Consider the following 253,981-nt stretch of genomic DNA (forward strand, 5'->3'; position numbering starts at 1 on the left):
GTAGAACCATCGTTTTGAAAAGGTGTTTGACCAACTCAACCATAAAAACATCGCTGAGGGTCAAAACGCAATAGCAAGAGATTTCGTAGGGCAGTATCAGGCGGGATTTATGGGAGTCTACCGGATTTGATGCGAAAACCATTTTTGCAGGATAGTTGTCCGGCATTCTAGCAACATGTCCTGTCCAACGTATCCGTCCAGCTTTAACCACTTTCTGAATACTTGGTTCGCCATAGAGAAGCGCGAGCTCGTGGTTCATTCTTCGCCTCCATACACCGTTCTCTTGCACTCCGCCAAAGATGGTTCTTTGCACCCGCCGTTCGAAAACTCCGAGTGCTCGTAGGTCCTCTTCTAGCAGCGTCCACGTTTCGTGCCCGTAGAGGACAACCGGTCTAATTAGCGTTTTGTACAGTGTGCACTTTGTACGGGGGCTCAAATTGTTCGACCATAAGTGTTTGTGGAGTCCGTAGTAGACTCGACTTGCACTGATAATACGTCTTTTAATCTCACGGCTGGTATTGTTGTCCTCTGTTGCCAGCGAGCCAAGGTATACGAACTCGTCGACTACCTCGAACTCATCCCCGTCGATTACCACGGTACTGCCCAAGCGAGCCCTGTCGCGCTCGGTCTTGCCCGCCAGCATATACTTCGTTTTAGACGTATTTATCTTCAATCCAATCTTCTCTGCTTCGCGTTTCAATCTGGTGTACTGATCTTCCACCGCCTCAAATGTTCTGCCGACAGCATCCACGTCGTCAGCAAAGCAGATAAATTGACTGGATTTATTGAAAATCGCCTTATAACACCTTCAAGCGCAATGTTGAATAGCAGGCAGGAAAGACTATATCCTTGTCGAAGTCCCCTGCAGTGTTTGCACATATTCATCTGTACTGGAAGGGGCAAAAATCTTTTTCATCTGTACTTTTTCTTCCAAAAATCTGTACCAAAATCTGTACCATTAAAAATATTTATTACATAGAAAAATTTGGTTTGCTAGCATTAAAAAATGCACGAGTCAAATCATTTATTTGTTTCATGATGCTTAAACATGTCTCTGCTAAACTTAGACATAAATACGATTTGTTTTGTTTTAATTCATACTAAGAATTGCTTCTCTATTGATTTCAAGAAACAGCACTGAGAAAAAAGCATGAGTTTTTAACACTCATAAAAATCTGTACCTTTCTGTACTTTTTGGCAAAAATCTGTAATCTGTACCGTACAGAATCTGTACCAAAAAATTCGAAAAAATCTGTACTTTTCCAGATAAATCTGTACATGTGGCAACACTGGTCCCCTGCGAGATTCGAATGGGTCCGACAATCCACCCGACATTCTCACACAGCACTGGATCCCATCCATCGTAGCCATGACAAGTCTAGTAAGCTTACCCGGAAAGCCGTTTATCGTCCAAAATTTTCCATAGCTCTTGTAGGCTTACGCTATCATATGCGACTTTGAAATCGATGAACAGGTGGTGCGTAGGGACTCGGAATTCGCGGCACTTCTGGAGGATCTGCCGCAGGGTGAAGATTTGGTCTGTTGTAGACCGACCCTCCATGAAACCGGCCTGGTAACTTCCCACAAATCTATTGGCTATTGGCGATAGTCGTTGAAAGAGGACTTGGGACAGCACTTTGTAGGCGGCATTCAGGATAGTGATCGCTCGGTAGTTCTCACAATCCAGCTTATCACCTTTCTTGTAGATAGGGCAGATAACCCCCTCTTTCCACTCCTCCGGTAGTCGTTCCGTATCCCAATTCTTGACAATCAGTTGATGCAGACAGCCAGGCGGCCAACTTATCCGGGCCCGTTTTAATAAGTTCCGCTCCAATGCCATCCTTTCCCGCTGCTTTGTTGTTCTTCAGCCGCTGGATGGCTTCTTTAACTTCCCTTATCGATGGGGGTGGCACATCTTCGTCGCTTGCTGCACTAATGTGGTCACTTCCTCCGGTATCATGGTCTTCCACCTGCACACCTGCATTCAGGTGTTCATCGTAGTGCTGCTTCCACCTTTCGATCACCGCACGGTCGTCAGTCAAGATACATCCATCTTTATCTCTGCACATTTCGGCCCGCGGCACGAAGCCTTTGCGAGATCCGTTGAGTCTCTGATAGAACTTCCGTGTGTAGTGAAAGCGGTACAGCTGTTCGAGTTCTTCGCACTCCTTCTCCTCATGGTGGCGCTTCTTCTCCTTGAAGAGTCGGGTTTGCTGCCTCCGCTTCTCTTTGTATCGCTCCACATTCTGACGGGTGGCTCTACACAGCATTTGTACCCGCGCTGCGTTCTTCTCAGCCAATATCTGCTGGCATTCCGCGTCAAACCATTCGTTACGTCGATTCGGTGCCACACTGCCTAGGACGTTCTCCGCTACGCTGTTAATGGCTGTTTTCACGGCATTCCAACAGTCCGGCAGCGCTGTTTCGAGAGATAACGCGTAGTTTTCGGCGACCTCCGGTTGCTTCAATCGTGCTAGATTATACCGTGGCGGGCGGCGGTATCGTATGTTGTTCACAACAGATAGTTTTTGACGTATCCTTACCATCACTAGGTAGTGATCCGAATCAATGTTAGCGCCCAGATAGGTTCTGACGTCGATAATGTCTGAAAAGTGCCGACCATCTATCAGAACGTGGTCGATTTGTGATTCTGTCTGGTTGGGTGATATCCAGGTGTACCGATGATAGAGGTAATGCTGGAAGAAGGTACTACGTATGGCCATGTTCTTGGAGGCGGCGAAGTCGACAAGTCTTAGGCCGTTTTCGTTCGTTTGCGGGTGGGCGCTGAACCGTCCAATCACCGGTTTGAATTCCTCCTCCTGACCAACCTGAGCATTACAGTCCCCGATGATGATTTTGACATCATGTCTTGGGCAGCGGTCGTATTCACGCTCCATCTGCGCCTAGAGATCGTCTTTGTCATCATCGGTACTTCCGAGGTGAGGGCTGTGCACATTAATTATGCTTATATTGAAGAATCGGCCCTTGGTTATTAATCTGCACATTCGGGGGTTGATCGGCCACTACCCGATCACCCGCTTCTGCATCTCGCCCATCACTATAAAAGCTGTGTCCAGCTCATGTGTATTGCCGTAGCTCTGGTAGATGGTATGACCATCTCTATACGTACGTACCATCGTTCCTTTCCAGCATACCTCCTGCAGCGCTAAGATGTCGAGCTTGCGGCTCTTCACTTCTTTAGAAAGCACGTAGGTACTTCCGAGGAAATTTAGAGACCGACGGTTCTATGTTTCTAATTTCCAATCGTTAGTCCGTTTTCGTCGCCTGGGTCTTTGCCGATTGTTCCGATTAGAGTTATTATTATTACTTATGGAGTCCATTGCTTTGGTTTTTTAAGTGGTTCAGGCTTGCAAAGCCCGCAACCAACCCCACAGTATCGCCGGAGGGCCAACGTAGCTCGAAGGAGCCCTCCTCCCCTGTCAGAATACGACCTTGGTTTCCACCGGGGTTGGTTACCCGATCTCCACCGAGGTTGCTCGGTATCCCGACTGGTACCACGAGGAGGTAGGGGTAGGAGTTGCTAGGTAAGAGGCTGTGAACCACTGTGGGGTCTATTTTATGCCCAGTGCACAAGGCACCGATGGTACGCATTGCCAAGCCGTTTACCAGCCTCCCATCGCACACCTGGCGAAAGTTGGGAGAATACGGTGGGCCGGCCACGTCGCAAGGATGCCGGACGACTGTGTAGTGAAATCCGTTCTCTTCAAGAACCCCACCGGCACCAGGGATAGAAGGGCTCAACGTGCACGATGGCTCGACCAGGTTGAAGCCGACTTGCGTGTGTCGAGGGCGACACGAATTGGCGACGAGTAGCCCAGGACCGAGTAGCGAGTACAATGGAATGAATAAGTAAGGAATGAATTCTTGATACGGCAAGAGCCACCCCGGCTCTCGACTGAATAAGTTAGTAAGTAAGAGGGTCAAAACGAGATGTTCTCGTGCAAGGTGTTGCACAATGGCGTCTTGTCCGACCCTATACAGCTATCGTTATGGATGAGACAGTAGTTGGAGCAAATGATAGCAGACCAAACGGAGGATTGCATTGAAATCCTCTAACGATGAAACAGCTAAATGACCTCGACCTAGCCGACGACATTGTTTTGCTCACACAATGCCGAAACGATATGCAGAGTAAGTTAGGTGGCCTCGCCAAGAGCTCTCAGGTAGCAGGTCTCACAGTCAATGTGGCAAAAACTAAGTCTATGCTAGTGAACACTGACAATCCCACCAACTTCAGGGTAGCAGGACAACAAGTTGAGTAGGTAAACGCCTTTCAATATCTTGGTAGCCAGACAATGCCCGATGGTGGACCAAGACTGATAAAGCCATCAGGAAAGTCAAGGGTGCCTTTGCAGGTCTGCGAAACATTTGGCGCTCAAACCAGATCACTCTTCATACGAAACCCAGAATTTTCAATTCAAACGTTAAATCTGTACTGCTTCGCCTGCGAAAGGTGGTTGTATCAATTACATTGATTGATGCAACAAGTAAATTAACCTAAAATAGGGAAAGAACCTCATTTGAAGGGGTTCCTGGAATAGAACAGATTTATCCGTACAGTCTCATAGCGTTCACTTAGTTACTAATGAAGTACTAGCATTGTATCATCGTAACTACAAAAGATACAGCAAAACTTTATTCTGCAAAACTGTAGATAATAATTAGTTCTACAAATGCCGCATATTTTAAATTTTGATCGGTTGAGACGGTACTGTCAAATGAATCAAAATTGACTTCAGACCTGAACAATTGACCGTCCTTAAGAAAAACCCATGTCGACCCGAACAAAATGCTGAAAAGTTATTTACTGTCATCAGAATAAATAACTAGGTACCTCATGGCTGAACTGCAATGTAATATTCGATAAATGTACCAGCTCCACTAAACTTATTTACTAATCTATTTACGACCTTTCCTCAACCAAGCAATCCTCCTCGATGGACCTCTTCGTAGCCTCTAAACATTTACTCTGCTCTTGCTTTGCCTCCGGTTTGAAGTGAGTACTCTCATGTTTCGATAGGCCCCCTCGGTATTTAACCCATATCCCGCAGAAACGACATCTGCAAATGTAAAATTAATTCATAGCATTAGCTTAGTTCCAACAGATCGTTTCTACTTACTGATAGTTCTTCCCATCGCTGTGCTTCACAAGATGTTTCCTCAAGAGTCGCTCGTTAACGAAACCCATACCACATACTTCGCACTTGCACCGTCGAACGATACTGTGCAGGGCCACGTGATCAGTTAGACTAGTCTGCAACAATAACTTCACATCAATAAAACATAACATTTTAGGGAAAATAATTTATCACGACCTTGTACAGAAAACCTTTGCCGCACAACTCACAGCAGAAAGGTTTGGTTCCGGTATGCTTGAATACATGCAACAACAGACTTTCCTTAAGTGCAAACCGTTCCGAGCAGTGTTCACAGTGATGTTTCATCTTACTTTTCCGAGTCCGATGTCTTCCTTTGGGCATATCTGCATGCATGGTACGTTGGTGCTGTTTTCGGTCGGTATCGGTACGGAAGCAGCTGGTGCAGTATTCACACAGGTATTCCTTCTCACCGCTATGCGATGGAATGTGTACCTTTAGGCTTTCCTGGTCACTGAAAACCTCTGGGCATATGTACCATTTATTAGGATCAGGTTTCGTTTCTATTTGGTCTTCGGGTGATTCCAATTTTCGTTCTGTTGCCAAATTGTTCTGTTCTGGAGCAGTCTTTCCAACTATTGGCTTACTTTCCTCCGATTCCAATTCAAATGTTTCTTCATCTACAATATCCGGAGAAAATTTTTGTTCCGTTAGCTCGTCCACCGATAATGGCTCAGCTGCATCAGTTTCCATAAAATGCTGATCGCAGTCGTCATTCTGATATTCTTGTAAACTGATAGCTAGGGGAACGTTTTTGTTCTGAGCCATTTCCCTAAGGATTGAGTCCGCTTCAACAAACTGTTTCCTAATACCATAAGCAGTCTGTAAATTTATTAAGCATCCGTCGCATAGCTTTTCAGGTAAATCATTCTGGTCGTACAAATTTATTCCTGCAACCGCTATTAACATGTCTGGGACCGAAGTACCGTTAATAGTGGATCTTATATGCTGCAGGTTCGGTAGATCACGCAAGCACAATCGACAAAAATGGTTCAACCGGTCGTCGAATTTCAAAGGATCTATACTGCTTGTTTCGATTTTGAAAGATGAAGACTCTCCATCCTTGATGTACACTGTATCTGTAGCAGCTGATAATCACAAAAAAAAACATTTTATGCACAATCTGCAGATTCTGATACAATCTTACACCGTGTTTAAAGTGGTTAGAAAAAAAGTGAAAATTCTATACAATAAAGTTCAAAAATTTTAGCTTGAAAATAATTAACTTTAGTTTGCTTGGGTCTGCAAACAGATACGCATAGTAAAATCAAAGGTTTTGGTTACTATCTGTATTACGTTCGACAATAAGGCGATCGCAAAATGGCAATTTTGCGTGATTCTGTTCATAAATTATGTACCTGAGTTAACAATTTTAGAATAATCAACTGGCCCGAATGAAGCAGCATTTTTCTGTGCCTCCGTTGTAACACTGTTCGGCAAACAGAGACTTGGAATCCAATCCACACTTTTGGTATCGGTCAACCTGGCAGGTGCACCTGTAAAATATATCTAATAATATTGACAAGCAAAAGTTACGTTCCGACTTACCTGAAACGAAATGTTTACTACATATTTTCCAAAACTTTGCAGGCACAACATTAGTTTTCAGAAAATATTTATCCCAGGCAGCTAACCGAATACCAGTCAAACGACACCGATGTGGCGAAAACATCCGCTCAGGATCGGGAATACGGAAAAAGCTGACATTTTTTGCTCGATCCAGCGAATAATTCGAATCGCAATCCTTCACACAGCAACGGAATTTAACTTTCTCTTTCTTCGCGGACATAACAAACAGCAATTTATTTTAAAGAAGTCCAGAAGTTTTTCAGATTTGTCTCGAATCGCGTCAACGATAGCGAACTAGCAAAGCAATAACAAACCGAACGAAATAAACAAATTTTGTTTTGTGTCACTGAACACTGAACTGGGTGAGCTGTCAAATTCATATGGCAACGTGCGGAATCTGCACTGCGGATGTCAACCCTGCTAACCACGCCAATGAGGTGCAAGATGGGTGGCAGAAAAAGAAATTTACCGGATTACGCGAGATGAAACCAACGATGTAGGTAGGAAGTAAATTGCATAACATGCGGTATTGCTTTGGGTAATTGCTACACACTTAACAAAAAGCACCGAATTCGGTAAAATTTTACCGAAATCTAAACAGCTGAACGTTCGGTAAAAATTTCGATAGTGCCAATCGACGTTTACAGATCATTAGTAATGTTTGGTGCAATAAAAAATTTTACCGAACGTTCAGCTGTTTAGATTTCGGTAAATTTTACCGAATCGTTTAAGTGTGTATGCCAAAGCTGTATAGGGTAAAAGCAGACGTACACACTTAAAACACTGGGCAAAATTTGCCGAGATTTGGACAGCCGAGCGTTCGTTAAAAATTTCGGTGTTGCATTTCGACGTTTCCGAATCTTTACTAACGTTTGATATCATTAAAAAAATTTACCGAACGATCGGCTGTCCAAATCTCGGCAAAATTATGCCGACTTCGGTGCTTTTTTTTAAGTGTGATGAAACCGGAGGAAAAAAAAGCGACTAAAACATCTTTTTGCGCTTCCTATACACGTCCGACACAAAAAGAAAAAAAGCATAACACCAACTTTGTTCAAGCGTTTACCGAAGCCACATTCATCCCAGGCTGAAGTTAGAGCGGGCTACTTACAAACACCATTCTTTCCAAGGTGAGGTTTGTTGTGGGCTAGATGAGGGAATGTATGGGAAAGACATTTCGACAGTGGGTTGGTAAGAGGAAGAGGAAACCAATGAAAGGAAGAAACATATGACTTTTTCGCTATTGATCATTTTTAATGTGAACGCATTCATCTTGGTATTCATATTACAGAGGTTCTATTTTTTACTTATTTGGCCGTAAGTCTTATAACAAAGACAAAGCCTGCGTAACATACCTCCTCCATCACCGGCCATGGACCGCAGCTAGTCTCCAGTTCTGCAGGCACCAAATGCTCGCCAGATCTCACTCCACCTGGTCGTGCCACCTCGCTCGCTGTGCCCTTCTTCGTCTTGTCCCTACCGGATTCGATGCGAAACCATTTTGGCAGGATAGTTGTCCGGCATTCTAGTGACGTGTCCTGCCCAACGCATCTGTCCAGCTTTAACCACTTTCTGAATACTGGATTCGCCGTTCTTAGCAGCCACCGTTTGAAAACTGCGAGTAGATCGAAATTCGCGGCACTTCTGAAGGATCTGCCGCAGGGTGAAGATTTGTTCCGTTGTAGACCGACCCTCCATGAAGCCGGTCTGATAACTTCCCACAAATGTATTGGCTATTGGCGATAGGCGATGGAAGATGACTTGGAACAGCAGTTAACAGGCCAACTTGTCCGGGCGCATTTTAATAAGTTCCGCTCCAATGCCATCCATGTGTCATGTGTCGTGAAAGCGGTATAGCTGCTCGAGTTCTCACACTCCTTCTTCTCCTGGTGTCGCTTCTTCTCCTGGAAAAGTCGGTTTTGGTGTCTCCGCTTCTGTTTGTAGCGTTCCACATTCTGACAGCACATGCTCTATGCAGCATTTGTACCCGCGCTGCATTTTTCTCATCCAATATCTGCTGGCACTCCTCGTCAAACCATGCGTTACGTCGATTCGGTGCCACACGGCCTAGGAGGTTCTCCGCTACGCTGTTAATGGCTGTTTTCATGACATCCCAACAGTCCTCACCCTCTTCCGGCAGCGCGGTTTCGACGACATCCGGTTGCTTCAGTCGCGTTAGATTATACCGTGACGGACGCCGGTATCGTATATTGTTCACAACAGATAGTTTTTGACGTATCCATACCTAATCCCTACATACTAGGTAGTGATCCAAATCAATGTTAGCGCCCGGAGAGGTTCTGATGTCGATAATATCTGAGAAGTGCCAACCCATCTATCAGAACGTGGTCAATCGGTAATTCTGTCTGGTTGGGTGATCTCCAGGTGGACCAATAGCGGGGGTTATGCTGGAAAAGGTACTACGTATGGTCATGTTCTTGGAGGCGGCGAAGTCGACAAGTCAGGCCGTTTTCGTTCGTTTGCGGGTGTGCGCCGAACCGTATAATTACCCGTTTAAGTTCCTTTTCCTGACTGCTAATATTAAAGAATCAGCTCCTAATTCTTAATCTGCACATTCGGGAGTTGATCGGCCACCACCGAGGAAATTAAGACACTGACAGTTCCATGTTCCTAATTTTCAATCGTTAGTCCGTTTTGGTCGCCAGGGTCTTTGCGATTGTTCCGATAAGAATTATTATTATTTACACAGTGCATTGCTTTGGTTTTTTTGTGGTTTAGGCTTGCAAAGCCCGCAACCAACCCCACAGTATCACCGTAGGGCCATCGTAGCTCGAAGGAGCCATCTTTCCCTGTCAGCATACGATCTTGGTTTCGACCGGGTTGGTCACTCGATCTCCACCGAGGTTGCTTGTATCCCGGCTGGTACCGTAAGAAGGTAGGGTAAGGATAGGAGTTGCTGGGTAAGAGGCTATCGACTACTGTATGGTCTATTTTATGCCCAGTGCGCAATTACTCAGCCGTTTACCACCATGATACTATGAGATACTAGTTGGAACAATTGACAGTAGACCGAATCGAGGATTGCCTTGGAATCCTCTAACGATAGAATAGTTAAATGAACTCGACCTAGCCGGCAACATTGTCTTGCCCGCACAACACCGAATCGATATACAGGACAAGTTATATGACCTCTCCAAGAGCTATAGCAGGCAGCAGGTCCGACAGACAATGTAGCAAAGACTAAGCCTATGGTAGAGGTAGTGAACACTGACAATGCTTCCAACTTCACAGTAGTGGGACAACAGGGGTGACATTGCGCATCTCGTTTCGAGTGATTTTCGTTCGAGACGCCCATTTGTTTAACGTGGTCGAAACGAACGAAAATCACTCGAAACGAGATGCGTAATGTCACCCCAGGTTGAGCACGTGGAAGCCTCTCAATGTCTTGCTGGCCAGACAACACCCGATGGCACTACCTGTCTTGGTAGTATATAGCCACACGGATCAGGAAGGCCCAGGGTCCCTATGTAGGTCTGCGAAATATTTGGCGCTCAACCCAATTCTATCGACATACGAAAATCCAGGTTTTCAACTTTTACGTTAAACTCTTGCTGCTGTACGCCTGCGAAACGTGGCGCGTCTTAGCGGAGACAATACAAAAACTGCTGGTATTTACACTAATCGTTAGCTATACGATTCGTGCCTAAGTAGTGGTCTGACAACTGGATATCCAACGAGGAACTCCAACATTTATGTCATCAACGGCCGACGGACCAAATACACTGAAGTCGCTTTTTGGTTTTGCGTAGTTTTTTTGCGCGAAGCAAGGAAATTACGCGGTTTTGTTACGTAAACTTTGCAATTCATTCGGTTTTGTACCCAAATTTCATAATTGACGCAATTTTTCACTTGAATTTCAAAATTTACACTATTTTTAGAGTTTACACAATTTTTGAAAATAGTTTTGGAATTCGGCGATTTTTGGAATTCAGAATTCTGTTTTTACGAGTTAGTCCAATTCACGAGGCTTTTTATTCAAATTTCGGAATTTACGCGGTTTCTACTCTTCTCTTCTATTATTTTAGAACTTAGGCGTTTTTTACACAAATTCCGTAATTTACGAATTTACGAGATCAGGAAACTTTGTCACTTATCAAAGTGATATAGGTTTAGATCATCGTAAAGAATCTTCCAACCTATGACGAAGCTAGCATTTCTAGATGGACAAGGCTTCATTTTTTCTAGTTTTTCAATAGTGCGCACTTAAAAATCAATAACTTTGTTTATTCGTCGTAGATTTTCCGATCGATTGGTGCAAAAATATCTAAAATCGATCGGGAAGCCGCTAAGCTATTACCGCTCCAAATCTTTCAATTTTGGTGACGCTCGCATTTTTCGATTTTTTGGAATGACACCCTATCCCAAACCTTGCCGTAAGACGTAGTCCTACGTCAAAAATCAGTTATATTTTTAGTGGGAGATTCAGCGCATCATGCTGAAGTTCAGGACATCGAAAAACCAACTCGAAACATTAGAAGTTATTTAAGCATTCTTTTTCCGCTTTAGGTGATCGTATTATCGACCCTTCAGATCAGAAGAAGAATTGATCGACTTCAAGAATAACGCCAAGTTCAATCAAACAGAAAGAACAACAAAGGTGTTTATTTGCTCACGACAAAAAAGGAAACTACCAACTCAACTAAACTTATGCCAATTTATTGGCTATCTTCCTCAACCCAGCAGTTGATACCGTCCACGATTAAAGTTTTTGTAGCCTCCAAACATTCCTCCTGGTCTGATTTCGGCACCGTTCCGGCGTGAGAACGTTCATGTTTCGTTAGGGTCCCTTCGTATTTAAACTGCATCACGCAGAAGCGACATCTGCAGATGTAAAATAAACTGATCAATATAATTTAGTGTAAAACAAAAATCGGTTCCCCATACTGATAGTTTTTCTTAACGGTGTGCCTCAACCGATGTTTTCTCAAGGTTCGTTCGCGAACGAAACCCATCTCGCATATTTCGCATTTGTACGGTCGAACATCGCTGTGCAGGTCCAGGTGCTCATTTAAACTGTTCTGCAATATAGATTTCAAATCAATGAAACATTCAATTTTATAAAAATTAACTTATCAAAAACCTTGAACAGAAAACCTTTACCGCACAACCCGCAGCTGAAAGGTTTGACCCCGGTGTGCTTGTACATATGCTGCAGCAGACTTTCTTTAATAGCAAACCGTTCCGAGCAGTGTTCACAGTGATGCTTCATTGCATGTCTATTCCTGTGGCTATAATAGGTCGCTCGATTGTTAGTAACGAAGTTGCACCCTTCCACGTTGCATTTCACTGGCCCCTGCGAATACAACCTTTTTTGCGGGCTTCGAGGTTTTACCGAAGCCATGTTTGCATGCATGGTAAGTTGGTGCTGTCTCAGGGCATTACTGGTACGGTAACAGTTGCTGCAATGTTCGCAACGATATCCCTTCTCTCCGGTATGCATTCTTTCGTGAGTGTACCGATGGGACTCACTGTTGAAGCACTGAAACGATATTTAGATTTATTTACCACTGTATATTGCTACAAATCTCAGTTCCTACTTTTTCGCAGTATTTACACTTGAACGGCTTTTCATTGGTGTGACCACGCTCATGTTGAACTAAGCTGCTTTTTGTCGTCAATTTTTTGTCGCAAAAACGACATGTAAATCGTCCATCTTCCAGTGCTCTGTGAGATCTTAAATGGAACTTGAGATCTTGTCGGTTGGACATTTTACTACCGCAAATTTCACAAACATATCCCGCATCGGAACCTTTGCTGTGATACCGCTGCATGTGGTTGTACAGCCCGGTGACGGTACACAGCTGGAACGGACACTTCGGACAGCTGATTGTACCGGCATGCATTCGGAAGTGTCTATGGAGCGTAGCAAGCGATTTCATGATTTTTCGGGGCCCGTTATTTTCAGCACACAATTCACAGCTGTAAGGAATCATATCCACGTGCGATGGAATGTGTATATTTAGGGCTTCCTGGTTATCGAAAATCTCTGAGCAAATGTAGCATTTATTAGGATCAAGTTTAGTTTCTTTCTCGATGTCGGATTGGCGTGATTCGTATCCTCGTTCTCCATTTGAAAAATCGTTCGGCTCTGGAATAGTCCTTCCAACGAACGGTTTACTTTGCTGCGATTCTTTATCATCAGCATCATGAAAAGAAAGTTGTTCCGTTAGCTCCTCTGATAAGGGCTGAGCCGCATCAGTATTCGTTAAATGCTTATCGTTTCGCTGATACCTACGCAAACTGACAACCAATGGAACGTCCCCGTTCTGAACCATTTCGCTAAGGATCGAATCCGCCTCAACAAACTGTTGCCTAATACCGTAAGCAGTTTGTAAATTTACTAAGCATCCGTCGCATAGTTTTTCAGGTAAATCCTTCTGGTCGTGCAAGCTTATTCCTGCGACCGCTTGCAGCATATCTGGGATGAAAATATCATCAATAGTGGACCTTATTTGCAGCAGGTCTGGCAGATCTCGCAAGCATAGTCGGCAAAAACGGCTTAGCTGGTCATCGAATTTTAAAGGATCTACTATGGTATCCGTTGTTTCGATTGTGAACGCTGAATCCTCTAAGTATTCTGTGTGCGATGCAGCTGATAATCATAAAAAAAATACATTACGATCTGCAGATTTGAAGATTTTAAGTGCTATTTAGACGTATACAATTCATATATAAGCAGAATATTTATAACTTAAAAAATAAATTTTACTTTGGTTGGGACTGTAAACAGATACTAATGAATCTAATGAAAAACGGCAATTTGGCGCCAATCTGCTTATAAGTATAGGGTACCTGAGTTAGCAATTTTTGAATAATCTTCAGCTGGCTCTGATGGCGAAATCGGCTTCAGCGCTTCGGCAGTTGTAACACCGTTCGGCAAACAGAGAGTTGGAATCCAGTCCTCGCTTTGAGTGTCCGTTAGCTTGGCGGGTTCATCTTCAAAATATCGCAGTGTCGACATTGATAAAGTAAAATGTTATATTTTGACTTACTTGCAACGAAATGCTTTCTACAAATTCTCCAATGCTTCGGGGGCGGAACATGGGTTTTAGTAAGAAATTTCTCCCAGGCAGCTAAACGAATACGGGCTAAGCGCTGGAGATGTGGCGTAGTGATTCGCTCAGGATCGGGAAGACGAAAAAAACTATCGTTATCCGACCGACCCCTGTAATAATACGAATCGCAATTTTCCACACAGCATCGGAATTTAGCTTTCAATTTTTTCACGGACATAATAAACAGCAAGCGGATTCCGACAAACTTTTAGAATTGTTTTAATTCGCGTCAAGTCAACGATAACAATAAAATAACATAACAATAGTGAGATGACGGAGATGAACCGTACGCTCGCGAGACAAAAAATAAACATTAGCCATTGGGCTGAGTGCGGTCAAAGCAAATGTCAAAATAAATCAACGATATACATGCCATTGAGCTATATGATAGGTGCTGAAGTAGAAATTTGTCGATTTAGCGAGAAGGAGCGGGATACGCACATAATATGCATAATATTTAATAACTGTATTATAGTTGAATAGAAATGGGTTTGGGATAAGCCAAGAAATGTTCAAGTCATGATTTTTTTCTTTTAACAAAATAGCACGACTGCTAAACTATTCCATACCATGTACTATATTTTATGGCCGCCGTTCAACAGTCTTACAGGGGTATGAAATGTGTAAGGCAAATGGGGAAGCGTCCAACATAGCTCCGGCCATCCCAAGCCCCTACCTAGCGCCTCCACGTGGCCTTACCCGGTAATGCTCTATTGAGTAGCCAAGCTAAGAGGTGCGATGCTGGGTGGTTGCCGGCTGCCTGATCTCAAAACTGCGGGTTTGCGTGACGGCTGAACCACACGACCTTGTTGTTAGTAAGCTTAATATAAGTTATTTTAATTATTTGTTTCGTTTTAGCTCATGAGAGGTGCTTCAAACAAACAGTGTACAGTGAAAACTCTGGCCGAAAAAAGTTGAAATAATGCTCATGGATACCAGAAGAAAAAATTAAATTAATGCTGGTGAGATTGTTTTATTTTTGTCCATATATCTTCATATAATATTCATTCATATAACACACATTTTATTACATTGCCATATACCATCGTTATAGTAAATGGGAGGGAGCATCCGGGTATCGAATGAATCGAAGACTGGATGAGGGATGTGGTAACCACCCCAAGTCTTATAAGGTCGGAGAGGATTTTGACGCGCCCTTCTAGCACACAAATCATCACGCAAGATAAGTTTGCACGTCAACGCTCCTGCCTTCCATCGATGACGCAGAACTGCCGACTCGTTGACGGCGGTGATCTCCCGCGAGCTATCAGACCGGAAACAGCATGTGATCGTCTATTAAAATATAGACAGCGTGAATTCTCGCGTCACAGACTATCGTACAGCCGTTTCCGATCAGAACTACGATATCATCGTCCTAACCGAGACCTAGCTCGATTCACGTACACTTTCTAGTCAAGTGGCGGATCCGACTATGAAGTTTTACGCTATGACAGAAATCCGCAAAACAGCCGAAAATCAACTGGAGGGAGCGTTCTGATAGAAGTTCGTCAGAGATTAAGAGCGAGTGCAGTAGACAACAAGGATTGGGACTATTTGGATCACATCTGGATTTCAGTTGCGCTACATGATCGGAACTTGTTTATATCGCGCATGACCGGACTCGTGACATCGCTCTTATCAAAGCGCGCAGCGAATCTGTCTTCACTGTGACCGGAGAATTGAGGAGGCGGGTTTCGGGAAATTGGTATACAATCACAAAAGTAGTTTATTGTTATCGGAATAAGAAACTGTCCGCATGTTTGAATTGCACTATAATATTCGATAACTGCTCAATTGACATAATTTACCAACCTTATTCGCAGTCATCCTCGAACAAACATCCGATATCCTTCTCGATTGAATCCATCGTATCGTCCACACAGTCATCCAGCCCTAACTTCGGCACCGCTCGCGTGTGATAGGAACGTTCATGTTTGCCTAGGCTTTGTTGGTATTTGTAACTTTTATCGCAAAGAGAACATCTGCAAATGCAAAAGAACCTCGTCAAATTAACCGAATTTGAACGAATCGTTTCCACGTACTCATAGTTTTTCTCTTCGCTGTGCGTTACATTATGGCTCTTCAAGTGTCGCTCGCGAACGAACCCCATCCCGCATACTTCGCACTTATACGGTCGAATACCGGTGTGGTGGTCCATGTGCTCACTTAAACCGAGCTGCAACATCGATATCAAATTAATGAAATATTAAAGTTTAGAAAATTCAACTCATCGGTACCCTGCACTTAAAACCTCTGCCACACAAATCACAGCAGTAAGGTTTGGTTCCGGTGTGCTTGGTCGTATGCTGCCGCAGCTTTTCTTTAGTAGGGAACCGTTCCGAGCAGTGTTCACAGTGATGTTTCATTTCATGGCTGTTCTTGTGCCTATAATGTCTGGCGCGAATGTTAGTAACGTAGCTGCACCCTTCCACACTGCATTTTACTGGTTGCCGAAGAAAAAATCTGCTTTTCAGAGCTCGGGGTGGTACTCCAGGCATATTTGCGTGCATGGTCTGTTGATGTTGTCTTCGGCCGGAAACGGTCCGATAGGAACTGCCGCAGAATTCGCAACGGTATCCCTTCTCACCGGTATGCGTTCTTTCGTGTGAGTATCGTGAGCTCTGCACGGTAAAACACTGAAAAGAAATTGAAATTAATTGAACTTTGTATTTTGCTGGAATTCTCAGATATTACTTTCTCGCAGTATTTACACTTGAACGGTTTTTCATCGGTATGACCGAGCTCGTGTCGGACTAAACGTACTTTTAGTGTAAATTTTTTATCACAAAATCGGCATGTAAAGCGTCCTTCCTGCAGTGCCTTGTGAGATCTTAAATGAAACATGTAATCTTTCCGGCCCAATACTTTATTGCCGCATATTGCACAGATGTATTCTTCACCGGCATGTTTGCTGTGATACCGCTGGATATGGTTATGCAATCTGGTAACGGTATAAAACTTGACCGGACACTTCGGACATTCGATTGGACCGGCATGCATTCGGAAGTGCCTATGAAGCAAAACAAGCGATTTCATGACCTTGTTGGGCCCGTTATATTTAACACACAAGTCACAGTTGTACGGAATCATCTGCACATGCGATGGCATGTGTACACTTAGACTTTCCGGGTCACTGAAAACCGTCGAACAAATGTAGCATTTATTGGGATCAACTTTCGATTCTTGCATTTTCATATCGTAGCGGCGTTTTTTCCTTTTTAAATTGTTTTGAAATAGAATACTCTTTCTAACAATACGTTTAAACTTTTTAACTGCTTCTTTAGTACTAATTGATATACTTTGCTGCGATTCGAATTCAAATGTTTCTTCGTCACCAGTGTCACGAGAACCATCCTTCTGTTGCGTTTGTTCCTCCGATGATGGTTCAGCCACAACAGCTTTCGTCTTATCATAGTCGTTTTCCTGATATTCTCGCAAACTAACAACCAGTGGAACATTTTCGTTCTGAGCCATTTCTCTGAGGATCGAGTCCGCTTCAACAAACTGTTTCCGAATACCGTAAGCAGTTTGTAAATTTACTAAGCACCCGTCGCATAGCTTTTCTGGAAATTCATTCTGATCATGCAAACTTATTCCGGCAACCGCCAGTAACATATCTGAGATGAAAACATCCTCGAAAGGAGACGTTATAGGCAGCAGGTTTGGCAGATCTCGCAAGCACAGTCGACAAAAACGGCTCAACTGGTCGTCGTTTTTTATCGGATCTATACTGCTTATTTCAGTGTTGAACGACGAAAACTGTCCATCATCTACGTATACTGTATCCAGCGGAGCTGATAATTATAAAAAAAAACATTTTAAAATTTGAAGATTTTGAAAACCATTCTGTTCCTAATCAGGTACCTATGCTGGTAACTGTTGAATCGTCAACTGGCTCGGTTGAAGAGACATCCTTCAGCGCTTCAGTTGTAACCGTTGTTGCATTGTTCGACAGATAGAGACTTGGGATCCAATCCACACCTTTGGTATCCGTCAGTTTCGCAGGCTGACCTTCAAAGTTTCGCAATACAAGTTTGTATGTAATGATAAGCGCAGCTTACAAATCTAAAACCAACTAACCTGAAACGAAATGCCTGCCACAAATTCTCCGATTCTTCGGCAGCGTAAAAAGCTTTTTTGAAAAATATTTATTCCAGGCGACTAAACGCATGCGAGCCAAACGGCAAAGATGTGGCGTGGTAATTCGTTCAGGATCAGGAAGACGAAAAAAGCTTTCATTATTCTGTCGGTCTTTTGCGTAAAACGCGTCGCAATCTTTCACACAACATCGGAATAAAACTTTCACACTTTTCGCGGTCATGTTCAATAAACAGTCAGTAGTGTATTAAACGAATTTTAATTCATTTAATTAAAAACATTAAGGATTAAACCGGTCAAAAACAAAGCGGGTAAAAGCACCCCACTGTCACAAATGTCATTCCCATACATTTTTCGTGTAGCCAACATCTCATCTAGCCCACAACAAACTTCGCCTCGGATGAAATGTATTTGTGAGTAGCCCGCTCTAACTTCAGCCTCGGATAAATGTGTATTGGTAAGCGCTCGAACAAAGTTATTATTTTGCTTTTTTTCTTTTTGTGTCGGACGTGTAGGATGCATAAAAAGATGTTAGCTGCTTCTTTACCATGCAGTTTCATACGCCTGGGTAAAAGGTTCATTAACGCACTCCTCTTCGATTTGTTTGTTTTGATTAGCGCACAGGCACAGAGATGCCAGATTTCTAAAAAAGCAATTGCCAGTTTGACATTCGACTGCTCGAATTGTCAGTTAATACATACACTCACGCAGAAAAATGGTGATAGTTTGAAACAACAATCCCCTGTTATTGAGTTCAACTGGTATCATATTTTTAAATTCAAAAAAATATTGTTTAAACTAAATTCGTACTTCTTTTACTTCTACTAGATCGTTTATAAACCCAAAAGTACTTATTTTTGATTCTACAATTTTTTCTTTGATAGAAACTAGCAATTATTTGAAATAACAAACCTTATTGTTGAACTAAAAAGTCAAACAGTTAGAATCAAAAAAATATCTAGGTTAGCCTTCAGTCAACAATATTTTTTGTTGAATTTATACAGAATTTTTTTGCATTTACAATTTTTTTTCTGCGTGCTGAAGTCGCTTTTTACGTGGTTTTTTTACGCGACTATTTTTACGCGATTTTCGGAATTTATGCAGTTTTTACGCGATTTTTGGAATTTACGCGGATGTGCTCAAAACGTCTATTTTTTTGCGTAGTGTTGAAATCCACAAAGTTTTTTTGCGCGAATTTTGGAATTTACGCGGTTTTTTTACGCGAATTTCGGAATTTACATGTATTTTTTTACACGAATTTTGGAATTTACGCGGTTTTTACGCGATTTTCGGAATTTACGCGGTTTTTTACGCGATTTTTGGAATTTACGCGGATGTGCTCAAAACGTCTATTTTTTGCGTAGTGTTGAAATCCACAAAGCTTTTTTTATGCGAATTTTGGAATTTACGCGGTTTTTTACGCGAATTTCGGAATTTACGCGGGGTTTTTACGCGAATTTCGGAATTTACACGTTTTTTTCACGCGGTTTTGATTTACGCAAGACGTATCCTTCGCGTAAAAAGCGGAACCGCGGAGTGGAACCGAAAAAAATTTATATTAAATTTTGTAGTAGAAACAATGCTTCTACACTAGCTTCTACAGCAGTTTTTATTGTGAACATTGAAACTTATGGTAAATTCATTGTAAAATTAGCTCAAATTCAAATTTTATTCATATTTTTGTTTCCTATTTTATGCTATAGAATTGGCCATATTTCATCATAAATTTGCTGCCTTTTTTAATTATATTTTGGTTTTTCGCCTAAAAAAATTACCATAAAAGGACGATAAATGAAAATTTTTGTTCGCGAAAAACTACATTTTTTTTATTGTTGAGATACTTCCTAAGTAACAATTTCAGGCTGATCAAACGTTTTTATAGCTGATTTTATTCAACCTGTGGCTGATATATGGTTTAGATTTGGAAATAAAAACCTTTTTTCAGCTCTTAAGCATCTAAATCTGGTGATTTTATCAAGCTTCCGGCTAATTGTAGACCAACATTTGAAAGGGGCGGATAAGCCAACTGTCAAACAGAACGAGTGAGCGTTATTTTGTACTGGAGCAGCAGGAAAATGAACTCTCACTCGTTCTGTTTGACAGTTGGCTTATCCGCCCCTTTCAAATGTTAGTCGACAATTAATAGCTGCTTTCGAAGCTGCAATGAAGCATAATCGAATTTTTTTGCGCTTTTAAACAGCCAATTTGCGCAATGCTGTCAATTCTACCCAGGTAACCAATAAGCATTAAAATAAGCAGTAAATCAGTCGTTTATTAGCATCCCTGGCGTTTTATACTGCAGGTTGTTGTTTATCAGCTTTTTGACAGCATAACTGTTGTAAATTGGTATCCACAATTCTATTTAAATTCTTCTTGTTGGTAACTAGCTGCAAATAAGCATTGTCAGCACTATAAGAGGGCTAGCAGTAAAGTAGCCGCATATTTTGCCAAAATAGCATTTAAGTAGCATTTAAGGCAACTTAAATGCTTATTGGCTTGCTTTTAAATTGCATTGGAAATGCTTATTGGTTACCTGGGTAGTTTTAAAATGAGAAATAGTTTTGCAATCTGCTTTTCCAGTCGTTTAATCAACGTTTCATCAACCTTTATGCAGCCAAAAAAATCTATTTTTAGATTTAAAAAAATGGAACGCAGCGAAATTCATTTTACGAAATTCTTAGGAGCTGACAGCAGAGCTGCAAAAATTCAAAATCATACTGTTAAAATGCGCCAAAATGAGTTAGCTACGAAATCAGCAACCTATGATTCGTGCTACCTGATAAATGAACTAAGGGCGCTATCGTGAACGCCGCCGTCCAGTATGTGAACTTTGTTTTTCCTTTAGCGATTGTGGCAGTCAACTCACACATGATATCACTGAGTCTGAACTTTAAAGAAAATCATTTTCATTTCAACTAAATGATTTTTTTCCGGGAGCGCCTATGCGTATCAAGAGTGTTAATAAAAGTGCTTATAATATAATTTACATTGTGTGTTCAATCATGAATGGTTAGTTCAGACGCTATTAGAATTTCATTTTTTTAGGTATATGCAGCAAGATTTTTTGTTTAGTTGTTCAATTATTGTGATTAAAATTAAAGTGTTAAGTAAAAAATCTTAAAACTAAATTCTTACGAACATAGGCGCAATGTATATTAACTGCCTGTTTGTCTAGAGACGTTACTGAAAAAATCATTTCATTTGTTGAATGCTGATTTTTTTGATAACTGAAAGTAGCTCACTAGACTGCGTAGGGAAAGTAAAACGCGCGCAAATTCAAAATCAGCCTTTGGATATGTAGGTATCAAATATCTCCGAGTGCTATGATTTGATGTTGGTGTTACAATAGAGGGAATATAATGAACTGATATTTTCCTTTTTTCAAACTCATTATTTTCTGTCAACTGTTTTCAGCCCTGGCTGACAGTATGTGTTCTGTGAGCCGGAAGAAAACTTGGTAGAAGTTTGTAAAGCCACTAAGCAGCTTTAAAGTAGTTTGAAAGCTGTGAGCCTAATGAAAGCTTCCACTCTACACTTTAACACTTTTAGGCAGCGGTAAAACGGTTTGATGTTTATGGCTGTTTAGAAGCAGATTTTTTAGTAGAAAAATCCGCTATTAAGCCTGTTTAGTAGCTTTTGGGAGAGAACTGGTTTGAAAAACTTGAAGTAGCTTAAACATCGCTTATTAAAAGTTTGTGATAAATCTTTGCACGGTGCCTAACGTCAACTCTGGTTTGACGTTTTTGTGTGTTTATTTTGATTCGCTTTGTAACCTAATTTTATTGCTAGTGTGTTTATTACTTGTAATTCGTACCACTTGTTTGCGGAAACCGGAAATGCCTGACTTTTCCGAAGCAGAAAAATGATAGCAGTTCTGCACAACATATATATTTTTGTCATTTTTGCAGTATTTTGCTTCTGGGTCTTGCGAATAAGTAATCAAAACAACCCCACAACATTGTCAAACCTTGGACAAAAAAAACGCACTGACATCTGCGTGCAATGCTTTATTCGTGAGTGGGCGTTTTTCGTGTTACGTAATATTTAATGGGCACCTTTGCTGATCTTTTGCGGATTTCGAGTAATTTTTGGTTCGATTTTCGAGCAGTTACAGTTTTAGTAGGAAAAATCTGGCATCGCTGCCATGATTGTAAACAAAAGCATGCTTTCATGGTTTCAGCTTTTGCCTTTCTCATTAGCTAGTTAACTTTTAGTTCCGTTCGATACATATCGTTTAAAATTAGTCTTGTAGCTTGTAGATTTATCGAAACCAGCAGCATGCACAAAACCAAACGCAAAGCCCAACCTCCGCCGGAGCCGGATGATAGTGGTTCCGATTACGATGTGGAACGCTCCTTTGTACCAGCGGTATCGAAGAAGACAGTGGAGGAGGAGTTTCCGCTGCCAAAACAGGTACGCAAAAGTACTGCCAAACGTGGCCGCGATATCTCTGACGAGGAGAGCAGCGGCAGCAGTGACGAAAGTGGGGACGATGGTGACCCAAATTTGCCGACATTGACCAAATCGCAACTGGCGGAGATACTGCAAACCATTAAAAGCAACAAGCGGCTGGTGTTGAATGTTTCCAATGTGAACTTCTCAACCTCGAAGGAAGAAATTGAAGAACACTTTCGGAAGGCTGGCAGAGTCAAGAGCGTACGCGTTCCAAAACGCCGAGCATCCGGGTTTGCTTTCGTCGAAATGTTGGATCCTGAGGGATTTCAGGTAGACTGTCCTTTTTTAGATGCTTATAGAGACTAATATTCTAACAATTGATAACTTCCATTTTAGAAAGCCTTCTTGCTGGATGGTAGCTTTCTGGATGGACGACAGATACGAGTTCGTCTCTCGGAGAGCGGTAAAAAGAAATCACATCAAAAAATTTTATTGCTGGAGAAGAAAAACGCAGAAATTCGGAAACTGAGGAAAAAGAATCGAGCGAAACCGGAAGCTACTGAGATAACACTAGTACCTAAGGTTGAACCCAAAGTGGTGGAGCGAGATCCGATTCTGGACAAGAAGAAAACTAAACCACCTACGAAGAAGCAAATGAAGGCCCACAACAAGCGGGTTTCTATGAAGGCTAAGTTTAGGAATTTAGCCCAAAAAGGAATAAAGGTATGAGAAAATTTCTTCTAATATTTACAACTTACCGCCAGTTTTGGAGACGATTTGAAAAAAATTTTTGGTTGTCCTTGTTCTTTGTCTAACCGTTTTATTTATTGTAAATCAAAATGTATGAGTTCTTCTACTTTTTGACTTGAAAGTTCGTAGCCGGCGCCAACCAGCCGTTCCATTTCTTCTCGTGAAACCGGTTCAATTGCTTCCAGAATAATTTCCTGAGTGGAATGTGTGCTATGCTCGTGCTCAACCTTCGAGGCATAATTCGGAAATTGATCTGTGCAAAATCGACAAATGAAAGATTCCGCAGAATTTGTCCCTACCGTGATATGGTTATCGGGAACCGTTTCGCAATGGGTTTGTTCACTAGTGGATGCGACCTCTCCCGGAAAGTGTTCGCGAAGATGCTGTTTTAGTGAAAAAGATCTGACAAATGTTTTCGGGCAGTGTTCACAACGGAAGGATTTACCCGAATCTAGGTGAAGCAGTTTATGCTGTCGGAAGTTATACTGATGGTTGAACCTTTTGCTGCAGTATGGACATTTAAACGGTCGCTCGCCGGTATGCGTTCGAAGATGCCGTTCAAGCGAAATTTTAGTCGTGAAAACTTTGTCACAGCGGCTGCATTTGAAGCGTTGTTCCTTTTGCGTTCGATGTTTTAAAACGTGTGCCAGGAAGGTTTGTTTTCGATCATATTTCTTCCCGCATGTATCGCATGTGAAGCCATCCTTCTGGTAAGTCCGATGGTTCCATCTAATATGCGAATATCTGCCTGTTTTTGATGGAAATCTCAATGGACATTGCGGACATAGAAAGGGGTAAAGATGAGACTGCAAATGCCGATTCAGCGAAATTGTTCCTTTAAGAATGATGGGATTATTGTCCGTACTGCATTGATCACATCTGTACGGAACCACCGTTGAGTGGGATGTCAGATGCTCCTCTAGCACTTGTTCCGATACGAATGCAAGATTACAAATGTAACAATTGTTAGGAATCATCTCTGGCATCGTTTCGGTTTCAGTCTGCTCTTTCTTTTTATTTTTCTTTGGCTTTATCAGTTCAGTCCAAGAGAATACATAAGTTTTGCTGTTCTTACTTTGTTGTTCAGTATGTTCTTTGGCAACCTTATCAGAAATAGAAGCAATTATATTGTTCTGTTTTTGAAACTCTACGTTATGTACTAAATTTTCATCATCTAAAGGCTGTTCATCCCATAGTTCTTCATACTCTAGCACTTCTGGATTATCTGTGATATCTGGTTCAGATAAATTTTGATCACCATTGGATTCTGAGCTATTCATTTCAGGAATAATAATATCAATTTTTTCAACATCCTTCTTGTTGATCTCAATTAACTGTCGATCAATTAGTGAGCTTTTTGAGTTGCGCATAATATTATCGGCATAGCTTTCGGTTGGTTCTTCTGCCTGATCCGTGTAATCCTCGTAATATTTGAGTAGTTTATTGGCCTTAACAAGAGAATGCAATTTTTCTGCATTTATCTGAAATTCCCGTCGAACATTGAAAGCATAGTCGACCTTTGTCATACAGTCGGTACAGATTCTACTGGGCAGATTCACGTTCGGTTTAATTCGGATACCGCTGACTAATCGAATAATTTCCGACAAATCCATACTATGAATCTGGGAAGCTAGCGGGAATAAAGTTGAGTGCTTACGGAAACAGAGCCGACAAAATCGTTCTTTTAAATGGGTAATATCTGATGTTTCCCCCATCAGTGGTGTCTCTGCCTCATCTGCTTCGGTGATGGACGGAATAGCTACGAAAAAATACTTATTTTATTTAAATATTTGAAGTATCGACTATCAAAGCATACCTCCAGCAACCAGTCTGCCATCCAGGGAGTTCACATCAGATGGCGAAAAATGTTCGGTACATACCGATCGGCCTTTCCATCGGAATCGGCGATAATCAGTAATTCCTAATGCTGAGCACCACTGCTCACGTACGGTTTCATCTTCAGGAAATGGATAAAAACGAATCTCCTCCGGTGGTTTATGTTTGTCCTTGCTGTACGGACAAATCGGAACACAGCACACGCCCAAGTTCATCGGGAACAACCTATTTGTTATATTCGCATATGCCTATTTATCAGGAAGGAACAGAGTATTATTGTACATGCAAACTGCACGCCGAGAAAATAAAATAAAACTAAAACGCTCACAGGCACAGCACAGGATTAAACTGACCGTTTGTTTGTTTATTTTTGTGGTTTAGAGAAAGAGTTATCGATATTAACGTATTGCATCGATAAAGGACTCGTATCGATAATATTGTTAATAGGGCAAGTTTCAAAATTATCGTCAGGTTTGAGCCAAAGTTCCAGAATTTCATTAAATTTTCTATTCGTGACTATACGCCAATTTCTCTCACGTGGATACGCTTAGATAGATTTTCTAAGCTCTTTTTTTTTCCTCGCTATCGCTTGTTGGCATTTCCCGGTCAAACCAATCATTTCGTGATTATCTTACCTAGCACCGCGGTTGTGACCTCGTAGACGTCCGAGAGTATTATACTCCATCCGTTTTCGAGGGTCGAAGCATCTACCTCCACAGAGGAAGGCAAAGCTTCAACCACTCCGCGCGCGTAGTTTTCGGCAACTCGCGGGTTGTCTAATTGCCGAATGTGTCCGAATACCGCCTCTAGTTTCTGATAATAAATAACAGAAGGTGGCGTAAGTTTTACATCATGCGCCATGCGTGAGAGTATGCTTGAAACTATCAATGTTTCCCTGTTGATTACAACAGATGTCGTTACTTCGTAATCGTATAGTACATTTCGGAAACAGCTGAATTTTGCGCGACAATAAATTTACTGAAGACAACAACCTTATGTCGAATTTGTTTATTCAATCCGGGTTGAAACTGGATGAATTTTATCTGTCAGATAGGAGCAAATGAACACAAAAAGTTCATCCAGTTCCAATCCGGATTGAATAAACAAGTTCGACATAACTCTCTCATGCATCTCAGTTTCTTTAGCGATAAACACTAATCGCAATATAACCACAGAGAACAGACATCCAAGCGAAAGGTCCCCACTTGGATAAAACTTATGTCAAATTAGTTGGGAAACTATATAGTGATGATGTCGCTGAAGGCGCAGAAAATTCTACAGTAAACTCACAACAGCTAGCTTCTGGCGCTAGCATAACGCTTATTGTCCATATATACTAGCGCCAGAAGAGCCAAAGGTTGTCAGTGTGCAAATCAAAAGAATCATTTAGTTGGGAAACTATAGTGGTGGTGACGCTAGCATATTAGGTGATTTTAATTTAAAATTTTTATTCGATTAAAGTAGGCTAAAGAAAAAGACGCCGTTTAAACTTAAACTGCAAACTTTATTAAGAACGACTTATCAATAATACACGATACACGTGTTCACCGTACAGTATATAAAAGAATAATGACGCATTTGCACTGCGCCTCTGCTCTCTTCTACACGCTAACCGCTAACTCTAGACATATACACCGACACCGCTCAAAGTAACGAATATAAAGGTGGCTGCATCGTTGCTACACTAACAATTTTATCCAAGAATTACCGAAAAATTTGTTCCTGAATGGATGTCTGTTCTCTGTGATATAACGGTAGACACCTGAACCAATAAATAGTTGGTAAACATTTGCTCTTATTCTGCGAGTCACGTGACTCAATACGACAATTCTGGCTTTAGTTTTCAAAAGGTCGCATAATGCATGTAAAAGGGTTGAAAACTAAACTAAAGGGTTGAACTTTTGAAAACTAAAGCCAGAATTGTCACTCGCCACTCGCCACGGCGAATCGAGTCACCTAAGTGACAATCGTGTCACCTAGGTAAGAAACCCTTGTCACCTAAGTGACAAGGCGAGTCACCTACTGTGTTACCTGACTCACTGCGAATATGCGTTGTGTTCGCGGGATCGTGTTGGTTCGAAAGGTTTCGAAAAATATCGCCCTTGTATCGAAAATATCGTTAATTTTGATCACTAAAAATAACGTACTTAAACGTTATATTTCATGTGCCAGTAGTACGCAGTAATTGTATTGTGAAACTGAATTGTTATTTATGCAACTTTTTACAAATTAAATGCAATAACAAAAGCACAACTTACAAAAAATCGTTTGTTAAGCGGGGTACGCTGCTGAAAAGTAATGGGTAAAAAGATAGGACAAGAAATGCTCAAGAAATCGATTTCTTTTACGATTTCTTAAGCAGTACGCACCTTATAAGAAATATTATTTCACGTCCAGATGACGTTGGTTTACACACAAGTGAATTAAAACGTCACTTTTCCGTACGGAATAATATCCGGCGCAATTATTACCACGAGAAAAAATGACAGGTGGTTGCTTGCATTGGAGTTGTCAAAATTTCTTCGGTAAATAACAAGATTTTTTCTTGAGCTGTTTTCTTTTCAGCAGCGTACCCCGCTTTATCGATATTTACTCCATATGCGTTATAAACGAATAAAGCGTATGGTTACGTTTTATTTCAATAATACGCATATTCGCAGTGAGTCAGGTAAAACAGTAGGTGACAATTGTCACCTGATTCGCGGAGACTGCAACATAGTCACGTCACTCGCCTCGCAGAATAAGGGTAATTGTTTTACACATTTATTGCGTTCATGTTGCGAAATTTAATTTCTCCAAATTGAAATGTCGCAAACATATTCAGCTCCTGGCTCTCGTACGGTATCAAATCACTTTTCAGGGCTCCCGGATTAGTGGTAGTAAGATGCTATGAAGAGGTATAGGAAAAGTTTGCTTTTTATCAAAATCAGGCAGAAGTCATGAAAATTAAGTATAGAGTAATTGTACCACAAATAAAATATGATTAGTGATTGTTTTTCAGGTAGGTAGACATAAATAAGTGAGAAATTTTGATTTTACTAAGTACCACTAGAAAGGCGCCATCTCTTGAAAAGCAACTGTTCGTATGGTATCCTATTTGTACAGAAATATTTACGCAAGTATTTACGATGCACGTCGTGCAAACCAGCGGGGTTCAAATTAAAAAGTGTTCAGATTAAAAACGGCCAAACGAGCGGGGATCCACGGTACAGCCGTTCGCAGCCGATTTTCAAAAGTTCGGCCCAAAAGCTGCTTTTTCAACCTCGTCCAAAGTTGATGGATCCTCAGCTTGTCCATAATAATCAATTTTTTTTCTATTTTCAATCCTCCATCGTTATCCTGTTTCTGTTGACTAAAGTTTTTGGAGCGTCTTAGTAAAATACGAAACCTAAAATTAAAAGTTATCCAATTTAATTCTATTATGTATATTTTATTCACGACAGATACGTATTTCGCCTACGACTTGCACGCTTCCTCAGTGTCTGTTTTCGAACTGCAAGTCGTAGGCGAAATACAGATACGTATCAAATAACTAGCACACTTAAATAATAAAACTATAAAAATTTGTACGAATTTGTTACTTTTATTTAAATATGTACAAAAATATCCAGAACAGCAAAATTTATTATACTGATTCTATGTTGAAAATGCATTTTTTTCATTAAAATACATTATTTAGCCTTGAAAATGTCCGGAAGTTTCAGGTAGACGTGTTTAAACATACTTTTGCTAACAATTCAGTTAAAATTACGCATGCCCCAGATATTCAAAACGCCATATCTCCCAAACTACCAATATTGTTTTTTCTAGTTAAGTGATTCTTATGTAGAATTTTCTGGCGAACATTTTGAGCATATTTATTTGAAAATAAAATTGGAGGTGTTTTGAGATATTCGCATTTTTCGTTTTAAATTGCAAAAAATGTATGATGCTGACAATTGGCTGTGGGGTCGGAATGAACAATTATGCCAACTTTTGTTGAAATCGCTGATGGTCGAATCCAAACCTTGTGTACGTTTGAGATGGTATGACCCGTAAGCTGTTTCTGTTGACAATTTGATATTGTTCTGTTGGAAAATTTTATAAAACTTTTTTTTCAACTGATATTTGCATTCCGTAATAGGACATAAATTTGCGTTACGGTGGAAAGTCTAAAAAAATTTAGAAAACCATGTCAGCTCAGTCTCCCAACATTGCTCCCAACTTGTTCCCAACGTTACTCAGGTCCTTTTGAAAAGGCACTCGAAAAATACTTTTGTGAAAGAAAATATGGCAACATTGTCATTCTTTGTCTGTCATCATTCATTTCATAAGTGTCATTCGCGTTGACGAACGTAAGCTGCTGCCACCTCCAAAAGTTTACTGTAGGGGTGAAGCAGAATAGAAATTTCTGAAAGAGCGCAAGAGATCGAAACATTTTGGCAGATTTTCACCCACACGTACATACGGGAATTTCAATGAGTGTGCAAGAGATGGTTTAATGCCGTCAACGCGAATTGTTCTTCGGCTCGGTTAAAAAGTTTTAGTATTTAATTTATTGTTCAAATTTCAAGTCATGTTTGCTGTGCCAAATATCAACATTGTAATCAATTTAATTACGAATTTTGGCTAAAATTAAAATTGACCAAGTATGTGTTAGTATTGTGCTATAACACCAACAACCAACAATGGAACCGCGATCTGTCGGGCAGCTGGCTGGTGAGTTTGAAGCTTAGCTTACAGCAACCGCGTCTTGTTTGGATTGTTCAAACTACGTCATTTTCAGAAAAAGCTACTCTGGAAGATTTTTGCCGTCTATGTTTGCTGCGGAAGAAACATCTCGTTCCGTTGACTAGCGACTTGAATGGTGTCATGATACCGGAAATGCTCTGGAAGGTATCCGGTACGCTGATCAACGCACACGAGAACCTGCCGCCGGTTATCTGTGAACGGTGCCTGACGAAGTTAGATCTTGCCTACAACGTAGGTCTGGAGTTTCGCAAGCAAGAGGAACGATTGCGAAGTTTTTGCTGGAAAGGTGCACTGATAGATGAGCTCGAAAAGTTTCAAGGCACCGAGGAAGCTGCGAAAGAGAATTATTCGGAAACAGTTATACGAAAGTTAGTTCCGGAGCCGATTGTTCTTGAAACTAGGGAAGAGCCGGTTAAGTCGCTGGAAGTAAATGAATTAGCTGAGCTGGAGCAGTTTGACGATATTATCGAGCAGGATGGTTTCATATCTGGCAATCGTCCGAACTCATCTCTGGATATAATTGTGGAAGAAATTACCGAAGGAGGGGACTCGTTGGCGGAAGGTTCGAGTGAATCGTTGATTGTTCAGGAGGATGTGACGCCGGTGAAAACGGAAATAGTTTTGCCTGATGACGATTTGCTGGACACCGAAGATGGGCCTGACTATGAATTATTGCCCTTTGCGGTGGACCAGCTGAAACAGGAAGAGTGGATCGAATCCAGCAACGAGGCTACATCTATTCAGAGCAGTTTGCACATCACCGATCCTGATGATCTGATTTGTTTCTCCGGCGAAAGTTCGAGCGATTTTTTCGATTTCGAACAAGTGATTGTTGATGAAAGCAAGCAGGTGGACAAGAAGGAAGCGAAACGGGTTGTCAAGAGTGTGACCAATGAAAATGGCGAATATGTCTGCGGTGTATGCTCGAAAACTTTTGCCGTACAAAAAACGTTCCTTAACCATGTGAAGCGGCATGAACATGTGAATAAAGGGTCTTTTAAGTGTGAAATATGTCATAAAGTGAGTATGGATGTGCTTTGGAGTGGCAATTTAGTGCGAATTATTGTTTATTTTATTTTAGGCATTCGGCACAAAGGAACGATTAGCTCGGCACAATATAGTTCACCAGCAAAATTTGCGCTGTGAGTTGTGCGGCCATGAATGTCGGAATGGTTTTGAAATGCGAGCTCATCGAATAGTTCACCGCAAAGGTAAACATAGATGTGGATTATGCGGTCTCGCTTGTGAAAGTGCGCAGCAGCTTCAAAGTCACGTAGATTCCGGTACCTGCCCGAGAAATTTGCTGTCAAAAAAATCTACTGGCAGGCCTTCAGCGGCGAAAGCGGCACTATTGAAGAGTAATGTTTGCCCCTTTGAAGGTTGTGACTATACAGCCGACACCTACGGAGCAATGTACGTTCACAAGCGTGCGAAGCATCTTCAGCAGTTTCAATGTACGACATGCGCGAAAAAATTTGCTTTTGCTAATCAGCTTCGTGTGCACGAAAAAATACACACCGGCGAGATGCCGTTCGAGTGCAAAAAGTGCCCGAAACGTTTCCGCCGGATGTTCAGCTATAAGGAACATATGGCCACCCATGAGGGTGCCGATACGTACAGTTGCGGCAAATGCGGGAAAACCTTCTCAAGGCCGCGATACCTTGCGGCACATATGTCAACACATTCCAATACGCGACAGTTCACATGTTCCCTGTGTGGAAATCTGTACAAAACCAAAGGTGAACTGAATAAGCACGTCCGGGGTAAGCACCTGATGCTAGAGTATGGCAATGAAAACGATATAATAGAGGAGAATTATGACTACTTCGAAGATGAACTTTATATGTGAGCAGATGGGAAGTTTATTCACGCGTCCGGTCAATAAAGAGGATAAGTATCGTTGGCAACTTCTTCTGTGATTAGTAAATTACTTCGAATCATAATCCGTATCACATGCTGTTCATTTAGTTTTGTTTGATTACTACCATATTCGTTTTGTGTCGGGATCGTAACAGAAGCTTGCATAAGTATACTTTATTGCTTAATAAAACCATGTCAGTAAAAACTAACTCTATTACAAATGACCATAAACCAGCTCCACGGTGTTATCAGCCTCATCGACAATCTCCACCTCGTAATCCGGCTCCAATTTCAGCAGGGCTTCGGCAATTTCGTCGTCATCTACCAACGCTGTCGTCGATAGTTGCCGTTCTTCGTTCTTTGCCGTCGCCGTATTGCGTTCCGCTGCTTCATTCCTTCGGGTTTTGCTATCGCGGTGGATCGATGTTTGATGCCGTCGCACCAGGTTTGGCTCGGCAAAGCGCTTCCCGCAAACTCCGCAGGCGTAGCGCTTAGAGTGGCGTGCTTTATGACGCGAAATCGAGGCACTGCTGAAGGCAGTGTAGCTGCAGTCATCCTGCTGACAGGTGAACTGTTTCCTACCATCATCCAGGATAACGAAAGGATTGCGGTCGGCTTTCTGCGGGAGGGTTTTGCCCAGATGGAACCGATCGCGATGTTTTCGTAAGGTTACGTTGTTTCTAAAGGTGGCCCCACATTCCGAACACCGGTGACAGCGTTCGTCCGTGTGAATACGTTTATGCGTAAGCATATTGCACGCTCTGCTGAATGTTTTGGAACAGTAAGGGCAAGCGAAATTTTTCTCGCCGGTATGTTTCCGTTTGTGCCTGGCTAGCAGCAAGCTAGAACCGCAAGTTTCACCGCAAACGTTGCAACTATATCTCCCATTCGCTTTGTAGCGATGTCGACGAACGTGTGCTTGAAACGATCGCTTCTGGTTGAACCCCTTGCCGCAAAAGTCGCAAGTCAGACCTTCGTTGTTGCCCATGTGCATGCTCCACACATGCGTATACTTACTACCACTGGAGATGAACCGTCGGAAGCAGAAATCACATTTGTGTGGCAATCGGTGCATCAGCCGGTGTCTGTTTAACGTCAGAACACTTTTCGAAACGACGCACTCCGATTCCGAGCTACAAGTTTCACACCGGTGCGGAACCATATCGATGTGACTGTTGAGATGCTCATCTCGTTGGTCTAATGTTTCGTGTGGCGTGTCACAAATGTAGCACGTCGTCTGCGGAAATTGGGCCAATAATTCAGCATCAGCTTTCTCTTTACGGTTTATGCCCGAAAGTGCATTTTTTGGTCTTTCCTTCCTAACTCGTTTGGGTTTGATCAATTCTTTCCATGAATAAACAAACTTCTCCTTCTTAGGTTCTGGACTCTTTTCACCCGTTAGCTCCGGCTCAGGCTTTGTTTCTGCCTGCAAAACATCAGCCTGTACATCATCAGTGTTATTAGGCACCACATTATGCTGGATTTCGGAAATAATTTCCAGATTACTATCACTTTGTGCTCTTACTTCTTCCATCTGATCCACGATCGTTGGCATAACAACTTCCGCTTTGAAATCACGCTTATCTTCACCTTTCAAATCACCGTCATCGTCAAACTGGGAATAATAGGCCGGCAGTCGGTTTTCAACGGCCATTTTCAGCAGCAGCTCCGTGCTGTTTAGAAATTCCTGACGCACCGCGTACGCGTAGTCCAACTTGTTCATGCAGTCCGTGCACGCCTTGGTCGGGTAAAGTGGATTACCTTCGATTTCCAGTCCGGTTACGTCGAGCAACATTTCCATAACGCTGACCAATTCTAGCTTCGTAGCGAGTGGTAACAGGAAACCGGAACATTTACGCAGACAGAGTCGGCAGAAACGATTCCGAGCCTCTAGCGTTGAGGCATTTATCGTGACTGTAGCAAAAGATGGCTCAAAATTCACTCCAAAAGCACAAGACAATAATGCAATCACTTACCATCTATAAAAGGTTCTTCCAATAATTCTTGCTGTTCGACTGTTTGTGATTGAGCTGTTTCTGTAATTTCACCAATTTTAAGCATTATATTTGTATAATTTTAGAATATTCTTTGCTTGAATACAAAAAAAAGTTTGTTTGTTGTGAAGATATTTCACTGGTCACTGCAGATTGCAATATCTTTTAAATCCTTATTGGAATTTGCTAATAAACAAATTAGCTGTCAGTAGCAAGAATGGGCGATGTCATATCGATACGTCGGAATTTTGAAATCGATTTTCTAATGTCGCGATTCGTGATGGATTTGATGCTTGATTTGATGTGATCCAGTCTAGAACAGAACGGTCAGCAAGTTTTTATAGAAATAATTTTTAACATTTTTAGAGAATCTTAAAGCCGTAAGAATTTAAGGTAATTCGACGCAGAGCTACAACCTACAATGTTTAATACACTAATTTGTGAACTAGGTTGAATCGTCGTGGCTACTGTTTTACCTGACTCACTGCGAATATGCGTATTATTGAAATGAAACGTAACCATACGTTTTATTCGTTTATAACGCATATGCAGTTATTATCGATAACAAACGATTTTTTATAAGTTGTGCTTTTGTTATTGCATTTAATTTGTAAAAAGTTGCATAAATAACAATTCAGTTTCACAATACAATTATTGCGTACTACTGGCACATGAAATATAACGTTTAAGTACGTTATTTTTAGTGATCAAAATTAACGATATTTTCGATACAAGGGCGATATTTTTCGAAACCTTTCGAACCAACACGATCCCGCGAATACAACGCATTTCGCAGTGAGTCAGGTATTGCAGATTGCAAGAAACATCCTCACATCGCGGTTATCTTGACTGTTGAACCAAACCATCAAAAGATCACCGCAAAGCAGATTTCTGCAATTTAATACATGAAAATTTACTAAATCAATTGTTTTTCATCAAAACCATGCTACAAAACTGTTATTTTGTAGAACTGCAAACCATAAAACCTAAATTTTAATATTGCGTTTATCTCGCGGTTATCTCCTGAGCGCGTTATCACCGCCGCTGCATGCGGATTTTTCATAACCGCCGCAATAACACAGTAGCCATTACAGCGTGAATTCGTTAATTGGGCCACGACTGCACTCTAGCTGATTCGCTAATTGGGCCGACTGACAGTTGTTAGAAATTTCTAAACTCGAAAATTCCATACAATTTTGACATTCAAGTTGTCACATCGCCCAATTAGCGAACACCCAATTAACGAACCGCCCAATTAACGAACCACCAATTAACGAAACTTTGCTGTATACCAAAAAATTTCAAAATGTAGTTTACACGTAATCAAATCAATCAGTGAAACAACTTAAAAATTTGCATTTTTTATGTATTATCAAAATCAAAAGCAGAGTGAGAGATACCGATACGCTGGAGCTGCCGAAAAGAGGCTTCACCGTCATAAGAAACGTCAGTACTGGGACCGCGTTCCTGCGGAGGCGGAGAACTGCTTCGAGAGGCACGATATACGAGAAGCTTCTTTAATACGATCAACGGAATCAGGAACCGAACCGTGCCAACTCCTGTTATGTGCAACGACAAGGAGGGGAACCTGATTACCGGAAGATCGGAGGTGGCTAGGCGTTGGAAATAATATTTCCATGCATTGTTGAATGGTGAACAAGATGAAACGGTCAACAGAAACAGGATAACGATTGAGGATGATGGACAAGCTGTGGATCCACCAACTTTGGACGAGGTTAGGAAAGCAGCGAGAGAGCCGAAAAACGGCAAAGCAGCTGGAAAGGACGGCATCCCCGCCGAACTTTTGAAAGTCGGGAGCGAACGGCTGTATTGTGCAATCCATCAGGTTATACTAAAGGTATGGACTGAAGTGAGGAGGAATTACCTATGGACTGGCTGGAAGGTCTCATATGCCCAATTTACAAAAGGGGCCATCGACTCGAATGCAGCAATTATCGAGGTATTACTCTCCTCAATTCTGCATACAAAATTCTCTCCCGCATCCTGTTTTTAGACTGAGGCCGTTGCAGGAAACCTTTGTTGGCGAATACCAATGCGGTTTTCGAGAGGGACGCTCCACGACGGATCAAATGTTCATCTTGTGACAGATCCTCGATAAATTCCGAGAATTCAACTTGCAGACTTATCATTTGTCTATAGATTTCAAGGCAGCGTACGATTCAGTTAAACGAAACGAGCTGTGGCAGATTATGCTTGAACATGATTTTCCAACAAAACTGATTAGGCTGATATGTGCTACCATTGACGGTTCAAAATCAAGTGTCAGGATAGCGGGTGAGACATCGGACTCGTTTGTGACGTTAGATGGTTTGAAGCAAGGTGACGGACTATCGTACTTGCTGTTCAACATTGCATTGGAAGGTGCAGGGCTGGAAGTTGGTCACTTTTTAGTGACTTGGTCACTTTTTTCAAGCTAGTCTCTTAAAAGTCACTTTTTTGATCAAAATGTCACTAAAGTCACTTTTTTCCATCAAAAAGTTACTAAAGTCACTATTTTCATAGAGGCCTATTCTGTAAGTCACGTCATGTGTCATTTTGCTCGAATAGTCCACTTTTAGTATTTTGTAAGTCACACGCGATACCATTTTTGTCGATTCCACTCGACCGAGTCGATCGCTACAAAGCTAGTGACACCTAAGCTTGCTTTGTTTAAGTTATTTATCGCACCGTCATGCTGTTCGTTCTCCCTGTACTCGACACTCGACAGTGACTGAGACGAGTCTAGTTGCTGGACGTGACTTACAGAACAGGGCGCTTAGTCCCATTTTTTACTACTGCTAAATGAAACTGCTAGAAATTTTTGGATTTGAAAATTTGAATAATGGTTTGTGTTTTCCGCGGGATGTTATCTGTATACTCTAAGCATTTTAAGTTTGGAGTGCTGCTTTGAACCGAAGTAGGATGGATATGTAAGCCACTTGTATGGCCAGCCAAGAAGAAATGGAATGAAATCATTGGAGACCACGTTGTAACCCAGCTTTACAAGCTAAAAGATATCGATAAAATCAACTTTTTTTCTTTAAACACGCCAACGTTATATTTCTGAATGTACCACTTAAGTACCGCCAATGCAAAATCCAACGCCAATGCCAATGCAGAAAACCTATCCTTAATTCCAACCCCCCCGCAGAAGAAAATTTGGTCTACATGTACATGCTCGAAATTTCGCACTCAGATGTTTCTAGCATGGGTAAATTTACAGGGCTAGTTGTACGATCCTCGTCGTCGTCGTCGTCGTCAGCAGCATTGATCCGGGGTGGTCCGTGTTGTTTCAAACAGTCGTCATCGTTCAACTCGATCCTGAATTACTCGTCACCAGGTGTCTCAGAGATGTCGCAAGTCGATTTGGACCTGGTCCAGCTATATCACACGTAGCACCCCTCTGTTTTGAGTCCCGGTGGGGTTGTTGAATAGAAGTGATTTCCTGTCCTGTTAGAAGTGTGTGCGGTCCACTGTGACTTATCAATTTTTGCTAGATAACGATAGTAATCTTCCTTAGCAGTGTCTGTTGTTCGTTATTCATACGCTTCTCCACTTTCAACTTGTGCTCCGGCAAGTATCGTCCGCAGTAGCTTCCTCTCGAACATAGCAAAGGCGCGTATGTTCTCCGTGAGCGTCGCCAAATCCTTAAAAACTACCGGTCTAATGAGCGGTTTGTACATTGTTGGCTTCGTACGGCGGTTTGTGATCATAGTGTTTTGCGAAGGCTCGATTTCCTGCTTGAATGCGCTGGATCTGCTTACTAGTGCTGTTATCCGCGGCCACCAGCGATCCCAAATACACGAACTCATCTACCACTTCAGGTCCGCCTTCGTCAACGATTACCGTCCGTGAAAAGCGCACGTTCATCTGCTTTGAGTCTCTACCATTAGGTCTTTGACGCATTTATTTCCAGCCCAATTCTCATTGCCTTCACTTTTAGCTTTGCGTAGAAGTACTCCGCCGTTGCCGTTTACGGCTATAATATTGAAGTCATCTGCGTAGTTAAGGAATTGACTACTTCTACTGAAAATCGAGCTTCTCGTTTCGATACTCGCTTCACGGATCCCACCTCAAGAGTGATGTAAAAGCATACAGGATAAGCAATCAACTCGTCTCGACCCTCACCGCATGTCGAAAAGATCGAGATTCGAACATACAACATACCTCGAAGGGTACGACTGGGGTTTTAAGTTTTAACATCTATTTTCTTTGGAGGAACGCTCAATTGAAACCAAAATGGCTTTTGATTGAAAATAATTCCAAATCCTCACGGTTAGGCTATATCAGATTTTTTTTTGCATGACCTTCCTAGGAAAATTTTCTAACTATGCCCCTTGATACGTCTTGATGGCATGTTTCATGACTCGTAACTGATAAAAGGGTGACCACACTCGGGAAATGGGGAAAAATGTTGCGAGTTTGAACTTGTCGGAAATTTGGCGAAAATTGGTCTTAACGGAAATTTATTAATTCTGAATTCCATTCTGAGACAAATGAATCTGTACACCCAGAATGAAATCTGCGTACCAGGAATTACTAGACAGCTTTGATCTGTAGATCTAGGTTCTTTTAGAAAGATTTGAAATTAAAAGTGGGTAATAAAAAACAAAGTCCTTGAGGCACAAAAAAACAAAGCCTTGCGTTAAATTCTGCTTTCGGACCGACGAACCGACATGACATCTCTTACATTTTCCTATGAAAACTTGTATCCGAAATGGTAAATCAAAATACGTTGAGCTTTACTGCAATATGCACAACGAATCGCTGTTTAGCTTGAAAAAGTAGAGAATAGGTTTGGCAGAATGTTATTTTAGATACCTGACCGACACGAAAAAATAAAATAAAAAACGCACAAGTGAATGAACAAAGAGTTAATTATCTGTTTGTAGAATATTCAAACAATTACCGGATTTTTTTGATATTTATACATGCATACATGGTTTAAAAAAAGCCTTGGGTTTAAACGTCTTTCTAAGACTTGACCCTTCTTTATCGACAGACTTCGCAGCCGGCTGTTAGACTACAGGACAATTACGGAACTAGTGCAAAAAAACTACTGACTCCATCTAGCAGCATCGCCTAGCCGAGATTCGAACCTGCGACGACTGACTTGTTAGACCAGCATCGTACCTCGAAGCTAACTGGGCGATTACATGGTTTAAACACGTGTCATTGATTTCAAGGTTTTCAAAAGTACATAGTTTTCCTCCTCAAAATAATAAATATGTTCATGAAACTCTTCTTCACTTCATTTTTTGCATTTTTCAGAATATACTTACAATTTTTTGTGAACAAATCTTTTATTTATAACTATTTTTGAAATGAATGAACATTAAAACATAAGAATTTTGTATAAATGATGAATCTGTCTCTCGTACGCGTAGCGCACGTTAGAAATTTCCCAAAAAGGATATGGACTAGGGCGGTCTAACCGGTAGTACCGAAACAGGCCAAATTTTGAATACCAATATACTGGTTATAAAAGGGCAAAAAATGTGTATTTTTCTTCTTTCGGGCATTTAATTAAAACTCCGCTTCAAAATTATGTCTGATTGAAAGCACAGCTTGCAATTAGTGCTGAAGAGATTTTTAAAATTGAATGGATTATTTAAAGAAATCTAATTAAATTGGAGTGTAATGCGAAATTACAACGAGCGATGAAAAGTTTGCAGCAGTCCATCAAATAATTGTAGCACTTGAATTTGTTTTGGCTGCCTTGAAGCATCTTCGCTGGGAATTTGGCTCAATGTATGAGGTGGACATAATGCTGCCATTCATGTTGGAACAACTTGCTATTCAATTATCTTTTTCGAATTTTTCAAAGCTGTCAGAATTGAGGGAAAACAATTGAAATACGACGACTAAAGAAACTGACTAAAGAAATGACAAGTAACTCATTTTCGGTACGTCGAAACCAAGTGCGCATGTATCTCGATGAAAACTTCTGAATCTTTTGCTCGAAAACTTGCGGAGTATCAGTCGATGAACGCGGGAGAAAATATTTACTGCAAGCAAACTGCAACAAATATCATCGTATCATTACGAAATCGATCCGTGCTGTCTAAAGGAAAACGCCAGGCAATCAAGTTTGTGGCGTACAGTTAATAAAATCACCTAAATGTTGAGCTCGAAAAAAATATTGTTAGAACTTTTTCGAGCAACATTGAACAGAGTCACGCACAACAATCATCGTTGAGCAAATTAGATTTAATGATGACAGGAGGCCGCGAGTGACTGAGCTTCGATGTCATTTCTTTAGTCAATTTCTTTAACGACGACCTTTTCGTTTTCTGGGTCAATTGTAATCTTTAAGTAAAGACTTTAAATATTTTTAAGTCTTCTAAAGGTACTTTAAGAACAAACAAGTTGACGAAAACTTAATGTAAATAAATGCGCCTTACATTTATGGGATTGATTATGGGAAGTGCTTGGGTGAACGCAAAGTACTCATTCTACTAGCATTGAATGTAATAAAAACACCAGGATCTTTGAAAACAATCAAAAGTGAATTTTCCCTTTTAAGAAGAGATAGAAGAAAAATGCTTGACCATAATATTTAACGCGCTTGGAACCATTCGTCAAATTTCGATGGAAGTGGAAAGAGTTTTATCGATTGCTGGAAATTTTTCCATTAAAACCTGAATCGCTAAGTATAATGTGATTCTTGAAATTCAGCTTTGCTTAGGTGCAATCTGAAAGTAATAATTTGAAAAATAAAGTCTTGCAAGAGAACACCAACATTTTTTTAACACGAAAAATTAAAAAATACCACTATTTGCTCTCTGCAAGTTCAATTCCTTCTATGCCATCATTATCAGGAATCCAGTACCGATTTACTGAGTTCACGTGGCTTAGTGGGCGTTGCGAACGAGCTGTTGCGAGCATATGAGTAAATCTTGAGTGTATAAAAATTATGTAGAACTTAGTAAGGTTAATTTATCGAAATTCAAAAAGCTTTCCGATCGAAAAACATGACAGCGAATGTTCCACTAGTAGGTACAAGCTTTGTTTGAGCGTGTTGCAGTTCTGAAGCAGTACATTAGATCACATGATGTTATAATGCACAGCAGATTTAGGAGAAGAAGTAGCGTAGTAATTTGCAAAAAAAAACCTGGGCTTAAACGTCTTTCTAAGACTTAACTCTTCTTCATCGACAGCTTTCGCAGCCGGCTATTAGAGTACAGGACAGTGACGGGGCTGGTGTAAAAATCCTACTGATTCTATCTAGCAGCACCGCCTAGCCGAGATTCGAACATACGACGATTGGCTTGTTAAACCAGCGTCATATCTCGAAGCTAACTACTGTTTTACCTGACTCACTGCGAATATGCGTATTATTGAAATAAAACGTAACCATACGCTTTATTCGTTTATAGCGCATATGCAGTTAATATCGATAACAAACGATTTTTTGCAAGTTGTGCTTTTGTTATTGCATTTAATTTGTAAAAAGTTGCATAAATAACAATTCAGTTTCACAATACAATTATTGCGTACTACTGGCACATGAAATATAACGTTTAAGTACGTTATTTTTAGTGATCAAAATCAACGATATTTTCGATACAAGGGCGATATTTTTCGAAACCTTTCGAACCAACACGATACCGCGAATACAACGCATTTCGCAGTGAGTCAGGTAACACAGTAGGAGCAAATTTGTTAAAAGAAGAGGTAATGAAATTTAAAAAGGGCAAACTGATTATTTTCAGTTGTTTTCAACATTATATACTTCGTGAATAAGGTAATCTAAGTTATTTTTTCTAAAACTTTAGGTCACTTTTTGGTCACTATTTTTTAAATTTTGGTCACTAAAGTCACTATTTTTAGTTGGTTAGGTCGCTTCCAGTCCTGAAGGTGCTATTCGAATTTGAAGGGCCGGCATGCAGAGAAGCGATACCATCATCACGAAATCTCATATGCTCCTACTGTTTTACCTGACTCACTGCGAATATGCGTATTATTGAAATAAAACGTAACCATACGCTTTATTCGTTTATAGCGCATATGCAGTTAATATCGATAACAAACGATTTTTTGCAAGTTGTGCTTTTGTTATTGCATTTAATTTGTAAAAAGTTGCATAAATAACAATTCAGTTTCACAATACAATTATTGCGTACTACTGGCACATGAAATATAACGTTTAAGTACGTTATTTTTAGTGATCAAAATCAACGATATTTTCGATACAAGGGCGATATTTTTCGAAACCTTTCGAACCAACACGATACCGCGAATACAACGCATTTCGCAGTGAGTCAGGTAACACAGTAGGGTTCGCGGACGACATCGATATCATCGATGTTTACCGTAGAGCTGTGGAAGAAGCGTACACGCATCTTAAGGAGGAAGCTGCGAGGATAGACCTTATAAATTCTACCAAAACAAAGTATATGGTGGCTGGTAGAGAGCGTGGTAGCCCTTCGGGTGTTGGAACTGCGCTGGTGATAGATGGAGATACTTTTGAAGTGGTCGACGAATTTGTTTACCTTGGTACGTTAGTGACATGTGACAACGATGTGAGCCGTGAAGTAAAAAGGCGGGTAGCGGCAGCCAACAGGGCCTTCTACGGATTACGTAGCGAGCTGAGGTCCCGTAGCTTACACCTCCGTACAAAACTCGCGCTCTATAAGACGCTAATTCTCCCGCTGGTACTCTACGGCCACGAAGCGTGGACGTTGAAAGAGAGCGACCGACGAGCTCTTGGCGTTTTCGAGCGTAAGATCCTGCGATCAATTCTTGGCGGCATATTAGACGAAGGAGTGTGGCGCAGGCGGATGCGGATATTGTGAAGTGACTAAAACACGGCAGGCTACAATGGGCTGGCCATGTAGCAAGGATGCCGGTTGAGACACCAGCGAAAACAATATTTAGCAGAGAACCCGACAGAGGCCGACGACTTCGAGGTAGACCCCGTACCCGTTGGCTGAGCGCTGTTGACGAAGATGCTAGAACAGCTGGTGTTAGGGGCGATTGGAGAGTGGCAGTCGAAGACCGAGTAATGTAGAGACGGCTCCTGAATTCGGCATGGATTCTATAGGCGGATTGTCGCCGAAAAAGTAAAGTGAAGTGTGTATTATCAAAATACGTTGGCCAAGTTAGCTCCGGGGTACGATGCTGGTCCAACAAGTCAGTCGTCGTGTGTTCGAATCTCGACTGGGCGATGCCGCTCTATATTGTCAATACGATTCGGTTCCCCCAAAGACCTCTGCTATTTCTATTCCGAAAATCGAGCCATTCCCACTTGGGCGAGATCGAACGTTGCGTGACTGACTCCATTTATTTGCCGTTTATATTTCTTTTAGCATTTAACTGCAAGACAAATTTGTTAAGAGCAGTTAGCTCATTCCCAGTTTCTTTTCTGCTCTTTAATCAGAAAGATTTTAAGATTAGTAAATACTAAAGCCCCAAACACAATGCATACGGATTTTACTACGTTGCGGCAATTTGACAGTTTTTCCATGGGTTTTCTGTCAAATTTCCGCCACGTAGTAAAATCCGTATGCATTGTGTCTGGGCCTTAAGATACTTTAATTAACGTCTAGTTTCATTATACATCTATTACTTTTTCTGATAAAGAGTACTCCTAGGTAGCCAATAAGCATTACCAATTATTCATTGAAAATTCCAAAAAATTCATTAAATATTCATTAAAAATTTTTGTTTTTGGTAGATTCTGATTTTACCGCAGCGCTACCTATATGTCGTAAAATTATTAACGAGCCCCTACTTTCACACAACGTCCTTGCGTAAGCCCATGTTCTGTCAAAATTATCAAAACAAAACACTTCAGTTCAGTTCCTTCAGCGATTTTAGCAGATTACTTAACCTGGTCAGCAGTTTGGTAGTTTAGTTCCGTCGTTGTTTTTATCAGAAATAGTGGTGATAAAAATCTTTGTTGCCTCACAAAAGGTAATATTCAATGTGGTTCATTATATCCACCCAGTGGCTTTACCTTTGCACGTGTAGTTTTAGCTCCGGCTCACTGCTTTGTCCGGCAGTATGCGCGCCACTGTGACATTGTTGAAGAAATCGCGCCTGCCGCAGATCGAAAAACGGGTTCCGTTCCAGGAAATCTTGCCCCTAAAGTTGAAAAATCAGGTCAGCGGCAAAACGGACAAAGGCAGTGATGTGGCATGTCTGCAGGAGATGACCGTGATGTTTTCCTGCCTGAAGGCAAACGAGTTCGACGAGAGCCTCTGCTCGAAAGAGGTGACCAATTTCAAGAGATGCTACAAGGTATTCATCGACACGAAGGCCACTAAGAAGGAAACCTCCGCTAAAGGGACCCTAGTGCCCGGTAAGGATCTTAACTATAAGCAACTTAATAAGGTCTTGAGGCAGTATCCCAGTTAGTGCGAAGGTTGTTCGGATTTAGTGAAAATGGTAATGTAAAATACACTATATTGCTTAGTTTATTGCAATAGAGTTTTAAGTAATTGTATTTATTTGGAAAGAAATTTTTCGCTTTGAACTGGATGTGAACGAAATTCGTTCAACGAATATATAAATTGCTTTTTATTTTTAGTTTCGGCAGTAATGGTAAGGCAGTTACTAAATTACAACAAATCAATAATTTACAGCAGAAAAAACGGGTGAATTAAATAATTAACATAACAATCTAGTAAAACAGTAGTGTAACGAACTGCCGTCACTCGACGGAACGCCGTCCGATCTAGAACACTTCCTTGCGGAACTGGAACCCAAACTGGTCGCACTTATAGCGCAAAGTTTTGGCCAGTTGCGGGGGTCCACAGTAAAACACGGTCACTTTGCCCTTTTTCTGGTCCTGAATTTGCTTGAACACCTTGTCCCAATTCGGTCGACCAGCGTTGGTACGTGTTTTGAGCCCGGTGATCAAATCACGTTTTTCCTAAAATAAGAATTAAAATATTACAACTGTTTTAACTACTGGGCTGACGTACCTTCTGATGCAGCAGGTCCAGCGCCAACTGTAGCCCCACTGCCTTCATATCCGTTTTCTGCAGTGCACTGGTGATGTACATGTGCATCTCCAGAAACCGCTCCATGGCCCCACCCAGTTCTGCTTGCTCGATTTCCAGCTGCGAAAGCAGATTAACGAACCACTCGAACGAGCGTTGGTCTCGATTGATCCAGAAAAAGTCCACCTTTCGGAGGTTCATGATGGTCGGTGGAATCTCGCTGGACCATTCGTAGTTACATCGTGGACAGCAATGCCGTGCCTTCCAGTACCGGTGCATGATAGACTGCAGAATGGATGCAAATGGTGTGACGCCGATGCCGGTAGCGATCAGAATGGCATGCTGTGCTTGGAAAATATGACTCGAAGGAGCCCCGTACGGACCGTCGATATAGATTTCCAGCGGTTTTCCGACTGGATAGTTTATCGGTCGTTGCAGTTTGTCTTCGTCTGTCGCGCCTGGTTTTACTTTTGGCGATGTTCCATTCCTGTGAACGATCTTTCCTTCTTCTGCTTCCTTCTGGGTGAAGACACCCGGCGAAACCACCATCGAATTGGTGGAGTCACGTGGTTCGCAGTTTTCTAGACTGGGCGTCTTGAATGCGATGATTGTTGGCTTGTTGCGCATATATCGGAAACTTTGAGCCAGTGATTTGTTCTGTGGACTTAGATAGGCCAAACCAAGTGATTGTAGACGAGCTTTTCTGATCTGGACTTCGTCGAAGGATCTTTCAGATTCAGAACGCATGTACTCACGAAGGCTGGAATGAAAAAAAAAAACATTTAGCTAAGTTTTAAATTATTGTAAATCGCATTACTTACACCATCATGCGTTCTCGTTTCTTAATTTTGTTTTGAATATCAGGCATCGAGAGTGACTTTTCCAGGGGAACCTTTGCCTGAAACAGTAGCTTGTGAAGGTTATGCTCCGGAGTAACTTTTCGCTTCGGTTCGTCCAACCCATCGTCACTGGTGAAGCCTTCGTTGGAAACGCCGTTGCCTCGGAATTGATCCTTTCTGGAGAAGGTACGCTGCAGTGTTGCTTGAATTTTTTTAATTGCTCTATTCTCTGACAGTTGGCGGTCAAATTTGGGCGGAGCATTCGGGGGAGGAGCCGTGTAACTTTCCATTGCTAACTTCGATGTCCCCGGGGGAGCGCGCTTGTTTATCAGTGGCTTTTCGAAAGTATTCTCCGTACTTTTTGCCAGTGGCGATTCCACGCTGGCGCTTTTAGGGAGGCCTGGGGAAAATTTTACGGGCACCTCTTTAGGTTTTTCCTGAACTACCGAAGTTGTCGAGGAAGATGGACTTGTCGAGCAACCCGCAATAACGGCCGGAATCTCTCCGTTGTGTAATCGTTCCTGTTCCTTTTCGAAGAAACTGTGCAACCGATTGGTCCATTCGCCGACGCCTCGTATGTGCAGCCAGATGTAATCCTCCTGTTCGGGAGCGCTACTCAGCGTGAATGGATGCCACTCGTACTTAGCAATTGCAGGGATATTCACGAACACGTAATCACCCGGACGAAACCAGAAGTGCAGTGGTCGCTTGATGACCAGATGAGTAACCTTGGAAGGCAGCAACAGTCCGGATGAGATGTACGTCTTTCCGTGCTGTGTTCGCATCCAAACTAATCTTTGGTGAATGATTTATTACGTGTTGTTCTCCGAAAGATTTTAGATCATGCCTACCTTAGGGTTCGCTCTACCAAATAGATAGTCCCAGGAACAATGAACCACTTCCAGAAGTTAGGCCCATGAAAAAAAACTAGAATCCAAAACGGAATATACAGCAGATGTGTCCAGTAGAAAACCTAGTAGAGAGTCAGAAAAGAAACAAATTCAAGGAGAAACAAATCGATGATCGATGGAAATGGAGCAAAACGTAAAAAGAGGAAAGAAAGAATGAAAGTAAGTTGGGAAGTTAGATAGAGCTGTATAGATAACTCAGATCTCAGTTCTAGATGCTGAGATTGCTTGCACAGTGGTATACTTCGAAGCTTCCTCCTCGTCGAACGAACGGCTGCGAGCAGATGAACATCACCAGCAGGATGAAGACCAAGGCGATCCCCGTTGGGTTGGCGCAACCACTGACCAAGCCAAACAGACCGGGCCGGGAAGTAAACAACCATTCGGCGGTGGTGAAATTCTTCGCATTGATGACCGGATCGTTGACGACAATAGTTGCTGTTAGTTTTATGTACACAGAGTTGGTTCATATTTACACGGGATCGGTGGTGAAAGTCCAGCAGATCGGGTTCAGGTACAGTAGAAGTAGAAGGAGCGGAAGATTGAGAATAGTGGAGAAGGTGCGTGTTTTGTAGCAGGTGAGCAGGCAGGCAAACATGTGATTAAAAAGAAATACAATAAAGAACGATTACTATGGGTTAAGTGAAATTTATCGGATTTGGTTGCTGGGTTAGGTTCTGTGAGCTACGTCTAGTAGAGCATGTGCGCAGAGGAAGTATTCAAATTGCAACTGAGCTAGGTAAAACGTGATTTAAAACGGTGAAAAATTGGATAAAATGCCTTTTGAATAATCAAAACATCTAGAAATAACTTATCGCCTAGCAGTTGGTAGAGAAAACATTCACTATACACCTAAGCAGACATCCAAATACAGTTTTCAGATGATACAAAAGAGCTGTCTTCGCAGACTGTTCTCCCCTCCTCTCAAAAGAACTTGTCTATGTACGTCGCCAATTCGGGAGCGTCTGGACCTCCGCAAGTCAGCTTCAACCTGGGCGAGTCATTTTATCTCGTTGGGTTCCTCTACTCGCATTGCCGTTGCCGTTGAAGAGAACAGATTTCGCTACACACTCATCCGGCATCCTTGCGACGTGGCTGGCCCATCGCAACCTCTCGACTTTCGCCAAGTGTACGTTGGGAATATCTCTAAGTAGGGCCTGCAGGTCAACGTATTTAATTCAAGGACATCATCGGATATTCCACCAAATCGGAGAGGATCTGTACGGCCTATGGACGCTTATCCATGGTAGGGTCAGTATCACTGTGCGAGCAGTGCAGTGCATGACTGCGGCAGTCACGTCCAACAGGTAGTTTATGGGGCCAGCGAGTGACAGATGAAGAGGACCGCACTAGAGCTTACGTGCTTACGACTGCGCCGCGTCATCGCAGAGGGAGATATCGAGATGCTAGAGCTGCTGAGAAGACTCTCCTTCGCCGAAAGAAATGTCAACATTGCGACTGCGTTTTTCTGAAGGCGGAGGATTGCTTGCCCAGGTAGAATGTGAGGAGTTTTTAAAAAGTGCTGGACGTCATGACGCTATACCTCCAAGCACCATAACCAGTTATATCTTTTTTACTTTTTTTCAAGGTCGTTCCTCTTGTTTTGACGCCAGCTTACACCTTCAATAGCGATGGTAAGTAAAATACGGGACCGTCCATCGACCGTTTCGATAGAACTCGAGAGTGCTACCGAAACAAGCGCGTAGAACATCCCTCGCTTCAGGGTAGCTGTGATCAGCCGTGTTATTAAGTTTGTACGGATAACCGTTCCTATGCACTAACTGTCATAATTCTTCACGCTCAACTGTATTGTATGCTGCCTTGAAATCCACCCAAATATGATACGCGGTCATATTGTACTCCCGAGATTTCGGAAGGAATTGTCTGAGTGTAGAATAGTTTATCTAGTTATTCACGGTGCCTGTCCTGCTCCTGACGCTCCTAAGAATTGACGCTCGTCGATACTTTGCCAAATTTTCCCTAGTTTTTCTAAGCTCTTTCCTCTTCATCGTCTGTACGATCACATCACTTATCAAGGTGAATCCTGATCCTAGCCAAGCTAAGCTTAAGATCTTTTTTCCTCTCCAACGAATGCTGGCGTTCCTCGTCTAACCAACCGTTCCGTGCACTTGAGGTTCCTTCTCTTAACACCATGGTTGAGGCTTCATCGACGGTTAATCGTATCCCGCCCCATCCATCTTCGAGTGTTGATTCACCTAGCTCCAGAGAGGAAGGTAGAGTCTCGTTTATCAAGTACGCATCTTGCGGGTTGTTTAATTGTTTATTCGAGAAGCACGCGTCGATAGTTTTGAGCGCACCTATACTGGAGCTAGGTAATGATACATGCCAATATCCACACCCCATAAGAAACGTATGTTGATATTTCAGAAACACCGTCGATGAGTATTCGATAGATTTGGTTCAATGTTCGTTGGTCAGGGGATCCGCAGGTGACCTTGTGGATAACTTTGTGGAAAAAAGTAATTCTGATCAGCAGGCCTCGGGAAGCTTTAAAGTTATCGGTCGTCTGGTGTGCAGGCCATGGACCCGATAACCGGTCTCGATAAATCGATTCCCTTCAATTGGCGTAGCTAGGAAAGGGAGGGGCCTATGGGGTGCCTTCCAAAAAAATTTCACTTTGTATGAAAACTTATATAAGCGCCATCGTCGTCAGCAGCATAAAGCTGGAGTGGCTAGTGCTGTTTAAGGCAGTCGTCTCTATTCTACTCGATCTTGCCACTCGTCGTCGATTTCCCAGTCGTCTCCCTTGTTCTTGGTGCCGGTGGGGTTGTTGAAGACAACTATCGCATTTTCGTCCAGCATCCTTACGACGCGTTTGGACCACAGTAGCCTACCGACTTTCACTAGATGTGCAAGTAGCGCCTGTAGCCACTCGTGATTCATACGCCTCAACCATTCTCCGCTTTCAGTTCGTACAAATATCGTCTTAGCATTTTCCGCTCGACCACGGCAAGGGCCCGTACGTCCTCCGTGAGCAACATCCCGTCTTCAACTCCGTAAAGAACTACCGATCTCATAATGGTTTTGTACATTGTCAGCTTCGTACGGCAACGATCGTAGCCTCTTGATCGTAGTGTTTTGCGACGCAAAGTTTCTTACTAGGAGTTGGCTCTTGGTAAAAATTGTGTCCCGTTTCGATACCCGCTTATCGGATCACCCCTTAAACAGCGATGTTGAACAGCATGCAGGATCAGCCGTCACCTTGTCTCAACCCTCGCTGCGTTTCGAAGGGATTCAATTGTGTTTCCGAGATGCGCACGAAACATACACTCGATCCAATGTAACGCTGATCAGTTCAGTCAGTTTATGCGGAAAATCGTGTTCGTGCATCATCTGCCATATAGGTAAATCAGGACACCAGGACAACGCATGCGGAAACAGGACATGTTCTGGTAAATCAGGACGTGTGGTCACCCTATGGTTAAGATACGTCAAAAACTATCTGTTGTGAGCAATACACTATAGCGGATATCGTAACGGTATGATCAAACGCAACTAACAACCGAATTTCGCCGAAAGCTACGTCTTATCACTCGAAGTCGCGCTTCGTGGAAGAAGTTCGCTAGAAAGAAGCTTCTCTTGAGGACAACTGGAGTGCCGGTAAAATTGCCATTAACAGCGTAGCGGAGAACGTCATAGGCCGTGTGGCACCGAAACGACGTAACGAATGGTTTGACGAGGAGGGTCAGTAGATATTGGATGAGAAAAATACTCGAGCAGCTGGGCCAAGTAAGTTCTTTCAAAGACTCAACGAATCTCGCAAGGGGTTTGTGCCGCGGATCGAAATGTGCAGAGATAAGGACGGAGGTATTTACAGACGATAGTGCGGTCTGGAAGCAGTACTTTGATTAACTCCTGAATGGCGTGCAGGCGGAAGACCGTGATAGTGAAGAAAGGATGATATTAAAGCGGAATTTGTCAAAATGAGCCCGGCCAAGTTGGCCAGCTGTTTGCATCAAATGATTGTTGACTTTTGGGATACGGAACAACCAGCGGAGTAGTGGAAAGGTTATTTACCATGTCTACAAAGTGCTACAAAGTGCTATCCCATATCATCTTCCATCGACTATCGTCAACAGCCAATAGATTTGTGGGAAGCTATCAGGCCGGCTTCATGGATTAGTCGGACCTACAATAGACCAAATCTTCACCCTGCAGCAGATCCTCTAGAAGTATCGCTAATTCCGAGTCCCAACGCATCACCTGTTTATCGATTTCAAAGCCGCATATGTTAGTGTAAACCGACAACAGCTGTGGAAAATCCTGGATGAAAACCGCCTTCCGGGTGAGCTTCTATAGCCTTATTATGGCTACGGTAGATAAGTCCAATGCTGTGTGAGGATTTCGGGTGGATTGTCGGACCCATTCAAACCTTGCAGGGGACTTCGCCAAGGAGATGGTCTTTCCTGCTTTCCTGCTAAGATGACGATCGATTGACAGGCGGCGCACGATCTTTAATAAATCCACTTAACTTACCTTCCGACGTGGAGGCTGTCGGCAGAACATTTGAGTACACCAGACTAAAAGGTGAAGCAGTGCAGATTGCAAGAATGCCGGATAACTGCCCTTTGCCTCAAATCCGGTAGGAACAAGACAACCAGGAGCGCAGCGAGCAAGATGGTTAGACCAGGTGGAGCGAGTTCTGGCGGAGAGTACTCGGTTTCTGAGGAATTGGAGAGCGGTAGCCCACAAAAGAGTGAACTGGAGAAACCTTGTACAACAGGATTTGTCTTAGGACGGCATGCCACTTAAATTAGGAAGTAAGTATGCGGTCCGTGGGCCGCAGTTTGACCATCACTGGTCTAATCGAAGTGCTGGTGGGCGATAAGGATGAGTTTGAGGTAGTCGACTAGTTCGTTTCCCATGGCTCACTGGCAACAGAGGACAGCAATACCAGTTGTGAAATTAACCGGCGTATTATCATCGGAAGTTGTGCCTAATATGGACTCTACAAACACTTTCGGTCAAACAATCTGAGCCCCTGTACAAAATGCACATTGTACGAAACGCTAATTAGACCGGTTGCCCTCTATGGGCATGAAACGTGGACACTCCTGGAAGAGGACCGGCGAGTACTTCGAATTTTCGAACGATGGGTGCTAAGAAACATCTTTGGCGTCTTGCAAGAGAACGGTGTATGAAGACGAAGAATGAACCACAAACTCGCGCGTTTCCACGGCGAACTCAGTGTTCAGAAAGTGGCTAAAGCTGGACGGATTCGTTGGGCAGGGCATTTTGCTAGAATGCCGGACAACTTTGCTGCAAAAATGGTTGCCGCATCGAACCCGAAAGGAACAAAACGGAGCGAGTGAGGTGACAAGACCAGGTGGAGCGAAATCTAGCGAGCACTGGGGACCAGCTGCCGTGGACCGAGTTAGATGGAAGAATTTCGTTATACATGCTTTGTCGTAAGACGTAAGGTCAATTAAGTGACTGACATATTCTAGACAACGCAAACGTTTCTTGAACAGTTTCGAAATGAAAAAGCTTTGTCGACAAAACAGGTTAGGGACGAGCTGAATTAGTTTGTTTGAGAGGGAACCGTGGAGTTGGACTCCTGCTTAGTGCCCAAACACAGGCTGCGCGTATCAAATGGGAACCTTTTAATAACCGGATATTCGTTGTCAGATTAAGACCGCGGATTCGCAACCTTATCATAATCTAGTGCTGTGCGCTAACATGTCGAGCTAACCAGGACAAGAAGAGATTTTACAGTCAACTGGATGTTATCGTAGATAAGGTTCCAAAGGGTCTCGGAATCTACATCAATGACTGAGGGTGAGGAGATCGGTTTTGAGAACATGGATTCTAAATAATCCCTCATGGGACTCATTCGTTGAGAGATTATTCATTGAAGAGCTTCGGAATCCGAGCAGAGGTTATTCCGAAAAACGACAATGCAGAAGAACCATTAAGAACATTTTAAGAACATTTTCGTCGAAACTATGGCGCAAATTCATATTAGAGTCAGTTTCCTCCGTCGATTGGTAACAACTCCCGTTAAAAAAACGCAGAATTAGTCTCGTGGCGACATAACCTCAATACGAAAATGAAAGAATACTTGCCGCTCGCCTTAGCCTGCGAATGATAATGAATTCTAGATTGAGTATAATTATTAGAAATCTAAGAATAGAATATTTCTTTCAATCACCCAAGTAAGCAGAACTTTGGCACATCCTCATTTCATCACAATGAAAATTAATTCTTCCCTATTCTTCACAGACGAAACCACGTAAGTTTTCATTTATTTTTGCGAGTACAAACATAGCGCATAGTTCTAAATTAAATTTCTCTCAAAGCATTCCTTCCAGCAGCGGCGGAAACACCGGGCCACAGCATCCTTTCCATCCAGGCAAATTAATAGATTCCATTATGCTGCATCATTCCTGTTTGCACGTACTTTATTTTCCACGGATGACATGGCATGCCACAGGGTATACATAAAACGTACCGCATGGCCCCACGAGGGCTCACTGGAAGCAACCCGGTCCTACAACCCAGTCCCGACGACATCAGCAAATCTAATCCGCATATCTAGCAAATCCAGTTACACAGTTTAAATTGCTCCGAAGCGAGCGGCCCTCCACGGGGGGACCGTATTATTCAAATGTCATGTTTGCTACATATTTACAATCATAAAAGCGGTCCCGCTTGCCGGCAGAAATGTATGAATTTATCTAGCAGAACGAACGCGACCGACCGGCCGACTTCGGCTGCTGCGGAAAATGGACTCTAGTGCGACTCCAGTCGGAGCCCCCAAGGGTTTGTCAGTTTGCCTCAAAGTATGTTCAATTTATAAACGCATTGCTATGTCATGTGTGCAATGCGGAGCGCGCGGCAGGATATAGAGCAAGCTGGAATTGACTTTCCTGCCCGTTGAGAACTTTGCAGCTTTTTGTTTTTTCCACTCACAGTGCTGTGCTTTGCGCTGCGATGTGGGTGGGACCGTGGGTAAGATGATCAAATGCAATTCAGCCGGCGAATAAGATAGAGATAAGTTTGATTATGTTATATGAAAAGGCTCAAGGGGCAATGTAGAACGAACTTGCTGCTCGTTGCTCTCATGTGTGCTTGTAGAAACTAATGAATAAGCATGTTTATGCACTTAAATCGGATTATATCGCATGGCGTCCTTTTGGGATTACTCAATGGAAGCGTACGCTTCCTTTATAAGAGTCTGGGGACTGCAATGGTGTCTATTGAATTTTTTTTTTGATTAGGATGAGATAGTCTGCAGGAATGATTTGATGAGAATTGTGTAATTATTGACTCTTCAACAAAATTTTTTGTTTCAATTTCATTTAAATGCAAGTTTGTGAAGGTTTGTGAATGTCCAATTGTTATAGTAACTTTGATTCAATATGAACTATTCTACATGTACATGGGAAAATATGTTGTGTCATTCTAGGAAGGTTAGTACACATTGAGCAAATATTTAAATTGAAATCTTCCCAAAAGGTATAACTTACTGAAATTAAACAGGTGCATGATGGTGTGCAGCAAACTGTACGCGGCCACCAGCGCCCCGGTCAGCTTGTGCAGATAGATGTGCTGGTCCAGGGGCAGAATGGCGGTAAACCCACGCGTCCGGAGAAAGGTGATACTGTGGCGCAGCATCAGCACCAGAATGAAGGCACAGTTAAAGTTGAGACATTGTCCTGCAAAACGGTCAGACCAGATGAAATAACGTAATTGAACCACATCAGGCATAGTGTGTGGCTGACGAAGGCGAGAGGGGTGAACATGATGTTGTGATACGATTGCAGATGAGCGGCATGGAACGATAAGATAAACTTTATACATGTTGAAAACATTCATCAACGCCTCGGGAATTCCTTAGGGTGGCTGAAAAGTCGCTTTACTTAACGAACTCGTTTGGTGTTACTTTAACAGAGTAAAACCACTCACCGCAGCTTAATAAATTGTTGCATATCATCTGAACGGTAGATTGTAAAAAAATAATTTACAGAAAGTAAACCATCACTAGAAACTAAACCATTCCGTATCGAGACACTTTGGCTGTCCTTGCTGAAGTGTGGTGCACCGACCGGTGTACAGTGGTGACAGCCACCTGAGAGCAGGACCGTGTCCCAACTTACCGCAGGCTCGCGCCAATATGACAAATCCGTTGCTCTTACGATACTGGATCGCACGCGAGATGAACAGACCCACGTTGATCAGAGTAAAGATAGCCAGAAACGCCAGGTACACATAATTATTTTTAATGTACGGAGCCGTCAGCTGATGTGGCAGTGGTTTCTTGCTCTGCTTCTTCCTGGTTGTATCCTCCTGGGGCAGCGGAACGAGCCACCGATCGATACTGTAGGAGAAATAAAGTGGAATAAAGCAGCTGATTAGTACATGACATCGCCGTGATCGTCGTCGTCGTTTTACCTGATACTCAAATTCTCCAGCAGGCCGCCGTGCTTCTCGAGCTGACTCTTGAGTGCTTCGTAGGTGATAGCGCCCCGGTTGAACTTGTCGGCGTCTTCAAACATTGCCATCGTAAGATCTTCGATCTGGCCGGCCACACCGGAAGCAAAACCGCCGTCGACGGTAGCGTGATAACGAGTTCAGTTCGCGGTGCACCGGTCATCGATCAATTCCACACGCAGTCCGTGTATTTGGAGTCCGGAGTCACGTTAACCGATTTTAAATTGGACACGACGATAAGATCGATCAGCACGCGTTGATGAGTTTGAGCGGAAAACAGAAGTCGAAAGAAGAAAACAATAATTAGCAATTAACGCTCATTTGCTGCAGTGCACAAGTTGTGATATTTTAAAATCTCGCTGAACTATCTCAAAAATTGCATACATCATCGTAGCGACTGGTTCAGACTGCCGAGACATGTTGTGGGCTTGGCATTAATTAATTTCAAAACTTTTCCTCATTTGAAGCAAAACATCCGTCTCGACATTCCATCAAAGCCGTACATAATGGCATTATTTGTAGCAATCTGGTTAATTACGTCGAAAGCCACTGCTTGCAGCATTGGATCTAGATGGATAATATATGCCGGTCTTAATTTATGATACAAATTATACTCCGGATGGCCGGAGAGGAGTCTTGATATGTTTATGTTTCCGGTGGGCATTCTACATTCCACGCGCCTTTCGCGGGACAAATGATTTATGGCCGGAAATTTTAGCGACACTGCCCTGTTGTTAGTTGACAGGCATGGGATGGAGTGTCACTCGAGAGTACGTGTCGGTAGATAAATCAAGAAGTTGTATTTCAGGCTAAGTTTTTCTGTTATCAGTAGCACATGAATGGGAGGGAACTTACAACATGTTGTCAGGAAAGAAACGAGAATATTAATTAATAGATTCATTTTTATTATTGCAAGGTGGCAAAGAGAATTGTAGTTTTAATTCCTACTAGTTTGATGTTTCTCAGGAAAGAAAAACCAGAATTGCATTTCGAAAGTGAGCTTTTTAGCGTTGATAGCTATGATTGGCGGAAAGATTTTATTTTCTGCTTTAATTTTAAGAAAAGTACAGCTAAAGCGCGACGCAGCCTTTGTAAGACGGCTTGCTTAAAAAATTGAATTAAAATTAAAATGGACCACAACGGAGTAATCGGTATGTACCCAGGCCAACAAAAAAGGACAACGATTATTAGAAACTCATTACAAACATATAGGGAGGGATCTAGAATAGAAATGCATAGGCCGGATTCCAAGAGTTCTTAGACCCTGGTAAAGAAAGGCTCCATTTTACCAGAAACCACAATGGCCTAAGGCTAATCAACTTCACTACAGCCGAAAGAATGGCTATCTGTATTAATACTTATTTTCATTACGGAACATTCAGAAACATATCTGGAAACACCTTAATGGAGAGGCCTGGCATCTCAGAACGACCACGTTCTGGTTGATAGTCAACATTACTCGGATGTCGCAGATGTGAGGTCCAAACCCGACTCGGAGCACTATCTCGTAGTAAGCAGAATTCGCGCCCGGTTGCTCAACGTATTTAAATAGAAGTCAACGAGGAAGATACGACTGAAAATTTGGTGATTATTAGCAGAAGGAGTTGCTGCAGAGTACTCTCGGAAAGCTGATGAGTGGACTGGAGAACGAGTTGGAGATAACCTGAACGAGCAGTGGAAGCACATCCTCGTTGCGATCAGTACTACAGCGCGAGAAGTGTTGTTTACTACTCTGGCTCAGGTCCTACGAATTGTTGAGATGACCCGAGTCTTGCGAGCGCATCAGCTCTTTCATTTCCATCGATTCCACAGTGACCTGGGACCCAGTACAAGTTGACTTGGTTACGACATGACAATTTTTGGAGTGATTGAACACATTCCCAGACATGTTTTGATGTGCATGTTGCCGACTTTAGAGCGTTTAGAGCTGCTTGGCTGTCGGACATGATGCATATATTTGAATGTCTATAGTTCCTGCGCAAGCACACAGTTATCTAGAATTGCTTGTATTTCTGCTTGGAACACTGTTGGCCATCTGCCCATTGGAATTGACATGGCAATTGCTGGACCAGTTCCTCCTGCTCCCACTTTATTGTCTATTTTAGAACCATCTGTATAGAAAACAATAGAGCCTGAGCGAAGATCGGGACCACAATTGTCTCAAGTATCACGCCTAGGTTCAAATACACGGAATATTCGATTGAAATTGTATTTTTTTGCCTTCCAGTCCTCATTCTTGATAACAAGAGCATTAATACTAATTGTTCTTCTGAGATGACCTGTTAGATCCCCTTCAAAGAGGTCCACAGACCTCTTGATCCTCAGAGCACTTTTTTATGCTTCTAATTGTTTAAACTGATGCAATGGAAGCATATAAAGTAAAGCATCCAATGCCTTCGATAGTGCACTTCTCATTGCACCCGTTACTGAGAGGGTGGCTAGCCTGTGAAGTCTTTCTAGATTTTTTTTTGGGTAGTCGTCTCTTTCATTTTTGGCCACCAGATTAACGAAGCGTAGGTAATCCTGGGTCTTACAATGGCCGAGTAGATCCAATAGATCATTTTCGGTTTCAGTCCCCATTGCTTACCAAAAGTTTTTTTTTTGTTTGATTATAGTCACTTTAACAGCTTAGGTCATTCGTGACTTCTGCGGGGTTGGGATTTGAACCCAGGTCCTCGGCGTGAGAGGCGTGAATGCTAACCATTACGCCGAAATTGACCCCTTTTACCAAAAGTTCTTTTACTTATCCATAGAGCATTTGTAGCTTTGTTTTCTACTTGCTCTTAGTGTGAGTTCTTGACAGAAACACTCCAAGGTACTTGACGGTTTTTGAAAGGAGAGGCACGATACGTGAAGTTTCCTTAAAACGATCAACAAAACCAAGAACTGGACCGTGTCAACTTCTATTACGTGCAACGACAAGGAGGGGAACCTGACTACTTAAAGATCGGAGTTGGCCCGGCGTTGGCATTGTTGACGTACTGTTGACTGGTGCACAAGATGGAGCTGTCAACATAAGTAAGATAATGATTGCGGATGATGAACAAGCTGCAGGTCCATCAACTTTGGAAGAGGGTAAAATAGAAGCTTGAGAGCTAAAAAATGGTGAACCAGCTGGAAAGGATTATATCCTCCCCGAGATTTGAATGTCGGCCCATTACTCTCCTCAATTCTGCATTCAAAATTCTCTCCCGCATTTTTTTCATAGACTGAGGCCGTTGCAGGAAACCTTTGTTGGCGAATACCAGTGCGGTTTTCAAGAGGAACACTCCACGATACGTGAAATATTCATCATGCTACAAATCTTCACTAAATTCCGCTAAATTATAGACTTCAAGGCGGTGTACAATTCAGTTAAACGAAATGAACTGGAGTGGATTATGCTTGAATGTGGTTTACCAACAAAACACGTTACTTGATCTAGTGTAGCTCTAATAGCTTATACATAGTGCATAGCATAGTAATGAGCATAGCTGATCTCGATTGACTATATCATATGCTGCTTTGAAAGCAATAAACATGTGATGCGTGGCTTCGTTGTACTCCCGATATTTCTGGCAAGATCTGTCGGATGGTAAAAATCTGGTCCACAGTTGTGCGAGCTCCCATGAAGCTCACCTGGTAATTCCCTGCTGTGCTATCGGTGACAGCAGGTGTAACAGGATCTGAGAGAGTACCTTGGAGGCAACGTTTACCAGTGTTATGCCGCGCTAGTTGCAGCAGTCGAGTTAGTTAAGCTGTTAAGTTAAATTTAATCAAGTTTGAAATAAATGAGTTTTAGGCTTTAGAAAAACAGATCGAAATTATGGGTGTGGTCGCCGAAAATCCGGTCGGTCCCACAGGTGGATCGCGAAACAGTTGCGATGAATCATTCAACCGTATCCCGTGTGGTAAAATCGTTCAAGGAGACCCGACGAGCCAGCGGCGAGCTGGCAGCTTAAGAAAAACGAAGACGACCGATTTCGTGAAGTCAAGAAAGGTGAAGAATTACTGTAAGTACAATCGGAACCTTTTGATTCGGGACGAGGCCAAGAAGGTCAATTTTTCTGTCTGGTTCGTCCAGCTGCCAATGAAACGGGCCGGATTCCAAGTCTTCAAGGTAAGAAAGGCTCCTAACCGAACCGCTAAGCAGAATACGGTGACCAAATCCCGCACCAGGAAGTTGTACCGCGAGTGGTTGGTGCAGTCAAGATGTATCGTAATAGACAACGAGACGTACATTAAAGCGGACGCCAAGCAGATCCCCGGCCTGGAGCTTTCCGGCCGCAAGTCCCGCCTGGATGTTCCGGAGAAATTCCGGTCGGTCGACAAATTTGTCAAAAAGTACTGGGTGCGGAAAATTCAGCGAACCGCACATAACGACCGGCATCATCAACGACCAAGTATATCAAAAAGAATGCCTCCTGAAAGACCTGCTGCCCTACCGCCAGGCCCGCGAACGGGACACTCTATTTGGGCAGTACCTGGCATCGTACCATTACGCGAAACCGGTGGTGGAGTTGTACGAAGTCAACGATGTTGTTTTTGTACCGAGGGTGGAAAAAAATCCACCAAACTCGCCAGAACTCCACCTAATAGAAAAATTCTGGGTGATTATAAAGGGCAAGCTTCGGAAAACAGGGAAGGTCTTCAGAAACGACCAGGATTTGAAAAAAGAGTGGATGAAAGTGTGTAAGAAAGTTGAGTGTTGCACAGGATTTGCGTTAAGTTCAAGGTGTGGGCCTAGAAGAGATGGTTGAATAAACCAAATTCGCAAAAATATAGCTAATTTGTGTTTATTTATTCCCTGCGAGTTTCAAAAATATCCGACTTAAAATATATTTTTGGTGATCATTTTTGTCTGCTGCGTTTTTTCGAGTACAGTGTTTATTTGAACTACGAAAAAGTTGAGGTTAAAAACTGTCAGAACTGGTAAATATGGGGCTGTGGAAGCAATACTAATCGTAAACCGTCCAATTTCACCAGCATTTTCGTCGATTTATGGATCGGTTTATTATGTTTGTAAAACGACGGTGTTTTTTTCTTTGCCTTGAAATTGATTTTCTTTATGATTGCGATACTCGTTCGACCCAATTACGCAACGAAGTAACCGTGGACTTGAATCGTCTAGCTATTCGGTCGAAAGTCGATTAGCAAAATTCCTCTCCTCGCCACTCTGCTGATGGTATTATGAATCTGGAATTTAGTACAAATCCAGGTTTTATCATCGCTCATGAATACGTTTTTGCTCCATTGTTTTACCCGGTTCGTGTGCATTGCCGCAGTTCCGGTAGATGGTGAAGCTTTCAGCGCTTTAATGTCGTATTGCCGGCCCTCAATAAGCCGAGAAGAATGCAGATGTCTTCCAAATTGAGAAACTTACAGTTTCATGTTCCAGGTTTCTATAGCCTAAGTCTATCCCGATTGTTTTCTAACGTATTACATTGTTTGCTTCCTGTACTAGGCAGTATTTACTATTTATACGGTTGAATCATAAGATCTGCACTAACCTCCTGTACTGAATGAACGATTTCTTTACTAAGAAGGTTGATGATGAATATTCAGTACGAATATTCTTTACGAATTACTAAATTAGGTTGTAAAATCTTTTGAAACGAAATGAAATGAAAATCGACAGTGAGTACTCTCGAACTTCGCCGAGAAACAGCGCGCGCCATGGTTGTTTCGGATATCTAGACATCCAACATCGACTGCCCTACCATCCTTCGTCAAGTCAACTTGAATGCACCAACCAGATCACTGCGGAGGTTATCTCTACTAAATCTACCTTTCCGACGGACGAATTACAGTGCCAACAGCGCTATCTCTGGTCTACAGCGTTCTTTCAACCGAGTTTCGGCAGTATTTGATTTTAATTTATCACAACGAGTGTTACGTTCGAGTTTTGTCTCTATGTTTCGACGTTTTATGTATTAGTTATTAAGGTCCATTAGGGCAAGTCTTGCCTGTTGGTAATAAATTTGAAATTTGAAATTTGAAATTTGAAATTTGAGGAAGCCTGTAAGTCGTAGGCGAAATACGTATCTGTCGCGAATAAAATATTTCTAATTCCCGTCATAGTAAGTAAAGCCATTCTAATTTTCATCATTTGTTGGATAGATTTAATGAATACTCCAAAACTTCTTGTGCAAATTTGACTAAAACACACTTACCTTCCGATCCGTGAACTTTGAAATCACTGAAAAGCGATTATTAAAGCATATTATTGAAATTACGCAACTGACTTTATTTCTTAAATTCGTCGTACCGTTTTAAAATCCGTCCATCACAATTTTCCATCGTCCGAACTAAAAATCACAACAATGTTTACGAACATGTATTTGTGTAGGACGGCGTGACAAATGTTATTCTGCAAAATTTCTGCAGGTCAGGCAAGTTTAGCTGGCTGTAGAATAACGACAATGCCTTGCGTGAGTTATTTTCATTTATGAATGACGGAAATTAAAATGATTAGTCGACATTTTCTTCTTCGTCGCACGAAAAAACGTAAGAAATTTGGCTGGTAGGACTTCTTTAATGATAAAAAGCATTTAAATAGAACTCAGCTCACTTTGATTGATCGCGTATGATAGACAACAAACTAAAATATTGGGGAATAATTAGTTTTGCATTGTGTGTCATAAAAATGCCGATATTTTTAATAATTTGTGTTGGATAGGACGGGAATAGGCAATTACGACAAAGCAGCAACATACCCTAGTAGAATTAAATTGGATAAGTTTTCTTCTTTTCATTTAATTTTAGGTTTCGTATTCTAGCTCCAAAAACTTCAGCTAAAAATTTAGGCATGTGCTTCAAACATTCAAACATTTAAACTGAGAATACTTGTGTTCATGACTAGTTAATATGAACTCTATGGTGCAGCTTATCTTTGGGCAGAATCATCACGATTCACGAACCCCTTTAATTGCAAAACCATCATGATTAGTCTATTCTTCAATGGAGGAGCGTAAGCTGACAATTGGTACTCGCTGGTTATGGGATTCATACCGCACCCTTCACTAGGGGGGTACGGGGTAGTAGCACAAGTACCCAACTAATGCTGCACCCTCCTCGGCGGCTGCCGAGATTGATGCACTGCTAATGGTTCGCTTGTCGTTCGTTCGTAACGAGTTCGCCGGGAGATTTTTCCGAGTTTTTGCCCCCTCTTCACAGTCGACCACAGATAGCGATGCGAATGAAAATTGCTCGTGCAATTTACTTTTATAATTTAATTAAACCTGCAACCTGATGCTGGGAGGCAGCTAAAGTAGGTGAAAAGTGCCTTTTTGCAGCAACAGCATCAGCAGCAGCAGCGTCAGGCTCTGGAGAGCATCAGACTGTCTGCAAAGCATCATCGGCCAGCGCGGTACATCTTTAGTTTTTTTTACGCGAAGTGGCGTTACGTGTGGGGCACTGGAAAAAAGTGGTCTCTGGAATTTCCACAGCTAAAATTGGATTAAATACGTAATGAGCAAAATGCATTATTTATTTCCTTCTCCGGTATGTCTCGGTGTCTTCGGCGGAGCATATCTTTTTGTGGCTTCGGTAGCAAGAGGACAGGACTGACCGTTGGATTCAGATTCAGAATAACCACACAAGCATTGAATATTGGTTGCAATGAGAGCCGTACCGGACTTTACAATATGGTAGAGAATAAAAAAACTATATCGATACGATGGGATTAATTCAGTGCATCCACTACTGCATGCAGGTGTAAAGAGGTTTACTCTGGAGCGGAATTGAAAATATCGATTCCATTAGTGTTCACCTACCTTATACGGGATTGTGGTGCTAGAGAAGCAAAAATCAATGGTTGGTTAACCACAATTTTATTGCCCTTTTAAAAACGAATTGCATTTCAATTAATCTGTAATTAATAATGTTTTACTATCATAGCTTTCCTGATGCGAACCGGTGAGAGAATCGTTTACCGTGTATGATTGTAACGGTATCAATAATTTTTTATGATAGCAGCAAAATAGTGATAAACCACACTGCGGCGTATCACTGCACTGCAGCATCAAATGCTATGCATTTGACGAAATTGAATTTTGTTTACCAAAAAAACAAATAACCTCTTTGTGCGGTTATCGTTCAACAGCGCACGTTATCTCAACGGTTTCCGTAGTGTAGCGGTTATCACGTCTGCTTCACACGCAGAAGGTCCCCGGTTCGAACCCGGGCGGAAACAAGTGTTCTTTTTTACTCAGCTGCCTCGTGATATTAAAAAATAAATATTTTTTATAAAATAGCAATAAGCCATGTTGCTGCACCGTGAGTTCATTTTTACTGGTAACATCGTTAGTTAGCGTTTATATGTAGAGTATAATATTTAATCGCTTCCAGCAGCTGGACCTAAAACCAAAGCTACAGCCTACAGTAGTAGCTTTGACTTTAGGTTCACTGGTCATGTATTCCGAAAAGAGTGCGGCCCGTCTGATATAATTTATAGGCTAACAAATCAGACCCGGTATGAGCATGAAAAATACCTACAGACACTGAGTGTGATTTATTTTACAGCTTCCGTTGGTTCTAAAGGTAGTAGTAACCCGCAAACAGGGATTTTTTTTGCATTATGTTGTGGTTTTACATTTTTACACATTTACTTACCAACAGAGTGGTGGAATAACTATACCTCTATGGTTCAGTGCTGGCTTACTTCGTTGACTGCGGTTAAAGATAACTGCAAAGTAGACTATAAGCCGGAGCGTAATCATCGTACTGATTTATGCCAGTATCTCATATTTACTGTTCTGATTTTTGTCACAGGCAGACTTCGAAACAATAATCAATTCGATGAAGTATTGCAATTAAATTTGATATTACATTTGATGTGTATTACGTCTTGAAAAAGACATAAACAATGTAACAAAATATCTTCCAATGCTCATTAGCTTCGGCATAGATTTCTTGCTTTGTTACTTTTTTCTAGCCTGTTTCAAGCTTAGAACATGACCTTTCTTCGTAAATATATTTTAATTTGGATTGGCATTGAGCAATTTTAAGCATTAACCTTCTCTGATTTATTAACCAAAACGGAGTCCAATTGTTTTTATTCCAACCCATCTCGTATTCTGACCAATGGAGAGAAGCCAAATTTATCCTCAACAGTCGTCGATTCGGGAGGGATGCCTCGTTTGTACGCCATACTGTCACAAAACATAATGGACATTAGGTCGAATGGACGTAAGGCCGGATGGACGCGGGGCCGAATGGACACGTGGCCGATAAGACTCGAAGTTCAATGTGAGACTATTTGTACTACACTTTATTCGCTTTTTCCGCAAAGGATTCAAAAGGAAAGCCTTGGACTTAAACGTCCTTTAAGACCTAACCCTTCTTGATCGATAGACTTTATTGCCAGCTGTAAGAGTACATGGTAATTGCAGGGCAAGTGTCATGATCCTATTGACTTGGCTCTTACAACCAAGATTCGAACATACGACAACTGGCTTGTTGGATCAGTGTCCTACTTCAAATTTACCTATAGTTACCATACGACAACTGGCTTTTCGGACCAGTGTCCTACTTCGAGGCTAAACTGAGAGGCTTTGGAAGGATACGTTAAGTGTAAATCAAAACCGCGTAATTTCCAAAATTGGAGGTTGAAAACTCACACAAATTTCGAAATTCGCGTAAAAATGCGAAAATGTCTTAAAAATCACGTGAATTTGAAAAATCGCGGAAACAGTTGCGTAAATTCCAAAATTCGCGCAAAAAATCGCGTTAATTCCGAAATACGCGTAAAATAACTGCGCAGGCTTTAAAATTTTTGTCAATAATCGTGAAAAAACCGCGAAAAAGACAACTTCAATGTACTAGTTACTGCTTGCTTCTCACTTTTCACTACGCACTTCCCGGCCGATGCAACTAGTTTTTTTTTTTTTTTTTTGGGCTTATGAGTACTAATTTCTCACTATTTACTTCTTTTTTCCACTAGTCATTTCTCATTCTTTACTTCTAACTTCTCATTTTCCACTTCTTACTTCTCACAACTGACTTCTCACGTACCACTTTTCGCTTCTCTCTTCTCACTTCTCGTCTATCACATCTCACTACTTGTTTTTAACTAATCATTTCTCACTTCTCCCTTCTTTCTACTTACTACTCACTTCTCATTGCTTTATCTTCACATTTTATTCATATCTCGATATTTATTTCTCATTTCTCGCTTCTCATTTCTCACTACTTATTTCTAACTAATCACTTCTGTAGCCCTCCAAACTGCTCAGCGGGAAGGGAAGGGTAATGGTGCTAAAACGGATAGAAACGGGTGTGCGTCACGGCTATTCCTCAATTCAATCAGTGTTTCCGTCGCAAACAGAAACCGCTGGAAATGAACCACTTATTATTATTATTACTTTTATGATTTCAATCAGTTAAAAATTGAATCTTTTAAAGTTTTTCAATTTTTAACAATCTTATGTCCTGGCAACCATTATTTACGGTATAATAAGCACGGTATAATAACAAGCAGATTGAAACAAGCATGTTAAATTGGCAGAGCTAATTTTATATACAATCTTATATACGTCTTACATCTCTCTACTCACTTCTCACTACTTAATAATCAGTTTTCACTTCTCACGGGCCGTATTCTCACAGTCACCTCACTCACATCACTTCTCTCACGCGCACTATTCTTACAGTCACCTTCAACTCACCTTCCAGGCCTCATTAGATTTATACAGCCACACAGGTGAGCGGAGTCACCTAGGTGACTCTCAGAATCGCAAATTGTGCGCTCACCTAAGAAATACAGGTGAGGTGCCTGTGAGAATAGGGCCACACATTTCACTTTTTACTTCCTTATTTTCGTTTCTCAATTCTCACTACCTTCTCTCATTGCTTCTCACTTTTCACTTCTCACTAATCACTTTTCGATACCTGTTGTTCATAATACATTTCTGACTAGTCACTTCTCTCTACTCACTTCTTATTTTCTATGTTTCACTATTCACTTCTGACTTTGTATTTCTCACTACTCACGTCATACATTTCACACTTCGCGCTACTCACTACTTACTTCAAAAACAAATGAAGAAAGGAGCATTCTTTGGATTCTTTTTATAAGGTAGGGTATGTTGCTGCTTCGTCGTAATTGCCTATTCCCGTCCTATCCAACAAAAATTATTAAAAATATCAGCGATTTTTATGACACACAATGCAAAATTAGTTATTCCCTAATATTTTAGTTTGTTGCCGCGATGAATCGAAGTGTGCTGAGAAAGTAGAATCAATATATATATATATAGAATGCCAGTGTCGCTGCAGTGCTCGTGGTAAACATCACACATTTGAAAATTATGTATTTACATTGTATGCGCATATGTGTGAGTGGTCGATTCGAAACGGGAATCTGATTGTCAAACTAAAAAGGCAACCCAATAAAAAATCCTTCTGCTTTTCCGTAAATCACGTAGGATAAATCACCCGATTTGATCGTTTTGGGGTATTTCGTCGGCAGGAAACTATTGGGCAATTTGACAATGTTGTTCCCGTATCCAAGACACGAACCAGCAACATGTTTGCCACCAAAATATCCATGAAACAGCAGCGACACTGGCATTTTATATATATTGATTATACTGCTGAGATCTATTTAAATACTTTTTTCGAGAATTCCTAGCAGCCAAATTTCCAACGTGTTTTCGTGCGACGAAGAAGAAATTGTCGACTAATCGTTTCAATTTCCGTCATTCATAAAATGAAAATAACTCATGCAACGCATTGTTGTTATTCTGCAGCCGGGAAAACTTGCATAACTTGCAATCGCTTTTTAGTGAATTCAAAGGGCTCGGATCGAAAGGTAAGTGTGTTTGAGTCAAATCAGCAGCAGAGCTTTTGAATTATTCATTAAATTCACCTAAGAAATGATGAAAATTAGTGTGACTTTCTTTACTATGACGGGAATTAGAAAATAAACCCTATTATAATTTTATCTAGATTTGGATTCAGTTTCTGCGTAATTCTAATTAGTATTGTCGGTATGGTTCCATATGTATTTCAATTAGGCTTATTTGTGTTTACTATTTTGTCTGATTTAAAATTAAATTTGTTTTATTGAACTTTGTTTTGCTTTAAACCCGTTTCTAAATCGTGATTTTTTCCTTGATATATTGTTTATCAAGTCTATTATTGATTTTCATTAGACTTAGTCTGAAGAATTTTTATTTTTTTTCTGCGTATTAATTTTTATCGTGCATAATAGTTGAAAATCAAATCGCCATTGAAATACAAGTTGTTAAAACAAAATAAATGTATTCAATTAGTCAATCTAAATTTCTAGCAAAATCATTTTAGTTGCTTCCTACGACTTTAAAACTACAATTAAAACTTTGCTTTGATGAATGCTTGTTTGCGGAGCCGAAAAATACCAGAATGTGACAATATGACTCTGCGTAAAAAAGGATTTTCGGTATTTAACACTAATATTCTTCATAATAGCAGCAATAAATCTGTTTGGTCAGGGTGTCACCTAATGTTTAACATTAAAACTGTCAAATCAATAGCACTAAAAATTAACAGATTTATTGCGGCTTGACAGCAACCACAGTAAGATAAATTTTCTAGTGGCACGCCATTTTGTATTGCTACGCCCCACTTATAGTAAGTGTACACGCAGAAAAATAAATTGAGAATGCAAAAGAATTCTGTATAAATTCAACAAAAAATGTTGTAGACTGAGGGCTAACGCAGATATTTTTTTGACTCTAACTGTTTGACTTTTTAGTTCAACAATAAGGTTTGTTGTTTCGAATAGTAGCTAGTTTCTTGCAAAGAAAAAAAATTGTAGAATCAAAAATAAGTATTTTTGACTGAAGTTTTTGGAGCGTCTTAGTAGAATACGAAACCTGGTAATTAAATAAAAAGAAAACTAATCCAATTTAATTCTACTATGTATATTTATTCATGACAGATACGTATTTCGCCTACGACTTTGCTGGTTTCTTCAGTGTCTGTTTTCGAACATGTCTGTTAGTAGATTCACTGTTAGGGAGGCTAAAAACAAATCTGATAGTGTTCAAATAGAAACCTTATAGTAAATTGAGTTTGGTGGTGTGAAACTTAATAAGAATTGACCAGTGCAGGATAACAGATGAGCTAAGCCGAGCCGGAAAAATAGTGATATACAGTCAGTTCACAATCATGGGTCACACACAATTATGGGTCATTTTAGGTTTTTCTGCTGATTAATGCGTAAATATGATACGAAATGATTGATAAAATTGTTACTCATAAGTAGCACTAATAATTTGATCAATCATTAGCTGATATTCAAGCGCTAATCAGCAGCTAGAGCTAAAATGACCTACAATTGTGTGTGACCCATGATTGTGCACTGACTGTATATTATATTTTGTATTTGAGTATGCGATACAACAAAAGTATTGAGTGAAAAATCATTCTAAAGTTCAAATCATTTGAAAATTACCTGTTGAGAAAAAAATTCAAAAAGTAATCAGAGATGATTGAAATGACATTTGACAATACTCATACAAGATGAGAACCGAGTTTACGTTGGTACGAAATTGACCTATATAAACGGGTCTACTGTATGTTGCCAAAGTTCTATGCCTCTCAAGTCTTAAAAATTTACTTTTATGACGGTTTCATAATGTAAAAAGCTGAGCAACAATAAAGCTAAGGGTGTGATTGCAAAATCCGCCTCGAATGTTTTCAGTAAGCGTTTGAATTTGCTTTCAACTTCTAATAACATTGGCTAACCTGTGGTAGCGAACCCGTAATAATTACCGTCACTTTCGGCGAGGAAATTCCGTGTCAGGTTGCTATTTTATGTTCTATAAAATATTAGAACATGTAATAGAAGGTAGCAAAAGTTAATATCTTTAGACAACCAGACGTCTCCACTTAGATAAATAAATGGAAGCACCTTGCATCATTCGTCTCCATTTTCTAACGGATGAAATATGATTTCAATGAGAAAACGACGAACTTCCCATTGGAGAACAACATAAAAGAAGAAAATACGATCGATTTTTTCAACTAACATTATTTATCTTACTAACCTGATCTTCGGAAAATCGCATCCCATTTTCCTCCATGCATGCTCGCATGACATGTTGCAATTCCAGATGCTGGATCAGACCGTCACCTATTTGGGGAAGAATAAACATAAGATCAAAAAAATTTTCTTAACCAATTCGAACCGGAAAAGCATGATTCGCAATGCAAGTGGCTGCTGATGGTACGTTTTTTTGTGATCGTGGTTGTAGTTTCGGTGACGTAGCGTGTTTTAGAGTTAGAGTCGTCCGTCTCTCGGCCGGTGTTTGCGTTCTTGACATTTTGATTTGCAGCCATTAAGCTCCGGTAAGTGTCAATAAGAACACTTGAAGCTAATAATGGTTGTGCTCCATCAAATTCCTTTCACTCGTAATTACCTTGTTTGGTCTGAAAACATCCAAAGTAGCTGCGTACGGACCAGTCCACTTTTATGTAGATGTACAGAGACGTGTGCATTAATGCCCGAGGACAATTTGCCCGACGAAACCCGAAAATGCTTTTGCCCTTTCGTAGCATTCCTTCCGATCTGCTTATCGTGCGTCGAGCCTATGTTGTTTTAAGGTTTTAAGTGAGCAAGCATGTAACGTTTAATGTTGGCGCGAGGCAATGGACAGGGCTTGAATGACGAGCAATAAATCTACACTCTTCTGAATCGATGCGACGCGGGGCGCATCTTCGACGACGCGTTTTCGAAGGAGTGTTTCTGGCTAATGGTAACCGGTTAGTCGGAGAAAAACGGGGCGGCATAAGAATCGATCAAATAAGTTCGTTCCCAGGTTCGACGTTCGATTGCCACTTAAACACATGGTCATAGAGTAAAAGACAGCTGAAGTTGAGTGTGAACCCGCACGCAAATGTTGCCAAAGGCTAAGGTCTGTTAGTCTGTGCAACGTTGGTCTGAGGAGCTAATTTTGTTTACCAATTAATGGCTTCTGCGGTCAAAGATAAAATGTTAAGATAAGACTTGTCGTTCGAGCCTCGTCGGAACCGAAGTGCTGGCATGAGCGGCATCTCAACCATCGGAGGTGTGTTAAATGCTACAAACAAAATTATTATACTGGACCTATAATTTATTTCAATTAGAATGTGACTAGGACTTGGAATTGCAGCAAAAGTTGAGACACGAAACCCGCCGTTTCCACCCTGATTACACCAGTGTCTGGGAGGCTGCGAAAACTAATTAAATATTGTCTTTTGTTGTTGACTTTCCCTACGTTGAGTGTGTCGCCATGAAGAAAGCATGAGAAGCGGGATGAAAATTAAAGGTTAATTGTCGTAAATTAAGCTAAATAAATCAAATTATTCGTATATACCATCCAAATCATATACTTTGAATAAAAATTTAATTTTATCTTCCGCAGACTGCCCGGCGAACTGATGGATGGCGTCGATAAATTCCTGTTGAAAGAAAAGCGCAAGAGAGCAAACAAATGAGCGAGGGTAGAACGTTGATAAAAGGCCGGCAGTTATTAACGGCTCCGGGGCACTGAAGGATCCGCGCTATACTTACCTGCAGCGAAATGGACCCGGAGTTGTCCTTATCGAAGATCTGGAAGACACGCTCCGTGAAGAATGGCTGTAACGAGATAGTGTATGAAAAAAAAAACGAAAAAAATCGCAGATCGCAGTTCGGCGTTGATATATTCTGTCCAGGGTCGTGTTACAAGATGATCTTACATTTTTCGACGTTACAATCTTTTTGAATTCTTCCCGCCGGATTTCCTTCTCATTGCCGACGGTTTTAACGAAGAGCTGCTCCAGCCGTTCCAGGGAAGATTTGTCGAAGCCGGTTCGCGGTCTGCAAATATAATATGGGATTCGATCAGTTTCAGGTAAAAGGTTTAAGGTTCACCCTGGAAAGTGAAGTAACATTATCGATAATCTAAACAACAGTTCGAAAGACACATATCGCTTCCGATATCTTTGACTATTAATTTTGTCCAGCAAAAGATTGCGTGTGAGATTATGCTTATGAGAAAGTCTTCGAATTCGCTTTGAACGTGCAAACTTTTGCGTGATGTTGCTATATTAACCGCTAATCAGCTAAACTTCTACTCTAAGGCCCTGCAATGAATGGTGGATCGTGATCGTAGGTTTTTACCATTTGCAGCTGGGCAGTGCAATGAGAAGATGATATCTGACCTGTCTGTATAAAGCTGGAGTCGGCCCGTCGCTTCGTCGTGATCCGCTTTGACAGATATGAGACTTTAGAGCTCATTCAGCGCAGCGAATATTTTGACGCAATAAATTTGTTATTACACTGTTTGTTAAGTCGGTGGGTAAATAAAAGTAGAAAGATTGCCGGTCACGAAATTGCGTGATCTGCGACGAGCAATTTGCGATTTGTTGTTGGGTCCCAAAGTAGCTGAATGGTCAACATTGTACGTTCAGACGTTTCCTGGCGTTGGAATTAGTTTTATTTGGGCTTTAAAATGATTTGGTTTTTGTAGGACAAGTGCTAGGAGAAACTTTGTGAAAAAAAATGCTTCGATAGCTGGAAGGCCGTGGGAATAAAATCCGGGTAATAAAGATGTCGAGCACAGTTATATCGATAAAATCGAGGTGTTGGAAGTTTGAACAAGTAGAAAAAATCCGGGCGTTTGCTACCGAGACGGCAATAAATAACAATTTTATTAATGCAAATCTTACGAATCAGATGGAGAACAAGCTCTAATCCATCCGAAAGCGTAGATCAAATGCCTTGCATCAGTGATCGCCGAGTGTTGTAGACAGATCGGGAAGGGTGTAGCTGAGGTTGAAGATATTACGGTGGGAAGCAATCACAGAGTTTGTACTATTTACGCATTTGATAAATGGTCTAGACGGAGGTACAATTTATCTTTACTCTAGCATATGATAAATGATGTTCACTTCAGACTTGAGCGCATTTTCAATTATTCAAATACATATTTGAATTACAATTTTACTATGCATTTGGATTAGCTGCTGTTTTCTATATAGATTTGAATAGAACCAACTCTCTTCGTTACGTGGTTGGAGTCCTATTCTTCAATTTTTATAACATTTAAAACTTTCAAAGAATTTTCCTAAATTTTTTCTTGACTCAAATTGTTAGACATATTCCGCAGGTTTGTAAGTTTACCGTAAGTAATAATGTATGGAGTAAATTAATATTTTGGTAATTGACTGATCCTGAAACATATAAATGATGACTAGCAACTCAATGATGGAGCATAACGGGACACGTGTCCCCCTTTCTGTTTAAATTTTTGAAGTCGTACATAATGATTTGTTTTATTGAAAAGGACAATGGCATATGAAAACCTCTAAAACAAAAAATCTAGACTAATGTATGTTTTATAAACTCACAGTTATCTGGTCTTTTGTTTTAATAGTCAAAAATAAACTAAAAAATGACGCCCATTTTGGTAACATAACAATAGTAAAAAAATGGTAGGAAAATATCCTAAAAATTGACAAAAACGGAACAAAAATGTTCCAAAAATGATAAAATAGGTATACAAAAATGGTACATAAATTGTACATAGATAACATAGCAATAGTACTAAAAAGGTACAAAATTGGAATAAAGACTGGACAAAAATAATACAAAATTGTCACAAAGACGGTACAAAAAAGATACAAAACATGTACAAAAATGGTTCAAAAATGGTTCAAAAATGGTATAAAAATAATACGAAAATAGTACAAAATTGATATCAAAATGCTACAAACATGATATAAGAATGTGACAAAACTGATAGTACTAATTGCAAAATGTTACCGACATCAAAATAATAAAAAATGGTACAAAAACTAACTGCAATATAGGGGAGACCAGGTAGACTTGATCCCTTGGGACACTTGATCCATTCATTGTTTCTCAGTAAATACAATGTTTTTTTTATGCAGAAAAAAATAAAGTTGTACATTTCATTCAAGTAACAAAATTGCAAAACAAAAATGTAATAAATCTTTACATTGCAAGGAAAATATAATATAATAAGATTTGCAACGGAATAATTCTCTATACTTCTTTTTTTAGTGAAGTCCAACTTTTTGGCTACGGAGAACTGTCTTGAAATTTTTTAATTGCTTTTCAAACAAAAAATTAGCTAAACATGTGTATTCATTGATACTATATACATTTTGCAATAAAACTTGTATATATTTTACAAAATTAATTTTCAGTAAAACTTACTACGACAGGTACACTTGATCCACATAATTTCAGTGACCCTTGATCCTTTTATTAGGAACTGAAGAGCTTGGAATCCGTTATGTCATAAATAATAAAGTGGACAATTCTTCATATCGTAAACATTCGTCATGTAAAAATCACGAATAGTCCGGAGATCCGGTCAGAACGACTGCAAAAATGTTCAACTTGAATGTAATGACACTTAAGCGATATGTGAGAAAACGAAAAAATGCTTCTGAAAAGATCATTTAGCAACCGGACTATGGAGGAGCAACCCGTGCATTTTACAAGGAAGAAGAAAGACCGCTCGGACGGAAGTATTTATCTAAACAAAACAACTCATCTTCTTTGAAGAATTCTATTAATCATTGGTACCCGATGATTCCGAACAATACAATTATCTAAACACCTGTAGATATAAAACCATTTCCAAAGGCATCGCCACGTAAAAATATGCGAAGAGTAGGAAAACGAGGAGATACACATCCTTACAGATGCACTAACGAAATTGAAGCTGGAGGCTGCTCTGATTATTAAACAGGAAAAATATAATGCTTCAAAAATTCAAACCCAACGAAAAAGTTCTCGTCGCAGATTATAAAAGATGTCCAAAGCTATATTTTTACAGATCGATGGACTTAACGATTTCTAAATACTTTTTAAATTTTTGAATTAAGCTGTTGTACACTAAATAATGATACTACATGAACTAGGACTATTTTAATAAAACTTCCAAATGAAAGTTGAGCTTTAAAAATATATATTTGCAAATGGATCAATTGTGCCTAAACTGGGGATCAAGTCTCCCGCATATTTTGAATATGTACAATTTTCTGTACTTTCCAAAATATCCCATATCTTTTGATTAGCGCTACGTATCACTAACTGATAAATTGTAGGCAGTAAGCTGTATTGTAAACTGTCGAAAAATTGAAAACCCAGGGTTTTGTTCTAGTGGACTTTTGAGAAATATACATAAAACAAAATGGGGATCAAGTCTCCCTTGTTTCCCCTACTCAAAACAGACGTTGAAATGATGTGAATATGATTGACTGAAGTTTTTGGAGCGTCTTAGTAGAATACGAAACCTAAAAATGAAAAATAAGAAAACTTATCCAATTTAATTCTACTATGTGTATTTTATTCAATGACAGATACGTATTTCGCCTACGACTTGCAGGCTTCCTCAGTGTCTGTTTTCGAACTCGAAATTGGATAAGTTTTCTTATTTTTTATTTTTAGGTGAATATGATACGAAAACGGTAGAAAAATGATACAAAAATGATACAGAAATTTTAATAAAATATAACAGAATAATAAATTTAACGGAATTGTACGCATCGAAATCGGAATTTACCGTAGGTCTTAAGACAGAAGACCATTCAACTACAGTTAACGCTAAAGTAAATTTCGCCCGGTTTCGTACGATTTTGATGAAGACGAAATTTCGCCAGATCATAGCCTCAATCAAAATAATACAAAAATGCAAATACAATAATGCAAATACAAGAAAAAACTGAAAATTAACTCAAAAAGAACATTTAAACGATGCGATGTAAGATTATAAAAATGGTACAAAAAAGCAAAGCCTATGGTAATAAACGTCTTTATGACTTCATATCGTTCTTTATCGACAGAGTTCGTGGCAGATTATTAAAGTACAAGACAATTACGGGATTAATTCTACTGACTCTAAAATTGGAACAAAAACGGTACAAAAATAATACAAAATTGGTACAAAGACGGTACAAAAATTGTACAAAAATGATACAAAACTTGTGGAAAATGGTACAAAATTAGTAAAAAATGGTACAAAAATAATTTAAATATGGCTCAAAAATTTTACCAAAATGATAAAAATGGTACAAAAATAACATAACAATAGTACAAACGAAATACAAAAAACGGTCAAAAAATGTTACAGAAATGGAAAGAAACGGTACGAAAATAATCCAAAAATGGTACAAAAATGTTTCAAAAACGATACAAAAATGGGACAAAAGTGGTACGAAAATAGTACAAAATTTGTATCAAAATGGTACAAACAGGATACAAAAACTGCGACAAAACTGATGGTAAGGGAGTGTCGTCGTGGTTGGGCCACGTATTGGAATTCGCCCATTCGCTTTCGTTTCAAAAGAAATTTTGGAAAACTAAATTCATTGTTGCAAAGGTCTAAGAATAAGATATATTTTCGGAAAGTTTTGAACTGATTTCTTGAAAAATAAAAAAGTTATAGGCATTTACGTGAAGACAAAAAATGTTGTTATAGTCGGGCCATGTTGTACAGGTTGGGCCACCGCAGAAAATCTTAGACATACGTATTGAAATTCTATTTAGAGACATGAAAAGAATGAATTCCGTAAACAACGGCTCATATAGGTATAAATACCCTATTTTTAGTTGTATTTTTGCGAAATTTTGACGATCTTGTAAAATCAATATTGCTACAATCGCCTTTTCCTAAGTATAAAATTACAATGAAAAAATAACAAAATTCTAGGTTTTATGGTATTAATTTTGCTTTATTTAATCACATTTTACGTGACTGTCATTCTTTAGCGATTATTGCGCTTCTGCGCTTAAAATTATGGTGGCCCAACCATGACTACTCAAGTGGCCCGACCTTTACAAATAGCGCTTTTCTAGTATTTCACCTTAGCCTTCCCAAGCACCTTACTGGAGGGGAATTTTCTATAGTCTTCGTGTGCAGCACAACACACTTCATACATTTTCAAAATTTATCTCGATAATTGTATTTCATGAATCATTTCTTGAACAAAATTTCATTGCGCCTGGAAAACTTTTTTTTGTAAGATTTAGTCACTGAATTCAGTACAGGTGTTTTGAATACACGATTGAAACTCACAATATTGTGAAAAGTTAGCTATCACGGTAAGAAGTTTTACAATGGTTGTATCATAGATATCATGAGTTATTAAAATTATAAAATCATCATGGCCCGACCATGACAGTGGCCCGACGATAGCGACAATACCCTACTAATTGCAAAACGCTACTGATATCAAAATAATACAAAAATTATAAAAAATTAACTGAAAAATAGCTCAAAAATGACTTTTAAATAATGCGAATATGATACAAAAATTTTACAAAAATAATTTAGCAAGGTAAAGCCTTAGGTATAACCGTCTTTAGGCATCACCCTTCCTTATCGACAGACTTCGTAACCGGTTATTAGAGTATAGGACAATTAGTGTAGGGGAATTATGTATAACGTGCCCCCCGTGGCCAATGTGCCCCCCCTTCGTTTTTCGCTAAACAAGCGAAATTAAAATGCAAAACTACCCAGAAACCATAGTATTTGATGGAACTAGCCTACTATGCAAGTATGACAGTTGTCACATGCTGTAAAAACAAAACAAAAATAAATTTGTTTTTGAGCAGCTTCCGATGTAACTTTTGGCGTCATTTCCATAAGCTATTTTCTTGTCAAAATCTGTAAATAACCGGTTGTTGCGATTCGATTGCGTAAAGTGAACTTCAAAATGACATCCCTGCTAAAAATAACGGTATGAAACGCTTGACTTGCTTTAACATTTAATATTTTTTCAAATAAGTAAAAGCAGGCCAAAATGCCCCACTTGCGGTGGTGCAATTTGCCCCCCTTGCAAATGTGGCTTTAAAACTATGTAAACAGATCTAAGTTGAAGTCGATTGCCATTATTTAATTCAATTAGTATTGTAGAGTAACCGTGGTGGGAATAATTTATTACCAACGTCCAAATTCTAGGTAATTCAACTACCCGGTACAAAACGCCACAGCTGCGTATAATGTGCCCCATGCAGAAAAGAAAAAGTGCACCAGAAGGCCGAAACTAGGTTTATTTTACATAAAATAACGATATTTTGCAAAACAAAGGAAATAGTTTTACTTTCTACAAAATAGAGTTGGTCTGTCACTGGTAGAAATACTCAAATTACCGCATTGGGCATATTATACCGCAGGTGGGGCATTTTACCCCGCGCAGACGAGAAACACAACATTTAGGTGCTTTTATTAAATAATTCCTAGCATGTTTATTCCACAATACTAAATGAAATAAACAATTGCAATTGGTTGTCAGCTTAAGTACCAACATATACACGTAGTTGTAACGTTAATTTGGGGAAGTATAACGGAGATATATCCATTTATTCTTAGGGGGGGCACATTATACACTTTTCCCCTAACGATTCTACTGACTCTAGCTGCATCGCCCAGCCGGGATTCAAAGGTACGAAGACTGGCTTGTTAAAGGGTGTCCCACATCAAATTGCATCACAGAAGAAACGCGTTAGAAAATTACCTAATTAACCGTTCGTTTTCAAACTGTCAGACAACAAAATAGAAATTAGTAAGGTTTTAGCATATTTATTTCATTCAACTTTAATACAACGACCGTATGCTCGCACCTTATGCTTAACTCCATTCAAAAAGTTTTGTGCAACAGCTTCTTCTGTACGCAGCTTCTCTATAGAGCTTCTCTATAGCTCTATAGCTCTATAGCTCTATAGCTCTATAGCTTCTCTATAGCTTATAAGCAGCTTCTTCTGTACGGAAACCCACTTTTTCTTCATGTCTATCTTAGATTTGACCTCCTTAGGATGCCTCATAATAGGCCAGTATTTTTCATTGGGCTTTAGCTCCGGTGCGTTGGGGGGGTTCATGTCCTTGGGTACGAAAGTAACCCCGTTGGCTTCGTAGCACTCCATGACATCCTTTGAATAGTGGCACGAAGCTAGAACCGGCCAGAAGATCGTAGGGCCTTCGTGTTGCTTCAACAGAGGAAGCAGACGCTTCTGTAGACACTCTTGAAGTAGATCTGCCCGTGTACAATCCCGGTAGTCACGAACGGCGCACTCCGTTTGCCACATGAGCAGATCGCTTGCCAAATCATGATATTTCTTGGCAAACTTTGAAAGTTTCTGCATCCTTACTTCCTTCGGAACCTCAAACTTGTGCGGGACGGTAAAGTACAGTAGCCTCGGAAGCTTATAAATATAATATATTATAATACATTTAATGTATTGTAGTTCTAAACGCAAAAATATGCATATAAAACAGTTAAAATCAAAATTGGGCCCCCGGGCCCCCCCTTCTGGCTACGTGGCTGGCCGGAAGTCTGCCTTGACGTTAGTCTTATCATCCATGATGAGAGAGTTAAGAATTTTCCAGGTGCTTGCGCAAAATAAATTCACGACGTCGCTTGTCGGGTGACGCCATTTTTTCCAATTTTCGAAAAACTGACCGCGATAAAAATACAGTGTAAACAATACACTCTAAACTACTTCTATCCAAATTTTCAAGAAAATACCCAAGGTGTAATATTCTACAGCGTTTCTTCCGTGATGCAATTTGACGTGGGGCACCCTTTAGATCAGTGCCAAACCTCGATGAACCAGTGATGCTAATAATGTTGCGTTGTTACAAAAAATGTGTAAAATTACTACAAAAATGATAATTGTGATTGTACAAAACTGATTCAAAAGTTGTACAAAAATAATACAAAAATAGTACAAAACTGGTATACTAAATTATTCAAAAAATAACTCAAAATGATCCAAAAATGGTATCATAAAATAAAAAAATTTAAAAACTGGTAAAAAATAATAGAAAAATGGTGCAAAACTAACACAAAAATGTCTGAATTATATCAAAATGACTCGAAACTAATCCAAAAAGGATGCAAATAATAGAAAACTAAAACAAAAGAGGTTCAAATATGTCTTAAAAATGACATAAAAGATAGACACACAAGTCACGGGGGATAAGTGGTGCGTAATAAAACCCATGTAAAACAATCCGAGGTAACTCAAAAATCATCGTAGAAAACCGCATATATTTCAATATTAGCGAAAAACTATTTAAAATTTAAAAATCATCAGAAAACAAAATAATGCAAAACAATAATGCAAAAATCATGAAAATAAACCGTGTAAAACGACTTAAGCGTACAAAAATAATACCAAAAGAACAACGAAATAGCACCAATCTTATACAAAAAAATGAATTTCGGTCTGTCTGTCTGTATGTGCCTTATAGACTCGGAAACTACTGAACCGGCGTGAAAATTTGTATGCAGGGGTTTTTGGGGCCGGGGAAGTTTCTTATGACGATTAAAGACCCCTCTCCCTTCTGAGAGGGGGGAAATGAGATACAAATTTCGGCATAACTCGAGAACTAATACAGCATATGAAACCAAATTTGGCATGTGGGGGTTTTTGGAGGCAGAAACCTTTTCTATGGTGAATTGATACCCCTCCTCCCTCTAGAAAGAGGGGCTCCTATACAAATGAAACATAAATTTTTGTAATTCTCGAGTTACTAATTAAGCAATTGGAATCAAATTTGGCATGTGGATCTTTTTTCTGTAATAACCCGCGGGCAAATTGAAAACAAAATTTAATATCTTGAGGTAAGTTTTTCCAACAATTTGATTAATTGTATGAATTCTGATTACAATTAAGTTTCATGGGCAACATTTTTCCAATTCTTAAAGAATTCATTGTTAGCCTTATCAGCAGCCGATTGTAAATTAAGGCGAAGAAACTGAGAGCATAAATTGAAGCATAAATTGGAAGGTATAAATTAAAATAGAAAATTTGAAATAAACTGGACTGAAATAAATCTAATTTCATAATTTTATTTTTGAACAAAAACAAAACTGGCAGCAGGTACTCGAAGAAATTTAAGTAAAACTCAAGCCAAATGAACATAAAATTGAAGTAACTAACGAAACAGACATAACTTAGATGAGATGCCGATCAGATGAGAGCAAAACGGGTCTTACTGGGTGTTCGAAAAGTTTGGTGCCTCACCCTATACCAAGGTCTGGGCGCACGCCAGTAGTGTAAATGAACTCATTACTATTATGATGACAGACAGACAGGAGGAGGAGGAGGTAAACTTGCACCGATATAATTGTCCTAATCGGCTCCATTTTCCGCCTGCTGCCACGCCACAAGTCACGATTCATTAGCGATCCCAATCACGTCCTCTCGTCGGACAAAATTCCTGTCCATAACGATCTGTCTTTTGCGGACCCAACTGTCACCCACCCAAACGGTGCGCGGTGGTCTGGATGGTTGGTGGCTGGTGCAGGTAATAGCGCCCGGACGCGTGGTATTTACACACCGCGAGCTCATTTTGCATTCATCGTCCATATGGCTATCAATCTCTCTATCAGCTCACAGCCTGCCTACCTGCCTGCCTGCACGAACCAACGGTGGAGTGCTGGTTGCAATTTTTCCTGCCACCTTTGCAAAGCGGATCTGGATAGTTGATTTGTGAATACCCATTGCTGGCCGAGTTGGGTCTCTCTCGAAAGTTGCGTATGGTCATGATCTTCGTGGGACGCTACTGCTTGTTTGTTGCGAGGCGCTGAAGAAGACGGCTACGATGATGATGTTGATGATGATCAGAAGAAGTTTTGCCCATATCAGCTCAAGCATTCATTCAAAAAAGTAATCCATCTAGATCACGATCTTGTTGACTTTGTCTGTTGGTGTGCCGAGTCGTGGTTTGCAAAAGCGAGCGTCTCTTAGACCGGCTCAGTATTTCTTTCGTCTGTGTTGTGCGCCACACCATCGATCGGTCCGATATGGCAGTTTCTTCCCCAGCTGGTCTCGGCAGGCAGGTCCGAGACCGTAACCGGGAAGTTTTTTTTTATTTCTATAATTTATGCAACGTAATACCTCCGGCACAAGTGCTACCGTTTCAGATCGAACGCTACCGGTACACGTTTCTGCTGTAATGGCCGTTTGGACGTCCGTCCGGGAAAGGCTAGATTCCGGACGATCGCTAATCGCCTCGGAGCAGGGCGGTGTACATTTACGCATATCTGGGTTTGTCGATCGGTGATGAATTTGTGTCTCGCTGGACGGGAATATTTTGCCCTGTTTGATACTACGTGAAGTAAAACGGTAAAATCAATGCTGAATAAGCCGCCACATTCTACCGAGTAATTCCGCCATTCATTCGGAAGCCCACTGGAAGGAAACCAAAGCCGACAGAAAGTGCTCTTCAACCGAGCAGCCACACACATGCAGGCTACAACACTCGATCGAGCGTTACGGGCGCTTAATACGACAACATTTGAATTAAGTACTTGGCCGCCGAGCTTTGAAAGGTGCCCGACGACCGACGTGACGTTTCCAATAATTGATGATATCAAAAGAACTCATTCATTTTTCATTCGGCGACTGGACTGAGACCACCGGATGGCACACTGCTGGGGCGGTGTTGAAGCGAGTAAACTGAACGGGGAAAAATAAACGGTACATTCAAATGAATAAAATGTCTCTATCGTAGAGCGTCGCTCGTCCGTTTGCAGAACTGATCCTATGAAGCTGTCAACGGCTCCGATTTAGAGTATTTGTTATGGACTTGAATACAGGCTGAATGTCGAATTCAGATTATATGACTGAGACATCAAAAGGCGCTTTGCGCTTTTCTTTGAGGTTATGCCGCTTTATTGCCAAACTCATTGAACAAATTGGTACGAATTCAACAATTTGTCTAACTATCCAACAGTTTGATTTTTGGTTGCTTTCGAACGACGTTTTACTCCACTAGGCTAAATTGAATTTTCTTTTAATTATAGTTTAGAGAAAGGAATAGAAGAACGATCGGGTTTGGTATTTTATGTGTTTAAACAACTGTGACTAATATAATCAGGACCATTGCTTTTCTAGAGCGTTCGTTGAAATTTCTGATTTGAACACAATTTGCTGCAAAAACTAGAATCGGTCGTGTAATGATCTGATCTGAAACAAGTACTTTAATTTAGATTGTCAAAGAACCAGAACAACAACAACAACAACAACAACAACAACAACAACAACAACAACAACAACAACAACAACAGCAACAACAACAACAACAACAACAACAACAACAACAACAACAACAACAACAACAATAACAACAACAACAACAACAACAACAACAACAACGACAACGACAACGACAACGACAACGACAACGACAACGACAACGACAACGACAACGACAACGACAACGACAACGACAACGACAACGACAACGACAACGACAACGACAACGACAACGACAACGACAACGACAACGACAACGACAACGACAACGACAACGACAACGACAACGACAACGACAACGACAACGACAACGACAACGACAACGACAACGACAACGACAACGACAACGACAACGACAACGACAACGACAACGACAACGACAACGACAACGACAACGACAACGACAACGACAACGACAACGACAACGACAACGACAACGACAACGACAACGACAACGACAACGACAACGACAACAACAACAACAACGACAACGACAACGACAACGACAACAACAACAACAACGACAACGACAACGATAATGACAACGACAATGACAATGACAACGACAACGACAACCACAACCACAACGACAACGATAATGACAACGACAATGACAATGACAATGACAGCGACAGCGACAACGACAACGACAACGACAACGACAACGACAACGACTACGACAACGACAACGACAACGACAACGACAACGACAACGACAACGACAACGACAACGACAACGACAACGACAACGACAACGACAACGACAACGACAACGACAACGACAACGACAACGACAACGACAACGACAACGACTACGACAACGACAACGACAACGACAACGACAACGACAACGACAACGACAACGACAACGACAACGACAACGACAACGACAACGACAACGACAACGACTGCAACAATGAATATAAATATAAAGCTAAAGTAAATCTGATTTCACGCTACCTTTTAGGTTGATTTCAGTCAAGTCGCTTTCCTACTTGCAAAGTAGTTATGGTAACCGAATTATGACTAATTACAGTCGTAATCTGGTTGCTTCAACGCGAATTTTTGTTTTTTTACGCGAAATTAGGAATTTACCCGAATTCCGGAATTTATTCGGATTTTTTACACGAATTTCGGAATTTACGCGATTTTGATTTACGCAGAACGTATCCTTCGCGTAAATCAACATCGCGTAAATTCCGAAATTCGCGTAAAAAAATCCGCGTAAATTCCGGAATTCGCGTAAAAAACAAAAAATCACTTAAAATAAAACTTCGTGGATTTCAACACTACGGGAAAAAATAGACTAATGTGAAAAAATTGAACACATCCGCGTAAATTCTAAAAATCGCGGAAAAAGACCGCGTAAATTCCGAAATTCACGTAAAAATAGTCGCGTAAAAAACAAACCGCGTAAAAAAACCCGCGTAAAAAGCGGCTTCAGTATATAGAAGTGAGCATGAGTATGTCTGTATGTTTGTTTCAATGTTCCGCCATAACTCCGAACCGCCTGGACGGTTCTTCAACAAACATGGCACACATGTTCTTTGACATAAGGGAATCAGCACTGGGGGGTTGACAACAGTAAGGGAGGTCCAAATAAGTAAAAGGAGTTATGTTTCTTTTGCATTTAGACCGATTGCAGTTGTGCAAGTGACTTTGAGAAAAGAGGGATGTTCCACCGAGGAGGTATGTATGGGAAAAAACCTTTGTTTCGTTTCTGTTATAGGGTTTTTTACAGAGCAAACTGATGTATAATTAACTAGGTGATAGAAGGGGGAGCAGACTGCGAGGGAGCCAACAGCGGGGACGACGATCGTGAGTATGAATGTATGTTCCGCCAGAACTCCGGAACACCTTGGCACACATGTTCTTTGACGTAAAAGAACCAGCACAGGAAGATTGACAAAAGAGGGGGTGGTTTCTTACAAGGGAGGAGGAAGGTTTAGATGGGTTAAGGGGTGCGTTTCTATTGCATTCGGGCCGATAGCAGTTGTGAATGACAAGAAGGGGTTTCTAAAAGACAGGGGTGGACAGTGACAAGGGGAAAGTTAAAAAAGCAAGGCAAAGGTTTTGTCTCATTTGGCTCATGTGGCTGGTGGATAAAAGGGGGTTGGGAAGGGGGTGAGTAAAGAAAGGGAATAGACACATTCAAATGAAGAAAAAGGGTTTTGGTTGTTACATCTGAGAGTTTTCGTTATAATAACAGATGTACGAGTGGCTAAGAGACAAAAGGAAGAGCAAGAGCAGGTAATCAGCTAGTTTCTTATAAAATTGACAAAACTAATTCTATTGAAAACCTTTTCAAGCTAATTTTTTTTGACGTAGGATTACGACTTGGTTTATTATACTGGGACTGAGTAAATGGTTTCAAATGGTAATAACTACTAAACTACTGAACGAAACTGAACAATTTATATGTCGTTGGGTAGATAAAATGACCAGCAATTTTATGGAGGTCGTAAGAGGGAGAGGGCTCCTATACAAATGAAACGCAAATTTCCTCAAAACTTGAGAACTAATCAAGCAAATGGAACTAAATTTGGCATATGGAAGTTCTAGAAGGTAGGATTTTTTCTACGCTGTACTTAGACCCCTTCCGCTTCTAAGAGAGGGGAAGGGCTCCCATACAAGTGAAATACAAATTTCCTCATAACTCGAGAACCAATCAAGTAAATGGAACCAAATTTGTCATGTGGGGGATTTCGGAGGCATGAATTTATTTTATGATGGTTTGAGACCCCTCACCGCTGCGGTAGGAGGATAAGGACTCTCATACAAATAAAACAGAAATTTTTGAATCGACGCCACTAACTTACGTGCCTATTGTCATTCATGTCAAAAGAGAAGGACATTCGAATGGCACGTTATATTTGCGATGAACGTGCTTTAGCTTTAATGTTATTTGTAACCAATGGCCCTTTTAAAGACCACAAGCGAGTTAAAGCAAGATTATTGAAACATGACAAGCTACCAATCATATTTAATATAATAATCTGTAGGCTTCATTCATTACTATATCATTCTTTATGACGCATACAAGTAATTTTTAAAAGAAATCTCTATGTCTCAATGGTTGCAGGCGTTGTACTTATGAACCCGCGTCCACGTATTTTCAAAGCCACCATTGCATCCAATGAAGAATTGAAGTTGAATATTTCACTCTTTTAAATATTCACTTGAACAATGGCACTCAGAGATTCTTATAAACATACATATGTCAGACATGCAGTTCACATTAGTCTTTGATCTAATGATCTGATATAGTGCTACGTCACCCTTTCGTACAACCCTTAGGGTTGTATACCTTCTAGTTTTTGAACTGATGAACTATTTAGCAATATTAAATTTAGTTTAATTTTTTTCCAATGATAAATCAATCTTTCTAATACGTCTCATGCATGACAGAAATAATTTTTCATTACCACAAACATGCAGCCTATATGAAGCAATCAAACGGTTTTGGTTTCAATAAACGGCTCGCTTCTATTTGTTACTGGTAAACGTTCAGTTTAGCCGTTGATAATGACCGCTAGGAATAATTTCTTCGGCAATTTTCCGCTATCCTCCGGAGGGTTATTTAATTGACCATCAGCTACCAGTCGTCAACGGTTAGGCCGACGGACGTGCTTACCGAACTCGTATTCGCCAACCTGATGGTTGGTTGGTAGTGTAGTGAAGACCGGCCAGCTCCAGATAGATAATGATCTCCACAACGACGTGCGTCAATTCGCGCCAAGGATAAATTGGATGACGCTTGTGTCCCGATATGGAGGGATGGAGATATCTTTAGCCGCGCGCATATATGTGGCTTTCGTTTTAGCATTTTGGTTATGTTCCACGACGACGGTCCAGTTGATAACCATATTAGGTAAAAAGCAATTTTCAAAGCCAACTTCTTCATCTGTCGGGCTGGCTAATCGCGAGCTTAGACTAGCCAATCATTGGACTTGGATTATGTATAGGCAGATTGCAGTGCTGGGGTTGTTTGTTGATTGTAAAATGAGTTTAATTATACTGAGCGTGGACGGAGGGACTAATTTTCATCGAGGTGGATATCTTTATGCTAGAGGTGCTTTGACTTACCGTGAGTTCGTAAGGTTTGAGATAAATTCCATGATCTGATTGGTCGAGAGGAGGTTCGTGGAATCGGTGTCGATTAGTCGGTACAGTTTGTCTAAGATCTGCGGTAATCAGAAAACAGAGAAATAATCGAAGCTACGTTAGTCATTAATTCATGCATGTACCGCCTTGATTAACTATTAATTTGGAGATAATTACTTACCCCTTTAGCATGCCATATTTGGCAGAACTTTTCGTAGCTCACTGTTCCTTCACCGCAGAGCACGTATGCTACCGATTCCAGCTGTTCGGCGAAATCGATTTGTTTTTCATCTCTGTAACGATCACAAATAAAATCATATTGTTAGTTGAAGTTGCCTTTATCATTTCTAAATGATTAAATTTCATTAAAAAGAACTAGTTAGAGAGTTTTTACTGGTCATACCAACTGAAATGGGTCAAGAGGCAGTAAAAATGTTTTGTTTGCAACATCTGCTGTTTAGCAACGGACATTAATTTGATTTGATTTCTCAACTTTCTAAACAAATAAACTCACTATATAAGCACATGTTGCTTTCGCAAGCTACGCTTGCCAATTTGAACTTAATACTGAACAGCACGATGAATTTAGTCTACCTGTTGGTACTGTGTGTAATCTCAAGTGTTTCTTCCAACCTGTACCGGGGGTAAGTTTTTCGTTCAATAGTGTCACAGTCAGGCAACAACCGCCCCAATTCACTTGCAGTTACAAGCTGTACGAGGTTCCCATCAAGAGCGGCCACGAAGTCCAACTTTTAATCCAGCTCCAGCGCCATCAACCGGGCGTCGACATCTGGGGACTGGATCGTTTGGGACCGAAACGGTTACTGGTGCCGCCGAATGTCCAAAATTTAACGAAAAATTATTTCAATCACTATCGGCTGAACTACACCGTCCGTTCGCAAGATTTCGGAAAGTATGGCCTCGTGGCCTCGTGTTGCCTGAGCCCGTCAACTAATTCAATCTATCGTAATCCACAGAAAATATGCAACACGTCAAGACTTCGATACACATCTGGCAGATGGATCGTTCCTGAATAGTTACTTCACGTACGAAGAGATCAATGACTACCTAATGCAGGTGGCTACGGAAAATTTCGAATGGGTTCGGATTCGCATAATCGGATGGTCCGTCGAAGGTCGTCCAATTCGGGCGATAACTATCAACCCGAAGAAAAAGGACACAATTGTGGTGGATGCCGGAATGCATGCAAGAGAGTGGATCACCGTTTCCACCGCACTATTTTTGATTAAAAAATTAATTGAAGACAGCGATCAGTACCGGGAGCTGCACAATTTTAAGTGGGTGATTGTCCCGCTGGTAAATCCTGATGGGTACATTTACTCTCTGAATACAGATCGTTACTGGAGAAAGAACCGCAGACGGTTGAATAACAAATGCTTCGGAGTGGATTTGAATCGAAATTTCGGTTATTCTTGGGAAGCCGGCGCCGAATTGTTTTCCAACGAATGCAGTCCGGCTTTTCGAGGTGCGGCACCATTTTCCGAGCCGGAATCCAGGGCTCTTCGCAGTGTCCTGGACAGCAATGATGAAGCGAAGTTGTACCTAAGCTTACATAGTTTTGGAGGATTTTTTATTTTTCCCTGGAGTCACAGTACTGCTGCTGTTCAGAATGCCGCTCGTTTGCGGCAGATTGGTGTCGGTGCAGCTCGTGCGGTGTGGCATTATAGTCGCCGCGAGTACAAGGTGGGATCGAGTGCGGAGGTTCTCCGCTATCAAGCCACTGGGACGAGCATCGATTATGCGTATTCTATCGGGATTGAGCTGCCGTTTGTCATGGAAATTGCCGAACACGGTTACAGCGATTTTCATCCACCTACAGCAGCTATCGATTCGATTGTTAAAGAATCGTTTGTTGGCATAAAAGAGTTGGTTTATGCTATGAAAAACTCCCTTAGACCCAAGACTAGGAAGGATCAGCGAAAAAATAAGTATTATTAAAACATTATTTGTATATGATTGATTTAAATGACATTTGAGAGTTGCAATAATAAATTTATTTCTTGTTGAATATGTTTAAGGCCCAAAGTCTGCATTTGTTTTCTCCCAATGTGCGCGGAGAAATCAGAGTTCAGAGCCCAGAAATCAGCTATCAGAAATCAGAAATTAGAAATCAGTAATCACAGTTTAGAAATCAGAGATCAGGAAACAGAAAATAGAAGTCTGAAATCAGAATTCAAATTCAAAATCTGCGGTCTGAAATTCAAAATCCGGGCTCATAAATTCAAATTCTGAAATTTGAATATAGAAATCCGGATACCGTTTTTGTTTTCATCAAAGGAAACACGAAGTTTAAATTCTGAAATTTAAACACGTAATCCCAAATTTGAAATTTAAACACGAAATGCTAAATTTAAAATTTAAATTTCTGGTGCCCAATTTTTTTCAGCCTGAAAAAATTTTGATAGCTTTTTTTTGTGATCCGGTATCCGAATTAGAAGCTGATAAAAAAGCCCAATTTTGAAAAATATGACTTATTTACTCAAATAAAGAGAAACCGCCAAAAAGCGGTCTGGCCGTGTCAAGAATTCCTCTTCACTGTACTCAGTGCTGGGCTACTCGTCAAGAATTCGTTGAGTGTCTCTACACACGCAAGTCGGCTTCAACCTGCTTAGAGCTATCTAGCACGTTGCTACCCTCTATACCTGGTGCCGGTGGGATTCTTAAAGGGAACAAATTTTACTGCACAATCGTCTGTTCTTGCGACGCACAGTGCGTTGAACGTATGGGACTGCGGGACAAAAATCAAAACTGCTAGTTTTAGTCATTTTATCAAGCTAGTTCAGCTAGTGTGATAATAGAAGCTAATATTTGCTTAAATGTCTCAAAATATTTACATAATGGCAAAAATGTCCCAAATGCCAAATTTTTATGCAAGCATTGCAAAAGTTTTTCATCATTATATGGGTTGCCGTCGGCTATATAACTACCAAAGTTGTTTGTGAAAGCGGCATATATAGTAGAAATACTTTGGTAAATTCAGCAATGCCATCTAGTGTTAGATTAAGCAGCACTCGAAGATCAACCTTGGCTGCAATTTCGGTATTCGAATAGTTTTTCTTCAGTGCATGAAAGCTTGGAAAGCTATGTTTATGGAAGACGTTTGCATTTCTAAGCAAAATATAGTTTCGCACTAACAAATCTATATCTGTGAACAGAGCTAGTGTTTAAGTAATACTTAAGCCTTTTTTACCATTCTCAGCCGTAACGGAAAAGTAAATAATAATTTTCCGTGGCATGATTTGAGACAAAGTCTGCAGCTCGACGTTTTGTTTTTGTTGGGAAATTTTTGAAAACCTTTTAATTAGATCCATGAAACGAATTTCCAGCAGGAAAACCGTTATCATTGATTATTCGTCATTATTATCAACCAGAGAAACGGGAAAAACGGCAATACTTAATACCGATCAGGTTTATTAATTTTTTTAAAGAAATATTTACTCGCTATATGAAATAAAATCGCTTTGAGTTTGATTTTGAACAGTAATAGCACAAAGCTTCATAAACAGTGGTTTCTTCTAACAGGAATAACATAACATAGTAGAATCAACGGAAATCTGACGGTTTATCAGTGTTTGACGTTGATCTACAAATATTGAAATATCTTGCAGAGTTGCAGGTAGTTGCAGCTAAAACCTGTTCGATCTTGTAGAGGATACTTTGAACAATTATTCTGTGTATATTTTAGCTTGGAAGTCGGTGGAACATTTTTTAAATCAGTAATCAAAGTTGGAATTCTGTTTTTTTGACGGATAATATCTATGTCGTTTCTATGGGACGATTTCTTAGGAGTGAGGTCAAAATGAATTCCTTCTATAATCAAAATTTATTCTACTAACCTTGATTGTTATTCTTCATTTTAAAGATTCTGATTACACAAACTATGAAACTTTTACGAGCGTGAAGAATAACCTTCAAAAATGAAAGCAAAATTTGTAAGTAAAATCCATTCTGCAACTTGACAGTTTGAACGCTTGTAATAGTAGTTGTGACACTTTCCCAAGCAAACTAATACTTGTTTAGATAGCAGAAGGCATCTATAAACAATTTTAAATACTTGGTATACCCGATTTAAAAAAAAGTGAAAAATGATTTTTGTCTATGGCTCAACGCACTGTGCGACGTGACGACTGTAGTCTCCCAACTTTCACCGGGTGTACGACGGAAAGTAGTGCCTGCAACTCGTAGTTCATACGCTGCACTAGAGTTCTGGATTGAGAGACTGGCCATGGCAACTCAGTGGCTCGCGAGAACTTCCCGAGCAGGAGCGAAGAGCAAAATAATATCAAATTAAAATGTGTTATTGGAAATCGAATAACTCATATCAAAATTTGGTCTTGTTTTGGCTGACATAGTTGGTAAAATAACAAAAAATAATATCAAAATTTTACTCCTCAAAGGCCAAATGAATAACTACTTGTGTGATTTGAATAACAAAGCAATAACATGACTGTATTCAGAGTCTAGAATAGCATATTTTAGTATTATTAAGGTATTGAATAACAAATGCAGTAGTACATGAGATATTAAAAAATCGTTTTATAAAATATTTATAATCTAAAATCTCTTTAATCAATAAAAAAAATTGTATGAAATATATCGAATGTCATTTTAAGGCCAAAATAAGGTATGATAACAAAATCAGTTATTAAACTCATCTTACAACCACTGTTTTAAATATCTACTTAATCAATTATCAATGTATCTCCATATCTATTCAATAACAAAATATAGCATTATAACACAGTTTGATATTGTTTTCATATTATTTTGCTCTTTGCTCCTGCTCGGGTTGTCATCATTAAACCAGCGACACACGTTTCACGTAATCAGTGAGTGTCGTTGGTTTAATGATGCGAGTTTTTGAGTGACATGGCCAGTCTCTCAATTCAGAACTCTAGCCTGCACCACTCTCCGCTATCCGTTTGTACTCCGCCAAAAATAGACTGCAACACCTTTCGTTCAAATACGGCGAGTTACGGAAGGCATGCGTCTTTGTCGTGTCTTAAGTCCGTAGAGGACTACCGTCGAAGCAACAATGTGAGTTTTATTGTACTCTTATGGTGGTTTTCATAACCAATTTTGGTCTTAAATGCCATCATAAGAGTGTAATAGAACCCAAATTGTTACTTGGGCGATCTGATCGACTGTATAGTACGCTGCCCTGAAATCCACGAAAATATGATGCGTGGGAACGTTGTACTCCCGACATTTTTGGAGGATTTGTTGAAGAGTAAAAGAATTGATCCGTAGTAGCACGAGTCCTTATGTAGCCCGCCTGATAGTACCCTTACGAATTGTTCAGCGAAATGCCACGGTCACTAGAACAATTGAGCCGATCGACCTTTTTACAGGTGGGCCAAACCATACTTTCCATCCACTCCTCCGGTAGCTACTCCTTCTCCTAAATCCTTGAAATTATCCAGTGAAGTGAAGTGAAGTAAATACTTTTTAATAACAGTAGTTTTTTACCATCGACGGAGGGGACGGTAGAAGAAAGTAATGAAACCAAGATGTTGCATAGAGCATGGAGCTGGAGTGGCTCGTGCTGTTTCAAGCAGTCGTCTCCAATCAACTAGATCTGGGGCCGCTCGTCGCTAATTTCCCAATCGTCTGAGAAGTCGCAAATCACTTTCGACCTGGTCGAGTCATGTGGCACGTTGACCCCTCTGGCACGTTGATAGCTCGTGATTCATACGCCTCCGCCACTCTTCGCTTTCAGTTTGTACTCCGCCAAATATCCGTCGTCGCTCAGTTCCTAGCTATGATATCAAAATCATCCGCAAAGTCTAGGAGTTGGCTACCCTTGACCGTGGTGAAAGTCGTGCCTCTCGTTTCAATGCCCGCTCGTCGGATCACCCGCTCAAGAGCGATGTGGAACAGCATGCGGGATAAGCCGGCACCTTTTCTCAACCCTCACCACGTCTCCAAGGGACTCGATCCAATGTAGCTCTGATGAGTCGCGTCAGTTTATTCGGAAAACCGTGCTCGCGCATTATCTAACGCAGCTGATCTTGATCGACTGTATCGTATGCTGCTTTAAAATCAATAAAGATGTGATGCGTGGGTACATTGTACTTCCGAAACTTCTGCAACTTTTGTCGGATGGTAAGAATTTGGTCTGGAGTGGCGCGAGCCCTCATGAAGCCCGGCTGATCATTCCCTACGAAAACTTGTGCTATCGATGACGGCCGGCGTTACAGGATCTGGGAGAGTACCTTGCAGGTGGCGTTTACCAGTGTTATGCCGCGATAGTTGCAGCAGTCGAGCCGATCACCCTTTTTGTACATGGGACAAATCACTCCTTGCATCCGTTCCTCCAGTAGCTTTTCCTCCTCCCAAATCTTGGAAATAACTCATTGTTGTTGCCAGCATTTCTCAGCCATGTTTATGAAATTTATGGTTTCCTATCATCGGTCTATATATCTCTTCCCTACCGACCTGGGCGTTCATATTCCCGATGACGATCTTGTCGTACGTTACCTTCAGCCTCACGTAGAAGGCTGTAATTGAAGAAACGGCTCTTAGACACATGCTCTCGTAGATTGTCTTCCAATCTATCACGCGATACTGCATTCTGCCCAACACTACAAAACCCATTCCCTGTGCATCGGTAGTGCCACCGCTATAATAAAATTGGGCCTTGTTGCCGCGGATCTTTCAAAGCTTCTCTCCTTTACGACAGATCTCCTTTAGAGCTACAATGCCGAGCTTACTGGGTTCAAGCTATTCGAGTAGCACCTGCGTAATCTAGTGATTTGCAGTTCCAAGTACCGAGTAAATATCCATTCCTCGTCCTTGCTTTTTCGCCTAGGTCGATGCCGAATAGTCCGATCCGTATTAGCTTAAATGTTTGTAGTATGGTGGATTTTGATAGGCTGCTTAACTAAGGCCACGCTACTGAGTCTCGTGATGGGGCTGTCATCTCATAGTGCCGAAACAACACAGTGCCTCCTTCCTTGTTGCTATACGACCTTAGTTTCTACCGGGGTTGGTTACCCGATCTCCGTTAAGATTGCTCGTATAAAATCAATCCAGAATGCTTTGTACATATAAATTGTATTTGAATTATTGTATTTTAAAAAATGCTTCGTGCATTATACGAATGTACGAAAAAGCAGTATATTACCGACACCTATCGGAAAATGGCAACATCCATTTTTTCTCTGGAAAAACTCACATAATCGAAAATCGAAATTGAGCTGGTTTTTTTATATTTCCGTAAGAACAACCGACGACGTCGCAATCCACAGAACCACGACAACTGCACATTAGGCAGGTTATAATAAGACACCGCCTCTAGTTTCTGATAATAAATAACAGAAGTTGGCGCTAGTGTTTCACCATGCGCCATGCGTGAGAGTACGCTTGAAACTATCAATGTATCCCTGTTGAATACAAGAAATGTCGTTACTTTGTAACGCATATTGTACATTTCGGAAACAGCCAAATTTTGCGCGACAATAAGTTTACTCAACGCAGCGACATTACTCAGCTTTTGTGTTTATCGCAAAAAACGTTTAACACCTGAACCAATAAATAGTTGGTAAACATTGTTTTTATTCATTGTGTTCATGTTGCGAAATTTAATTTTTTCGAATTGAAATGTCGCAAACATATTCAGCTCCTGGCTCTCGTACGGTATCATATCATCTTACGGGCTTTCGGATGAATGGTAGTAAGATGCTATGGAGAGGTATAGGAAAAGTTTGTTTTTTTTTTATCAAAATTAGGCAGAAATCATGAAAATTAAGTATAACAGAGTAACTGTACCACAAATAAAATATGATTAGTGATTGTTTTTCAGGTAGGTAAACATAGATAAGTGAGAAATTTGGATTTTACTACCACTAGAAAAGCGCCATCTCTTGAAAAGCAACGGTTCGTATGGTGTCCTATTGCACAAGTATATTGTCTCTTACCTACAAACTTCGCTACCCGATCTCGTCAATAACGTAGTCAGATAATAACCGCGCATTTCGTTCTGATGCAAAAAGTGATACAAATGTGTTTTTGTGCCAAATACGAATCATTCGTAATAACAACATGTGCAGTAGATAATAAACCTGCGAATGTTTTTAAATTTTTTTATAAGTCACAGGGAATCAAAATATCATTGTTCATACGCAAAAATAACCGACAAAAACGAGCGATGAACCAGTTAATCTCTGCCAATAAAACAAACATACTTAGCAACCAGAATGTATCACGATAACAGCATATTAGGACAAATGAATGTCCCTTCACACCAGCAAGTAGTACAACCTTTGATGAGAATATATTTTGATACACACTCGATCTCACAAGCGCTTGTTGTTGTCGCCAGGTGGCTGGTTAAAGACAATACTTTATCAGCAACTTGAACAAAAGGGACAATCAGCGAAAACCTTAAGAAAAAGACCAACTTGCTTTGACCAAAAGTCTGGCGTACAAAAGTTACCAAAGTTACCTTGGTAACTACCAAACACTGCTGCTGCCGACAGAGTGTGACATGATTAGGATTGCTTTTGTTGCGCACAATTGCATACAGCAGTGTGTCTTTTTCGCATGCAACAACATGGTTGTTATGAAACATCTGTATCCACGATAAACAGCTACGATAACTTACCTTTGCCCTAACTTCCATACAATAGTGACAAACTTTCATCATACATTATCGCAACATTTTGAAGTAGGGACAATATATCTTTGTCTCTTGTGCGTTCGTGATTTTTGATACCCTGTAAGTTACGTATATAGTTGTTTTTAAATACGAAATTATGCTCTCAGTGAAAAAGTAGTGTACCGTTCTTCTTTACCCAAACTGGGAGATCCGCGGATCGACCTAAGTTATAATCGATAACCGGATTCGAACCCAATCGATTAAAAAAGGGAAATCAATCGTTTAATAATTAATCAATAGGAGAAAGTTACAGAAGATATAGGAAAACAAAAAGAATTACCAAAACGAGATAAATTTATGATACAGGGAACATTGTTGCAATTGAAACCAAAAATATTGATCTCCTTCAAGTTCCACACATTTCGCAGCTGCACGGCAGCGGTTGCCAGTGTGAAACCCTCCGAAGGATATGCTGTTGTCGTGCAAATGATTATGACAATTCACTCCACCATGTGTCTACCTTCGCAACCAGTAAAACCCAAATATTAAGATAGCCACAGTGATCATATAATGTCAGTCATTTTCACCGATTCAAGCAGACAAAGTGCTTCAACTCCTAGTGGCAAGTGGTAATTACAAATGCCTTGCAGTGCTCTTGCATTCCCACACTGCTGCAGAACCGAGTGCGAGTCGTAAAAAACGCACTTGACCAAATCCATGACGATGGCCATAAGGCAGAGAGCATAACGTCATACAGCTGCGACACTCGAATTTGACTTGGTCGAAGGGTTCTTCAAATGACAACCCAACGTCAGTCAGTCTTTGATGGGGAAACCAAAAAAAAGATCAAAAAGAATAAAAAACCGTGTCAGCTTCACTGTAGGTAAATTGTGCACAATCATAAAAAAAGAACCCGAAACCTTGCCGAATCGTAATGTGTTCGAAACCCAATCACCGATGAACAGCCAAGTGAACCGTAATTATGCTTACCGCTAATAGCTACTGATAAAGGGCTCGCGGCTGTCAATATTGGCGTTGCAATGGTGGACCAGTTATTAACTTGACCTTATAAAGAAACATCATACAAATGCTCGCTTAGCGTGACATAATCCTCTTTGACTCTTCCATTGCAATACAAAAAGGGTTTATTTTTTTCTGGAAGCCTCCCCCTTGGCCCTAAATCTCAATCATCGAATCCCAAATAAAGCAAAAACGACTCTCGCAGTTCGTAATAATTATTGGCAATTCACTGCGCACTGGTCGGGGCTGTAAACAGAGACGAAACAATTAATTCGAAAATGCCAATTAAGCGCCACACCACACAGTGTTGTCCCACCGAAAGAGTCAAGTTGAGCCCCCGCTGGCTACTTAAGAGTTAAGGCTTAATAATCGACGAACTTTTTGGACTTTTTGTTTACACCGGGAGTGAGTAGGTCTTAAGTACCTACCAGCCAGCGCAGCGCAGCGCGAACTTCAATACTCACAGCCTACGGGTTAGTCGTCAGATGAAGTTGAACCGGATGGATGTATTCAGTAGGTTTCAGCACCACCGGACCGGTGCGTATCGCGTCGGTATCTTTTCGTCAAAAGTGGCCAGCCGGCCCACGCAGTCGTCGTCGAGTTGGGCTTTCAACAGAATACCGCCTCCGTGCCCGGCCCGTGGAGGAAACCGCGTTAAGGACGAGAGGCGTTGAAACGTTGTTGTTGTTGTGTTTCTCTTAAGTGGGCTCAAGCGGTGTGAAATTCGAAACAAATCGTTCGATTATGTGTAAACTTTATCTCAATTTGGGTTGGTTGCGATTAACGAATGGCAACGGAGCAACCTCCGAGCTCTTGTGTGCGGCACAAATTCAGAACAGATTTGGGATTTTTATGACTTGAAATATTAAATTTTAAAAATGTGTGTGATGCCCTTTTCTGTGGCACATTTCAGCGGCGATCAAAGATAGTACGATAACAGCAGCAAAGTGTTGACAAGCACTCGAGAAAACATTCCACTTTTCAACGGCACCTGATTAGCGTCCACAAATGGTGAAAATGAAGAAATGAAATTCCCGCTGGCTTTGACAAACGATACCCTGATGGTGCAAGAAGGGTAGCAAAAATCTTGTTTGCTTGCCATATTGAGGTGGCAAGTCGGATTGTTTTGCTGGACTGGACTCAAATGGTAGGCCTGATTCTCCGGGGAGGTTTTTGCGCACTTCTGGAACTCGTTCCTGCCCGCCGCTAGTTGCCCCAAGAGAGTGCAGCACTTTTCCACCACCGGTTGCGTGTGGTCGATAGCGAAGCGAAGAGGAGAAAGAGGGACCTGCTAGGCTGTCCAGTCAATCCAATCCAGCCCGTTCGGTTGATTTCCATCACTAAGCGACCGAGCAAATTCTTTTCGATCGAAGATCTGTATCTCTGGGTGCGATAAAAGCGTGAGCAACACTTGTTTGACTGCATTGGCGTGTTTCCAGGTGGTCGTCTTCCTTGCACCGATTGACGCACTGGAGCCTGTGTCGATCCGATTGGATAGGTTATTGCGATCGGTTGTAGTTATTGCCCTTAGGAGAGTGAAAACACCCGTCAAACTCGTTGGCTGACAGACTCTGGAAGGGTATCCACGCTAGGCACGCAATCGACAGTGTCTCTCATTCGAAATTGTAACGGCATTGAAAGCGGTTCGAAATTTACCCTAGCCGCAGGCACAGCGGGTCCTGACACCCGCGAGCATGAACTAAAGTTGTCAGTTTATGCTAGTTTCTACGCTCGTAAACCTGACTAGATAATGTCCATCTAACGTTCAGAAAATGTTGAGCCTTCTAGCAATGTTTCACGAATGTTGCGTTGATGCTTTTCAGGAAGCCTTGTTGTGACCCAAGTGTCGTATCACCCAACAAGTCGACAGCTATTACGAGCCATAAATCTATTTTACAGTCCGACCTGTAGCTAGGTATCGTTCAGCTTACTAATCAGTTGAGAATGATTACCCAGCGGAGCACGATTGACTAAGTGGCGAACATGAGAACCTTTAGCCGGCAGTGGATGGTGTGCGTCTGGCTATCTCAGACACGGAGCGGTCAATTGAATCTGTCACTAGAAACGTTTTGCTTTTTTAATTGCTTCAATAGCCCAGCAGGAGTCTCTTGCGTGCCCAGCGTGACATTTTATCCGTCAGTATGCACGTCATTAATCAGTATCATCGAAGATATCACGTAATGTGACATGCCTCCAATGTTTACCAGCTCCAAAGGGGAAAGTCGAATATTTTTACTTCAAAAATTAAGCTTTTCTAAGTGAGACTTTATTACATTTAGCAGTAGAACTTTACTGATGCGAACAAATTTCACTCACTCTTCTGAAAAGTTTTCATAACGTGGCCCAAAAAATTTGTTTTTTTTTTTTATTTTGAAACCAGTCAACCTCTTTACTTACCTGAAGCTCAAAATTTGAAACTAATCATACCACCTCATTTGGTATCTCTATATAGAGATACAGTGATTGATAGCGGGGGCATGTCTTAGGTTCGAAGTTTAACGAGTGAAACGTAAAATGAGTGAAACGTAGCGGTGAAATGTTAGAGGATGGGAGGGTATTTTCGGCCTAAATACTTCTAAATTCAGCCTACTTTTTCGTTTATTTCGCTGCGTTTTCCAAAATAAATACTTTGGTGCTGTATAATCATGCTGAAAAGAATGTAGCATTTATACGATTTAATATGTTATAACTATTTTCTCATATATGTAAGTAATTTGCTGTTCTTATTAAATAAACGTCAAACCTCCTGTTTCTCCAATGGCATTTAATTAGCCCAAAGAAATAGGAGCAATCGTGTAACCGCTCTCGTCAGCATAACTTTGTTCGCGTATGCTAATTCTAAAAATCAAACAAATATTAATTTAGTATCACAATTTAACTTCTTTTTATCAGGGAGCCTACTACCAATTCGAAAGCCAGAGGCGCTAAGAACGCTTCTAACGTATTGATTAAAATTTCATACTAAATTAATTTTATTGCCGGTATATTCGCTTGATAAACATCGTCATATAAACCAACTGACTCCTTTTTGGTCTGCTGTTGAAATACAGTAATCCGCCAAATAGGGCCTTCTGTGCTGCTGTTTTCTTATCGCAATTTCTTAGGTTTCTTCAAATAGATATAGCTAGTAATAAGTCTTTGATAAGTCCGAACAATATGCCATAAATCAGCTCTATTGTTTATTGATGAACTAAGAATTTAGCCGAAGTTTTTGGAGCGTCTTAGTAGAATAGTCGCATGTAGAATAATAGATCTGTCGCATGAGACAGCAGCTTTCTGAAAAAATTGATACTTTCGTTTACCGATATAATTTTGAAAACATCTGGTGTGCAGTCGGCATACATTTCATCTCATGGTTAGGAATAAAAAATAATAGATTTGCAGATATAACGACTCGTATGAGTAAAAGCTGCTGAAACGAAAATATTAAGCACTAAACAGATGCGTGCCGCGAGCAAGGACCGCACAAGTCCTATAATAAATCTTTCTTTTGACATCAAAATATTGAATGTAGCCCAACAACCTTGATATAAAGGACTTTTTTCTCAAAAAAATTCAATGTGCAGAGGTACAATGACAACGGCGTTACTGTTCTCAGTCAGCAAGTCGAATTCGCCCAATACGGAGCTATTAAGCACTGGTCTAGACAGAAGAAAAACAGTGGAACTACAAGTAACGAGCGTATTAGAGTTGTTGATATTATATCGATTTGATATTTTTGATATTATTGATTTTATTTTACGCCTTCAAAATATCGATATTTGTGGGTGATATTGAGATGACCGATACTATCGATATTTTGATACTCTCGGCCGAAATCGGCCACGATATCTTCATTTTTTTATACGGACTTTCAGTAACTTCACAGTTGTGCTTTTGGAGAGATTTTCAATCTTATTCTACACTCCAAAGGATTTGTTTTGCTATCCTAATTCCGCCAGCTTTGTTATTGAGCAAATAACTCGATCGATAATCACGTCACGAGATCTAGTAAGGCTTGCCTCTGACTCTGTCGCAGTCTAACGTAAACTTTTTTGCACAGCGAAGGAGCGTTTGGTGAGAAGAATGATAAACAGGATGAAACTAAGAAATTTCGATATGAGACTAAAAATATATTGGGTCGTTCAATAGCAGCTGGGATTCTAATCCACACCCTCTCTCGGTTGGTATCCAAGTGTTTTTCCAATTAAACCACCGCCGCATCCTTTAGATAGTTTCATATTTAATTTGGTCCCTTCAGTCTGTTCAGTGGTTCTCGGGTTTCGAATTTCAAATTCTAGGTTTTTGATCCAGGATTTTGGATTCCTGGATTTGTATTTCAAATTTTAAACTGTGTCGAATTTCGTGTAACTCTTACCACACTTCGATTTACTAATTTTGCATTTCTGAATCCGACTTTCTGATTTGACATTAAGGAAAGATATCTGATTTTGAATTCGTATTTAAAATTGATGTTTTAATTTTGAATGATGAATTTTATGTTCTGAATCTTGAATTATGATTTTGTTTTGGAAAGTGAGGAAGTGTCTGATGCGAAGAATAATTAATTGCGTGACCTGAAAAACTTCGATATATAGGGTATTGTCGTTATCGTTGGGCCACTGTTATGGTCGGGCCATCACGATTTTACAGTTTTAGTAACTCCTGATATCTATGATACAACCATTGTAAAACTTGTTACTGTCCTATACGTACGCCATCCAAATTGATCATCATTTAAACAGTAAACAAACAGTAAGAAATGAGTCATAAGAACATAGCCAAACTCTTCCGTCCGCCGCGATGCACAAGCGCCAGCACCGTCGATCGGCTGCACATTTTATGCTGACCACGCTGCTGGTGGTCCGGCATCGAACTGTGTTCGGCAAGGGTCACATTACAAGCATTACGTACAAAGCGCAATTGAACAATTAAATATATAGAACCTTTTTTTCGATACCTGCTGTCTCGGTAGTCTATCTCGTTTTAACATTAAGAAACATTGTAAACCACCAAGTATCGATTCCAAAATATCGATTTAAGACGATGTCACAATTCGAGTATAAATAGAACAGTCTTTGAATAAATGAAGAGTATTTATTCCTATCCACCTTTAAGCTAGGAAGTTTTTATTGCGCCCCTTGGCCTTCCGGACCTAAGGGCTGCGCTAATAGATGACATTCCGCTTCCAACGACCCCCTAGGCCTTTCGGACTCATAGGCTGTTATTAGAGTGCTTAGGCCCTGCTGGCAGGAATCTGTCGCGAATAGTCCGCCTTGTTACGCACAAAGAAATCCGCGAGTGAAGTGAACGTCGGCATCGAACGGGAGACCGTGATATAATTATGCAATATGGCGACCTACGACAAAGGCACGAACCGTGCCTAGTGAAAAGTGATAATGTGGTATGAAAAAACTTTGATCCGGTCATTAGACTTTGGTGTGTTTAAATGGTGCGGACCACTGGAGAAGACAAAATTAATCCAGTCAAGTGTCTGTATACTACTACTATCGAGAAAAACTCTATGAACTAACTGTGATAGCTAACTTTTCACAATATTGTTAGTTTCAATCGCGTATTCAAAACACCCGTACTGAATTCAATGACTAAATCTTACAAAAAAAGTTTTCCAGGTGCAAAGAACTTTTCTTCAAGAAATGATTCATGAAATGCAATTATTGAGGCAAATTTTGAAAATGTATGAAGTGTGTTGTGCTGCACACGAAGACTATAGAAAAATCCCCTCCAGTAAGGTGTTTGGGAAGGCTAAGGTGAAATACTAGAAAAGTGCTATTTGTAAAGGTCGGGCCACTTGAGTAGTCATGGTTGGGCCACCATAATTTCAAGCGCAGAAGCGCAATAATCGCTAGAGAATGTCAGTCACGTAAAATGTGATGAAATAAAGCACAATTAATACGATAAAAACCTAGATTTTTGTTGTTTTTTTCATTGTAGTTGTACACTTCGGAAAAGGCGATTATAGCAATATTGATTTTACAAGATCGCCAAAATTTCGCAAAAATGCAATTAAAAATAGGGTATTTGTATCTATGTGAACCGTTGTTCGCGGAATTCATTCTTTTCAGGTCTCTATATGAAATTTCAATACGTATGTCTTAGATTTTCTGCGGTGGCTCAACCTGTACAACATGGCCCGACCATGACAACATTTTTTGTCTTCACGACCTATGCCTAAATGCCTATAACTTTTTTGGTTTTCAAGCAATCAGTTCAAAACTTTCCAAAAATATATCTTATTCTTAGACCTCTGCAAAGATTTATTTAGATTTCCAAAATTCCTTTTGAAACGAAAGTTATGGGCGACTTCCAAAACGTGGCCCAACCACGACGACACTCCCCTAGACCAAAATATGCAATGGGTTGTGCAATGGCAGTCCGAATGTCTGCCGCACCCTTATATTAGGTTGTCTTATGTCTAATTTCAACCGCCTAGTTAGTTTCGACGTATGATTCCGATCCAACAAGCCAGTCGTCGTATGTTCGAAACTTGGCTGGGCGGTGCTGCTAGAGTCAGTAGGAACGTTCACTAGCCTCGTAATTGTCCTGTACTCTACAAACCGTCTGCGAAGTCGGTCGATAAAGAAGGGTCAAGTTTTAAAGACATATATAAACCAAGGCTTTATTTTTTAGTAGCTGATCTCACCTTGGCGACGATATTATTTTTTGTATGATTGGTCTTTGTTTCTGCTACTGAGAAGATAGACTGTTATCTATTCGGTCAGTGCGGTAGAAACAGGCAATCTTGTTGCCGACGTCGCACCGGAAAGTTTATGTATTACCACCATCGGGTGTATATTGCGTTTTTCTACTTGTATATGACTCTATACGCGATAATGACATTAAACTCTTTTTTGGAAAGTGAGGAAGTGTCTGATGCGTAGAATGATTAATATGCTGATCGAACTAAGCTATAACCCCACCTTGGGTAAAGAGCAACGTTACACATACTTGATAATCGTTGCTTCAATGACCCTCCCTTACCTAATTTGCCGCTCTTTCCTTTTCACCACTTGTTCCACTCTGTTTGGATACTGTAAACAACTTTGTCTCAATACTTTCTTCTACCGTCCCCTCAGTCGATTGTAAAAAATTAAATAAATGCCTGTCCTCACTATAAAGGTCATTATCATTTCTGATTTGGACAATAAGAATGTAATTGAGTAAGCAATTGAGGACCCACGCAATATACTACTCAGCAGAACATCGACACATGCAGTGTTCAAAACGAGAGCGACGAAATCAATAAATTTGATAATTTTTGACAGTCACATGAACGTGCGGACTCCCGCATGATAAGTGGTGCGGTGAAGTGCAGTCAATAAGTAAGTCAGGTTGCCGTGAGCTGACTATAACGTATCAATTTCCCTCTTGTCGCTTCTGACGGACGGGCAGCGGTTGGATCAAACAGGCAGGCAGGCAGTCAGTAACACTAAAAGTGAACCAGTTTTGTTTTTTTTTTCGAGGCGCGCTGACGATTTTTTCGTCAATCCCAAAAAAGGAAATGCTTGGTAACGTCCATGTTGTTAATTTGTTTATAATAATTCAATTTATTTTTTTGAATTCGAATCCAATCTTCTACAACCTACTGTAGAACGGTGGAAGAAATAAATAAATAAATAAAGTGGTAAACCAAAACTGGATTACTTTCAAATTGAATGGCTTAATCCGGAGAAAAAAGTGAACTTTGCCGTCAGTAATAAAATAAAGTGGATATTATCATCTGGCAAAGAAACGATCGAAACAAATGGATTAAAGACATTTGCATACTGAAACACATACATTTCAACACAGTGCTCATGCCATACTTCATTGGAGCTCTTTTTTGCAGAAATATAATGCAATACTTCATTCAACTTCAGTATTTTTTTTCGAATCCCAAATCTACTGTCCACATTTCGCAACGATAAAGATTAATTTTTTATCCCGCTATCGAACTCCTTTCCGAGCAATTTGGTTATCGCACCAACAGCTCCATTGAGGAATTCAGACTTGATTAAGTTATCTCCGCCAGTCGATCTGCTTTCTGAAAAATGACCCCGATCTGGACGGTTTGGAAACATCGCATTTCACCGAACAAACCGGTGCGCTGCAGTGCAGTCCGTGTAGTCACCATGTACGGCAAGATGCTTCCGAGCTACACACACGGCTCGTTCAACGACAGGATTACCGCCAAACCGGGTGACAACAGCGGAATATGAATTATCTCGCCTGTGCCATCTGGCGAACACCAAACCGTGCCCCGACCGACGGCGGTCATCCTGTTTACGAGCTGAAATACACGCACATGGTTCGTGGCCTTCCTTCAAAATCCGGCCGCGATCGAGATTTAAGTTTATGATAATTCGAACACACCACCGTCTGTAAAACGAGTAGTTTCTCGGCGTACCCGCCGCGTGTCCTCGGAAGGAACAAGCAAATTCTCGTGTACTTTTGCGCCTAACGAACGCATTTCCCGCAAAAGCTTGCCCAGCACGCCTTTTTCTGCCCGCGTCGAGCAGCACGCAATTCAATTTGTCAGTTTCGATTGGCCACATTTAAAACTCGCAGCCGAGCCGTGCTCTCCTCGAAACACGAAAGTCCAGGATGCAACGGTTAAATCAGTCCCTCGAACAACGAGGGAAACTCGCACAAGGCCAGTTTTTTTTGCGATAACTGAAAGCAAAAAAAAATATAAATAAATGAATGCACGACAATTTACATTCGAAAAACATTAACTTGTTCCATGTTCTGAGGAGGGAACAAAGTCCGGAAAAATTGTACTTGGAGGAATATGATTTATGATGATGGCTTTGGATATTCGTTTAATACGATCCTGCGGGTCTGTTTCATTGTTGCTGATGAACTCATATTAAATGGAAAAAAGCTACCACACTCCAAAAAAGTTGCATTTACAGGTCAACTGTACAACAAGGGATACCGAGTCCCTTGCCATTTCCACCTCCACCCCAGTGGGACAATCCTGGTTGACCCTGGATTAAGGGGGGGAACAGCATCGAATGATGGAATTACCACTCTTGGCATGAAACCATAAATTATGACCGCTAGCCCGCCCTCGCTCTTTTCTCATTTAACCAGCAGAGGGAAGCACATGAACTTTATGGCGCATTCGTGAAAACAATTTAAGCGAGATTAATACACAGGCTTGTGACTGTCGCGCAGTTTACCACCGCACCACCGCCGCGGCCGCGGTCGTTCGGTCCCAGTAATGCCATCAATGTATTACAACCACCGACCGCACCGGCTGGTGGAGGGAGCGAAAGATTTATCGCTGTCGCTGTCGATTAGTAGCTGCCAGACAGACTGCCCGGATAAAATCCGAATTGAATCTGGAACGATGCGACGCGGTGATTTTCAATTTAATTCCATCTGAAAACTGGAATACTCTATGGATTATGGAAGGTCACTAGCGCGGCCACTACAGCACGTGCCCTGCCTCTAAAAAATTAAATTTAAAACAAAATATCTCCAAAAGGTGTAATCGAGAAGTCTGTAGTTGTCAATTCAATTGCCAGGTATTTTTGAGATACTGGAGTTATGTACTAAAAAATAAATCTAATCTTAAGGCTAATTCTAATTTTAATTTCAAATCCAAGTTCCAAATCCAAATCCATTTCAAGTTCAATTTTAAGTCCAATCTGATGTGAAACTTCAAGTTCAAATTAATCTGAAACTTAACTTAAAAATAGTGTAAAAAGCCGCGTAAAAGTTTTAGAATTCGCGAAAAAAATGGAGAAATTTTTGAAATTTTCATAAAAAAACATAAATTCTTAAATTGTCAAAACATCGTAAATTCTAAAACTAAACGTGTGAAAATGCGTAGAGCACAATTACGTGAAAAAATAAATTTTGAAATTCGCATTAAACCTGTAAAAAATTACTTAGTTCAGCTCATACTTCATCTAACCGCAAGTACAATTTCAAGTCCAATTTCTAATTCAATTGGAAATAAAGCCAAACAGAGCATAACGATCTAAGTTTAAGTCCTATCCTATAATATCATATCTAATTTCAAGTACCTTTCAAATAAAATTACAAATTGAACTTAGTGGCCCATTGTAAGTTCCATGTTTCTAATTTAATTCCAATTTTACCTCCCATCTCCAGATCCAGGCCCAATAGGACACCATACGAACCGTTGCTTTTCAAGAGATGGCGCTTTTCTAGTGGTAGTAAAATCAAAATTTCTCACTTATTTATGTTTACACCTGAAAAACAATCACTAATCATATTTTATTTGAGGTACAGTTACTCTGTTATACTTAATTTTCATGATTTCTGCCTAATTTTGATAAAAAACAAACATTTTCTATACCTCTCCATAGCATCTTACATCTGAGAGCCCTAAAAAGCTAAAGCTAAAACATCTGTTGTATTCAACAGGGAAACATTGATAGTTTCACGCATGGCGCATGATGAAACACTTCCGCCAACTTCTGTTATTTATTATCAGAAGTTAGAGGCAGTGTCCTATTACAAATCCAATTTAATGGCTCATTTTTAGGACAAATTCTAGTCACACTCAATTTCTATTTTAACTCCGATGTGAAGTCCAGTTTCAAGTCCAATTTAATATCCTATCTCAACTCAACAACTTTATATCTGTTGTAATTCCGATTTCAACTGCGATTTCAAGCCCAATTTCAATTTAAATTTCAATTGAAATTGCGTGTACAATTTTATGTCCCATTCTAAATTAAGTTTCGATTTAAGTTTAAGTTAATTCCAATTTCTCCCCCGAACTGAAACCCACTTGAGCACTTGAGCATTTCAAGTTCAAATTAATGTCCCATTTAAAGCACAAGTTCTAGTCACATCCTTTGTTATTTACAATACGGTAAGCGTACCCTTAGTGGAGGTAGTACCAATAGTGGGGGTACTTGAATAAAATACGCCCATCATGAGATAAAACGCAATTATGCTTCTAGATAACGTTTATATAATCTGCACCTGGGTTATACACGTTTACTTGAAATAATCGTCTCTTCTCTTAGTGTCCCATTTTAGGGAAAAATTAAGGTCACATTTAATTGTTATTTTAACTTCGATGTGAAGTTTAATTTCAAGTCTAATTTAATGTCCCAATTTCAAGTCTAATTTAATTCAACAACGATTTTAAGCCCAATTTCAAGCCCAAATTCCGTGTACAATTTAATGTTCCATTTTAAGTTCAGTTTTGAGTCTAATTTAATTCTGATTACATCCTTGATCTCAAGACCAATTCAAGTTCAATTGAGGACCAATGTCAAGTTCAATTTGAAATCTCATTTTAAGGATAAATTCCTGTCTAACTTAATTCATATTTTGACTTCCATGTGAAAGTCCAATTGATTGACCCATTTTAGGTCCACTTTAATGTCTAACTTAATTCCGATTTTGAGCGCAATTTCAAGTTCAATTGCAATTGCGTGTACAATTTAATCTCTCATTTTAAGTTCAGTTTTGAGTATATTTTAATATCAATTTCACCTCTGACTACAAGTCCAATTTCAAGTTCAATTGAGATCCAATTAAATTAAAGCACAATTAAATGTTTAATTTTGAGAACAAATTCTAGGTACATTTAATTCCTATTTCAACTCCGATTTCAAGTTTAATTTCAAGTCCAATTTATTGTCCCTTTTAGGACCAATTTTAGATCTAATTTAATTTCGATCTCAACCTCAAGCCAAGTTTCAAGTGCAATTGCGTGTACAATGTAATGTTCAATTTTAAGTTTGAGTCTTATTTAATTCCAATTTCACATCCGACCTCAAGTTTAATTTCAAGTTCAGTTAAGATCCAATATTTAATGTCATTTCAATTTCCGTTGAGGTTCAATTTAATGTCCCATTTCAAGATTTTAAGGACAGATTAAAGTCACACGTATTTCCTATTTTAACTTCGATGTAAACTTCAATTTCAAGTCCAATTTAATGTCCCATTTTAGATCCAGTTTCATGTCTAATTTAATTCCGATTTGAACTACTATTCCAAGTGCAATCTCAAAACAATTTAATATTTTGAGTTAAATTAAATCCAATTTTACCACCTCAAATCCCGTTTTGAGATAGATAATTAATAAAAAGAAAAATTATTCAGTCAAGCTTTCGATTGACCGGGCTTTTCGTCTAACTGCTGTCATCAGATTCTCTTGGCTACCGTGTCTACTTTGTTCTCTGCAGAATGCCGATTTGCTCTTCTTGATTGGATGGGGCATATTGTGAGATTTCTCGTCCTTGGGCGCGTTGTTGGAGATATACCACTCCATAGCCTTTATTTCGTAAAGCTAGAATGCATGTTTTTCCAGACTCGTCTCGTTCACATGAATTTCCTGGTTGATGAGCTCGGTTGCAACGAAAATGACGCTTTTCAAACCACTGGTACTGATAACCAACCAGATCTTTCGACTGTTTCATATGCTTGAAAATATCTGTCACGTTTCTCCTTATTTAGTAAAAATTATATCATAATTGGGTTGGGTATTTTGATCAATATTTATCAAGTTCATTTATTTATTCATTTGTTTGTTTATATCAACAGACATATTGTTATCCTAATGATAATATTTATCTAACTAGTACGAAACATGTTTAAAAAGTTCCCACGGTGAAAAACGAACCCAACTGAAACTTGACTGAAGACTCGTTAAAGCCCGACGATGGCCCCGTTTGCTGCACAGTTTGTCCTTCGAAACGGCACTTGAAGGAACATTCTGATACGAAGAGGTCGTGATTAAACTCGTAGACTGATACGGTTGAGAAGCCATGAACGCCTTCGCCATCAGGATGTCAGCTACAAGGATTCCTGAGAACAAAAATTGCTAGAGTAGTTCGATTAGAATCAGGCGCGCTTCATATCTTGGTAGCTGGAGCTGGTTGTTCATGGTAGGCGACGAAGGACGAATTGAATGAATTTGCGTTCTATTTTCCCTAACCTATCAACGCCGTTAATATAATGGGGATTCCAGACTAATGTTGAGCACCACTCTATTTTCGTTACACCATCTTAAAAAGCTTACTGTCAAAGAAGTATATAGATCTTAAGATCATCAGCAAAGGAAAGCCTGGGTCCTCGTACCGAAAAGTTTACATAGTTGAAATACATCACGAAGATGAGCGGGCCAAGATGGATGCCTTGTGGAATATTGGACGTTAAAAACTAACTAAGAGGAGATTAAATTTGATTAAAAGGGGCTTGAAATTAGACGTAAATGGGACATTAAATTAGACTTGAAGTTGGACTTGAAATTGCTTATTAAATTAGATTTGAAATTGCATTTGAACTCAGAGTTAAAATTTGACTTCAGATCGAAGTTTAAACTGGAATCAAATTACTAAATTAGATTTGAATTCGGACCTAAAATGGGACACTAGGGGTCAGTCCCGGCGTAGTGTTTGCATTCACGCCTCTCACGCCGAGGACCCGGGTTCAAATCCCAACCCCACAGAAGTCACGAATGACCCAAGCAGGTTAAAGTGACTATAATCTAACAAAAAAAAAAAATTGGGATACTAAACTGAACTTGAAATAAAAATTAAGTAAGATTATAATTTAATCTTGACGTTCAATTGGATCTCAAATAAACTTAAAATTGAACCGCGATAGAACTTGAAATTGGGCTTGAAATGGGAAGGGAGGTGAAATTAGAATTAAATATGACTCAAAAGGGGACATTAAATTACACACGGTATTTGGGACACACGGAACTTGAAATTGGGTTTGAAATCGAAAATAAATTAGACATGAAATTAGACCTAAAATAGAACATTAAATTGGACTGGACTGGGAGTTAAAATAGGAATAGGAGTTAGACTTTAGTTTGTCCTTAAAATGGGACATTAAATTGAACTTAAAATTTGACCTCAATTGAACTTGAAATTGGAGTTGAGATCGGAGGGGAAATTAAATTAGACGCAAAACTGAATTTAAAATGGGACATCATATTATACATGGAGTTGAAACTTGGTTTGAAATCGGAATTAAATTAGACACGAAATTGGATCTAAAATTGTACATTAAATTGGAACTTGAACGTGGACTTGAGCTCGAAGGTGAAACTGGAATTAAATTAGACTCTGAACTTAAAATGGGACATTGAATTGTACACAGAATTGCACTCAAAATCGGAATTAAATTAGATTTGAAATTGAACTTCCCGACGGAGTTAAAATAGGAATTACTGACTTGAATTTGTCCTTAAAACGGGATTTAGGGTACGGGAGGGTATTTTCAGGCCATTAAGCGGCAGCATTCGAGACAAGATTTTTATACGACGTATATTTTCGACGTCGAATATCGACGTGTATTTTGGTCTTAATGAAACGCTACTGAATTTGAGTTATGGTCGCGAGAAATGATGAAGTTGCTGCGGCTTAATTGGGCCCATTTTCTATAGTGGTGTCTGTGTTTTTTAAATCCGACCGGCCGAATCCATCTTAACAACTTAACTCATTCCATAGGAAATTCAAAGAATTAGTAAGTCATAATACTTTACTCTGACATGACGGTAAGTAGGAGACGTCGATTTTTCAAATATTACATGAAATTCAGGAATCTTTCTACCGTTAACTTGTACGATAATTTTCAAAAAGGCACACAAAATACAAGAAGTGTACCGAAAAATTACAGATTATCCAGATTTGTGCAAAATAATAGCGGTTATTAAATTTTTTACAGAGAATGATTTTATTTCTCTTTGTCGGCCGGTTTGCACAAAGTCTTCACAGTCCGCGGTGGTCGTCCACATATGAGTTAAAAATGACGGAAATTCGAAACCTGCGCTTTAAGGTTGTTTCACGCTTTTATCGTTTAATTCGCAACCGTTGCAAACTGTCTGTGGAACAATTTTGCGAATAATTTATGCACCGATCTCAAGGATATGCATGGTTTTCAGCAGCAATAACGCTACCCACGGATGGATGCACGGATCATTCACAGCATCTGTGATGCCTGTCGCTGTGCTGTTCTTCTGTTCTCCATCAGATCAGAACGTTTCAAACTTGACACCGTGCAAAACTTCTGCGATGCCACCCACCCTGACAGACGATTTCGTTCGGTCGTCTTTCTGTGGCAGTTCATCGTCAGCTTGTACTTGAAATTGAATGTTCGCATCGAGCTCAACGTTAGTTCACACCTTAAAAAACGACCATATCCGTACAAAGAGCGATGCAATTTGAAATAAATTGTTTCAGTCTATAAAATTTTACGCCAAGTTACACGGCCAGTTGGTACAGTTAATTTAGCCTGACCAGAGCTACCACCAAAGAAGCGATCCAGTTTAGTTGCGGTCTCCCGCCGCGACCAACCACTTATTAATTCAAATATAAAAGGTGTTAAATAGTAATAATTGATTTTAAAAATGAAAACAAGTCAAAGCTGCACAGCTACACAAGAAACGTTATAACTTATGATCGGTCATTATTTTTCTGCAGCTTATATGTACAAAGTTGGCAATGTAGGCTTCTTAGAGCCAGAGGAAAGCGACTTTGCTCCTCCGGTGTTGGCTGTTGTAGTAGTAGTAGTTGTTGTTGTCGTTGCTGCATGTGGGCACGCCATCCGAAGCCGATTAAAGTACCGTAAAGATGACTAGCCCAGTGATGGCTAGTGTCCGGCCTGGACGACGACGCAACGGTGCGCCACTTTTGAATTATCATAAACGCCAGTCGCACTACTCTGACTGCCCCGGACAGTCGCGCGCTCTTCATAGACTGGAGCAAACAATCTGCATAGATATTTGTACAAGCACCTTAGTTCTCTCTAAAATTTACAAGAGGTGTGAGATCGACCTCACAGGAGTCTGGTAGCTAAAAGCCCCTAGGCGGAGATTTCATTGCGATTTGCTACCAATAAGGCATCCAGAATTGCACTCCCAAAATGGATTCGGACACAGTGGCGGTCTCAGGTGAATCGATTATTGATTCATAAATTCCGACTTATTTTCATCGAGTTTTGGTCACTCTGGCTCTTGGGTTGATTTGACATTTCAGGTTGTCCCTTTGGATTTCGATCGGTGCCAGTTGAAAAAGGGTGCGCCTTCTGTTTGTTGAGTCTGCATGTTTCAACGGATTGTTGCTGTCAGTTTTATTACATACAATGTATTTAAGTTTTGTTACTAATAAGCCCTCGCTAGGGACAATTTAAATTTAAAAAACAATCGTAAATGGTAGAACAATTTTGAGCGGTGCCTCATTTAGACAAAAAAGCAGAAATGAACTTACGTTAGCCTTCCCTTGAGATGTTCGATCCACTTATCCTGCACCAAACAGTTCTCGTTGTCCATGTCGAATAGTCGAAACAAATTCTGCAGGAACGCCTGAAAAAAATAAAAATCATCAGTAAGCTGTCAATCATCCCGTGAAATTCGCCGTAACATCAATGTTGCTTGATACACTGCCGCTAAATCAAACACAGATTAAAACAAGGTCATCGGAAGGAAAAGCGCAGCCCCATTGAATCATCCACGACCATGGAAGTGCCGCCGGTCGCGACATATGCCGTCGCGCAACCGCCCAGTCAGCAGATGTCGTCTGATTTAAAATTCAAATTAAATGTTTACCTATATAAATTACATCCAGTTTCATGTTCAGGTTCTGTCAGCGGAAAAGGTGCTGTGTTCCCTTCCGTTCCGTGGACTCCGTACAGCCCGCCTATCTGGCCTTACTGCAGCACAGGAAATGTCGAACGTTCGGTGCCCGATTTACATATACGCTACATGTCGGTAATCCGTGCTGATTGGACCGGTATAGAGCCCCAGCTTCGGTAGAAGGAAATTTTAGTTTTTGATCTACTTTTCACCCGCCCTAGTGGGGACACTGAATCTTTTATAATTGTAAATTGGGGAAAGACCACAAAACCCATCCTGTCTAACTGTTATGCTGTGTAGCTTTGGGTTATTTGGCAAAATTATACTAATGGTTTTAGACTAAAGGTCCCAGAGTTTTATCAAAATGTACACAGTTAAAAATTTTGTCACCTATTTTCATAAAAAAAATTTCGGTTTTCATGGCACTTATTAAAAAATTTATAACTTTACAATCAGGCATCATAAAGCAAACCCATCGGCTTATTCGTCTATGTTACGTAGCTTTTATGCCCCCCCCCCCGCAGAAACCACTACTGTTTAGGTGCATGCATTTTCCTAGGTTTACTGACTAGTACAGATTGTCCCTTAGTTAAGTCCGAACGAGCGGCAGCCAGGGATGGTTCCTCCTCAGAAGAAAAAAAGAGAAGAGAAAAATTCAAACTGTGCTCAGTCTTCAACGCGATTTATTCTGCTCCGTTTCATTTTAACTTTTCTCTTTCTTGCACTTTCTCTTTTCTAGAACAGAAAAAAATATAAAAAGACTAGAGCTATGGGAAAAATTGTTATTGACGTTTGAAAACCCTATATTTTTTTTTAGAAAAAATGCCTTTAGCTTCGGAACCGAAGGAGATAGCAACTTGATTCCTTCAAACGCAGTTGTATGAGCAACCGCACACTGCGCTACTCATTGAGGAGAATGTTAATACACTTTGAATACGTTGATGCGATGCGCTGACGTATGACAACTACGGGTAGTTTTAACATGTGTAGTGCGTTGAGAAAAAACGACGATTGTCAGTACCAGTCATTCAGGAAAATATTAATCCATTAAGGGGGCATAGTACTTTTTCAATTTAAAAAAATCGAAATTTTTTTTAATGATTATTTCGAAAGATTAACATTTTGACCATACGTGTTTCAAGTCATTTCGATGAATTCCAAAAATTAACAAAGTTACAGCTATTTGTATCGCGCATGTCTGGAGCGATTACACAGCGAATAAAAACTTCAACGTCGTTTTTCTCGAAACCAGGTTTTGAAAGTCGGTACCATAAATATCTCAACAACGGCTCAAGCAATTCTCATGATTCTTTTTTTTGTTTTAAAGCCAACAAAATTATCTAGTGTTTGACCCATCCTTTTTTTGATATTACAATTTTTGTATTTTTTATAAATGTTTAAAGTCAATTTTTTCTACTAAAAACGTTACTTTTATGTTTGAATGTCCGCCATTTTGTTATGCGTTCGAATTTAAAAAAAAGGATGGGTCAAACACGAGATAATTTAATATACTTTCATGTCGTTTTGGAATTTTTCAATTCGGATAAGCCTCCCAGCGCCAATCCATGGTACCGCAAATCATGTTTTTTTCGAATGATCATGTTCAAGGAGTCGTAGGGGAGAGGGGAAGAGGTTCACATATGCAAACAAAATTGTAAATATTAGTATAAAGTGCAATGTTTAGAATGCAAAAAACCCGAATCGCTCGAAAAGCTTTACGCGTTATCGAGAAAAAAATATTTGAAATAAGGCAAAAAATATGGTGTAAAAAGTACTATGCCCCCTTAATGCAGTTGAATCATGATTCTTACATTTAGTATATTCAGTTGAGTTTAGCTGTCCGTGAACGCAACTGCATCATATGGTTAGGCATGTCACAACGGCAACAGTGCGAAAAATGTTATTTAGATATGACAACATTTGAATTCCCATGCATTTACTTCTTGACGCGCACCAACAGGAAAGTCCCATTATAAACAAAGGTAATTCTTCGCTAAGATTCAAAATTTAACGACTTTTGATTGTCTTGATGCCTCTGAGTCTATAGTTGCTGTACGTGCACCGGCTGTTTTGTTTTCACGTTTACTGCTGTAGCTACCGAGAAGACCGGGAGCAAAACCGAAAGTTGCTCATTTAAAGAGCGCATTAAGAAGTTTTTCTGCGCGTCAGCTTTTGTCATTATGTTTAGTCTGTTTCTCATTGTGTGGATTTATTTCTCATTTCTGAAAGCAGTTCTGCTCATTGTGTTGAACAAAAAAAGTTGCACTTTTTGCACAATGAGTGAGGAAATAACAAGCCTGGCGGCAGCGATTATTTTCGGCCGAATATGACCATTCGTGTTTCAGCCTTTTGTGATTCGGCCTATTGATAGGTATATTATGCCATTTGTTATTTCGGCCATCTGAGTTTCGGCCATTCGTGGTTCGGCCATCTGTGACTGATTCTGAAATTCGGCCCGTCGGATTTTGGCCTTTCGTGATTCGACCATTTGTGTTTCGGCCATTCGGTACCAGCCCATTATGAGTGTGATCTTTTAAAAAGACACCAATCGAAGGTATTGACCGAAATAGCCATAAGTTAGTTATTTGGAAGCTTTTCTCTTGTTAGTTGCGTCAAATAATTTTAAGTCTACATTAAGTTTTGACCCGAAAATAGCCGCAAAAATGGCTGGTAACTTAATTTGTTAGAAAAATTTGCCATCTTGGGAAATATTTAAGCTCAACGAAGTACTATTTTTCAACAAAAAAGCTCAAAATCTCCGAAACTTCAGGAAATAACGTGCACTAATGTTCTACAGAAACGTTGATTTTAGCCGGATAAACAACTTTCTAGAACGCTATGCCCAAGTAACAATTTGGGTTTTATTATACTCTTATGATGGCATTTAAGACCAAAATTAGGCTTGAACAACACCATAAGAGTACAATAAAACTCACATTGTTGCTTGGGTGAACACGTAAGGTTGACTAGGATAAGTTGGACGCTGTGACTGTGTTTCAATATCCGGCGGTTGACGGCAGTTGACGTTGCTGCGGAATACACCAGAAAGCTTGATCATCGAATTACAGAATAGCAAGAAGAAAGAGAAGAAGATGTAAGTGGGCTGTGAAGGATCCTCCATGGCGTCAACAACTGCGAGGGAAGTGGTAGGCACGACTTTTGGAAGGCAACGTAACAGCTTGTTTGATGCCGAATGACAGATTAGAAGAACTAGGCCAAAAGTCGCGTGCTCACTCCGGGTACACGTTAGAACAGAAAAAAATATAAAAAGACTAGAGCTATGGGAAAAATTGTTATTGACGTTTGAAAACCCTATATTTTTTTTTAGAAAAAATGCCTTTAGCTTCGGAACCGAAGGAGATAGCAACTTGATTCCTTCAAACAAAATGTGCATTTTTCATGAATGTGAAAGTGCTCAGAAGGCATGATTTGTGAGAAATAAACACGAGAGAAGATATAAAGAAAAAACAGATTTTTTATGTCCACCCCGACCAAAACACTTTAAATAACTCCAGCCCATCGACCAAAAGAGATAGAACTTTAATTTTTTTTAGCAAAGTTACTTAGAATTTAATGTTCTTTAACTTTGCTGAACATTTTATACCTAGGACTAACGGTGTTAGCGTAATTACTTTTGTCCACCTAGATTTGGATTTCATCCCACGGTGCGGCGCACAGTGGGACGACTTTAAAAATAGTGAGACATAATAATAGCATCGAAACCTTAAGACATAGCATAATAGTTGCTTCAGAAAAGTTTCTTCATTTAAAAAGCACTTTCTAGTGGTGAAAAAATATTCGGACATTAGGGTGTCCCTAATCAGATACAAAAAATATTTCCTCTAGTTTAAGTCAGAAATGATTGCTACCTACGGAAAAGTTGTAGCTAAACTATTTGCGAGAAACTTTGTTGAATACTGAAGATTGCTATCTCTTACATGAAAGAAGTTATAGTTCTTTCAAAACAGTTTTTTCGATCTAGTTCTTTAATAACGCTTCGAATGCTTTTTAAATGTTCTAAGAAATTATTAATCACATTAAATTTCACATTTTCGTCGAAGACAGTAGAGCTCTATCTGTTTCTCTTTAGCAGCTATCACTGATTTTTTAATTGTTACATGTAATCTTTAAGAGGGTGAACTCAAGGGAGAGCAGCTATGAGCAGCTAATCTCACTTATTTTTTGTAAATCAATTTATGCTGTATCCCACCATGTACAACTAAGGGCGGAACACCGTGGAACATTTGAGAAAAGTTGCCATGAAGGCAACCGTTTTTGTACCGCTTTCCCCATAGTTTTGTACCGCTTTCGCATGTTCTCTGAATTAAATCAGCAAATTTTGTAATGGTAATCTGGTTTAAAAAGCTTTAAAGCTTTACGGCCTGCAGGCTTATAAAATGTAGGTGATCTTATGTAAAATTTTCCGAAAAATCACGTGGTGCCCGCCCCGTTCCTGTTTGTCATCGGAAAGTACCCCATTTTGCACATTTTCCCCTATTTTTAACATTTTTCACCCTTATTGGATTATTCCAAGCAAGGTTTTGACAAATCAAACCGCAGAAATCTACTAATTTTGTGTAAAAAAGTCGGTAGAATCAAATGCGGTTTATCTCATTTATTTTAGAGCATATTGATTTTTTTGGTTGAATTCCCGTTTGGTATGGTCGGTTTGATAACGGGAACTCAACCAAAAGAAAATAATGTGCTTTAAACTAAATGAGATAAGCTCTATTCGATTCTGCGGACTGTTTTACACAAAATTATTAGGTTTTTAAGTTTTGTTTTTAAAGCCTTGCTTGGAACAGTCCAATGAGGGTGAAAAATATTCAAAATAGGGGAAAATGAGCAAAATGCGAAAATGAGCAAATCTTCTCATACAGGACAGGAAGGGGGTGGGCACCACGCGATTCTCCGAAAAATTTTACATAAGATCACTTACACTTTATAAGCCTGCAGGCCGTATCTTAATTGCGTCCGTTTTTTCTCTCGTATTTGCCCATAGTGCAGCGTCTTACCTCGAGGCCAACTGGGAGGACCTTATAAGGAAACGCAAATCGCTTAGCGGAAAAAAGAACATTCAGTCATCTATACTCTATAGTAAATAGTTGTGTTACTTATTGTGTTTTTTGCTTGATTAATGCTATTTGTTAACTGCTTGCCAATTCATGTTTTTATTAAATAGTTATTTAGGCATTCCGAAAAAATTCGGCCTTTCGTGATTCGGCCTTCTGTGACTGTTGTTGGAATTCGGCCATTTGGATTTCGGCCATTAGTGATTCTGCCATTTGTGTTCCGGTCATTCGGTACCAGCCCGATAAGTCAGGGTTTAAAAACTGTTTTAAAAGGTTTGTCCACGAATAACGCTTCATTGTTAATTTCCATGAAGGGATACAAGTATAGTGTTTTTGACAAAGTTGTTTGTATTGATATTTACTATAACTTTGCCGAAAGTACCAAACCTGTATCTCGAATATACGAGAAAATAAATTTCGTATATCACTTTGAAGGAATTAATCACCCAAAGATTTCTCTCACAAGAAGGGGCGTGTTATACCAAGAAATGTTCATAAAGACACTATATGCGACTTCACGTTTCGGCACAATATCACACGATCACGTATTTCGCTGTTTGGACCACTGTGCACCGGTAGCGCACGAACACTCTCTTATCCGAAGCAGAATTTCCTGTGGGCCCCCAAAAGAAATGGTGTTCCGCAATAAAAAACAATATTCGTGATAAGTCAGTGCCCCGGTGAAAGCCCCAGCGCCACAGTTGACAATGGCAAATTGGTAGGGGAACCTGTAGCAGGTTGAGACTAGCTGCAGGATATGAAAATTCGATAATTTTTAAATGAATGTACCTAAATAGCACCTCAAATTTTACTCTAAACAGCAAACTTAAATCTTGGTCTATATTTACACGGATTTAGAAGAAACTACATGCATATTTTCTTTGAGAGTCGAGCAGGTCATAACAAAATGGTTAAAAAATTGGAAAATTGGATTTATTGGAAACATTTTCGAGGCATTTTTTTTTGTATTCCTTCAACATTTTATTTTGTTTTCATAAGATACCTTCGATATGACACCAATACTGTTAAAATCGGTTCAGTGGTTCAAAAGTTATGAATTTTCAAAATAATCTGAAGGCGAAAATGGCGATGTTTAGAACTACCATAATTCAGAAGAGAGCACCAAATAAGAAAAAATACAGAAAAATTAGAAAATAAGAACAAATTTCGATAGTACTTTTTTCATAGATGTGCTTATACGATGAATTGTATTTAACGGACACATCGTGAAAGCATTAATGAAATAGCACACATTAATGATTTTTGTTATGAATTATAGTGTCTTGTAATCTTGAAGTGCAACTAAAGTCACCTAATGTAACAGTCCCCAAAAATCGTACATCTGTTGCTTTGCATGCATTTTCTTTCGTGCGGCATTCAAGAGCGGTAGGGATTTCAAGGAAGCGCAGATCGATTGGGCGATAAAAGCATGTTCGCTGTCGTTGCCGTCGGTCGTGCTCGTGGCCGTCATCTGATGAGACATGCTACGCTGCTAGTGTGTACAACGAGGTGTCTTCGACGAGGACGACGACGACGACGAGTCCGAATGCGCGGTGAAAATCGGTTGAAGATTTGTTCGACTGACACTTCGATTACTGCTGTCCGCGTCGCCGTCACCTCGGTTCATGTCGATACCGTCCGACCCCGAACGTGAACGGAACGCCAATATACGTGAACATGTAGCCGCAAAAATCGATACAAAATTATGCAAATGAAATACAGGCTTTGCGGGATTTAAAACCGCAAGAAGGCTTTCTGGATTTCAATGACATAATTTGGTTGCACTGATTGCTTGATAGGATCGAATAACGTCGAAGCTAGTAAGGATTATTTTTTAAATACACAGGCAGCAAAATAAATTTCAGTTCGTCGCGCCGGTGACAGTTAGATAAAGATGAAAAATGTTGTCTGAAAAAAAATATTGAAAATAAAACACGTGCATTTGATGACGGGCTATTATATGCACATTGGTTTTGCTTCCCGCCACCCAGTGCAGTGCACTGCTGGTGGATGGACGTTTTGCGATAAATATCGAGAACTTGCACTCGTTCGGTCCTTCGCAGGCTATGTAGCTCCACAGGATGTCAACCTGAAAGGCTGGTCCATTTGCGACCAGCTGCAGTCGTTTTCCCGTGTAGCTCTATAGCTAGCGTTCGCGGTGTCTAATCACCTTAATTGAACATTCACTGATAAACCGACCACCGCCTGCGAGACTAAATAGCATAATTGATCATCCGGCTGTATAGATTGAAAACTTACACTGGGGCTTTGTTAGAGAGGTTCTCAGAACAGGCATTTCCAAAAAACGTACTATAACTGATATGTTGTTTGTGATTTTGAAAAAAAAAAGTTATGAATTGGAAGGATTTCCAATTTCTTGAAACCTTAAAAATGTGTCATTTTGCCAAGCGATGAACCATCCTATGTGAATTTGATATCCGAACACTATCCGATGCCTTCGGTGGGCTCCCTGTAAGTGCGCTTGCTGATGGAGGTACTTTATTTTAAATTGCGCTTGTTGCTAAGTTTGTTTGTTTGGTTTTCCTAGTGGGCCCCAGTACGTCATCTACGTTCGGCGAGGAGCACTAAGACAACGATGACGATGTCTCTGTCCGAGAAGTCTCGACAACCAGTTCTTTGGCCAAGTGTGATTGGTTTTTATTATGCCTCTCTGCAATGCAAATCTACTGAGGCCTGAAGTGGCTCGATTAAAGTACTTTTATGCACCTCGCGGTACGCGGTAGGCCGTCCGCCGAAGTGTTATGTTCTTCACAGCCTGCCGGAGAGGATGCCCATTTTTCATCATATGCCTATTTTCTGATGAGTGCAATGACCTCTGCCCGGGGCTGTGAATGTAAAAAAAGAGAACCCCGGCACCTGTTTGCGAAGATGCGAAGACAAAAAAACGGTCTCTTATCTATTCGACCCAGCGGCCATCATCGTCGGTTGGACGATCAACGAGAGATGCCTAGAAAGGAGTTTTTATGGCACTGATAGTGCAGGTCTTGAGGCGAAGCTTGCCGTCCAGTTTGGGGGCTAAGCGGTGAAGGACCGTAATAGACGAGATTAAAATCGGAGACTTTTTAATTGCAAAAACTAGTCGCACCAGTTTGAACGCTCTATATAGTGCACCTGCTAGGGCTGATGGAGAAAAAATCTTGCAAAGTCGCAGTCCGGTTGAGTCGAAGTTTTTGCTGCTGCCTACTGGCAGCGTCTTTTAAGAAAATGTTAAAATTTAAGCGATAATTGAAATTGCGAAAACGTGAGGGCAAAAATTGTTGGTTAAAATTGTTTTCATATAAAAGAGAAAAGCAAATAAAAATAATCGTAATATTAAATTTGCTGGTATTCAATTAAAATTTAATGACTGCCCCAGGACGAGTGTCTCACGTCACACAATACACCAAGCGTTCAAGCCATACATCGAAGATCAGTCCATATTTTCAGAATACGGTTATATCTAGACTCTCCCCAGCTCTCGGTGCCAATCGTCGTCGGAAAAATATCGCCTGTTCAATTCGAACAATGCTCATTTACACCGTGAAACCTGCAGCACGCGAACGCGACCAAACGGGCAAACCGACGACCGGTCGTCGTTTTCTGGGTGGAGCCACATGTTCGCTCTGACATTAAAAAAAAGGTCTACCCTCACTAATTGACCCACCAACCGACCGTCCGGGGGGAAAATGCTCGCAGTATTTATACCTGGCACAGATCTGGCAAAGCAAATAAGAGCAAACCACATCGTTGCCGTTGAGCGCGGGAGGTGCGGCAAGAATTTATACCGCGCGTCAGGTGAGACGAAAAAAATGGTGAATGTCAAGTCGACCGACACGGTTACGTAACCTCGGTCTCGTGAACAGAACACGGGTACGGTACGGTCGTCGACAATTGGTTCGCATGTCTACGGTGGGTGGTTGAGGCAAGCCTTTTCAAGTCTACTCCACTTTCTCGAAAAAAAGGGAGCCAAATTGATCAACTTATTCCGTTGATTGTGTATTTTCAATATTTTTAAGGTAATTCCAAAATCCGAATTTTTCGGAGTTACCGCGTTTTTCGCCCGTACGATTAAACCATCAACGCACATTATCGCCAATGTAGATCAGCACCGTTCAGGAGGTTCGCAAGTGAGTAGGCACATACCTACCGTACAGGTCCGTAGCGTTTATTTGCGACCACGATATCTCGAGCTGGCTGGCTGGCTGGCTGACTGACTGTATGAAGTTGACCAGTGATTTTTATTGGTGGGTCATTAGAGCGAATAAAAATCAAGTCAAGCCCCGGGTTTCGAGATACCAATCGAACGAACGAGAGGTCGTTCCGAGCCTCTCCGGGGGTAGAAACGGGACAGCACGAAACGCTAATTTATGTCCAGCGTAAGTCCGTTTGGCAATTTATGAAGTTTAAATTTTTATTATAAATTTAACCTCTGGCCCTGCCCGTACCGGCAGCCTCTCACTTCGAGGGTGTCGGGCGGATCGTATTGGGGACAATAACAATAAAATGCGGACTATCGATTTTTCCGTGCGTTTTTGTTCGCATTTCCACTTCATCGGTCGTCGGGCGGCTGCGTATTTGTCGTTCCCAAAGGCGCCTATTAGCAAGATGTTGTGATTTTTATTGGCCCTTCGCGAGAATAAAAGGAGTGAATGTTTTCGGTGCAATGGCAATTTAAGTTTAATAGTTATTGATGACTGAATACAGTGTGAAACTTACGGACTTGAACAGGGTCGCATACTGCGTTAGCAATTCTGCGACACACGACTAATTGCTCAAGGTTTCGTATAATTTATACGAATTATGGCACGCTATGAATAAAGATTGATTGGTTAAAACGGGAAGATTTTTTATGACCTCCAATTGTTGTATTTATTTCTTGAAAACACACTTGAGATTGCTTCAGAGCAGCCCCGTTATTGCTTTTCTATTAAAAATTGGATGCGCCGACATAGTCAACTGCATCTCTTGCTCGTCGTATCGAGCAGCATGATCCAGAATCCGATTATGGAGGGATCCTCACTATGGGAGTCCTATTTCAGTTTTAGTATCTGCCATAATTTGTCATTCATATTGTAAACTTGCTATCCACTCAACGTTTTCAACCAATTATTTTAGACATTTACCGATTCTACCTTTACACGCGTTGATTTGGCTTGACTTGACTCTATGGTTGGCGAACACAGTTTTCCGTCTCAAACTTTTAAAGCGTTGACTTTGGGCTTTTCCTGGCTCAACCTCTTCAATTCTTGATCCTGTTTTTATTATTTCTATCCCAGAGTACTTAATTATCGCTGAAATCGGGCCACTAATGACACGAGGTCTTCAAATATTGGAACTTTTGCGCTTAATTGGTTGAAAATGGTTAGAAAATAAGAATTACACTTCAAATGCCTCGAAATAGTGAACGCCTCGTGCGCCAAGGGGCCTAACAGGTTCAATAAAAGTTGAATTTTGAGCAAACCTTGAGATCTATATCATGTGATATTTCATAAATTTGCCATGAAACAACCAACAAATGGCCTGGTTGTGTAAAGAAGAACAGGGCTTCTAAATGAAGTAAAATTTTTTGGCGGCCATCTTGGATTTGGTCGCCATATTGGATTTTATCAAACAATTGCCGTTTTCACCATGAGCCCTCTAACCGATTTTCATTTTAAGACCACCATTGGTAAGCTGAGAAAAAATGCTACAAGAAACATTCCAGAAATTAGGTGTGCAATGGCATTAACTGAATAAAACAACCAGTTATTTGTAGCAAGGCTCACAACTATCATATAATTATTGTGATATTTCCAAAATTTGCTATGAAACAAACTACAAACGACACGGTTATGTAAATAGGAGAGATAGGACTTATAAACAAAGTGAAAAAAAATTGGCGGCCATCTTAGATTTAGCCGCCATGTTAGATTTTATCAAAAGATCGCCGTTTTCGCTATGATGCTCCAGACCGATTTTAATTTCAAGAACCTTCATCAAGTTAGGAGTGCAATGGCATTAACTAAATAAAACAATTAATTTTCTGTAGCAAGATATTCCATTATATGAGAGCTGTAAACCTTGATACAGATAATAAATTGTTTCGTTTATTTAATGCCACTACACAAGTAATTTGATAAATATTCCTTATGGCATTTTTTCTCAGCTTTCCGATAGTGGTCTTAAAATTAAAATCGGTGCGGGGGATCATGGTGAAAACGGCAATTTTTTGATAAAATCCAATATGGCGGCCAAATCCAAGATGGCCGTCGATTTTTTTCACTTCGTTTATAAACCCCATCTCGCCTCTTTACAAAACCGTGTCGTTTGTAGTTTGTTTCCTTGAAAATTTTGGAAATATAACAATAATTATAAGGAAATTTTGAACCTTGTTTCAAATAACTTGTTGTTTTATTCAGTTAATGCCATTGCACACCTTATTTTATGAATTTTCCTCAGCTTTCCAATGGTGGGCTTAAAATGAAAATCGGTTGGGAGGCTCATGGCGAAAACGGCGATTTTTTGATAAAATCCAATATGGCGACCAAATCCAAGATGGCTGCCAAAAATTTTTTTACTTCATTTGAAAGCCTTGTTCTTCTTCTTCACAGAACCGGGCTATTTGTTAGTTGTTTCATGGCAAATTTATGAAATATCACATGATATAGATCTTAAGGTTTGCTCAAAATTCAACTTTTTTTGAACCTGTTAGGCCCCTTGGCGCACGAGGGGTCCACTATTTCGAGGTATCAAAAGTGTAATTCTTATTTTTTAACCATTTTCAACCAATTAAGCGCAAAAGTTCCAATATTTGAAGACCTCGTGTCAGTTGTGGCTCCGTTTCAGCGAGAATTACTCCCCAGTATTCTTAAAAACCCACGACAGCTAAAACAGCTCCTACAGCATCAGTGCCTAACTCATAATGGAACCTCCATTTTCACAGCCAAAGACCAGTCGTAGGATTCGAAAGGTAAACATCATCTCTCTCCTTCTCGCAAAACATATTCTTTCACTAAACAATACGATTCGAGCAAGCTTTTAACGAACAGTTTCAGAATAGGCCCACAATTAAACTATGCTCGCGCTACAAAACATATTTCATTTATATATTTATATATCACCTTCTTTTCTTTACAATTTCCTTTATTCCCGCATTAAAAAATTCTCAATGGTTCATTTTCGCAGGATCGCCAATGCGATAGTTGGTATTTCTCTAATCTTAAGAATATCCCGATCAGGATGCTCCTCAACCCAAGTAACAATAAGAGTTTTATTGCGCACCTATGGTGGTTTTTACGACTTAATTTTTATTTTTTGGTGATAAAAACAACGATAAGTGTGCAATAAAAAATACATTGTTACTTGGGAATACATTAAAAAATAAAACTTCCAAATTTTAGGCCCACATGGTTGGCAAAACTTATTGAGAGAAATATCAAAAACATTCCAACACACAACATAAAGTCGCATTCGAGTTTTCTCCGATTGCCGTCAAATTTTCAAAGTATTAAGTACAACTAAACTTCTCTATTCAATTTCGTTTCATTTCTTTAACTGTTTTGACTACTTTAGGAAGGGAAACAGTAAGCAGAAACGTCACTCCAAATCAGCAGTTTTTGATTTTCACCGAAAAGAATCAACAAGTTCTAATACTACTGCTTTGGGACGTTTTAGAAGATTCTGCTTCATAATGGCGCAGAGGTTTTATTGATTGGCTGCAGCTCCGGTGTGTTTGGGGGATCTTTTGGCACGAAATTGACATTATTTGCCTTATACCCAGGGATCCCAAGTAATAATTTGGGTTTTATTACACTTTTATGATGGCATTTAATACCAAAATTGGACTTGGAAGCTGGAATAAGAGTACAATAAAACTCACATTGTTGCTTGGGATACCACATATAATTCTGCGGTTTTTGTTGGAAAAATCTGGCCATCTGTACAGCGAGGAAAAATATCGGTGCAAAAATCTGTCCAATGCAAAACAATGAGGGTGAAAGAGACGGAGAGTCATTTTGATGACTATTTCCGTCTCTTTCACTCACATTGTAAAAGCTCAAAAATCTGTTAAATCTGTGTAATTAGCGAAAATCTGTATTCTATGCATACAAATTCTGTACAGGCGATTTCTTTCAAATATCTGTTAAACATAGAATAATCCACGCATGTGGCAAGCCTGCTTATACCACCCTGGCACGTCCTTTGCGTGATGCCATGAAGCCATATCCGGCCAAAAGTCGTAGGACAGTTGTGCGGCTTCAGCAGACTTCAGCAGTTGCTTTTGGAGACACTCTTTCAAATAAACCTGTCCATTAGAGTGTCCCGAAATAGCACTATGTTAGAAAGCCCGGGGGCTCACCCCTCAAATGATAGCTTAGGGGATCACAACAAAACTTTTATTGACGTCAACATTGGTTGCCGCGATTTAGGGGTCGCACATTTGAGTTTTATGAAAAAATGGCATTTTTCAGGAGTAAATTCAGAAAAACATTTTTAGAAATGTTAAAGTAGATGATAAAAGGTACTTAACTATTTTTTTCACAATCATTGGGATCTGATACATTCATAAAAAAGTTACGGTGGCATGTCTGGAGTCATATTTGGTTACAAAAATTTATTGAATTTGGCAAAAATTAAAAATTTTCGAAATTTCATTTAAATGAACGTCAAAACAGGGTATCGAACAGTATCTCAGAGTAACGTACGTATACTGTAAAGATGGGAAATTTCATGACGAACAACTTTGCCGAAGAAAGTATGGACGTATGTTTAAATCTCGCTGAGGTATTCACGTTTTTCTGAAGGCGGGAATAAACATATTTTTGCAATTTTCAAATTTTAGTAGTTGCACGAGAAAAAGGTAAATGATAAAACTTGAAGTATTTATTCTAAACGTTACCTACGTGTTTGATAGCAAGAAATAGGCACCTTTCAAGGAATTTGGCACCATTTAGGCTCAAAGATTACTTTTAAAAAGGGCGTATTTATTTTAATAGGTACTATGTTTGAAAAATCGTATCTCCCGAAACTAGGGTTGCTCCAAAATGATGCCTAAGCGTGAGTTGTAGAAAATTGATTTTTAAACATGAAAAAATAAACACTGAAATTTTTTTAACCCTTTTTGTACTATCAGTAAATGGTAGAATCAGCAAGGTGTATTCAGACAAATTGAAAGGTAATATTTATTCTAATTGCTAACATGGTAATATAACACGGATAACATATAAAAAGGGCACGTTTAAAATAAAAAAATAAAATATATTAAACTTTTTTTTTTTAAATTTTAAATACGGCTGCATTTAGAAGCTAATAATAATTTTGAACACGTGTTGTCAAGCACATACGAAGTTGTTCTTCGAATTCAAATTACATATATGTATAACGAGAAATATAAGAATAATAATAAGAAATATAATAATAATCTTAGGTTACAAAATATTCATAAAAGTCGTTGTTCTACAAAATCCTTTGATAAATGTTGCACCATTTCAGAAAAAGTCTCAAAATGCATCAAATAACTACTATTTTTCCGAAAAAAATCGAAGTTACTATACCCGTATTTTTTAATTTTACATTTTTTCCTAACTTTAGAACATAGTGATTTTTTTTTCAGTGTTTACTTTTTCATGTTTAAAACTCAATTTTCAAAAACTCACGCTTAGGCTTCATTATGGAGCAAACCTAGTTTCGGGAGATACAATTTCTCAAACATAGTACCTATTAGAATAAATACACCCTATTCAAAAGTGATTCTTGAGCCTAAATGGTGCCAAATTCTTTGGAAGGTGCATGTTTCCTCTTATCAAAAACGTAAGTGACGTTTAGAGTAAATAGTTCAAGTTTTTCATTTACCTCTTTCACATGAAACTACTAAAATTTGAAAATTACAGAAATGTGTTTTGTTTCGCCTCGAGGAAACGGTAAATATCTCAGCGAGATTTAAAGATACGTCCTTACTTTCTTCGGCAAAGTTGTTCGTCATAAAATTTCCCATCCATACAGTATAGCTACGTTGCTCTGAGATACTGTTCGATACCCTGTCTTGACGTTTATTTAAATTAAATTTCGAAAATTTTAAATTTTTCCCGAATTCAATAAATTTTTGTAACCAAATATGACTCCAGACATGCCACCCTAACTTTTTTATGAATGTATCAGATCCCAATGATTGTGGAAAAAATATTTAAGTACCTTGTTTCACCTACTTTAACATTTCTAAAAATATTTTTTTGAATTTACTCCTGAAAAATGCCATTTTTTCATAAAACTCAAATGTGCGACCCCTAAATCGCGGCGACCAATGTTGACGTCATATGAAAGTTTTGTTGTGATCCCCTAAGCTATCATTTGAGGGGTGAGCCCCCGGGTTTTCTGACATAGTGCTATTTTGGGACACTCTACTGTCCATTCATGGTATCTGTGGTCATGAAATGTGTACTCCGCTTTCTGCCAGAACAAATTGCTTGTCAAATCAAGAATTTCTTGATAAACTTTGACATCTCTCTGAAACATCAAACGTATCCTTGGCAGTGAAATACTGGTTCCCTGGAATCTGTTTGCAGTTCGCTTTCACGTGTCGTAAAACTTTTCGGATATTTAACTTGCTAAAGTTGAGGTGTGGAAGCTATGATGACAATTTTAGTAAATGTTTTAAATTAGGAAATAGAGAGAGAGAGAGAAAGAGCGAAAACGAGACAGGAAAAGAGAGTGAGAGAGAAACAGAGTGAAGGAGAGAGGAAAATAGGGAGAAAGAGAGATGGATATAGAGATAATGGATATAGGTAATAGAGAGGAAATAAAGAGGGAAATAGAGAGAAATAGAAACGAAAACATAGATAGCGATAGAGAGCGAGAGAGAGAGACAGAGAACTACGCTCGATGTTTTGCTCGTACTGCCAACTGTCTGGAGTAACGCAGTTGATTGGATATCGTGTCCTGTCACGGTCGCCATGTACAATATCTTGGGAGTCATCCAAAATAACTCATATTAGCGGACCTTTTACGAGGTAGAGTCGCAAGCCTTGGCTTGCTCTTACTTGAGCCTAAGCTAGATAATAGCCCGTACCAATCAAAGGATTGTGGGGTTGTCTAGAGAACTTGTCATCAGTAGGCGATAGCCCGAATGGTCGCGTTGACAACATGAAGCTCAGTGGTAAAATTTTATTTAGTGAAACGTTTCCTTTTATACTAATATTGATTCTCGAAACAATCGTTACTATAAATCGATATTTTACTGTTCGTAATATGTTCTTAGGGCTAAAAAGAGATAGACTACTGGGACTGTATGTAAAATCATTTTATGTTTAGTGTATTCGATGGTTAAGCCATCCTCAAAGAATGTAATTGGAATCCTCGCTGGTCGCGACACGAACGCTGGTCGACACTGAACATCAAAAGTACAAGTCAGCACTTTATGTGTACTTGTGAATGAATGCATCGTACGGCCAGTCTGGTATGTCAATTAATGAATCATACGGTTTGCTTGCTTTAATGTGTCATGAAATGTTTAGTTTTCATGATGAGTAATGTAAAGTGAGTAATGTAATGAGGCTGATTAGTACATTTAACTAGAAGAGTGACTTCTTGCACTGCCAAGAGCCTTCATCGGGTTAGATAGAATTTATCATGAATGAAGGGCAATGAGATGCCTGAGAATAAATCCACTCTAAAGTCACTTTGACATCGAATGGCAAGATTCTATTAAAACTCGAACCCACGATCATTTGCTTGTAAAACTAGACTGCCGCTACAGTCCCCCTTGTTATATACAGAGAAGCAGTTGCTGCCAATTTTCTTCAGCACAATGGTCAAAATGATAAAAATATTAGGTTTACGAGTAATGTTGCTTTGAAATGACTGATATCGAGAAAAATAAAAACAGGCTGCAAAATCTAGGAAAGAGAATGAAAAATTTAATATCAAAAATATTTGATATTATGTTTACCAAATGAATTTTTATTCTAACAAATTTTAGGGTATTGGCGTGTTGCATACAATGTTTCCAGCGCGCAGCATTTCATCTGGTTCAGAGGAGAATTAGCGTCAGTTAATTCAACGTAAACCTATTAAACCAACAGCGAAACGTACAATAGCAAATTATTCAAAAAAAAAATCCTCTTTCATTGCCTTCACTCGATCGTATCTATTGATACCACCGAACGACTCAGTGACAGCGTATTCAATGGGATTTAATTTAAACTGAGGTCTGTCACGCTGTGTCCACAGCACAGCGGAGATTTCCTTCTTCTTAGGAAAGATAATCATCTCAGGCAACGTATGCAAGTAACCAGACATCCACGCTGACCTAACATTTTGAGATCAATCTCTAACGCACGTTCTCAGCGTAGCGTAGCGGTCCTAATTTGACATGAACGATTCGATTCGGCCCCTGTACTGCGAGCGCCGTCAGGCAGACGTCAACAATCGCCTCTGACTGGAAAACCGCACGTCGCCGCAAAGCAAACAATTTCGATTGAAGCTTACAATGCGTCGGCTACCTATTGCTTTTATTGCTTTATTTAGGGGGTGGAGAATCGATTTCTTCGAGTTCAACCGAAGGGTCGAAGAGTTGCGCGATAGCCCCACGGGAGGTTCCGCCGTTGCGCTGTGCCCGCGGAAATCAACAGCCGCGGGTGGTAACTGAAATTAACCACAATTCGCTACATTTGCTCGATTGTTAACGATTGGATTCGAACCATTGTCAACCCGGGAATGGCTTAATCTACCAGAGTGGTTTCAATTTCGAACCGCTGAGCCGGTGATTGCCCCATCACTACTGATAGGATCGTGTGACGAATGTCGGATTAAGATCTTGCCCGAGGTATGTACCGTTGAGGGTATTCGATGGACTTCGGTGACTATGTGTTTACCTTGACTTCAAAACAAACAACGATATAGATTTTACGATTATCTCTATAAACGACCTATAATATTATCTACATAAAACGCGATTAAATTTCGATCAATATCTGATTTCCTCACATCTGACGGATCGATCTGGGTATCCGAGTCGGAAACAAGCCGCCCTAACCTTTCAGTCACAATATTTCGAACAACCCTTTTGATTGGGCAGAAATAAAGCGGCTGCACAGAACCATACTTTAAAGCCTGATTTGCTATTGTGTCTGCTCAACGGAATTGTACAACGAACCACCACCATTCAGCTTTCCACAGCATTCATGATGATAGATTGACATCAGAGCCAATTAACACAGGCTTGGATCAAGGTTTTTTTCTGGTAGTCCCGCTTACATCCGTCTGCTGAATGTCATCACGAGTTCGACACTGTCGTTTACCAGCTATAGGCCTATGAAGACCAGAGCTTTCCACTTGCTATTGCTATTAAATCCAAATGCGATATCACGCTACCTAGATCTCACTTGAGGTTAGGATTCACAAAGGCTTACAATTTTTTTCCAGCTTCTTTGCTTGATGAAATACCTACTGACGAAATTAATAGCCACCTTTCAACCCAACAAAGCTTCGTTTACCTTCGTTACGTGCGAACAAGTGCGGATTTCACACGGTCCGACCGAAATGACATAAAAGGCTTCCGACACCCGGGGCACGCCACAGGATGGGCATTTCTGATGCTCATCATCATCAGCATCATCATCATCATTGTCTGGGTGCGATTTGTCCGACGAAATCACCTCCAAAGGTAGCCATAAATCTAATTATCAAATTAGTTAGATTTGAAGATTATCCCGTAGGCGGGGATTTTACAATGGATTTGACGCCGGTTGATTGTTGTCTTCATAATTGGATTTCAAGTGACAACTGGTACTTCAAAAAATGCGAGTGAAATTTTGTCAACCAGCCAATTTTCCAAGTGGGCAATATCTAGAAATTATAGGACTGCAAATCATGTGTCTTTTACTGAATAAAATTCCACGATTTTATCGTTTGTCTCCGTTCGAAAATTCTGAAAGTCACACATTAATTAAACGATTAAGCAATAATTTATGCATGCCATTTGGTAATTAATCGACTTTTTTGCCTCTCTTTTCAGGTGAGACGCCGTTTATGGATCTTCGGCTCGGTTCGAGCCGGGCTGTATTTATCATTTCATTATCCCCGGCAGGGTATGCGATTTCTCCCCCAAGGTAAAGGTAAATTTCAGATCGCTCGCCATCAATCATTCATGGATGCCTGAGTCGGTGCGTTAGTAGCGCCAAATGTGCACGGTCTTTAATTTCCAGTTGCCCTCGTTTCGTTATTTTGGCAAAGGCTTCTGACAAATCGCTAGACAAGTATCACATTTGCGATGTGTCATTACGCTACACACTCTGAAACCCTGACAAGTAAGTCGGATTACCCGTAATTAATAGCTTTGTAGTAGGCGACCAGCATTAGCGATTATCACGCTAATGACTCTTTAATTGATGGTAAGTCATTCGAAAAGTTGCCCGAAATATATCATCAGCTTAGAAATTTGAGTACGACGTAGGCTCGAAGCTCGAATTAAATTGTAACCTCTGTGCCATTTTGCCTTAAATAGATGCGTATGTAAGTAGGCTTCAATAATTAAGTTTCATCCAGGGCGAATGCCAAGTTACATCATCCATCCGTGGGTGTTTATCTAACGCAAACGAGGATCCTGAAGCCGTAAATTGCGACAACTGTTGTCGAGTACTAATTAAGCCACAAACCGGCCGCCGAATGCAAAATCATAAAACATCGAATGGCGCGTAAAATCGTACCCGCACATACGACCGGACAGACGGACGGACGAACGGACGACCAGCGAAAGGGACATTCTTTTCCATTAATTAGCGTACGCGCACTTGCTTGCACAGCACTCCATTGCATTGCTGGTACCATTCACACCTGTGCAATGCGGGCACTGCACTGTTGCAATGAAATGGTTCGGAAAATCGATAAATCACATTAATTACCATCCACCGGGTGCACAGTGCACTGGTTCAGCAGGACCGAATTGAGTTCTGGCGTACGCCTCCGCAAAACGGATTGCGTGGCTAGCTGACGGCAGAGCTTGGTCAGGAGTTTCAACTAGCAAGCTCGCTATGCAAAATGCACTGAGAATTTATCTGGCATTTTTTAACCATATGATTTAGAATGGTTATTGAAAATATTTTGCTATACATATATTATACCCATATTATATATTATACCTACAGGTATAATACGTTAAACAGAGAGTGAATATTTAGTTGCAACACATGCGTGGTTTGAACAAAGAAAACGTATTTTTATGTTTTATGGCGTTATTCTGCTTTCTCGAGAAACTATAACTTTTACGCATATGTTACTTTTTAGCTAATGTGATAGAGGATATTTATCAGAATTCCATAGCTCTGTAACTCAGTGGACAAAGATGGAACAAGACCCGTATGAAGAAACTATTATCATAATCGTATTATCAAAACGTAAGTGGTCATAAACCTAAAATAGCCCATTCCACTGGATTGCAATCCAGTATAACATTATCATCATATACTAACATGGTTTAATGAAAAACTACATTCACAATTATGGTCTGAAAGTGCCATTATTGGTTTTAGTAACGAACGTAATCAGTAAAACAGCGGTAAATTTCGTGTTAGTGGAATGTTATATTTATTGATGTAACCAGGCTGGGACACACTGGGTCATGTGCTCCACTTTCTCAATAAGATTTATTTAAAAAAAAATATTTTCAAGATGTAATCCGGCAGAATTTAAAATAACCGCTCAAGCCTTGCTTGCCAAATGCAGACGACCGATTGTAATCAACAGTCCGGTCGTTGAACGCGTTCCGGAACGTTGTCACGACGGTAGCACACGTAACTTTGCTGAGATAGTGTACTGCGCGAGACGTGTTATGATGCTGGGATAAGTGATTATCTTTATCAGGGGTATTCATCTTATTAACCCATATAGTTATCAGTCGTACCAAACCATATAGTTCATTTAACTAAAATTGTAGGTACCGAAGTATTTTACTAATAAATGGCCCAACCTAACCACCTAATCAAAGCAAAGCCGAGGTGCTACATTCCGTTAACGAAACCTGACCTTCTGTTTTTATACGACAGACTTCGCAATCAGGTGTTAGAATACAGGACAATTGCGAGCCTAGTGCTACCGAACCATATATTTCGTTTAATAATGATCGCACCGAATCATTTTACTTATAAATGATCGTACCAAATCGTTTAAACAATCTATGGTCGGCCCGAACTACATACTTCATTCAACAATGATCGTACTACTTACTTTAGTAGCAACGGTCCGTTACCGATCCTGCGCCGAAGGAATTATGGTCCTCCTGTACCGTCGGTCCTGGGCTGCCGTTCTCCAATCCCCACGAACACCAGCTGAACGTGCATCGTCTTCGACAGCACACACCCACCGGGTACGGGGTCTGCTTCGGAGTCTACAGCCTCTTCCTGGTTCTCCGCTGAAAATAGTTTTGGTTACTCCTTCGTCGGGCATTCTGGCCGCGTGCCCAGCCCACCGCAGCCCGCTACATTACACTGCCTTCACTATATCAGCATATTTGTATGCTTGGTACAGCTCGTGATTCATGCGTCTGCGCCACACTCCATTTTCCATTTTGCCACCAAGTATAGATCGCAGAAAAATCGCTCAAAAACCCCAAGCACTCGTCGATCAGCTTCCTTTAGCTCTAACAATGATTATTCTACCGAATCATTTAATTCATCTATGATCGTACCAAATCGTATAGTTGATTCAGCAACGGCAAACCGAATCATTTTACTTATAAATGGTCGTACCAAACCAGATACTTCATTGAATAGTGATCGCACCGAATCATTTTACTTACATACGGAATTCATTCATTCTTCAATCCATGGTCGTACCGAACATCATACTCTATTAAATAATGATCGTACTTAATCAATTATTTCATCTATGGTCATACCGAACCATATACTTCATTCATAAATGATCGTGCCAAATCTTTTTTACTTATCAATGGCCATACCAAATCATTTAGTTCATCTATGGTTATACCGAACCATATATTTTAGTACACAATGAACGTACCGAAATATTTCACTCATATTCGGTCGAACGGTTTTATCATACGACCAACTTAACGTATGGATACTTACTTTTACTTATGCGTTCACGTCTGCCGGTCCGGCAGAATAAACGGATGAAATTAGAATTCTACACTGGCGACGGTTACCAGCCATGGCTTTTACCTGTCGCCAGGACAGGTTCTCGTCTACACCCCGGATGTCCTTGGCGTTGGCTGCATCGCCAATTCAAAACAAAACAAAATTCGGGTTTTCGTATGTAGAGTGATTTGGTTTGAGAGCCGCATAACATGGGAGGAGGAGTGGGTACGAATCCGGTTGCAATGCTCCGATTACAGCTCGGTTTGATCCTTGGAATTCCCCAGCATGGATTAAAAATTGCGGTATACAACTTCTTAAGCATTGCTTCATATGACCCTCCTTTACCTCTAATCTTCCGCTCTTGCCCCTTCACGCCTGATCTCAGTTTGTTTAATCCTATCGACTTTATGTTTCATTACTTTCTTCTACCGTTGCTTCCGTAAATTGTAAAAAGCACGGTTATAAACAGTTAACACTAACTATTTAAAACTAAAAAAAAACAAATTAAAATGCTCTACGATTACGTAAACGACAGAACGTTTCACAGCTAATATTAAAATTAAACAAGTAGAACACAAAGTTAAAAACTGTACACATAACCTATAAAGAAGGATTTCTGTCTGTCTGTCTGTCTGTCCTGTGTTCCTTATAGAATCAAAAACTACTGAACCAATCGGCGTGAAAATTTGCATGTAGAGGTTTTTGGGGCCAGGAAAGGTTTTAGTGATGGTTAGAGACCCCTCCCCCCACTAAGAGGGGGGGGGGGGGGCTCCCATACAAATGAAACACAAATTTCTGCATAACTCGAGAAATAATCAAGCAAATAGAACCAAATTTGGCATGTGGGTGTTTTCGGTGACAAGAATTTATTCTATGGTAAATTGAGACCCCTCCCTCTTTATAAGGGGAATTGTAACTCCTCTCCCCTTTAAGAGGGGGGGCTTCCATACAAATTTCCTCATAACTCGAGAACTAATCAAGCAAATGGAACCAACTTTGGCATGTGAAGGTTTTCGAGGGCAAGAAAATTTTCTACGGTGAATTAGGACCCCTCCCCACTCTAAGAGGGGGGGCTCCTGTACAAATGAAATACAAATTTCCTCCTAACTCGAGAACTAATCAAGCAAATAGAACAACATTTGGCATGTGGGTGTTTTTTTTGGTGACAAGAATTTATTCTATGGTGAATTGAGACCCCTCCCCTCTTTATAAGAGGAATTATAACTCCTCTCCCCTTTAAGAGGGGGGACTTCCATACAAATTTCCTCATAACTCGAGAACTAATCAAGCAAATGCAACCAAATTTGGCATGTGAAGGTTTTCGAGAGCAAGAAAATTTTCTATGGTGAATTAGGACCCCTCCCCACTTTAAGAGGAGGGGCTCCTGTACAAATGAAATACAAATTTCCTCATAACTCGAGAACTAATCAAGCGAATTGAACCAAATTTTGCATGTGTGTGTTTTTGGAGACAATTTTTTTTTCAATGATGAATTGGGACCCCTCCCCACTTTAGGAGGGGTGGTCCTATACAAACGAAATACAAATTTCCTCATAACTCGAGAACTAATCCAGCAAATGGAACCAAATTTGGCGTGTAGGTGTTTTTGGAGGCAAGAATTTTTTCTGCGATGAATTAGGACCTCTTCCCGCATTAGGAGGGGGGCTCCAATACAAATGAAATACAAATTTCCCCATAACTCGAGAACTAATCAAGCAAATAGAACCAAATTCGGCATGTGGAGGTTTTTGGAGGCAAAAATATTTTCTACGGTGAATTAGGATCCTTCCACACTTCAAGAGGGGGGGCTTCTACACAAATGAAATACAAATTTCCTCATAATTCGAGAACTAATCAAGCAAATGGAACCATATTTGGCATGTGGGTGGTTTTGGAGGCAACCATTTTTCCCATGATGAATTAGGACTTCTTACCTTTTTAGGGGGGGGGGGCTCCCATTCAAACGAAATACAAATTTGCTCATAACTTTAGAACTAATCAAGCAAATGGAACCAAATTTGGCATGTGAGAGTTTTAGATGGCAGAATTTTTTTTCTGTGGTGTATTACGACCCCTTTCCCTTTTAAGAGGGTGGGCTCCCATACAAATGAAATACAAATTTCCTTATAATTTGAGTACTAATCAAGCAAATGGAACCAAATTTAGCATGTAGGAGATTTTTGAGTCTTGAATTTATTTTATGATAGTTAGAGACCTCTCACCCCTGTGGTAGGGGGATATGGACTCTCATACAAATAAAACAGAAATTTTTGCGAAACTCAAAAACTAATCCAACTCGAGAAATTCGAGACTCTTCCATAAAACATTAATCAATAACAAGACCACAAAAACTATCTATAGTAACACTAGATCATTCAGGACGAGCCGGTCGCGAGTGTTGCCGGTGACCCGCCGTCGGAAGCGCCGCCCACTGGGGGGCTTGCAAAACTGGAGAAGTGACAAAGATCATCCGAGATTCATGATTTATGTACAACACAGGTTAATTTGTGGCAATACGAAGTTTGTCGGGTCAGCTAGTGTTCGATAAAACGAAATTCTGAGCAAGTCACTTGAGCGAAGAACTCTCGAGGGCGCGTTTATACTGATCTTTGCAAGAATTCAAAGGGCATTGATTGATCCACATATTAACTTTCCAACTTTCCAACAAATACGGCACGCATATCGTCCCTTTTTCCACTGTGTTCATGTCCAGCAGCTTACACTTGTGTTCGTATGGAGGAAGTTCGACTGGATCCCTCTATGGCAGATGAACCTTTTTTGTATAGATTCGATCCGTGCAGTCCGAAGGCCAGTTTAAGGGGTCCTAACAGCTGCCGTCACCAGTGACGAGCGTACAAGTGCGTAATACAAAGCTCTCAGGCAGTCCGGATCAAGAAACTCGTTTGCCATTCTCATTATGAATCCCAGGTTTTGGTGGTTTGCTTTGGAAATGATGCTGCTGTAGTGGTCGTGGAATGTAAGTTCGGTATCTAATAGTACACCAAGATCCTAGATGACCTTTACGGGTTCAATATTCTGACTGTTTTTAGAATAACTATATTGGATTGAAGCCTTCTTTCGGTGGTAATTGATTACGGAGCACTTGGCAACGTTACTCCCAAACATAAAACATGTTGGTCAGCTTTTGTAATTCGATACGATCAGCAACTGAGCGAACTGCAAGATAGATTTTGAGGTCATCAGCGTACACGATTCTGCATCCTGGAGCAAATATGCAGACATCGTTGTAATACAGCGAAAATAGCAACGGGCCGACGCTGCTGCCCTGAGGAACGCCTTAGGCACTCCGAAAGTCGCAAGAGTCAGTGTTCCCCAGTTGGCAGAAAGATGGCGGTTTTCAAGGAAGGATTTCAATCACCGGATAAAAGCAGCCGAACCACCAAGATACTTTATTCGGGCAAGCAGTGTACTGTGGTCAACGCGATCGAATGCAACTTTGACGGTTGTATACGCCGTGTTGACTTGTGCTCCACCTTCCATACAGCTGAACTCCAACAAATTTGTACTAATCAAGCGACCAGCAAAAAAGCCATGCTGATTAGTTGAGATGAATTGCAAATAATTAAGAAAATGGTCGGTTATCTACGATAAAAATTTGTAAAATAGGAACTAATTCACAGAGTTTAAAAACATTGCTCATAATGTCTCGTACCACAGAATGTTTTATCTAACAATTTAGCGTTGCAGTCTTACCTTTTCTGGACACTCCCAGTACTGGCTCTCAAAAATCATAAATTTTTTGAGACGATTTTGGATGGTATCATTTTAGAGATATCGATGGTTTTAAGATATGACTTTTCTAACATAATTCCCATGAAAATAAATACACCTTTTTAAAACTACTCAATGGTTGTCGACAAGCTCAGTTTGCATTAGCTGTATCACACTATCTTTCTGACCTTTCGAGTTTAGAATTCCTGCCGCAATCACTAAATTATTGCATCCTACCAATTGCTGGCTAAGCGTGAGGATCGGGCTTGAATATTCCAACTCTTTTTGGAATATTTCGGGAGTACCCCACGGAAGTAACCTAAGACCACTGATATTTTCGGTGTTTTTCCCTTTTGGGTGTTGCATTCGTTCAGTTGACGACCTCAAACTCATAGTGTTTAGAACATGCTCTGACTGTATTGAAGACGAACATGTTATTAACATATTTTATGACGGACATACGAGAAATTCGAATCCACTGTTTGGAAACCAACGCCATAAATTAGTCAGTCAAGCGACAAACTTTTTACATTGATAATAATTTTATTCCAAGGACCTCTTCGAAACAATCGAAACCATTTAATATCCGTTCCCATACAGAAAACCCGTACTACACCTATCCAAAAGTTAATTACCTCTCTTAACTCCGTCAATGCGCCGTATTTTGCTCCAAACATTATTTCAGTGTGTAATTACTCGCATTCGACACGTCGAACATACCGGACCAAAACCCACCGTTGGGTTGCGTTGCGTTTCGTTGCTGATGCGATCCGATTGAAAGTGGCTAGTACAACATGCTTTTTAAGTGTCGTCTATTCCCCAGCTGCCGATAGGATAGGAATAGCGAAGAATTGCAGCGATTCAAAGCAGCATTCATCCGGTCATGTTAACAACTTCATTTAATTGCCTTATGGTGCATTCGTGAAGTCCCGATGTCCACCGGCGATGCATCTCGCTAGCACTGCAATGGTGAAGCTACTGCAGCATGCTTGCACACAGCCCGCAGGCTCGATCGCCAGCACTTGTGGCCGTAGAAATGTGCGTCCACCGGCGGTGTTAATTATTTTTGGCTTAATTATCACCATATCTGTGCTGGAATTGAGTCACTCTCTGGGGACAGCTCTGGATAAGGCGTTTTCCTTATTTTTCATTGCTTTCATAGACAATATCGCGCAATATCAATGCCGCTGTTTTAAGATTGCAACACGCTTCTTGTTGTTATTACAAAGATAGACTAAAGAGCTGTGTTGCGATGTTCTCAGATATCTCCTCACAGTGCAGAAACAAATGGCTGATCCTTACACTTGTCGGGAATTTATTGTGTTGTGTCTGTTATCGCAACAAGACATTTCTCAATGTAGCAGCGACATATTTACACTTCTCTTTCTCCTTCTTGAGAGAATATTACCAGAAAAGGAGCTATAAACCGACCTGACATGTTCCAATGGATAACCCGGTCGTAGGGAAGGTCCCGGCACGAGGGAAGGTCCCGGTCATTCCATCCTAAAATATTTCCATGCATTCCATTCTGCAGTAAGATTATTCACAAATTACTTCCTTAAATCCCTCAATTTTGGTCAAATACTTCAAGTAATGCGAAATCAGTACTGAATTAGACCGCAGCTTGTAATTTTTCTCGGTTTAGACTTTTCATGTTGAAACCCGATGCATTTTTTCGACTTTCTTACCGTTCTCTCAACTCTACTCGCAGGCTGTTTTTCTTTTCCACCAGCATTATAATGAACATTTGTCATTCCACGAACTGTTTACAGGTTAAAAGGCACGCTTTTTGTAGCTTTGCGCTCGAAGTGGAGAATACAAGGCTAAAAAAGGGACACTCTGTTGCAGCTCGGATGGCAAAGAGTAATGAATATCTCGCAGAAGAGTGTACTCTGATAAATTATACGGCCACTTGACCGGACTTGTCGCAATTGACTCTATAAATTACTGCTGGACACCTGCTGCACTCAACGTGCAGGCATGACTGGGAAATGGGGCAACAAATGGTTAGAGAAAAGCTGATAATTGAAACACATCCATTGATTTTACCTAAGATTAAAATGTTGTCGAACGTGGTTAGATTTTTTTGCAGTATTTAAAAAAAAGCATGTAATTAAAGCAGCATTCAGTCCACGGTCTGCGGTCTATTTGATCTATATGGCGGTTTCTCAACTTAGCAAAATCTACAGATTAACTAAATTGAGTGGTCGTGAGCGGTGCGAGGAAAGCCAGACGCAACGAGCAAAACTTATTAACTCAATTATTACTTACCGCACTGTGGGCCTGACTTTTCAACGACCCGCAACAATAATCAATGGGAGAGCTGAGAAATAATCACTCGATTGGTTCATTGATCCAGTGCAAACCGTTGACTCGTCGTCAGTCAGCCTGCTATCAAAACTTGACTAACTTTATCCACCCAGCCGGCTGGGCGGCGGGCGGACGGCGTTGGCTATCTCCCCATGCGGTACGGGGTGAGAAGATAATCACTATAATAACATTAATCTCACCGTCGAACCAGAATCTATCAACCGTAAGCCGGTTGCCCGGTAGTTCCAGCGGCTATGATTATGGGCCTATGGGCCTCTTGAAATCCTCTAGATCGAAGCGTGCAAACCATGATCGCGCGCAGAAACGTATCTAATAGGGATTGTCAAATTAAAAGTACATTATCTCCACCTGCCTGTGGTGGAGGGACGACGCCATGAGCATGGGAGATTGAATTTCGTTTTGCTTCACAATCTCGTTGGCCAACGTCTTTTACGTAGCAAAACAGAAAATACTGCTAACGTTTGCTAATTAAAATAAAGCTGTATTAAATCATCCGGATTACTGGAACGATTTGATGTGGAGCGTTTCGTGCGATGAACGAAGCGTTTTGTATATATTAAAGTGTTGTAATAAATGATCTAATTTAAGTTGCCCTGATTTAACCTAATTTAAGCAACTTGGCTAGAAATTTTCAACCGGTTTTATTTTTGATTAGAGGCGGATTGATTTGTTATAGTTTTGATAATTACTTTCAGCAAATAGAGTGTTTTTAAGTAATTATTTTCAGTAAATAAATGAAATAGAAACAATACTTTTCTTTACTTTACTTTAGTGACGAGTGGCAATGTTAAATAGCAGGTTAGCAGGCTCGTCCGCTTCTCACGTTTGGTTTTCGCCCAACCTAGTAACTTAGCTAGTTTCGTCGGAAAACCATGTTCTAGCATTATCTGCCACAGCTCATTTCGGTTGACTGAATTGTACGCCGCCTTAAATTTCACAAACAAATGATGAGTCTGCAAGTTGTACTCCCAGAACTTGTCTGACGCTGGGTAAACAACTCATTCTCACGAAAACCAGCTTGGCACTCGCCAACGAAGGACTCCGCTAACGGTTCCTGTTTACAAAACAGGATACGGGAGAGCATCTTATAAACAGACTTGAACAATGTAATGCCTCGATAGTTTTGACACTCGAGTCGATGCTCTTTTTCAAAAATAGGACAAATGAGGCCATCCAACCACCTGCCTTCTTGACCTTCTCCTGTATTGGTGGTTCAACAGCTTGGCCATCGCTCACAATTCTTATCCTGTTTCTGCTGATCTTCGAGTTTGCCTCTTCACTGAACACCGTCTGAAAGTGCTCATTCGACCTGGATGATACCGACGTTTTGTCAGTAAGTAGGTCGCCAGCACTATCATTGCACATCACAAGCATGACAAAATTCCTGCCTTACCGTTTTGTACAAACTCCGTCTGTCGTTACTGGCGAATCTTTTCTCTGCGCCAGTGAGTACGTGCTCCTCCTATTCACGTTTTTTCTCATTCTCTGTCAAAAAAAGCAAAGCCTAGGTGTTACATTCCATTATCGAAACTTGACCTTCTGTTTTTATACGACAGACTTCGCAGCCAGATGTTAGAGTACAGGACAATTGCAGGTCCAGCTGCTACGATCCTATTGAGTCTAACAGCCTCTACCAGCCGAGATTCGATCATCCGACGACTGGCTTATTAAGCCAGCATCATACCTCGAGGCAAACTGGGAGGCTTATCACTCTCTGGCATTCAGCATTAAACCGGCTGTTACGCTGTCGTGCCTACCACCTCTCTCATAGTTGTTTCAATGGTACCACTTATATCTTCTTCCTTTTCTTCCAGCAGTTATTGGGTGATGAAGCTTTCTAGCGTATTCCGCTGCCACGCCATTTTGAATCAAATTTGAGTTTAAATGAAGATTTAACTGACTTTAAATGAAAATTCAGCTGCTTTTGGTGGCGATTCGGTGGGTCGGTCTTTTTTACATTTGACTTTTTGGCATCTTTACGTGGTCTTTTTGTCTATTTCCAGCAATTTTTTATCGTCTTCTATTACATTCTTCATTACGTCTTTTTGTCCTCATTTATTCTGTTTTGCTGTCGTTTAGTCGTATTTTAATCGCTTTACATCTATTTTAAGTCTTTTCGTCGTTTTTGGCATTTATTGTCATTTCCTTGGCGTTTTGTCGTCTTTCATCTTATATTTGTAATAATTTCCGTCGTTTGTTCGTCATTTTATGACTCCATTTTTGCATTTTCGTCGCTTTTTTGATCGGCATTTAGCTGTCGTCGGCTTTTTTGTTGATATTTTGACTTCGTCATTTTGTTCATTTTTTTTCGTTGTTTTGGTCATGCTTCCATAGTAGCTTCCATGCTTTTCAAGACAACTAAAACTGCTACAAAAGACGATCAATAAGACTTTTAACCCAAGGCCCTTCTGGCTTATAAAAAGACAACCAACATGTTTTTCTTTACTGTTGTTACGTCGTTCTTTGGCGTTTATATTAGTAGTCTTTTTTGTTTATTTTATCGTCCTATCGACGCTTTATTAAACGAATTTTTGCCGTCTTTTTTATTTTTGTTGGTTTTTGCCATGTTTTTCGCTGTTTTGGCGTCTTTTTCCGTCTTTATTTATGTTGACAATATCGTTTCGCCCTTTTTTGTTGTTGTTTCATCTATTTTTTTGCAATTTTATACTGGCTCTGATTGTTATCAAGACAACAAAAAGCTGCCATTCTACTGTCGTTTCGCCATTCTTTGGTCGTCTCTTTGTCGTATATTCAACATCTCTTTCGCGTCTTTTTTCGCGTGTATTGTCGCTTTTTTGAAACTTTTAATTATTTTTTGTTATGTCATTTTTCGTTCCTTTTTACTGTCTTCTTATCGTCTTTTTTATATCTATTTATAGTCACTTCGACGTTTTGTATGGTATTTCTGTTGTCGTTGAAGACGTGCTCAGCCATTTTTGATCTAAAATGATGTGTCAGACCTTCTTCGGCATCTCTTGATGCTTTTGTTACCTCTGCCAAGTGTTCTTTAGTTCGTGTTTCCAGATTCCTTTTAGTCTGACCAATATAAACCTTCTCGCCATGTGGGCAACTGATTTCATAAATCCCGGATTTTCTTTGTTATTCAATCGGATCTTCAGTTGATCCCAACTTATTTTTGAGCTGGTTGTTTCGGCTCGTGTAGACTAGATCAATTCCAATTTTCCTCATTTTCCGACGGAGAGGGCGTGTAATGTTTCCGTCGTATTCTACTGCCGCTCTCTTGAGTTCTGGTGTGATTGGTGTAAGTGTTGTGAGTGATTTTTTGCATGCGTCTCTTCTTTTTTTGGAAATCATACTAAACAAAGACCCTGGAAACGGTTTTTCTTGGCTTTTTAAGAATGTGCCAATACACAGACATACAGGGACACACTCAGACTAGACAATTGCTGGCTAAAAACTTCACTCTCTCTCTTCTCAGATCCCGGTTTCACATTATTTGTATAATCCCATTAGCTTTTTCAGGTTTCCCTTAATTTAATTAATGTTTTAGATTTCAGACTCTTTCAATAGAATTAGTTCACCAAAAGAATTTAGTTTACAATAGAATTAGAATTAGTAGTAGTTAGAATTAGATACGAAATACGTATCTGCCGTGAATAAAAATAAACATAGTAGAATTAAATTGGGTAAGTTTTCTTCTTTTTTAATTTTAGGTTTCGTATTCTACTAAGACGCTCCAAAAACTTCAGTCAATTTCTTTTGCTGCTTTTTATCGTATTTTTGCCGTCTTTTGTCTTATTTTCATCGTCCATTTGCCACATTTTCCTCGTTTTTTCGTCATCCTATTGTATCCTTTTGTCATTTCTTTGTTGTTTTCTCTACGTTTCATGGTCTTTTAATTATCATTTCAACGTATTTTCGTCATTTGTTTGTCATTTTTTAAAGTCTACTCTAGGCATTTTCTGTCGAATTTTGCTTATTTTATCGACTTTTTTGTTTTGACGACGTTTTGGCACCTTTAAACGTCTCTTAGTCATGTTTTTTGTTTTCTTTGTCGTATAAAGTAATGTTTTCTGACTTGTTTTCGTAATCTTATTGATTTTTCGACGCGTTTTCGCCGTTTTTTGTCATCTTTTTGCTGTACTTTTTCGTGTTCGTCGTGTTTTAGTCATCTCTCTGTCGTATTTTTGTTCTTTTCGTTTTTGTTGCTGTTTTGGGGTCTTTTCGTCATCATTTAGTCGTATTTTCTTCGTTTTTTGAAATCTTTTCATTGTGTTTTGCCGTCGTTTCGTCGTTTTTTTGTTGTCTCTTCATCACTCTTTGGTCAATGTTTGGTCATGCTGTTTGTTGTCAAGACAACAAAAATGTTACCTTTTTACTATTCTTTTCATCGTTCTTTTGTCATAGTCATTTTCATAGTATGTTTGTCATAGTATGTTTTATTGCTCTTTTGACGCTTTTCAACCCTCTTTTTATTCTTTTTAGCGCTGTTTTTTGCGCCTTTGCATCGCATTTTTATGTTGTTTCCGTAGTATTTACGTCGTTTTTCGTTGGCAACTATTTATCGTATTTCCGACGTTTTTTGGCAAATATTCAGCGTATTTTCGACATCTTCTCCTTACTTTTTCATTTTTATTATTTCGTCGTCTTTACGGCGTCTCTTCGTTGTCTTTTCTTCTTATTTTATATTTCCTTTTGTCGCCTTATTGTTCGATTATCGCGTAAAAAGACTAAAATCAATTATGCAAATAGAACAACAATACCAGTTACTTGCTTATATAGAACTACTATATTCGCTTGACAGTGGTAAAGGATTTTAAATTCCTATCCCAAACAACAATGTGAGTTTTATTGTACTCTTATGGTGGTCTTCAAGACTAATTTTGGTCTTAAATGCCATTGGGATCGCACTTCAACAGGGAAAATATAACTACCTGAAGATACTCTGAAAGTAAAAAGTATTATGCTATCAACGCTTAAAATGGTGAGGAGTTCAATCTGCTGTGAAAGTGAACAAGGCCGCTCCGTTCAGGCGATTCTCCCTATTTCATACCCAATCAATATAATAATGGCCGTTTTCACCAAACCCGCTCTGCGAAGTATTAGTATAATACCTAGTCTTTTACGTGTTTGTCAAAAGAGAAAATTAGAGATTGAATCTAGCTTGAATGATCCATTCAATCCTTCACTCTTTGTTGGAAGATCACTTCCTTCATCTTAGATCGATTACGATAGATTTATATTTATCTTTTGTTGACCATCTCTATTATATACAGATGCATACAGGCACACGGAAAGAAATCCGATTCCGATACCAAGAATAAAATCATGAAATCATAAAGTTTGAATTGCTGCGAAATTATTACTAAACTGCCGTATCAGGCAGCTGAAAATTATGAATAATAATTCATGGTATTGCGTTGTATTGCACCGCAAGAAGTTCGTGATGTTCATGGTGTATTTTCATAAAACATAAGCTAGAGTCCGGAAATCATGAGTCATTTTGCACATTTTGGAGATTGAATTTCTATCCGTGCAATCACTATTAATATTAATATTACATAGTTACATGAGACAGGTTTCTTCAGCCCTGTTAACTGACGGGGCAATCACCTTCTTCGCGCGGAATATCCGCGGCAGTCGGTCTGTGTTGCTTTGATTGATTCTATCATCGGTCGAGCTTCATTGTGCGCCCAATTCGCCCAATATCTCCACATCTAAGTAGTATACAAGTGGGTTGGAACTCTGACAGCTATCAGGGCGATGGCCAGGCGGGACGGGTGGAGGGCACATTTGAAATGCTACCAAAATCCACCGAATGGTGCACCAGTGGGCCACAAGCTTCAACAGCTCTTTTTTTGTTAATGATGGAGAAACGAAAACATGACAATCGTGAGATTCGTACACTTTGTTAGGCGAACAACAGCTGCCACAATGACAATGTACGAATAATGGAGATCGGGATCTGGACCACATTCGAGTGACAAGTTAAGGATACGGGGGAGGAAACTTGTTATGGTTTTCTTTAGATGCCGCCTTCGGGGGACGACAATCTTATCGCTGGAAAGACGCGTGGAACGACTTGTTTTTTGCTCTGTTGCTGCTAGATATGGGCCATAACCACTTCATTGGTGCACTTGATCTGGATGTCACGACTATGCAGATAATGGGGCTAAGAAATTAAAACGCCAAAGGAAGCTAATTGGTTTGTTGAAAAGATGATAAATAGTGCCGAAAGAATTACTGCGAGTTTTCCAATAGCCGAAGTATTCGTTGTTTTGAATTTTTGAATAGCCAATAAATATGGAAATGTTGCAGGATTTAACCGTGTCTTCTTTTATTGTACGATTGATTTTTTTCCTTTTTATGAACTGACTGAAATGTTTGATTTATATCAATTTACCATAAATATAATAAACTTTTACAACCAATTGTCTGCATGTGATCGTATTACGTATTATATTGTCGTCATGTCTACATGCAATCTAGATAGGGACACAAAATCCATTTCACTCGCATGCGGTCACTTGTGCACACAAAATACCCGAAAACGACCTCTTGAAAGTCTCGAGCGACCCGAGGTGAAATCGAAAATTTAATTTTCAATTCAGCGGACATAAAAGATCAGTTGGCACGCGACGGCTACCGTTGGTGGCCCCCAGCAGTAACGTGTTTTATGCAATCTCATCTCCTGTCCGGTCCGTCCGGCGAGCGTACCGTTAAAAGTCTACGACTCCGCAGGTTATTCACGGACCCCTCCCGGTGCGTTGAAATATCTTACCGATTCAGTTCTATCATTCCGGAATGATGATGGTAATAAAACTGAGGCCGTTGATTTTCGGTTCTATTTACTCCTTTTCTCCGCCCATCGCTCCGTCTCTTTTCGTTTCTCTTCCAGCGTTGTGTGTTTGATTGACAACGATGCCCCTTAATGAAGGTTCGCCATATAGCGATCAAGTGTCCATGGAAGGACCATTGTGTACATCAGATCGATCGGGTTGAAGCCCCCCTGTTTTTTGCCTCGCTTCGTTATTTCTGTTTTTTGCGAATAGCGCACTGTGGAACGAACAGTTGGCGTTTAGGAAAGGAGAAAAAAAACAATCGCTCTGACCTCGCTTCAGTTTAGGTCCAATAGAAGCATGCATACTCGAGTACGAAGAAACTGCGGCTGGAAGTTCGGCTGACGGTGATCAGCTCGACTTGAATAACTACGATGCCCAAATATGGTTCCTCCGGGCAGCAGTTGCCGCTGCTGTTTCGGCTAGTGGCTATTTGGAATTTTTGCACCGGGTGCGACACGAATGAACTACATACTCCGACAGGCGGAAAGCTGGATAAGGTGATAAGTACGTCGATATGAGGTCCACTTTCGGACAGCCGATTGTTACTAGGTTAAATTTGTAACGATACTGACAGGTTGGCGGGTAGATTTATTGTTGGCAAAAATCGGCATTAGGTGCACAGAATGTTGCCATAAATAAAATAGAGCTATCGAGTCTGACTTTAATAAAAAAAAGTTCAAACCGATGATTTAGAGTCAGAGTTAGTCGGATTTGTTAGCTCAAATTATCAAGGGTTTGACATCGAGACAAAAACACAGACTTTCTCGTGCGCCCGGGTAAATCACGTTATCACGTTTTTGATCTTCGTTTTTGGTTTCATCCAAGCCAGCGCGCATCCCAATTAAACCGGATGGCGATCGATGTTGGATGTTTTCCCCCTACATCAGCTAAACTGCCCAATTTACGATCCCAGCTGGTGAACATGAACAAGGAGCGTTAATTTGCGTTAATTAAACCGAACACGGTCGACTCGTCTCGGACTCGGCGTTGGAGTCCGAATTCCTTCGGATTGTTTCGCCTGTTTTTGCACCTTTCCGAATCGAGGTGGCCCAATTAAAGCAGTGCTAAGTGAATTTACTGCACGCCAGCATAATGCAATTAGGTAAATGAATTTGTTGCCCTCGCGACACCCGCCGTTGTTACCCACCGTGAAGATGTCAGATGAGCGCGTGTGCAAACGTGAAATTCGTAATTTTATTGAACGTGCGCTGCTGGTGCGCTGACCAGAATGCGCCGTGATCGATATCGCGCAAAATTATGCAGAAATTGTCGAGTCACCCGATCGGTTGGTGGTTGGCCATTAGGAGAGTTACGTTCGACGAAGTCACGACGTACGCCAAGCCTGGAATGGCGATAAAATCTACCCGATAGACTGCACGATGAAGTCTTTTGTCGAGCAATAGCGCGTCCATTTTTCATACCGATGATCAGCTCGGCTGTCGTAATGAAGGATAGGTTCTGCCACCGATATTAAATTCCTAACCATGCTTGCCCACCTGGTGCGAATTGTTAGCAAACTTGCAGTCCCACTTTTTCCAATTTGAAAAAACTTTCGTTCTACAGTCGGCAATCGACAAGCAAATTGAAAAACGAAATACTGATGGAATAAAAAATTGAGGGACTGATAGATTTGTAATAATAAAAGATGCGTATTTCGTCTACGACTTGCAAGCTTCGAAAACAGACATTGATGAAGCCTGCAAATCGTAGGCGAAATACGTATCTGTCAAGAATAAATATATGCATAGTAGAATTTAATTGGAAAGTTTTCTTTTTAATTTAATTTAACACAAAACATAAAACATAAAACATAAAACATAAAACATAAAACATAAAACATAAAACATAAAACATAAAACATAAAACATAAAACATAAAACATAAAACATAAAACATAAAACATAAAACATAAAACATAAAACATAAAACATAAAACATAAAACATAAAACATAAAACATAAAACATAAAACATAAAACATAAAACATAAAACATAAAACATAAAACATAAAACATAAAACATAAAACATAAAACATAAAACATAAAACATAAAACATAAAACATAAAACATAAAACATAAAACATAAAACATAAAACATAAAACATAAAACATAAAACATAAAACATAAAACATAAAACATAAAACATAAAACATAAAACATAAAACATAAAACATAAAACATAAAACATAAAACATAAAACATAAAACATAAAACATAAAACATAAAACATAAAACATAAAACATAAAACATAAAACATAAAACATAAAACATAAAACATAAAACATAAAACATAAAACATAAAACATAAAACATAAAACATAAAACATAAAACATAAAACATAAAACATAAAACATAAAACATAAAACATAAAACATAAAACATAAAACATAAAACATAAAACATAAAACATAAAACATAAAACATAAAACATAAAACATAAAACATAAAACATAAAACATAAAACATAAAACATAAAACATAAAACATAAAGCATAATCTAATCTAATCTAATCTCACCCTAACGCAGCCAATTCTGGAAGGCATCCTGGAAAATGACGATTACTTGAATCAATCATTTTTCTTGTCAACGGCCAGGCCAACTGCGCAGTATGTACCGCAGAGAGAATTCCAAGGAATCCAGTGGAACCAGAAAAAATACCTAATTCCATCAAACTCCTTGAAATCAAGGGAAGGAAGAAAGCGTGAACCTCCCGTACCAAACGCTTCCCATATACATAGATAATGATTTATTTACAGTCGTTGGGAGTATCTTTGCTAATAAGGGTTAAGTGATACTCCGGACCCTCAGGGATGAACTAATGGCATCTAGACCAGAAGCCAGGCTGCAATTGGCCAAGGATATAGCGCCTTATTTCGCTCTCTGAAAATAGATTAGTTTACCAAAAAATTAGTATAAATCATATAATACTTGAAATTAAAGTCGTGTGGTTTAATGGTTGCCTAAAACTACATTTGTAAGGTTAGGTACTGAAAACCGCACGACCCCGCACCTCCTAGCTTGGCTACTCAATTATACAAATTGAAATATTTCCAGGTATGGCCACGTGGAGGCGCTAGGTAGGGGCTTGGGATGGCTAGAGCTATGTTGGGCGCTTCTTCCTAGTTGCCTTCCCCATTTCATACCCATAAAACATAAAACATAAAGCATAAAACATAAAACCTCATAGGAATCAGCATAACTGAAGAACTGAAAAACTGAAGAAGTACGGAATTGTAAAATTCAGGAACTGAAGAACTGATGTACTGACGAACTGAAGAACTGAAGAACTAACGAACTGAAGAATTGAAAAACTGAAGTACTGAAAAACTGACGTACTGTAGTACCTGAAATACTGAAAGGTAAAAAATTAAAAAACTGAAAAATAATAAAATGATAAAAAGGGAAATTGAAAAATAAAAAACAACAAAACTGAAAAATTGTGAGACTAAAAACTGAAAAACTGATAAACTGGAAACCTCAAAAATGTAAAAACTAAAAACTAAGAAACTAAAAAACTGAAAAATGAAAACTAAACTGAAATACTAAGGCACTTAAATTCTAGGAAATTGAAAAACTGAACATTGAAATAGAAAATAGGTAAAAAGCGAGAAGGATCTTAAATCAAGCTTGAAATATGACTTAAAAACTACGACTGAATACAAAAAATAGAAAACAGAAGAACTGAAGAACTGGAAAACTGGAGAACTGAGGAATTTAAGAATTGAAGAACTGAAGCACTGAAGAACTGAAGCACTGAAGAACTGAAGAACATAAAAATTGAAGAACTGAAGAACTGAAAAACTGAAGAACTGAAGAACTTAAGAACTGAAGAATTGAAAAACTGAAGAACTTAAAAACTGAAAAACTGATGAACTGTAATACTGAGGACCTGAAGTACCGAAAGGTAAAAAACTGAAAAATTAGAAAATGATAGAATTAAAATTGAAAATTGAAAAACAACAAAACTGAAAAATTGTGAGACTAAAGAACTAAAAAACTGAAAAATAGAAAACGTCAAAAATTGAAAAATTTAAAACTAAAAAACTGAAAAACTAAGACACTGAAATCCTAGAAAATTGAAAAACTGAACATTGAAATAGAAAATAGGTGAAAAGTGAGAAGGATCTTAAATCAAGCTTAAAATATGACTAAAAAACTGCGACTGAATACAAAAAAATAGAAAACAGAAGCTCTGAAGAACTGGGAAACAGAGGAAATTAGGAACTGAAAAATGAGAAAATGATAAATCAAAAAATTGAAAATTGAAAGACACCAATACTGAAAAATTGTGAGTCTGAAGAACTGAAAATCTGAAAAAATGATAAATTGAAAACTAAGAAACTGCAAAAACTTAAAAAATTGGAAAACTGAACATTCTAATAGAAAACACGAATAGCGAGAGTGATCCCAAATTAAGCTTGAAATATTGACTGAAAAACTACAAACTGAAAATTTGCAAAACTGAAATGTGTAAAACTGAAAACCCGACAAACGATCCGAAAAAAATTAAAAGAAAAAAAAATTAAAAATTAAAAGAAGCCACGAAAGATTCTCGCCTTTTGTAAGTAATAAAGAAAAGTAATTGATCCTACTCATGATCAAAAGTCGAAAAGGGAAAAAAAGAAAATTATTTTAAATTGGAAAAAAGGCGAAAATAGCATCTAATGGCCCGAAAAAAAGGTGAAAACAGTGATTCCATTCCAAGTTAAGCTTGAAAGTCGCCGAAAACGGTTTATAGAGGTAAAAAAATGCGAACACGGCTTTTAAAGGTTAGAGTAGCGAAAATATGGCATTCAAAATCAGGCTTCCATCGTGCTGTGAAAAAAATCGACGTTTTACTGGTAAAGCGCAGAAGATGAATCGATTTGCTCTCTCTCTCTCTCTCTCTCTCTCTCTCTCTCTCTCTCTCTCTCTCTCTCTCTCTCTCTCTCTCCTCTCTCTCTCTCTCTCTCTCTCTCTCTGTCGCACGTAACCTTCTCTGACAAGCGACGAGTTTGTTTTGCTTTTGCAGTCCTTTGCTGCTTTGCTCTATCCTCTAGTGAGCGTCAGTTTTGTTTCATCTTTTTTTTCTGCCGGAGCACTACCGTATGCATGCTCACAAGGCCACGGAGCAAATCGTTTCAATCCATATAATTGCCTGCCCGATATTCTCTTTGGCATACGGAGCAAATATTCTTTTGTTTCCAGTGTGCGAAGAGAAGATTATTTCTACTTGTAGTTGTGCTACTTCTGCGGAAGATGAGTGGTTATAAGAGAAAACAGTATTCAGGCGTCATTCGGAGGAAGAGCCAACGGTTGAACAGAAAACGAAAGCTGTTGGTCGTTGCGAGAAACAGATTGCTCTGTCTCTGTATGCCTAAGATGAGCAAAATCAAGCCTGCTCAAAACTAGTCTAAAATTCACTAAATCTAGAAACGGCCCTAAAATACAAGGCAAAATGGTAAGCCTTAAGCCAAAGAGAAAAAGAGAATGAATCCAAAAGGTTGGAAATGGCTTCTAAACGCCAGAAAAGGCGAAAACAGTAAATATGTAAAAGGATCTGAAATTAAGCTTAAAAACGCCGGAAACGGCCGGAATGAAAAATGGCTTTTATCAAAGGCAAGAGAAGATGAAAAAAGACAACTACTTTAAATCCAGTTTAAGCTGGCCGGAAAGACAGTCACAAAGAGGCGAAGATTGTTTCCAAAGGCAAGAACCGGCGAAAACAAAAAATGATTCCAAATTCAGCGGAAAATTGTCTTTAACTGCTAGAAAAGTCGAAAATGGTTTCTGGAGGCCAGAAATGGTCAAAAATAACTTTCCAATTAAGCTTAAATTCGCCACAAACGGGGTTTCTACCAGAAGAGATGAAACGACTTTTAAAGACAAGAAAAGGAGAAAAATGCAAACAAACCTTAAATTCACTGAAAGTGGCTGTTGAAGGTTTTTCTAGACCAATAGAAAGGAAACAATCTGAAACTAAACATAAAATAAAAATGAAAAATGAAAAATGAAAAATGAAAAATGAAAAATGAAAAATGAAAAATGAAAAATGAAAAATGAAAAATGAAAAATGAAAAATGAAAAATGAAAAATGAAAAATGAAAAATGAAAAATGAAAAATGAAAAATGAAAAATGAAAAATGAAAAATGAAAAATGAAAAATGAAAAATGAAAAATGAAAAATGAAAAATGAAAAATGAAAAATGAAAAATGAAAAATGAAAAATGAAAAATGAAAAATGAAAAATGAAAAATGAAAAATGAAAAATGAAAAATGAAAAATGAAAAATGAAAAATGAAAAATGAAAAATGAAAAATGAAAAATGAAAAATGAAAAATGAAAAATGAAAAATGAAAAATGAAAAATGAAAAATGAAAAATGAAAAACGAGAAACGAGAAACAAAAACAATGCAAGTGACAAATTGTAAATGATGAACAATAGAACAGTTTCGGGTCAAAGAAGTAACGTTTAGAAAGTTATTTAAATATATACTGTATTTTGTTGACTGTAATTGCTGACAAAGCACACAAACCAGAAACGTCACAGTTCCTCTTACACGTGATCGTTTTCGCCATTGAGCTTTTCATTGTCATTACCCGCTAGCGTAGGGCATTATACTAACTGTATACACATATTTCACTTTTCATACTCTTGACACCGATAAGTCATAAAAATGTGTGTGCCTCACTCATGTGATTCGCACACGGCGCAACGACAAACACGGAGAGCGCTAAAAAAACTTAATAAATTATGCAAGTAGAACATTTTCTGCGCTCACTTATTATGACATTATTATTATGGATCGGGCAAGTAGCGGCGAAAACAGTGCTGAACACACTGTGCGCACACAAACACACAGCCACCGTGCCGATAGAAACCGACTGACGTGACGGTTGCGTTGGCTCCTTTAACCTGCCTGTTGGGTCGGTTCGGTACATCCACCAGATCCGCGCAAACTGGTGTCCCAATTATTGACCTGCAATGTCATCGCTGGCGGCTTGCTCTCTGCTATACAGTCGAGCCGTTCTGTGTAAATGTCAAATTTGCCGCAACATCGATGCATCGCCTCGAGGGAGTTTCAGTTTCGTGTTCAAGTCACCAGGTCACATAGGAGTTGTCTAACCGCCTCGGAGGTGCCGACTACCTCCGTGTTATTGGCAACGTTCCACTTCGACCACTTGTGGCGGGAAGTCGGGTGCAGTGTCTTTTATTCTGAAAATAAAATTCGCGTGGTTTACGCCTCCTTTTACCGTTCGTTGGTAGAAGGCTTAGACGCGTGACTCTCGCCGCGGCGTGCGGCGTGCTGATGGCGGGAGACAGAAGGCTTCGTGATCATTTGAAGTGAGAACCGCCTCTTTTCGATTCACGCATTCGTCAGCAGCAGGCTACTGGGGTCGGAAGCAGGGTCCTCGAAACTAAACCTTTCAAATGGTGACGATTCAATCGTGAATGGAACATATGTTACGTTAGACCCCGATTCGAACAGCAAGGGTCGGTGGTGTCCTTCGATTGCGAACTCTATTATGCCGTTTTCGTCGTTTCTCAAAACCTTGTTCCTTTCCAATAACTTCATCAATCGCAATTGATGTTCTTTTTTACGTCGTCACAATATTGCTTTTACAGCTTGGAAGAACAAAAAAAGCATATTTTGCCTCCATTAGAAGGGCTTCAACTACTGTTTCGAAAACACAGTCTGCACCCCCCTCAGAGCGTAGTGTCACGCTGGTTAACGGTGATGGTGTCTTGTAGGCCCCGTTAGCGTCCCCGTCGTGCCGCTTCTGAAAGTCTGCAGCGATGTTTGATCAAATTTATCTAATTACCCATTAGTGTACCGTCCGTGGTTGTTTGGGGTACGGGTTGACCTCTGTCGAAACACGTCGATCGTGTTGTAGGTACACAGTCTACTGACTAAATCTGAAATCCTAAATCGTTAGTTGGAGGTGCTGATGGCACTTACAAACGCTGTTGATTGTTTAATTTGATGCGTGAGAACCGTCAACGGATTAATGGTATTTTTTGCTGTGTTAATCCAATAATAGGACCATGTAAACATTAACGGAAGCGCTGTCGAAGGGTCGGTTAGAGGTCAAAAGAGAAGGTTGACCGCCATGGCATTTCGTGTTACTCATTCGATGACCGTCATTCACGCTGGTGCGAGTGCTTCGTACGAATAATTAAATAGCTTTTAACTGTTTTACCAATAATTTACCAATCTAATAAAAACTTATTATTTAAGACTAAGTGTGAAATAATTATTGTTTGGATAAAAACCGATCGAACATAAATTCGCATTACATGTTGTTAATTCAAGACCATTAAGCCTCTGCTGTTGTGGTGCCTCACCTCAACGCAGCAGTGAAGCACGTGAGCCTCAAGCATATGGTTCGTACAGTCCTTCCAGAGAGTGTGCGGTTCTCTTTATCTGTTCGCGAGGTGCTTCGATCCGATCCACAAGCAGAGGACCGCCCGAACTAAGTCGTCGAATCTTGGGCCCGGTTCGAGTGGCTTGTTAGCGGTGGTTTTTCGGACTCACGCGGCCGTCCGAAGCCGTCGTGCCCGGTTGGCTAATTCCAGTAATGATGATGGGGATCAGAGCTAATAGAGAATTATGATGAGCAAATTGTAAAACAGTTAATGACTACCACTTTTCAGGGGGCTATCGGTGTGGGGCAACTTTACCATGGTAAATGTTTGCATTGAGTAACCGGTTGGTAGCAGTTCATTTTTTAGAATTTTCTTCGGTATTTTAGCTTTTAATATGTTGAAAATACGATAGGTATGTTGAAATATCGTCTATCATAAAGTTTGGTTTAAGCTGACAAAATATTCGAAACATTCACAATCGAAAATCTGGTTTGATTTGTTTAAAAACGATAAAGATCTTGCTTTGACACCCACCGACTGCTGAACGTAATTCATTCACAACTCAAAGCGTCGTTTGACCGTAGTTTCTTTATGAATCAAGGTTCAAAACGAAAGCAAAACTACTAATTCAAATATTTGATTGAACTTCTGGTCAGCAACACCCACGCCAGCGTTTCCGAACTTGACGGATTGGTTTGAACAGTGAGAGTGAATATTAATGAGCAAGCAATTTAAAGTCACAATTAACTGAAAACCATGGACTGCTGGCCGCAGCTGCAGCATTGGGCAGCATTTCAACGATCAATATTTGTTTTTCTAGAGGATCATTGATCGTAACAACAATAAATAAATATTCATTGGTCATGTGACTTTGAGTAGTTGCGAGGGAATTCGGCTCATAACGAATGACCCAGTGAACCGAACGTTCAACAATCCGCCTCCATTAGACAGCGATGTTGATATAACCGGTAGGCCTATGAGTACCAATTTTGCAAATATACGCATCCCGCAGCAGCAGCTGCTGCTACTCGAACGTCGCATATATAAATTCTGGCATCGAGAAGTCCGGCATCAAAGTGCCATCTCACGAGTAGATGTCCTTATACGGTATTTGCTCCAATCACCCCTCAACCCACGGGTTGGATGGTTGTGACGGATTTTTTTTTTGCATGCTCCATCACGAACCTAATTGAATCGTACCTGAATCCAGCGAAAAACCAAGCCTCCAACCGCAGCCGACCGTCCGTCCAAGTGATTGAAAGAAATGCGCCGATCTTAAAATGTCGGCGGCGACAAAATTCATCCATCAATGTGCGTACCCTTTAAACGCTAAAGCTCACGAGCATCCGAACCGGTGCGGTGCGGCATGCCGTTAAGATTGAGTTATGTTATCGAATCGCTAAACTGACATTCGGGAAACCGAAGGAAGCAAACCCCTTGATAAGTGGCAATGGTCATTTAACCATCTTCGTCAGGCTGTGTTGATTGCACCGCAGTTGAACTGTAATAATACGATTCGTTTTGTTTATTTAAATTCCTGGAGCGCTTCGGATGCGGGTCGTTTAATGGTTTAATGGCTGATTTACACTTCGAACCGAGTGCCACGAGAAGCTGAAAATTTCGGGAGGTCTCTTTTGCATAACATGATTTGGCTGTGGTTTACTGTCACTGATAATAAATTGAATGCAGTGTGGTTTGTTTTAATTCTAGAACTGTGAAATTTGTTTAAAGACTTAGATTATAGAAATATTTCTATAGCTCAATTACACTATACTCTTCCCAAACTATACGGTTCATAGTCATAGTTGGATTAAAGTTGGTATAAGAGTTAAAATGTAGCTGGTGAAATATCGAAGGATGCCTGTGCTTTTCAGATTCGGTCGTATTCTTGGTTGGGAAATAAATCGTTTTAATGGTTTTCCTTAAGTATGGTTTATCCAAAGCTGCCCAAGGGCTGCTGCCCTTTTATGCGCTTAATATTTAAGCCATTTGCCCTTATCACAGTGACAGTCGAGTAGACATGTTTGGATTTGGAGGACCCCACAGGAGGCATTGAAATTAAAAAAAAGGAAAAACGTTATTGCTACCTGGAGTATTAGGATAAAGCGAACAAAATCTTCACTAGTAATTTCTTTCAGAAGCAAATCAAAATAGTAGGCAGAGTTGGGTACGCGACGGACATTAGACATACGGACGATGGGCATTCGCGCGTTAGGCATACAGACTTTAGGCATACGAACATTAGGCATAATAGATGTAAGGCATAATTTACAAAACTTCGCTTTATCTGTTTTACTTGTCTTCGACTCTGTCGCGGTCCAACGTAAATAATTTTTTATTAAAGGTGGAGGAGCGTTTTGGTGAGGAAGAATGGTAAACTGGATGATACTGCGAAACTTTGATATGGTGCCTAAAATATATTGCGTACTTCAATTGCTGAGTGGGACTGTAACCCACATTTTCTCGGATTGCGTCCAAGTGTTTTGACAATTAAACTATAATTAAACTATAATGCTTGATTCGAATCTCGGCTAGGCGGTGCTGCTAGAGTCAGTAGAATCATTGTACTAGCCCCGTAACTATCCTGTACTTTAATAACCGGCTGCGAAGTCTATCGATAAAGAAACGCCAAGTCTTAGAGACGATATAATAAAAGAAGGCGTAACGAAAGTCAACTTAGGGATGCCTAAAAATGATAATAGCATCCCAGCTCCCGTTGCCGAAGAGATCAGGCAAGAAATTGGACAACTTAAGATTAATAGGAGGAGGAGGAGTGTGTGGAAAATGTGGTTTGTTCCGTCTAGAACAAGGACGACCCGTCCCTATTGCTGTAATAACCGTGGCCTACAAGGTGCTCTTGCACATCTCGTCATGTCGTGTATCCTCAATAACAAGGGGCCATTCAGATACCACGTGGACACAAAAATGCCAATTTTCAACACCCCCTCCCCCTCCGTGGACAAGCGTGGACATCGACTCAACCCCCACCCCCCCTCCGTTGTTTGTCCACGTTGACATTTTTTTTTCTTATGTGAAATTCTGTGCTCAATTCTGTTTTCATTTGCGTTATTCTGTAATATAAAAAAATTAAGAAAAAAGCTTACGTAAAAGCAAGCTAAACTAGGCATGTTATCAAAATCTAGTTCTTCTACCCATGCTGATCTTGTCCACTGCAAATAAATGCTGGACTACAAGAAAGCCTGTTCCAGCTTGATCTTCGCTTGTAGATTCATCTGCTTCAACCCCTGTTCAACCAGAGTACCCTAGCTTGGTCGCTGAGTTTAAAACATCACAAGACCTCTCCGTTGTGGTTCGTGAAATTTTAGGAAGACGAATTATTTTTCAAATACGTTGTCAACGGATTTTCTTTTTCGTGGCGAGCTGCATTTGATTGTAAGGCAAAATACAATACACGTCGTGACCTAATTTTAATTAATTCAAAAGGCACAAAGTTCTATTTATTGCAAAAATGTCGCTTGTCCACGTGGACATTTTCTATACCCCCTCCCCCCTTCCGTGGACAAGCGTGGACATTCACGTACCCCCCACCCCCCTCTAAGCTGTCCACGTGGTATATGGATGGCCCCCAATAGATTTCGTAGGGCAGTATCAGGCGAGTTTTATGGGGACCCTTGCTGTTATGGATCAAATTTTCGCTATCCGACAAATTCACCAGAAATTTCAGGAGTACAACGTGCCTATGCATCACATTTTCGTGGATTTCAGCGCAGCATACGATACAGTCGGGCGCAAACAGATATGGCAGATTATGCGAGAAAGGTTTTCCGGACAAACTGAAGTGGCTAATGAATGCTACGCTTGAGTGAGTGTTGTGCTACGTATAAAAGCCAATAGGCAAATCCTAGCCTTCGCAAACGACCTTTTTTTTCCTGTATAGACTCATCACTGCGACCAGTATGGTTAGATCTATTGTGATATCGCCCGGGTGTTTGTTGTATAACCCGCACTGCATTTATTTTGGCTATAGTCGCTATTGAGTGAGCGATATGCTTATTGAATTTTTTATGCGTGCTTGTGTGTAATTGGGTACCCTTCTTTCAATACTTAACTCTACTTTACCCACCTCGTTCCACATGACAGCGCACAGTCCCCAATTATAGTCATCCCTGGTGTAGCAAACCAGTGCATTTTTACTATAAGGGTCTCATTTTTGCACTGTCAATAGGCCATATCGGGATAATATAGAACTCAGCATGAAGGAAGGGCGATGAGGGGCCTGAGAATAAACCCATGCTAAAGTCACTTTGACATCGAATGGCCTGATTCGAATGGAAGATTCGAACCCATGACCATTCGCTTGTCAACGCAAACGACCTTAACATCATCATTAAAAACTATGGGAGGGCGGAGGCAATCTACGCCAGCCCAAAAACGGTGGCTAGACAGATTGGGTTACAAATCAATGCGTCAAAACCCAAAAATATGGTAGGAAAAGGCTCCAAAGAAAACAATGCGCGTTTCCCACGGACAGTGACCATCGACGACAAAGAACTGAAAATGACTGATGAGTTCATATATTTGGGATCACTATGCACCGCGCATTCAAGGAGCTTTCACGACGCATTCAAGCTGGAAGTCTGGCCGTCGGTTAGTCGTCGGTTGACCAGACTGGTAATCCTCTACGGACTTGAGACTGTAACTTTGCTTACGGAAGACATACATGTACTTGCCGTATTTAAATGAAAGGTGTTGCGGATTATTCTTGGCAGGGTACAAAGTGAAAACGGAGAGTTGTGGAGACTTTTGAACCATGATATAGAGTGAAGACCCGTGACCTTCGCACCGTATTTTGCCGTTCGTCGCGATTTGGAATCTTTTGCACTTTTCACGTATGCAGTCCCTCCCGTCCCTTGGTTCTCTGACCGAAATACTTGGACAGATTCAACTTTTTGACCACATCCCTGACCGAAGCATTCTCCTTAAACGCTTCCACGACACGCTTGTGATCCTGATCGTTAATAGAACTTCCTTTATGACCGCATTTCTTCTTCCGTTCGATGCTCAGAGTTCCGTAGTAACGTTTAACCACGCGACTCACAGTTGAGTGCATGATTCCGAGTTGTATTCCAATATCCCGATCAGATAGTTGAGGATTTTCCAGGTGATTGCGCAAAATCAATTCGCAACGTACCTTTTAGGGTGACGCCATTTTGTACAATTTTCGAAAAACTGACAGCGATAAAAATACAGTGTAAACTATACACTCTAAATTACTTCTACCCAAATTTTCAGGAGAAAACACCCAATGGGTAATTTTCTACAGCGTTTCTTCCGTGGTGCAATTTTATGTGCGACACCCTTTAGAGGAATTCTTGATACAGCAAGAGCCACAGCGGCTCTAGGTTGTTAGAAGTTAATAAGTAAAGTGGAAAACATTCATCCTCAGTTTTATCTGCATTACTCCACTGGGAAAGCAAAACTATATTCAATAAAATAGTCCAAGCACGGCACTGAGTCTTCGCTCTTCCCTCATCCATGCCACTAATAAAAAAAATGTGAAAACACCCATTCCTTCAACTACTCAAGTGTTTGTTTAGAGCCAAACTGATGTTAAGAGCTGAAACATGTTAATTTCCACGTCTCTGGTTCATGATTGCAAGGAAACGACTAGACCGGCCCACCTACCTCTTAACCACAGTACTGACTTGATAGCTACTATAGAAATACAGCTCATACATATAAATTAACAATTTCCGCTCAGTAAAGTAAGAAATACCTAACAACTCCAATTAGATAGAAACCCACAATGTGATGGCATAGCAACACTGTCGGTACCCGAAAACCCTGGAATGTAAATTTCGATTAGGATTCGCACAGTACATTTTCAGTCTATAAAGGATAGACAGACGTATATTTAGATTTTGATTCTAAGTTTAAACATCCTGTATCTTGAAACGATGATTTTTTATAATCACGTTGGCTTTCCTTCTGCATATCGTCCTATTCTTTGATAGAGAATGAATGGTTTACCCCTACAAGTTTGCAGAGTATTAACACCTATATGTAACTCAAGAAATTCTACGCTAAAATACAAAAAAGTATTTAATGGAATCTGGACTGGACGGCTATTTTCTGATTCGTGAATATGATGCGTAGAAAATGTGCTTCGAAGTACGTCGCTGGCTTATTTAGAGTGTATGGAAGAATAATGATCAAATAGGTACCTACGTGGGACATAAACATTCGCTAATCCAAAGAAAAATAGTATATCTCGCTCGAGGATTCTCTCAATCTCTCCATTGTTTTTAAATTTATTTTTATTTTAGTTTTATGCAGGCTAACATGTCAGTTTTAAAATAAAATGCAATTAAAAATTAAAATTAAAATATATACACAAATTGTTCCTATTTATTTTATTGACTTTTTTAAAACGACTTTTTTTTCGAATTTTAGAAATGGGTAACCTCAAGGCTTGTATTAAAGTGATACTTTTTGTCTACAGAAATTTCATTCAAAAACTATGAAATAAACGGCAAAAATAATCCAAGCACGTGGGTCATTCCACACGAAGTGTCCGACTAATCGAGCCCGTGTAATCGATCTTCTCGGATTTGAGCCAAATTTTGTCAGATTTGTCGCTTCAGGTCAGCATGAATTCAAATTCAAATTCAATTCAAAGTTTGGTGTCAATAAGACATCTCCTCGATTATTGCGAGCACCTCCTGTTCGCTAGCTGTCAACACTACATTTCCTCACAGTTCAGTTTCCACGTCGATTTCGTTTCGTTCTGCCTGCGCTTCATGTTGCGCTGAAGGGGTGCAAATTGATGCAGTGTACACGGAGCTGAAAGCAGCGTTTGATCCGGTGGATCAAGAACGTGAAGATACGGTATCCTCCTTGCTAGGCGGGAGAAGCTGAGAGTTTCCTCTGCGTTCTGCAAGTGGCTACACTCATACCTAACACACCGTAGGCTGAGTATGAAGATCGGATCCGAATTTTTCGACTCGTTTAGCAATATCCCTGGCGTACCACAGGGGAGCAATCTTGGACCACTGCGCTTTTCTTTTTTTATAAATAAACTATCAACTTTTTTGTCACTAGGCTGCCGATCTTATAATGCTAACAATTTAAAAATCTTTAAGGTAATTAAAATGGACTTCGACTACATTTATCTGCAACGCCTTGGGGACAAATTTGAAGATTGGTGCTCGAATAACATGCTTACCGTCAGCATCTGTTTTGGAATTCGGATCAGTGATCTGTTGTCCATATGAACAAATTTGGAACGCTAGAATCGTAGCAGTATAGAAAAAAAAGTCTTAGGATTGCGTTGGGTAGCCTTCCACGGCGCGATCCCAGAAACCTTCCGTCATATGAGGAACGCTGCCGTTTACTTAATTTGCAGACTCTAGAAAGAAGACGTGCCAACGCTCAAGACATGTTCCTGGCTAGATTTCTATTAGGAGATACACGGGTAGAAGTTTGATCTCCAAAACGAGCAAAATGACTCATGATTCCCGGTTTCTAGCTCATGATTTATGAAAATACACCATGAATAAAAAACATGATATCATGGTCTTCTTGCAGTACAACACAACGCAAAATCATGAACTACTATTCATGATTTTGTGCTGTCTGATATGGCAGTTCAGTCATGATTTGACATGAAATCACATTTCATGATTTTATGATTTCATTCATGGCATTGGAATCATATTTCTTTCCGTGTATTGACTTTCCCGCCCTTCTGAGTCAACTGAATTGTTGACACCTCAGAACTAGGTATTTCCTGCACCTGCAAGGACGGAATGCAAATTATGGACTGTATAACCCTATCCGATTAACGGCAATGCGATTTAAATGCGGTTCGACTTCAACTTGACGACTAATAACTATCAACGACGACTCGTAGATGATAAATTTGTAATTGTACATTTGTATGTATTTACTGTTGTACGTGTTTATATGATGAAGACCACCAAGAGTCCGGTGATTTTTTTTTACAAATAAACAAACAATAAAACTTAAAGAAATGACCCCTTTTTGTCAAATCCTCTTAGGTATATTCTTTTGCTTATGTGTCTGGAAATATTTTAGTTTAGAGTTTAGAGAGAAAATATATTTTTATTTTCAAAGAAAATTGCCCAAAGAATGTGAAAAAAATCAGTTATTAGCGGCAGTGTTGCCAATATTTTTTAATTCGAATTTAATTTGAAAACTAAATTTGCATTGCATACATTTTTTCCGGAAAATTTTACTTTTGATTCGCTGTTATACGTTTTGAATAGATTTTTTACTGTTTGTAAAATATTTTCCTTTCCGAACCACCACTAACTGCATACTGCTTACCATCCTGAACCTGCGCGCCCGTACTCGAGCGAACAACAGATTTGAATGCCTCATATAAGTCAGTAGAACAAACGACGAACCTTTTCGTTTCCCTTATTCCCAGTTGATCAGCTTCACCTGGTGTGGTGGGTTCGACGATCGTTAGCGATGAAGCGAGGTACCTACATAGTAGCATCGTTCGTTTGACACAAGACGAAGCTGAACTGAGCCTCGCGCTGCTACTGGCTGTGCTCCCGTGGCGGCAGGGATGCGCGGGATAAACTTTCACTTTCGATCGCCGCGCGTTCGTTGGCACAAAAGTCGTTCGTCGTTCGGTGCTGCTACGCTTTGGGCGAAACGTTGCATGAACTCACCCCTCGGGCGATGTTGCGCACCGTGTTGAGCTCGAGAAGTGCGTCATGCAACATGATCATGTGGAACCACGAAGTCGAAGCGGCAGGTACGAAGAAGGGTGTATGTTGAATGAAGTGATCTTTAACAAAACGGTTGTTAGCTCGCAGCTTGGGGATAATTATGTTTTAAATTGTATGTATTATAGTTTATAATAATGTAATTTATAATCATTTGTTCGCGCAATTTTGTTCGACAAAAACTATAATTGTGGATGCTAATTGGGTTTGCTCGGCTGTTGAAGTCTTTATTGCGTGATATAATTTTGTTTGAGATTTTTTTCCTGTCCAGTAAACTTGATTTGATTAATTTTTAAAAGTATTTATTACCACTGAGCTGAGTGTCAGGCGGCATGCACTTGTCAACAGTTGCTTCAAGCCATTCTCACATCATAATATGCTATATTTTTAGTGTCGTAAAATCTTCACTACATGACATCTTGCAATCAAAACGAACCCCGTGCCTGTAGGTATTAAAATTTGGAATGAAGAAAAAAACCTGTCGCTTTCGTTGTTGGACGAAAATTCGCGATGATTCAGGCAATTGGATATTTTTAACGATCGCTCGAAGATAAACGGTAATGGAATATTCACAGTTCTTTTTTTATTATCTGCCCGCAGATCGATCATCCGGGTCAAATCGATTTGGCCTTTTTCAATGAATTGAGTGGTTTCGGATGCATCTTCTGGTCGAGAATCATAATGGATGGATTGGATGAAATAAATATTCGTTTATATAAGATTGCGTTTAAGGTAATGCGATTTTTTTACATAATATCAATGACAGCTCAATGGAGCTGATAAACGATCGGTTATGAATTAGAATTCAGAGGCTGTGTCACCGAGACGACGGTGTGATCAATAGATAATAATCAAACCAGACACCTGCAATAATACTTATCAGACTACTTAAGCTATCGAAAGCTTCACTAATCTGTTACCCGACTAAATTAAGGGTACTTCATCTTGCCCGGCGCGGTTCGCATGGCTGACCTCGCGCGCTTGACGTCGACGCGGAGGGGCGCAGATCATCATCGCGCTTGATAAATTATGATAAGTTTATGCTGTTTGTTTCGCCGGCGCCGCTGCATTAAAGCAAAACACCGCGCACAACAAGTGCTGGTGTTCGAAGTTTGATTTCTTTTCCATTATTTTCTCTTTGGTTCGTATGGGTTGGGGCGCGGAAGAGATTCCGGGAAACGTTCGGCGGCGTTCGCTTAACGCGGCGGGAATCGTGGCGAGATTGAAAATCGGTAGAACCGTAGCGGAGTGAGCGGAGCGCTCGGCAGCAATTAATTGCACTTAATCTCTAGTGTTTGCATCTTATACCCGGTGAGTGTTGCTTACATTTCTCACTCGGTTTGGGATTGAAAACCGAACGATTATCTCACGCGGATGCTTGAGTCGAGTAGTTTTTGAAATGATGTTTTAATTATGGAAAGATCAAAAGCAGTGCGATGTGCGAGTTCGCTATGTCGAGTATTTGGAATTTTTGAACCATTGCCAAATTTTTGCAATGCAAGTTTGGAACAGACATCAATAAAGCGGAAGGCTAATCAGAATAAATACTGGATTCAAAAGAGAAAGTTTCATTAATAATCGGATATTTTATCAATCATACGATAATCTATCAAAAATAATGACTTTTACAGTAACATTGCAATTTATTTCGCATTACCAAAAATCAGCGGAATGCTCATGTCTCAATACCAGTTAACATTTATTCGTTATCGATCCGCGTCTCTTTTCGGCTTCCTTTCAGTGTAAGGTTACATATCGCAAAAATTTTCAACGCTTATCCAGTCAAAACACATAAAACCGTTTCGAAAAGCAAGCCTCACAGTACTTTCAAACAACAGAAAAAAACATCAAAAGCCTTAATGAAATTTTACAGCTTCATTTTTCTGTCCGGAGAACATAAAAATAAAAATCCAATCCAAGGCTAAAACACTTATCATGTCGAACGCAATAATTGCTTCCATTTCGCGTGTAATCGCGATCCGTCGGATTCTGCGAGCACCGGATTGCGGGCACCGGTTAAAAATTACCCATAAAAGCGAGCGAGCATTCCTTTCCGGCAGATGTCGCCGTGCTCGTATTAAATTTTGCTTTCGAAACCTGCCACCGAAATGATTGGACGAGAAATAATGTTTCAGAAACACGCTGTATGTTTCAGCAAAACAACATCACCAGTAAGGGAAAAATATGTATGATAAACTGTAAAAAAAAACAAAAAAAAAACGATACAAAACGTAGCCGCATTTTTCCATTCCGTGACAAATTGAAGACAATAATATTTTATCGATTCGAAGTTTTCTTTCGCTTATCGATGTGCCCTTTAATTTATCGCTGTCGTGGTTTTTGTTCAGGATAAGGTGAAACACAGCCGTGATTGCGCTTCGTAAAACGGATTTACGTAAAACATTTGCCAAAATGTACCACCAAAAATGACTCAAACAATGTAGATGAAATCTTTCCAATTTCGTTGTAATTGGTTCGGGGATTAAGGATATTTAGCCGGCGCGAGCACCTCCCTCTGTGTCGACAAAAGGTCACACCACCCTTAATTGGTGGGCTTTCATCTCGCGAGTGGACCGGTGCGTGGCGGCATGGCGCGGCGGCGTCACAACAAAATTCAACACAACAAGTGCCGCTGCTGTACTTTGGCACCTTCCTGATGTGAAAGACCCTTTTTGGGCAAAAAAAGCTCTGTCGGCTGTCCTGACCAGTTGTGTTGTGTATATCATTTTCGCTTCATCTCTCAATATGTTATTGTCAATTCGCATCCTACCGATGATGGCAGCGCAAAATGCGAGATGATCGGACAGAAAATATGTGGAGGATATAGCATTTCTTGGGTTTGCTATTTGCCCGGATACTGACTGTCATCGAACTGTGGTGGTGACCACAAATGGGACCTGTTTTCGTGCGGTGAATCGGTAACGTCGACGACATCGACATCGAACGGCTTTCGGCATACAAAGCAAGTGCGCAGAGTTCAAAAGAGTCGCGCAGCGCGACGTGCAATAAATCCAGGTACAATCGAGGAAGATAGGCGCGCGCGATTTCGATTCCGAATGGTTTGCCGTGGACTGCCACAGATTCCGCACCGCTCGGTGACAGTGACCAATGGTCGTCCAAACCTATAAAGGGGGAATAACCGATACTGGTTCGGTATGACTTCGGCTGCGGAGGAATTTTTCTCAGGGATTTTTTTGTTGAGATTTGCTACGTTACTTGCATGGTCTTGTACAAATGCAATTGAGGGCAAATACATTCTGATTTATATCAGTTATATTTCAACAATTTTAAATTTTTATTGTAATAAGCAAAATGGAAAGTGAGAATATTACAGCAAGTTTAGGGAAATTTTATACCAATGCAATTCACTTCTGATTTTCTTTCGGATTTCATTAAAAAAGAAATTGATCATCATCATACTCTCTCAATTGGTCTCGAGGTACGACATAGGTCTCACATGCCAGTCATCGTATGTTCGAATCTCGGCTGGAAGAGGTTGTTAAAATTAGGATCGTAGCAATAGCCCCGGAATTGAAAGTCTTTTGTATAAAAATATAGGCTGTGTAGGCTTCGTATAGGCTATTGTTGTATAGGCTTCGCTTTCCTTTGCATACTCAAATCCATTATTCTTATTCGGAACGGAACCGAATAAAGTTTTTTGGCGAAACTAGAAACAACTAGTTTTCGAAACACACACTCTCCTGACAGGTAGTCATAATGGTTTAGAAGACCATTCTTCTCGAAAACTACGACCTGAAAAGTAATCGAAATGTTTAATTGCGCTATTGCCGTTAATGCCTTCCGGTATAGTTTCGCCGGTTTTGTGGCACTTAAGGTGTACTATCAAAACGTTAGAGCATTTTAAACCAGAATTACAAATTTTTCTCAGATAGTTGCATTGATCAAAGCAAAGTGTGTTGCAGAAAGAAAGTTATTATCAATAGGTTTTCATGTCACAGGAAGCAACTAAAATGGTTTTGCTAGAAATTGAGATTTACTAACTGAATATATTAATATTAGTAAAACAATCAGTTTGCGAAAATTGCAAAATTTCGATGGCACGTTGATTTTATACACCGATCATATTAATATGCACGATAAAATTGAATGCTCATTTGCTACACAATTACGGAAACTGCTGGAAATTTATTAACTACACTGAAGTCGCCTTTTACGCGAAGGATACGTTCCGCGTAAATCACTGTAAAAACTGTGAATTTCAACCCTACGCGAAAACCCGATTAAATCCACCTATTGGCGAAAGGAACCTTTGTTATACCATTTTATTTGTCATTTGAGTTAGAAATCGGCAAGTCTTCTGCACATAATTCAACTCTTGTTAACGTTGTGTCATATATTATCAACGCGTATTTAATATACTATGCATATGCATTTAATATACTGAATAGCTTAGTGGAAAAAGTGTCTTTTTAACGAAAGCAACAAAAAATTGTATGCGAAGTTATTAATCAGTTATTGAGATTTGAGGAAGAACGATACTCTGGAAAGTTGAAAAAAAAAAATCGATTTTAAAAAAAGCCCGCCGTTTTGATAATTTTTGCATCCAAAAATTCCAAAATACATTTTCAAATACAAAACGCAACATTTAACTTTTATTCCAAAATCTGAAAAAAATTACGAAATTGCATTATTTGACGAGTTTACATAGTGCTTTTTTAAACAAATCAATATATTTCGCAAGTACTAAGAGACAGACAGTTTTTATATTCAGCAAAGTTGCTTATTTTACTCTGTTCTACAACTTTTGTTAAGACACTTTATGTTTTGGATGCACTAAAAAACAAAAATTTGTGTCACCCTAATAGGTGGATTCTCAATCACCCCAATCATGTAAAAAGATGCACTTAATAAAGTTTAACTTAATAATTATAGTAAATTTTACTGTGTTACATACGATTACTCTTATTTTCCAAATTAAACGCCTAATCTAAAAACAAATCAATAGTGACCTATGAGGCTATAATAACATTCAAGCAAGATTAGTAGTGCATAAATCGGTGCGGCCATCTCGGAGAACCGTTCAACTAACTGACACTTGGTAAAAACACATTTTTAAGCATAACTATTGAACTGCTTGTTGATTTTCAACAAAACTTTCTCAAAAACTTTGCAGTAGCAATACCTTTCATGTGATACTAAAATTGTTGAAATCGGCTGGGTGGTTCCGGAGAAATCGTGCCACGTGATTTTTACACACACACACACACACACACACACACACACACACACACACACACACACACACACACACACACACACACACACACACACACACACACACACACACACACACACACACACACACACACACACACACACACACACACACACACACACACACACACACACACACACACACACACACACACACACACACACACACACACACACACACACACACACACACACACACACACACACACACACACACACACACACACACACACACACACACACACACACATACAGACGTGGCTAAATTCAGCCTATTTGCCTTTTCTTTTGCCAATAAAAATACTTTGCCGACATACAATTTAATATGCTATAACTATTTTCTCAAGACTGTAAGAAATCTTCTATGTTTTATTAAAATAACGTCAAAACCGCCTGTTCTTCCACTAGATCTAGGCCATAGGCCGAAAAAATGGAAGCAATCGCTTAATGGGCTGAAAATACCTTCCCGTGCCCTAACATTGCCGTCGCGCTAGACGATTCATTAGCGAATTTAATTCACGGGGGACTTTTTCGAGGTAGACTGTAACAAGAGACTTGAACAGCTCTTACTTCAGCCTAAGCCAGACAGTAGCCCGTACTGTGGGATTGTCTGAAGAACTTGTCATCAATACGCGATAGCTTAGTGATAAAATGGCTTATTTTATTTGTCAAAACTTTGCTTTCTATAGTCAGTCCAGAAATAATCGTTAACATGAATCGATATTTTACTGATTATAATATGTTCTCAATGTTAAAGATAGATAGACTACTGGTTCAATATATATTTAAACGGTTCCATGTTCTACGTATTCGATGGTTAAACCATCCTCAATGAATGTAATCGGAATCCTCACTGGTCGCGACGCTAACGCTGGTCGACACTGAAGTCAGCACTTTTATCAGGCAGGCAGTTTTATAGCTCAGCAAAATGCGCAGTGCCACACGTACACATCCGAACGTGGAAAACACAGACAGAAGAATGTGAAGCGGACTCAGATCTTCCGGCATCAAAAGCGGCATCGGAAGGGTTCAGAGTGGAGCTTATTAAAATGGGACAAGAAAAGATGGCCACTTGTCTGCACTGGCTAATTGGTATGTGGGGTACAGAAAAGCTACTGGAGGAGTGGATAGACGGGGTTATCTACCCGATCTACAAGACCGACGACAAGTTGGACCTTGACTCGACGGACCTTGAACTATCGGGCCATTACCGTCCCAATACCGCCTACAGAGCGCTGTCACAAATCATTTTCGGCCAACTATCACCAATTGCAAACAGATACGTGGGAATTTATCAAACCGACTTCGTCGCAAGACAGTCGACAACGGATATTTACACTATTTTGTTGGCTTCAAAGCTGCATATGATGCCATCGACCGAAAAGACCTTTGGAAAATCATTGACGCGTACGGCTTCGCCAGGAAACTTTCGAGATTTTTTCAATCTACGATGGATGGTACACAATGCTGTGTGCGGATTTCGGGTAGATTATCGACTTCATTGGTTGGCCCACTGATAACGACGGACAATGACACCAGTTGCGACATTCGAAGATGTATGATTAGCGAAAGTCGTGCTTTCTAAGGGCTGCATAAACAATTGCGGTCAAACAGACTAAGCCCCCATACTAAATGTACACTGTACAAGACACTCATTAAATCGGTTGTTCTCTAGGGGCATGAAATAAGGACAATGTTCGAGGAGGACTGGCGAGTGCTCGGAGTTTTCGAAAGATGAGTGCAAAGAACGGCCTTCGACAGCGTACAAGAGAACAGAGTATGGAGGCGGAGGAAGAACCGTTAACTCGCACAGCTCTATGGCAGTATTCAAAAGGTGGCTAAAGCTGTCCAGGATACGATAAGCAGGGCATATTGTAACTTACAATTTGTAAGAATGCTAGACAACTACCCTGCAAAAATGATGCTTACCAAAATAGCAAAAATGGTGTTTGCTTCAAATCCACTAGAAACAAGAAGATCACGGATGCAGCGCGCAAGATGGTTAGATCAGGTGGAGGGAGATCTAGTATAGAGTACGCGGTGTCTAAGGAATTGGAAACCGGCACCCCACAACCGAGTTAATTGGAGAAGTTTTGATCATCAGGCTGTGTCTTAGGATGGCAAGCCAATTAGTAAGTAATTTTTTACTATAGTAATTGTTATAATTGACGGTAGAAGAAAGTAATGAAACAAAGGTGTTTATAATATTCAGACAGAGTGGGAAGAGACGTGAAGGGGAAAGAGCGTAAAATTATGTAATGAATGATCATTGAAGCAACGCTCAACTAAGAATTTGTATCGTTTTTCTTTACCCAAGCTTTTAATCCAAGTTCCTCATTACTTTCACTATAATGATTTTCGGAACGACCGTAACTCCCGAACGTCTGGACGGTTCTTCATCAAAATTGGCATACATATTCCTTGACTCAAGGGAATTGGAATAGAGGGATTCACAAGGGAAAACGGACATCTAACGTCTAGTATTTATGTTATTCTGACACATACGCATTCTACCTACGACTTACAGACTCCATCAGTGTTCGAAAAGTACATTGAATCCTGAAAGCCGTAGGCAAAATGCGCATCTGTCAGAATAAAATATATAGGTAGGTACCTAGTAGAATTTAACCAAAAAAAATCAACTTGTCTTTCTACAAATATCAATAGAAATTCAAGACATAAAAAAGTCAGATTTTAAATGGCCGCATAATAATGACTCGATTTCTTAAAACGACAAGGATTTTTTGTACTGTCCGAAATGGTTCGACAAATAATTAAGTGCAAACATTGACCATTCATGTGTATTCTGTCACATGATTTCCGATTGATTGATAGATTTATCTGAATGCTCTGCTCAATGATAACAACATCTAGTTTACGATACGAATCCAGGCACCAACAAATGCGGCCCTCGAGAGAGGCATCATTATTCATATTTTGGAATCCGAAAAAAAAAAAATAATTCAGAAGTTGGTTAGACCTATGCCATTGGAAATGCAATGAATGTTCGATTTGTTACCTACCAACGGCACGGGCAGCACCACGATTTATCGAACGGGAGCCCTAATCGGACATGAAGGAATGAAATGATTTATCGATTTTTAGGTGGAACGCGGCTACGCGCGTATCTAATTTCAACATCGCTGCTACAACTAAAGTTAGCTCTGACTGCGAGTCTCTCGAAAAGGCTAAACCGGATCGTTTACCATGTGGGAAGGGTAGATAGGGCTTGCTGGAAAATCTAGGCTTCTGCTGACTGCAATTGAACCAAACGCCTGACTGATCGCGCTTCTCTGTGTAAAGAAATGATTTTATTTGGGAACAAATATGCATGCGCAGGCTGTTTTTGGAATACTGATTTGCTTACCGGCGGTTGTTACACCATTCATTTTAAATTTCAAATGCTCACTTTTAATTTCATATTACTAAATGATTCAAACATAGGGTGTTGAAACCCATTAAAGCCTAATACGATTGTATGTCATTAAGTCTGCCTCTTGTTTTTCAGCTCGGTTAGCGCCTCAATGGATTTCATTGATGACATTTTTTTTGCTTTGCCTTATGACATCGGTCGAAGTCGGTGATTTCTCCTCTCTATCGAGATACCTTGGAAACTGGTTCAAGTGACCAGTTGCAAGCGAATGACCTCGCTATCAATCAAACCGGCCAGCCTGCCTGGCTGGGTAGATCTCACGAACGCAGATTACCGACAGACCAGCCTTTGTTGGCATCAGAGCCCAATTCATTAGCAAATTGCTTCTTTGATTTTAACCTGTGAAGCATTCAAAGTTTTCGGCTAATAGACTAATGTTTCACATTGGTAGCATTGCCTCGATGGTTTAGTTCGATCGATGTGTTATAAGCAGGTTTATTATAGTGTTAAAGTATTGGATCGCAAAAAAAAAAAAAATTTGCCCTCCTTACCGAGTTTTCTCGTTAAATGCAGTTATTTACGTTGACTTGAACCAATCTATGTAGGGAAAAGAAGTCATTAGCTTAGCGTCTGTAAAAAGATCGCTACCACATGCTGGCTCAAATAAATTTAAATTTTAATGCAAATTCTGCAGTTTTCTGGCTTTGAACGAGCTGCAATCTGAGCAGAAAAGTTTAAAGTTCATATCGTTGTGCATTTCGTGTCTGCAAGAAGGAAACTGTCTCAAAGCGGCCAATCAGATCGGCCGGTATGCGCAAATTGGCGGATTCAATAAATTCCGTAAGTTTATCGCGCGGGTGCACACGCCATCAGCTCGGTAGATTATTTCGCGGCAAAGTTCCGTCCGACAGTCGCGTCGCGACGACGGTAAAAATCTGCGTGTACCCTCTGCTGTGCTGGGCCATACCAGGCGAATGAATTTAGCCTCACACAGGAAACCGACGATTGGCGATTTTTATCGATTATTAGTCGCAGCTTATTAAATCTCGTATAAATTACGCCTCGGAACGAGCAGCTCCGCACTCCAGCCGACTTGCCCCGATGGTGTCACCTTCAGGCGACCTTCTCCCCGGGTTGTCGTTACTTCGACCAAATGCACATCTGAATCGGAGAGCTGCTGCTGCTGCTGCTGCAATCGCCGGAGGACCAATAAAGCACCACCGCCATCGTCAGTTCCATATGTAGCTCAATCAGGTGACTGCCTGTGGATTCACAAGCAGAGCAAATGTAAAACAAAAAAATTGCACCACATAACCCCGCAGTGCGCAGACCGAGTGCGGTTGCAATTTGCATACGGGACTCGTAAATTCCGCGGCCAAATGGTTGAAAGTGGTAAGTGGTAACCGACTTGAGTCGGCGCAGTCTTCGCCGATTTGAGGCGGTCTGCTTTTGAGAAGCCTAAAGTGGATCTGCGCGAAAAAAAGAGTTAATTTGAATTAATTTTTTGCAAATTGCTTGTACCTATAGATGAAAACAACTATTTAGAAATTCTTATTGCTATGTCAATTGAGCATTAAACTATAATTCGTGTATAAGGAACAGCATGTTGATGTGGCTAACAGTATTCTGATGGTTTCAATTTTTGTTTGAAACAAAATTATTCGATTTTAAATATATTTTTTCATCTTGATAACCGGAGAAGGGAAGTGAAGATAGACACTGGGTGCCATACTGACAGTCATTTTTTTGCCGGAAGGTTTGACCACCATGACCATTATTTTAATCTATTTTGGTACTGACAGTCATAAATGTACTCTGATGACCTTGTCGTTCTAATAGGGTGGTGGAATGGGAACCACATCCCACGCTCGGGCAGTATCAGTTTATCTACCCGAGATGCTTACCTAGATCCTGGCAATTTTTTACAAAATACTACAGTACCCGTATGTGGCGCCGCTTTAAAAGCAGTCCTCATCGTTCCTTCATACTGAATGCAGCATTTACCGACCATGAAACCTCTAGCCGAGGTTAGCTTTAAATTGGTACTGGTTCATGGTGTATAGTGTCTAAGATGTCTTATAAATAATCTCTGTTCGAATTTCAAATAAGAATGGGTCAAACACGAAATAATTTAATATACTTTCATGTCGTTTTTGAATTATTCATTTCGGCACCAATCCATGGTACCGCAATTCATGTTTTTCCTGAATGACCACCTTCAAACAGCCGCAGGGGAGAGAGGAAGAGGTTTCCATATGACAACAAAATTGTTAATAATCGTCACTTTAATGCAATGTTTAAAATGCAAAAAACTCAAATCGATTCGTCTTGAGCGTTATCGAGAAAAAAATATTTGAAATGAGGCAAAGGACATGATTATATAACATTTCGCTGAATACCATTTTGCGAAACACCACTTCTCGGTTGACCATAACGCGGAATATAGAGTTTCGCGGAATACCATTTCGCGAAAAACCTTACGCGGGATGTATCATTTCATGGAAAATCTTTCGCAGAGGTGATCCTCTCCTTACTCGCAGTCGCTCGTTCGGACCCAACTGAAGGAAAGTAATAGAGATCAGTAGACCTAGGAAAATAAATAAACCTAGATAAAGGTAATCTATGTGGGGGGACTGCTCCTTCCTCAATGGCCGGCGCTTCCGACGGCGGGTCGCCGTCAACACTCACGGGCTGCGGCCGTCTCGCCCTGAATCATCTAGTGTTACTATTGATAGTTCTTGGTGGTCTTGTTATTGACTAATGTTTTATGGAAGAGTCTAAAATTTCTCGGGTTCGATTAGTTTTGAGTTCTGTTTTCTGTTTCTGTTTTATTTCTATGAGAATCCTTATGCCCCTACCACAGGGGTGGGGGAACCATCATAAAAAAATTGGTTCCATTTGCTTGATCAGCTCTAGAGTTATGAGGAAATTTGTATTTCATTTGTATGGGAGCCCCCCCTTCCTAAAAAGGAGAGGTGTCCTAATTCATCATAGAAAAAATTCTTGCCTCAAAAACCTTCACATGCCAAATTTAGTTCCATTTGCTTGATTAGTTCTCGAGTTATGAAGAAATTTGTATTTTATTTGTATGAAAGCCCCCCCCCCTTTTAAAGTGGTGAGTGATCCCAATTCACTATAGAAAAAATTCTTGCCTCCAAAAACCTTCACATGCCAAATTTGGTTCCATTTGCTTGAACTATCTCGAGTTATGAAAAATTTATATTTCATTTATATGAGAGCCCCCCCTCTTAAAGGAAAGGGGGGTCATAATTCCCCTCCTAAATAGGGGAGGGGTCTCAATTCATCATAGAAAAAAATCTTGTGTCCAAAAACACGCACATGCTAAATTTTGTTTCATTTGCTTCATTAGTTCTGGAGTTAGGAGGAAATTTGTATTTCATATGTATGGGAGCCCCCCCCCTTCTAAAAACAAGAGAGATCGTAATTCATCATAGAAAAAATTCTTGCCTCCAAAAACACCCACATGCCAAATTTGGTTCCTTTTGATTGATTAGTTCTCGAGTTATGAGGAAATTTGTATTTCATTTGTAGGGGAGCCCCCCCTCCTAAAAGGTAGAGGGGTTATAATTCCACTCGTAAAGAGAGGAGGGGTCTTAATTCACCATAGAAAAAATTGTTGTCTCCAAAAACACCCACATGCCAAATTTTGTTCCATTTGCTTGATTAGTTCTGGAGTTATGCAGAAATTTGTGTTTCATTTGTATGGAAGCCCCCCTCTTAGTAAGGGGAGGGGTCTCTAACCATGATAAGAACTTTCCCTGACTCCAAAAACCCCTACATGCAAATTTTCATGCCGATCGGCTCAGTAGTTTTCGATTCTATAAGGAACATACCGACAGACAGACAGACAGACAGACAGACAGACAGACAGACAGACAGACAGACAGACAGACAGACAGACAGACAGACAGACAGACAGACAGACAGACAGACAGACAGACAGACAGACAGACAGACAGACAGACAGACAGACAGACAGACAGACAGACAGACAGACAGACAGACAGACAGACAGACAGACAGACAGACAGACAGACAGACAGACAGACAGACAGACAGACAGACAGACAGACAGACAGACAGACAGACAGACAGACAGACAGACAGACAGACAGACAGACAGACAGACAGACAGACAGACAGACAGACAGACAGACAGACAGACAGACAGACAGACAGACAGACAGACAGACAGACAGACAGACAGACAGACAGACAGACAGACAGACAGACAGACAGACAGACAGACAGACAGACAGACAGACAGACAGACAGACAGACAGACAGACAGACAGACAGACAGACAGACAGACAGACAGACAGACAGACAGACAGACAGACAGACAGACAGACAGACAGACAGACAGACAGACAGACAGACAGACAGACAGACAGACAGACAGACAGACAGACAGACAGACAGACAGACAGACAGACAGACAGACAGACAGACAGACAGACAGACAGACAGACAGACAGACAGACAGACAGACAGACAGACAGACAGACAGACAGACAGACAGACAGACAGACAGACAGACAGACAGACAGACAGACAGACAGACAGACAGACAGACAGACAGACAGACAGACAGACAGACAGACAGACAGACAGACAGACAGACAGACAGACAGACAGACAGACAGACAGACAGACAGACAGACAGACAGACAGACAGACAGACAGACAGACAGACAGACAGACAGACAGACAGACAGACAGACAGACAGACAGACAGACAGACAGACAGACAGACAGACAGACAGACAGACAGACAGACAGACAGACAGACAGACAGACAGACAGACAGACAGACAGACAGACAGACAGACAGACAGACAGACAGACAGACAGACAGACAGACAGACAGACAGACAGACAGACAGACAGACAGACAGACAGACAGACAGACAGACAGACAGACAGACAGACAGACAGACAGACAGACAGACAGACAGACAGACAGACAGACAGACAGACAGACAGACAGACAGACAGACAGACAGACAGACAGACAGACAGACAGACAGACAGACAGACAGACAGACAGACAGACAGACAGACAGACAGACAGACAGACAGACAGACAGACAGACAGACAGACAGACAGACAGACAGACAGACAGACAGACAGACAGACAGACAGACAGACAGACAGACAGACAGACAGACAGACAGACAGACAGACAGACAGACAGACAGACAGACAGACAGACAGACAGACAGACAGACAGACAGACAGACAGACAGACAGACAGACAGACAGACAGACAGACAGACAGACAGACAGACAGACAGACAGACAGACAGACAGACAGACAGACAGACAGACAGACAGACAGACAGACAGACAGACAGACAGACAGACAGACAGACAGACAGACAGACAGACAGACAGACAGACAGACAGACAGACAGACAGACAGACAGACAGACAGACAGACAGACAGACAGACAGACAGACAGACAGACAGACAGACAGACAGACAGACAGACAGACAGACAGACAGACAGACAGACAGACAGACAGACAGACAGACAGACAGACAGACAGACAGACAGACAGACAGACAGACAGACAGACAGACAGACAGACAGACAGACAGACAGACAGACAGACAGACAGACAGACAGACAGACAGACAGACAGACAGACAGACAGACAGACAGACAGACAGACAGACAGACAGACAGACAGACAGACAGACAGACAGACAGACAGACAGACAGACAGACAGACAGACAGACAGACAGACAGACAGACAGACAGACAGACAGACAGACAGACAGACAGACAGACAGACAGACAGACAGACAGACAGACAGACAGACAGACAGACAGACAGACAGACAGACAGACAGACAGACAGACAGACAGACAGACAGACAGACAGACAGACAGACAGACAGACAGACAGACAGACAGACAGACAGACAGACAGACAGACAGACAGACAGACAGACAGACAGACAGACAGACAGACAGACAGACAGACAGACAGACAGACAGACAGACAGACAGACAGACAGACAGACAGACAGACAGACAGACAGACAGACAGACAGACAGACAGACAGACAGACAGACAGACAGACAGACAGACAGACAGACAGACAGACAGACAGACAGACAGACAGACAGACAGACAGACAGACAGACAGACAGACAGACAGACAGACAGACAGACAGACAGACAGACAGACAGACAGACAGACAGACAGACAGACAGACAGACAGACAGACAGACAGACAGACAGACAGACAGACAGACAGACAGACAGACAGACAGACAGACAGACAGACAGACAGACAGACAGACAGACAGACAGACAGACAGACAGACAGACAGACAGACAGACAGACAGACAGACAGACAGACAGACAGACAGACAGACAGACAGACAGACAGACAGACAGACAGACAGACAGACAGACAGACAGACAGACAGACAGACAGACAGACAGACAGACAGACAGACAGACAGACAGACAGACAGACAGACAGACAGACAGACAGACAGACAGACAGACAGACAGACAGACAGACAGACAGACAGACAGACAGACAGACAGACAGACAGACAGACAGACAGACAGACAGACAGACAGACAGACAGACAGACAGACAGACAGACAGACAGACAGACAGACAGACAGACAGACAGACAGACAGACAGACAGACAGACAGACAGACAGACAGACAGACAGACAGACAGACAGACAGACAGACAGACAGACAGACAGACAGACAGACAGACAGACAGACAGACAGACAGACAGACAGACAGACAGACAGACAGACAGACAGACAGACAGACAGACAGACAGACAGACAGACAGACAGACAGACAGACAGACAGACAGACAGACAGACAGACAGACAGACAGACAGACAGACAGACAGACAGACAGACAGACAGACAGACAGACAGACAGACAGACAGACAGACAGACAGACAGACAGACAGACAGACAGACAGACAGACAGACAGACAGACAGACAGACAGACAGACAGACAGACAGACAGACAGACAGACAGACAGACAGACAGACAGACAGACAGACAGACAGACAGACAGACAGACAGACAGACAGACAGACAGACAGACAGACAGACAGACAGACAGACAGACAGACAGACAGACAGACAGACAGACAGACAGACAGACAGACAGACAGACAGACAGACAGACAGACAGACAGACAGACAGACAGACAGACAGACAGACAGACAGACAGACAGACAGACAGACAGACAGACAGACAGACAGACAGACAGACAGACAGACAGACAGACAGACAGACAGACAGACAGACAGACAGACAGACAGACAGACAGACAGACAGACAGACAGACAGACAGACAGACAGACAGACCGAAATCCAATTTTATAGGTATAGATTATAGTTGATATGGCCATTACAAATATTTTATAAAGTTTTTGTCCTCATAGTGTTGTGCCACTGAAGGGGGGGGGGCGAAAAAAAACAAAGTGAATTTTTTATTCGAGCAAAAAAAAATACGCGTTTTAAGCATTTTTATTTAAAGTTTAAACGTGAAAACCAAATCTATTCTTGCTTTTAATATATGACACATTCCAGCGTTACGGGAAACTATCCCTGCTATGCAGATCGGTTCCTGTTTCATCAAATCCCTGGCATTCTAATGGAAAATGACGTACTCTTTAAACAACTATTTTACAAGGTATTTGCCAAAAAATTGGTCAAACAAGAGACGATTCACACGGTAAAAATGGGTGCTAATTGTGTCCCGTAACGCTGGAATGTGTCATATACGTTATTATTTTCCATGCAAAAATTTCATTGTTCGAATTTCCATTTTTATTTCGTGCTAGAAGCATTAACGCAACTCGTACACTCATTTTTCGAATTATTCAGGCTGTAGAGCCCACAGATAATTGATTTTATAAAAAAAATAATTCATATCCTACAAATTATTTTTTTGCCCCCGATTTTCAAGCTAATTTCCAAGCGGGGGGGGGGTGACAAAAACTTTAAAAATAATTTGCAATGACCATGCAAAACAAAGCCTAAGTTCACGATAAAACTACTGTGACCGCTCCTAATTCTGCGCTTTTTTCTTTATATACATATGTATTTTTCAACATTGTGCATAACTATGGCCATTGTGTTATTTTTTAATAAATACCTGTTGAATATTACGCCATAATTCACCAAAGAGGCATAATATTTGACAGCGAAACAAATTAAAGTGAAACTGAAAGTATTTTATATGTCAGAAAATAACGTCGTTAGCGCCAACGCTAAAACTGTCATTCTAGAAAATTAACAAATTTATGATCGAAATTCCTTCCAATGATCAAATTACCCAGCATAGTTAGAAAGAATAATTAGTTTTAGTCATGTTTTAGACAAAAAGAATGATTGCATGCCTTGCTTTCGTTGGAAAAATGCGCCGCAGTAGTGCGCAGATTTAGGCACAGATTTTTTATTCATGTTCCAAATTCTGCGCAGTAATGTATCCTTCGAAGAAATCACGAAAGAATACGCAATCTCACCCAAATGGCTGTGGTATAGAGGCATGAAAATTCAAGTAGAACGTTTAACTTGCATTGATTGGAATCCTGTGTTGCGACTCGGGGTCCGAACCTACGAGCGCCAATTTATGGAACCATGTTTTCTGATTTTTATTTAAATGTCCAACTTCATGGAGCTGTCAGGCAGTGGCGAAGGGGTTTCTACATGAAAACACAATTTTTAATTTATATCTAAAGTGTAATATTCAGTATGCAGAAACCCCGAATCAACTCATCCTTTACGTTATCGACAATAAAATATTTAAAATAAGCCAATCAAAATGATAACAATATTCCTGTGCCACCTGGTCAGTACAAGAACGCCAAATCATGGATTTATTTATGGTAATGGCTAATGCCGGATTTTTGACGTGCTTTTAGCGTATAATGACATAAACAACATGGTATGAGTGTTTATTGTTACTTTTTGGGTGCGCAGAATTAGGAACAAACATGCGCAGAATTAGGAACATGGGCAAGAAAGTGCGCAGAATTAGGCACCGTGGATAAGTTTACAAAACGAAAAATATACTCAATTGTTGGTCGACTTTTAATTCCCATGTATTTTACCAGATACTATAGACCGTAGCACTACACGTTGCTGCTATCAACGTTATTAATTTAAGTCTAGAATACTTATAATAGCGGAAGAATCATAAAAATGTCTTAACTGCGCAGAATATGGTACGTTCACGGTAGTTAAAGATTCAATAGCAGTAGCGCCAATTTCCCACATTATTTTTCAAACGACAAGCGTTTTTAAAAGTCATAAAAGGTATGGCCGAATTATTAAATTCGTGTATTAAATTTTAAAACTTTTGTCGCTTGTTTTTTTACCGTTGTCTAACAATAGAAATAATAACGTTATGAGAATGCAGAAAAATCCTTCATAACTCTAAATTTACTTTTTAGTAATTTGCCTCCGATATTAAAATTCTTATGGACGACTTTTACCATATCATATTTTTATTTCGTACCTCCGATGATTTTGTTGAATGAATGATATCTATTTCTAACGTTTTTGGTCAACAATACTATTAGATGCTGTACTAAGTCCAAGCGTCCGAGAGTAGTTCAACGTTAGGGGACTGATACATATGTACACTGTTGCTTCAAGCGCGATGAAAAAGGCTCTTCCATCGATACTCATAGAAAAGGGGACGCATGATCATTTTTGTCGGTCCCCCAAGTAGAAATGGCAATTACATTTTTAAACTGGAGGACTCGAATGAACCTTGCGCTTAATAAGTCCTAATAAACGAATAACAACAACAACAATTTTTAAACTGGGAATTCTTCTATTGTTATTATGAATTGTAAACTTAAGAATTGGCTTATCAGTCGTTAAATACCGGACATAAGACGTTAAATAAAATAAATTTATTAAAACTATTATTATTGTTTAAAGATAACGTATCGATTATTACAAGATTAATCACTGTAACAACATTTACTAAAACATTGTGCATCAAACTTCAAGGCAAGACAATGCTATAGGCTAAAAGTTACCAAACTAAGATATTTATCACTTTGTAATCTAGTAATCACCATTGTAGCTAATAAAACTCATATTTTAAAAGCCCTGAATTCAAATGAAACCCGGGTCAAAACGTTGGCATGAAAGTAAAGTAACACGTCTACTTTTTCAGCGACTGAACGGCCAATTCCCAAATTTATGAACGATAAAACGTTCTAACTTACACCATAAATCATCGAAATTGATTAAAACATATAGGCAACCCGAATAAAAATGTATAGCGAAAAAACATTAAATTTCACTGTTACAAACATTAAAAACCTTCGAAAAACCACATTGAAACAGTGAAAATCTTTGTAAAAGTTACACTGAAGTTACCATGAATATCAGTGTTTTCATAGTAAATTTTAATGAAAACCGTCAATTTTACAGCGAATAAGGGGGTGATTAAGTGATGTAACACTAAATTTTTCGGCTTTTTCCCATACAAATAAAAACCAAAAACAGTAAAATTTGTGGTACATTCACTATAAGTTTTACACTGTTTTACAACAAAGTTACAATGAAATTTAAGGTGAGTTCTGAAAAAAAAATTGTAGGCTTTCGGATTATTAGGACAAAATAAAACCGGCTGATTAATTACGGTATTTCATGTTTTTGATAAGATATGATGACAATGAATTTGATAGGCTTCGAACTATTATGATTTTCGAGTCGCATTCATCGCTCATATTAGGACAGTATTAGAGGTCAGTATACCTACAAATTCCGCTCTTTCCCATTCACGCCTTATCTCAATCTGTTATATCCTATCGACTCTTTGTTTCATTACTGTCTTCTATCGTTCCGTCTGTCAATTGTAAAATCTACCGTTATAAAACTTAATAATATGCCTGACACCTCATTCAATGTCTAGACGTACAAACAACGAGGTTGCGGTCTATTCCATAGGAACGGAGCCTTTCCCCGAACAACCGCGTTAAGAATCGCGGCTAATATGTTGACAGACGAACAAGTAAGTCGCAAGCGCCTGCAAAGTGTCGTCGTCCCGTCAGTAAAACGAATTAGATTAAACTTCTCAATCGATGGTTTCTACAGTAGACGGAGGAAGAAACACAATTTGTGTCTACAAATTACTCAACCTGCCAAGAATTGGACCTTAGATAGAGATTATTTCCTGCTTCTAAACAATTTGCATTGTTGCCGAATTATATGAAAAATTTTCCAAGAACGGTACAGTGAAGTTACAGCATAAAGTGTAGTAAACAGTAAAATTCATTGTAATCGTAAATTTTTTACATTAATATGAAAAGTGAAGTTACAGCATAAAGTGTTGTAAACAGTAAAATTCATAGTAACCGTAATGTTTTTACATTAATATTCGTTATGCATTTCTACCCGGGAAGGCACACAAATGCTGCAAGAATCAATTTTTGTGAGAAACAATAAAAGATATTTTGTGCATGTTTAACTACCACAAATTAGCATGGAAACTATATTAGCTTGTAATGGCAGTGAAGCGCCTGATTATATCACTATTGAAAGGAATTCACTTTTATCGTAAATTAATTATGGGTGTCACACTTTTGGTTTAAAACACTTAATTCATTTCGTACACAGGAACAACAGATAGAAGGAATGAGATTTACTCTACTCTATTTGCAAACACTTTTTTGTGAAAAACCATTGCAATTACAAAACGCTAACACGCTGTTTCACCATGTGTCCGAAAAACACTACATATGTACGTTTCAAGGGAAATATTTTCACATCGGTTCGAACCAATTGGCATAATTTTTCTCACACCAGGGAGAAATAATGATCATCTCCTTCACATACGCATCAATCATTCCACGCTGACTGGAACCGTAATGATGCGCTTCGAAACCAATCGTGACTGCGCCATATTCGCTCGCAATGCTCCCTAGAGTGGTAGCAAATCTCGATACCATCGGAGTCACAGCATCCCATATGGCGATGCGTTCACACTGTTATTATTATTATCCGAAGAAATTGCTTGCTCGCCCCGGTCTGATCTCAGCAGCACCGCTCAGCCAGCCTACGGGCGGACAGCGCTTTTGTTAACGATGAGCAATGCGGCGTGGCGGCGCGATGCCAGCTGTTAAAGCATTTTGACAGTTCGATCAATGACGCGCCGCAGCGCACTGACGCGGCGGTAATAATCTCCTTCGCACTCTGAGTGGAAATTAATGGTCTTCTATTTATGAGTAATAAAAAACACTAAATGCACCTTCGAAACTCTGCCTCGGCAGAGACACGGGCAGTGCCGTACAAATAGCACTTTGCATTGTATTCTAATTACCATGTTTTCTCATGAACATACAATTTAAGCACACGCTTTGTTACGGATTGTTCGATTCTTTTACCCCCCGTCATTATCACTGTAGGTTTCACTTAATTCTTTTAAAATTATCGGTTCAACCTCGACTCACCTGTTCGCGGAAAATACGCTTGAATCCATCGACGGAGTGCTTCTCCTCGCCCAGAACCGCACTCAGCTCGGAAATCAGCAACCAACGGCGCTTGTCACGCTTTACTTCCAGTTCCATCACACTAACAGCCGCTTCCGCCGGGGCAGCAGCACCTGCAACGGCGACACTTTTCTCAATTTTGTCACTGTCAGCTAAGTTTTGCTTTTTTCCGGCCATCGCTTCGCTGACCAACTTGCTTTGAGCCCGCAGGTCATTCACTAATCCGGCGGAAATGGGATCAAAGCTGGTCGTCGACGGTTTGGCCGGTGACGGTTCCGGTGCTGATGCTTGCTCTGAAATTGGGTCACTAGGTTTCAAGATCGACACCGGCGCAGACCTTTGCTCCGGCTCTTCCAATGGAGTTTCACTTTCTTCCGTTTTATGGATCGAAACTTTTCGTTGATTTGGAAACACGTCCGAGGTGCTGAGCGGAGCGGAGTCTACGGTGTCCTCCATCTGGTGCAGGTGATCCAGATAGGAGTCATTTTTCTGCAGCACAAACACAAACGGGTTCACATCGGAGTGGGACAGTTTGACACTTTCACTTTTCTGGGTCAAAGCTGCATCCGGAGAGGAGGACGGTTCAGAGGACCCTGCGACTCCCTGTGGGAGCTCGTCGGAAAAGGATACTTTTTTCGGACCTTTATGCGGCAGTTGAGGCGACGGGGTACGCGACCGTTTGTTGGTGTTGTCACTTTCGCTTTCATTGAACACGGTCAGGCTGTGGCGTTTCGGGCCATCCGAGCGGGACGAAGGACTATCCATGGTTGTGCGACGGTTTACGGTTACTGAATTAGATTTTAAACACTTTTAGCATGTTTCGCTAAGCGGACACTTTTTATGAATATATTTTTTTCACTTTTTCCAATTTTTTAGGTTAAAATGATTTTGTTAAATTCATAAATAATTGAGTGACACTAAATCTTGAACACACAGAGAAAAAAATCTGATCACTTCTAGAACACTAGCACGGTACTAAACGAGGCCGTTCAAGCTTTGGAGACACTTTCTGAGAACCGTCGTAACGCTAGCAAATCCGAAACAGAACTGATTGGTCCCCCCAGCGGGTAAGACAGTGCTGGCAACTCGGCGGGTCACAAGACAGTTAATCGCAAGCCGCGCGCGCGCACGCTCTCCGCTAGTTGCACCGCTTGGGTGCGATCTCGTATCGGCCGCGGTTGTATTATTGGCCGAATTTGCTTTGCACCATGCTTCGTCGAACGAGCGTTACGCAGTTCATCCGTGCAGCATCCAATGGACCAATCAACGCAGGGACCGGTGGAGCTATGCTGCACGCGACCGTCGTCGGATCCATTCGATTGGGAGTTCAAGTCGTTGATCGAAAAATTCATCCAGCATGATCGGTGATCGTGCTCGTGCCGTTTGGAAGAGGCTGTTTTTATTTTTGTTTTTCAGGCTGCGAATAAAAACGTAATTATTTGCGAGATGCAGATGACTTGTTTTCGAAGCAAATGACGCCTAGCTCGGGACCGACTGTCGTCGGACATAATGGAGGGTTTGGTCAAGCGGTTCTTTAAGCTGCTTCCGGTGTAGGGTTTAATGTGGTAGTGCGTCATGGGAACGGAAATCACGATCGAGCCAGCCGGTCGTAGTTCGGTAAATGGGCATGTCGGGTGGGTTTATAAATGTTGTCAATTATATGTTATGATGTTGGCAGACACGATTGATTCGTTAGTAAATGTTGTCAATTTTACAGCGTCAAAGGCGCACACAGTTAACGGATGTGTTATTTTTAGTTTTAAATACCGGATTTGCAACCCGTGATTACTTGTGTTTGGTTGTCCCACTTAAAGCGTCGAATCGAAAAAAAAACTAAACGAATTGATTTTTTTGCAATTTGCAAAATATATTATTATACTTGACCTTACATCCATAATATATCAACAACCATAAGAGGAATCTTTGCGCGGGTCCTAGTTTGCACACATTCAGGCCCAGTTGGACTGGTTCTGCGTGGATCGTGTAGCGTTAGCCGTAACGAATGACGGGATATGAGATGTCTTTTCCGCTGCGCGAATCCGACCGACCGAGCCAGTCTGCAGTGAACGCGTGAAAACCAACCTGACAGCATCGGCGGAGGTTCTTAATCATTTCCCCATCTGGTGTCGGTCAGGTAAGAAGTGCTAACTTTGTATGTTCGTGGCGACGCGAAAAGAGGTCCCGTCTTTACACAATGCTGGCGGACGAGTCACTGTGAGACATGTTATGCAGCAAAGTGTGAAATGATTATTCACAGCAGTCAATTACGCTCGGTTTGGCATCGGCCATCGGATTAATGCCTTCGACGATCGAACCTAGATTAGATCCGATTAAGTTGCGGAGGAGATCTAATAGAGCAGAGTGAAAAGAAATGTTGAACTGTCAACCGGCCATAGTGCTATAATTACCTGATGGCTGCGGAGCAACTTTGTATCGCGATGAGGAATCGTTGAAATAAATGTAATAAAAAGTTGTGCAATAGTACTGACCTGAATGGTTGATATTCTAACTGGGAGACAGGTTGCAATCTTATGACTCATGTGCCTCGTTCAAAGTACAAGTGATTCAAGCTTTCAGTTTTGTTATGTGCATCAATGTGTTGACGCAACGTTTATTATTCTTATAATGTAATAACAGAACAATTTCGGGTAAACTGTTATCCATCTACAGGGCGATGTCCAACTCAGCAGGTTTGACAATGTTCGTAGAAGGGAAATAAAACAATCGGGACTCCAAACGAACAAAAAAGCAGTACACAGGTTTGTTGTTATCTTTTCTGCAAGTTCTGCAGTTGGCAATTTTATCATTTATTTTGGATCAACACACATGCTAGTTGCTTCCAATATACCGTAGATGATTTTACACAAAACTACGAAGCACTACTGAAGTTTTTGGAGCGTCTTAGTAGAATATGAAACCTGAAATTAAATTAAAAAGAAAACTTTCCGATTAAATTCTACTACGTATATTTATTCTTGACAGATACGTCCCAGCTAGCATTTTCATATGTATAAAAAAGGTAAAAATCAGCATTACATGCAGATATACATGCTAAATAAATCGTATTTCATGCGCAAAATTAGCATATCCGTACTATTTTGGAGGCGATATACGTGATTACGAATAATTTTGAGCGTTACGACTATATCAGTATTTATATACGATAATATCCGATTAAGCGCGAGTCGCTCCGTACTACTCTACGATTTTGTGCTGAAAATCGTATGTATGTTAGTCATTATCATTATATACGACAGAAAATCAGCTTGATCCTACTTTATCCAGCTTTAGTTACGATTTCGAGTTTGTTAGGAGATATTTACGATAGTTTGCGTACATTGATATACGAATTGGTGCTAGCTGGGATGCTACCAAGTTACTTGTAGGTTGTAGTATCGCTGCTCAAAGGTTATAACCTGAGAGAGAGAGAGGAGTCAGCTCAGTGACAGTTTGATTGATTTCGTTTTCTTCTTCTTCTTATTTTTTATGCAGAAAACTCAAACAGTACCACTTGAATCAAGTCAGCAAGCTCGTGTTTGCGAAGGGTTTGAAATTTCGTCGCAAATAAATGCTTCAAACCCCTTTCCAATTCAAATTTCAAACTCCCCGCAAACCCGAGCATGCTGACTTGATTTAAATGGTGCTATTTAAATTTTCTGCATCAAATACAAGAAAAAGAAGAAAACTAAAACAATCAATCTGTTACTAAGCTGGCTCCTCTCTTTCAGGTTATAACCAACGTTCCATAAAACCGGAGCTAACTGTTCCGGAAGAAAGAGTGACTCAATCGTTTGTAACGCATTTTGAATGAAACGTATGTAGTGGATACGGAGTGGAAGAGTTTTTCTGTATTTCGAAAATTATTCAGGTGAAGAAGATCGAAGTAAGCGATCGTGAAGGTATTCCGTTCGTATTCGTTGACTAATTAATAGTTAGTAGCCGAGTTGAATGAAGTGGGTATGAAATGGGGAAGGCAAATGAGGAGCGTCCAATATAGCTCTAGCTGTCCCAAGCCCCTACCTAGCGCCTCCACGTGGCCATACCCGGTAATGCTCTATTGAGTAGCCAAGCTAGGAGGTGCGATACTGTGTGGTTCCCGGCTGCCTGATCTCATAATCGAGGTTTTGGGCAGACGGTGGAGCCACACGATCTGGTAAGCATAATATAAGTTATTTTAATTATTTTTTTCGTTTTAGCTTATGAAGCATTTACTGCTTTATAGTGAAAACTTTGGCCAATACGAGTGTTAATACTGCACATGGATAATGGATACCAGAAGAAAAATTAAATTAATTATTAGAAGCATTTATGGAAACTAAAAGGACGCAACTCTATTCCATTCGAAGGACTGCTGGTGAGATTGTTCTATTTTTACCCATATATACCACATTTCATAAATAAACTAGAATCGGGAAGAGGGAGGGACCATCAGAGCACTTGTTTGAAGCGGTGGGCCTAGGGAGAGTGAAACAGTCAACTTTCTAGAGTTAATCTTGGCCCGATTAGCAACACATCGTGGATAATGAGCGGACTCTTCTCCCCACCTGCTGGAGTCATTCTGCATTAAGACGGTTTATTCAACGATTGACTCAGGTGACTTAGCCCTTGGAAGGAGATTCTCTAAATCCCTGGTACGTGTAAGTGATGTTGCTTATCGACCAATTCCCTTTTGGCCCTTCATACAAGAGTTGGGAAGCATGACCAATCGTTGAATATGTTCAACTCTTTTTGACATGATAGGCTCATTGCTATGAACGGATGTTCTGCTAAGGCAGGTGGTAGTACCATATATTCATATTCAGTAGCCGAGTTGAATGAAGTAGAACATTCTTAACAAGTGGGGAAGGTGTAATTTGAGATAAATTTGACAAGCCCAAGGATTTGCTTTTCACATAGATGACATGGGGTATTAAAACTGAAAAGTCGCGATGGCCTACCCTGAAAGCCCAGATACAGTGTATACGGATTTTACTACGTTGTAGAAATTTGACAGAAAACCCATGTAAAAACTGTCAAATTGCCGCAACGTAGTAAAATCCGTATGCATTGCGTTTGGGGCTTGACAGTGGTCCGACTCTAACGACATTACCCTATTATTTGTATTTTGATATTTTGGCCTAAATTTGGAATTGACAACGTGGTTTATTCAGTTGAAGCGTGATGTTGCAAGGTTTTGAAGGTGATATCTACACGGACTATTTTCAGCCACTAGACCAGTAAATTTGCTAATATTTCTTTTATTGAAGGTCAGCAACTTTTGAGAAATTTTTATATTTGGATTTATAAACCTTTGGGATTGGTCTAGCATTCATACGGCTAACTAATTAGCTATAAGCGGATAGCTGAAGTCGCTTCTCACTAATTCATCTGCGTGCGCATTTGCCTTCATGCCACAATGATTGTGGGTACCCAATAAAGTTTTATTGGGTTTTTCTGAAACCATTGCAACGCAACGGAGAGAAAATGAAATCCTAGACAATCTTTGAAGCACGCTTTTAGCGCTTTAAGTGCCACCTAGCTGTCCGAGAAAATGCAGATGCTAGCGTGTTTATAATACTTCTTTTAATGTAGACATTTGTACATTTTATAATTGCAGCTATTTCATTATAAGCTCTCGTATGATGAGGCTTCTAGCTTAATTAACTTGCTACGTTCGTTATGGGTGCAATTTATTGTTGTGTTTAATTTACTGTTATAACTTATTTACAATATAAAATTTTTTTTGCGCTCGACTAAATTAAGTTGTGTTTAGACGACGCAATCTGTTGATTGCAATGCAGAGAAGTACCCCGAAGGGACAGTTTCCCCACCCGGTGTATATTTACGATGGCATCATATTTCTGGAGTTCACTTCTCGGGGCTTCCCACTTTGGTGACGAGAAGTTTTCATAAATTTTATTACCGGCAATAAAATTATCGCAGACTCACACCGAATCGGTCGACAAATACCCGCAAGCAGCGTTTCGATTCCGATTCCGTCAGCGCAGACCACTTTCGTGATCGCGATCCCAGAACCGTGGCGCAGAAAGCAGAGAGGACTCGTTTTAGGTATTTATTATGCAGCGGAAGGCTTTCTTCGGAATATTTATTGCTTTCAAAGCCTACTGCGTGAGCGGTCCGCGGTGGGAACATAAAACCTTCGGGCTACTGCGAGCGCGATCTGCAACAAGAAGCGAAGTGGACTCCGGCATGCAAACGGCCATTAATCTCGGCCAAATGCAATCACCGGCTTCATCACATTGATGTCGCGTAATTTAATGCCTGCAGAAACCCGCATCAAGCGCTGATGAGCGCCGTGTGAAGATCGATTTAACCGGAGGAAGGATCAATTCTTCAAAATATGTCGATGAAGGTTCTACAGTTGCGTGTTTTGCGAACGTCTTTTAGACCCGTAACTCATTCGACAGTCAAGCCAAAAACGAAACGCATCAGATTGTTCGCATGTATAAATAATAATGATAAATTGAAGCTTGCCAGTATCCAGACATTCCAGGGTTGCGTTTGCTCGCACAACTCGATCGTTAAACATGCAATTAGCCTATTGCTAACATTATGTTACAAGCCGGCCGTGCCGTTGTCTCTCGCGTCCCGCGGTGTTTGGGGAATAAAATAAGACCGAACGGTTTGAACGCTTATCAAGATTGCATTATCGGCCCGGTTGGGTCGACTTGTTCAGGACAACCAACGGTTCACGACTAGAAACAGGGCTGGCTAGCGTTTCCCACTGCTGTGGGCCCTAAGCTAAGCTATGCTACAGCAACTGCCAGAGTCGTGCTGAACGATGATATGAAACGCAACCGGGTGGAATAGGGATCTTGGGGGAGGGACATTGTGTGACTTTTAGTAATCTTTTCTAGTTCGGACATGAGTTGCGTGCTGCGTACAGCACGTTGCAGCAGGGTTGTCTCATTTGCTCAAGCGAGAGTTGGTTTAATTGTTGGCTATTTTGCAACTCAACTCGAACCTACCGCGGCTGATAGCATAGGTACGGCAGGTTAAGTGATGTTTTGTTAACTGGTTTCGACAAATAATGATAGCTTATCTGTTGCGTTAATCTAGTAGAGGGAAGTCTAAATCGTCGCACGCTTCAGAAGCGATGTGATGATCCGCAATGCATACGCGAGAACGAGCGCAATGCAATTGACTTTCGTCGTTGATCATCGCTTACATAACCTCTAAAGCCTTTTACTTTTCTTGACCATAAGACCAAGTAGTTGAAGATAACTGATACTAACTGCCACTATCGCCGAACAATGGTTTCAAGAATTGGCATCACATTTCGTCACGGGTCTACCCGCTTTTTTACTGCTTGTCAGTTTACCTTCGAGCTTTCGGGCGTTGATTTCATTTGCTACTCGGCGTGCCGCCAGTAGGTGGCCCCGAAACAGGTTCGTAAAATCTCTTAATCTGTGAAGTTTGCTCGCGTAACTCAGCATGGAATTCGGAGTTTTGGATTTGCACATAGCCGCAGGTACACCCACCGTTGCCGTTGTAGGTTCGCTTCACTAGGCTGCCGAATGTGCTATCCGTATGCACTGTAAAGCTAATTATCATTGCTATTTCGACGGAACCATCAATCAATTGATTTGCGGGTTTTAACTATTAGTTCAGCTTTTTTCACACTCGGTTTGCTGCAGAGATAGCAGATCGTGAGCATCGATTTGCCATGGTGAAAGGCATTTCAGGCAATAGTCAGTTGAAAGTTAACTAGATTCGACAGCATTATTTGGGTTCTCGTAATTGGACGATGGATGAGTTTGGAGATATGCATCGTCCATTCCAATTGCTCCTCAGAAGATCATATGTCATGCCATATAAGAGGTTGAAGTTGTCCGCGTTGGTGATCGTGGGATAAGTAGGATTACCGCACACCCCAGCTGTTTTAGGCTCAATTCTGGCTGACGACTGTTTAGATTGAAAGTTATCGAGAAATGTCTGAGTGTTTGTTTCTTTCATTGTGAGAATTTCCGGAACGAAGATAGATGCAGAAGTGGATGGTGGAACGAGAGGGAGGTTGAACGAGTGAATGGTGGGGCTCGACGGGTTGGTGGATTAGTAAGTGGGTGGATGTTTGACTAAATAGGTGGTGAGGTGATCGGATAAGGTTGTGCGGGTGGGACGGTGTTAATTTGAATTGTTTCGGTAGAGGCAGTAGATTCGATGAAAGATTAAGGAAGGGTAAGTGAAGTGATGAGATTAATAAATAAGTCAAAAACGAGATAATTTAATTTCTAACGGTTTCAAAATTTTTCTTTTCTGATAAATCACTGAGTGCCAATCCATACTACCATATTTCGTGTTAATTTTGAATGGTTAACTTCAAGGAGCCACAGGGGAAAAAGGTTTCCGTATGGAAGCGTAATTTTTTATGTTAGTTTAAAGTGCGGAGTTAACAATACAATAAACCAGAACTCACTTTTCGCGTTATCGAGAAAAAACTACAAGGCATACAGCCCTAAGGGTTGTACGAAAGAGTGACGTAGGACTATATCAGATCATTAGTTCAAAGACTAATGTAAACTGCATTTCTGGCATATGTATGTTTAAAGGAATCTGTGAGTGCCATTATTTAAGTGAATGTTTAAAAGAGAAGAGCGAAATATTCAGATTCAGTTCTTTATTGAACGCAATGGTGGCTTTGAAAATACGTGTACGGAGGTTCATAAGTACAACACCTGCAACCATTGGGACATTTCTTTAATTTCTTTAAAAATCACTTGTGTGCATCATAAAGGTTGAAATAGTAATGAATGACCAGCCCACAGATGATTAAATATAATTATGCGTAGCTTGACATGTTTCAATAATCTTACTTAAACTCGTTTGTAGCCTTTAAAAGGGCCATTGGTTAAAAATAACTTTAAAGCCAAAGCTCGTTCATCGCAAATATGACGTGCCACTTGAATGTCCTTCGCTTTTGACATGAATTGCAACAGGCACGCAAGTTACCGGCGTCTATTCACTTTTGCTCCGAGAAGGTTTTACAAGTTTACTTTTACAGCTTACCGCTTGTTACATATGGCACATATGCAAAAATTTCTGTTTTATTTGTATGAGAGTCCTTATACTCCTACCACAGGGGTGAGGGGTCTCAAAGCATCATAAAATAAATTCATGCGTCCAAAAACCCTCTCATGCCAAATTTGGTTCCATTTGCTTGATTAGTTCTCGAGTTATGAAGAAATTTGTATATTATTTGTATGGGAGCCCCCCCTCCTAAAGAGGGGAGGGGTCTCAATTCACCATAGAAAAAATTCTTGCCTTCTGAAACCCTCACATGCCAAATTGGGTTCCATTTGCTTGATTAGTTCTCGAGTTTTGAGAAAATTTGTGTTTCATTTGTACAGGAGCCCCCCTCTTACACCCTCCATAAAATTACTAGCTTATTCCCTCCATAAAATTGCTGGTCATTCTATTTATCCAAAGACATATAAATTGTTCAGTTTCGTTCAGTAGTTTAGTAGTTATTAGCATTTGAAATCTTTCATTCAAACGTTACACTTCTATTTTCGTTTGCACAAAGTGCTACCCAGTCCCAGTATAGTAAACAAAGACGTAGTCCTACGTCAAAAGTATTTGAAATGAGAAAACAAATATGATGTTCCTGGTGTTCCTGGTCTCGCCTGGTGGTCGCCTGGTGTTCCTAAGTCTCAACGAACGACAGCGAATGAGGACAGCATACGCCCCGACGATCGAGACAACGAAATATTCCTTTTTCCACACCCCAACGTCACGAGCGTCCCATCAAACAACGTATAATACTACTTACTTGTAGTAGTAGTAGTAGTAGTAGTAGTAGTAGTAGTAATAGTAGTAGTAGTAGTAGTAGTAGTAGTAGTAGTAGTAGTAGTAGTAGTAGTAGTAGTAGTAGTAGTAGTAGTAGTAGTAGTAGTAGTAGTAGTAGTAGTAGTAGTAGTAGTAGTAGTAGTAGTAGTAGTAGTAGTAGTAGTAGTAGTAGTAGTAGTAGTAGTAGTAGTAGTAGTAGTAGTAGTAGTAGTAGTAGTAGTAGTAGTAGTAGTAGTAGTAGTAGTAGTAGTAGTAGTAGTAGTAGTAGTAGTAGTAGTAGTAGTAGTAGTAGTAGTAGTAGTAGTAGTAGTAGTAGTAGTAGTAGTAGTAGTAGTAGTAGTAGTAGTAGTAGTAGTAGTAGTAGTAGTAGTAGTAGTAGTAGTAGTAGTAGTAGTAGTAGTAGTAGTAGTAGTAGTAGTAGTAGTAGTAGTAGTAGTAGTAGTAGTAGTAGTAGTAGTAGTAGTAGTAGTAGTAGTAGTAGTAGTAGTAGTAGTAGTAGTAGTAGTAGTAGTAGTAGTAGTAGTAGTAGTAGTAGTAGTAGTAGTAGTAGTAGTAGTAGTAGTAGTAGTAGTAGTAGTAGTAGTAGTAGTAGTAGTAGTAGTAGTAGTAGTAGTAGTAGTAGTAGTAGTAGTAGTAGTAGTAGTAGTAGTAGTAGTAGTAGTAGTAGTAGTAGTAGTAGTAGTAGTAGTAGTAGTAGTAGTAGTAGTAGTAGTAGTAGTAGTAGTAGTAGTAGTAGTAGTAGTAGTAGTAGTAGTAGTAGTAGTAGTAGTAGTAGTAGTAGTAGTAGTAGTAGTAGTAGTAGTAGTAGTAGTAGTAGTAGTAGTAGTAGTAGTAGTAGTAGTAGTAGTAGTAGTAGTAATAGTAGTAGTAGTAGTAGTAGTAGTAGTAGTAGTAGTAGTAGTAGTAGTAGTAGTAGTAGTAGTAGTAGTAGTAGTAGTAGTAGTAGTAGTAGTAGTAGTAGTAGTAGTAGTAATAGTAGTAGTAGTAGTAGTAGTAGTAGTAGTAGTAGTAGTAGTAGTAGTAGTAGTAGTAGACGAGGGATACGTGTAAAAAAACCGCGTTAATTCGAAAAATGTTGTAAAAAAACCGCGTTTATTTAAAATCGTCATAAAAAACCGCGTTAATGCAAAAATTGTAAAAATCAACCGTGTAAAATAAGACTTGAGTGTACATCCAAATCTGATTATCACATGAATTTCACACTAACGCTGTTACAGAAGGGTCAAAAGGGATTGGGCGGACCCACTAGCAGAGGCACTTGTGCGCATTCTGGAGTTATAAGAGTCGCCTTACAGCACCAGGATCTTTCCATGTAATAATCAATTTCCCTGACTGAAGTTTTTGGAGCGTCTTAGTAGAATACGAAACCTGGAAATTAAATAAAAACAAAACTTTTTCAATTTAATTCTACTATGTATATTTTATTCTGAACAGATACGTATTTCGCCTACGACTTGTACGAAAACAGACACTGAGGAAGCCTGCAAGTAGTATGGTTGGTATGGTTGGGATGGTTAGAGCTATATTGGACGCTCCGCTCCATTTGCCTTCCCCATTTCATACCCACGTACCATCCTATATACTAATGAGCAATAAACATTGAAATAATCATTCTAATCATTTAAATTAGAAGAAATGGCCTATAAGGCAAAAGCAATTATTCGACGACATACCTTCTTGCAACTAACTGCAGCTGCAGCGGCAGAGCTCAGAAAGAATTAGTCCCAAAGTAACACAATTGGTTTTAAATAAGAATTGATAACAGATTTAAAACAAAGCTAATTGCTGACCTTTCGTTTTCCCATACTCAATTACAACCAATTTAGAACTAAAAAAGTGCAAGAAACGAGCTAAAATGTAACATGTTTGTGAAAACTTTCGTGTGCGAGATTCGACTGTGTAAATCGGGGCAGTCTAAATAGGGGCAAATGTCGCAATAATGTTATCTCAGTATTAATTTCTCTTTCATTATGTGTCTAACAATAATTGAATCTGCCAACCTTGAAACTGAAAGCCCGCCTGTTATCTTGTCTCTAACAACTCTTGCAACATTAACTTGTCATTCTGGTTGAAAACATCGGCGTTAGAAATAAAACATTTTTATAACATCATGTTATCCGTGAAACTTATTTATAATTTAAATACAACTGTTTCTGAATATTTTTCTAAAAAACATGTTGCAAGAGTTACTTGGGTCGCAAATGAAATAAAATTGTCAACAAAAGGGTCAAATTGAGATGGAGTTATAATTAATAATAACTTTTCGGACAGAACGAGTAAATGTGGTAATAAAAATTTGAGGAATCGCTGCGTACTTCCCTTTTTTATCCATCGAGGATATATTGATAACTAAGCTGAATTCTTCCAAAATAACCGTTAAAATTACGTTGTTATTTCATTTTAGCACCATTTATTACAACTCTGATAAACCATCCAAAATTTCGAACAAGCCTGCAATACCTAACCTTTGAACTGAAATTTAACCGTACAATACGTATAGGTGGGCTGGGCAGAGGTCACTCTTTCGGAAACATCGGTCGTAACTTTGAATTGGATCACGAAAAAACCATTGAAAGTTCAAGTCCATCGACCGAGTGTGACGACGACAACGACGTCGATGTTCCGAAAGCAGGCTGTTTTATGTTATGATCATTCTGCAAGTAACACAATGCAAAACAACACGATGCAATGGCATGAAAATGCGATCCATGCAGATTATGTCTCCATTGACGTCCGCATCCCACGAATATAAAGATCAGAAAATATTACGCCCATGTAAATAAAAGCAATATTTGCGTGATGCAACCGGGGACGAGAAAAGATGCTAATTTATTTGATATTGTTGCGGGAAAATGGTACGATTCGGTCGACAGAGAGTTTAAGGTTAACTTACGACAGCGACCTTTAATTGTTTCGTTTATCGCGACGAAAGCGAAATGGCCAGATCAGAGCATTTCAAAAACATAGCTTGTTACGATCACTTTAAACGATGAATCAATTCATCGCATTCAATAAGTACGAGGATTATCGCTAATTCAAATGGTTCCAATCATCGTAACAATCTGCTTCATTCTATCTCCAACAAATTGGTATCATTCCGTCGACCCTGTAGGAGTCCCACGAACCGCCTTGATTGATTGCCGGAGATCAAAGTGCGAATCGATCCTCGCGGGCGACCTCTAACTCTGGGCCATCAAGGGGTATTATCGTCCGTTCCGCTCGTCGTTACTTTGTTCGAGTCCGATTTGCAGTGTTTGAGCGGCACCACGGCCGGCGTTGAAAATTATATAAAATATTGACATGATAGCCCCTATAGATCACCAGCATATCCATCATGCTTACCGGGTCCAGGTCCGGCTGGTCACGAAGTGGAGCAAGAAAACAACGAATTATATTGATGATAGCGCACCGACAGGATACCGACGGCTCAGTGCGCGAACAGGCGGAAAAATAAGCCTAATGGGACTTAATTTGTCTTGCGGTGGAACCGCAGCAAAAAGTCGGAAAAAACGGAAAGGACAGAATGGGCTTGGCAGGTCGCCATTCAGTTGAACAGAAACGTGATCAAAATTCACTGGTAGCAATTAGGCATACCTGACAATAAACATTCCATATCTTAAATAAAATTGTCATTGTTTAAAAAAATAATTGTTCTAGTTGCGCTGAGAAATACTTTCGTATACCGCCGGTGGCGACGCTGAGGAATTCTGTAAGGTTTTTATCAGTGGACTACGAGCAAGCGGCGCTGAACACTCAAACAGGCAGCTACAATTAAACCACGAAGGATATGCGTGAAGAATCGCGAGCAAACAATAACAAAGAAAAGTAATTTTGTTTCAGTTTAAATGATTCAACACTCCGGCATGACAAAAAATTTGTTTGATCAAGTGTATTCGATGGGATAATGCATATAACAAGTTTCTAGCTACTTGCAATGTTTTGACTTTGTTCTCTACTGTTATGAAATATTTGTAACCTAGACTATTCTGCCTGACTACTTTCCAACATAGCGAAAACAATTTATAGACAAAATAGGTAAATATTTCATACTAACTAAAATTAACAATTATTATATACTGTTTGAGACCGAATCTAACGATCCCGAAAATATAAATGTCTGTTCAGAAAATTGCGGATACATTCCATTGGCCAGTGTTTGCGAAGATGTTTAATCTTTGTATTAGTTCTTTGAGTTCTTATATTGCATAATATAGCTCTAAGATGTTGTTCATAAAAGAGTCTTAGCCGGAAACTGAAACAAATAGTTTTTAATCTCACATTGGATTTAATTTATATATCGAACTAGCTGACCCGACAAACTTCGTATTGCCACAAATTAACCTGTGTTGTACATAAATCATGAATCTCGGATGATCTTTGTCACAATCTCGAGTTTTGCAAGCCCCCAGTGGGCGGCGCTTCCGACGGCGGGTCACCGGCAACACTCGCGACCGTCTCGTCCTGAATGATCTAGTGTTACTATAGATAGTTTTTGTGGTCTTGTATTGACTAATGTTTTATGGAAGAGTCTCGAATTTCTCGAGTTCGATTAGTTTTTAAGTTTCGCAAAAATTTCTGTTTTATTTGTATGAGAGTCCATATCCCCCTACCACAGGGGTGAGAGGTCTCTAACTATCGTAAAATAAATTCAAAACTCCAAAATCTCCCACATGCCAAATTTGGTTCCATTTGCTTGATTAGTTCTCAAGTTATAAGGAAATTTGAATTTCATTTGTATGGGAGCTCCCCTCTTAAAAGGGGAAGGGGTCGTAATTCACCATAGAAAAAATTTCTGCCATCTAAAACTCCCACATGCCAAATTTGGTTCCATTTGATTGATTAGTTCTCGAGATAAGAGGAAATTTGCATTTCATTTGTATGGAAGCCCACCCTCTTAAAGGGGAGATGGGCCATAACTCGCTTTCTAAAGAAGAGAGGGGTCTCAATTCACCATAGAAAAAAATCTTGCGTCCAAAACCACTTACATGTCAAATTTGGTTCCATTTGCTTGATTAATTTTCGAATTATGAGGAAATTTGTTTTTCATTTGTATAGGAGCCCCCCATCCTCTTAAAGTGGGGAAATCCATAGAAAATATACTATAGAAAATATTCTTGCCTACAAAAACACCCACATGATAAATTTGGTGCCATTTGCTTGATTAGTTCTAGAGTTATGAGGAAATTTGTATTTCGTTTGTATGAGAGCCCCCCCTCTTAAAAAGGTAAGGGGTCCTAATTCATCATAGAAAAAATGGTTGCCTCCAAAAATACCCACATGCCAAATATGGTTCCATTTGCTTGATTAGTTCTCGAATTATGAGGAAATTTGAATTTCATTTGTATAGGAGCCCCCCCTCCTAAAGTGGGTAGGGGTCCCAATTCATCATAGAAAAAATTTTTGTCTCCAAAAACACCCACGTGCCAAATTTGGTTCAATTTGCTTGATTAGTTCTCAAGTTATGAGGAAATTTGTATGGAAGCTCCCCCTTTTAAAGTGGAGAGGAGTTATAATTCCCCTTATAAAGAGAGGAGGGGTCTCAGTTTACCATAGAATATATTCTTGTCACCGGAAACACCCACATGCCAAATTTTGTGCTATTTGCTTGATTAGTTGTTGAGTTATACAGAAATTTGTGTTTCATTTGTATGGGAGCCCCCCCTCTTAGTGGGTGGAGGGGTTTCTAACCATCACTAAAACCTTTCCTGGCCCCAAAAAACCTCTACATGCATATTTTCATGCCGATTGGTTCAGTAGTTTTCGATTCTATAAGGAACATACGGACAGACAGACAGACAGACAGACAGACAGACAGAAATCCTTCTTTATAGGTATAGATGAAATACAAATATTCAACTGAATAAAAACATTATCTCCGCTGTGCTGATTCTATAGGTGGGCAAAATGGCTCTTTTGTGTGAGTGGCTTTGAACCGTCCATTTTCTGCCGCGAACCGATTCATATGGTCGATGTTAAGTCAGGCGGAACCAAGTGACAAAATTCTGACTTCGAGAAAAACGCATTCAACGTTTGCTGCTCTGTATGGTTTATAGCTGTCAATCGTTCGAAATCATCTTATAACTCGGGCTGTTTGCAACATTTGTGTAGCCTAGAGTAAAATGTTGCTTAGAAAATTCTTGATCGTTTGCTATCATTAACTCATTTTTTAAAATTTTGTGATTTGGTCCGGCCTGATTTAACAACGACCATATGATATAGCGACAAGCAATCGAGTTGAGCAGTTGAGTCCAGCAGTTGGGTCGAGCGGTTAGGTCGAGCAGTTGAGTCGAGCATTATAGTCGAGCAGTTAAATCAAGCTGTTCAGTCAAATAGTTCAGTCGAGCAGGTCGGTCGAGCAGCTAAGTCGAGCAGTTGAATCGAGCAGTCAAGTTGAGCAGTTTAATCCAGTAGTCCAACCAAAAAGTTTAATCGAGCAGTTGAGTCGAGTAGTCCCGTCGAGCAATTGAATCCAGTAGTCTAGTCGAGCAGTTTAATCGAGCAGTTGAGTCGAGTAGTCCAGTCGAGTAGATGAATCCAGTAGTCTAGTCGAGCAGTTGAATCGAGCAGTTGAGTCAAGCAGTTGAGTCGAGCAGTCGAATCAAGCAGTTTAGTCAAGCAGTCTAGTCGAGCAGTCGGGTCAAGTGGTTCAGTTGAGTAGTTAAATTTCGCAATGAAATCGAGCAGTAGAATCGACCAGTAGAATCGAGCAGTTCAGTCGAGCAGTTGAATCGAGCAATCGAGTACAGCAGCTGAGTCGACCAGCTGACTCGAATAGTCTAATCGAGTAGTTGAGTCAAGCTGTTGAGTCGAGTCGAGCATATGAATCGAGCAGTCTAATCGACCAGTCCAGTCGAGCAGTCTAGTCAACCAGTTGAGCAATCGAACAGTCCAGCAGTCGACCAGTGAGGTGACTGAGAATAGAACTCATTGGCCTTGCCAGCGTTACTGATATTGTTCAGGGTTTTGCGTGAGAAAAAAAGAAAGGGAAGTATTTTTGCTTTTGTCAACACTCACGCGTTGACAGTTCGGCACGAGATTTCCTGTAAGTGCGAGCAGCCTACGAAATCTCTTTCAACGCTGGCAAGGCCAATTGCTACGAAAACATGACGTCCTGCCATAGGCCTACTTTTTAATTACCGATAAGCCTCTTATGACGGCCTGTCAGAGACCTGGTTTTCGGTACAGACATAAGTCAGGAACTGTGCAAAGGTGGAAGCAATTTACGTCAGACGGAAGTGGAGTCTTGGAGGATTTATGTATATTATGACCACTATGATTTCACATATAATTTATTTACAATCCTCAAAACGTTCCGCAACATCACAGACAAACAGACGGAAATATCGATCAAAGATGGTGCTAGCACAGACAAACAGACATAACTCTTGGAAGAAAAATCAACAAAAATTATCGTACCTCACATTTAGCCTGAACACTAGCACCATCTAAGATCGACATTCCCAAATATCAAATTGCAACATGGGTATCCCTATAAGTAGCAAGTATTTTTTATGGGGAATTCCCCTTCTTTCGTCAAAAAGCGCCACTTTGACCAAAACGGAAACATTCCCAACTAAGCCCAATTTTAAAATGACGGTTTAATCGGTACGATGATTGGAAAACGAGTGTTATGTCTGTTTGTTTGTGGTGCTAGTGTTCAGGCTAAATGTGAGGTACGATAATTTTTGTTGATTTTTCTTCCAATAGTTATGTCTGTTTGTCTGTGGCAACATAATGGTCTATCCATGGGATTTATAAATGTCAAATAAATGGCCCCCATAAAATGGGAATTGGTGAAAGAGTATGATAGCTGGGTATGGAGTACATCTGTAGCCATTTTGGAATCAAAGATGTCGATCTCCGGTTTTCTGAAATGACCGCAAATGACTAAAAATAAAGCAAAATTTCCACAATATGGGTATCAGATGAAAGGGTTTAACGAGCAGAAGTCAAATATTGTGTTCCAACGTAGCTTCGAAATAAAAAAAATGTTCGAATATCGATTATTAATAAATCCCATGCATATACCACTATAATGCGAAACAGAATGGTTATTCTGCTAAAACCAAAAATTTAACTGAAAACAAGCAGGTTGGAAGTCAACTTTTTTGATATTTTTATTGTTTGCAGAGTATATCTGTGCAAGAAGATACGATTTATGCAAAAATCTCATTTTTGATAAAAATGGTCATTAGACCATTATAATTCGGAATGGCTCATATATTTTTAATCTATGTATCGAGATTTTCCTGTTTATCCAATTAATAATTCTTCGCATCAAACCCTTACTCCTTTTCCAAAAAAGTGAAAATATTCACTAGACTTTAGCTGGTACATCAGAAAAACAATGATATCACAAATTTAATCACGATGAATTTATACAAAATCTACCTACGAAGCCTTCAATAAAAATCACATAGCTTTCCTCTGTTAGTTTTTCATACTGGCACTTACGTGACAGCAGCATTGCGAGGTCCCGTCCCGTTGACGTTTTTCACGATACCGTCTCTCCGCTTTGGACATGATGAATTGCAAATCCGACATCCCCCTATTTAGATTTTCATGAAGATGAATGTGTAGTGACTTTTCTTTACACTACTGGCAATTTGACGCATGAACGATTGATTGAGTTACGCTGCTTTAATCGTCGTCGTCGGTTCGGTCGGCTATGTTGGTCTTAAGAAAGGGGGTACATGCCAATCGCACCTCCAGCGCCGGTGAACAGAAGGGACAGCCGACATTCGACACCTTTTCAAGCGTGTTGTGTTAGCTTAGTACAGAAGTAAATTGTAAAATAGGAAAACCATTTAAACTCCAAACAAGGAGACCTTTTTTCTTCGCGGCCGTAGAAAGCCGTCCCATTTATCTTGCGTCGAGCTTAACGATTCAATTAACATATTAATTACACTTAACTAAGTGCCAAGCCGTGTCCTGTGGGTGCGGCAACGCACGGTTTGGCGACGACGATGTCTGATCATGCAATACAAGCTGTTTCGAAGTCTCGATTGCTTTTGGGTGCTACTGAAATTGCTTAATGTGGCGTTTAAATTTCTATTTTATCTCAAATCGCTGCCAATAGAGAATTACCATCCAGTATGTGTGTAGAGACGGTCACCGTCTTTGCATGTTAAACATGGTCAGTAACGATCGGACCGTGCGTCGTTGTCGTATCCAGAAGGCCTTTGCACGACCAGGTTATATCAGGCCAAATGGTTCATAAATTTCTCGTAGTCGATTCCCGTACACGATCGATTGCTATCTCAATACTGACACTAACCCATTTAGCCATCGCCATGACTAAGACCTCCTCGATCTCCATTATCTCTGAGACATTTCAATAAAGTGGCGTTTTGACGTTTAAATAATACTCCCTTCCCGTCATTGGTTGCTCCTGGCAGGTTGGCCTTACCCATCAACCTTGTGAGTACGACGGTGAAAAATAGGTTCCGCATGAAAGTCACCGTGCGCTGATTGATATAATCATGTAAATTTTCTTCAGTTTAAAGTAAACTACCAAATTGTCATGTAACGCCCGAAGGAATCGTTCGGCAATCGGGCGCTGATCTTAACGAGAAACTCTGCACGGTTCCACACTGTCTGCTCGTGGCTTGGTGCGCATATGAGAAATTTGCATTCCCCGCCGATATCGCGGCCCAGCCTTGGCGTGTCCGTAACCACTTATACGGAGTTCGATCGCAGGAGAAATATCTACCTTGGCGCATTGTGCGTGATCCTTATCGCACTTGATTTGCTCACTTTAATTGAATTGCGGTTTTTCGTTTGCCCGTGGGGTGTTGGCGCAGAGAGAGCAAGGATGAAATTTGAAGGCATGTTATACAACACACCATCTGCGTGTCAAGCAGCGCCACCGCCACACACACAGAATCGAAAATGCCGGCCGTCCGACCGACCGATGAAACCTGTAATTGATTTCGCTGTTCCGTCCGGCAGAAACGTTTGACCTGAAATTCGATGTCCATTATGAATTAATTGGCCTATTTAGTCGTTAATGGAGGCTCGTTAGTATAACACCGGCGGGTTCTCGGCCTTTGAAAAAATTCGCTTTAGCGATCAACACGAACGAACGGTCGCGAAATGATTTGATGATATTTCGAAGAAACCAGAAAAGGGTACGGTTGTTGTCTAGCGAAGAGAAAAATATGATCGGCTTTCGTGAAGGATCGAATCGATGAGTGTCCGTGTCCGGTTATTTTTTTTTTCGGGGATATTATTTTCCCGCGGCACTTCATCATCATCGTCGTCGTCGTCGTCGTGATGGTGAAGATCACCGAAAGATTATAAATTGCTTTTGGCCCCGAGCAGGGTAGGTGAAAATGCGAAAGACTAACTGCATCGATTAATCTCAATATTTTTCAGTTTGGGTGGGATTGGATAAATTTAAAATGTGACATGGGTTACGTTATAGGCGGGACGTGGAATTTATTTGGAATCAAAATTATTTATGTTACATTTATATTTATTAATATCATTCATATGAAGATTTACTGCACTTCGTACAGTTTAGGAGAAAGATTATTAAAGAACTAACAAAATCACTAACTTCAGTGTGTTCCAGTTGTAATAAGAAAGCTCGTTCCCAGAATTATTGTCTATAATATTCTGCATTGTTATGTATTTTGTTAACATTTGCGTAGAAAAACTCGCCATATTCACTTCTTCAGATCGTCAAGATCTCTTAAATTTGATTTCAAAGCAGTCAATCGTTACAATTGCGCAACGCAATAATTTGCTCGTTTGTTGCAGAATAGCAATGAACATCCTCGCTCCAGTATCCAACAAAACAGATACTCAGAAATATCAGCATAAAACATAAAATTTAAGGCAATCATAAAAATTAATTGAAATCATAACTCGCTCAGCTCTGAATACGTCGGTGATGGCAGGTGGTTCGGGCGGCCTGTTTGCTCCACCGAAAGGCGTGACTCCGACAGTTTCGCACTTTTCCTTTTGCAGGGCGGCAATTGTTTCACATAAATAACTGTATCGGTCGGCAGAGGCCGGCTGGCTGGAGAAGAATGCTGCATGTTTCATAATCGGCTTACGGTATATGGCGGTAATGACAACCTGATTGGAGCTCGCCGAGAGTCTGAATTGAAAGCTTTGACACTTTGACGTGATATTTTAGCGCTTAGTTGTCGCCTTACCGAAAGAGAACATCAGAGAGAGAGAGGGAGCGGTCAGATGGAATGAGACGGGGTTTTTAACAATCATTCGTTACCTGTTGAGTTGATCTGTTGTAGACCGATAGCGCCATCTATCTTTTTGTACTTTGGAGCTGAGCTTAGCAGGACGATTCAGGTTCAGTTTCCTAATACTGCGTACCGCATATTTTCCAAAAAAAATCATAGCACTTTCAAATGAATAACGTGGACTTTTTTCGGATGGTGCTAAAAAAACCAAGACAGCTAATTGAGTTTGATATATTTCCCATGGAAGGTAATTATATTAGCTTGCTTGCAAAACAAAAAATTCTACGCCCTTGTGAGCGGCCTTTCGGCAGATCGGAAGATTCGCCATGGCGAAGGCATGGCGTGTAAGCATGTTTTTGAGTTTTTTTCTTCGTTTTTTTTATCAATTCCTCCTGAGTTTTCGCGAAAAAATTGTTGGAATAGATCTTACGCTTTAGGTGTGCCCAGAAATTCTCGATGGGATGCAGCTGAGGGACTTTGGGCGGGTTCGCCGACTTTGATATTCTGCCACTCCATCTCCTCCAGCGATCGCTTCGAGCAGTGGGCCGACGCCATCAAAAAATTCTGTTTAATTTGTATGAGAGTCCTCATCCACCTACCACAGAGATGAGTGATCTCAAACCATTATAAAATTAATTCATGCCTCCAAAATCACCTACATGCCAAATTTGGTTCCAATCGCTTGATTAGTTTTCGAGTTATGAGGAAATTTGGGTTTCATTTTTGTAGGACCCCTTCCCCCTGTGAAAGGACATCCGTCTTAGTACATCATAGAAAAATACCTGCCTCTAAAAACCCGTACATGCCAAATTTGGTTTCATTTGCTTGATTAGTTCTCGAGATATGAGAAAATTTGTATTTCATTTGTATGGGATCCCCCTTTCTTAAAGAAGGCAGAGGTCCTAATTCACAATAGAAAAAAATCCTGCCTCCAAAAACCCCCACATGCCAAATTTGGTTTCAAGGTCTTAGAACACCATAGAAAAAATTCCTGCCTTGCCAAATTTGGTTCAATTTGCTTGATTAGTTCTCGAGTTATGCAGAAATTTTTGTGTGGGAGCCACCCCTTCCAGAGTTTCACACCATCATAAAAACCTTCAAAGGCCCCAAAAACCCCTGCATGCAAGTTCCATGCATTGCATGCAGTTTCCGAGTCGATAAGGAAACATAGATGTAGACAGAAATTCACTTTTATAGGTTTAGATAGATTCAATCAAACTGCTGGGGTGGGTCTTGTTGTTTACATCCAAATGAAACATCTGTGTGGCCTTTCTCCCGAGCAAAGGAAACGAATTGAACCCAAATAAGGGCACCTTGAGTGGTTTTTCGATTAGAAAACTAGTAGCCAAGGACGAATGTGTCAGCGTCGGAGCAGTTCAACCGCATTGAGGAAGTATGGAGAACAATGCACTTACGAAGATTCTCCGGGAACTTGTGGAAACCTGGTCCGACTGATCTTACAATGGACAGGAAGATAAGGGCTGATCACAAGAGGCATCCTTCAGCATCAGTACGAGATGTGGCGAACAAACTTGGTACCTCACCGACTAACGCGATCCGTGCCAAGGAGAAAATGGGACTGCAGACCCGTCGCACAGTGGGACCAATCACGGAAAAAGGCGGTCAAAAGTCTTTTCTCGCTTTTCTTGACGTTTTCGAGCTTAGGTATCTGTTAGCAGCAGCATACAAAATTTAACAAAAGTACCAGTACGAAAATAATTCTGCAACAGATACAGAAACAGACGTGGACGAGGTCCTGTGAAATTATTATGAACATATACGAATAATATTCTATGGCGGTTCAAGCGATGCTAACTATAGCTGCCGGTAGGTGCCTATTTACGGAAAAAATACTTGTAAAAACGGTAAAATGTATGCTTCAAATCAATTTTTAAAGCAAATAAAGCTACATATAATATTTCCAGCTTCTAGAAAGTTACGTATTTTGATAATATCCAAAAGTTTGTAGAACATATCGAACCTGTTAGATGAGGTTTTGTGTACAACAAGTTTAAACCGATTTTAAGGGGGCACGACAGAAAATCAATTATGTCTCGCAAACCATATGATGCAGATACTTAGTGTCTTTGGCAAAGTTTAATGAAATTCAAAATTCTACAACTTTGCCGAACACATAATCATGCTATCTAGTTCCTATAATTTTTTTTTTAAATTTGTTATCCCCTTAATATCTAATTATATGAAAATGTCATTACATGCAAAATACTTTTTTATGAAACTTCTCCTAAGACACCTAAGCTCGAAAATGTCAGGAAAAGCGAGAAAACACTTTTGACAGCCTTTTTCAAGAATGGTCCCACTGTACGTCTGAAGCAGAACCAGTCAAAACGAAGCACCAAACCTAGTGTGACAAACTGCTGACCAAGAAATCGAAACCAACATAAAACTGGACTACAAGACTCTGCCGGGGCAGTTTCACTCTTTAACGAAGGGGAAGGATGTTCCTGGATCAGTGAAGGCCGTTTACATGGTCAAATTCGGCAAAAAGGTTATATGCGAATGAGAAAAAATGTCTCGTCCAATCCTTACAATAAACACAATGAAAGGAAAAATCTACGTTAAAGAGTGGTTATATAAAAGGTTGCTATCCTTGATCAAACAGTATAAAATTCCTGCAAACTATTGGTCTGGTTTTGCTCCCCCAACAGATATCATCTCTATTAGGTCCGTGCTTTTCCCTACTGACTAGTAGGGATTATCCCTTAGCTGAGTCCGAACGAGCGGCAGCGACCGCCAAGATTTGAGCAGGACGAATACCGCCAATATTTTTCATAACATTCGCCCATTCGTGATTCGGTCATGTGTGTTTCGGTATTTGTGATTCAGACATTCACGTTTCGGTCATTTGTTGTTCCATTAGATCTAGGGATGATTTCTTATTCCCGTCGTAGTAAGGAAAGCCACTCTAATTTTCTTTATTTCTTAGGTGGATTTAATGAATACTCCAAAAGTTCTACTGCTGATTTGACTCAAACACACTTACCTTCCGATCCGTGCCATTTGAATTCACTAAAAATTATTAAAGCATTTTATTCAAATTACGCAACTGACTTTATATCTTAAATTCGTCGTACCGTTTTAAATTCCGTCCATCAAAATTTTTCATCGTCCGAACTAAAAATCACAATAATATTCACGAAGCTAGCGCGCATGTATTTGTGTAGAACGGCATGACAAATGTTATTCTGCAAAATTTCTGCAGGTCATGCAAGTTTTCCCGGCTGCAGAATAACGACAATACGTTGCGTGAGTTATTTTCATTTTATGAATGACGGAGATTGAAACAATTAGTCGACATTTTCTTCTTCGTCGCACGAAGAAACGTAATAATTTGGGCTGGTAGGACTTCTTTAATGATAAAAAGCATTTAAATAGATCTCAGCTCATTTTGATTGATCGCGTATGAAAGACAACAAACTAAAATATTAGAGAATAACTAGTTTTGCATAAAAATGCTGATATTGTTAATAATTTGTGTTGGATAGGACGGGAATAGGCAATTACGACGTAACAGCAACATACCCTAATTCATTAGTGACTAAGTAAACGTTCATACGGTACTGTCACATGAATCCAAATTGAGGCAAAGTGATGCCTCAAAGTGAAAAGTAAAAGTGAAGTAAATCTCTCAACCCCAAAGTGAACCATCCCTGGTGACAATGCTTAGACAATTTTTCCAGCATTTTGTTTCTCTTCACCGCTTGGTGGTATTTCCCAGCAAACCAAGCATTTTGTATGATATGAGGCTAGATGAAGAGAAATTGAATGCAATTCTTGTTTTCCATTATGCCTACCACGCATTATACTATAGGCACATTATACCTGTCGTCCATTATGCCTTCCGTCAATTATACCTATCGTCTATTAGCCTATCGCCAATTATGCCTATCGTCCATTATGCCTAATGTCCATTATGCCTATTGTATTTATGCCTAATGTCCTTTATGCCTAACAACCGTATATTAATCGTCTGTGTGCCTAATGGGGCACAATCTGTTAGACCAGCATCGTTTCTTGAAGCTGCATGGGCGGAACAAATGAAATAGAAAACAAAAATTTATATCATTTATACTGACCTAAAAGCCGCGTTCCACCGTTTTGATATATTCACTGCGTATCGTAATTTATGCACCATAAACTCAAGAGCTCCGCAAAGAAGCAGCGTGGAACCCTTATTATTAATGCTGCTTTTCACTGATCTCAGTCTGCTACTAGCCTCAGGCTATAAATTAGTGTGTATCAATACTTGTATTTTGTATTGTATTTTGTCGTTCGAATCATTGAACATTGCCATTATCTGCAAGCTTTATTAAATTATTTCATTAATTGATGTCGGAAAAAAATTAGCTCATGATTAGTAAGTAATGCAAAGCATGAGATGTAATGACCGAACGACACCGCTTGGGCAGTAGTATATTGATCGACGGCGATGAGTTTGAGGTAGTCGATGAATTTGTCTACCTTGGCTCACTGGTAATGGTGGACAATGATACCACCCGTGAGATCCGAAGGCGTATTATCAGCGGAAGTCGTGCTTACTATGGGCTCCACAAGCAATTGCGGTCGACCAGAAAAGTTCCCGTACAAAGTGCACCCTGTACAAGACGCTTATTAGACCGGTTGTTCTCTACGGGCATGAAACATGGACAATGCACGGAGTTTTCGAACGACGAGTACTAAGAACGATCGTCGGCGGCGTACAGGAGAACGAAGTGTGGAGGGGAAGGATGAACCATGCACTCGCACAGCTCTATGGCGAACCCAGTATCCAGAAGGTAGCTAAAGCTGGACGGATGCGATGGGCAGGGCATGTTGCAAGAATGCCGGACAACTACCCTGCAAAGATGGTGTTCGCCTCAAATCCGGTAGGAACAAGACGACCAGGAGCGCAGCGAGCAAGATGGTTAGACCAGGTGCAGCGAGATCTGGCGGAGAGTACTCGGTGTCCAAAGAATTGGAGAGCGGTAGACTTCAACCGAGTTACATGGAGAAACTTTGTTCAACAGGCTTTGTCTTACGACGGCAAGCCACCTATGTAAGTATGAGATGTAAAAGGCCAAACGCATGTTGCGTCAACGCGTCCGTCAGCGTTGTTCTGACAGTTTTCCCATGGGTTTACTGCCAAATTGGCGCTGACGGATGCGTTGAGGCAGCATTCAGTTTTCCCCTTAACAACTCTATTCTATTCCTTAAGTTAAGCGCCTAATGACGATGTGCTAATAAACCAGATAGGATGATTCTTTATTTATGAGGTTCTTTCCATGATTTTTTGGTATATGGATGCAAGTTTAATAATTTTTGTATTTAATTAATAGCAGTTGTATATTACTGGCACAGGTATCCTCAGTGTACCTGTATATTTCGCGTTAATTCATAGACGTTAGAGTTGACGCAGAAAATCTACTCGTAAATTGTTTTAATTCATCATAAACGTCAGCATCCATGATCGTTTAGATTATGTCAAAAGAACGCCATAACAACTCATCTTCTAGTGGATCATCGCAGTTGCAGGTTTCTTTCATTTTTTTTTTCTTTGCACTGATGGATGATGACTTCACCCCGTCAGTTGTTTGTAAATACGAACAGACAGATAGTGGGGCTTCAGACGCGCTGTGGTTGATTTGCACACAGGCATAAAACTCAACGTAAGTCAACAAACCAGACGACTGGCACGAACTGCGAAGGTGTGTTTTTCAATGAGCTTGATTTCATTGAGTCGACGGCGGCATGCGGAGCGGCAGCGACAGCGCAGCGGCCCGGCAAGTCTCGTGACGCGTGACTCGACGAATGACCTGTTCGTTCTCTCGCAGTGCAGTGCTGAAGGGAGACAGGTGAACGTCAACTCGATCCCCGCTAGAAGTATGCGTAAATGGAGGTGGTGGCCGGTGTTGATCTCGTGATCTTGCCTGCTGGACCGTCGACCGCGACGATGTCTACGGCGGTGGTGTGGATGGTGATGGCGATCGAGATAATCGTGCCTCTCGTGTGCAGTTTTCGTACGTCATCGCTCATCGAGTAATGACCAACGTGCGGTTCGGAACGCGGAGCCTGCGTGGTAGCATGTAGCATGTGATCGCCTAGGCACCTCCTATTTGTCATTGAGAGGTACATAAAAGTTCCTTGCGGTGGTGCGAATCCATCACTGCGTGTTCGCTGGTAGTGGTGATGGTAAATTTTTGTTACATAATCCACATGACTGGCCCCCGGTGATTAACCAGAACATGTGATCATGGAATTCCAAACTCAATTGCTTGTCTCGTTCTAAGTATAATGAACTGGAAATTATATTTGCAGGTAATAACAGTTAAAATACATTGAAGGGTCTGTCAAACAAGTCTAATGAGAAAAATTCTTTAACTGGTAAACACATATTCCGTTAGGCAGATTATAGAGAACGATGGTTGAATCATGTTTCCAACTTTAATTAGTTTAAACCGTGATTTGTGAAAGACTGGAAACCTCCCATTTATTTTCTTGGACAAATAAAATTTTAATAAGCCTTTAAATAAGGCTAATAACGCTGCAACTTTCGGTGGTCTCTGGAACTAACGAACGTGCGCGGATCTCCGTGAAGTTGGGCACATTGGCAGGATTAATTAATCATGATTGGTCGTATAATCCGAAACCCACACAACAACATGGCTCAACTTCGTTTTTGATTGATTGCAAATTTATTAACACCGGGTCCGTGCCCCGTGTGTGTCGTCGCTTCGAATAATAGCTTTCTAGCGGTACAGATAGATCTTATGTACAAAGCCAGACGGCCTAGGGCGTACTGAAACGAGATCTTATCAGACTCATCGAGCACGGGCAACACCTCTATTAGGGGAAAATTCTGCTGCTTTGTGGGCGTTTGCTGCCGTCAACGCTCGTTATCTCTTAGACGTCCATTCGAGACATTCTATCCAAAGTTAGCGATTTTCTATGTGACCAACTTAATGTTCGGTAAAGAGTTATTTATTCTGTTTTGACCGAATTATCGTTGCTCAACGATCGTGAGCACAAATCGAAAAAAGCGGACACTAAAAAAGGAGCGACAGTCGAACTCGATCAAACAAGTGCCCCAAGCTTTACTTCCCGATACGGTACCTACAACAGGTAGGCAGGTTAGTTCCAAATAATAGGCATACTTAGGCCGACTGATTGACATTTTCATCAGCATCCCCTGGTCTGCAGAGTAATCAGATGGGCCCGCAGAAGCACAGATTACATGTTCTTATCTCACTTCGAAGATTTGCCATCTCGTGGCGTCAGTGCGGTGGAGGTTGCGGCTGTCGAGCATGTCTTCCAACTGAACTAACGAGCTTTTGCCGCCGGAAGGGATGGTACGTACGTGATCCAGTTTGAGCTTTAACATTTTCGCTTACGTTTTCCGTAAGCGAAGGATCTCGTGGCAAAGGTGAATATGTTTCGGTTGGGCATTGCATCGACAGAAGCACAATGATGGTTTCGGGAGCGTCGCTGATGGGATTTATAATGAGGCAATTTTTATTTGGGAGAATATAACAATATTTAGACTGTTCGAACTTTGAATCAATAAGGATAATAAAATCGCTTGGAGCAAAGTAATCTTTCCGAACTTCAGACCCTCGAAACGACACTGCGCCGTGCAATTCTGCAATTGACCAAGCACTGTGTGTGGTCTTCAATTTCATTTTGTTTACAACCTGACCAACTGCAGAAACACCATAAAAAGCAGTCGGAAAGATTGAACTGATGTGATATTAAGTTCATTATTTTCAATTCGCAACGAGACCTTTGCCGCCCTTTACGTTAATGAAACCTTTCGATTTTTCTTGGCGCAAACTGTTTGCCGCAGGAAATCAATTATGGATTCCAGATTCGAACTTTAAACTGTATCTCATGGTCATCAAATCACTTGCAAACTGGTAGTCGAAGTACTGGTTTTAATCTGACAGATGTTTCATTTCACTATCAATCACACAGTAAATCGACTGCATATTTCTATCAATTGCAACCAGCCCATACGTCACCCGGTAATCCTGTTTGTATCAATTCTTCAATGTCCTCATCTACTCTACCATCAGACAGGCCATTTATTCGATTCCGATCCGGCTCTCCAGTTACACACAGTCATAATTCATTCGTCAAATCACCACATTCAATCATAATATATGTAAGCTAAGTCACATTAGTTCGCCACTCGTTTTGCACCAAAGCACCATTCGAACGATGGTAGGTACTATGTCCCGGGAGTTAGTTGAACGATCACGCCATCCGTTCGGTTCATTGCGTTACAGCACCACCATGGGACCAGGACAGGACCTACACCAGTGCCGCGCCGCCAACGCCGTTCGGCGATTAGCATTTGCTCTATTATGCTGAAAGGCTTCTCATCGCCATATCATTACCGCTCGAATCTGTCCAAATCTCCAGGCCCATGGCACAACATACCATATCCTCAGTGGGGTTGGAGTGAGAGTCAAACGAAGTCGATGAATATTAATGTGCTGCGAGTCGTGTTCTGCCTCCTTCCTTCATTTCCAGTCGTTGTTTTTGTAGAACGCCCAATGAACGGGGTTAAGGCGGGCTTTCCGCTCTGATGGATTTCCGCTGCGTCCATCAACGATGACAGCGAGGATGAAGATTGTGATGAATCGATTGTTTCGAGATTTTCTTAGCTGAGTCGGTGATGCATGCTGTAACAGTCCCGCTGTGGGTGGTAAATGCATTTACCGGTATTTGATTTGGTTAGGTTCGCCCAGTCTGTCGTCCAGTCGTCTGGATTTCAACCCAGCAAACCACAAATCGTATATTAATGTATGGAAATCATTCCAAATAAAATCGAAATGGTAAACAAGGCTTATTAAATCGCACCCTATATTATATTTAATTGTACAAAATGATGACAATTGGTTTACATATTAGTTACATATAAGGTTACATATAAGTTTCGTCATAAAATTGTATAGCATTATGGAATTAATCATGTTGGGTCGGATCGCATCGTGACTAGCGTGTCCAGGCTGCAGTACACTAGGGCACGTGCCACGTTCTCTATAAAGTTTAATATAAAACAAAATAATTTCTGTAACCCAGAAGTCCCAGAACTTCAGAAAAGGAAACAAAAAAGAAAAACTGAGATAGAAGGATAAAAACGGAAAACACGCATCAAGAGAAACCTGTCAGTTGTGACAAACGGGTCAAAAAAAAGAGAGGAAAAACGTGAGTTGGAAAAGTATAAAAAGTGCCATGGAAAAAAGAAGTGGATCGGACACAATTTGAGGCAAGGAGCTAACGAGATCTCCAGAGAAGCACTCAACTGGAATCCGCAAAAACAGCGTAAAAAAAAGCAGACCCATAGGCTCATGGAAACGCAGCTTTGTCAACGACATCCTGGCTGCAGACGAGAACCTGCCCAAGCGATAGGTAAAAGCCATGGCGAGTAAACGTCGGCAGAGGAGAATTCTGATTTAATCCTTTTGTACTGCCGGACCAGTGGACATGGACATACAAGTAAGTAAAAACAAATGAAAAAAGAAAAACGAAAGAAAAAACGTGACAGAATGGGAGGAAAAACGAAACACAACAAGAGAAAAGAAGGAAACGGGAAAGAAAAAGAAGAAATTTGAGAGAAAATGAGGAAGAATCTTAAAGAAAACGGGAGAGAAAAAGAAAAAATTTGAGAGAAAATGAGGAAGAATCTTAAAGAAAACGGGAAAGAAAATGAAAATTTACTGGAAAGATAAAGAGGAAAAGAACGGGACAAAAGGGAAAAACTGGAGAAAAACAAAAAGAGAAAATTCGTCAGCATGAAACAGGAGAAACGCAAGCAGAAAATGAGGAAAAATGCGACAGATAAGCATAAAATATGGAAAGAAAAAATGGAAACAGAAGTTAAATGGGACAAAGCAGGACATAAAAAAAGGAACAGACGCATAAAAAAAGCAAACGTTCATCGTTCAAACGAGAAACGGGGTAGAAAACGAGTTGAAAAACAACAAAAAACGCAAACCGGGACCGAAAAAAGTCAAACGGGATAGAACAAAACGAGTAGAAGAGAAGCGGACCTGTAAACGGAGTAAAAGGGAAAAAGAAAGACGAAAAACGGAATGAGAAATTTAGCACTTAGAAAGCGGGCTAAAAACGAGATGGATAAAGAAGAGAAAAGGAACAAAGAATGAGGAAACCGCTGGTGAAAAAAAAGAAAAAAAAAGAGAGATTGAAGAGGGAAAACGAGTCAAGAAACGAAAACCGGAACATAAAACAAGAGAAAACTAAACGGAAAAGAAGAACAACGAAAGAGAGAAAATAAGAACCTAAAAGAGGAAACAAGAAATACCAAAAAAATAGGACAAAAAGGGTATATAAAGAGAGAAATAGAGAACGGGAAACGGATGAAAGAAAACCCCGGGAGAGAACGACAAAAATAGTAGATAAAAAGGGAAACTGGAGAGGAAAGACAAAAAAGAGAGCCAGAAAAAGAATCAAAAGATAAAAACGAGGCATCTAAAAGCGGAAAACGGAATGGAGGAAACAAGCGTTTTGAAATATACGAAAACTGGAAACGAAAAATAAGGGATAAAGAAAAGACAAAACTGGAAATGGGAAAGATGGGAAACATAACAAAAAAACGAGTGACAAGCGTGAGGAAAAACAGAACTGAAAATTAGAAAAAATGGAACAGGGAAAGAAAACCGAACAATGATGCATAAAACACAGGACAGAAAAAAGAAAACGAGAGAAAAAGAGGTAAAAGTGGAAGCAAAATCCGGAAAATAATACAGAAACATAGAAAAAACGGAGTAAAAGTGGAAAAAACGGGACTAGAGAGGTAAGAGGTTAGAGAATAAGAATAAACCAAGAATAGTTTCCAATTTTTGGGTTAATTTTGAATCAAATATAAATTCTGATTTTAATTTTCAATTTCAATTTTACAAAAACTGGACAAACAGGTTAGATAGAGAGGAAAAACATGAGAGAGAATAAAAAGCAGCATGAAAAAAAAAATGTGTCAAAATGGGAAAGTAAACTGGACAAAAAAGTGTTAAAAGTGGGAGAGAAAGAGAAGAAAAACTGATCAGAAAAGGAGAAAATGGGACAAAAAAGGCGAAAATAAGGAAAAGACGAAAGACAAAAATGAGAAAACACAGGAACAGAAAAATGGTGAAACAAATGCAGAAAATTAGGAACACAACAGGGGCGAAAACGGAACTAAAAAATAAAAACCGAAGGCAGAAGGGATAAAACGGACAAGAAAAAACAGAATGTGACAGATAAGGACGAAATGCATGACAAAATAAGTGCAGCAAGGGAACAGACGGAAAATGGATGGATATAAAACGGGGAAAAGAGATAAAAACCGGGGCTAAAAAAAGAATAAAGACAAATCAAGACGAGGTAGAAAATGACATAAAATGAGACAGGAGAAAAGTGAAAACGTGGAAAAACGAAACGAAGAAAAAATACGAAAAACGATACAGAAAAGATAAAAAACAGTAGGACAATCAGAGGAGAGGACTGAAAAGAACGAAAAACGGAATGAGAAGGACAGAACAAAGTTTCAACAAGCGTTCTAGTGAAATACGAAAATTAAATGAAAGAAAATGCTTCCACGCTTAAATTCCACTATTAATTTTATTCACGACCGATACGCATTACGTCTACGACTTTCAAGCTGAAAAACGAGAGGATATAGACAAATAGATGGAACAGAAAACGAAGAAAAAACGTGACAAAAAGGTTGAGAATAAGAGAGAAAACGAGACAGGATAGTTTCCCACAGATTGTAAGAGAAACCAGAAGGGAATAGCGTGGGAGTTAAAACCCAACAGAGGAAATCGGGTAAAAGATGTCAAACGAGGTATAAAAGGAGAAAGATGGGATACAAAACAGGAAAATGAGATAGACAAAATACTTAATAAAAGGGACTTAATAAAAGGGTAAAACGGTAGAGGAAAAGACAGAAACAGGAGATATAAAGAAATATCCGAGAGGGTATAGAAAAAATGGAGACCAAAACAGAAAAGACGAAAAACCGGAACCGGAAATAGGAAAAAGGAACAGATGAAGCCGAAAAACGAGAAGAAAAGGAAGAAAAAGGATGAAAAAATCGCAAAATCTAGAAACTAAGGAGAATAGAAAACAGCAAAGACTGAAAATGGGAAATAAAATAACAAAACTGGGTGAAAAGCAGGTAGAAAAAGAAGGACGCAAAATAAGAAAAAGTGGAACAGAAAACAAAGAAAAACGAAAACAGGACTGAAACAGAAAATACGGGACAGGAAAAAAGGAAAACAAAAGAAAAACGGATAGAAAGAGCAAAAACAAAGAAAATGGTGCAGAAAAGAAGAAAAGCAAAAAATCGTGGAAAAATAGGACTGATAAAGAGAAAAGATAGAGCATAAAAGAGGTAAAACGTATGAAAGAATAAGATGAAAAATGTAATTTTTATTTTCAATAAAACTTCGTGTCTAATTTCGTGTCCATGTTCGGTTTGAAGTAAAGTTTCATGATCAATTTGGTCCAAATTCAAGACTTATTAAATGTCCAATGTCAAGTCCGATTTCGAGTTTAACTTGAAGTCTAATTTAATTCCAATTTTAGGTTCAATTTCAAGTTAAATATAAACTCTGATTTCAAGTCCAATTTGAAGTCTAATTTCAATTCTAATTTTAGGTTCTATTTCGATCTTAATTTCAAATACAATGTTATCTGACAGTTCAACTTTAATTTCAAATACTATTACAAGTCTACTTCAATTCCAGTTTCAAATAAAATTTTAGGTCCAATTTCAAATTCGGTTTTTAACAGGTTTGATTTGCTCTTTTTACTTTATTTTTGCTCTTTTGACTATAGCGACTCAGTCAAATAGAATTTCCTAATCTTCCAGTTCAATTTGAAGTAAATCCCCTAGTCCAAATTTTTTCGAACTCAGGCTAATTTATTGCCCTGTGTCAAGTTCGATTTTAAGTCCAATTTCTAGTCCAGTTCCAAGTCTAATTTCTAATCCAATTTCAACTGTGATTTTAAATTCAGCTGCAACCGAAAATACTGAGTTTTCATCCTAATCGGCTGGTAATGTAGTGATAAACAATAATAGATTCGCCATAAAACGATTACACCGCTTTTAGGTTCCAAAACATTCTTCTGAAAGGTCGGCTACCCCTTCTTTTGTTTTTTTTTCTGAGCACATTAGTACTGGTTACCGGTAATAGACATGGTTTGGTTCGTACAATCTATGGTTTGTATCATCGGAATTTCAACAAGAGCGAGGGAAGCGTTGATTTCAAAGTTGTATACGGCAATTCCATGAAAAAAAATACTGCCCAAATTTGAAAAAAAAATCCAACGACCAGAACAATACAGATTCCCGGCCATTACTCGAAATGGTATCAGCGGCAAGTTTAATTCTCACAAAATGTTACGCATGACGCGGTCGTAAAATCAGCAGAAATGTTCATCTGGACCACTAACTGTAACTTGATGCCAGTTGCGCTCAGATCAATTCCAGTGCTGTGCGGGTGCAGACAGCACACAGCCCAGCGGTAAGTAGGCTTTCGACCGATGGAAAATACTGAAATTGGTTCAATATATTCTTGCGTTTTATGGAAGTCGACCTACAAATGCGACGGACGATTGGCACTTTCATGCGCCGGTTGTTTTAATAAGCAAAGAGGTTTGGAACGCTCGAAACGATCTTAAGAAAGCCTTCACTGTCATTGCCCGTCATAAGTAGCTTATGGACCTAAACTGCTGGTCCGCGAAATGGATCATAAAAATGGGTTTAATGTCGCTATTAAACTGTGATAAGATTGGTTTTTGTCGAGTGTTTTCTGCGTTCAATTACCTATATTTTATCCCCAGGTATGGATGTGCCGGGTTGATATGTGAGTGTTACAGATTGTCGGTCATAACACCGAAGGATAAAAGACCTTTTGGTAGTGGATAGCTACGCAGATTTACCTCGAAAATATTGCTCTATTATGAAAAAGTTCCATTAAAATGTTAACTTTATTCGACTTTTTTTAATGAACACACCCATAAATAGCGCAAAACAATCGAATAATAGTTTCTCTATGAAGACGTAAACACGAATTCGACAACCGGCCGAGGAATTTTCACGACATGTTCGATGAATTCCAGGCAGCCGCCATGCTGACCGTTGTCGTCACTAAAGGGGGGAAATTCTTCGGTGCAATTACCGCTACTGGTCGGTATCGGTAGGTAGGTACACGCAGGTACGTTTTCCCATTTCACAGCAATTGCACCGAAAGTATTCGAGCATCGTCCGTGGAAACGTGAGTTCCTTCCCAAGAAGCCAACCGTACGCAGCATGTAATTGCCGGGTAATCAAAGTTCCTGGAAAGGCTTATGAAATGTAAACCGCGGGTAATAATGGCCCCAGGAGCAGCAACAGCAGCAGCAGCAGCAATGGTGGTACAAATTTATGAAATTATGTATCCGATTACTGAAAGTGTTCGCCCCTTGTCGACTGCCGGTCGGTGCTGCTCGCCGCTGCTGTTGGCAATGTGGTTGAGGCGGAGGCCTCATGCAGTGTAACGATTATCATTTTCAACTACACCTATGCTCTGCTGACCACCTTCAGCACCCGGGACAAATTGATGAGATGAATCAGATTGATTGATTGGTGCAATTATATGTGCATTTTTATTTGCCCTGGATCACGTACGAACTTCTTCGATCGAACGCATTTCGATGCGATCGGTTTTTTTAGGTTCGGTTCGAAAGTTGGACTTGTATTTACGCATTGAAGGACAACGGAAATAAGAAATGTATTTATTGAGGAACCACTGAATAAACGTACAGCTGAACGTATATTTATTGATCATCATTTATTGATCTCTTAAATCAAATATGGTTGCTCTCATTAAAATATTCACAAATTATTCCAAAAAAACATGCTGTAATTCTGTGAAAATTTGCAAGTGTTCCGGTTTGGTCAAAACTGTTGTGATTGTTCCTTTTCAGATAATTTTAATGCTGTATTTTTTGGTTTGACGCTTAGAGTGTCTCCTTTTGAGTTAGGGAGATCCCAAAAATTATCATTTTACCCATTTCTAGATCTTTTGTTAAACCTTTGAACCAATAAACCTATTTTAATAATTTTGGTATCAAATCGATGATATTTCAATGAACTTTGCTGGAAATACATTGCATTGGAGTTTATTAGTATTTTTTGTTTTTCGTTTTTCAGAATTTTTCTAATGCGACAGGAACAGTGCAATGAAAACACATGGTGTTTTATCTTCAACATCAAGAAAATAGATATTTCAATACTTAATAAAACGATAGTCTAAAAGACAAAGGGAAAGATGCTTAGGACGGTACTAGACGAGATGAAAAAGAGCTTATGAATAAGGTAAATGGAGAGTTATGGTCGACAACTGACTGCTTCCTTCTACCACGCTACAGTTGATAACCGTATATCTTCTCGGTGGTAGAAGCAAAGGGCAATCATACAAAAATAATTACCGTCGACAGGAGAGCTGACGGTGCGTATATGGAGTAATAATAATCGGAAAAAAATTGGTTATAACACTGTCTTATATAAGGGTGCGGCAGTAATTTAAGTGCATAACATTTTTAGATACCAACCAAAAGAGTGTTGGTTGAAGTTTCACCTGCCATTGACCGACCCTTTTTAACCTACATGTCGTAATTTTAGCAGTTCATCCAATTTATCACTCTTCGCACCAGGCACTATAAATTCGTAGGGCAGTATCAGGCGGATTTTTGACGACTCGTGTGACTACGAATCAAATTTTTACTCTCCGACAAATCCTCCAGACATATCGGGTGAACAAAGTACCCACGCATCACATTTTCGTTGATTTCAGGGCAGCATACGATACAGCCGAGCGCGAATGGCTATGGCAGATAGGCACGACTACGGGTTTCCAGACAAACTGATGCGGCTGATTAAAGCTGCCCTGGAGGGAGAGATGTGTTACGTGTGTTACCTCAAAATCATTAAAAGAAGCCTTGAGACGGCGGAGGCAATCTACGTGAGAATAAAAACGGAGCCTAGGAGGATTGGGTTACGAATCAATGCGTCGAAATAATAGGGTAACTGGTGGTAAAATGCCCAGTCGGGGCAAAATGCGCCGCTGTAATATTTCACGAATTACTCACTTTTAAACTGTAATTAAGGTGCCAATCGCTTCTATTTTACGTTACAAACTTGTGTTGAGCATCTAAGCTTTCTAAGTTACATAAATCCTATGAAAAAAACAAAAAAATTAACTGCAGGCTTATTTCTTACAATTTTCGCAACTTTTTTCGTAAGACATTACGCCACCAATAAACAATATTACGTATCTGTAAATGGCTCTTGTTTTGAACAATGGTATCGGTATCCAGCAGCCAACGTAAAATTGCTTAATTGAATTATTATTTATATGATTTAAACGATTTTTTTAAAACAAGTTCTAGCGGGGCAAAATGCGCCGTGAGAAGCATGAATTTACCTGCAGTACAACCAAGCGTTAATCGATCTAGTAGCCCATACACTTTTAGGCAAACGTCAAAACGTTGGTAAAAGCAAAAGGCAAAGTGTTGTTTTAATTCTGATTTGCTCCGAAAAACCCGGTTAAGATGTCGCGATGCTACATAAGAAAAACCCACCGTCGGTCAGTGGCCTGCCACTTGCGGCGGTAGTGAAAACCAGTGAAAAACAGTGAAAGACGGGTTGCCGGCAAGGTACCAAGAAAAACCCTTGTGTGATATGTTAGCATCGACCGCTCCAGCGAGCGAAGATGGACCTGGCGATTGCAAAACCGCGATCCGGAATAACAGATTTAACAAGTAGGTAGGTCCTCACGCTGTCCTGAGTCGTGCCGGGTTTGCATTAAAATAAAACAGACAGCGCATTTTGCCAATTTGTTGTGGTGCATTTTGACCCTTTGTTGTGGTTCGTTTTGTACACACCTATGCGCATTTTACCCCTAACGAATCTGAAAACAAATTTTCAAATGCCTTATATAATTTCACGATTTCAACGTGTTTTATTGATTTTTATGCTTCAGGACGAGCATGTTAGGTAAAAAACTGTTCTACTTTAAAGTTTATAGTCTAGTTTCTGGAAATGCATTCCGCATTGATGAATAATATGATATTCTTCTTAACGTGGGCATTATACCCCCAGTCCCCCTATATGGTAAATATAGGAAGAGGCTCCAGAGAAAATAACATTTGCCTCCCACGGACAGTCACTGTTAACGGCGCTGAACTGGAGGTGGTTGATAAGTTCATATATTTGGGACCCGTGGTTACCGCCGACCAGGCTTGATTTGCTCTTTTTACTTTATTTTTGCTCTTTTGACTACAGCGTCCCAGTCAAACAAAATTCGAAACAGTAATGCATAGGTAAATTGTAGAGTTGATTATTATCTACAATATTGTTGAAGAAAGTATAGTTTTATCTTTTATATTTATGGCGCTATGGGACTGATACCCCGCTGGTAGCCAAAAGAGCACTCTTTTTGCTACCAATGCACAGTGGTCCAGAAACGAAAGTTAAGTGGAAACATATTTTTGCGGCTAAGCGATTTATAATAGTTCCCTACAATGTTCAGCAAAGTTGTTCAACTCTAAAAGACAATTAATGCGAAATCAACGACTAAGTTCCAGTTTAGCTTATAAACACATAATCCATAATAACTTTTTAGAAGAAAGAGATAGAACGATAATTTCTTCAACAAAGTTGTAGCTAAAGATCATATAAGTAACTTTGTCAAAGACATAGTAGGTATTGTTAGGCGTTTTAACTCACAGGGTGTTTTACAACAAGACATCTCAAAAATCAAAAATCTTTTTCGCTGATTACTTCAAATACAGTGGTTTTATTGCATCATCTTATCAAAAGACATATTTTTGTAGAACATTGTGTGTTGAAAACTCATACGTATAACGAGTTCTAACGTTTTCCCTGTGTTTTTTTAGTCTGTTTTAGAATAGAAGGGGCAAACGAAAAAAAAACAAACTTGGCCGTTTCTGAAAGCTTGGAGTTTTATCTCAAACATATGTGGTAATCAAAAACTGGTTTTTCGCTAACTCGAGTAATTTCAGTTTAATTATTTCATGTTTGACCATTTTCTACTATGCAGTATTTTCCAATATCTTCTTGAAGACATTTGAAGTAATCAGCGAAAAAGTGATTTTTGAGAGGTCTTTTTATAAAACACCTTGTAAGTTAGAAACGCTTGAAAATACGCCTACTATGTCTTTGGCAAAGTTATTTATATAATCTTTAGCTACAACTTTGTACAAGGAATTATCCTTCTATCTCGTTCCTTTAAAAAGTTATTATGTGTTAAGCCAAACTGGAACTTAGTCGTTAATTTCGCATTAATTGTGTTTTAGAGTTGTACAACTTTGCTGAACATTGTAGGGAGCTATTTTGAACCACAAAAAACTTTCCACTTAATTTTCACTTAATCCACTTAATGGGTTTGCAGCTCTGTAACGCTATAAATACAAAAGATTAAACTATACATTCTTCAATAATATTGTAGATAATAAGTAACTCTACACTTGTCCTATAAATCACTTTTTCGAATTCTGTTTGGCTGAGGCGCTGTACTCAAAAGAGCAAAAAAGAAGTAAAAAGAGCAAATCAACCCTGCCGCCGACAATAATACGTATAGTTTTTTACTGGTAGCAAACGACCTAGGCAATGCTCATCTTTGAAAGAAGGACCAAAATGTAGCTATTCCCTGGTATCAAACGACCTAGGTAATACTCAACAGAAGTCCGATTCTTCCGTTACTTGCTTTGCAACTTCTAGGTCATTGCTTCAGATTAATAGAACACCTAATCAAATTCAGGAGCTAGAAAAAAATGCTTCTTGTGCAGATTTCAGGTTGTTCGAGAATGTGAAAAATTTTCATTTCGCCTACTTAGACCACCACACAACTTCCATTCCCAAGGAAACCTGCTATTCCGGCACCGGCAAGGAGACGTTTACATTTTAGGAACTAGTGTCGCCAGGGGGTTGATACGACGTCACATTTTCGTTGCTCACATGAAAAAGGCGGCAAACGCAAAGCGATTTCACAAAACGAATTTAACTAACCATTTTCACAGTTTCATGTATTTCGCATCAATTGCCTGCCTGGCATTGGCTATGTGATGCTAAAACCTTGGCTAAAATCAAACTAAAACTAACAAAATTTAACTATTTACACATCCGACTCGGTTGTCAGCTTGAGCCCATCTATGAAGCTGTCAGCTTGGGCCCGCTCTATGTTGGCTACGTTTTTTTGTACAGGTTGGTATTGGAAGTGTCGTTCCCGTGAGTGTCGCCAACAATACGAGTAAAGGTGCGTTAAGACTGGTCAATGTTTAGGCAATATGTGACATGCAACATGTGAAAGGCTACATATTGCTAGTTGTTTCACAATGTTGCTTCTGTCGCCACCTGAACATTGTTGGCTTTAGTTTTCAAAAGGTCGCATCATAAAGGGTGTCCCACGTCAAATTGCACCACGGAAGAAACGCTGTAGAAAATTATCCATTGGGTTTGGAGTTTAGTTTAGAGTGTATTGTTTACACTGTATTGTTTTTGCTGCAGTTTTTCGAAAATTGGAAAAAATGGCATCACCCGAAAAGCAACGTCGCGGATTGAAATTGCACAAGCATTTGGAAAATCCTCAACTCTCTCATCGGTACATCGGAGAAAACAACTCGGAATCGTACAGTCAACGATGAGTCGTGTGGTAAAACATTACTACGAAGCTCTGAGTATCGAACGGATGGAGAAATGCGGTCAGAAAGGATGTTTTATTAGTGATCAGGATCACAAGCATGTCGTGTAAGCGTTTAAGGAGAATCCTAATGCTTCGGTCAGGGATGTGGCCAAAAAGTTGAATCTATTCAAGTTTTTCGTTCAGAGAGCCTAGAAACGGGTTGAACTGCATACGTACAAAGTGCAGAAGGCTCCAAATTGTGACTAACAGCAGAATACGGTGGGAAAGTCACGGGCCTGGCAACTGTACATCCAGATGCTGACAAAGCCTCATTGTCCAATCATAGGTAATGAGTCATAGAGTCATCATAGATGATGAGACTTACGTCAAGACGGACTTCCGGCAGCTTCCGGGGCAACTATTCTTCACCGCCCAGCACAAGTTTGATGTTCCGGAGGAAATAAGCAGAAACTTTCAAAGTGTGCAAATAAATAGTTAATTGGCCAAGCGATTTGCCTATGTGACAAACGGAGTACGCCGTTAGTGACTACCGGGATTGTAAATGGGCAGATTTTCCTCATGGAGTGTCTATAGAAGCGTTTGCTTACTCTGTTGAAGCAACACGAGGGCCCTACGATCTTCTAGCCGGATCTAGCTTCGTGCCACTATACAAAGGATGCTCTAGAGTGATACGAAGCCTACGGGGTTACTTTCGTGCCCAAGGACATGGCCCCCCCAACGCACCGGAACTAAGAACCATTGAAAAATACTGGGCTATTATGAAGCAGGCACTACGGAAGCATCCAAAGGAGGTCAAATCTGAAGAAGACACGAAGAAAAAGTGGGTTTCCGTACAGAAGAAGCTGCAGCCAGATGTGGTACAGAACCTTATGAGTGGATTTAAGCGTCAGGTGCGTACATACAGTTATGGTAGTGAAGTTGAATAAAATGAATATGCCAAAAACATACTAATGGGTTATATATTATTGGTTGAAAGTTTGGAAAGGACCGGTCAACTAGATAATTTTCTACAGCGTTTCTTCCGTGGTGCAATTTGATGTGGGACACCCTTTAATCGACCCTTTTACATGGGTTATGCGACCTTTTGAAAACCAAAGCCAGATTTGTGAAACGTTGCTATAGTAGCTTGGAAACATCGGGCAACAGTTTGGAAAAAGTTGCATGCCACATGTTGCCAATCTAAACGCACCTTAAGGAGATTTAACGACGAATTCAAACTGTAAATCGAGCCTACTTTTCCCTCCGCAAGACGCTTCGATTAAGAAGCATACTCCGCTGCTCAAAGCTGACGATGTACAAACCACGGATTGGAGACTGAGACAGTAACTGTGCTTATGGAAGACATACGTGCACGGTGGACCGACTACGTCTTAAGGAGTCCGGACGACTGTGCAGTGCAATCCGTTCTCTTCAAGAACCTCGCCGGCACCAGGAATAGAAGGGTCCAACGTGCTAGATGGCTTGAGCTGGTTGAAGCCGATTTGCGTGTATCGAGACGTCCAACGAATTGGCCACGACATCCCCACGACCGAGTACAGTGGAGACCCTAGTGGCACAGTTGTTACAAACCAGTTGTGGCAACCGGAGGACCTCTGGATACGGCAAGAGCCACCACGGCTCTATGCTGTTAGAAACAGAAACATTAGGTGGAGAAGATGTGGTCCCCAGAGAGTTGGTGGAGCTTAGATACTTAACTTATTATAGGAGCATAGGAACTTCTCCCATCCAACATTGACTTGTTAGCTGGAGCATTGCTGTGTTCACTTGTGATTAGTTGTCTAGGATCTAGATCACAGACTCAATTGATTGCCGGCTGATATATGCCATCCTTGGTTCGAATGCTATTGACACAAATATAATTGTTGCTGCCAGGAAAAATTCCGTTAAGCAACCAAACGTCAATTTCATTGGTGGGAAATTGTGACAAATTTGTATGTTATCTCGTTCGTGAGTTTACTAAGTACAGTGCTGAAAGCTAGAGAGATATTTGGTTGACCAACGTTCCCAATGATGACGCAAGTATTCTTGGATCGTTTGTCACTGTGACAGACAGGTTGAGGATACCTCTTTATAGGCATTAAGAAATGGCCTTGCGTGAGAACGTCCATATCATCTAAATCGTTACTAAACTGACTTAACGGCCTGAAGTTTAAGCGAGCTTTTACATGGCTTAGAACTTGGCTATTATCATTTTTTCGTTTGTTACTGACTATGTCTCTAGAATCCTATAGAGGTGAGATTTGAGAGCCTTTATCGCGGCTTCCCAGAGCCCGCCGAAGTGAGTTTATCCTAGTGGTCTTAAACAGAATGCCCTGGTCGGAACACTGACGCATTATATCGTTTCCGGTTTGCTGTGAACGAAACTGTTCTAAGAACTCCTTTAGCATTTAACGATTCCCGACAAAACTCGCGGTGTTGTCGCAGAAAATGAATTTGAGCATGTCACATTTAGGAGCATATAGTTTCAGAGTAAGACTGCTGCTCTAATAGGCAGCCTTCGTTGACATGTGACAAAGGATTGTGTAGCAGCTTTACGATGAGGGTGGCATAAATGGAACGAACCATACAAATCTGCACCAGAGTTTAAGAACGGAAGTACACCCGAGCAGGAGGAAGATCTTGCAAGATGAATTCTAAGGATTACATTGAAGCTCTGACCAACTTGTTGGTTCCGTCCAAAGCGAAATACCTACCGACGCAAATCTTTTTGTCAAAATTACCACCATAGCTCATATCTGCTAGATTAATTCTTGAATGAGATATAATTAATTCTTGAGTAAATATTTTCTAATCAAAATGTGGTGGGCATTTGCAGAAAAAAACGAATTGAATTTTGATTGTTAAACTCAATATTATCGAGCTTATAACTAAAAAATATTCCGAAATTTTATTATGCTTGTTAAAATCATAACAAAGCTCCGGAAACAAAAGGTCGAATACCCATTGAAGATTAATATTCCGCACTAATTGATAGGATTTGTGTTTTTTGATATCGAATGAATGAATGCTGTACAATTGGATTAAGTCTCCGTCCGGTTTCGCATCAGGATGCGAACGAAAAATTCCGCAGGGCCAGAATGAAGCAATTAAAAGTGTGGCTTTATTGGATCAAAAAAAAATCGTGCACCGTTCACAGTTCCCGAATAAATACACGCGAAAGTGAATGTTGTTGTCCGCGCAGAGGAGGATGCCGGCGGCGGCCACCGCTTGAGCGGCGATAAATGTAAATCAAAAAATTATTACATTTTTATGGTGCCACCGATTGGTTCTGGTCTGCCGTTCGTGTCCCGTGGCAACAGCTGGTGCGGTTGTTCAATTCGTAGTTAACCGCCGGATTTTGGTGAAGGGAATATTTGGTGGTCCAGTGAAGGATCCATAACTGTGTTGTTCCTGTAATGGAAGAGAACAATAGATAGCATTACAATGGAACGCTTAGTGTATTTGTATTGAAATTATATTTAGTTTAAAAGGCACCATTGTGAAACGAAATTCGTTAATTATGTTGTAGCGCATAAATAAGACATTATACCATTGGCGTTGATTGCTCTTCAAGCATACTCATTTCAACTGGTTTACGTTACTTTAAAAGTTCAGCTTCAGTGTTACTTGATTCATCGGCTCTTCTATGATAATTACGAATTTACAATCCAATCCTTTTAGGTCGAAAATTATTTGTTTGCTGTGAAAACAGTTGTTAGGCTTTTTCAATGCTATGTTTGAACTCTGCGGTAACCTTTTTATAATCGCTCCAAATTTGAAACAAAACATCCGTTCAAAGACTCACATTACAATGGAATGGTTCGCTTGCTGTTTCCCCTCTAGCAAAGATCAGCCGTTCGGGGTTCAGCCGTTGGTAACTATAGTATTTTTAATAGCTAAATCATGACACTAATAGCCGTCGATTTTTCCTTCGGGTTCGCTGTCAGCTAATATTGGCGAGCGTGATTCCGTTTTCCTCGCGGTTATGACTTTGAACTTCGCGGTCTTCGCGCTTCGCCGCTGCGCTAGCTTTCAGACTGGTGACACAGAGATTTTTTTTTGCTCAGTGACAAACCTTGCCTTGTCTTTGGATCTCACGTGTTTGAACTTGTGTTCGTCTTATGTATGTATGTATGTGGCTTAGAATAGTGCTTGAACAATGTGCCGATTCGAGATGCAATAAATAATAATTGTGCGCAGCAATGGTGCTGCAGCAAAAATCAATTTTTAGTGTCACCGTTCGAGTTTGTCGGTTGACATTCTAACAGCCAGTTGCGACCTTCGGATAGGTTGATGACTATCAGCGATGCATTCTAATCGGGAGATTGAACTTATCTAGATAGTGATGTCTCGTTGTTTTAGAATAATGACACAATCTAAGAAGACTTTAAGTAAAACCATACATGATCACTTTGGCATAATTTAAACACGAAGTCTTAATATTTATTTAGATTTGATTTAGGTCAATAAAGACATAAAAATAAATTCCAGCCTGGGTCATCGAATGAACTCATTCTTTACTCTTTAATGTCCGTCAAGCGACAAAATCGTTTCTCCCACGAATGTGACACTCGCACGGTGAAACTAAGTCTGCAGCTTAAGTGCCATTCATCCTTTTTCCATTTTCCAACGTGTATGCAGCTTTTACGATGGTGAACTATATATGAACGTTGTTACTGCGCTAGTTATGGCACCAATAAACGGGATAGACGGGGATAAAGTTGGTACTTGCTATCGTTGGACAGGACCGTAAAAACGGTTGGCAATAAAAAGGAAATGGTATCAAATGATGTTGGCAATTTGTTCTGTTGGTATTCTGTGCGCTTAATGTGATTTTACTACTGCTTTGGTGACCACCCTTATGAGGAAAAACTGCCTTCCGTTGTTGCTTAAGTAAGTCAATAACTGTGTGACTGTTTGTTCTTTTTGCGGCAGAAAAAAATCACAACTTTCCTCTGGCATCGCAGTTCGTTCCGTAAGAGAAGAGCCGGAGGTGATGAGCAGCGCAAATAGCGAAATATTTCTTTTCAAATTCATGGCATTCTTAAATGAATTTGGGAGTTTGGAAGGAAAAACTTCCTAAAGAATGTTGAAGCTTTTAGTGAAATGTTGGGTGCGCAGAATTAGGTGCGTTCACAGTATTCAGTCAGTAAACTAAATAGGATATTTCAGGTGTAAACAGTCATCATATACATAAGGCAAAAGACCTATTCAGACTTTCAAAACCTGAATTATATTCACAAATTACGATGAAAATATATTTATTTTAGCCAAGTTTTCTATATCAAGGACACCGGAAGCCAACAAACGAGTAACAGAGCGAATTCGACGGAAACCAAATCAGTCTTGATGTAAGATGGCCAAGAAACTGGGAGTTTCGCAGTTAACTATGAAGAATATTTTGAAAGATGATCTTCGATTAATTCCATACAAAAAACAACGGGTGCAGGGTTTGACTGAAAAGCTGAAGGTTGCAAGAGTCGAAAGATATCGGCGGCTGCTCAAACGGCACGGTGTATGTTAAGTTATGTTTTCGGTCGTAACAATGTTCCTACTACAGGATCATCACAACCAACAAAATGGCCGGATATATGCAGCATATCTTTCTTATAATCCTTGAAACAAACTGGCTGTTTCTTGTTTCAAAAACAATAATTGCGTGTATTTCAGTTATTTATTATTGAGTTCAAGATCTTTTCTTACAGAAATGTACCGTTTCTTCATACTTTTAAGAAAAAATACGGATAAAATTATTCGTCACGGTTTCGAGGGAATTCTCGAACTTTTCCTGTAATATGGCTCATTAGACGGCGCACACTTTCTTCGCTCATCGTGTTGGCTATCTTATTCCACCAGGTCTTCATATGATTAATGTCTTTGACAACTTTTCCCTTTGCCTTGAGCCTCCCCTTCATAAATGCCCAGTAGTTCTCAATAGGGCGGAACTGGGGGTAAGTGGGTGGGTTCCTAAGATCTTTCGGAACAAACTGGACGTCTTTCTCTGCATACCATTCCTGAACGACTTTGCTCTAATGACAGCTTGCCAAATCTGCCCAAAACATCACCGGATGCTGGATCGAATGAACGGCAAAATTTGTTTTTGGAGACACTCTCCAACCAAGCTATGCCAAGTGAAATTTTCAGCCTTGACATAGGTTTCATCGTCCATCAGAAGACACCCGTCGAACTTGGTTAACACCCGGTCGTATAGCTTTCGAGCACGGATTTTGGCCACACTATTATGTTTTTTGGTTCGGTTTGGCTGTTCGCTAGCTCGATACGTTACGTTATTATGGGCAGCACCGAATTTTCTGACCAAATCACGTTCCGACAGATGGGGATTCCTCTTGATGGTCTTCAAAATCTTACCACGCAGTTTTCGGTCGACAGTTCCACTCCGATAATTGACTTGAGGCTTCCGAATCATCGTCAATGTTTCCTTATACCGTTTGATAACGCGCCATACGGTATTTCTGGGCAATTTCAGCTGTTTAGCTAGCCAAGATGCGGACCACAATGGATTTTCCAAATCATTATGCACAATTTTTTCCCTTCTTTCGGATTCCATGTTGTTTGTTTACATACTACAGTCGTTTTGCGGAGTGTCAAAAATACATAGGTGAAGCCTGGATTGACTATATACAGAGTGGCGCCAAGTCATCCCAAATGTATGCAATGCGGTTTATCCTAGGTTTTTCTTTCTCTTTCCTGCATACGCGTTGGATAGGTTGTCTGCTCGATTGGAATGACACTGACAGATAATTATCATTCCAATTTTGACATTGTCGCCACTCTGTATATATTCACTCTTGTGAAGCCTATAAAATTTTCGACACGTGGGCGCCAAGAACTTCCAAATCCGTCCACCAAGAGCGCCACAATATGAGTAAAAGTATGTTCCATTTCTAAATGAAGCAAGTTTTATTCTTCATTCTTCATCTTTCATACTCCTTATTGATGGTTTGTGAAGATCATTTCGTTTTTATAATCAGCATTATTTATTCTGATAACATCTAAAAAATTCTAAATGGCTCGTTTTATATGTTGACTTTCATGGCCTGCTTTATACTTGACGCTTTACACCGTTCCTTTTTCTTATTTATAGTAATATTTTCTGATTTCCTTTTTAATTTTTAACTAGCCGACCCGATAAACTTCGTATTGCCACAAATTAAACTATGTTGTGCATAAATCGTGAATTTCGGATGAGCTTTGACACAATCTCGAGTTTAGCAAGTTTCTGAGGAGTTCAACCTTAGATGATTCATTTTGGCAGTTACGTAACTATGAAAGCATACCAGATAACCAATAAGCATCATCAATGCTATTCAAATGCACAGCAATAAGCATGTAAATCGCCTTAAATGCTATTTAAATGCTATTTAGGCACCTTCTTATAGTGCTGACAATGCTGATTTGCAGCTAATTACCGACACGAAGAATTTGAATACAATTTTGGATGCCAATTTACAACACCTATGCAGTCAAAAAGCTAATATACAACAACGTTCAGTATAAAATGCCAGATACGCTGATTTGCTGCTTATGTTAATGCTTATTAGTTACCAGGAATGGGTAGTTTAATATACAAATTTGCAATTTTTCCTCACAGTAAAGTAGAAAACAATTCCCCTCATTTGCTTAGCCAGAAATCGGATAGCAATACTAGCCGTGATTGTACAAAATTTCGCCGAACACCAATTCGCGAAAAACCTTAAGCGGAATGTACCATTTCACGGAAAACTTAGTCGTGGAAAGTACCATTTCGCAGGGGGAATCCTCGAACTGAAGGAAAGTAATAGAGGTCAGTAGACCTAGGAAAACCAATTAACCTAGACAGTGACGATTTCTGCGGGAGGATTGTCCCCTCCCAGTGGCCGGCGCTTCCGACGGCGGATCGCCGGCAACACTCGCAGCCGTCTCGCCCTAAATGATCTAGTGTTACTATAGATAGTTTTTGTGATCTTGTTATTGACTAATGTTTTGTAGAAGAGTCTCGAATTTTTCGAGTTCAATCAGTTTTTGAGTTACGCAAAAATTTCTGTTTTATTTGTATGAGAGCCCCTACCACAGGGGTGAGAGGTCTCTAACCATCATAAAATAAATTCAAGACTCCAAAATCCCCCACATTCCAAATTTGGTTCCATTTGCTTGATGAGTTCTCCAGTTATGCAAAAATGTGTGTTTTATTTGTATGGGAACATACCGGACATACCGACAAACAGACAGACAGATAGAAATCCATTCTTATAGGTATAGATTTGAAATACATAATTATGTATTCCTTTATTGTATTTTTTATTTCTTAGTTTCATAACATAAAACAAAAAACTGGACCAACTCAAGATCTATTTGTCATTTTACACTTCCTCTATCGTTCGATTGCAATTTCGTGTAGTGCAGGAAAAACGCGATGTACTAGGGCGATCGTATAAAATCTACCAGCCTAAATGCTCAACCTGCCACAGCGGCTGGTTATCTGATAAGAGCAGCTATTCGCAGCTGATAAGAACACTGACAGCGGTCCGGCCCCGCTGGGAAGTTTAGTCTACGCCGAACCGTCTAGCGGGAAGTGACTGCCCGTTTCGTTGATCGAAATATTATTCTAAATATTAAGCACAATCGATTGTTTATGGTTTTTGAGTTAATCCATAGCGTTCGAATTTATTAGTTTTAACCTGGTTTTAACGATGAAAATGTTGTGTTTACACAACATGGTAACAGCAAGTGAGTACTTAACGATTTGTATTGCTTCAATTAGGTTTTTGCTAATTGACGTGCTATTGGAGTGCTTCTAACCTGCGTTGTTTCAATAATGGGGCACTTCGAGTGATAAGATAAAATTTGCGACAGACTGCATACGGCTAGTGCGATGTTTGACAAAGTCGGAAATAAGAAATACAAACCGCTAAATCTCATTATTCTTGTGTTTACAGTACTGCTTGCTCATCTTGTGCGTGGGCAAGAGCTGATGATCGAACAGGAAGGTAGCGGTTTTGAGCTTCCGCAGAATGCAACTCCTTCGTTGGTGTATGATTACGTCAACTGTCCACCGGCCGACGGGGAGAACCCGGAACGGTCAATGATGGGTGAAGCGGAAGATGTTGATTACAGTTATGATTATTACGACATATTAGGAGCTTCGAACAAATCGGAAATCAATGATTCGGGGGAAAATGTGACGATTGATGATGAACAGTTGCAGGGTGAATTGGAGGCAATCATTTCGCAGAACAGCACAGTTGAAGAAGAGAATGACGCAAGCGGAGATGGGGATTTGATTCTTGGAACGTTTAAGTTAATCAAATCACCAAATATCTACAGTCTGCCGGATAGCGAATTACCGGAAGTGAGATTTTCTGCATTTACCGAAGAACACCCCGAAGAGGTTATTTTGACTTCAGAAAACTATCCACAGCCATATCCCAAAGTTGTAAATAGTTATGAAAAGTAAGTTAAGTCAGTTTTGGAATTCGTGTGTAGTGAGTGATTCAGACTTTTTTAGCTTCACTGTTACTGGTGGAATTGGTGTTCAGGTCACAATTCACAATCTTGATTTGGACCATGAAAGTGATTTTCTCTACATTCGAGGCGGATCAACCAATGACAAAGACGAGAAAGGACCCGTCTTGACGGGCACCATCAAGGAACCAATTCAGTTTCTTATCGCTCACACTACGACATTCAGTGTGCATTTCGTGTCGCAGCACGCCGAAACGGAAGAGCAAACACACGCCGGATATCGACTAACGTACGCACCGTTCGGAACCGTGGTCTCACCAACCACTCCTTCGACTACGGAGATGATCGTTCCACGTGACGAACTGCAGTGGCTTCGTAAGGAAATCTCAATCAGTCGAACGATGATGGCCTCCGTAGAAACGTGGCCATTGATTAAGAATGCTCTGGTTAATGCTTCGAATGCTTTTATCGAGCAGCGACAACTTAAGTATCAATTTGCTCGGTAGGTATCCTAATTTAATCAATACGCTGCAAATTAAAAATTGGGTTTCTTGGGCAGGGTTGAAGATATACGGATTTTGGCTCAGAAATGTCCGGACACCTGGCCCAATTACGAGGAATGTGTTAGTTTGGAATTCGCAATACCCTTGCGTCCGCTAGTGGCAGTGCTCGAAGAAGATTCAGAGGGCTTTGGGTTGGATGGCAAAGCAAAAATTCGAGGTAGAGGATTTATTTCGCTAACAACCACCGAAGAACCGGTGCAGGAATATCAACTCACGGTTGACAATCTAGAGCAGATGTGGACTGACTTCGGTGCAATGGCACTAGCCGAGGTGGGAGTAGAAGTGTATCAAATGCCGGAAAATGAGTCGGTGTTGTTGATCTGGATCGCAATCAGTCTGTGCGTACTGGCGGCGTTCATTTTTGTGCTGTACAGCATTTGGAAAATTGACTTTTTCAAGGATTACCGAAGGTACCTACTAGCAAATTAGCATTGAAAGGCCCTAAGATTTCTATGACTTTTTTATGGTAGAATTTCACGCTTGAGTCGCGAACCTCAGGATGATGATCGTAATGAGCTTAAGAAAAAGGAATTTGACATCTCAATGTTTCCATCGCCCCATCAGATTGTGCCGAGTCTTTTCCCTACCGGAGATCCATACGGTGAACAGAACCCTCAGTATGGTAAGATCGAAAAAATTTCATTTTAATTGTTTCATTTTGATAAAACAAGTATTTTTACATGTTAGCTTACGATAATTCCACAATGAACCCCTGGCAAGAGGAAACGCACGAAGGCCAGTTCAATGCGTTCGAAAAGAATCCTCCGCCTCCGATGAAGAGAATGCAGCAGCCACAAGCATTCGAACCTCTTTCCCCGTTTGAGTACTCACCGGGAGTTGTAGATTTCAATGGTAATTTACGCACTTAATTTTTTTTTGAGTAACACGATGATTTGTAATGATTTTTTTTTTCAGAAATACCAGAGTCAAGGTCACCGCGAAGAAGTCGAATCAATCCTTTCCTCCCACACGATAATCAGCTTGATTCAAGACCGTAATGAAGCAGTGTATTTAATCACACTATTTGACTTTAAATAAGTATTTTTTGTTATTACTCAGTAAAAAATTAGCATTTTTTATGTTAAAATATATGTACACATTGGTAATAAGTTACTTAACCCAAAATAATTCTCCGCTCATTATTTACTGTATCGAGAGGTGCGTAGACGTTTCAATTACATGCGCCATGTCGGTCCGAATGGAACGGCTTGTCTCTGATCCAATTTAAATGGACACCCGCAGAGAATCAAGACCGGCTTCTCGGTTGGCAACCGATCCCTTACCATGCGTTGATTCCTTTGCCGATCCTCCGGATCGAGACAAATCCAACAATTTACATATAGGTGCGCTGCTGTGTGCTTATACAGGGCGCCAGAGCTTGGCAGAAAATCGAAAATCGGAATGTTGTCGTAGCCAGTGCGCAATCATAAGGCAAACCAAAGAGATTTCTTATCAATTCAATAGCCAACTCGTGGGCTGGGGTAGATGGCCCAATAGTGACCCTACAATTTTCTTCATACTCGAATTTTTGTCTCCAACTTTTAGCACAACTCAAAGAGGCTTTGATTCCCTATTCCGTACACAAAAGCGTGCAGTGCTCAACAAGCAACCAATGAAGTCATCATCAGCTTTTCAATCCGATACAACTTCGTGGCGTCCGGCCAGACAGTCCCTGAGGAATGAAACTTTAATTATGCAGAGCGCAAAAATGATAATGACTACGAAATGCATTTGCATATTGCAACCACGTGCAGAGAGAAATGTTTAAATGCAAAAATCTCCGTCGGCCTCAATTGGATCAATTTAGTTAAGGTGATAAAAGTTTAATTGTTGTCCTGTTTGGCCGGCTGAAGCAGTTTCTACCGTTCGTGACCAAGAGATTGGGCGGTCGTTATGTTTCATAAATTTTCTTTTCTGCTTTTGTGCTTTAATGTCGCAATTTGTAGGATACAGGTTCGAATCCATTCATGCGAATCTGTTTCAATGTCACTGTCAAACCTTTTCAACGATACATTTGTTTTTACTATCGAATAAAAAGATTTTACAGATACAGATTTTATTGGAAGTTAACAGATAATGATTGTTGATTCTTAAATACGATAAAATTGCAGTTGCAAATTGTCCACAATAAAAGTGTAACACATTCAAATTGTTCTAACTTTTGAGCCGCTGGGTAAAATTAATTGAAACTTTGCATGGAGAAAGCTCAAAGTGCATTGTTTATACTGTTTGAGTCTTTTTAGCAGGTGCGCAACGATATGAAAAATGGAGTCAAAAGAACAGCTCGTTTGTGAAAAAAAATCTGCACAAGTACACCGAAAATAAAAATCTATCACATCTTGTCAACGGTAAAAAGTTGGTAATCTCAAATTCTGTGGTTTCTCGTGTCATAAAACGGTTCGAAGAACATCTGACTATCGATCGTGAGTCAAGATGTGGAGAAAAAAGGCGTCCGTATACTTTTAAGGACCACACTCGCGTAGTTGGGGTCTTCGACGGGAAACCAAACTCCTCCGTTCTAGAGGTAGCAAAAACAACTGAATCTGAGCAAAAGTTTCATGCAGAAGGCCAGAACTAGAGCTGAACAACGTACGTTCAAGGTTCAGAAGGCCCCAAAAGAGTACGCTCTCGAAAAGTCATGCCCAGTCATGCGTATAACTATACGATCAAAAGCTGACGAAACCTCATTGCTGCGTTATGGACGACATCTACGTGTCCGCTCTCCTCCGGAACCAGAAGATGTCAAACTCTGCCAAGAAGTTCTTGATTTGGCAAGCAATTTGTTCATGTGGACAACGGAGTACACCTTTCGTGACCACAGATACCATGAATGGACCGGTGTATTTGAAAGAGTGTCTCCAAAAGCGACTTCTTCCTCTTCGGAAGTCTCACAACTGTCCTACGATCTCCTGCTAGAATTTGGCTTCATGCGATTACGCAAAGGCCATGCTGGAGTGGCATAAGGCAAGTAGTGCCGATTTCGCGCCAAGAGATCATAACCTCTCAAATACACCGGAGGCGGCGCTGCGGCCAATTGAAGAATACTGGGCTATTATGAGACAAAGTAGTCAAAACAGTTGAGGAAATGAAGAAAGCATGGCTAAATATGCAAAGCATGTCGATTTTGAGGTTGTGCAAAATTTCATGGGTAGGGTTAAGGGAGGAATTCTTCCGTCCAGCCATTGGAATACATAGCCTTCTTCTGTCGACCAATGATAACGGTCTGAGGTTCATAAATTTTGCCACGGCTAGAGGAATGGCCATATGCAGAGCCGTAGCGTGACATTCTAGCGCCCTGGGCAGAAATCCATTTTGGCGCCCACTCGTTTTCTAAATCAGTGTTTCTTCCAAATAATTTGTCATTTTTTCGTATTCGCGCCTCATTCAAAATTTCGTTCCACTTAGGTAATGTATGCATTACGTTAAAATGTATGCACTAAAATTACAAAAGGTTGTACAATGCAACATTTTTTCTGAAATCCTACGTTTATTAAACCTTCTACAAAAATTATTCGATCAACTTATAACGCTGTCAAACTTTTTTCTATACACAACAGGATTGCTACGATTGGCGATGTATAGGTGAATTCACTATCAGGTGACAGTGCTATTGTTTGAAAAATCGTAAAAATTAGTCTATTTTAAATGCACATGTTATTGCTAATGGCTGACTGAAATCCTGCCCCACAATTTCTCATGTAAAACCAAGAGCAAAATTACTTTTTCCTGAAACAGTGAGTCTCGATGCAATGTGAAAATACGTTGCTTTATTGTGAAAGCATCTACACAGTCGTAATTACCTATTCCCGTCCTATCCAACACAAATTATCAAAAATATCAGCGATTTTTATGACACACAATGCAAAATTAGTTATTCCCTAATATTTTGGTTTGTTGCCTCTCATACGCGATCAATCCAAGTGAGCTGAGATCTATTTAAATGCTTTTTTTTTCATTAAAGAATTCCTAGCTGCCAAATTTCCAACGTTTTTTCGTGTGACGAAGAAGAAAATATCGACTAATCGTTTCAATTTTCGTCATTCATAAAATGAAAGTAACTCACGCAACGCATTGTTGTTATTCTGCAGCCGGGAAAAGTTGCATGACCTACAGAAATTTTGCAGTATAACATTTGTCATGCTGTTCTACACAAATACAGGCGCGCTAGCTTCGTAAACATTATTGTGATTTTTAGTTCGGACGATTTTTAGTTCGGAAATTTTGATGGACGGATTTTAAAACGGTACGACGAATTTAAGATATGAAGTCAGATGCGTAATTTAAATCAAATGCTTTATTAATCGCTTTTTAGTGAATCCAAAGGGCTCGTATCAAAAGGTAAGTGTGTTTGAGTCTAATCAGCAGCAGAGCTTTTGGAGTATTCATTAAATCCACCTAAGAAATGATGAAAATTAGAATGGGCTTTCCTTACTACGACGGGAATTAGAAATAAACCCTCCTAATTTTTTTCTTAATAGTGTTGCCAATTTTAGGGAAAATTTTACTATGCTGTATTACTGTATACATGCTTTCACAATAGGGCAAAATATTTTTACATTACATTTTAGTTTTCAAATCAAATTAAAACATATTTGGCAATTCCTTGAGCAATTTTCTTTGAAAATGTGAAAATAGTGTCTTTCTAGATTTAATATTTCCCGAGTTATAAGCAAAGAAAATAAGCGGACTTGACGAAAACCAGGCTTATGCTTATAAAAGGGGGGGCTCCCAAAAAGAGGGAGGGGGAGTCCATTCGGCACCAAACTTGGGATTTATGCTTTTTGTACCAAAACGAACAATTTGACTGAATTTGGTAAAAATCCAAGAGGGTCAATTATACGGGTCTCGGACACTTGGGTGTGGAATGACACATACTCTTATTTGTATGGTTTGTCGTCAGTGAAATTTGAGTAGAAATTAGTTAGAGCAATATATGTAAACAGATAACCTTCTTAAATAAACGTGGGGGGTAAGAAGAAGAAAAAAAAGAAAGAGGAAAACAGGACGTAAATCGAGAAAAAAGTGTGAAAAAAGTATACAAAAGCAAATGAAGGAAAAACGAGGCATAAAAAAGGAGTTTGAACAGACAAAGAGAGAGAACGGAAGAGAAAAGAAGGAAAAACAATCAAGAAAACGAGATAGTCAATAGGTCAAACTGGATAGAAAATAAGAAAAAATAGAACGAAAAAGGAAAAACCCGATTTAATCCACCTAGTGGTGAAAGGAACCTTTGTTATACGGTCTTACTTGCTATTTGAGATAGAAATCGACACGTCTTCGAAACATAATTCATCTATTGGTTATCGTTGCGTAGTGCGTTGGTTTACATAAAATTTTTGAAAATTGAATAAGTTTACAAAATTTGAACAAAATAGGAACACTTTTAAATTTTGATAGATCCTTTTTTCATGAAATTGCCGAGTAAGGATAAGTAAGTTGTTATTAATCTGAGTAAATGCAAATAAAAGTAAGTTGTAAGTGAAAATCTTATCCTTTAGCATATACATTGTCTAGTAAAGATCTAGTTTATAGGTTTTTGAACTATGCATAGTTTCCTGTAATGCCATTCTATTTGAATCACATCAATAGAGTTTTCTTAAATAATTTTCATCAATTTTTATAAACTCACGCTGTTGTATTTTATACAACACGTGTAGGTTTTTCAACGCCATATTGTTATAAAGTTACAAATCGTAGTTTAACTAAGGTAGGGGAAGGGCAGTAAAGACGGACACTGCGGGAAAGACGGACACTTATCATATTTCATAAACAATAATTTTTTGAAGCAAACCAATGATGGGAAATGTTTCTATAGACTGAATAAACACTTTTGAATTAAACTGCCGATTTCTAGCAGCGCAGCTGTCAAATTTATAAGCAAAACAAAGAAAAAATGCCTAAATACGCTAACCGATGTAATTTTGTGTGTGAAGAAAATAGCTGGTAAATCGTTAAAAAGCAATACTTTCGTGCTATATCGACGACATTACGTCAGTTTGACCCTTCACTGAATGTCCATTGGAAATCTAGTGAATTTTTGAATATTCAGTAAAAAGTTATTAAAGTTTGAAAAAATGGTATCCAAGTCGGGAAAGACGGACACCCGAAGGTAGGGAAAGACGGACACAAAGATTCCGTATTCATTTTGCCTAACAACGATTTAAATTGCAAATACTTGCATATTATACATGTAAAAGTATCCAGCAGTCATTTAACAGTTGGAATAGGCCAACTTTTAGAAACGATTAATTCATCACCAATTAAAATATTGAAGATTATAAAAGGGAACCATTTTATTTCCTCGCTCAAAGGGGGAATTGGGTAGGGGGTTTTCCCAAGCCAATTCTTTCCTAAATACATGATGAAATATGTTAATCTTTCTTAATACTGATAATTCGTCGGCGCGTGACACCTTTTCGCGAGTGTCCGTCTTTCCCATATCAAGTGTCCGTCTTTCCCGCCCATGCGCAGAAACTCTGATTTATACATAATGTTTATAATATTATAAAAAGTATAAATTTTGGAAGAAATTTTCTAGTACACGCTGTAACTTTATTAGACAGAGACTTAAAGTTTCAGTTTGTATGAAAATTGTAATCAATACAGTTATATTTGAGTAGATATTGACTCTTGACCTTAAGGTGTCCGTCTTTACCGCCCTTCCCCTATATTCTTCAACAAACTTACTGTGAGCAAAATATCATAATTATTCAATGCATTAATAATTTAAATTGTTAGGAAACTGTATGCGGCAAAACTATCAGCAAATGTAAAATGTTTGAAATGTATCCGTCTGCTGGTAGTCGGGTAATTCGGAGTCAAAGTTAGGGTATTCTTTATAATCAAAGTTCTACAGTTCCTAAACAAGCAAACATACAAGTATACTATTTTCAGCAAAGTTGTATATTTTCACTATTTGTACAATTTTGTAGTACATGAAAAAGTCATACAACAATTACAAAAAGAGCAAAAATAGAAAAACTGATTTTACAAATTCATATACAATAAATAAGATTTTTCTATCTTCGCTGCAGAGATAGAAGGTTACTGTCTTTAGCAAAATATCTTATAATAATATGCTCTATAACTTTGCAGAACACATCAATGTGTTATATTGACACTGAAGAAAAATATTTTTTTTATTTCACTTTTAGGGGGATTAATCAACATTTGGATTCCACCAAACGATAGAGCTTTCAATTTCAAGAAACTCTTCCAAAGGTTCGATAAACCTAAAACCAAGTTTTCCCAGTCAAAACTCTAGTGCACACGTTTTCTTTGGTTTAGGGCTATTTTGCGCGCAAGTAACTGTGTTACAAAAGTTGGCGCGAGTGTTCGAGGGTTAATATCTTTTGACCGGTAAAACCAATTTTTATGAAATTTTGCATATATATTCGTAGTGTCAAAACCACTCGTTTGATATTAAAATAATTGAAATTAGGTAAATTATCTTGGTTAAAATCATTATAAATTATTGTTAATTTTGGTGTGGTGTATACGGTTACTCATAACTTTCAAATTAAACGTCCAATTAAAAAACCATTCAATAGTGATCTATTAGGATATATTATCTTTCAAATGAGACTAATAGCGCATAAATCGGTTTGGCCATCTCTAAGAAACAGGCGATAATTATTACCTTGTCAAAACAGGTTTTTTAAGCATAACTTTTAAACTACTTGTTTGTTTTCAATTAAAAATTTCTGAACAATTTGGCTTTAATAAGGGCTTTCATTTGAAACTAAGATCGTTGAAATCAGTCATATAGTTCCGAAGAAACCCGTGTCACGTATTTTTCACATTTTTGCTTATAACTTTTAAACGAAACGTCGTATCACGAAACAACTCAATAGTGATCTACTAGACAATAACACCTTTCAAACAAAAGTAATAGCGAACCATTCGGTTCAGCCATCTCTGAGAAACAGGTGATAGAAAAAATCATTACATACATACACACACACACACACACAGACATTGCTCAAATCGTCGAACCCTATCGATTGGTATATGTGACTTGGCCCTCCGGGCTTCGGATCAATTTCGTGTTTTTCGACCAATTTTTAAACCTCTGTTATAGTATAACAAAGGTAAAAAGGAGGAAAAGGATAGGAGAAAATACGGAAGCCAAAACAGAAATAGACGAAAATGGAAAGAAACAAAGACAAATGAAATAAATTAAAAAAGAAAAACATAACGTGACAAAAAAAGGGGACAAAGCCGGACAGGAAAAGAAGAAAAAATAAGACCTGAGAGAGAAAACAAGACAAATACAGAGAAGAAAGAAAAAAAGAAAAAAAACTTATCAGAAAAGATAAGTCAATCCCGGTGTAGTGGTTAGCATTCACACCTCTCACGCCGAGTATCCGGGTTAAATTCCAAACCTCGCAGAAATCACAATTGACCCAAGCTGTTAACGTGACTATAATCAAACAAAAAAAATAAAAAACGGGGCATCAAAAAAACGAAACAGATGAAGACGAAAATAAAGAATGAAAGAAGAAAAAAAAAGTTAGAAAAAGATTTGAAAAAGATTTGAAAAGAAAAAAGGGAAAATGAAAGTAAAAAAAATGGAAGACAGCAAAGGAAATTACCAAAAAATTGTGATAAACAAGAGGCAAAACAGGATTGAAAATAGGAAAAAATGGGCTGGTAATGGCCGAAACACATATGGTCGAAAAATAAATAGCCGAAATCCAAACGGCCAAGCTTTACAGAAGGGACACATTGTATTTGGCCGTATCAGGAAATGCCGTCAACAAAATTTTTATTGCTCTTTTTGTGAGCATTTGCAGATTTTGAATAGATTTTTCTTCGGTTTACCGTGTCAGTAGCAAATGTTCTTAGACGGGCAAGGCGGCTACAAACTGCGAGTGTTTGTCGGTGACCTCCCGTCGGAAGCGCCGGCCACTTTGGGGGGGCAGCGTCCCTGGAGAAACCACGTCTATTTAGGTGCATGCATTTACCTAGATTTACTGACTAGTATGAATTATTCGTTCAGTTGTCCGAACTCCGAACGAGCAGCAGCGAGTAAGGACAGCATATAGTCAACATTTGGCCAGGTTAAAACTAGCGAACAGTTTCGACCGAATTTGTGTTTCGGTTATTCGTGACAGTTTGTGTTTAAGTCATTCATAGATAATCCGAAAAAATGGAACACGAAGCTAAGAGAATGAAAAAGAAAAAGAAGAAGCATGGTAGGAAAAATTGGAGAAAAAACAAGAAAATGGTACTGGAAAAAAACGGAACAAAAAAATATATAAACTGGACTGGAAAAGAGGAAAAACGAAAAAGATTTCAAGTCCGATTCCCAGTAAAATTTGAATTGCAATTTCAAGTTACTTTTTAATTGCTTCCATTTTCATATTCCGTATTCACTCTTTCGTACTCCGCATTCCGGCCATATCTCGGGAAGGGGTTGATCGATTCTTACCCTAATCAATAGTGACATTGGTCATTATAGTTTTTCATTTGGCGGTGATTGCTCACAAATCAGATTCAGTGGTTGTCCCACCCATTGTCATTCTGTTTTACGACGGAACTTAATTTCGTTCGACTTATTTCGAGCGAGTTGTTTCGCCCATTTGATTTGGCTGGCGGAATGAAATATCAAAATATCATCCACTTTCATTCGACAAACCGTTCCTTCGGAATACAGGCTGGATGTTTCCATTTGCATTCCATAAGCTCATTCACGACGTGGAATACGAGAATGCCCAATCTGGGTTTCAAAAGGAACTGAAAGATGTTAATTCGTATTACTTTCGCTTTCATACAAAGTATCAACTGTAGATATATCGACCAACTTGCTTTTCCCAAGTGACCTAGAAACTACTTAGTATGCACCGGTGTCACTTTATCTTTGTATTGCTGTAATTTTAATTGATATGTGGCTTCCTCAAGCCTACCACAAATCGACAACCAATCATTGGCTGGGCTGTATAATGTCTAAATCACATGGTCAAGCATTACTCGCATTACGTACTACAAGCACACCATCGGAAAAGCGAAAATCAAATGCAAAATCTTGCACGAGGTAACCGAACCCCCCATATTTAAAGTTGGAAGTCGACATACAATCACTAGGTAATCTGATTTCGAACATAGCACAGCAGCCTAGTGGTAACCAATGTCTTATCTCTGCTGTAGCAATCCGGCATACAAACTGCCAAGACTGCCAACCGCTAATGGAGGTTTAATGTACCGAAGGCAAATTGCATTTTGAAAAACGGCGTTACCATGTTAAGTCCCCCGCCGCCGGTCAGTCAGTGAGCGGCGGTCGGATCTCGGCAGATCGCATTATTGGATGCACCTGCAGCAGTTGGTTGCTCTTCCTTTGCTTCTCTTAGGTTCCAGTTAATTAAGACTAACTCACAGGAAATGAGCAAGCTGAGCTGGTACAGTCTATAATCAATTGGATTGGAAATGACATTGGTAAGACGGCGATTGAGTTTGATTATAAAATTTCCTTTGCTGAAAAATCGAGTATCGACTTTGTATGCTACAGCACAGGAAAATAATCATGAAACTGACCATCATTTCATTATTACTAAATAAATAAAAATAATTGTTATTAGCAATAAACTCTATACCTAGTTGAAATTTAAAATGTTGAGAAAAATTGATATTTGAGTGACCAAAGAAAACGAAATGAAATAAAATAAGCGTAGTAGTGGAAAGTCGATCAAATAGCAGTAAGGAAAATTTTAGTTTCGGTTGTATTTTTATAGGTTAACAAGGCTGTAAAATGCAAGAGAACTAAAATTAGCGCATGTTTCGTGCTATAGAATATTTTCGGAGTGTCTCAGGATTAGACCAGAGATTTAAATTTGCAATTTTTATAAATTGAAACTTAAAATAACCAAAACAAACTAAGTTATACAGTAATTGCTCCTGTACCCACACCCACTTATAAAGTAGATTTTCGGATTCTATATTTTTATTCACCTAGAATAAACCTTTGATCTAAATGTTGAGCATATTCAAATTTAGACACACGGTGTTCTGTGGTGTTTAATCCCCTGAGATGATTAAGAGAACCACTGGTAAGAAGAGGACTAGTTTGCGAAGTTTCATGGCAAAAACTAGAGGCAAAGAAATGGCCAAGGAAGTTCTCTAGGATAATTCGGTGACGAAATACAATTGTGTTGTTATGGATGATGATGAAACATACCTACTGCAAGGCCGTTTTGGATAAATTGCTGGACAAAAATTTTATATTTCGTTCGATCAACAGAGTATTTCGGCTAGCAAAATAAAAATTTCCTAGAAAGGCCGTCCTTTGGCAATTAATTGGCAGCTGCGTAGTGAAATGTGATGCTTATGTGACTTCTGGAGCCTCGAACCAGGTAATTTATCAAAAGAAATGCTTACAGAAGAGGCTCCTGCCATTTCTAGGGCAGCATAATGAATGTTTATTGTCTTTTCTGGCCCGATTTGGGAAATTATCACTGTTCGAATTCGATCAAACAGTGGTATAACGACAATGGCATTACAGTGGAGTGGAGTGGAATTCGACCAATATATACCACGAAATTGGGGCCAACTGAGGTTTTATGTAGTTTAGCTGTTGCAAAGGATGATAGTGATGTTTGGAAAAAGGTTCGACCAGACCGACGACATATACTCTAGGTTTTACATGTTCAACAAGGATTTTTATTTTCCGATGAATAATTCACTGCATATTATTACTATAAATTAAAATGTTTACAAACCGGCACTATTATTCCAGTGAAGAAATGGTTTGATACACCAGTTATCTTAGGCATTCAGGATCAAGGCGAATAGTAAAAAAATGTTACGAATAAAACCTAATCAAACTAATTAGCAGCGTTGACAGCACAAGACTAGAAGTACTAAATTTAAACATAGTAACGAGTTTCACTCAGTTATAAAAATAGTTTTACTCTCTCTACTTCAATCACAATAGCAAAATAATTAACATCGCTTTCTGTTCTCAGAACTTTGGTATACCAATGATAGTAGCACTATAACATCAACAGTTGAGTAACACTAACCAGCAATAAACTATTCTAATCTTATTTTCTTTCTTTAGACGGCATTCTTCGGTTGTTCAACAACTCCTAACAAAATTGTCTTTCTAGTTTTCATGGCAAAATAGATTGGCCTTCAGATTGATAACGACGATACCCTTACTTCCCACAACATTCGTTTTAAAAGTACGATAAATATTCCATTCGATTCCTCCGACAGCAAACTATTCAGCACCCCCAGTTAGGATTCAAGCAAAGCACTAACAACATACTCGGGAGACGGTTTCTCGGCGGTGCGGTGCACCGTGTAGCCTTTATTTTCGATCGCCTTCTTCGTGCTGGGACCGATCGCTACAATCCGACTGCCCGTGAGATCCAGTTTGTGCCGTTCGAAAACGGCCGAACAATAGTTGATTCCGGACGGGCTGAAGAACATTAGGAAGTCCGGAGCACCGCTGTCAAACGCCTCCCGTAAATTTCGATCCAAATCCTTGTGTGGAATGGTTTCGTACACTTCGACCGAATCTATCGAGTAACCGTATTCGGACAGTTTGTTTTGCAGGACGTCCTGTTTTAGGTTTCCGCAGGGGAACAAAAATGGAAGCGTGATAGTTTTGTTGTACAGATCCGTCTTCATTAGATCGGCTAAATTGCTCGCATTTCCAGACTGCTGACCTTTCGTTTCCAGTTCCAGAGTGCGTAGCACCAAATCGTGTGATGTTTCACCAACGCAGTAGTTTTCCAGTGTTTTCCAATCATCCTTAAGCCGCTGTCCGCCGAGTGCATCCCGAACGGCTGATATGCTTCGTGGGCTGGTAAAAATTAGACCTGAATACTTGTACGGTGACAGCAATCGATCGCGAAGAACATCCAGATTCTTGAAGCAAAAATCCAAGGTCGGAACGAACACAGGTTCGAAGCCGTTTTTCTGCAGCAACGCCGAATATACATCACTGTTGTCGTTTTCAGACTTAAGGATCACCACTTTCCGCATAATTGATTGCGATTATTGTTTGGTATTTGAAAGAATTAAGCAACAAAAGCATCTAATTCACAGTTTTCTACTACTAACACTGCGGCACGACAGCAAATGCGATTAACAATGTTTTGAATTTGATTCTGCTTTGCGCGCCTTCGTCGTGTCGGTTGAGTCTTGGGTGGTGTCAAAAGTACGGCTGTGTTCACTTCCTTTCGAGTTTTAGCAGTTTCACGGCTAGATGGCAGGTTACTTGTGGTTGTATTTGAAATGTCAGTTAATTTGTCTAGCATATTTTTGATAATTTTACTATTAAATTATACTAAAAAAATTAATTTAACAAATATAATGTGAAAAAATATTTCACATTGCGAGACATCATGGGAGAAGCTGTCCATATTTTTGGCTTATGAAAATTTTTTTGAAATTTCATTTGTCTTTTGCTCCGTCTCGGAGACTAATTAACGTATTGGAACACAGTTTTTTTCTGTTTGCTGACAGACTTTGGTTGGCAAGGAGGTATTTAACTTTTAAACTTTGTTAACTTTGTCCACAGCCTGAGAAAAAGAAAATACTTGGAAGCTAGGAACAGTCTCAAAGTTCGACCACTTTAGAAAAAGAGCTCGTTAGGGCTCCTTGTAGGAAATCAGCAGACGCTGAAAAAGAGTGAGAACTCAGATATTCACTTGGTATTCTTATTCTTAACTTTTTGTGTGAAAGTTGCTGTATTTCTGTTTGAATTATTTTAACAGTTTCAGGACGTTTACCTTCCCTTTTTGTGATCATTAGAGTCGTGATTTGAAGAAATATTCCAACAGCTTTCTAGAGTCCCGATCGGTCATGTTTATAAATATAACCAGGCTTATGCCGTTCTCTGAGAATGATCGCCATTTTCAGCGTTTTACTGGCAAGGTATCAAAACATCGCAGCCATCTTGTCATCAATGGATTGGAATTAACTATCACGACGCAGATACAGCCACACAAATCATTTCAAATGCGTATATCAATGATAGACATGTTCCGAAAAAGAAAGCCGCTCCGGATCTCGTGGTTCCTGGCAAACGAGCGCATGTCGAAGACACAAAGCAATAAAAAGAGTCACTCTACGAAAAATTTTCAGACACCGTACGTTCTCATCACTACGTTAGAAGTGATGTCCGATTTTTTCAGTTAATCGATTAGTTAATAATCGATTACTTTTTAGGCGGCCCATAATCGACATCAATTAATCGGCGCTGCATAATCGATTAATCGAAATAATCGATTGGTTATAACCTTTACGTCCCCGACACCAAAAAATAGCTTTGCGTCCCGTAGTACTGTCCACGAGTGTTTTGGAATGTGCAGTCAGACTTAGGCTAGTTACATAGAAAACGAGAAGACCGCATTTTTTGGTTTTGGTATAGAAAAAGACGCAGGGTATTACCCAGTTTTCTAAAAATTCCTTACAAAATTCCGTGTCTGACAGACTGACAAATTTCAAATTATCTTTTGATGGTGGCACGTTTAATATCTAGATCAAGTTTAGTTTGGTTTTTAGGTTTCAGCGTAGTATTTAAACCGACCCACTGTGTGCAAACTGGAAGATTAAAAGCAAAGCCTTGGGGTTAAACTACAGACGGTAGATAATCTACAGACGCGCAAAGAGCGTGGCATAAAACACCAATCGAACCGTCAAATCGAGACACCAAATGAGCAAAGTAAATAAACTTGTGTTTCGTATAGGCAGGGAAGACTAAGTTTTGTAATCTACCTGAAATGTTAAAACTTAAACTATTGATTTACTAACAACATATGGATTAGTTACCTTCCATATATCATATAATGCTTTAAAAAATTCTATAGTCTTGTTCAATTTGCAAAATATGCGTCGTAATTTGCGAAGTTCCACGGAACATACCTCGCGATTCACGCAACTTACTGCTGATTATAGGAAGATTGATCCAATTCTGACTGGTTGCCAAAACTGTTTAAATAAAATAAACAAAAAAAAGTGTTGCCGAATTGGTAATTTTGCTCTTTGCGCGTCTGTAGATTATCTACCGTCTGTAGGTTAAACATCCTTTCTTAGATTTGACACATCTTTATCGACAGACTTCACAGCCAGCTATTAGAGTACAAGACAGTTACGGGGCTATTGCAACAATCCTACTGACTCTATCTAGGAGCACCGCCTAGCTCAGATTTGAACATACGACTACTGGTTTCTTAGATCAGCATCATACCTCGAAACCAACGAACTGGTTGATTGTTGAAGGTAGCAAACTTATTGGCTATGCATGCGACTTTGATATTAAAACCAGAAACTTTGCCACGGCGGAGGACATGTGCGCTAGACTGAAAGCGGAGGCTAGAAGGATTAGACTTAAAAGAAATGCATCGAAGACCAAAACATTCGTGGTAGAGGCTCAAACGAGACGAATGTACACCTGCCGCGGACGGTAATCGTTGACGGCGATAAACGAGAAGTGGTAGATAAATACGTGTATGTGCGCTGGTGGCCGCAAACAACAATACCAATAAGAAGATCCAGCTACGTATTCAAGCATGACATCGACGCTACTTTACCCTTCCCAAAACGCTACTGTAGGGACTATAGCAAATGATCAGTAATATCTCATTGAGTAAATGGAATGCAAATATTAAATTTGCTAAAAATTCTATCTTTTATAAGAAACCATTTTAGCGTGCATTAACGTGTTGCTCACAACGCAACAAACATCGTTTGCTTGACTCGAGTGGCGAACAAGCAAACGAAAAGGATGACTAGCAAATAGCCCGGAGAAGTGATGTCTTTCGGTTATATAGGAAGAAAAGATATGGAAAGAAAGAGACGCGGGAAAATTTGGTTGATACAAACGTATAGAGCGAGAGGGGGATTGATTTGGTGTTCATAGTTCATTCAATTGGTTATAGTTGAGAAAGATAGACGTGAAGTTAAGTTCGGTCACGACAGCTACGATCAAGTCAGCCGCCTTTGATAAGCCCAGCCACGTAATCGCATTCGCTAAACTCGAAAGACTTGGGATAAGCGGAACTCTTCTGCGATGGTACCGTTAATAACTAACTGATCGTCAGCTGATGGTTGCCATCGGTGATTGCAGATCCAGTATATTCCGTGCCATCTCAGATATTCCGCAGGGCAGTCATCTTAAACCGATCATATCCCTGTTCTATTTTAACGACGTGACCCACGTGCTGAAAGGTCCATGATTATCATATGCCTATGATCTAAACATATTCTTCGGTATTCGCTTAAAGATTTTTCGAAAACAGACACTGATGAAGCCTGCAAGCCGTAGGCGAAATTCGTATCTGTCACGAATAAATATGAATAGTGTAGGGAATGTACCGAGTTAGATGAATCAACGTAAAAATAAATCTGATGAAACTGAATTATTTGCTTCAGTGTAACTGAAAGTCTCTCGCATGTGTTGCGAGAATTCATCGTACGAACGATGAGGGAAACAGAGAGAAATCAAGAAATCGTTCAATATGAGACTTACGCATACTGGGGCATGTTATATTATGCTCGAAGCAAAAAGTCAGTTTTTGGACGAACGTAGACTTTATCGGTTGTTGTTGCTCTGTCGTCCGAAAGGTTCGGTTAACAGTGACTTACACTGACGGATACTACAAATAGTAGAATTTAATTAATTTTTTTTTTTTGAAGCGTTGGTTCTACAGTTGATGAAGGGACGGTAAGGGAAAGTAATGAAGAAGGATTTTTTTGGGAATGGAGAGGAAAGAGTGGAAAGGAAGGGGAGGCGGGGGTAATAGGTAGCTACTCTTAACAAGTTGTCTTTGTGACTCCTACCTTTTGTCCAATGCTGGAAGGTGCATGGGTCGAACCAAGCTATAATCTGGCCCATGCACCTTCCAGCATTGGACAAGAGGTACACGCAAAAGCCTCTATTAAGATCCATTGCAGCTTTGAAAGCAGCCACCCCTAAAAATTTCAGGCTGATCAAACGCTTTTATAGCTGATTTTATTCAACCTGTGGCTGAACTATGATTTAGTTTCAGAAATAAAAACCTTTTTTCAGCTCTTAAACATCTAAATCTGGTGATTTTATCAAACTCTTGGTTTGCTAATAGCTGCTTTCAAAGCTGCTATGGAGCTTAATAGAGGCTTTTACGCGTTTTTAAATAAACAATTTGCGCCAAGCTGGAAACAAGGCGCACAGAGTTTATATAAAGGGCGAGATGCTTTTTTATTAAGATAACAAATCGTTTATTCAGCTAGTATAGCACAATTATTGAGAATATTGACGGGTTGCGGTGAGGTTTAAGATGCGCCTAATCTGCTTGAGACACTATTATGTGAAGCAGCTGATTTACAGCGCATTCGTTGGCTGCTTAAACAGCTATAGAATACAGAGGTCTTTGCTCAAATTTATTCACCGTTTATACCACCTGTATTCAGAGTTAAATCAGCTGTAACCAAACCAGTAGCATTTTAATTCTGCTTCGGTGTTTGTTGGGTCTTTCCACAAAGAAGGATACATCTAAAGCCCTGTTAGTCGCTGACACTCTGCAAGGAAAAATCAACCACCCTCAAATTCTTGAGCGAATCGATCTTAACGTGCAGCCTAGATCTTTTCGAAATACTGCTATGCTGAGGATGTCACACTATGAACACTATGAACTACAGCAAATACAGAGCCTCTGTGGTCTACAGAGGACGTTTGACAAAGTAGCATCCATATTAGAAGTTATATACTATGAAGTTATATTTCACTAAAAGCATTACTCAACAACAGCATTACACAACAGATTACTTGTCTTTGTTTTTAACAGGGGTTGAAATACTACTGAAAGATGTATAGAACATATAACATTTATCGTTATTAGACAAAAATGCTAAAAATCGAATATTTTTTATTACAATTTTGTGAAGAACGATTACTGATTCTTACAGTTTTACTAAAATAATAGACTATGGTTAGTTAAATCGACATCAACACACGACCATATGAGTTTACGTAATTAGTGAAATTATACTGCTACTTCATAAATTTCAAAATATCAAGATATGCTTTTGATCCCTCTATTTTACCAACTGTTCGGAGGGGGAGTCAACAGGGTGGAAAACATTCAAACAAGTGCGA

General features: G+C 40.0%; 11 protein-coding genes and 1 non-coding gene across 12 annotated transcripts; 5 read left to right on the top strand and 7 right to left on the bottom strand.

The window, feature by feature from the left end:
- Positions 1-4,875: 4,875 nt before the first annotated feature.
- Positions 4,876-7,008, bottom strand: LOC128743650 (transcription factor Ouib-like). Its single transcript, XM_053840268.1, has 5 exons — positions 6,726-7,008; positions 6,536-6,673; positions 5,337-6,265; positions 5,142-5,275; positions 4,876-5,081 (listed from the first exon to the last, which is right to left on the bottom strand). Exons 1-5 carry the CDS (start codon positions 6,964-6,966, stop codon positions 4,925-4,927), a joined length of 1,599 nt encoding a protein of 532 aa, XP_053696243.1. The 5' UTR covers positions 6,967-7,008; the 3' UTR covers positions 4,876-4,924.
- Positions 7,009-11,381: 4,373 nt separating this feature from the next.
- On the bottom strand, positions 11,382-13,957 carry LOC128743418 (zinc finger protein ZFP2-like). The gene is made up of 7 exons (XM_053839992.1): positions 13,760-13,957; positions 13,560-13,703; positions 13,003-13,359; positions 12,305-12,897; positions 11,848-12,246; positions 11,652-11,785; positions 11,382-11,588 (listed from the first exon to the last, which is right to left on the bottom strand). The coding sequence occupies exons 3-7, from the start codon at positions 13,181-13,183 to the stop codon at positions 11,423-11,425; spliced, it is 1,473 nt and encodes a 490-aa protein (XP_053695967.1). The 5' UTR covers positions 13,184-13,359; positions 13,560-13,703; positions 13,760-13,957; the 3' UTR covers positions 11,382-11,422.
- Positions 13,958-15,564: 1,607 nt separating this feature from the next.
- On the bottom strand, positions 15,565-18,228 carry LOC128743186 (zinc finger protein 62 homolog). The gene is made up of 6 exons (XM_053839714.1): positions 17,903-18,228; positions 17,687-17,833; positions 16,517-17,616; positions 16,060-16,458; positions 15,865-15,998; positions 15,565-15,804 (listed from the first exon to the last, which is right to left on the bottom strand). The coding sequence occupies exons 1-6, from the start codon at positions 18,141-18,143 to the stop codon at positions 15,636-15,638; spliced, it is 2,190 nt and encodes a 729-aa protein (XP_053695689.1). The 5' UTR covers positions 18,144-18,228; the 3' UTR covers positions 15,565-15,635.
- Positions 18,229-22,116: 3,888 nt separating this feature from the next.
- LOC128743529 (uncharacterized) lies at positions 22,117-23,044 on the top strand. Its single transcript, XM_053840125.1, has 2 exons — positions 22,117-22,645; positions 22,712-23,044. The coding sequence occupies exons 1-2, from the start codon at positions 22,199-22,201 to the stop codon at positions 23,042-23,044; spliced, it is 780 nt and encodes a 259-aa protein (XP_053696100.1). The 5' UTR covers positions 22,117-22,198.
- A 95-nt stretch (positions 23,045-23,139) lies between these two features.
- On the bottom strand, positions 23,140-25,172 carry LOC128740890 (zinc finger protein 69 homolog). The gene is made up of 2 exons (XM_053836465.1): positions 24,882-25,172; positions 23,140-24,824 (listed from the first exon to the last, which is right to left on the bottom strand). The coding sequence occupies exons 1-2, from the start codon at positions 25,114-25,116 to the stop codon at positions 23,140-23,142; spliced, it is 1,920 nt and encodes a 639-aa protein (XP_053692440.1). The 5' UTR covers positions 25,117-25,172.
- Positions 25,173-29,445: 4,273 nt separating this feature from the next.
- Positions 29,446-31,685, top strand: LOC128742010 (zinc finger protein 14 homolog). Its single transcript, XM_053838181.1, has 3 exons — positions 29,446-29,599; positions 29,667-30,652; positions 30,714-31,685. Exons 1-3 carry the CDS (start codon positions 29,569-29,571, stop codon positions 31,479-31,481), a joined length of 1,785 nt encoding a protein of 594 aa, XP_053694156.1. The 5' UTR covers positions 29,446-29,568; the 3' UTR covers positions 31,482-31,685.
- On the bottom strand, positions 31,638-33,601 carry LOC128742011 (zinc finger protein 354A-like). Its single transcript, XM_053838182.1, has 2 exons — positions 33,469-33,601; positions 31,638-33,406 (listed from the first exon to the last, which is right to left on the bottom strand). The coding sequence occupies exons 1-2, from the start codon at positions 33,551-33,553 to the stop codon at positions 31,707-31,709; spliced, it is 1,785 nt and encodes a 594-aa protein (XP_053694157.1). The 5' UTR covers positions 33,554-33,601; the 3' UTR covers positions 31,638-31,706.
- A 9,689-nt stretch (positions 33,602-43,290) lies between these two features.
- Positions 43,291-43,892, top strand: LOC128743563 (coiled-coil-helix-coiled-coil-helix domain-containing protein 1). The gene is made up of 2 exons (XM_053840164.1): positions 43,291-43,404; positions 43,462-43,892. The coding sequence occupies exon 2, from the start codon at positions 43,495-43,497 to the stop codon at positions 43,846-43,848; it is 354 nt and encodes a 117-aa protein (XP_053696139.1). The 5' UTR covers positions 43,291-43,404; positions 43,462-43,494; the 3' UTR covers positions 43,849-43,892.
- A 275-nt stretch (positions 43,893-44,167) lies between these two features.
- LOC128741919 (NADPH oxidase 5) lies at positions 44,168-185,952 on the bottom strand. Its single transcript, XM_053838043.1, has 16 exons — positions 185,149-185,952; positions 111,584-111,678; positions 85,929-86,040; positions 85,730-85,827; positions 70,321-70,441; positions 70,154-70,219; positions 69,957-70,041; positions 68,649-68,734; positions 54,598-54,722; positions 54,303-54,523; positions 53,673-53,861; positions 46,427-46,620; positions 46,126-46,247; positions 45,257-46,069; positions 44,418-45,195; positions 44,168-44,365 (listed from the first exon to the last, which is right to left on the bottom strand). The coding sequence occupies exons 1-16, from the start codon at positions 185,950-185,952 to the stop codon at positions 44,168-44,170; spliced, it is 4,107 nt and encodes a 1,368-aa protein (XP_053694018.1).
- On the top strand, positions 62,737-62,809 carry Trnav-cac (transfer RNA valine (anticodon CAC)). Its single transcript has one exon. It is a non-coding gene; the product is annotated as a tRNA-Val (tRNA).
- A 48,636-nt stretch (positions 185,953-234,588) lies between the features above and the next one.
- LOC128740891 (uncharacterized) lies at positions 234,589-236,897 on the top strand. Its single transcript, XM_053836466.1, has 7 exons — positions 234,589-234,601; positions 234,811-235,324; positions 235,380-235,838; positions 235,896-236,309; positions 236,370-236,521; positions 236,587-236,751; positions 236,815-236,897. Exons 1-7 carry the CDS (start codon positions 234,589-234,591, stop codon positions 236,895-236,897), a joined length of 1,800 nt encoding a protein of 599 aa, XP_053692441.1.
- Positions 236,898-247,565: 10,668 nt separating this feature from the next.
- On the bottom strand, positions 247,566-248,941 carry LOC128743118 (uroporphyrinogen-III synthase). The gene has a single exon (XM_053839641.1). The coding sequence runs from the start codon at positions 248,884-248,886 to the stop codon at positions 248,134-248,136; it is 753 nt and encodes a 250-aa protein (XP_053695616.1). The 5' UTR covers positions 248,887-248,941; the 3' UTR covers positions 247,566-248,133.
- Between the last annotated feature and the right edge of the window lie 5,040 nt (positions 248,942-253,981).

The sequence above is a fragment of the Sabethes cyaneus genome, chromosome 3, assembly GCF_943734655.1.
Source record: "Sabethes cyaneus chromosome 3, idSabCyanKW18_F2, whole genome shotgun sequence".
In the NCBI taxonomy this organism is placed as follows: Eukaryota; Metazoa; Arthropoda; class Insecta; order Diptera; family Culicidae; genus Sabethes; species Sabethes cyaneus.

Excerpts from the sequence above, each read along its gene's own strand:
- LOC128743650 (XM_053840268.1), bottom strand. The coding sequence starts at position 6,966 with ATGTCCGCGAAGAAAGAGAAAGTTAAATTCCGTTGCTGTGTGAAGGAT. Across the intron at positions 6,674-6,725 it reads TAGTAAACATTTCGTTTCAG|GTGCACCTGCCAGGTTGACC; the intron begins GTAAGTCGGAAC and ends TATATTTTACAG. Across the intron at positions 5,276-5,336 it reads GCAAAGGTTTTCTGTACAAG|ACTAGTCTAACTGATCACGT; the intron begins GTCGTGATAAAT and ends TTATTGTTGCAG.
- LOC128743418 (XM_053839992.1), bottom strand. The coding sequence starts at position 13,183 with ATGCTGCAAGCGGTCGCAGGAATAAGCTTGCACGACCAGAAGGATTTA. Across the intron at positions 12,898-13,002 it reads TCCATTGGTTGTCAGTTTGC|AATCGCAGCAAAGTAAACCG; the intron begins GTAGGTATCAGC and ends CTGATGATAAAG. Across the intron at positions 12,247-12,304 it reads AGTGTAAATACTGCGAAAAA|TGCTTCAACAGTGAGTCCCA; the intron begins GTAGGAACTGAG and ends ATATCGTTTCAG.
- LOC128743186 (XM_053839714.1), bottom strand. The coding sequence starts at position 18,143 with ATGACCGCGAAAAGTGTGAAAGTTTTATTCCGATGTTGTGTGAAAGAT. Across the intron at positions 16,459-16,516 it reads AGTGTAAATACTGCGAGAAA|TGTTTTACCGTGCAGAGCTC; the intron begins GTAATATCTGAG and ends ATTTCTTTTCAG. Across the intron at positions 15,805-15,864 it reads AGCGAAGAGAAAAACTATGA|ATGTTCTCTTTGCGATAAAA; the intron begins GTACGTGGAAAC and ends TTGCATTTGCAG.
- LOC128743529 (XM_053840125.1), top strand. The coding sequence starts at position 22,199 with ATGCACAAAACCAAACGCAAAGCCCAACCTCCGCCGGAGCCGGATGAT. Across the intron at positions 22,646-22,711 it reads TGGATCCTGAGGGATTTCAG|AAAGCCTTCTTGCTGGATGG; the intron begins GTAGACTGTCCT and ends CTTCCATTTTAG.
- LOC128740890 (XM_053836465.1), bottom strand. The coding sequence starts at position 25,116 with ATGAACTTGGGCGTGTGCTGTGTTCCGATTTGTCCGTACAGCAAGGAC. Across the intron at positions 24,825-24,881 it reads TGGCAGACTGGTTGCTGGAG|CTATTCCGTCCATCACCGAA; the intron begins GTATGCTTTGAT and ends ATTTTTTCGTAG.
- LOC128742010 (XM_053838181.1), top strand. The coding sequence starts at position 29,569 with ATGGAACCGCGATCTGTCGGGCAGCTGGCTG. Across the intron at positions 29,600-29,666 it reads ATCTGTCGGGCAGCTGGCTG|AAAAAGCTACTCTGGAAGAT; the intron begins GTGAGTTTGAAG and ends CGTCATTTTCAG. Across the intron at positions 30,653-30,713 it reads AGTGTGAAATATGTCATAAA|GCATTCGGCACAAAGGAACG; the intron begins GTGAGTATGGAT and ends ATTTTATTTTAG.
- LOC128742011 (XM_053838182.1), bottom strand. The coding sequence starts at position 33,553 with ATGCTTAAAATTGGTGAAATTACAGAAACAGCTCAATCACAAACAGTC. Across the intron at positions 33,407-33,468 it reads GGAAGAACCTTTTATAGATG|TCACGATAAATGCCTCAACG; the intron begins GTAAGTGATTGC and ends CTTTTGCTACAG.
- LOC128743563 (XM_053840164.1), top strand. The coding sequence starts at position 43,495 with ATGCGCGCCACTGTGACATTGTTGAAGAAATCGCGCCTGCCGCAGATC.
- LOC128741919 (XM_053838043.1), bottom strand. The coding sequence starts at position 185,952 with ATGGATAGTCCTTCGTCCCGCTCGGATGGCCCGAAACGCCACAGCCTG. Across the intron at positions 46,070-46,125 it reads TTGGTAGAGCGAACCCTAAG|ATTAGTTTGGATGCGAACAC; the intron begins GTAGGCATGATC and ends CATTCACCAAAG. Across the intron at positions 44,366-44,417 it reads TGGACCTGCTGCATCAGAAG|GAAAAACGTGATTTGATCAC; the intron begins GTACGTCAGCCC and ends TTCTTATTTTAG.
- LOC128740891 (XM_053836466.1), top strand. Across the intron at positions 235,325-235,379 it reads GTTGTAAATAGTTATGAAAA|CTTCACTGTTACTGGTGGAA; the intron begins GTAAGTTAAGTC and ends AGACTTTTTTAG. Across the intron at positions 236,752-236,814 it reads GGGAGTTGTAGATTTCAATG|AAATACCAGAGTCAAGGTCA; the intron begins GTAATTTACGCA and ends TTTTTTTTTCAG.
- LOC128743118 (XM_053839641.1), bottom strand. The coding sequence starts at position 248,886 with ATGCGGAAAGTGGTGATCCTTAAGTCTGAAAACGACAACAGTGATGTA.